Source organism: Eucyclogobius newberryi, unplaced genomic scaffold (genome assembly GCF_026437365.1).
Source record: "Eucyclogobius newberryi isolate DKJ021-1_F unplaced genomic scaffold, fEucNew1.0.hap1 SCAF_9, whole genome shotgun sequence".
NCBI classification, from domain to species: domain Eukaryota; kingdom Metazoa; phylum Chordata; class Actinopteri; order Gobiiformes; family Gobiidae; genus Eucyclogobius; species Eucyclogobius newberryi.
The window spans coordinates 2,458,960-2,680,447 of NW_027316532.1; the positions used below are offsets into that span (position 1 = coordinate 2,458,960).

Consider the following 221,488-nt stretch of genomic DNA (forward strand, 5'->3'; position numbering starts at 1 on the left):
GACGAAAGAAGGTTCTTGAATAGAACTGTTTTTCCCCGCTACTGTTTTTGTAAACCAAGATATGCATCTCTTGAAAAACACCAGTATCATGTAGCACATTTTAAAAGTAGCATTTACCCACAACTACAGAGAAAGAAGTGCAGATGTTTCAATAGAAACAGATGAGGGAACACCTGAAAGTCATGTGTGGTTTCACTAGATACATTTTAAGGTCATTTTAAGGTCAAGTTCCAAATAATAACATAATACTAAAGAGCAGATGTAAAGGACAAAACAAATACAAACAAGACAGAATATGTCTTTTCCTCATTACCACAACAGTCTGCTCCAAACTGTGGATGAACTGACTGCAGACTTGGATTCCCATAGGCTTCCACAGTGAACCTATTATAAAATATACTACGTGCCTGTGTCAAGGTCAAAACTGTGTTCACTTCCTCACCGTTCCTCTCTGTATTCTGTGTCCTCACCTCAGCCCATCTTCCTCTTCCTCTGCATTTAGAAATGTCATGCTGTTTGGGTGTTTTTTAGCTTCTCCGGTGCTGTCAGTAAACACCCGGTGTATTTCGACAGCATTATAATCACACGCTCCTCCAAAACAAAGCTATCCCAGATCACTTTCTATATGTCAGCTGGGTAGATTTAGATAGATTTTCTTTTATTTTCATCTTTTTCTCATGCCAAAGATCCTTTTCGCAAATCCAGGCAAACATCATAAGACAATATTTTAAAATGCGTGCAGTCTTTGTGGGTAGTACTTTGTGATGTGCAAACAAGAAAATCAAATGTAGCAGGGAAAAAGTGTAGTAATGATTCAATTCAATCAAAATAATGACTATGATAGAAGAGGAGGCAAGTCATGAAATCAATGTAGAAAAAGGAGACAATATCGGATTTGGAAGAAAGAGAGAGAGCACTAAAGAAACACAGAAATATACATTCTAATGTCTATCAGTTCCAATTCATTCACATGCTCATAATGCCTGTCACTATGTAGTAATTCATGAAGCTCCTCTCTGTTTTTAAAGCCCATCCTTCACTAGACTTGTTCCGACATATTGTCTCTACTATAATAGGCGTTGACGTTTTAGTTTCAGCTCATGTTCTACACATATCATACAAGTTACATTACAGGGAATCCAAGGCCAGTGTTTTTAATGTTGTTAAAATGTGAAATGATACAATATTGGAATTTAAATGAACATAAAATCATACAATTGATAATTAACTATTTTGAAATGTGTCAAAAATAAGAACAACATACATTTTAGAGGGAAAAATGAAGTGAGGAGTAAAAATTAGGAAATTAAAGTGGACATATTCTGCATTATTGTGGCTTTAATTGCCTATTAATTACATTTGTTAACATACATTTGTTGAACACAATTTGACACAGAAAAAAGTCTTTCAAAACGTCCCAAAAGAAGTCCAGATTTATACCTGTAGTGCAACTGTAGGGTGTATCCTCACCAAGGGGCATCATTATTGTAGGGTATATCCTCACACGGGTGCATCATTATTGTAGGGTATATTCTCACACGGGTGCATCATTATTGTAGGGTATATTCTCACACGGGTGCATCATTATTGTAGGATATATTCTCACACGGGTGCATCATTATTGTAGGATATATTCTCACACGGGTGCATCATTATTGTAGGGTATATTCTCACACGGGTGCATCATTATTGTAGGATATATTCTCACACGGGTGCATCATTATTGTAGGATATATTCTCACACGGGTGCATCATTATTGTAGGGTATATTCTCACACGGGTGCATCATTATTGTAGGATATATCCTCACACGGGTGCATCATTATTGTAGGGTATATCCTCACACGGGTGCATCATTATTGTAGGATATATCCTCACACGGGTGCATCATTATTGTAGGGTATATTCTCACACGGGTGCATCATTATTGTAGGATATATTCTCACACGGGTGCATCATTATTGTAGGATATATCCTCACACTGGTGGCACCATCATGTAAGGTATTTGTCTCGTTTCCTCCTCACACTGTTTCACCAAGATGTAATGTATATTCTCTGGGACTAGCTATGAACATTGTGGACATAACTTGGAGTTTAGGTAATTAATGTTCATATTTGTATTTAAAAAGGGTACAATCTGAAGCTTGTTCAGCCACTCATTAATACCTACATTTTCTGAAAGGGGAATACTCCATTCATTGACTTACAATTTAACTCTAAAAAGATCAATAAACTAGAATGATTTTGTGTGGTTTAATAAACAAAAATATCAAAGAACTTTATTACACATTTAGGCTTAACTTAGTTAAAAGGAAACGCTGGTATTGAAAAGTACGTTTTGATTAATTCTAGATTTCAGGAGCAATTTTGAGATACGCTGTCCTTTTCTCGTTTGTCCAGGAGCATTGAGGCCTGAAGCATGAGGCAAGAGGTCGTGCCCCTGATGTGGGACCTGATGTGCCTTGTGTTGGAGGTTCAGAGCCAGAGAGCTGTGAGAGGAGCTCAGAGGTCTTTTGATCTGACCTGGGAGCTGTGGCTTAAAGTGGGAGTGACTTACTGGCTTTGCCTTTCAGGTTTAGATCACACAATACGCATTAGGTAGACGTGAAAAATAGACATTACGGTCATAAAGGACAATAAAGGATTATCTTATCTTATCTTATCTTATAATCCTAAGAAACTTTCCATCAAGTAGAACAAAGAGAATCGCTTACAGTTGATAATTCCGCTTCTCCACAGGGGTCATGTCCTTGGAACCTTGGTGTTCTCTGTGTTCTTTATCAGAGGCGTCAAGGGGAGTCATAAAGCCGAGGCCTGTAGAGGCAGTGTTGCTGGTCCATGGGGGATGGGTCACATGGGTCCATCCAACATTTTGGCATTGTGTTACAACAGTGACGTGAATTTCACCATTGTATTGTGGAACGTATGTATCCTACACAACAATCCGGGGGAATTCAAACGCAGGGATTTATAGGCCTCAGGGAAGACAACCTGGTAAACAGTATTAATGAAAATGAAAAAAAATTGATGTAAAATATTAAAAACTCAAAAAATAAATTTTGTGCACTTTAATGAAACATTGAAATGCCACATTACAAAGGATTATAAATGAAACCAATATATTTATAAAGTCTTCTGTTCTGTAGGATAGCTTGAAATGTTGCAGGTGAAGCATGACTTATCGAATGGCAGTGAGGGACCATGTGGTGTGGTGGATCTTCTGAACCTGGGGCTGCAATGAAAGCCTTCTGTTCCTCATCTGAGGTTTGTCTGCAGAGATGCAGAGAGAGCCTATGATGAAGGGAGAGGTTAGAGATGTAAAATCTGTTGGCACAATCATTTGCTGATTCTAAATGGAAAGAAGACAAGAATAGTGATGGCCGATACCAGTGATTTTGTTGGGACCAACCTTTGTTGGGATCCTGTGGCAAGTATTGCAATATCGTCCCAATACCCATAGCAATATTCCCAGCATATTAATCACTTTCATCTAAGTACTGGAACCAAAAAAATAACATTCCTTTGGTTCTTTGGTTTTAAATATTAGTGCCAATTAGCACACACAACACAAACACAGGTGACGAATAGCAGAAACAGTAAATTTGCTAGTTCTCCATGTGTCCAAACAAAGCAAAGTGTATCACTGGTACAGAAGGTCCAACGTTGCTCCTATTTCCATCAGAACATACAGTCTCCAGTGTAGGGCCTTGTGTCAAAGGTCTGCATGTTGTGCTACATAATTAATCCACATCCAGCCACGTTCTGCAGTGTCTGCGTGAAGTTGAAGCCAAATGGATAATATGATCTTTGCAATAACCCTCGTGCTCTTGTGTCCAGTTGAAAGCATGATCCCAAAGTTACGTGATACAAATTGTATTTGATTGCATATTAATTGCAACTATGAGTTGCTTATATGTCTAGCTTTTGTTGATTTTTGCATGGTTCATTCCCTCCCCCTCAAATAGATATTGTGCTAACACCAAATCCCAGTATAGGGAGCGCTGTGGATGGATCATGTTTTTTTCATCTATTACAAAGGTATGTTCTAAAATGATAATTATTGATATAAAGGACAGCACACAAAAAATCAGGGAAAAGCACTAATAACTTACATTATATGTTCATTATGGAACGGTGTTTCAAATATGCATTAGCCATAAACTGACTGGAGGTGGGAGTAAGACTGCACAGAGGAGAGGCAGAGAGGCTTAATCCAGCTTGTGTCATCATTCTCACTGCGTCAGCGTTTTGGACATCTGCCTGTCTATGATTGGATTAAAGAGTCTTTTAACACGACCTTAGCTGATATTAAAACACGGAGGTGCAGTGGGAACAAGGTGACTGTCTGTGTAAAACAGCCTCCTCTCACCCACATTAAGTATGAAAGGAAAACCCAAGGCTATCTTTGGGGAGGGTGGCAGGAAAGCTAATTTAGCATTAGCATAATCTCAATGTCATGCATTGCAGTAGCTACATCTACAGTAACTACAGTACTGGCTTGAATTCTTTACTGTTGCCTTATGATTTCTCCTTTATTTAAAGGTGCTCTATGTATTTTCTTCTGGTGGAGGGTCTGCCATCTGCTTGTCTCTGTAGTATTGTCTCCGTATTACTTTGTCTGAAATGTTCCACTGTATGGAATTAGTGGTTTACTGTAGTGAAAACTTATCACACATTGAGATAAAGTTATTGAGATAAAAACCATGCATTGAAATGAAGTGTGGAACATTCCAATAATAATGCAAGCAAACGTTACTCTAAGGGCAAAAAAATATATATATGTTTTAAATATTACTTGGCATGTTTGGCGGGCCGGATTATAAAGACAAACAGGTCAGGTCTGCTGTACATAGTGCACCTTTATAAAACAACCTGACTCTGCTTTTGACCACCGAATATTGGCAGGAACTTGTCTGGTGTGGTAGATCTGGGCCTCTATTGATCTGGTGCTCAGGGCGCCTCCGTCCTTACGGCTAGAATACAGTCTCAGGTGCTGGATCGCATGCATGGTGAGGAGCTTTTTGTGGTCTGTATCTCTTCCTTCGCCACCTTATTATTTGTACAGGTTATCTTCTCACTGGCAGGGCACAGCTATTTATTGCCCGGTGTTGTTCTTGCTTTGAGCTGGCTTCTAAGGACTTGCCTCACTCGTTGTAGGTATTTGGGTGTTGCCGCTTTCCTTGTTACCTCTCCGAGGCCTGTGGTATTCCAAGGTACTTGTAACTGTCCTCAATGTCTGCTATTGTTCCTTCTGGGAGTGAGACCCCTTCTTTTTCTTTGTCACCATACGACTAAACTTCTCAAGCCCGAGTGACATCCCAATGTCAGCGCTGTAAATCCTGGTCGTGTGGATCAGTGAGTCAATGTCTCGCTCGCGCTTAGCATACAGCTTGATGTCATCCTTTTGGGGGGTGACAACTCCCATAGACAAAACCTCCCATTTCCCTTGTTGGGAAATGGGAGGTTTTGTCTATGGGAGTTTTTGTTTATAGGAGATCGTCTATTGAGAGTGTTTTTCTGACTTCCTATAAGTGATCTGTTCTTTTCCTCTGTATCTACCTCTGTATCTACCTGCGTTGCAACAATGAAATTTCCCCGAGTGGGACAATAAAGGATTATCTTATCGTATCTTATATGCCACGTCTGATGGATGGTGGTTTACCATTGGTCTCAAGGGTGGTTTTCCACACACCACATCACGTTTGCTATGAAGAGTCCTGCTGATGCTGTGCATCTCGAAACATTCAGTGATACACGTGTGTGGCATTGAGTCATATGCTTTCTTGTAATCAATCCAGGCGGGGCTCAGGTTGGTGTGTCGGGTTCTACAGTCTCGAGCAACTGTTCTGTCGACCAAGAGTTGGTGTTTGGCTCCTCTGGTGTCTTGCTGAAGCCCCTCTGTGTTTTGCTCAGGTATTGATCCATGTGCCCACTTATCTTAGCAATGATGCCTAACATGAGTTTTCATGTTATGCAGGGACAGGTTATTGGCCTATAATTAGATGGGATTGTGCCTTTGGAGGGATCCTTAAGGATCAGGATCGTATGCCCTTTGATTAGCCATTCAGGGTAAGTTCCGTCCGTTAACAGCTCGTTTATTTGTGCTGCCAGGTGCTCATGGAGTGTGGTAAGTTTTTGGATGTCTGCCACTGTGATGGTAACTGGATTCTGTTTAGGGAGTTTGCTGTGATCCGCTCTTAAATCCACCAGCCACTGTGCATGGCTATTATGTGTTGCCTCCTTTTCCCATATACGTTTCCAATACCTTTCAGTTTCCAGCCTTGGTGTGTCTGCTCTGCTGTTATTACCCTGGCATTGAGCATATGTGGGCCTCTTGTGTACCTCTTTAGGCGACTGGCCAGGACTTGCCTTTGTTTGGCACTTTCGAGTGGGGTATGGGCATCTATCAGTACATGAAATATGGGATTTGATTTTTGTATTTTCCATCTGTAGTCCTTGGGGAGGTTCAGACAGAATAAAATGTATCAAGCATTTATCCAACACCTCTTCAATATACCCAATTATTCAATTGCAATTCTTAAAACATTTCAAACTAATTTTCATAATTCAATACATACCTCCGAAAATATATATATCAAATGCATAATTCACCATTAGCACTTTCTCCAAAAAACACTATTATTAAATTCGGTATCCATCAATACAATTATCACATACAATACTGAAGCTACACAATATCCCCCCCCCCCTAAAATACATAAATTTAACCTGTTACCATCCACCTGCGTGCCGGCGCGCATCTTCCATTTCACCCTGGAGAGACAAAGAGACCACGAGAATGGACTGTTTAGCAAGCTTTATTCGTGAGTTATTTGGCGCTCAGACCCCGGCGGAAGACGTTGCAATCATGGGCACTCCATGATCTATTTGTATTAGATGTCTCCCCCCGGAGCCTGGAGACTGGTGGTGGTAGATGTGAAGAGAAGGTTGAGGATGAGGGGAATGCAGAGGAGGAGCTGGGGAGGTGGTGGGTCGCAGTACGGTTTGAGCGGCCGAGCCATCTGCCTGAGGCTTAAATGCGACCGCCTGGTGCTGATTGGGAGCGGGGGAGGAGTCACTTGAGAGCGTTGATTGGGGATGAGGAGCAGGTGCGGGGGCCATGATGCAGATGCCCCCTGACCTTTCACCCTCCTTCTTTGGCCAGGAAAAACAGCATAACCTCTTTGGGATAAGCGCAGAAACCTGGAAGAGTCCATGGTGAAGGAGGGATCTGACTCTCACAGACGGACAGGCGGACGCCGCTTGAGTGCGATGATGGCGCTGGGGAGAGGGGTCCTTCCATGGAGGCCTTGACGTAGATGGGTGGAGTTAGGTCTTCCAGGCTGAATTTACGCAGGCTTCATATCTCAAATATTCTTTTACATCATCACTTTTATTTCCGTGGTCAATACCAGCAAGCCATACATCATTTTAAAGCTCATTTTCTCAACAAAACAAATATATCATTGATTTACATTGAATAATATGCCCCAAGAAGCAATTGCCAATAGTTTGTGAGAAAGTCTCAACTTTTACAAACGCATGTCCTGTTTGCTGTTTATGACGGACAAAACGGCTTTAAGTCTGTTCATAAGGAACCATTGAAAAACAATATCCACTTGTATTTTTCCTGAAGTTATCCGATTTCGAGAGATTGTCAAGTAAACAAAGTTTTCTTCTTTGACAATATTCAGGATTAAGGCTCGTCCGGCGCATTTCTCCGTCCATAACAAATGACCTGTTTGACTTATAAGATAATGTTTGGCATCGATCTTTTCTTCAGACTGTTAGCTACAGAATGACACTGGGTCTGTCCATGGGTTTGTTCTCTACAGCCTCCGGAGGAAAAAAATGCGGCGCTTGCGACGTGCAAAGCTAACGTGTTTTTAGCCACATAGCTAACGTTAGCAGTGACTTAGCGGACTTTGATTGACATATTATTCTAGCCAATAAGAATAGCTTTAGAATGCGGGGCGGGACTTAGGGGTCCCACACACAGAATCCTCTGTATTCACGTGCGTAAAGGCTGTAAAGAGCCTACATTTTTGGGCAGGAGGCGACTAGATTTTACGCATAACGTTTTCTGATTTTGTTAGCCTTTTGGACGCGCATTTTGTTAGATATATATGTATTATTATTCCAATACAAAAATAAAATAAAAATATTATTATTATTATCTATTTTTTTCACCTCTATATGTCACATACATTGTTTTTAGCAGTTATAACAAGTATTAGTGGCCTACAAAACATCCAAATGTATGTTTTATGATCATAGAGGAGCTAAAATTGTAATAAAACAGTTTGGCACAGTTGGCACATATTTGGATCACTTGTTCCGAATATACTTTTTGATACAAAAAGGTCAACAGCACCAAAATGCCTGTTCCCAGAGATCTGAAACTTTACACAGTTGTTGTCAACAAGATAAACATCATATACAGTGAATGGCGTAAGCACACAATGAAGTATGTCATGCTCAGGACCATTACAAATTGACAATGTTCAGGCGAGACTAAAAAAAGGATGTTTTGTTTATGTTTGGGCCTCTGTAGTGTAAGTTCTGAAGCCCTGACAGTGTGTCATGTGCACATCTGCAGAAACTAGAAGGCCTAAGCTTTCTAATGATGCATCACACTTGCATGTGAGATCCTCTTTTAATCAGCAATGCCATTTGGGTATGTCCAACCATTGTGCACAGGGCCAAATAGGTGGATGGTAATAGGTTACTCATTATTCAGTAACCTCTAAATGTAAGATCAAGTTCACCATAATCATCATGTCCTCTAAAATACAGAGAGTCACTAAATGAATTGCCAATACAAATTTTATGAATGGAAACTGAGTTCATCTACATCTAAAATGGAGTCAGAATGTTTATATTTCATGAGAAAAAGCTTAATGTTATAGTATGTAAATGAAACAAGACCTGGTAGACTTCTCTCTCCCCAGACACCTCATCCTGCAACCTCTGTCTTTGGACATTTTCTCTTTTCTGTTCTTCGTGCCTTTCAGTTGTTCCTTGAGAGGAAATTAAGTGATTAAAATTTCAACGTGTCTGTGAATAGAAAACTCTCCTTGTTGATTAATTGATAAAGGTCATTCCCTGTCGTCACGCTATCCCAGCATGCACCAGCAATCTTCACAGGGGCAGTGATGGTGACTGGAGTTTACACTGAAACTAACACAGTCAGCCACAATTAACAAACTTTATTAGACTTTCAGAGATTGTTAATTATTTTTGCAAAGAAAGGGCAGAAGAAAACCAAAACATTTTACCAGATTTAGAAAAGCTCCTGATTGACTTAAGCCTCACATTAATTTAGCTACAAATGTACTGTATTTCTGCATTCATTTAGGTTTTAATTTGTGGAATAATTGAATCATTATTTCGAAACAATTCAAAAACATTATTAAGATTGTGTATCAAGGATTCTATTAATTAATTATGTATCTATGAGTTAAGCAACATGTCCAGACCATTGTCCAGATTTAGCAGATTTAGGGCACAATCTACAGGATCTAAACTCTTTAAAAGCCTCCCTGACCAGGTGACGGTCGCTAATGTTTAAGGCTAGTTTTTAAGATCTATTAATTAAAAACACTGACAACATTTTCTTTGTGATGTGGCTCTGAGAATATTCTCTGCTGTTTTCTTAAAATCATCACCAGAATTTCTATCGTCTAATCACAACCAGCACAACGAGAGGTCAGCTTAAAATGTGTTTAAATAGTGAATCTATGGTTAGATTAATTATGATACACGCGTGAGCCAATGTAAAAGCTCTCACATGTTTGCTTCGTGTTTGGCCTTTCAGAAGAAAACAGATAAAACTACATTCAAACTAAATTTGAAAATAGACATATATAATAGACGTTGGACGAAATGGGACGACTATGCCAGATGACTTGTTTACTTGTTTATGTGCTCTCGGTTTCTTGTTTATGCTTAACATAAACATGTTGATTGTGATTATTGAGTCTGAGGTCCACATTAAACGACTGGACTGAGTGTGATTATAGAGTCTGAGGTCCACACTACACGACTGGACTGAGTGTGATTATAGAGAGTGTGAGGTCCACACTACACGACTGGACTGAGTGTGATTATAGAGAGTCTGAGGTCCACACTACAAGACTGGACTGAGTGTGATCATAGAGTCTGAGGTCCACACTACACGACTGGACTGAGTGTGATCATAGAGTCTGAGGTCCACACTACACGACTGGACTGAGTGTGATTATATAGAGTCTGAGGTCCACACTACACGACTGGACTGAGTGTGATTATAGAGAGTGTGAGGTCCACACTACACGACTGGACTGAGTGTGATCATAGAGTCTGAGGTCCACACTACACGACTGGACTGAGTGTGATTATATAGAGTCTGAGGTCCACACTACACGACTGGACTGAGTGTGATTATAGAGTGTGAGGTCCACACTACACGACTGGACTGAGTGTGATCATAGAGTCTGAGGTCCACACTACACGACTGGACTGAGTGTGATTATAGAGAGTCTGAGGTCCACACTACACGACTGGACTGAGTGTGATCATAGAGTCTGAGGTCCACACTACACGACTGGACTGAGTGTGATCATAGAGTCTGAGGCCCACATCTCTTTCTCTGTGTGTCTTGTGAGCAGCGTTAAAGCAGAACTGTTGTGCAAACCCGCCTCATAATCATTGTGATGTGGAACTTGTCACAGTGACCATCAGGACATAAAACAGTTCAGACACTGTACACACAAGGGTTGTGATGTATAAGTCATTTTAGTACATCTCATATATATATATATATATATATATATATATATATATATATATATATATATATACATACACACACACACACACACACACACACAGTAGATTTTAGATTATAGGGCTCTGTGTTGTGAAAATCACTCTCCGCTCTTCACTCTCCCCTGGCCTATAATAATGAGTACAGTTCAATGCTTTAATTATGCTATCTTTTTCCAGACTTTTCATTGGTTGTGTCTGTTCAAAGTTGTCGCACTCGCAGTGAAGCACACGCACTCAGGATTCTCTCCATTTTTAAAAGTGTTGACAGAAGTGAAGAAAGACGTGTTTCATGTGGATTTGATCACACTGTGTGTCATCTCATCATTTATATGAGGCAGTGATGATGCTCATGAGTGGAGGAGAGGAAAGAGGATGAGGAGGCCAGTGAGTGCTGGTTTATCAGCTCCTCAGCTCTGGATTAAAAGTGATGCGTTTGCTATTTTCGTTGTATCAGTTTGATGTTTGGGCAGGAACATGATTCAGCATAAGTGCAGATTGTGCCACACCATGAGACTGATGCTTATAACTGAGTGACTCAGCTTGACTGAAAGTTATGTAGCGTGTCTTCAGCTTAACTGGAAAAATAAGGAGAAGAAAGTGAGAGTTTCATATTTAGAGTGACGGTTGACTTTTAAGTGGGGCGCCGAGGCGTTGACAGATACATTCAAGTGCACAATACACTGTGGACAGAACAGGGGCCTCATTTATAAAGCCAGGAAGTGTAAGCAAGCATTAAGCAGACTCATATTCATGGAGAAATGAGTCTACTGAGGAAGTGAATCCAGACGTGGCGGAACGCAGAGAAACACGTGGAACGCGGACATGCAATATGTGGTGGGCTGCAGTTCAGAACCTGCAGCATTGAAGCATGAGACTTTCTTGGCCAGACCTGCCCCCTGCATCACTACTGTGGAACATATTTCTGTGTAAACATCTCACGTTACAACACAACACTCACTCGATAAAAACGAGCTCAGGAGCAGATGAACTAGATGTGAAGACACAGACACAGGTAAATCAGCTCACACAGAGTCATCAAGGACACAAGGGACAGAGGGGACAGAGGGGACAGTAGGAACAGAGGGGACGGCAGAGACAGCTGTGATGTGTTTGTTAAGCTTCAAAATGCTCTGTGTTTTATTACAATCCAACTCAATTAGTGTGAAAATGAGTGTGATTAGACCCACACCGCAGTTGAGCGCGGCTGTGCAGCGAGACTCCCGGTTCAAAAGACAACCGGCATACATATTTTCACATATAGTACCCGGTAGGTACTATTTCGCTTCATTCACACTAGTTTTATTTATCCTGTTTACGAGATCTTGGCTCCTTCTCTGAGCCTCACAAAAAAAGGAACTCTCCTGTGCTGAGGTTTTCAATAGACATATTTTTGAGAGATACAAAAAAGAAGTAAATGTACTCAATGGCATATTTGAAGGCCAATCACATTACAAATAATGCATAATAATATAGTCTTATCGGAAAGGCATTACATTTAAGAGTAGACTGAAATATAACTCAACCGCTAAACTAACTGACATGTTTGCAGAAGTCTAAACCACTAGATGAACAGGTTTTCAAAGACGGTATTGCATTGCCTTATTAATTAACGCCCTTTGATTTGTTTTTAATTCAACTCAATTTCAATTGAGCTTTGATTCATCTTGCAGTCCTATTCCAAACCCCACCTTTCTAATTTCCACCCGAAAGCAGTGTCACAATCCACTGAATTGGCCCTCATCTTTCCTTTGTTAAAATCACTCTTGCAGATCATTTCCAGTCCGTGTCCAGCTGCTGCTCGGAGCGGAGTGACTGAAGTGTTGTTGTCGTCCGTCTCCTCTCCCTCCACACGGTCCGAGGCTGAGCGAATCTGACTGTGTCTGTGTCTACGAGCCGAGTAATAAGGACTCAAACGTAAATGAGACGAGGGGAGAGGAGCCGAGTAATAAGGACTCAAACGTAAAGGAGACGAGGAGAGAGGAACCGAGTAATAAGGACTCAAACGTAAAGGAGACGAGGGGAGAGGAGCCGAGTAATAAGGACTCAAACGTAAAGGAGACGAGGAGAGAGGAACCGAGTAATAAGGACTCAAACGTAAAGGAGACGAGGAGAGAGGAACCGAGTAATAAGGACTCAAACGTAAAGGAGACGAGGGGAGAGGAGCCGAGTAATAAGGACTCAAACGTAAAGGAGATGAGGAGAGCGAGAGAATAGGATCAAACATCGTTCATAAGGATTTTTTATATCTAATTCTAATCCTGATTTATTATAGTTTTAACATTTTGACTTTTTTTAAAATGCAAGTCAGTTTCAGTCAAATCTAGTTCAGGGGCGCAAACACATTTTTGGCTCACAAGCTACTTTTATATTTGACAAAGCCCGAATTTCTACCTATAGATCTAAATTATTGTATAATTTAGTAATATTTTTATTGTCAGTATCAAACAGGTTTATATTTGTGTTTATACATAATTAGGCTATAGCATCTTCTCCATTATTTTCTGATAAGCCCCTCCCCTAGGAAGAAGAAAACACTTCCTGCCTCCGACTCTCCGCCACGGTGGCATTACGAAGTAGTGTGGCAGTAGTGTGGCAGTAGTGTGGCAGTAGTGTGACAGTAGTGTGACAGTAGTGTGGCAGTAGTGTGGCAGTAGTGTGGCAGTAGTGTGGCAGTAGTGTGACAGTAGTGTGGCAGTAGTATGGCAGTAGTGTGGCAGTAGTGTGGCAGTAGTGTGGCAGTACTATGGCAGTAGTGTGGCAGTAGTGTGGCAGTAGTGTGGCAGTAGTGTGACAGTAGTGTGGCAGTAGTATGGCAGTAGTGTGGCAGTAGTGTGACAGTAGTGTGACAGTAGTGTGGCAGTAGTGTGGCAGTAGTATGGCAGTAGTGTGGCAGTAGTGTGACAGTAGTGTGGCAGTAGTGTGGCAGTAGTGTGGCAGTACTATGGCAGTAGTGTGGCAGTAGTGTGGCAGTAGTGTGACAGTAGTATGCCAGTAGTGTGGCAGTAGTGTGACAGTAGTGTGACAGTAGTGTGGCAGTAGTGTGACAGTAGTGTGACAGTAGTGTGGCAGTAGTGTGGCAGTAGTATGGCAGTAGTGTGGCAGTAGTGTGACAGTAGTGTGGCAGTAGTGTGGCAGTAGTGTGGCAGTACTATGGCAGTAGTGTGGCAGTAGTGTGGCAGTAGTGTGGCAGTAGTGTGACAGTAGTGTGGCAGTAGTATGGCAGTAGTGTGACAGTAGTATGCCAGTAGTGTGGCAGTAGTGTGACAGTAGTGTGACAGTAGTGTGGCAGTAGTGTGACAGTAGTGTGACAGTAGTGTGGCAGTAGTGTGGCAGTAGTATGGCAGTAGTGTGGCAGTAGTGTGGCAGTAGTGTGGCAGTAGTGTGGCAGTAGTATGGCAGTAGTGTGGCAGTAGTGTGGCAGTAGTGTGGCAGTAGTGTGGCAGTAGTGTGACAGTAGTGTGACAGTAGTGTGGCAGTAGTGTGGCAGTAGTGTGACAGTAGTGTGGCAGTAGTGTGGCAGTAGTGTGGCAGTAGTGTGGCAGTAGTATGGCAGTAGTGTGGCAGTAGTGTGGCAGTAGTGTGGCAGTAGTGTGGCAGTAGTGTGACAGTAGTATGGCAGTAGTGTGGCAGTAGTGTGACAGTAGTGTGGCAGTAGTGTGGCAGTAGTGTGACAGTAGTGTGGCAGTAGTGTGGCAGTAGTGTGGCAGTAGTGTGGCAGTAGTGTGACAGTAGTGTGACAGTAGTGTGGCAGTAGTGTGGCAGTAGTGTGACAGTAGTGTGGCAGTAGTGTGGCAGTAGTATGGCAGTAGTGTGGCAGTAGTGTGGCAGTAGTGTGACAGTAGTGTGGCAGTAGTGTGGCAGTAGTGTGGCAGTAGTGTGGCAGTAGTGTGACAGTAGTGTGGCAGTAGTGTGACAGTAGTGTGGCAGTAGTGTGGCAGTAGTGTGACAGTAGTGTGGCAGTAGTGTGGCAGTAGTGTGACAGTAGTGTGACAGTAGTGTGACAGTAGTGTGACAGTAGTGTGGCAGTAGTATGGCAGTAGTGTGACAGTAGTGTGGCAGTAGTGTGGCAGTAGTGTGACAGTAGTGTGGCAGTAGTGTGGCAGTAGTGTGACAGTAGTGTGACAGTAGTGTGACAGTAGTGTGACAGTAGTGTGACAGTAGTGTGGCAGTAGTGTGGCAGTAGTGTGACAGTAGTGTGGCAGTAGTGTGGCAGTAGTATGGCAGTAGTGTGGCAGTAGTGTGACAGTAGTGTGGCAGTAGTGTGGCAGTAGTGTGGCAGTACTATGGCAGTAGTGTGGCAGTAGTGTGGCAGTAGTGTGGCAGTAGTGTGACAGTAGTGTGGCAGTAGTATGGCAGTAGTGTGACAGTAGTATGCCAGTAGTGTGGCAGTAGTGTGACAGTAGTGTGACAGTAGTGTGGCAGTAGTGTGACAGTAGTGTGACAGTAGTGTGGCAGTAGTGTGGCAGTAGTATGGCAGTAGTGTGGCAGTAGTGTGGCAGTAGTGTGGCAGTAGTGTGGCAGTAGTATGGCAGTAGTGTGGCAGTAGTGTGGCAGTAGTGTGGCAGTAGTGTGGCAGTAGTGTGACAGTAGTGTGACAGTAGTGTGGCAGTAGTGTGGCAGTAGTGTGACAGTAGTGTGGCAGTAGTGTGGCAGTAGTGTGGCAGTAGTGTGGCAGTAGTATGGCAGTAGTGTGGCAGTAGTGTGGCAGTAGTGTGGCAGTAGTGTGGCAGTAGTGTGACAGTAGTATGGCAGTAGTGTGGCAGTAGTGTGACAGTAGTGTGGCAGTAGTGTGGCAGTAGTGTGACAGTAGTGTGGCAGTAGTGTGGCAGTAGTGTGGCAGTAGTGTGGCAGTAGTGTGACAGTAGTGTGACAGTAGTGTGGCAGTAGTGTGGCAGTAGTGTGACAGTAGTGTGGCAGTAGTGTGGCAGTAGTATGGCAGTAGTGTGGCAGTAGTGTGGCAGTAGTGTGACAGTAGTGTGGCAGTAGTGTGGCAGTAGTGTGGCAGTAGTGTGGCAGTAGTGTGACAGTAGTGTGGCAGTAGTGTGACAGTAGTGTGGCAGTAGTGTGGCAGTAGTGTGACAGTAGTGTGGCAGTAGTGTGGCAGTAGTGTGACAGTAGTGTGACAGTAGTGTGACAGTAGTGTGACAGTAGTGTGGCAGTAGTATGGCAGTAGTGTGACAGTAGTATGCCAGTAGTGTGGCAGTAGTGTGACAGTAGTGTGACAGTAGTGTGGCAGTAGTGTGACAGTAGTGTGACAGTAGTGTGGCAGTAGTGTGGCAGTAGTGTGACAGTAGTATGCCAGTAGTGTGGCAGTAGTGTGACAGTAGTGTGACAGTAGTGTGACAGTAGTGTGGCAGTAGTATGGCAGTAGTGTGACAGTAGTGTGGCAGTAGTGTGACAGTAGTGTGACAGTAGTGTGGCAGTAGTGTGACAGTAGTGTGACAGTAGTGTGGCAGTAGTGTGGCAGTAGTGTGACAGTAGTATGCCAGTAGTGTGGCAGTAGTGTGACAGTAGTGTGACAGTAGTGTGACAGTAGTGTGGCAGTAGTATGGCAGTAGTGTGACAGTAGTGTGGCAGTAGTGTGACAGTAGTGTGGCAGTAGTATGGCAGTAGTGTGACAGTAGTATGGCAGTAGTGTGACAGTAGTATGGCAGTAGTGTGGCAGTAGTGTGGCAGTAGTTTGACAGTAGTGTGGCAGTAGTATGGCCAGTAGTGTGGCAGTAGTTTGACAGTAGTGTGGCAGTAGTATGGCAGTAGTGTGGCAGTAGTGTGGCAGGCAAGGCAAGGCAAGTTTATTTGTAGAGCACATTTCATACACAAGGCAATTCAAAGTGCTTCACACAGCAGGCCAAACACCTAGCCACAGAGGGTAACGTGTTTTCGGAGTCCAACTCCCTTTTAAATCAGTCCAACTGATTGTCTAACTTAATATGACATATAACATATGACTGAACTAACTTCAGTCATATGTGCAGCTAAACAAAAACAAAACTGTTTTTAGATAAGATTTGAACATTGTCAGAGTAGAAGCCTGTCTCACATCTTCAGGAAGACTGTTCCAGATTTTAGCTACATAAAACTGAAATGCAGATTCCCCATTAGTCCTGACTCTGGCACCAGCAGGAGGCCGGTCCCTGAGGTCCTCAGAGTCTGAGATGGTTCATATGGCACTAATATGCCCAATATGTATTTTGGTGCTAGGCCATGGAGAGACTTGTACACAAGCAGAGCTGCTTTAAAGTCTCTTCTCTGAGCCACAGGAGCCAGTGCAGAGACCTGAGAACAGGACTAATGTGATGGTACTTCCTGGTTCTAGTCAGGACCCGAGCAGCAGCGTTCTGGATGTACTGCAGCTGTTTTACAGCAGTAGTCTGGCAGTAGTGTGTGGTGCAGTAGTGTGGCAATAGTGTGGCAGTAGTGTGTGGTGCAGTAGTGTGGCAGTAGTGTGTGGTGCAGTAGTGTGGCAGTAGTGTGTGGTGCAGTAGTGTGGCAATAGTGTGTGGTGCAGTAGTGTGGCAATAGTGTGGCAGTAGTGTGGCAGTAGTGTGGCAGCAGTGTGTGGTGCAGTAGTGTGGCAGTAGTGTGGCAGTAGTGTGGCGGTAGTGTGTGGTGCAGTAGTGTGGCAGTAGTGTGGCAGTAGTGTGGCGGTAGTGTGGCGGTAGTGTGGCGGTAGTGTGTGGTGCAGTAGTGTGGCAGTAGTGTGGCAGTAGTGTGGCGGTAGTGTGTGGTGCAGTAGTGTGGCAATAGTGTGGCAGCAGTGTGGTAGTAGTGTGGCGGTAGTTTGTGGTGCAGTAGTGTGGCAGTAGTGTGGCAGCACTGTGGTAGTAGTGTGACAGTAGTGTGGCAGTAGTGTGACAGTAGTGTGGCAGTAGTGTGGCAGTAGTGTGACAGTAGTGTGGCAGTAGTGTGGCAGTAGTGTGGCAGTAGTGTGACAGTAGTGTGGCAGTAGTATGGCAGTAGTGTGGCAGTAGTGTGGCAGTAGTGTGGCAGTAGTGTGACAGTAGTGTGGCAGTAGTGTGGCAGTAGTGTGGCAGTAGTATGGCAGTAGTGTGGCAGTAGTGTGGCAGTAGTGTGGCAGTAGTGTGACAGTAGTGTGGCAGTAGTATGGCAGTAGTGTGACAGTAGTATGCCAGTAGTGTGGCAGTAGTGTGACAGTAGTGTGACAGTAGTATGCCAGTAGTGTGGCAGTAGTGTGGCAGTAGTGTGACAGTAGTGTGGCAGTAGTGTGGCAGTAGTGTGACAGTAGTATGCCAGTAGTGTGGCAGTAGTGTGACAGTAGTGTGACAGTAGTGTGACAGTAGTGTGGCAGTAGTATGGCAGTAGTGTGACAGTAGTGTGGCAGTAGTGTGACAGTAGTGTGGCAGTAGTATGGCAGTAGTGTGACAGTAGTATGGCAGTAGTGTGACAGTAGTATGGCAGTAGTGTGGCAGTAGTGTGGCAGTAGTTTGACAGTAGTGTGGCAGTAGTATGGCAGTAGTGTGGCAGTAGTGTGGCAGGCAAGGCAAGGCAAGTTTATTTGTAGAGCACATTTCATACACAAGGCAATTCAAAGTGCTTCACACAGCAGGCCAAACACCTAGCCACAGAAGGTAACGTGTTTTCGGAGTCCAACTCCCTTTTAAATCAGTCCAACTGATTGTCTAACTTAATATGACATATAACATATGACTGAACTAACTTCAGTCATATGTGCAGCTAAACAAAAACAAAACTGTTTTTAGATTAGATTTGAACATTGTCAGAGTAGAAGCCTGTCTCACATCTTCAGGAAGACTGTTCCAGATTTTAGCTACATAAAACTGAAATGCAGATTCCCCATTAGTCCTGACTCTGGCACCAGCAGGAGGCCGGTCCCTGAGGTCCTCAGAGTCTGAGATGGTTCATATGGCACTAATATGCCCAATATGTATTTTGGTGCTAGGCCATGGAGAGACTTGTACACAAGCAGAGCTGCTTTAAAGTCTCTTCTCTGAGCCACAGGAGCCAGTGCAGAGACCTGAGAACAGGACTAATGTGATGGTACTTCCTGGTTCTAGTCAGGACCCGAGCAGCAGCGTTCTGGATGTACTGCAGCTGTTTTACAGCAGTAGTCTGGCAGTAGTGTGTGGTGCAGTAGTGTGGCAATAGTGTGGCAGTAGTGTGTGGTGCAGTAGTGTGGCAGTAGTGTGTGGTGCAGTAGTGTGGCAGTAGTGTGTGGTGCAGTAGTGTGGCAATAGTGTGGCAGTAGTGTGGCAGTAGTGTGGCAGCAGTGTGTGGTGCAGTAGTGTGGCAGTAGTGTGGCAGTAGTGTGGCGGTAGTGTGTGGTTCAGTAGTGTGGCAGTAGTGTGGCAGTAGTGTGGCGGTAGTGTGGCGGTAGTGTGGCGGTAGTGTGTGGTGCAGTAGTGTGGCAGTAGTGTGGCAGTAGTGTGGCGGTAGTGTGTGGTGCAGTAGTGTGGCAATAGTGTGGCAGCAGTGTGGTAGTAGTGTGGCGGTAGTTTGTGGTGCAGTAGTGTGGCAGTAGTGTGGCAGCACTGTGGTAGTAGTGTGGCGGTAGTTTGTGGTGCAGTAGTGTGGCAGTAGTGTGGCGGTAGTGTGGCGGTAGTGTTTGGTGACCTTTATGGATGCAGCAAACTTGGGGTGATCATCACAATTTAGTCAGAAACAGTTCAAGTCAGTAGTTTGTCTGTACACATAAAAAACTAAACATGTGCAAGAGCTGGTCTCCATTGCAGCACATTATCCTCCTGAGCTAAACAAACTATGACTTGTCTCTCAAAGCTAGTTTTGAAGTCACTTGTTTCGAACTTGGTGCTGCTGTTGCTTTGTGTCTCCTCGTGTCTCCTCACTTCTAATACAAAAATACCATTAGTTTCTCTTTGCTCAGATGATTCTTGCACAACGTCCATCACACAAGAGCCTTCACATGCAAAAGTATTGAAGTTAAAAGCCTAACTGAACGGGCCTAAGTGTCTATAATTGCCCCTCAGGATCCTGTTAATCGCGCTGTGATTGTAACAAACGTGGCGGCGTATTGATGTGGCGAGACCTTAATAATTTAGCGCAGAAATGTAAAGACAGATGAGGCTCATTTAAAGAGGCGTGAACAGCCGCGCACGCAGCGGTGGCCAGTTCTCAGGCTAAACAACAAAACGATTCATCTTTATTCTTCCAGTTTTGCCACATTCCCATTGTCCTCGTGTATTTCCCAACGTGCACCAGAGCAGCAGTCAGCCGATGAGCGAAGACGAGCTCCGGGGTGAATCGTGTGTTCAGGAACTATTTTCTTCGACAGAGTTCCGCGTGGGCGTCTGCGGGCCATACGCACACACACACACACACAAAGACACACACACACACACACACACACACACACACATTATTTTTTTGGATCCTTACCAAAATAATGGGAAGTTTGAAGTGAAGAGTAACCTTGACTGCCAGGAAGGCGCCAGCACATGCATCCCACATCAATATTTAGGGCGGATAACACAAAAGTACCGTAAAACAAGGCAGTGTATTCTGGTTCGTATAAAAAAAGAAAGAAAAAAGGGTTTTCTTGTCAAGCATATTTAAATATTTCTTTTGTCTTTTTCTCTCAAGTGTGCAGAGTGCAGTTTATGACTTTTCTGATTACCTCTGCAGTCAGACAAGCAAAGACATGTTTTATTTTTGTTTTTCCACCCTCTTTGCAATGAGAATGGAAATATATCAGGTTACTGGATGTGATGTTTATTTTATTTTAGTTTAATTGACTTTCTAGCTCATATTTTTTGCCTTCCACAGCCCAACACGGCACAAAATGTCTTCTCTAAATTACAGATTGTTTTAGAATGACGTTGTGCTTCATTTCTTTGTATTTTTAACAAAAACAATTAAAATGTCCTGTGGTGTGACTAGATTTTTTTGTCCCTTGTGTCAGAGTTAGTGTCTCTACTAAAATTACACTCCACTACTTTAAATCTAGAAACTATTAGATATAAGTTTAATGCTTGATTCAAAGTGTGTGAGTGACGTGAAATTAAATAATTAAAAAGGCAGTTACAGGACAGGCTCTGGGGTTCAAGGTTTAAGTTTCAGATCAAATAAAATCCTACTTTTCTGATAAAAAATCATAAAAATCATAAAAAAATAATAACAATAGCGCCAGTTTGATGACCTGCGGTGTAGGACTGCACGGCCCTGTCCGATAGAACCTACAGGCCAAAAAAATCAATAATCAATAATAATTGTCACTTAATTTAGTAATTGAATAATCATTAATAAGTTCCAAAAAATGCCATGAGCTGAGAAAAATGTGTAATCACTAAAATGTAGCCATAATTGCTTGAAAATTTCCTTGAAACTGTGTTTATTTGTTGAAAACCCATGTAGAACTGATTTGAAATTGTACCACAAATGAATAATATCTATGCCTTTCATCATAATGTATGGATGTAAAGTGTGAATTGAAAGTGTAAGCATTTATTTACAATTTCAGGGTCAGAGTCTGTAGCTCCATTCTGGCCGGAGGGTTTACAGATGGGTCTGATCTTGATGCTAACTTGCTTGGGATCCAGAATACACACTGTACTTCTTCAATACTTTATGAAGAGTGAGTCTGGTCACCACTCGGGCCAAACTCAAACAGAACCGTGCAATCCGCTTTGTTTATTTCAGTGACACTCTAGACGCTCGTTGGTCACTGGTCAACCATAACCCTATCAAATTGAACAAAATCTCTAAAGATTTTAGGTCTTCACTCTTTGATTCTACAGAAACACTGAGACCCTGATTTGTATTGCCAAATCCAGCCAGTCTGAACTCTCAGAGATGAAAAGACATATCGATGTTTAAAAGAACATTCAGAGAGTTATCATCCTGGACTTTCGTTAACACCCATGTTCTCTGTGTTCTCAGGTGTTCGGGGGAGCTCGGTGAGGCTGTGACCATGCCACAAGTCCACCGGTCATTCAAAAGGAGGATGCAGACCGTGTCCAGGACCATCTGAACCGCCCCCTTCACCTTTCACCCTTCACCTCCCTCCTCTCTAATGGCTCTATGGGGAGTACTCAGGCTCGCCCTCCACTGCTGGATCTGCCTGGGCTTTGTGGACTCTCTCACCACCGGCAGCAGTACCAGCGGGAGCAGTAGTAGTAGTAGTAGTGGTGGTGGAAGTAGTAGTAGTAGTAGCAATATTGATGGACCACCTCTCGACCAACCCGGGGGCCCGTTGGACTGGCTCCTGTCAGATAAGGGGCCCTTCCATCACTCGCAGGAGTATATCGACTTTGTGGATAAAAACCGTCAAGGATTCTCGACCAGATACAAGATTTACAGGTGAGTCCCACCACCCGATTCGCTTGTGGAACTATTGTATGTTGGCGTTTGTGAAATGATGATGAGATCAGCGGTTCAAACTTCTCGTTCATGGCATATTGGTTAGAATGGGCTTGGCCTAAATGCTAGCAGTGTTTACCTCTGCTGAGAATAATGCTCTGTTCACTGCTGCTGATTGACTTAAAGTGGACATATGCATTCGTACGGCTTTATTTTGGATTTAGGTCAGATTGGGATTAATAATTCACATTCTCAAACATAAATAATTTCTACATTTGGAAAACACACTTTCCAAACTGCACACCTGTTTCTAATGAAGGACTAAACAGTGAAAAGATGAATAAATAAAGCCGTTATGCAATGTGAATGCTATGCTTATAGAGCCATGTTTTTGTTGTCAGTTATTTTATGATGGTTTATGGACTTAAAAACAGCACGGAAGAAGTCTGGATTTGTATTTCTGATGCAAGAATCCAGGGAAAACTCAAAGTGATTCATGAGGCTCAGAGAAAACGAGCTCGTAAACTGGATCAGCACGAATGAAGCAAAACAGAACCCAGCGTTTGCGATGAGGGAACAATGTTATGATATGGGTAAGTTCTCAAAAAAGTGCATTTTACATAATATATGTTCTGTAAGACTGTAAGTATTTTCATAAATTGTTGTTCATGTCGCTCAAGTCCTATTTAACCTCAATTTCTGAACTGCAATGTAAATGGCTTGTTGCATCACAGGTCTAAATCTGGACTTCTCAAACTCTGCTGTTCACAAAGACCACATGACTCTAAAGCCGTACCTTTTCTTAAGGGCTCCCATTGCATGTTGATTGTTCATTTCATTCCCTAATGCAGACATCATTTTAAAATGTGACCAGACTGACCAAAAGAAAGCAAAATATGTCCACTTTAAATGGGCACTAGATATGATTTTATGAGGATAGTTCATATCATACTGTGGAACATTCCAGGCAAAGAAATAGAAAAAATAAAATAAAATAAGAAAAACATTGTATGAGACAAGCAACCCGAACACTTACATTCGACCAAAAGGTTCCAGGAGGAACCGGTGCCACTTCCGGGTTTCCTGGTTATAATTATCCGCGTCAATGAGCAAACACAGCACAAACAACAAGTGCAACACAAACAAATGGCGCAAACAGTACGTTTTATCGTAGTTCTGTCATGTTTAAACAAATCGCAGTGCATCACCATACCTGTAAACAGAAGAGATGAAGAAACAGCGGCTCCAGAGCTGCTTCTATCCACTGGAAAATACCGTCTTCAGTGCAGAGCCGTGTAACAAAGGTCTGTGTGTTTTGCTTCATAATAAATCCGTATCCAGTCACAGTCTGAAGCCAAACTGATAATAAGATCCAAACGTTGCCATCATCATCACTCTTGGTCCAGGTAAGTGCAAATCCAGCAAGGATCGCCTCCGTGTAACGATGTGGCTAGAGTCCGCATCAAGTTGCTTGGAAAAAAAGAAAAATAAGATTACATTTTGGCCATAATCTTCCTCCTCCGCCAGCGAAGCAATCACATAGTAAAAGCGTAAATGTGTCAAAATCATGGGCTGTGATGTGCTCACGGTGACGCTTAACTGCATGAGAGTACACATGCTGTGATCGTGTTCATTTATTTGTTGTTTCTGAAAAGACATCATCCAATTTTGTTTTAAAATACGATTTAAACCCCAATTTTAACAAAAAACTACACATCCAGGAACTGCTATTGAAAAGCAGGCATCGGACAGGTATTGAAAACAAAAAGGAATGGTACCAGCCCAGGGGAAAATATAGTTGATCATTGTTGATGTTTTCTCATATGCTGATTCCCTGCAGTCCTTCCAAATCCAGTGTCAAGTCTTTGACTGAATAAATGTTGCAGTGAATGCTCTGTCTTTGTCTGTCAGTACTGGCTCTTACAGTCAGCTTTTAATAAGAAAGCCCTATACAATCTGCCTATATGAGAGTGTCTCCATGGTGATAGCTTTAAGAACATTTTCATTTCCATATGGGGCCTTCAAACAAAATTCCGCTTAAAAACAAGTGAGTGGAATTTGCACATGTTACTGTAGCAGAGTGGATTTATCCTGCCTCCCGTCTCTCACTGTGCACACTGCGATTAGCTGTGGCTTCGACCAGCGTTTGTCTGAGCAAATATCAGGCTCTAAGCTCCATGTGAAAAGTCTCTGAACTTGTACTAGTTAGCACTACATGCTAGCTGTGTTTTTGTACTTAGTACTTAGTAAATGAAAGGAAATGAGGAGATATAGTCCTTTCATGGCTGAGCACTTCTGCCGTTACTTTGAGGAGCGCTTGGGGTTACTCTTGTTCACATGTTTGTGTTTACCCCTGGTCACATGTTTGCGTTGACTGCTGGTCATATGTTTGTGTTAACTGTTGTGTTTACTCCTGGTCACATGTTGGTGTTTACCTCTGGTCACGTGTTTGTGTTTACCCCAGGTCACATGTTGGTGTTTACCTCTGGTCACATGTTTGTGTTTACCCCTGGTCACGTGTTTGTGTTTACCCCTGGTCACATGTTTGTGTTTACCCCTGGTCACATGTTTGTGTTTACCCCTGGTCACATGTTTGTGTTTAACCTTGGTCACATGTTTGTGTTTACCCCTGGCCACGTGTTTGTGTTTACCCCTGGTCACATGTTTGTGTTTACCCTTGGTCACATGTTTGTGTTTACCCCTGGTCACGTGTTTGTGTTTACCCCTGGTCACGTGTTTGTGTTTACCCCTGGTCACATGTTTGTGTTTACCCCTGGTCACGTGTTTGTGTTTACCCCTAGTCACATGTTTGTGTTTACCCCTGGTCACATGTTTGTGTTTACCCCTGGTCACATGTTTGTGTTTACCCCTAGTCACATGTTTGTGTTTACCCCTGGTCACATGTTTGTGTTTACCCCTGGTCACATGTTTGTGTTTACCCCTGGTCACGTGTTTGTGTTTACCCCTGGTCACATGTTTGTGTTTACCCCTGGTCACATGTTTGCGTTTACCCCAGGTCATGTGTTTGTGTTTACCTCTGGTCACGTGTTTGTGTTTACCCCTGGTCACATGTTTGTGTTTACCCCTGGTCACATGTTTGTATTTACCCCTGGTCACGTGTTTGTGTTTACCCCTGATCACATGTTTGTGTTTACCCCTGGTCACATGTTTGTGTTTACCCCTGGTCACATGTTTGTGTTTACCCCTGGTCACATGTTTGTGTTTACCCCAGGTCACGTGTTTGTGTTTACCTCTGGTCACATGTTTGTGTTTACCCCTGGTCACATGTTTGTGTTTACCCCTGGTCACATGTTTGTGTTTACCTCTGGTCACGTGTTTGTGTTTACCCCTGGTCACATGTTTGTGTTTACCCCAGGTCACGTGTTTGTGTTTACCTCTGGTCACGTGTTTGTGTTTACCCCTGGTCACATGTTTGTATTTACCCCTGGTCACATGTTTGTGTTTACCCCTGGTCACATGTTTGTGTTTACCCCTGGTCACATGTTTGTGTTTACCCCTGGTCACGTGTTTGTGTTTACCCCTGGTCACATGTTTGTGTTTACCCTTGGTCACATGTTTGTGTTTACCCTTGGTCACATGTTTGTGTTTACCTCTGGTCACATGTTTGTATTTCCCCCTGGTCACATGTTTGTGTTTACCCCTGGTCACATGTTTGTGTTTACCCCAGGTCACGTGTTTGTGTTTACCTCTGGTCACGTGTTTGTGTTTACCCCAGGTCACGTGTTTGTGTTTACCTCTGGTCACGTGTTTGTGTTTACCCCTGGTCACATGTTTGTGTTTACCCCTGGTCACATGTTTATGTTTACTGTGGCAGGTGTGGGAGGGGCTGTTTGTCCAGGACCTGCAGCTTCCTCATGGAGAGGGAGGAGGGCCGGGGCAGATGAGGCACTGACTCTGCCACACGCCGTTACCGCCACAGATTGGCTTGTAGACCTGTCGATTAAAACGCACTTTGCTCATCATTGAGACGGACTAAAGTTGAGATCGTGACCATTCCTTAGATTTGAGGCACAGCTCTATAGACATGCGTGATATAAATCGCAGCTCATCCTTGGACAGGAAACAGTTCAAAATGTAATCGTTGTCTCCTGACCCACCCATGAACCATGTTTCTGAGCCACAACTCAAGCTTTTCCCTTCGATCAGAAATCTTTCATCGCAGATGCTGAAATCATGCACCCAAGTCTAGACTCCTGTCGTCTGAGTGGAATGTGAACGTTCTCCCTGTGTGAGGCCTCATCTATGTTCAATGATACACATGGAGGCTCTGTCCCTATAACAAGCTGCAAAACACACATTTTCTTGACTATTTTTTCAAAAAATCTGCTTTCTCGTTGCTCCTTTTCTTCTGTTTTGGTCAAGTCTCTAACTCTCTCTGTTTACCTCTAAAAATGGAGCGTAAATGACCCGTAACTGTGGCAGAATGTTTATCCTGATTCCTCCGCTCAGTAAGGAGGTCGAGGGTTAGACTCTTGATCCCTCCGAATGAGGCGTAATACATGATTAATTCATTTAAAACCTCTTAAAAAATAAGTACATATTTATTACAATCTGAAACCACTTTTATGTATATCAAGATGCACAATTTGGGTTGGTCTGGCCCAAGCCTCAGCCGACCCTCGTTAAGTCTCTCCATTAAATTTCTATGGCAGCTCATGAAAAACCTGTGAAAGCGCTGAGGCAGGTAGAACGGCCGCTCTGAGAAAAGAGTCCGCTTTTATTTGTCTCATCAGCAAAAGATCAGGTAAGTGAGATTAGAGGACACCTCAAGGACTTGGGGAAATGTTAATAGTTATTTTAATGCTCCTTTGCGTCATCTAACTTCTAACTAACTTTTCGTCCTCTTTCGGAAATGTGACTTTTACGATAAGTGACATTAACGGTGCACTTTCTATGCTTGTCTTCATTGTCTAGAATGTTCCACGCCTCTACTACATCTGCACGAGGACTGCACAGTATTAGGAAATATTGAGGTATGCGATGTGGCTGTTAATTACTGTGATATCGAAATTACTGCAACGACTGTTTTTGAATACTTTTCACACAATATTTGTAGTTGTATTGAAACTATGCCTTAATTTACTGGTCAGTTGCCACAAAACAAACAAATAAACATTGACCAAGTCCTACCAAGATTAAACCAATACAAAAATTCAACTTTTCCCATTCAAAAATCCTTCACTAGCAAGGACCACGCAACAACAATGGAATACGAAAGAATGTTTATTGGTAATAGTGATGATGGATCGATGATGGATCGATGATGGATCAATGATGGATCGATGATGGATCAATGATGGATCGATGATGGATCGATGATGGATCGATGATGGATCGATGATGGATCGATGATGATCAATGATGGATCAATGATGGATCGATGATAGTTGGCTGGGTAGAGACTCAGAATGGGGGCTCTGTCTTGAGTAATCAGCCCAGCCGATTCAGAACCCCCAAAGATGATTTAAAATGACGGAAGATGATCTGGATCTCGACGTAAGCCTGGCTGAGATAATGTTACTGAGTGGCACGAGGGAAGAGGATAGTCAAGGATTCTCTGAAGAGTAGCTGGATGGAATCTAAGGCAGTCTGTCCATTACTGAGATGAGGATTAATACTGGTGAATTTGGATAGAGTTTTACTGTTTCTGGGTCGTTGACGGAAGTACATGGGTGTGAATAAGGTGCGAGAGTGATAGGATTTGAACGAGCATTTGTTAAAACTGGATTTTGTGGTGGACACGCCTTGGGGAGAGCGAAATACTTACATGGATGTAGGAGTTGACGAGCTGCAGATAGTAATGAAGTCAAAATGTTCGATGAATGAGGGAACTTAATTGAGAGCTGAATGAGATTGAGAATGAGTGGAATGAAAGATAAGAGGGTAGTCCGATTTATATGGTCCCTGAAGATCCAAGAGGAGGAATTGAGGTGTTCGTCGAAGTTCGGTGTAGACCGTCGGATTTGGGACTGTGAATTGAGAGTAGGAGTTGGTCGATTACGGTGACTTGAGTATAGGCAATGCGGGTGATGGATTGATAATAGAGTATTATGAGGTGCCGCGTAGTAGGATATCCCTTATTGATCTACTAGAGAGGTGTTGAATAAGTCCCTTCTGATTGATCAAACCCGCAAAGAATGTCCGGAACGATAGTGGGGTATAATTCTGTAGGATGATGTGAATGCCTGGTAGAGGAGACTAAGTGCTAGAGGACGTATGGCAGCTGGAATGGGTTGGAAGGGGCTGGAGTGCGCTGAGCGGTCTTTGATGCATCAATTGATGCACGATAGATTGAGGTGTACACTGAGAGATGTTTCTTCTGAGAAAGAAAGAGGGAATGTGAGATCTTTGAGGATCCTGATGAGGACGCAGCGTAGGCTCCAGAAGGATGTGGGATGAATGGGGAAGGGGTCGAATGGTTGAGGGCGTTGTAGAGTGGGATGAGTGATGACTGGAGGGAGATTCGAAAGAGATCGAATGGAGAACGGACTCAGGTGCAAGAAGAGGGTCGAAGGAGAGACTGTCGGGAACCGGAGGGGCGTATCCCGGTGGTTCTGAGAGAGGGGCGAAAGTCGCATTATAAAAGTACAGATACTTTTTACGAAAGTGGCCTCGGTCGGATTTGTAATGATTTGACACCCCAGACCTCGGCCCTCCGAAAAATCTGTTCCTCTAGAAAATATAATAGCTTGTTTTACATCGTGGAAGTAAAATATATTCAAAGTTGCATGTTGGAATGAATGAAAAGATAATACATGAATTTCTTGGATCGATTTCTCTTATATTTTATTTTGATTACAGTCACATTAAAACTTTTACCATCCATATCAGAGCACAACACTAGCATCCCTGGCGCAGACGTATATGCTGAGTAGACAGTGTGGGACAAATATAAAAATGTTGCTTGTGACTTAAGGCATAATTGAATGCAAAGTTGTGCTGCGTCGTCAGCAAATGCTCTTCGCTCCGGTGTCGTTAAAACAGCAACTAATGGAGGACGACTGGACTAAAAGAAGTGTACTGAAGTCAAATGTTTAGGTATCTTCTTGAATAATTGTCATTGTGGATTTTTTTTGTACTTTTACTTCTCTACATTTGAGAGCAATCTGTTCTTTCTACTCCACGTTTTTACTGGACTGAAAAGTAATGTACATTTCTTGATGGTTTGAGGTAAGTGTGAGAAAACAAAACTATATAAATACAAATGACCGGGGAAATTAATAAAACAATTCAGTTTGACCAAAAATCAATGCAATTCTTCATCAAGATCAGTACATTCGACGCTTTAACAGTTCTCAAATGTGAAATACTTTTCCTTTTTACCCGTTAAGTACATTTTGACAGGGTACTTCAATACATTTACTTAAGTAGATTTTGAATGTGATATTTTTAATTTTACCTGAGTAATTTTGTATCTGTTCTTTTACAAGTAACAAAATAGATCATCGTGGTAGCATTTAGCCCAACGCTACCGTTAGCATTCTTGGCTATTGTTGATAAATGCTGCTTTCATGTGGTCAATATAATCACCAAGTTCGCTTTTTAACAGCTTGTATAGAGCTAACCAATAAGATGTGCTGTTGTTAGCCTTCCTAAAAGCTAACATTAAGCATTTAAACATTTTGGAAAACATCCCACCATTTTAACTTTCTATTTGAGTTCCCAGACTCCATCCGCAGATCCACTGTCCAGATGACAACAACTGAATCTTTTTCTAGCATTAGCTAGCAAACGTTACATAGGTGATTAAACACACTTTCTTGCGCATATCTGCTGCTTTTACTCCCAGTAAATCCCTAAATGTATGTGTCATGTTTAGTTTAAGTGCTGAAATGAATAACATAAATTGACAAATCAGCTGATTTTGTGATGTCAAATGTAGAAATCTCGCTCTCATCCCCCATTTCACACTCCTTTCCTGTCAAAGCCTTCAAGACAAATTATTCTTTAAAAAAAATAAAAAAATAAAAACATACGTTGAAAGTTGGTTACATTTTGTGTTTTGACTAAATCCAGTTATTCAATCAGAAAGCAGAATGCGCTCCTCACTCTGAGTTGCCAGATCACAGAGAATGACACCATGATTCAGTTGTTTTTACCAGTATTTGTGCATGATACAGATATGACTCCTCCCACTCATGTGTCCAGATCTCCGGCTGGTTCCTTGTCCTGTCTGCTGCTGCTGTGCCTCACGCGTGTATTCTTCTTGTTAGCATGTTGCGTGTGTCTGCTGGAGTCTCAGGAGGGATGGTGAGCGTCTGAACCTGTGAACATGTGGACGTGTTATGACAGTGTGCGCTGTGTGCATTGGCTGCGTGTCATGAATCATATCCGTCGTCATTTAGACTGTAGCTTCCCCTGAAGACACGGCGCAGTGGGAGAGACATTAGAGTTGCTCATAGGGCGCTGAATGTCTTTTTGTTGGATGAAAAATGTGTGGAATTATTTCTGATCTCCCAATTGTGGATGATGTTACAATATCTAATTTTAGCATTAGTGTTGTGAGAAGAAACAATTGATTATTCGCGGACGATTACTGACACCATGACCAAACGGCAATGAAATCTTTCTTTTTCTCTTTTACATTGTTTGATGCCTTCTTCTCTAGTATGTGAGCAGCTTTATGCAATCAAACTTTCTGTGACAGAAACAGATAGATTGAATAGAAATTTTGGTTTCTGAAATTATCTCCCTTATTTTTTCTTACTTAAATCACACTTATCATTTCACTGAAGCTTGGGATGTCTTGTACAGCCGGCCGCAGAGTTGTGAGTTTGAATCCCGGCTCCGACACTATACTGCATGTCCTCCCTTTTCTCTCATCCCCATTTCACACTAATAAGAATTTTTTTTGAGATAGTTTTTTTTTAGATAGTTTGAGCTTCATTCATGCTTGATTAATTAAGTCTGTTTACACAATTCTTTCCCTAACAAAAACCCTTGGCTTCAAATCCAAGATTCGTGACGTCAAATGTAGAGCTCTCCATACTCATCCTCAGCATTTCCTGCGCGCTCACAGCATGGGGGGCCAGCTAGCTTTTGTTTATTTCCCCATGCAAATTCCCTCTATTGCCAGTAGTTGGAGTGCTAACACCAAATCTCAATGAGAAAATCACACGCCCTTTTGTAAGTTCTAAAACATGACATGCCAAAGCAGAGCACGTTTAAATAATAATGCAGAATATGTGTCGTTAAACGATCAATGCGTAACATCCATCCGGACAAAGGTATAACATCAACAGAGTTACGCAGTGCACTTTTAGATGTCGAGACTTTCCCTTCCTCGCTCACATCCACGGCCTGTAACTCAGTGAAGCGTAGGTGAAAAACATCCTTAAAGTGGTGATATTTCCCATGCGCCGTGAAGGCAGCAGTGAGATTAATGGTCTTATCATGCGGCCCGTGCAGTGATTAGTGAGTGCTTAGTCCCTATTACTTTACATTACCTAGCTCTCCATCTGCGTTTGGAGTCGGTGTCCGTCGGCCCCTGCGCATCACCGCGGCACGGCTGATTAAAACAGATGGATATTAAGAGGGAAGACTAACCCTGCAGAGTAAATAGGCTGTGAATCTGCCCAAATGGAATGCACTTGGATGTTGTCCCGTTCGATTTGAGAGGCCGGCCTGACGCAGACAGGAGGGACGAGGTGGGAAGGGATCGCTGGAGGTTTGAAGGTTGTAGAGTAAGAGAAATGTTTGGAATTCATTGCGAGGTATTTGCAAGTAAATTAAATATTTGAAAGAAAAGTCAAATTGATTCTATGTTTTTTCAAGTGTTTTTCTGGCATTAATTAATTATCTATAGCATAGCAGGAAATAAATACATTTTAATTATTTGACTTACTTCGTACTGGGTTAGGGCTCAGAGCGAGAGTATGTTATAACCATAGATGCTTTATTAGGGTTGTATGTTTATTGTATTCTACGTACTACTTGTTCTTTTGGCCACATGAGAACTCAGTCCATTTGTGTGTGTGTGTGTGTGTTTGAGTTTGGTGTGTTTGTCACTGTCTCGAGGTCCCTAAACTCTAGTACCAAAGTGTCAAATATCTGCTTCGAAGTTCGCTGAACAGTTAACATTTCAGTTTTGCCTGAGATCCATTTCTAAAGAAAGCAATAAGATCTGCAGCAAGTCCACAGACCATTTAGAACGCTCCGGAGTGGATGGTCCGTAAAGAGAGAGAACAGTTTGAAGTTTGGTTCACCATAACAATGTCCACTGAGTCCAGACATAGACCTGAATAGCTTGATTCTGTTTTCGTCGTCCATAGTGACGCTCCTGACCCAACACAGGCCAGCGTAAAAAAAAACACTGGCCACAATGCTCTGATAGAACACAAAAATATCAAAGTATTTATTGGACAGGACAGCGCAGCAACATTACAATCCCAAGTATATCATTTATAACACATTAGGCCAAGTCTTTATTTCCAGGCGATTAGATTTGCATTAGAGCTCCCCCTGCTGACCACAAAAGTTATGAACTATGATAAAAACCTTGTTGTAATTTGCCAACACCTCCATGTGCTCATTTTGCTAGTAAAGCAACAGTCTGGGGAAAGTTGAAACAGAGAGATTTATGAGGCCTTTATGATGCAGGTTTTATTCATAACAGTTAATGAAAAAAGTGTGAATTAAGCAAAATACAACCCTAGGTGTGTTTTCAATTATAATATTACATAGTTAAAAGCTAAACACACATTTAAATAATACTTTTTAAAAAAGGAAATTGAGCATAATATGTGTCCTTTAAAACTGATTGAACAAATGTCACCTTCAGAAAAACACGACGACAAATAAACTCAAAGGATGTCACGCATAACAAATGGATTGTGTTTTATTTTGCGTGTGAAGTTGTATTTTTGTCTTGGGTGTGGAACAGCAGCTGGCAAGGGCTGATTAAAATGCAGGAGGAAATGTGAAACTGGCTGAATGATTCTCTCGCTGCGCTGTGGCCCCGACAGTTTAGAGGACACCTTAAATTTTCAATCAGGCTGCGACTCTTTTGTGGCAACAGGAGAAAAACACGGCGGGTTCTGGAGAGTGGGACCGCGGCTCTTTTGAAGGGAAATAGCAGACACTTTGACTTTGGGAAGTGCAGATTGCATTGAGAGAAAGAAAAGAAAAGAAATCATTCAGGCACAGGCGAGTACTGTCTCAAAGGCTGCTGGGAAAGTGACAAAGTACATGACGGTGAAAAAAAAGTCAAAATAATGCTGCTCCTATAATGGACTTGTCATATTGTTGTGTCTCTTTATTGTCTTTGTAGGAAAATGTGAGCAATTGGCCCACCGTACATTTGAAAACTTGACACATTCACTCATGTTGGCATTTATGGGCTAAAAATGTTGTTTTATTGTATTTTTGAAAGTCTTTGCATAACTTTTGGGCATTGTTTCCATTGTATTCATGTAGGTTTTGGCTCCTTTAGTTAGTTGCTTAGTCAGTGAGTCGTGACAAATTATATTTTAGTGTGTGACAAACCATTTTTATATGGCTCTTAAAGGGAACTTATTACGCAAAACTGTAATGAGCTTTTAAACAGTGTAACTGAGGCTCAATTCCCATTTTCACCTACACCATATGCCCGCCCACCCCCCCTGTACTTAGTTGTGATTATTTTAAAAATGAAGATTGAGTGACGCATGTAGAGTTCTAAAATGTCACATAACACAGAAATGACAATCTGCTGCTTGTTATAGTGAAATGTCACTACGAAGTGGCGGGGGATGTCTTTGGACCTGCTTATATTACTGAGCCTTTTTAGGTCTACATTATGTTCTAGTTCAATAATAAGTATCTGAAAAACGGCATGATATGTCTCCTTTAAACTAGAGTTGGGTTGAAATAATCGATTTTCCGATTTTTAATCAATTCACATATTAATGACCGATTATCGATTCGTACGTCCAAAGATCGATTTTTTTTTATTTTTAAATTAAAATCATTTTCTACATTTCCCTCAGTGAATTTTAATCTACCTTCAAGAAAGATAATTCAGGACTCCTGGATTCTCTTTCTTGAAGGTAGATTGACCCTTAACCTTTCATCAGTCTTCCATCAGTAACTACAATACTCTGTTTAATATTGATATAATACTAGTTTGAATATGTTGCTTCTCTACACAGTCATGAAGTGAAGGAAACGGTTCAAATACATTTTTCATTTTTAATAACATTAACCCCCGGATCCAATCGAAATCGGATCGAATCGGATGGAATCTGAGAAAATCGGAAAAAATCGATTTTGAAACGTAAAAATCGGAATCGATTCTTGAAATTTGAATCGAAACCCAGCTCTACTTTAAACCATAGTGTTGAATCCAAGGCATCTGAACATTCTTATTTTTTTAATGTTTAACACAAAAGTAGGTTTTATGATTTTGCGTTTATTGAGTGAAATATTCTTGCAGTTTTACTATGTGTCATGCTTTTCTTTTCTTAGCATGACTTCTGTATGCAGCGATCAGAAGCACAAACTCAGAGACCAGGGCTAAACTCCACTCTGCGGCAATCGAACTCCACAGTGTTGCAGCTGACGACCGACAGATGTGGGCTTTGGATTGATTAAACCATTTGCACAAAGCGTTTGTTTATGTCAGGAGCTGATGTGTCGTTATTTTGAGCAGAGGCTGATGCACACGGCTATTATGCAAGTTATATGACTACACGTCCATTGTTTATCGTGCTCAATGACACTAAACTGTTCGAAGCTGTTCTCCATAAAGAGCAAGTGAAAGTCAGTTTAGACTCAAACTGTGGCAGAAAAGACGTTTGTTTGTTTGTTGGTTTGATGCCAGATTTTTGTTTTGTTTTTTTACATGCCATGGTGACCTTAAAACACAATGAAAATATATTATGAACCAACTGGCAATTACACAATATTTCCTTGAATAACCTTGCATACTTTTCCATCCTCCCAGTTAAAAATAACCAATCATCCACTGTATATTACATACTCATTATGTCTGAGTGAGCGACCAGAGGATAACATCATGAGGCGTTTACATGTGCTTTAATGTGGCATTCACTTTGCGACCAGCCTGTGCAGTTCAGATGAATGACTTCTGATTGACACACACTAATTACCTCAAGTAACTGTATCAGAAAATGTGCTTCGTATACTTCAGCAAAGTGCTCAAATCTGCATTTAAATGACTTCAATTGGAAAGAAATCAAATGTCCTTGATCACAATTAGTGTTCCAATCAATTAAAAAGGTGCAATTAAAAATAAAGGTTTAAATGAAATGGGCATGAGTCTAATCTACATTAGCTTTTAAAAAACAAATCAACAACTGATATAGTCTATAGATACAGTCGGTATCCGAGGGAACGCCCACTAACTCCTTACATTTATTCATTCTAATGTAGAAGATCTGCGCTGTCCCTACTGTTCAACAACTACTGCAAACACCGACTTATATCAACAGTTATATTGTGCCAAATACAGACACAAGACACAAGACAGGGAGGAGAAGAAAGTGGTCCCAGAGCACAAATTTACATACAGTATATCCATGAATGCTAACATTAGCCGCAGGCTAAATGTTGCCACGATGCTAGCACTGCCTGCTGTATTTTAAGCGACAGAACAATCTGTTTAGAGTTCTGGGGTAACGCCCTGTCCACAGCCTCCATAAAGACTCCACTGTGACTGTCTCTGTCAGTAAAGGTTAAAGGTGAACTATGCAGGCCTTTTCCATCATGCTGTCATCAATCTCACTTATTTTGTCTTTTGTCTTTTTTATGTGTGAACAATGTGAAAAATGTAGTTCATTTTCAGAAAATAAAATAATTAGCAGAGAAAGAGCTGTGGCCTCATTTTCATTTCTACAATACTGTATATCTCTATGGAACAGATGTTACTTTATTACATACATCATGATATCACACATTACAATCCCATTACCTGGAATGTTCAGCAGTATGGCTAGAACAAATCTATCTTGCATTTACCTCTGACCTCGCGTCACCTGCTTGTCTCCATGGAGATAGATACATAGGGTTAATGCCATACTGTGGAACATACTAAGCAAAGCAATTAGGACTGAAACAACTTTAAACCAGAAAAGTTACATAATTACGGTTGTCAAAGTCAACATGTTAACTAATGTGATTAATCATAGAAAATATACACATTAATCATGATTAATCACAGTTTGTTTGGACTAAGCACACACTTTTAGATGATGCAGCGAGTGAAAAAGGAAGGTATAGGAGCAAAGCTTATATTACCTGGTTAAATGTATACATAAAATTCATGTGCATGTGCAATTCATAATCAATGAATTCATAATGTAAACGTGTTATTGATCTGATCTTTTTTAATGGATTGACAGAAGTATTCATAATGCCATTGGAATCATGTGTTCCCCTTTAACGTGGGTGGATATAGTTACTTTAATGCACACGGCTGAGTTTAATATAACAGGACAAATGTAAAGATCAAGGACGGAGAAAGAGACTACAAAAGATCTCAGTGTTGGTGCGTTTAGCCGGTCTGTTTGATCCCTTCGCGTGTTCGTCTTAAGCTTCGTACAGACCGGTGCGGCCTATTCGCGCCCGACGCAGAATTTGAGCGCGTGTACATTAGAAAGGTTTACGCACTGGACGCGCGCTCTCGACGCCCGGGCACTACACACAGGCGCGCGTGCGGCGCGCTCGAGCTGTCTGCGCACATGTGCAGTAGAGGTGTTGTCGCATGAGCAGTGGAGTTGTTGTCGTGTGGCCTTTCATTGTGTAAAATGGCGGATATCGAGAGTGTTGTTTTCTCGTTTTTGGTTTTCAAAACTCTCACACGGAGGCGCCGGGCTCGGCGGCGAAGAAGGAAGAAGTGGAGGATTCCACGGGGAATGCGAGGGGAAATACATACGTACGTACGTCACTGGAGCGCCAGCTCTGATTGGCTGCTCCAGCATCTGCTGCAGAGACCTGAACATATCTGAACACGTCGCGCGCTCAAAGCGTTGAGAGCGTAATGCCCCGTTCAGACCGGTGCAGCATAAGCGTCCCGTTTACATTCAAAGTCTATGTAAACGCGCGTCGAGCACCTCCTGCGTTTCTGCTGCGCAATTTCCGCTTATTTGCGGCGTGATCCGGCGTGGAGAATCAGGGGCTATTTAAAGATGAACGTATTTAATTTACCACAATTTAAGATCATAAACAAAAACAAACAAGGACAAGATGAGATAATCCTTTAATAGTCCACACAGTGGGGAAATTTCAGTGTTACAACGCACAAGTAGGTGCAGAAGTAAATAGAACAAAGAACTTAAGAGAAGCTTCTCACTGTTTTATTCATTTAACTTTATCTCATTCTGTGTAAACAACATGACATTTGGGATCAATCTTGAGTGAGCATGTGGTCTTTGCTATAAATATGAAAATCACTTTATCAAAAACACTTCTGTGTTGTGGACGTCCAGTCCTCTGTTGTGGACGTCCAGTCCTCTGTTGTGGACGTCCAGTCCTCTGTTGTGGACGTCCAGTCCTCTGTGTTGTGGACGTCCAGTCCTCTGTGTTGTGGACGTCCAGTCCTCTGTGTTGTGGACGTCCAGTCCTCTGTTGTGGACGTCCAGTCCTCTGTTGTGGACGTCCAGTCCTCTGTTGTGGACACAGCCATGAGAGAGTCCCAGATGACGGCCTGACATCAGGGATGATGGAGGAGACTGGACACAAACCCTGAAGCTGCTGGTGATTGTCCTGTAGAAATCCCCAGTGGCAAGAAATCTGAATAATAAAACAAACAAATAACTATAGAGCCTAAATTTAGTTTACTTGTACTTTCATTAAATATACCACAATCGAATTTTAAATGGTGCAATAGAACAAAATATTAACGCTATGAAAAATATGTTTAATTTTTACTATCTATGTACTTTTCATTGGTTTTATACACAACCACAAGCAGATACACAACAGATACACAGCACATACACAGCACACACACAGCACACACACAGCACATACACAGCACATACACAACACACACACAACACATACACAACACATACACAGCACATACACAGCACATACACAGCACATACACAACACATACACAGCACATACACAACACACACACAACACATACACAGCACATACACAGCACATACACAGCACATACACAACACATACACAGCACATACACAACACACACACAACACATACACAACAGATACACAGCACATACACAGCACATACACAACACATACACAACACATACACAGCACATACACAGCACATACACAGCACATACACAACACACACACAACACATACACAGCACATACACAGCACATACACAACACATACACAGCACATACACAACACACACACAACACATACACAACAGATACACAGCACATACACAGCACATACACAACACATACACAACACATACACAGCACGTACACAACACACACACAACACATACACAACACATACACAACACATACACAACACATACACAGCACATACACAGCAGATACACAGCAGATACACTTTATTATTGCGCTCAGACATGAATATTTGTGTACTGACCTGATGGACAGATGGACAGATGGACAGATGGACAGATGGACAGATGGACAGATGGACAGGCGTCTGTAGTTGTTGTCCTCGCACATGTCCGCGCACCAATGCGGGAAAACAAGTCATCAAACAGGACCCGGGACAAACGAAACTACAGCTGAGAGCGATGTTTATCCAGTCTTGAGGCAAATGATGGTATTGACTCAACTGGGATCACTGGTGGATCCAGACACGCCGCCGAGCGTCTCTGTTTTTGGGCTTTGAAAAGCAAATACGCAAAAGGCACTTTCTCAACTTTGATCCGCCATTAGAGAAGCCAGACTGACCACACCTCCACTGCACTGACCACACCTCCACTGCACTGACCACACCTCCACTGCACTGACCACACCTCCACTGCACTGACCACACCTCCACTGCACTGACCACACCTCCACTGCACTGACCACACCTCCACTGCACTGACCACACCTCCACTGCACTGACCACACCTCCACTGCACTGACCACACCTCCACTGCGTCTGCTTATTATTTTCGGCTCTGCGTCGAGAACGCGGCTTATTTGCGTTTGTCTTCAAATGTACAGGCGTCCAACTTCTGCGTAACGCGTGAATAGGCGTCTGCGGTGTGAACACGGCATTAGAAAACGCACCAATCGCGCCGCAAAAACAAAGAAATGGCGCCGCGGGAAACGCACTACGAGCTCGACGCGCGTTTACTATAGACTTTGAATGTAAAGTGGACGCTTCGGCCGCGGCGGTGTGGACGGGCCTTAAGTAACGAGTGTAATAAGCAATTTGGGACATTCGTTTACTCCTGTCTGACATTGAGCTTCAAATTCCCAGGTTCTACACAGAAATAGGTTTTATTTCACGAATGTACATTTTGTTAGAAGAACTTACAAATGAACAATGTTAGTGAATGTTTATCCCTTTCAGTTTTAATTAATCCATACACATTTAGACGCTGTTTCTTTTAATTTAACAATTTCTCTTAAAACATACCAAATTATGAAATTTCCCCATGTGGAAAGGAATATCTTATCTTATTCAAGAAATAAAAAAGTCACCCATCTTACTTTTAATATCTAACATTTAATAACAACTTCTTTATTAAATAGAGCATTTTGTTTTAAAAAACATCCTCTTTTCTTATCTGTATGAAATATGGGGGCAGATTATTCAACACTGATGAATAATACAGCTTTCTTTAAAGCATTTGTTTTAGGTAATGGCAGAGAGCATTGCATTAGAGTGTCTGGTAGATAAAGTCAGCTGATTTTAAAGGCAGACAGGCTCTTTGGATAACAAAAGCTTTCTTAAAAAAGTGTCCAGTTTGCAGATCATTCTCTGCTCTATTGTCAGCTTTGATGGTCTGGTCTACATCACTTCTACATATTCTCTCAAGGAGCAGTTCAGGGCCAGTCTAGCAGCTCAATTATGTGTGAGTTGAATGTTATTAAGATTCAGCTTGGAAGTAGATGACCAAATTAATGAACAATAGTCTAAATGAGATCAAACCAATGCTTGTTTGACATGTTTAATACATTTTTCAGTTAAGAAGCATCTCCTTTCTCTGATAACAAATACACCTTTACTCATTTTTTTTTTAGATTAAGTTAAGAGGGAGAGCTTGTCATCTAACCAAAACTAAAATGAAATGGTCAGTTTTGGATTTGCTCTTAAAGCATAGATCCCTAAAATCATGCTTTTCATGTAGATGTGTTTTAACTGATTTCCATTAACTCAGTGAAAAAGCAATGTGTTCAATTGTACTTCATTACGGCAGATAAATAAATACTTGGATCATCAGCACACATGGACACGGATGCTTTATCCAGATCCTTTGGCGGATCATTAGTAAATATGACATAGAGAAGTGGCCCCTGACAACTGCCTTGAGGAACACCACATTTTATTTAACATCTGACAGACTTGAACATCACACACAGACAATATCCAACCCACTTAAGAGCCGGTAATTTAAAACTTCTGTGGTGACTTTATGGATGGGAAAGATGAGCTAAAGTCCCAAACCTGTAACACAGGGATATCAAACTCATATTGGGCCGCGGGCCGAATTTGGACGCTCAGGCTGGGTCGCTGGCCGAACATAACGTAAAACGTAAAACATTAAAAAATATAAGAAATAAATAGCTTTATATAGCCTACACTGTTTTTGAAGCAATTACTGGATCGCTTAAAATAAATTACAAACACGTTTGTTCTCATAAACTGAAATGTATTAAGAAAAACAAGTGTCATTTCACCAACACTGAGCTTCAGTTTATGTCATTACAACTTCAGAGTTGATCTACAGAGATAAACATTTAGTCTATTGTTAGATATTGTTAAATAGGTATTTGGAACTTAAAAATATTGTATTTGACTTTATAACAAAATAAACTTCTCAAGATTTAAAAAACCTTTTAAATGTACTAACTAACATTTCCACGTCTGTGTAGTTCTCTGTAGTTCTCTGTAGTTCTCTGTAGTTCTTTGTAGTTCTCTGTAGTTCTTTGTAGTTCTCTGTAGTTCTCTGTAGTTCTTTGTAGTTCTCTGTAGTTCTCTGTAGTTCTCTGTAGTTCTCTGTAGTCCTCTGTAGTTCTTTGTAGTCCTCTGTAGTTCTCTGTAGGTCTCTGTAGGTCTCTGTAGTTCTCTGTAGTTCTCTGTAGGTCTCTGTAGTTCTCTGTAGTTCTCTGTAGTCCTCTGTAGTTCTTTGTAGTCCTCTGTAGTTCTCTGTAGTTCTCTGTAGGTCTCTGTAGTTCTCTGTAGGTCTCTGTAGTTCTCTGTAGTTCTCTGTAGTTCTCTGTAGTTCTCTGTAGTTCTTTGTAGTCCTCTGTAGTTCTCTGTAGTTCTCTGTAGTTCTCTGTAGTTATTTGTAGTTCTCTGTAGTTCTCTGTAGTTCTCTGTAGTTCTCTGTAGTTCTCTGTAGTCCTCTGTAGTTCTCTGTAGTTCTCTGTAGGTCTCTGTAGTTCTCTGTAGTTCTCTGTAGTTATTTGTAGTTCTCTGTAGTTCTCTGTATTTATCTGTAGGTCTCTGTAGTTCTCTGTAGGTCTCTGTAGGTCTCTGTAGTTCTCTGTAGTTCTCTGTAGTTCTTTGTAGTCCTCTGTAGTTCTCTGTAGTTCTCTGTAGGTCTTTGTAGTTCTCTGTAGTTCTCTGTAGGTCTCTGTAGGTCTCTGTAGTTCTCTGTAGTTCTCTGTATTTATCTGTAGTTCTTTGTAGTTCTCTGTAGTTCTCTGTATTTATCTGTAGGTCTCTGTAGTTCTCTGTAGGTCTCTGTAGGTCTCTGTAGTTCTCTGTAGTTCTCTGTAGTTCTCTGTAGTTCTCTTCACACCTGAACTGACTCACCACTAAACACAAACACACGTGGAGCGTTTAAGGAGGTTAAGTTTCCCCTCAGGCCTTGAAAATATAGAATAAGTGCATGAGCCACAGTTTCCATCAAACCAAACTCTTTTGTCAAATCGTGGGCCAAATATTATGTACGACATAAAACAATAAAAAATATAAGAAATAAATAGCTTTCTTACAGCTTAATAATAGTTGTGAGACTGTTGCACAAATGTGCAGCAGGTGAAAGACTGAGTCCATGTTCAGCAGCAGCAGGAACAGGAACATGGACTTTTGATTTATGATGTGAAATGTTCATATCACAGACATGTTTCTGCTCAAACTCAATATGAGCTATTTTCATAGTTTAAGTTTGATCTTAGTGACAAATGATTCATGTAGTGACTCAAATGAGGTCATTGTGTTTGTGTTCAGTCACATTAGTGTGACACAGTCATGTTCAGACTTTATTACACTCTGACCTGTGTTTTTACCTGAGGCTCCTGATCTGTCCAGGTTTTTAGAGGATGTTTTCCTCAGAGCATCATCACAGAAGTTAGTTTTCTTGTTAGCTCCACATTAGCTCCACATTAGCTCCACTTTTAGCACAGCTCTAACATCCACAAAACAGTCTTCTTTCTTTCTTCCACGTGTTTCCTAAAGCCACACGTCTCTGTCCTCGCTCAGACCTCTGCTCTGAGGTACATAAGTGCTGTAAAGTGCGCAAACGCGTCTTACTTCTCTCTGCACTTCTCCCTCGGCAGCACACACGGCAGTGAAGAGCCGCGCGGGGAGGGGCGGCCACCAGCAGCATTGTGGGACGTGTAGTTTTAGCGATAAAACTAACTGTAACCGGATGTAACTACGGTTCTATGAACGAAAAAAAAAATGTAATATGATGTTTGACACCCCTGTTTAACAACTGCTGAATGGAGTAAATAACCTCACTTCACCGACCATTTCATTACACAAACTAGAGCTCTGTTATTAAAATACTGCCTGTATTTCTAACTAAGTTAGCTACTAGAAGCTAAGTGAGCCGAGCCTTAGCAACAAACACAGACTCATATCTAAAAGATGATTTTTAAGTCAGTTTGTTGGTGCTTCTGTTGCTTCACTTCTCCTCTGCACATGCTCAGTTTGGCACAACCTGCAAACATCCAAGATGGACAGGTTTATTCAGCGTGGTTTGAAACTGTGTGGTCCTCTTAGCACATCACCTCTAAATGTGGCGGGAGAAGAAGAACCAAGCTTCTGTAGAGGCCACTAAAAGACACCGTGACTTCCAGCCAAGCTTCAGCAGCAAAAGTGACAGAGAAAGTGGCTTATTTGGATAGATTTCAGAGCAATATTCACACGGTAATTTCACATTTTGATTGCCCTGACCGCATGACACTTTTAAATCTATATCCAGATAGTTTCTTTATTGAAATGTTATAATCAATGGCATCGAAAAGCTGTCTGTCAATGGTGTCAGAGCAGGGCAGGTACAAGAAGCAGCCTTTTATGCATGTTCAAATTCAGATAGAACACAGCTTACCATAAAATAATGTAGAATCTGTTTATAAGCAATAATGTTCTCTGCCAATCTGTTTTTAAAGACATAAAGGATACTGAAAGGCTCACTGGTTCAGCTATAATTCTTGCAGGTGATCTCAACAAGTGGTGCTCCATGGGATCATTGGGAATGATTGCTTTTCTTGTTATGTTATGGTCACTAAAACCCACTGGAACATATCTGACTTTGAACAAAGCTCCACGGAATTAGTTAATATGTGATCTAGACAAGAAGAAGACTGGATTCAACAACTGGACTCACTATTTGATTTAAATCACAAATCTCTGCCATATCGCTCGACCTTTTCCCTAGTACCACCGAACCAATCAATGTTCATATTGCCTAAAAAGTATATTTCTCTGTTTTTATCAGTTACACGTGGTAATATAATGTGTATTTTCTCAAGATACTGAAAAGTAGTACAAGGACGTCTGTAGTAGCAACATCCAACAAAATGGACTTAACACTTCACTTTCTGGAATATTTAAATCCCTTCTAAGTGCAACTGGAAATTGTTCTTGTATATAATAACCTTCCAACTTAATTACGTACTTTCTTAATGTATTATTGTACCCTTGAAGCTGTTTATCATAATTGTGTATCTCATCATTAAGGTGTGTTTCTGTAATAAATAATACTGTTAGGATGGGCAATCTTTAAACCTTTTTTGAAACTGAAACATATGGTTTTTGTTCGTTTTTGCCTTTGTTCAATGTAAATAAAAACAATATTAAATTGGAGGGCAAAGAGTCTGTTAGCTGATGATGGCGTGGTCACCCTTGGCTCTGTTTCCCTCATCAGTTCAGCTCACTTCTTCATTTATATGAACAGAGGTGGATTTGAGGTCCTTTTAGATTCCTTGCTTTGAGCCCCTTCAATTTGGATCGTGTTAGCGTCCAATTTTAACTTTGTACTGAGCATTCCACGCAACTAACTTTCACAGCATTTCTTCCCCTGAATTCCTCTGTGTGGTCAGTTGTTTGTCCAGGCAGTCCAAACGCTGCAGGAGGGACATGTGATCGATGTCTCGCTGAGAGTATTTCAGACTGGTCGCTCTCACAAGTCCATCCATTCTGTTATTCATAAAATCCAGGACCATTTGCATAAAACACTTAATATGCTTCCTGGCAATTCATCACGTCTTTCTTTCCTTCCTTTCAGTGTATCCATAGTTACCATTTCTGGTTCAGTTTCATTTAAGTCAGTTTGATTCTTAAAGGAGCAATGGACGATTTTTCGGCAATTTGAGAACTCAGGTGGAAGTGCGCGTGCCCCTCCCCCGTGCACATGCCCCTTCCCCGTGCACATGCCCCTCCCCCGTGCGCATGCCCCTCCCCCGTGCGCATGCCCCTCCCCCGTGCGCATGCCCCTCCCCCGTGCACATGCCCCTCCCCTGTGCGCATGCCCCTCCCCCGTGCGCATGCCCCTCCCCCGTGCGCATGCCCCTCCCCCGTGCGCATGCCACTCCCCCGTGTGGACTGATACAACACACACGTGCGTTTGTTTATTAGTGCGACGGATCGCATCGCATCTCTCGTCTCCCGTAGATTTCTGTCCACTTCTGCGTCAGCTCGAACTGTCTTTCTCCGTCTTCATTTTGCCCCGTACACTGAGGGAACTATATTATGATAGATCCATGCGCTTAGGCACGCGGAAACGTGGGGACAAACCGCACGCGGCTGCAGGTGAGCGATAGGTGCGTTTTATGATTGATACGTGGCAGGACAAACGATTTATCCACGCCACGAGGAAATATCATAAAAAAATGTGCTGAAAAAAATCGTCCATACCACCTTTAAGTGTAAACCCTGACAAATCCCTTTTCTTGTCATATAGACCATCAGAATACCTCCGCAGTCCCCAACCCTAGTTCAAATTCTTTGCCAGCTTTACATGAGTTCTTACTTATTACTTATCTGTGTTATTTTCCTGTCAAACCTCGCTCTTGTGCCTCATCTGGAGCCTGTTAGCAGTCCTTAAAATGAACAGAAATGTCAGGAAGCCTCGCCGGAGAAAACAAAGTCATAATCATTATCCACAAGTTTAGTGAAAGTTGTGGCAGAGCGCCCCCTGCTGAGCATGTTAATCTGATGAAAAGTAAATGTGTTTGAAAGTTTTGCACGTTGGAGGTAGAAACTGCAGGGGCTCGGGAGCCATGGGAGGTTCTGTTTGTCTCTGTGAGAGAGAGGGGGAGAGAGGGAGTACGAGAGAGAAGAAGAGAGAGTGAAGGAGAGAGAGGAGGGGGAGAAGAAGGAGGAGCGAGACAGAGGGGGTGAGAGAACAAGGAGACAGAGAGGGATAAGCGTAGAGGGAGAGATAGAGAGAGTAAGGGTGAGAGAGAAAGAAAGCGAGAGAGAAAAATGTGGCGAAAGCGAGTCACAGAGGGAAAGATAGAAATAAGAGAGAAGAAGAGGAAAGGAGAAACAAAATAAAGGGAAAACAAGAAAGAGAGAAAATGAGAGAGCGTGATAAAGAAAAAAAACATTAGAGAGAGAGAGAGATGCATCCATCCATTTTCTACCGCTTGTTCCCTTTTGGGGTCGCGGGTGACTGGAGTTCTATCCCAGTGACTTTGGGCCTTAGGCGGGGTACACCCTAGACATGGACATTACAGACATTCACTCTCACATTAATTCTCTTGGAGAGAGAGAGATAAGAAGCTGAATTAATTAAATGGCTAATTTTGAAAGTACAATTGTCATTGGCTCGAGCCTTCCAGAATGGAATGGCCGAGACATTGTTCTTGCCATGGTTTCTTATTAGGCCCGAGCGCCACAAGCTGGCGAGAGGCCTATTAGTCTCGTAAGGCCGTGCGAAGCATGGCTGCGAAAGTGCGCACGTAGTGCGCACGAAATCGAGCGCGAAGCGCTCGCCCACTTCCAAACACTCACTAACGCACTCCTTCACTCACGCACGCCCCGTGCAGACTAATTAGTAGTAGGAAAATGGAACATTACCGTTGTAAACGGTCGAAGCCCGTGCAAAAGTGCGCACTAAACGAGCGCTTTCCCAATGTAAAGCACTCATTTGCGCTAAGTAGCTCACGAACACGTTCCCCATCTCTTGCATGTTCCGTGCATATAAGCATGTAATGCAAAAATTGAACATTATTACTGAATAGAGGGCCAAAAACACAAAGTGGCCGGAGCCCACTCAAAAAAACGAAAGTACCCGTCAGTGACCAGGGACCCACACCATGAGGTAGGAAAGCGCGAGCGCTTTCCGAAAATGTATAGTTTATGATATTTGAAAAATGGGAAACATTGTTTTCGCATCAGAATATTATTCTTTCTTCTTTCTTTCTTTCTTCTCGGGACCAACCCCCCTATTTTTCACCCAGTGAACATTGACGAAAAGTCACAAAAATTTTCACACCTCCAAAAATCGTGCCTCTCTACATTCTGGCTATTTCCCTTTTCTAAAATAAAAAAATTGGCGCGTCAGCGCCCCCAAATGTACCAAAAATGCATTGAGAGATGGGAAATGACCCCAAAAAAATCTGATCGTAGAATCATGAAATTTGGCGCAGAGGTAGATAGTGACAAGAGAAGTAAAAAATATTATTACGGCAACGCCGTCCGCCCAACCAAATGTCGGCCATATTGCTTCAAAAATGGCTAAACATGACTTTGGAGTTTTTCCAAACTTTTACGAACTCCTCCCAGGGCGTTGGCCCTAAAAAGCTGAAATTTGGTGAAAATGCTACTGAGGAGTGGGACATCAAAAGTTATTCAAATTACATTGATACCTCTCACGGTCTCTGTGCGGCGAAGCCGCAAACTGCAGCAAGAATTTCAGAAATCTCCCAAATTTAACATTTCTGCCGTTTGCGCAGATAAAGTCCGAATTGCGTCAAATTAGAATCAGTTGTTAAACTCTTTGCCCTAAACCTACTTGAAGTGAAATAAATTAATTTGGAGCCACAGCGCCCCCTACAGATTTTATATGGAGGTTAAATATTTAGTTTTGCGAAATTATATGAAATTTGACACACAACTCAATTTTAGAATCCCCATCAAAAAAGTCAATGAGACCCATGTCATAATTGTTATGGCGTTGCCGTAACGATGACAGAAACCTTCCATGTTATTCCAATGGGGAAATCGCCAGAACATGTTTACACTTTATACTTTCACAAACTCCTCCCAGGGCGTTAGACATATTAACCTGAAATTTGGTGAGACTCATCTTCAGGAGTGGACCATCAAGTCATCCAAAAGTTATCCACATTTTCATTCAAAGAGTCACGGTGTCTGATTTTGCCAAGAATTCAAAATAAAATTGCTTTTTGATGGTAAAACAAAGGGGAGAAGATGTGACAGCGTCACAGATTCAGCAGTAGGCGTAATAAAAGGACAATTGGGGCGCGTTAGCGCCCCCTCCTCTTGCGGCGTGGCGAGGGCCGATCATTGCCGCTTGCGGCTATATTTATTATTGTTTTGCATGGTCAAATTTGGCCACAACTCGAGCATTTTTGACCCCCTGAACATTGATGAATGTCACACATGGGGACATCGGTCACACATGGGGTCATAGGTCACACATGGGGTCGTAGGTCACACATGGGGTCGTAGGTCACACATGGGGTCATAGGTCACACATGGGGACATCGGTCACACATGGGGTCATAGGTCACACATGGGGTCGTAGGTCACACATGGGGTCGTAGGTCACACATGGGGTCATAGGTCACACATGGGGTCATAGGTCACACATGAAGACATAGACGCGATCGGCTCGGCCCAAACTCCATTAAAATGGAGCTTGTAGAACGCCCGTCACAACAGTGTCGACCAGTTCAAAAAACAAAAAACATGAAACCCTTAATCTTTGGCCTAGGCACATGAGACTTGGGACAGTGATAGAGCGACCTTTGACCTCTGACCTTTGACGAGTAAAACGCACCTGGAGCATCGCTCAATGATAAACAGGAAGTCAGCCATGTTGAATCAAAGTGGCACCGCCACGTTTGACTTTTTTGTCTTCAAAATTGTACTTGTCCTAGGTTTTTTGTCCGATCGAGCTCAAAACAACACTTTTTGCATCTAAAGACATTGAAATGTAATAAATATTAAAAAGAATGTTGATATTCTTTACGGTCTCTGCGTGACACGCCCTCAAAAAAGACTTAATTTCCTGTTTTTTCAAGGACAAGTCACGTCTATTGGAAATGATCTGTGGAGCTCATATTTCACTCACTAATGTGTTTTTATGAGTGGAAATAAATACCATGTAACAAATTTACTCTATAGCGCCACCTACCCACTGTGTGAAAAACTCATCATTGTCTGATTTGTTTGAAACTCATGGATTATATTCTCCTCGAGACGCCATGAAAAAAGTGCATTACAGATATTGTGTATTTTCACAATTGGCCAGCAGAGGCGCAATGAATGCCTTCACTTCCTCTTCCGCTTTTATTTTGATGGGACATTTCCTCTCGTGCCGCATTAGAATTATTATTCTTTAGACTTTATTCTTTAGACTTTATTATTTAGGCTTTATTCTTTAGACTTAATTCTTTTGACTTAATTCTTTCTGCCACAACTCGAGAGGGAGAGGGAGATAGAGAGAGGGACGGAGATTGTAGGATTTTTGACGTGTTTCCACTCTGTAGCCCGGGTCATTTTGTAGTCTCACTCCATTTTTGTAGTTCCTCCTCTTTATTTTCCTGCCTCTGGACAGGCAGGAAGGCGGTCGCGCGGGAAGGCGGTCGCGCGGGAGGCATCTCCGCTACCGTGGCTTTAATTTATGATTTTATTTTTGTCTTTGAAGGTCAATGCATTGCAATTAAACTGATAATTACTGCACACAACACTTTATAATAACTACACTTGTAATAGGTTTAATAGAGGCTTAAATGATTAAAAAAAGTAACTACTTAACTAAAACACTAACCTCTTGATTAGGTTGCATTGAATCATATATATTTAATTTGTTTTCATGTTTTCCCTTGACATAAACATCACAAAAACAAAACAGGACCAAAGAAAAAATAGACCAAAGAAACCCAAGACATCAAACTTAAAACTAAGGCACACAAACCCCAAAACAAACGTTATTGATGTAGATATGTTGGTTATGATGTCGGTCCAGTCCCAGTCCTTGGTTGTCGGTGCAGTTTTCCATCTCCTTGTATTGGCCTTCTCCAGATGTATTGTATCCACAGCAGGAGTCCTAAGGCCCATATACATAGTCCTGAAATGAGATGCTAATGCCAAAAACAGTTTGTAGCTTTTTGTTCATTTCAGTCCAATATTTCTGAGCAACAGGACAGGTTCAACACACATGGAAATGTCCTCAACAGTCTGCATTTCTCTGTGAATAATGGGAACTTTGAAACTGTTAGGAAAAAACGTGACAGACTTTTCCAACTGAATTTTCTAACATGTGATTTTGTTATTCTCTACTTAAGATAAGATAAGATATTCCTTCATTGTCCCACATGGGGAAATTTCATTGTTGCAACGCAGGTAGATACAGAGGCAGATACAGAAGAACAGATCACTTATAGGAAGTCTGAAAAACACTTTCAGTAGAAGATCTCCTATAAATAAAAACTCCCATAGACAAAACCTCCCATTTCCCAACAAGGGATGGAGGGGGGAAAATAATAAAGATAAAAATACATACTTGTACATACAATTTCCCACTCTTTGACAGTCAGAACAAAATGACCTTCTCTTTCTTAATGTAATCAGTAGAGTGGCTGCACAAATGATTAATACATTTACATAATTTAACTATAATGTAGTGGGTTCTTTTTTTGACAAATACATTAGGTAAATTAGTCAGGAATAATGTTTGTGAATTTATTCTGAGAAGTGCAACAACAACAACAAACAAAAAAGGTGCAGAACAGAAAAATAGATATTTACAGATTGGCGCTGCAGTACATACGATTACCTGCTGTGCACACGGCTCCCTCCTGGAACACACACTGCCTTTGTGGTAATAGAGGGCCCCTTTTTATAGTAGGAGGCTCCTCCTCCAAATCAATTACCAAAAAAAATCAAATTGTGTGTTTTGGTGTGTTTTGGCGCCATGTCGCCCTGGTGGACAAAGCTACTTTGTCACTCTATACAAACATTAAGATTGTTTTATCCCACTCACCAAACAGTCAGCCGGGGATGTATTTTAGAAGAGTCTGGAATAAATTGAGAAATCTGGGTAAAACATTTTTAAAGTTTCAATCCTGTTTCAAGATCTGTCTTTATAATGGAGAAAAGAGGAATATAGTTTTTCTCTGATTGTTGATAGTTCTTTATGGCTAACCACACCTAAATATTTAAGATATTCCTTTGCCAATTAAATGGGTCAGTCTAGCTTGAATCATTCTTAATAAATGGTTTGTTCATTATTATTTAAGTCTTTGTTCATGCTTTATTAAGGCTAATTAATAAAGCTATTCAAAGCCTAAATAACTGAATCAAATGCATTGACTGATTGATTCTTTCATCTAAATTCAAGACTATCTGTAAATTCTTTGTTGATTATGCGTCTCGTTTTGTTTTCATTGTCTCCCTTGATGAACTACAAAAGTACAAAGAGTGGGTTTTTCATGTAATTACGCCTCTCATTAAAGCGAGAGAAAAAGCAAACTACAAGATTAGCTTCAGACGCTAATGCTTTCTATTGAACCAAAGCTCCAGTGCCTGCAGCCATCACTAATGGAGAAGAAGTGAGAGGAAGGCTAAACTCTAAACGCTAAATGCACAGAAAGTACAACAATACAAATCCAACTGCACTGATAGAACGTTGCACCAAGTTCTCACCTCATAATAAGATGGTTCCCAGTTTGACGCCCGGAAGTAAGAATTAGCACCAAAAAAAAAGGTTGTAAAAGGGTGGAAATTGAAATATTACTTGAATTATAAATGTGCAATCCCTCGTTGCTCCATGGTAAAAAAAAAAAAAAAAGGTTGAACGATTGGCTTAAACTTTTTGATTAAAAAAACCCACAATATCCAAACAAGGACCTTTCAAATGTTTTGTACCTACTGTACTTTACTGAATTATACATATTTTTGGTGCCAGTCTGCAATTTGGGTTGTCTCGATGCTAGAAAAGCCTCAGAACGGACACATTTTCTTGGATATGTAACGAAATACTGTATCTTCACTCTCAAATGTGGTCCCATTGACTTAATTTACAGTGGTTGTACCGCATTATTTATATAACTGATTATCAAACCTTTCCCAAAGCCCTAACTATAAGCATATAACCTTTTCCTAAACCTAAACCTAACCCAAATGCTAAACTGTCACAAACTGTGAAAAAAAAAAAAAAAAACATATTGGAAAAATAAGCTGTTGCTAGCATATAGCCGCCAAAGCAGAGTGGCAGTTGTGTGGCAGAACTAGCTTGTGAAAAAAAAAAACAGGTGGGTAAAAATGAGATCATTGTGTTCTTGTATGTTAGCTTCTAATTGTAAAGCATTTTACCGCCCACAAACCAGGAAGTGTGCTGTTAGCATGCTATTTGTTGTTAGCATTACCGTGGGGCCAGCCCTATGTTCCCTGAGACCTGGGTTTGGGCTATATGCTGCCATTATTCATACGTTTATTCACAACTTTTGGGGCTGTGGAACCTGATCCAGTAGCCTATGCTAGTATTAGGGTAGTTCCCCCATTCATAGAAAAGGGGGAACATAGGTACCGGGGATTATAGGTACCCCTAGGCTCCCCATTACCGTAACGACAAAACTCTGCTCTGGTATAAATGCGTGTATAAATGGCTGAAGTGAATATGCTAGGAAGGCTGAAGGAATGTGAGAATACCTTTGGACCGCTGCAAATGACTATTTTTCACCTTTCACTTTTGATAATCATTTTTTGCAAAACATCAACATTCCCCTGGAGAATAGAGAGCATTGGACCCTCCACCTAAAAACATACATAGTGCTTTTAAAATAATAATGATAATAAGTAAAGCAGGTAGTAGAAAATCAGAGTGGAAGTACTGCGACTCTACAGGTTTACATTTATTATTCATACTCAGTTGATTACCTTTTCGCATTTGAATAAATAAGCTCCTTCTGAGTGCGTGTGTTGGCGAGTTTCTGTGGCGCCTTAATCTCCTCCTGCTGTTAGCCAACAAGCTTTTCACCATCAAATCAAGCAAAAAAACAACAAAATAAAACTTTGTGCGCCAGCTTTGTGTCCACAACCTGTTCTCTCACAAAAAAAGGCACATCTCATGGACGAAAATTAAGTAAAGATACATGTTTTAGATTGTTGTGCCACAAGAGCCATGTTTCGACCAGCGTGCTTTTGAGTGCTTTGAAACGCTTATTCTAATTACTTTTAAATAAGTTACATCAAAATCATACCTAAACCTATTACTTTTAATCATGAACCCGATCAATTTACAAAAATGATGCCGTGAGACGTAGCTAAAGCTAGAGTACACAAGACATAACTTTTCCAGCTTTTTCTGCATTTATTTAGCTTCTTTTTCGTTTTAATGTCTCTTTATGTAATGCAGTGGCTTTGGATAATGTAAGGTTTATCACGCCGTACGTCAATACTTACCTCATGCTAACGTGCGCTAGCTTTGTTTTCCTAAGCATTTGTGCTCAACATATAAAGTTAGCGTCACTGGAACAATGTCGGTTTATCACAAAACTTATTATTTTCTATTTACATCTGCTTTTTGCCATCTCTTAAGTTCTTTCTTGTCCAAACTCCAGAATCTTGTTCCGGAAGCCAAAAGTGTGACAGATCTATTTGGAAGCTCCTCCTCCCCAGGTTTCACCCCTTAACCCGGCCTCTGCGGTTCACTTAAGACAATAAGACTTTTGGACCGTCCCGAAATAAAGCAAACCAGTGGAAACAAGGCACAAGAGGTTGTGTTTCGATGAGTGGATTGCCTATTTTGCCTTCTGTGTAATCTCCTGGTCAGCTAGAAGCACCTGTCCACCACAAACCCCTGCCAAACGCCGCTGCTGCCATACTCACCACACTCCCGCACTGGCACACACCAGCCCTCTCCGGACCGTAAGGCGGGGGAGAAAATTAAAAAATCATCATCGTACAAGACGCGTTTGCCATTTAACTGTGCCAAAAAATGAGTCCGCTTTGGCAAAATTTCAACGGGACCTGGGAGAAATTAAGTTTGTGTTTGATCAAAATCTGCCCGTGCCCAAAGACTGCTCCGTTATGCTGACATTTGTGAAAGGAAGTTATTTGAAAAGTGATTTTGGTAATTACTTTTCTTTTGACTTCGCCTCAACTTTTAATGTTCTTTCCAGATGTCAAACCTTGCTTTATGTGATGGCTAACTTTGGCGCAGACATTTGCAAAGGTATTTTAAAATGAAAAGCATACGACATCATCATTGAAGACGAGTTTGAGACAATTTAATGTAACAATTTACACATCTTTGACTGGATATTACAATAATTTTGGTTTTAGTAATTCCATCTCTTCCTCTCAACAAGGAGATTGGGTGTTAGACTCCTGGATTGGAAGGATTAGGAAGGAAGTAGGAATTTTCACGGGCATTTTTACAAAATTAATTGAATTGAATAGTTGCATACACCACACAAAAGGCACAATATTTGTCGGGTTTGTTGTTTTGTCGTTGTGCGTGAGGTTTGGCCCCGTCATGCACACAGACACGTGCGCATAGAGGTGTGAATGGTCAAAGGAGGGAGTCGTTAGCGTGCATGAGAGACACAGATGCCCTCCCTGAAAGAATGGAAGCAGCGAGGGAGAAAGACATGGATCAGCTGCTGAGGGACAAACACTTCTGCTGCAGAGAAAAGTGAAACAGAAAATGACGTAAACAGATGAAGCTCTATCTGACACTCGGGCACAGATTAGTCTATTATTCCATGTATTTAGACAGGAGGGCCTTTAAACTGAAGGGATTATTCTTGGCATGCGCTTGGTTCAGGTTGGATCATACCTCACTCACTCATGTGCCGAGGAGTCGCTACAGGCTAAGCAAGGCAAGAACAATGGCCCCACCTCCAACTTCACCGAGCCGTATGTTATATCGCCCCTGTGTGACTGTGTGATTGCACGGGTTCATGTAACACTGTTTAAAGGTGCCATAACATGCTTTTTTCACGTTTCGTAGTCTATCCTAAGTGTATAATTGATAATAATAAGGGTTGTGCAACACCCTTAACATAATAGTTAAGAAATATCACCCAGACCTTGGACCCCCTCACCAACCCGGACGCGTGCTTGCCCTTATGACGCGGTCTTGCCCCACCGCCCGTCAGTTTGGAGATTGGAGGAAAGGAGATAGTCTGTAATATAGCTAAACACTGTGGGAATCGATCAAAAAAACACTCAAACACAAATAGCAATGTAAGAAGTTTAAAAACTCTGAAAAGTCGATTTAGCATGTTATGGGACCTTTAAACCTGGTCTGAAGCATACTGTCCTCACTCCGGGTTACAGCTCCACGGGCGTGAACTAAATTGATATTGGCTCTGACCTCCTCCTTTTCACTTTTATGTGCGATGCACTTTTATTGGATGACAATTGGCTGCGCTCCCCACTGCGGACACACAACATGCTCCTTAACTCCTGAACATGACGGTGTTACTCAAAAATGAAGCAACAATGTCCTTCAGAAGGCAAAAAATGAAAGCATAATATGAGGGGAAGAGATTTTTAAAAAAAGGACAGTGGTGAGTGCAAGGTTTACTATAGAGCAGTTTTGCTAAATCTAATGTGCCTGTTACTTAGGAGTTTACTAGGAGCTGACTCGGCAAAACTAAGCAATCTCTGCAACTGTGACTTGCATCATGCGTAGTAATGGGATAAACAGACATTTTGAACAATGTCAGGCATTTTCCGCAACATTCACTTACAAATTCCTACAAATAGGAAAGTCCCAAAAGAAAAGTGAATAATATTAAAACATCGCAAACAAAATACTCCTTTCACAGTTATGTCACAGTATTGTTTGGTTTATATCTGTAATATCTTGGGGCCCCATGGTATCCACTGCTCATGTGCTCCGTCTAAGGCAGTTTTTGCCCAGGTCCGATTGTGAGGCTCGTCTCCCGGTCACAGACTGTACACCAGGGCTATTCAGTTATATCTTCCACAGGGCCAGATTTTTCCGAGGGCTATTGTCTGTATTATTTATATCCAATATCCACAAACTACTCACAATGGTGCGATTCAACAGAAATCTATTGAAGTAAGTAAAAACTAAAACTATATTTCTCTGTCACATAAAAACAGAGCAGAGCAGAGCAGGTCAAAGCAAAGACCAACCCAGAGTCAAAAACAGACTTAAACTGGAGCAGATCGTTATAGCAGCAGAACTAGAACTAGTCCTGAACCAAGACAAAGACCACAGAACCGGAACCAGGACTAGACCACAGAACCTGAACCATGACTAGACCACAGAACCTGAACCAGGACTCTTTTCATTGGCTAAATAGATTTCCACCTAGAGGGAGTCAAATTAATAGGCGATAGAAGATGAACAGCATCGTGTAAGATTCCAGGCCGGCCTGCATTACTCCATGGAGACGGATCAGATTTTTGCCATTCTGTGGATTGTTTGAGGCAAAGTAAGAACATCTCCATGGAGACCAGCAGGTGGAAGATCCCCCACCAGAAAAGGTTCAAAGGAACAGAAATATGAATTTGTGATATGAAATGTTCATATCACAGACTTGTTGACTGTTGCTGCACAAACTCAATATGAGCTCATCAGCACTTGGCCCTCAGCACAAATCTCCAGCATTATTGAGTAACGTGGGGAAGGGAAAAAGGACTGTGGGACTCGTAGTTCTAGCGATAAAAATGCTATATATCAATTGGAAATTAATAAATATAAAGATAAAAAGTTAAAAGATATATGTAAAATAAAGATAAATGTTTTGCATGCCAGATTAACACCCCTGTATTATAGTCTTGGCGCTGAGACCCCGGCAAGGAACGCTGAGCAATGCAGGAGGTGCAGAGCAGGATGTGATAGGAATCTTCCCCCTGAGCCTAGACACTGGTGCTGGTGAAAAATGAAAAAAGGTGGTGCTGGGGTGGAGGAGGACTGTGTGAGCTGAACTGCTGGATGGAGTGGAGGAGCAGGCGGTGAAGGTATTGCATGGGTGAGATGGCAGGAATAGTCTTCCAGACTGAAACTTTACTTTTATTACATGCATTTATCAGGCACAGACTCTTTAAACTGAGCTTAAGCCTGTGTTTTTGTCTTGTATTTAATCCTCACCGTCGCCCTTTGAAGCAACCACTATTGTGATTTTGAGCGTTATGAAAACAAATTGAATTGAATCTATCAAAATGAAACATTGTATTATTTCTGTGTTATTTGGCTAAACTAAACAAAGATCCTCTTCTGAACTTGTTCCTCTGCATAAATCTGATCAATAAGCTGCACGAATCTCACTGTTGAGTCAGCGGCCAAAAAGTTAAGGCCCAAAAGCTGCTGGGGCCTTCCCCTGACGCTGCGCACAAATAATAGTAGAAATGACTTAGAGGATGTACAGAAGAGCACATCCCTCCATCTGCACTGTGCTCAAATCCAATTCAGCCCGTTGCCTCTAGAACCACGCTCGCTCCGTCCAGGATTTAAGATAAGGCCGGGTTGTGGCTTATCAATGCAAAGATAACGGGGAAAAACTAACCACGGCAGGGATTTGAGAACGCACTTTTCCAAAGCCAGTCCTCTCCTCAATTTGGCTTTTACAGACTCGACTTCCAGCACAAACAGGAGCTCAATAGTACTGACAATACAATCCTGAAAAACAAGCATTGTGTTGAAAAATGGAATTTAATAAGTCATAACATTTTTACCACTCTTATTTTACCTACATAGGAGATAATGTGTTTGAAATCAGAAATGCAGTTTAAAATTTTGGTAAACACTAGTTAGATATAATTTAAAATGTAGGAACCATGTGTGGTGCAGTGGATAGCAATAAAGTGGGCCAGAAAATCCTTAAATGAAATATATAATAGAGACCTTGGTAAATCACATTCAAATCTGGTTCATACAACTTGTCTCTTATTTTGTTTGGGAAATATTTAGCTCAATTCAAACTCAAAATCCAGTTACAGATTTAAACCTTAAACCAGGTTTAAATGATGCAGTCCCCACTGGAGCAGCATTGGCAGTGTCTGAAACATAGTTGCTCCGAGGCACTGGCCTGATCAGAGGAACGTTTTAAGCCTGTTCTTAAATGAAGAGACTGTCGGCCTCTTAAACATGGACAGTGCTTTTGGGACCACCAGAAGGCCAGCATTTTGAGAGCGAAGTGCTCTTTTTGAATGAAGCAATGTGTGCTGGTTTTCCTTGTATTTTCCACAGTATGACATTAGGCATGTATTCAATTACATGTTTTTCTGTTGTTCAAAAACACCTTGAAAAACAACTGACCTGTAACTCCACCTGCTTGTCTCCATGGGGATACATACGATTAAAGCCATACTGTGGGATATTGTAGGCAAAGCACCTTTAACATATAGGGTTAGGGTCAAGCTTTTTGTGGTTGTAATTGTTAAGACTAAACGTAGCAATTAGGGATCCAAACATTCTATAGAAGACAGATTCTTTGCATTAGTAAAGTCATACATGTGATGCTTTCTGATTTTTAAGCTTCAACATCTCCACCTAGCTCCACCTGTTGCATTTTGATTGCTTTAATGCTAAAATATGTTATGCTTTATTGTAAAAGGGTGGGTTTGGTGATGTAGGAACTGTCCATGGTGCTGAAATGTTTATATTAAGTCGGTATGTCAGGTTAGACTACAGATTTGACCAAATCTCTTGTAAAGTGTATAATTGTAATTTGTGGTTGGACATGAGCACGCATATGACATAGGTAGAGGTAAATCCTAACTGTTACCTGGCAACCATTCTGAAAAGAAGAGCCAAAATCCATTTACACAATAGTTATAATTTCACAAACAATAATACCATATAACACATTTATTTTGTTGAATAATGGTTTAAACAGTCAGAAAAGTGTGTCAGTTACGTCTAAATTGGCCCTGCCCCAATACTCACACTACACACTACACACTACACACTACACACTACACACTACACACTACACACTTGACTGAAGCATGCATTTTCTGAAAGTTCATGAAGTGTGTGAGTGCACAAGGGAACAGGAGGTAAACATGAGAGTTGGGACAGCCACACTTCAGAGCCTTGTGAATGCGGTAAAGAAAAACAGCAGCATTAAACAGCTGTTAGTGGTGTTGTTAAACTGCATTTGAATTAATGACAAAGTCACAGCTCAGTTTAGTTTGGATCATTTGCTGAATTGGCCTCAAACAAAATGAGAACTGATTTTAAAAAAAGAGTTGTTGATGAACATTTGCAGATTGATTTTAAATATCATCAGTTTTACTATTGAGACATTTTACTGCAGAGAAAAGCTCTTGGTGAAGTGCGGATCAAAACATTATCAGACTCGGGACACACCTCAGCGGCTCATCGTGAACGCGAATATGAAGTGAGCGAGTGTTGGGACAGGGCCTTTGTCTCTGGCTGCGTCTGAATGTCCACACTCGTCCCCTGACCCCTCATTCACTACAGAGTCCTGCAATATTTAGACTTTATAGTGCACTCAGTTCATCCGCCTCTGTGATTTCAATGACACGTCTTTCACCTACTCATTTTAATAATAGTTATCATTCCTTTTATTTATCAGTGCCCTTTTTGTCACTCAAGAACACTTCACAAAAGATTAAAAGGCATAATAAATTTATTATTACTTTTTCTGTCTTCACACAGAAGACAGAAAAAGTGAGCAGTGAAGTCAGTGAGAAAAAAAAAAGTTTTGCATTTTGACTGTTCACAAATGTGTAATTATAAATAATTTTAGTTTATTTTCATATTTATTAATTTTTTTTTCAAAGTGTGATGTATTGTTCCAGAAAATACGTACGAACAACTCTTTATACCACCGTCACAATAACTCTAAAGCCACAGAATCGAGCCTCTGCTCATGGGCGCTTGTAAGGGGTCAATATAAGCTTATAGGTTTATAGTTGTTAGTAATATTGTTTGCATTGTTATTTTTAAATGTCCATGTTATTGCATGCTTTTTGAAGTGATTAAATGTCTATAAAAAGCCTCGTAAACACATGTTAAAGGGTCCTGGTATTTGTAACACGTAATTATACTTTTCTGCAGTTCATGTATGTTTGTAATGCCCAAAATCACAACAGCAGTCGCGGGTGACTGGAGCATATCCCAGTGACTTTGGGCCTTAGATGCGGTAGAACCAAAGGAAATTAGCAAATGGATAACTGTCCCAGAGCACCACCTGTCCTTAGATCCTTCTGCCACAAAAAGCTACAAAAAAACAATGGGAAAAGTAAAAACATCTGGAAGAACCACAGTGAAGGAGAGATCCTACTCCCACAGATGGACAGGATGAAGAAGGTCCAGGACTGAACTGACCTTAAGCTTAAGCTCTGAAGCAGAGCTTAAGATAAGATAAGATAAGATAAGATATTCCTTTATTGTCCCACATGGGGAAATTTCATTGATGCAACTCAGGCAGATACAGAAGAAAAGAACAGATCACTTATAGGAAATCTGAAAAACACTTTCAGTAGAAGATCTCCTATAAACAAAAACTCCCATAGACAAATAAATAAATAAATACCATTGCATGTGATCACGACAGTAATTGCACATGAATATGTGTCACGACGGCACATGGATTGCACATGAATTTCACAGTAATTGCACATATGACGGAATTGCACATGGTTAAGTCAGTATTGCGAGTGTTCAGGACTAACAGTGTTTGTTATAAAGTCTGACAGCAGCAGAAGGAAAGACCTGCGAAACCTCTCCTTCACACATCGAGGGTGGATCAGTCTCTCACTGAAGCTGCTCTCCAGAGCGGACAGAGTGTCCTGCAGGGGACAGAGTGTCCTGCAGGGGGTGACACTCATGGTCCAGCATAGATGTGAATCTAGTCAGGACCCTTCTGTCCCCCACCTCCTGCACCGAGTCCAGAGCACAGCCCAGGACGGAGCTGGACTTCTTGATGACTTTGTCCAGCCTCTTCCTCTCCCTCTCTGTGATGCTGCTGCTCCAGCAGGCCACACCTACAGGAGCTGATGCCACCACAGAGTCATAGAAGGTCTTCAGGAGTGGCCCTGTCACTCCAAAAGACCTGAGTCTCCTCGGGAGGTAGAGCCGACTCTGGCTCTTCCTGTACAGTGCGTCTGTGTTATGAGTCCAGTCCAGTTTGTGGTTCAGATGAACACCAGGTACTTGTATGAGTCACCAGAGTGTCCCAAACCAGGGGTAACCAGGACTGAACCAAGACTGAACCAGGACTGAACCAGGAATGAACCAGGACTGAATCAGGACGGTCAGGCTGTAAATAGCTTTCGTTTACAGTTCGAGTCAGTAGAGCCAGAATGTTCATGTTTGTTCTCTGTGTCATGTTTTTTTTTTTTTTTTTCTGTTCCATCCATCCATCTTTTGCCGCTTTATCCGGGGCCGGGTCGCGGGGGCAGCAGTCTGAGCAGGGACTCCCAGACTTCCTTCTCCCCAGACTCCAACTCCTCCGGGGGGATCCCGAGGCGTTCCCAGGCCAGCCGAGAGACATAGTCTCTCCAGCGTGTCCTGGGTCTTCCCCGGGGCCTCTTCCCGGTGGGACATGCCTGAAACACCTCCCAAGGGAGGCGCCCAGGAGGCATCCGGAACAGATGCCCGAGCCACCTCAGCTGGCTCTTCTCGACGTGGAGGAGCAGCGGCTCTACTCCGAGCTCCCCCCATGTGGCCGAGCTCCTCACCTTATCTCTAAGGGAGCGCCCAGCCACACGGCGGAGGAAACTCATTTCGACCGCTTGTATCCGCGATCTTGTTCTTTCGGTCACTACCCAAAGCTCATGACCATAGGTGAGGTCAGGAACATAGACCGACCGGTAAATAGAGAGCTTTGTCTTTCGGCTCAGCTCCCTCTTTACCACAACAGTCCGATGCAGCGACTGCATCACTGCAGCCGCTGCACCGATCCAACTGTTGATCTCACGCTCCATCCTTCCCTCACTCGTGAACAAGACCCCGAGATACTTGAACTCCTCCACTTGAGGCAAGGACTCCCCACCCACCTGAAGAGGGCAAGCCACTTTTTTCCGGTCGAGAACCATGGCCTTGGATTTGGAGGTGCTGATTCTCATCCCAGCAGCTTCACACTCGGCTGCAAACCGTCCCAGTGCATGTTGCAGGTCCGGGTTTGATGGAGCCATAAGGACAACATCGTCTGCAAACAGCAGAGATGGAATCCTGTGGTCCCCAAACCGGACACCCTCCGACCCCCGACTGCGCCTAGAAATTCTGCTCTCCAGTACCTTGGAATAGACCTTACCCGGGAGGCTGAGGAGTGTGATCCCTCTGTAGTTGGAACACACCTTCCGGTCCCCCTTCTTGAACAGAGGGACCACCACCCCGGTCTGCCAGTCCAGAGGCACGGCCCCCGAACGCCACGCGATGTTGCAGAGACGTGTCAACCAAGACAGTCCTACAACATCCAGATACTTTAGGTACTCAGGGCGGATCTCATCCACCCCCCGAGCCCTGCCACCGAGGAGTTTGCGAACAACCTCAGTGACTTCAGCTTGGGTGATGGATGAGCCAGCCTCTGAGTCCCCGGTCTCTACTTCCTCTTCGAAAGACGTGGCTGAGGGATTAAGGAGATCCTCAAAGTATTCCTTCCACCGTCCGACGACATCCCCAGTCGAGGTCAGCAGGCCTCCACCCGCACCGTAAACGGTGTTGGTGAGGCAATGCTTCCCCCTCCTGAGGCGCCAGACGGTTTGCCAGAATTTCTTTGGTGCCGACCGATAGTCCTCCTCCATGGCCTCCCCGAACTCCTCCCAGGCCCGGGTTTTTGCCTCTACGACAGCACGAGCCGCGGCTCGCTTGGCCTGCCGATACCTGTCGATGACCTCCGGAGACCCACAAGCCAGAGTGGCCTGATAGGCCTCCTTCTTCAGTCTGACCACATCCCTTACTTCCGGTGTCCACCACCGGGTTCGGGGGTTGCCGCCACGACAGGCACCGGAGACCTTGCGACCACAGCTCCGAGCAGCCGCATCAACAATGGAGGCGGAGAACATGGTCCACTCGGACTTAATGTCCCCAGCCTCCCCCGGGACATGGGAGAAGCTCTCCCGGAGGTGCGAGTTGAATACCCTACTGACAGAGGGCTCCACAAGACGTTCCCAACAGACCCTCACAATGCACTTGGGTCTGCTAAGTCTGTCCGGCTTCCTCCTCCGCCAGCGGATCCAACTCACCACCAGGTGGTGATCGGTTGACAACTCTGCCCCTCTCTTCACCCGAGTGTCCAAGACACCTGGCCGGAGGTCAGATGACACGACAACAAAGTGGATCATTGACCTCCGGCCTGTGTCCTGGTGCCATGTGCACTGATGGACACCCTTGTGCTTGAACATGGTGTTCGTTATGGACAATCCGTGGCTAGCACAGAAGTCCAATGACTGAACACTGTAATGTAAAAAATGCTGTAGAAATTGACTCTATGCAACACCACAACGGCTTTGGATATTTTCCATGTATGTGAGATCTCCTGCTCAGATCTTCATTGACTATGACTCCTAAAAATGCAAGTGTTCCCCATCATATCATATTTTCATCTAAAACAAGGCATTTTATGTGTAGAATTTTTTTTATTTGTCCAAATGAATTCAATTTTGACAAATAAATCAAACAAATTGATGGATCCAGTTTTGATTCTCTTGGTTAATTTTGTTGACATATTAGATATTTAAAAAAAAAATACAGAAGGGATTTTGGATATTTTGTCTTTGAGCGCAGTAGATCTTACTGAAACATTTTGGAGTCTAAACTTCAACAAATCAACAAATCCTTCAGTGTAATTTGTCAAGAAATATTTTTTTCTTGTTGTTTCTCACCTTGACAACGAACTGTTAATAAACCTGAGCAAACAGATCAGACTTTAATATTGTATTGAATGTGTTCATCAGATCAGATTTGATTAAATAAATAAATAACTGTCATGAAACTTTCTTTGCAAACTCTGTTTTAAATTTGGTAAATTTATATGTGGATATGAGTGATTAATATCTGATGCCCTCAAAGTGCAAAGAACTCTTAAGGACACAAGTCTAATCGCGTAAAATGTGATTTATTTGTAAATTATAAAGTTTAATTAAAATAGAGACATCAAGATTAAAGCTGAGAGTGAAATTAAAAAGCTATTAGTGTTACGAGGCAAATAAATGAGTTTTAAATATCCATACAGTGATAAAATCAGAGCTATTAAACTTACTGAGGTGTGGGAGTGATGATGCTGACAAAAATGACTACATCAAACTCATGGTAACAATAATCAGATGGTATTTTTGCAATTCCTGTGAAATGTACTGAATCATGTGTGCGAATGTTATCTGTATCACGCAAAAGTATAGAAGTATTGGCTTTTACTTTGGGAGTTTCCTTTCTGCACGGGAATACTGCATGTAATTGTACTTTCACCAAATAAAGTGTTACAATATGACTATTTCAATGTTTTGTTTGTTTGTTTTGTCACACTCAAACTGAGGGGTGGGCGTTATGAATATACTACTATTAATATCTCAAAATGTGAATGAACCATAAAATAAACCACAGCAGTGCAAAAATATCAATTAATTTTCAAGTTTTTCGGCTCGACTTTTAGATTCAGCAAATCCCGAAGATCTACATATACAGTTCAGGTCTGTATCACAACTTATTCATATTTGTTTCCAAACACATTGAAGCTATAAAAAACCCGCTGCACTACACGTTTCTGTTTAGTATTGAGTTCATTTTTAACAGTTTTAATTACAGACGTCACGCTCGGTTTGCTTATGACACCACAACAACAATTGCAATATTATAAATGTTTCTACCTCGTCTACCGAATACTCCATCTCAACATTTCGCATCCTTCCAAAACAACTTCCACATGATCTTGTGGACAAAGTCAGATCCACCTCTGACTATAATTATAGAAAAAGGATTCAGTTGGAGCTGAGAGCACCACCGGGTCGAGAGTTGAGTGCACCAGCTCAGCTTAAGACCAGGCGCAGCTCCGACTGGTCTTAACAAGCGCGTTCATGACAAAACAGAGTATTCTGAGCTTGTTGCCTGGAAACATCATAGATTATCTAGTTCAATAGTGTAAATTATATTATTGTTGTGTCATAAATCTGTTTTATACACATTTACACATATCGTATCAAGGTTTGGAAACCAATGAAAAAGTTAACATATTTGTGACTATAGCTCTGTTTGTCTGTGTTGTTCTTTGCGCAGCGTTAAATGATCTGTCGCTGTCAGACCTTGTCACAATAAAGCTGCTTTTGTTTCTGAAAAACACAGAGGCCTTTATTTTGTAAGTGTCACAGGAAGTGTTTAGCTGCTGTTACAAATAGCAGAGGAACTTAAGTCTAGGTTCGTTCTTGGATTAATCTATAGTCTATAGACGTGACAAAGAAGCACATTTGTGGACGGTGTTTGTGTAAAACAAAAGGAGCGCAGAGCGTGAACGTGGCTGCAGCCGGAGCGTGAACGTGGCTGCAGCCGGAGCGTGAACGTGGCTGCAGCCGGAGCGTGAACGTGGCTGCAGCCGGAGCGTGAACGTGGCTGCAGCCGGAGCGTGAACGTGGCTGCAGCCGGAGCGTGAACGTGGCTGCAGCCGGAGCGTGAACGTGGCTGCAGCCGGAGCGTGAACGTGGCTGCAGCCGGAGCGTGAACGTGGCTGCAGCACGGAGCGTGAACGTGGCTGCAGCCGGAGCCCGGAGCGTGAACGTGGCTGCAGCCGGAGCACGGAGCGTGAACGTGGCTGCAGCACGGAGCGTGAACGTGGCTGCAGCACGGAGCGTGAACGTGGCTGCAGCCGGAGCCCGGAGCGTGAACGTGGCTGCAGCACGGAGCGTGAACGTGACTGCAGCCGGAGCACGGAGCGTGAACGTGGCTGCAGCACGGAGCGTGAACGTGGCTGCAGCCGGAGCCCGGAGCGTGAACGTGACTGCAGCCGGAGCCCGGAGCGTGAACGTGGCTGCAGCACGGAGCGTGAACGTGGCTGCAGCCGGAGCCCGGAGCGTGAACGTGGCTGCAGCCGGAGCATGGAAAGTGCGGAGGGAAAAGCAGAGAATGTACGGGAGAGCGGTCATCTCGGCCCCGCTGAATCAGAGCAGACAGAGCTCCGGGGCCCGTTGGACTCGGATTTTGCTGCTCTGTCTAACACTCGCGGGCCGCACTTTCCTCATGTTGTAGCTGGCTCTACTACAACTACTACTACTACAACTAAACCTACTACAACTACTAAAACTACTACAACTACAGTTTGAAGCCTACATTTCATGATCAAATACCACAACTAGGGATGTCACGATTATTCGGTTAATTGATAATCGAGATTATTCAAGTCATCGTTTTGTATCGCAAAATTGTGATATTATCTTATCGTGAGCCATGTGTCGTGTATCGCTTCAAATCGTTGTCCCAGCCCTACTTTGTGCATTTGTAAACGGGAAAGATGTCTGCTTTTTTTCTCTCAACTGGTTTGTTCCGATCTTCACCAAATGAGATTATTTATTAGGATCCTCATTAGCTGCAGTACACCGAGGGCCAGCTAATCCTCCTGAGGTCATTAAAGATACCTTACAATTTGAGATTCCACATGGAAAAGACAACAAAAACAATATAGACAGTTCTGCCTGTTTGCAAGACAATCAATTAATTTACATCAACAGAAAATCTTGAATACGCAGATCATCCTTTAGCCGTTTAGTTGATTTAATCGGTCAATCAAGCAATTATTTCATTTTGATTCTACGGATTTAAATGGGATGGCAGTCAGGTGAAGATTTAGGAGTGAATGGTGAGTTTAATCGCCCTTTTAGCACGTCAGTTGACCTTTGGAGTGCAGATCCTAGAGATACTGAAACCTTTTGAGACTGTTTGAAACGAGGAATTTCATTTACGATAATTCAAACACAACCGACAAATTAGAGGAGTTTTCATTTGTTTCTTAAAAAATTGAACCTTGCTGAGTCACTTTGTGTTCACCAAGTTTGACCAAGGCAAGATTTTATTTTTATATATACGAACATAATCACGTTTTAACTAGAATTCTAAACTTTCATATGCTTTAAATGGAATGACATTTGAACATCGTCATATCCATGTCTCATTCTCAAACCTTTCTCTTTTTTGTCACTTCCTTCCATATCAAACCACATTCGCGAAGTCAATTGGGGCCACTGGGTCTAGCAGTATCTCAAATTTCCACTTCCTCCCGTAGATCTTTGGAAATAATCCCAACTCGTCTTCTGCAATAATTACAACACTCAAATGTGTCTCGAGTCCTGTCATTTCTTGGTGTAAAGTTTGGATTTGCGTCGGTGCAAAAACCTCGTTGCCCCCGGCTCCTCCAGCACATCAGATCAAATGCAGTTCTGGTCTTCAAAAGTTATCTTTTAATTCCACAAGTGCATGTTTAATCAGCCTAAGTTACTAAATGGGTTATGGCTCTGTAGGTGGCTTTTTTCACTGCAAAGTCTTCCGTCGCCCACACAGTCCACAGTCGGACCAATTCGATTTAACTTGTTTAGTTTGGGAGAGCGAAGTTAGATGGAACGCTGTTTTAAGTTTAGATAAAGGGGCTGAACAATTATTACAGAGTGTACTTTAGCACAGACACTACTGTTCATGGAGAGAAGACAGATAAACTGACTGACTTTGCTACCCTTTGGAAAGTCTTCACTGGGGTAGCCAAAGGGTGGCACTTGAGCTGGGTCTGTGTAAGAACAAAACATAAAAACCGTTAGCAGAAATAGTCAGAACAGGTCTGGTTATGATTTACTTCAAAACAGAATCTACATTTGTCACAAATCTGGAGATGAAGAGGACCTCGTGAACAGGAGTCATGAAACAAGCGCGAAAGAGGCTAAATTCAACTCCAGGTGTGTTTTGGATGAGGAAACAATGGCATAACGCAAGTCAAAGGGTCCAAAATGTAAATGTTGTATAGTATGTGTCTTTTAATGACGTACTGTGGAACCTTCCATCAGATAGCACCTTTAACAAAGCAACCCGACTTTCAATTCCCATCTTCTCCCTGTTCATTTTCGCTGCATTTATCTTTAAACACAACACAATCACAAATGTTCACGCTCCTGACGTTGGTATATATATATATATATATATATATATATATATATATATTTGTTTTTTCCTCCCCAGCTTCCCTTTGTAAAAAATAAATGAAAACGTAAAAAAATGGATCGAAAAAGAGGTCTCGATTTGGCGTGAAAGTGCTGCGTTTGCCCGGAGCAGGTGAGGCTGTGCACCGTGCTGACCCGCTGTCAAAACAAACTCTCTGACCAAGGTCGCAGCGCCGAAAAGCACATAAACAAACTGTCCCGAGAGCTTTGCATGAAAACAGGCCGAAAAACGCCTGGTGCAAAGCCGCCGTTGATGTAGTCTCGTGTTGTATTACTTCATTGTTAACCTCATGCCGTTGTTGCCCACATTTCTATTTTATTTTATTCCCAATGTGATTGCTTTTTGGAGTGAGAGCAGTAATTTTCCATCAAAATCTCATTTAGTCATTCATTATATTCTCATTATTGAAACAGATTTATTGTCGCGCGACACCAAACTGTGTGGAAAATATGGCCCACGGGAAAAAGTCCTTAAATTGCCCTGTTTTAGAATAAATAGTACTTCTTACGGTAGTTTTCAGACCTTATACTTATATTTCAATTTGAGTAATACATTGTAACTTGAGTAAAAGTGTTGGTTATGCTTCTCAAAAGTGACAAAAGCTTTATGTTGTCTGTTATGTTGTTGTTTTTTTAACAGTTTTTTTCTCTAAATTGTGAGAAGTGTCTTTACTTCTACTACTTTCAAAATAAAAACGGTTTACTAAAGCTTAAGAACTGCACGTCTCACAAACCAAGGTTGAGCCGCGAGCGAATATAAAAAAACAACAAACTGACCGAGAACAAGTGAATCACAGTCCCCAAAGCTAGAAGAAGAAAAATGCCCCTAAACGTCTCGTATCATCTCTGTCCAAATGTTGTACCGGTCACATTATGTATCAGTATGTACATAAATGATATAAAACTGTTCAAATCCAATATTGATTTTAGTGTAGGGCTGGGTCATTCAATGCAATTCAATTCAATTTATTTTTGTAACGTCCAAAATCACAACAACAGTCGCCTCTGAGGCCGAATCAACAATGTCTGTGGTGGCGATGAAGTCAGACAATGTCTGTGGTGGCGATGGAGTCAGACAATGTCTGTGGTGGCGAGGGACGATGTCCCAGGGTCCTCTGTCCTTAGACTCTCCTTCTCGGCCAGGAAAAACTACAAAAAAAACCTCTTTGGGAAAAAAGCGTAGAAACCTGGAGGAGTTCCAGTGAAGGAGAGATCCGACTCTCACAGACGGACAGACGGACACGAGGAGACTGGAGCTGGACCCACTCTTCAGGCAGAAGAGGGACCGACTGAGGCGAGCTGGACCCACTCTTCAGGCAGATGAGGGACCGTCGGAGGCGAGCTGGACCCACTCTTCAGGCAGATGAGGGACCGACTGAGGCGAACTGGAGCCACTCTTCAGGCAGATGAGGGACCGTCCACACAGGGCAGGGACCACTTCACCAGGAGAGGGGCATCTGGGTCCACAGGTCCTCAGGAGTGAGAGAAAGAAAAGAAGGCGGTGAACAGTTTGCAAGTGGAATCAAAAAATAAATATTGTTTGATAGCATAAGTAGTCAGAAGAAGAAGAGGATAGTGCTCAAGCTGTCATACTTCCCCCAGCATAGTTACTCCTAGGGCAGCGGAGCTGAAGCTGTGGGTTTATGTTTCTGTTCCTAACTACTCTGACCATAAGCGATTTCGAAGAGGAACGTTTTAAGCCTGGACTTAAATGAAGAGACTGTGTCAGCAGGTTTAACATGGGTCGGGAGCTGATTCCATAACACAGGAGCTTGGTAGCTAAACACTCTACCTCCTACAGTACTTTTAGAGACTCTTGGCACCACCAGAAGGCTCTACCTCCTACAGTACTTTTAGAGACTCTTGGCACCACCAGAAGGCCAGCATTCTGAGAGTGAAGAGCTCTGATTGGATGATATGGTTCTATAGCATCTTTGAGGTAGTCGTGTGATCGATCTTCTAGACTTCAGGGATAAAACAGACTTCCAAGAACACTAAAGTATTTTTACTTTGTGTTGATGGGACCAATAATCTCAGAGAAATCCAGATGAGAGCACGTGTTTCCGCTGTCAGCAGAAATGAGGTCTTAAGTTTCTTCTCAGAAAGGGAATTAAATAGCGCGAGAGGAGAGAAAGAGGAGAGAGGAGCATGTGGAACAATGAATGGATGAGCGAAGCACATCTGAGGAGAGAGAAATCTGATTTAGTCATAAAAGGTGGAGATCCTCAGTTTCAGACGTGTCAGTAAAGTAATCTGATTGCACGTTTCTGTTGGAGTTTGGCTGGAGGTGTGGCTTGACTCACTGCTTCAAAACTGATGAAAAAGGGGTCGTTCCATAGTTTAGGGGTCACTACTGAAAAGGCTCGCACTCCTCTGGACATAAGGGAGGAGCTGGTCCTCAGACCTGAGGCTCAGGAGGAGCTGGTCCTCAGACCTGAGGCTCAGGAGGAGCTGGTCCTCAGACCTGAGGCTCAGGAGGAGCTGGTCCTCAGACCTGAGGCTCAGGAGGAGCTGGTCTGAGGACCTGAGGCTCAGGAGGAGCTGGTCCTCAGACCTGAGGCTCAGGAGGAGCTGGTCTGAGGACCTGAGGCTCAGGAGGAGCTGGTTTGAGGACCTGAGGCTCAGGAGGAGCTGGTCTGAGGACCTGAGGCTCAGGAGGAGCTGGTCCTCAGACCTGAGGCTCAGGAGGAGCTGGTCTGAGGACCTGAGGCTCAGGAGGAGCTGGTCCTCAGACCTGAGGCTCAGGAGGAGCTGGTCCTCAGACCTGAGGCTCAGGAGGAGCTGGTCTGAGGACCTGCGGCTCAGGAGGAGCTGGTCCTCAGACCTGAGGCTCAGGAGGAGCTGGTCTGAGGACCTGAGGCTCAGGAGGAGCTGGTCTGAGGACCTGCGGCTCAGGAGGAGCTGGTCCTCAGACCTGAGGCTCAGGAGGAGCTGGTCTGAGGACCTGAGGCTCAGGAGGAGCTGGTTTGAGGACCTGAGGCTCAGGAGGAGCTGGTCTGAGGACCTGAGGCTCAGTAGGAGCTGGTCCTCAGACCTGAGGCTCAGGAGGAGCTGGTCTGAGGACCTGAGGCTCAGGAGGAGCTGGTCCTCAGACCTGAGGCTCAGGAGGAGCTGGTCTGAGGACCTGAGGCTCAGGAGGAGCTGGTCTGAGGACCTGAGGCTCAGGAGGAGCTGGTCCTCAGACCTGAGGCTCAGGAGGAGCTGGTTTGAGGACCTGAGGCTCAGGAGGAGCTGGTCTGAGGACCTGAGGCTCAGGAGGAGCTGGTCTGAGGACCTGAGGCTCAGGAGGAGCTGGTCTGAGGACCTGAGGCTCAGGAGGAGCTGGTCTGAGGACCTGAGGCTCAGGAGGAGCTGGTCTGAGGACCTGAGGCTCAGGAGGAGCTGGTCTGAGGACCTGAGGCTCAGGAGGAGCTGGTCTGAGGACCTGAGGCTCAGGAGGAGCTGGTTTGAGGACCTGTGGCTCAGGAGGAGCTCGTCTGGGGAGATGAAAACTTTTCAAATCAATTTAAAAACAAGCAGTAGAGTATTCTTAAACTGTACTGATTGTTTTGAAATGTCTAATTCCAAAAGCCGCGTAGAGCCAGTGCAAAGAGGAGATACAGGGTGATGTTCTGCTGTTTTCTTGTGCCCGTCTGGCTCTGGAGAAAGCTGATCCAGGCCAACAGCACTTACTATCGTCCAACTGAGATTTGCTAAGAGAACAATAGAATAACAGAATGCATGTCTCTCAAAGTTATTTTGTGGGAGATACATTTGACTTAAGGCAAATAATTTGAAGTAACTTTTCATTTACAAAAGTGCTCATTTAACACTGGAAGCTCTGCTTTAAACACTTCAATGCCTTTGTCATGTGAAGAGTGATGTAAATATGCAAGTTGAGAAAAGCGTTTTGTCTTTGTTGTTACATTTGTACTTTGAACATGTGATCCCTGCGCCTCACAGCTTTGAACAGGTTTTGAACTGTGTGAATAAAAACATGTTTCATTTGAATCTCTGCCCTCAATACAAACAACTGGATTCCATATTTGATCCTTTTCTCTCGACACAATGATCCACACCAAAAAGAAACAACAAACCAAAGACAGGACCAGTGCGTGTTAAATTTCGATCAAAGGGTTCAAGAAACTCAAAGTAGATCTCATAGAGTCGAAATGAGCAAAGTGTATTGTTTAGAATGTGTTATCACTTCAAATTACAAAAAGAAAAGACACAGAACCAAACAATGGGTTGTGATTGGTCCATTGATGCAAACGTGCTGCTGTGTCGATGACAATGCAGACGAGACACTGCAGGATGACACTGAATATGGATCTGAAGCGTTTGTAATGTACTTACTTTACATTAAGTCAAAATGCACTGCTGTTGTTAAGATGTTTTCAACATCAAATGTGTGTAAAAATGCCTCACTTTGCTGTTGTCGGTGCATGAATCTGGACAATGGTTTAAATCTTGTCAACAAACAGCATCACATACCAAAAATAAAATTAAAAAATAAATATGGTTAGTATTTTCAATATCTTTTGTCTAATTGATTTTTAGATGATTGATTCATGAATTATATTGAGCTCTGCTTTTATTATATACCGATATTTAATCTTTTTCCACAAAATATATGATTGAAACAACCACAAACTCCTTTAATAATAATCATCAGAATTCTGATTCTGATTGCATTTATAGAAATTATGAGACATCCACTTGTTTTACCAAGTGCAATCACAGTGTGTGCCCCGCCCTCTTCACACAAGTGTTTAATAAAGCTTTATTACATTCCTTTATGCAATAAGCAGGCCGACCTAAATATCAGCCACTGTAACACTTTAGACTGATGGCTGCAAACTCAAAGCCAATCTATATTCTTAATTTCTTACTTTAAAAATAAGAGATATATTTATATATTTTTAAATTTATTTTAAGTAGGTTTTCATAATACACATCCAATTATCTCCCGTTCCGACAATAGTATGTATTGAATAAGACGTCTCCTCGTCTTAAAGCATCGCAGCGAAACGCCACGATTCTTGACATGACTAACGGCCCAGATTAGCACCTCTCGTGTATCTGACCAAACCGACACCTTTTCCAGCAGAAAAAGGATACTCCACGCTCCTCTTTCCTTCCTCGCGTCGCGTTCATTACCGCCAGCATCGGGAAAAATAAGGCCATTTCTGCCGGCCTGGTTCATTTGGATGTATAGTGCTGTCATGATGGGGCTGTTAGAGAGAACATCTGTCAGCTGCGTGCGCGCTCAAACCCCGCAGGACTAATACACACCGAGCCAAGCTGTCGGACATGCTTTATTTAACGTTTCACCTTGTAACGCCGTGATGAATTGTGACGCCGAAATGTGCAATCGCGCCGCAAGAGAAATCGCAATTAGCAAATGGTCAATTCTGCAATTATTTTGTTAGCTTCATGCCCTTAGATACGTAAATATGACATGTGTAGCGGGTCGTCCTTATACTCAGCTTTCCCAAGAATCTGTAAGGCCTCAGTTCCTTTAGTAAGAGGAACCGCCCAGTCCCTCCTGCTCGCGTCACAAAGTGGGTTTAAGTGTGGGACATACAAATGTTTCCATTCACGCTGTAAGGATCATAGAGGCATAAATATCAGCCCTTAAAGTAGCACCTACACACACCAAACCTTACAAACGATTTTGATGGATTGCACAAAAAAATGTGTTGATATCTAATTCTGAGCCTGATGTTTTTTAAGTTTTAGCTTTAAAAGGTGAAGCAAAATCCGATTATTTTATGCAAAAATTCAGTAAAATCTAGTTGACTCAAATGCTAAAACATGATGAATATAGCCGGAATATAGTAGGGATACAACATGCAAATATCACGTTACAATATTGTCACAATATTCATTTCATGGTATGATATTTATTGCAATATTGTAGAGACATAATTGTGGATATGCTACCGTATCCTTTTAAGAGTCCTTGAAAAGTCTTTGGTATGAATCATTTCTGGCCTCCTATTCCAAAGTACTACTACATAAGTGCTGAATAGCAGCTCTTTCTTCATGTTGTTTTCATGATCCATAACTCCAGCTGTGTCTTTGAGGAGGGAAAAAATATGTCCTTTAAAGTCGCTTCCCTCCTTGATCTCAAGCTAGAATAACATGATGCATTTGTCTGTGTGTTTCAGGGAGTTTGGTCGATGGAAGGTGAATAACTTGGCGGTGGAGCGCAGAGACTTCCTGTCCTCTCCCCTGCCCCTCACTCCAGAGTTTATCAGGAACATCCGGATGTTAGGCAGAAGACCCACCACTCAGAGCATCACCGAGAATCTCATCCGCAAGTACGGGACGCATTTCCTCTTGTCGGCCACGCTCGGAGGTAAGGGACCTGAAACACGGGTGAGGGGGGGGGAAAGAGCGAGTGTGTGAGGCTAGGAGACACGGGGAGGGGGGAGAGTGAGAGTGTGAGGCTAGGAGACACGGGGAGGGGGGAGAGTGAGTGTGTGAGGCTAGGAGACACGGGGAGGGGGGAGAGTGAGAGTGTGAGGCTAGGAGACACAGGGAAGGGGGGAAAGAGCGAGTGTGTGAGGCTAGGAGACACGGGGAGGGGGGAGAGTGAGAGTGTGAGGCTAGGAGACACAGGGAAGGGGGGAAAGAGCGAGTGTGTGAGGCTAGGAGACACGGGGAGGGGGGAGAGTGAGTGTGTGAGGCTAGGAGACACGGGGAGGGGGGAGAGTGAGTGTGTGAGGCTAGGAGACACGGGGAGGGGGGAGAGTGAGAGTGTGAGGCTAGGAGACACGGGGAGGGGGGAGAGTGAGTGTGTGAGGCTAGGAGACACGGGGAGGGGGGAGAGTGAGTGTGTGAGGCTAGGAGACACGGGGAGGGGGGAGAGTGAGAGTGTGAGGCTAGGAGACACAGGGAAGGGGGGAAAGAGCGAGTGTGTGAGGCTAGGAGACACGGGGAGGGGGGAGAGTGAGTGTGTGAGGCTAGGAGACACGGGGAGGGGGGAGAGTGAGTGTGTGAGGCTAGGAGACACGGGGAGGGGGGAGAGTGAGAGTGTGAGGCTAGGAGACACGGGGAGGGGGGAGAGTGAGAGTGTGAGGCTAGGAGACACGGGGAGGGGGGAGAGTGAGTGTGTGAGGCTAGGAGACACGGGGAGGGGGGAGAGTGAGTGTGTGAGGCTAGGAGACACGGGGAGGGGGGAGAGTGAGAGTGTGAGGCTAGGAGACACAGGGAAGGGGGGAAAGAGCGAGTGTGTGAGGCTAGGAGACACGGGGAGGGGGGAGAGTGAGTGTGTGAGGCTAGGAGACACGGGGAGGGGGGGGAAAGAGCAAGTGTTGGAGGCAAGGTGACAAGTGACAGAGGTTAGGGACAAGTGTAGGAAGCTAAGAGATAAGTGAAGAAGGTTAGGAGAAAGGAGCTAGGACACAGGAGAAGGAGAAGGAGTTAGGACACAGAGGAAGGAGGAAGGAGACAGGGGAAGGAGGAAGGAGACACGGGAAGGAGCTAGGACACAGGAGAAGTAGTTAAGACACAGGTGAAGGAGTTAGGACAAAGGAGAAGTAGTTAGGAGACAGATGAGGGCCTTAGGATACAGGAGAAGGAGTTAGGACACAGAGGAAGGAGGAAGGAGACAGGGGAAGGAGGAAGGAGACACGGGAAGGAGCTAGGACACAGGAGAAGTAGTTAAGACACAGGTGAAGGAGTTAGGACACAGGAGAAGTTGTTAGGAGACAGATGAGGGCCTTAGGATACAGGAGAAGGAGTTAGGACACAGAGGAAGGAGGAAGGAGACAGGGGAAGGAGGAAGGAGACACGGGAAGGAGCTAGGACACAGGAGAAGTAGTTAAGACACAGGTGAAGGAGTTAGGACACAGGAGAAGTAGTTAGGAGACAGATGAGGGCCTTAGGATACAGGAGAAGGAGTTAGGACACAGAGGAAGGAGGAAGGAGACAGGGGAAGGAGGAAGGAGACACGGGAAGGAGCTAGGACACAGGAGAAGTAGTTAAGACACAGGTGAAGGAGTTAGGACACAGGAGAAGTAGTTAGGAGACAGATGAGGGCCTTAGGATACAGGAGAAGGACTTAGGACACAGAGGAAGGAGGAAGGAGACAGGGGAAGGAGGAAGGAGACACGGGAAGGAGCTAGGACACAGGAGAAGTAGTTAAGACACAGGTGAAGGAGTTAGGACACAGGAGAAGTAGTTAGGAGACAGATGAGGGCCTTAGGATACAGGAGAAGGACTTAGGACACAGAGGAAGGACTTAGGACACAGAGGAAGGAGGAAGGAGACAGGGGAAGGAGGTTCTGTGGGCTCGATGCAGTAAATACCTGCTTGAAAATAAAGCACCTGCTGTCGAAACATTTGTTGAAGTTTATTTTGGATTTACTCAAACAAATGAACAAACTGGAGACAAAGAAAAAGAGTCAGCTGCAAATACAAAAAACAGCAGTGATTTAGTGAAGATGGAGAAACCAAAAGACTATTTCAGGTTTGTATCATTGAAGTGAAAGAATGTAAGTTTCATATTCTATAACGCACTTATTCACAAGTTTCTTTCATGTTGTGGACATCATTTTGAGGACTTTGGGCTCTGAAAAGATGCTAAAATGTGTTATTTTGCTTTATATAAGGCGAGGCGCTACAGATGAACAGGAAAACATCTTAAATGTACAGATATATATTCAAAAGTCCTTTTGTGGTTTACTGACATAAATGTAAGAAATAAACATTATGTTTTTCATCATCATTTCATCAAAAATATATAAATTTGTTTCTAGAGATATTTCCAGTAAATCTAAAAAAATTATTGATGCTGTTTTTTTTACATTGATTTTTAAAAAGTTGAAATGACTTAAAGCCATGAAATTAATACAAATGGAGCCAATCAGGTAAAGTAAAGAATAACATTATAAAGTAATGAGTGACCTCTTTTTTGAGGGTGACCTGGGGCAAAAGTATAATTAAAATGTAATAACTGTTGTTTATTAGAATACGCAGCAGATGATTCCAACATGCATTTCAATCATTTATGATGGTCACATAACAAACAGTCTAAGTGTGAGGGGCCTGACCCTGACGGGGCCCGACACGCTGAAGAAAACAGAGCTAAAGTGCACTTCTTATGTTGATGAAAGCTTTTAGCATCTACCCTTGTGGAAAACAGACGGCACAATAACTCAACTCTTGGCCGCAGAATAATAACGTTTGAGAACCCGGTATCGAGCTTTAAAGACGCGGGGATTAATGGAGAAAGCATTGCTTGTAGCGCTAGGGCCCTTCGGCGGCCTGTGTGAGCTAAGCACTCAAGGAAACGAGAGGAAGGAGACAAGTGTAGGAGGGAGAGCGCGGCGCGGAGGGGGAGGAGACACATGGGAGACAGTTATGGACGGTAACCACGGTGTCCACGGGGTCTGAAAACGTCTGTGAAGTGGATACATTTAATTGGCTAAAATGAAGTCTTAATTACAATTTTGTGGGTCTTAATTTAGGTTTAGTCCACAAGACGATGAAAGCCGTGGTGTTACTCCCACTTCTCGAGTGCTCTGAAGACTGCTCTGAGTGTGGAAACGAGACAGGGAAACAGTTTACAACAGGTTTAAACAAATCTACTGAATCATTTTACAGCCGGCGCTTTATTGCCTCCACTAATTACAAGATCTGAAGAGTACGTAGAGTTACATTTGGACTAAGGGGCCACCGTAGTCGCTTTTACTAATCGGAAACACTTTTGTCATTCACTGAGGAGACAGAGAGCCTTTCTCAGTTTTTTAGGGTTAGGGTTACATATGTGTGTTTATGTCATGTTTATAAAATATATATAATATAAGTAAGTAAGTAAGTAGATTTTTATTTCTATAGCGCCGTTCACAGACAGAAGTCACAAAGTGCTTCACAAAACACAGAATAAAACGATAAAAACACAAAAAACTTACAGTGAACAATACATATACAACAATATGTGTCTGACCGTGGCTAATCCAGTTACATGTCTACCCGGAGACATTTTGAGTCACAGATTCTGAAAGTGTGAATTCAAAGCTTTACAATGATGTCTCACTCATGCACATCTGATCATATTTGAGTAAGTTGTGGTCATTTGAATGTAAACAACTCTGAATTCCTCTTACTGAGAAAACTGCCTCTAAAGTTTCTCACCGGAGTGAGCCCAGAGTCACAGGGGGCGGGGCTCATTTGCATCTCATTGAGATAAGCCCTCCCCCCTGTCACACTGACAGCCCCTCCCCCTACAGCTGTCACTCAAGACTCAAGAGGAGTGTTATTGATGGTAACTGGACTTGAATCAGAATTAGAAGTTACTATATTAAAATGGAAATACTTGGATTACAAAAGGCCCTGAAGCATCAAAGAATCAGAATCAGAATGAGAATAGGGTTCATTGCATTTGTCGATAAACATAATTCACAGGTGATTCAGTGCAACACAAACAACAAAAGATAAGATAAGATAAGAGCCTTTAATGTTACAACGCAGTAGATACAGGGGGAAAGGACAGATAACTTATAGTGAGTTTAAAAAACACTCTTAATAGAAGAACTCTTATAAACAGATGCCAGGGCCAGGTATACGAACTGCAACGGGTCCAGGGCTTTGAATATATGAGATATGAGATAATAGATATGATATGTACACCACTAGAGTCCAATTACATCAGAGATCACATCCTCATCCTCTTCTTCCTCTGTGCACTCTTCTGTGTTGTGACTCTCGGCTCTTGGCATCAAAGCTGTAAACAAATAACAGGACATTTAAGAAATGGCTAACTATTTCACATAAAACACTCATTAACTATTTTTATAAATAAAAAGGTTTTAATCTGACCCTTAAAAGCAGTAACTGAGTCCAGTGACCGTAGGGAGAACAGAAGATGGTTCCAGAGTCTGGAACAGCCTGGAAGGATCTGTCTCCTCTGGTCCCAAAACGAGTGCGAGGAACCAACAACAGTTCCTGGTCCAAGGACCTTAGTGAGCGAGAGGGAACGTACGGTTTAATCAGATCGATAATGTACGATGGGACCTGACCATTTAAAGCTCTAAAAGTTAAAACAAGGATTTTAAACTGTATCCGGTACGAGATATATCACATTTAAGAGAAAAAGACAGATGTGGGACTTTAGCAAACATGAATAGGACGAAGACTTATCGGGCAGAAAATGGAGAAGAGAGAGAGAAAAGCACCTGTCAACTGCTTCATGGCTTTGAAAAGGTCAACTGTGTGAATTGATGTTCAAATGTGTGTCTGGCATCTTTCCCAGTTTACGACAGACTGGCTACTGTCCAGGTCTACTATAGTGAGGAGGAAGAGGAGGGGAGGAGAGAGGAGGAGAGAGGAGGAGAGCAGGAGAAGGGAGGAGGGGGAGGAGAGAGGAGGAGAGGAGGAGAAGGGAGTAGAGGGGGAGGAGAGAGGAGGAGAGGAGGAGAAGGAAGGAGAGGGGACGAGAGGGGAAGTGGAGGAGAGAAGGAGACAGCGAGAGGAGAGGAAAGGAGAGAGGGTGAGAGGAGGAGGACGGGAGGAAGAGGCTGAGAAGAGGAGAGGGGAGGAGTGGAGAAGAAGGGAGGAGAGGAGGAGAAGGGAGTAGAGGGGGAGGAGGAGACAGCGGGAGGAGAGAAAAGGAGAGAGGGTGAGAGGAGGAAAAGGGAGGAGAGGAGGAAAAGGAAGAAGAATGGGAGAGAAAAGAGATTTGGTGAGAGGATGGGAGGAGAGAAAAGGAGAGTGACCAGGATCAGAAGTGAAGAGCAGGAGAGGAAAGGAAGCGACGTGACAATGGGAGAAAGGAAGGAGATATGCAGAAGAGGAGAGGAAAGGAGTAGAGTGGAGGGAGGGGATGAGAGGAGGATGGAGAGGAGCAGGAGAAAGCTAGAGAGCTGGAGGAGAGAAAACAGATTTGGACTGGATCCAGCGCTGGTGTGAATGGATTTGAAACATACGGCGGTAATGAAAAGAATAAATACAAGCGTTATTAGCAGCGAGGAGGAGGAGGAGGAGGAGGAGGAGGAGGAGGAGGAGGAGGAGAATATCAATAGTCGGCGAGCATCAACGGCGCATCACGATCAGAGTTATCGGAGGAGACGATTGGGGGAGGGGGTCGGCAGCCGGGGAATTAAATAATAATGTGCAGCCGGGTCATAATATCCTCCTATCAGGGCAGATGTACAGGTGGAGTTGTGGAGGTGGAGTTGTGGAGGTTGAGGTGTGGAGGTGTGGAGGTGTGGAGGTGGAAGTGTGGAAGTGTGGAGGTGTGGAAGTGGAGGTGTGGAGGTGTGGAGGTGTGGAGGTGGAGGTGTGGAGGTGGAGGTGTGGAGGTGGAGGTGGAGGTGTGGAGGTGTGGAGGTGGAAGTGTGGAAGTGTGGAGGTGTGGAGGTGTGGAGGTGGAGGTGTGGAGGTGTAAGTGTGGAAGTGTGGAGGTGTGGAGGTGGAGGTGTGGAGGTGGAGGTGGAAGTGTGGAGATGTGGAGGTGGAGGTGTGGAGGTGTAAGTGTGGAAGTGTGGAGGTGTGGAGGTGTGGAGGTGTGGAGGTGGAGGTGTGGAGGTGTAAGTGTGGAAGTGTGGAGGTGTGGAGGTGGAGGTGGAGGTGCACTCCTGACGGGCGTTTTTTTTAAAGAAATATACACAAATATTTAACCTCACAAATACTGGACTGAGATCTTCAGATATTGCATTGGACGTAGCTCGGCTGCAGAACTCCAGCGATGGAGATGAGTCATGGATCCATGTGGAGGGTACTTTGGACTGCAGTGAAAAGGAAGTAACAAAGAAGCAGAAGGCAACCGAGAGATAACAAAATGGAAAAACATAGATGAATTTAACCGGCAGATACAAAACCGGACATATTTTCTTTATTATCGACGGACCAGTTTTTGTTTATTGTCTAAAAGTCGTGTAAAACTGTGAATTCCTCTATAAAATTCAGTATTGACGTGCTATAAATGCAAGATTTTGGCTTTTAAATCTGTGTTTGGTCACTTTGGGATGAGTATTTCACGCTTTCTACCTGAAATCAATGTCGACAGTGAAAAAAGAAATAAACAAAGCCCTTTAGCAACGTGACCGCATCTGCAGTCCTCTGGCAGGGAGAAGGACGACACAGAAAGTACACACAAGTACACCACAGTTTACACACTTGTACACACATTCGTACAGGTGTTTTTAGTGCAGTTTAAAGCCTTTTGATTGTAACATGTCTTTATCGAGTCAGAATCTTCCACTGTGTAAATAACCTTCCAATAGCCAGAAGTCATTTAGAGTTTTGAACAACACGCACAGATTGGAAAATAGTCTTGGTTATGATCATGTTTGACCGAGATGGTACAGTGATGGCGCATTAGAGGCTTTTTATCCACTTTTTACTGCCATGTTTACCGCATACTTTGACGAGCCCGGTGATGGTTTATGGCCTTGAAAACGGTGACAATAAAGGGGAAAATTCAAACAAAGTGATTTGTGAGGCTCAGAGAAGACGAGGGGGGATGAAGCTAAGCAGCTAAAAGCTCAGAAAAAAGTGAAATGCTGTATGATATTTGTCCTTTACATAAGTTTCCATTTATTGTTTTATAAATCCAAGGCCATTAAGCCTTAAACCGCGACCTGGTGATTGATGTGCGGATGTGTTTGAACAGACGTGATACTGCCACTTCTCTCAGCGCTCTCTCCAGTGGCTTTGAGAGAAGTTCTGTAATGGCTCTTCACTCATAGACCACAGTAAATATCCATAGGTGGCTCATGTTCTAACCCCACTTAAGGCAAAACGCTTTCATCTGGAACAGCATTTGTATTATTTCATTATTTCATTGAATCCACTTCTTCTGGGACACTAGGTCATTTCACTGCTCGGTTTCGCCACGTGTTTTACTCCCACAGACAAAGAAGCTGTTCCTACAAACCCAACGTTTCACTCTTGGATTTAACCAGGTTCTGACGAATTGTACCGAAGGATTTGTTGATATTTCATGATTTATTTACTACTACTTGGAGTACATGTTACTGCTGAGATTGCGCTGTACACCAAGACATAATAACCCATGTCTTCTATTTGTTTCATTGTATTTAATATATTTCTGTTTTAAAATTTCTGTTATGTCCGTTTTTGATAGAGCATTTACTCATTTTGCTCTTGTTTTTTGAATTGTTCTTTCTCTCTTTGCAGTACTTTGGTAGCAGCTTGATTAGAACTTGCACAATTTAAATTAAGTGAATTTTGATTTGACATTTTGACTAGATTTGAGAAGATTTAACTCGTCTTGAAATAATATTTGCAGACAGAAAACGTAGTATCCTTTATTTTCTCATGTCAAGTGAAAGAGTTTTTATACTTTCCCCATGTGGGACAATAAAGGAACATCTTATCTTACTTTAAATGTGTGTCCATGTGTCTTTTCAGCTGTCACATTGGAAATACATGCATGCAGTACATTTAAAGCCATACTTTGGAACTTTCAGGGCCAAGATGAATCCTATACTCACACTGAGAGTAACACTACTTCATTCAAGCAGGTGTTAACATGTTTCAGTTACTTTTTTGTTGTGTAATGACAACTTGAAACCACAGAAAGTCCTTCATAAACAAATAATGTTGATGTCCACGGCTGCATAACATTTTAATACAGGGGAAAAGACTATTTGTAGAGTGGACTTTGTCTGGCGTCCCCATCGGTCTTTACTATTTTCTTCTCAACACTTCACATCATATGGAAAAGAACCAGCCGTCTTCTCTCTGCTCTCGGTGCGTCTTTGGCCCTGACTGGTTTGATCCTTTGTCATGCAGAGTACAACGCCCGCGATGGCCCTTACACAAAATGACTGTGGTTCTGGAGAGGCTTTGTGCTCCACAGCTCTCATCTCCTCTGCGCACCTCATTCCAATGCTACCTCTGAACAAGTGGTACCTCTCCAAAGTGCTGCTAAAAGGTTGTATTTTTCTCTGTTTTCAGAATATCACACAGGAGAAAAGAGAACTGTCCAACTAGCGAGCGGTGTTGGAGCTAACGTGTTAGCTGGGTTGGGTTTGTGTTTCCAGGTAATCTACGATTATTGTGTGTTACTGAGGGATCTCTTCCTCCCGCTCAGGACCTTTACTGCACTTCTTTCCCTCACGCAGTGTCGTCTCGTGCAGAACCTGTGCTGCTCCTTTTCCCCTGGTCCACAGCACCTCCTCTTCCCATGCAGAACCTGTGCTGCACAGTCGACCCTTGCACACAGAACCTCATCTTCATCACAAAACCTTCACTGCACCTCCTTTTCTCACAAAGAACCTTCACTGAACCCTTTTCCCTTCGCCCACAACACCTCCTCCTCCTCGGAACATTTACTGGCTGCACATTTTTCTTTCACACACAGCACCTCCTCCTCCTCCACCTTTATTGCACCTCCTTTTTGACTTTACGTGAGAGGCACTGGCACACAAGCCTCGTGCAGACTAAATAAAACAACATCAGTCTGACGAACAATACAATAAGTACTAATAAGTACTAATGTGCTTCTGTATAACATTTGTTTTGATATGAAGTAGTACAGTAGCTTGACACGACTGTTTTCTGAGGCGGTTTTAAAGTAGTGCTGTCCCACACTGATGACAGGGGCGTGTCTCCTGGCAGGTAAACAAAGACACAGTGGTGAAAAGTGTTACATGTAGTGATTTTGGTAACAAATTGTGCAGATCTTTCTAAATTTGAATCAATGTATTTATTTTTGAAGCGATTTTTAGGTGTGTATTTTTGTTTGTTCAAATGCTGGGACTTGAACTCAAAACCTTTAAGCAGGATGTCACATGAACATGCTTAAAATAACAAAGTGCACTTGGTTTCAAAAGAAAAAGCTGTAATAACTACCTAAGTGACATTTTAGGTATCTGTCATTTATTATTTTAGTATTACCACTGCAAAGCTGATTGACTTTCATGACTACTGTATAGTCTGATAAGCCAAGAAAACATATTTAAAATGTACTTATAAAAGGTTTTAACCATGTTATAAGCTTGCTCCCTCTTCATTAGCGCTCTCAGAGTTGTATTTGGAGTATTTCATGTATGTTTGAATAACCCTGTATCGTCCTGCATTTGAGGCCTTGCGTGCGCTCTGTTTTCACCCGCGGCTCTGAATTTACGTCATTATTTAAAGGCGCAATGGACGATTTTTCGGCGATTTGAGAACTCAGGCGGAAGTGCACATGCCACTCCCCCGTGCACATGCCACTCCCCCGTGCACATGCCCCTCCCCCGTGCACATGCCACTCCCCCGTGCACATGCCACTCCCCCGTGCGGACTGATACAACACACACGTGCGTTTGTTTATTAGCGCGACGGATCGCATCACATCTCTCGTCTCCCGTAGATTTCTGTCCACTTCTGCGTCAGCTCGAACTGTCTTTCTCCGTCTTCATTTTGCCCCGTACACTGAGGGAACTATATTATGATGGATCAATGCGCTTAGACACAGGGAAACGTGGGAACGAGCTGCACGCAGCTGCAGGTGAGCGATAGGTGCATTTTATGATTGACACGTGGCAGGACTAATCGGCCGTCCACGCCACGAGGAAATAAGACTCAGATTTGGGCCAAAAAAATCGTCCATTCAACATTTAAATAGAAATTTAAACGGCGCAAACCCATGAAACAAAACAATAAATTCCCATGAAAGCGTAGTTCTTCTTGTAGCTTTTGCAAAGAAACAATTTATAAAAATAACTTAATTATAAGAGTTGGCGGCAGTAGCAAATTTACTGTCGTTGCTAAGAATATTGGCATTGAGCCCTTAGGCAAGACACTTAACCTGCCTTGCCCCCAGTGTGTGAATGTGTGACTGGTTCCTTAATTGTAAAGCACGTTGAATGCCTTGAAGGTAGAAAAGCGCTACATAAACGTGACCATTTACCTTTTATTTAAATATTAGCAATAGCAATAGCCATACAACCTTTTTCTGTGCCTGTGTTTGGAGTAATTTTCATTATGATGAAATGCTTGGAGCTGGTTAAAAACTTTTCATCATGCAGATTAATTGAGGGCAAAAAAGCAAACGACACCTTAGGAAATTAAAGGCGCAACGGACGATTTTTCGGCAATTTGAGAACTCAGGTGGAAGTGCACATGCCACTCCCCCGTGCACATGCCACTCCCCCGTGCACATGCCACTCCCCCGTGCACATGCCACTCCCCCGTGCACATGCCACTCCCCCGTGTGGACTGATACAACACACACGTGCGGTTGTTTATTAGCGCGACGGATCGCATCACATCTCTCGTCACTTATGACCGGAGACGTCTATGACTGGAGACATCTATGACCGGAGACATCTATGACCGGAGACATCTATGACTGGAGACATCTATGACTGGAGACATCTATGACCGGAGACATCTATGACTGGAGACATCTATGACCGGAGACATCTATGACCGGAGACATCTGTAAATCAAACATGTTCATTTCCACCTGCCTGAACAGGCTATAAATACAGTAATAGTCAATCATATAGAATGTATGTACTAATAATGGAGACATAGTTTTCAGTTGCTTAGTATTGAATTATAACATAAATAGACCATTATTTTACATTTTGTTCATTGTAAACCGATCTAAAACAACAAATTGATCTAAAACAGGTTCGTGATAGAAACAGGTCCAATGAGTTCCTGTTCGAAACTGCAGAACTGATAAGTCACAGTTCCAAGATGGTGCCGCTGACGGACGCCCTGGAATTCTGGTGCAAGGTCCGACGGTCCGAAGGTACGAAGTATGGATTTAGCAGGAAGGTGTCAAGAGAAAGAAATCAAAATGCAAAGACTGATGAGAAAACACTGGTGTAACAGGGTGAAGGTTATTAAAGTTGTTTTTAGATGAGATGTCTCATTTAATACAATCACTCTAGTCAAACCATTTAGTAAAACTGGCTTCATTCCATCTGGTTATAATAATTCTGGATCTTAATCAAATTTAAAACACCATTGATTTAGATTAACTGTCACAGCTTTACACGTCATGACCATCACATGCTAATGACGATATACTGTAGGCATTGGCCAAAATAGAACAACATTAGTCATTAGTCACAGCAGTTTTCCAGAATCTAAAAGTTGCATTTAGATTTTTAAAAATATTTTCATAGTTAATAAAGGATATCAGAGCAGCTAGCGTTGTTGAAGTGAATCTGTACTTCTGCATGTGTGGTGACATGAGGCAAATGAAAACAGATTTTGAATAGTGCAGGATTTGTGCTTTTAAAAGAGGCTTAACGTGTCGATGGTAAAAGATATAGCACGGTTATGCTCATAAAAAAGTTGCTCCTATTGCTCCTATTAGGACATGAGTGCAAGCCAGTGCAATTTCACCAACAAGCGTAACATTTGAGTCGAAGAAAATGCCAACACCAAAAGGGCATTTGATTTTAAATGCTTTAAACGGACCAAAAGGATCCGTTTTGTGGCAGAAATAATACGCACACTTTCCAATATCGTAGTATAATCGTAGTATTTATTTTTTTTGTCTTTTATATGTATGTGTAATATTATTAAAATCCAGTCGGTTTCGTGTTATAGGCAAATTTTGAGGACTTTTCATCATTCAAAATATCAGTTCTGTCACAACTATATATAAAAGTATATCCAAATAAGCCTGTTTTCTCCTCACTTCTTCTGCTGAAGCTTGGCTGAACTCACAGTTTTTTTAGTGCCCTCTACAGGCCGCTGCGCATTACTGCGCGGGAAGCATGATTCTTACTTTCCCACAGCTGCTCAGTCTGTGGTCGTGTTCAGAGGCCCGTTCATGCTCCGCTCTCTAACATGAGCTTTAGAACCAGAGCGGACAGCAGCTTCTGTTAGAGCTCTGCACATGTGCTCTGAGGACCACAGCCTCAAACACATGGATCTGAGCTCAAACCACACTGAATAAACCTGTGTGAGAAACAAGGATGTAACTGAGCATGTGCAGAGGAGAAGTGAAGCAACAGCAGCGCCAAGTTTCAACAAACTGACTTAAAAACTAACTTTTAGAGACAGGTCTTTGTTTGTAGCTCAGGCTCTGTTCACATTTCTAATGAGTTTGAAATAGAGGTCATTTAACAACACAGAACACTCTTTGTGTGATGAATTACTGAGCTTCTATCATCCATTTAGCACATTGATAAGACCTGGGCTCACAGCCCACCGTCACATAATACATGTTTCCACTTTTCTATTATCCACGAAATATTGATGAACGCCTCAGTTCTGCTTGTCCATTCATAAAAGTCACTGCACGCTACTGCAAAATATAGTGTATATATTTTTTTTTCTTAATTAATTGCCATGGCAATGGTCCTGATTGTGTATAATTTGGCAACACACAGATGAATGAGATTTACCACTGTATTGGAACCACTGTGAAAATAATGCCTGGTATCGGTATCGTTACTTGGTATCGGCAAGAACTGAAACGGAAGTACTCGGACTTAATGTTTATTATCTGCCTGTTCATGTCAAATTAACTTTATGACTTTATCATTCAGAAAGTCAGATTTCATAAAGCTGGTCACAGACTTTTGAAATCACAATAATTGTACCTGGAAAATCTGTTCCTGTGGCAACTGTAACTGAAAGGATGTTCTTTTTTTCAGGAGAAGAGGCCTTGACCATTTTTGTGGACAAGAGGAAGCTGAGTAAAAAATCTGAAGTGTCGGATTCTTCGGGAAACTCCTCGGCGGTTACCCTGGAGACGCTGCACCAGCTGGCCGCGTCCTATTTCATCGACCGAGAGAGCACCCTGCGCAAACTGCACCACATCCAGATCGCATCCACCGCCATCAAGGTAACAAACACAGGGTCCACCTTACAGGGCATATGTTCTGCATTATTTTTACTGTTATTGGTCTTTAAACATGCACTTTTACTTTTTAGAACAGGTGCGTCCAAACTTGTTTTCACCATTCTGAAATATTATCAAAGCAGAGATCGATCGAGAGCTCTAGACCAATGTGTGGTCAATACTGAAAAATGCAGCAGTTTTATAGAGCCAACGTCTTCATTCAGGCCTGAAAACTTTATGTCAAGGTTGTTTCACACCAAAATGTCTGATATGATGGCAGGGAATTTTCAAACGTACTGTAAAATGTACTATTTATAGAAATCTAGGGCATTAAGCGAGAAGCTTGAGGGCCAACGAAAACTGCTCTGAGGGCCAGCATATCCACCCAAAGCACACATTATATTGTTACAATGTTGGTGTTGGCTCTCCATCTACTGGCAGCAGAAGGCATTACCATGGTGAAATGAACAAAAGCTAGCTTGCCTCGACATGCTAATTTCAGTGCTCCGATGTAATGAGTGTGATTTGAGGCAGAAATGCAAATGCAAAAAAAAAAAGACTTAAAACAGCACAGAAGATCTCTGAGCTCTACCTGAGATGTCATAAATCTAGGAAATGTGCATGACAGAAGCATAAAGAAGAAGAATACATTTCAACCATAATATCTTTTGTTTTTTCTGTAGTTAGTGTGAAACTATAGCATACCTAGCACATTCTTTTACATCTTGTTATTGTTGTAAACTGCAAACTGTGGCAAGCAGTGAATTCATTTTTGTCGAATGAAAAAATACTACACAACATGTAATATGCCAGTTTAACATTCTGGGAGTAAAAACGTGGGCTGGGATAGGGGGTAGGTGGAAACTATTTCTAAGCACTCAAGCTTCAAGCCAAGGATACATACAAGATGTGTTGGAATCAAACTTTAAATAGTATCACATAATTCTTAACGATAATACATTAGGGGATGTTTCGACAACGAGGTAGTTACACCATCATTTATTGCCTTTAAAATATTCAAAATGTGAGTGATTAAAATTAGAAGCCAATATCAATGTTTTAGATTACAATTTAAAACATGGTTAATAGCTCATAACATTTTACTTTGCATAATATGTCCTTCTTAACATTACAATGGGGCCTTTGCAATGGATTTATTCCGTTTTATGACGAACTTGCAAACCGAATATTGCAGTTTTTAAGTTTGGCACCCATTATTGCCACCCAGGCATCATGACACACTGTCATCATCTGCATTATGTATCATAAGCACATGAGTGAAGCACAAAGACTGATTGAAAGTCATTTCTTTCATAACTCTGGAGAACAATATAAATTCATTTCATTGATCACAATCTAAAGCCTGTCTTCACCAATAAAGGATAATCTTATCTTATCTTACCTCCTGCTCTTCTCTTGTCCCTTCTCAATCGAATAATCAACACTATGTAAATATAGGCCTGATTTAGTCATATTACAGACAGAAACATTTGAATAAAACAATCAATTCCAATTTCTTTTTGCGGCAGTCTTTATCACAACTCTGCCGTTATCGATCCTTGAACAAACTTGAATCCTCTGTACTTAATGCCATTAACCATTTACCACTTTAGCCCTTTGAATTTGAATGATCCCTGAACGATCTGCTGTGTGTGTGTGTCTGGGCTCTTCATCCTCTGCTCCTCACTCACATCCAGTGTCTTCATGCTGTCCCGAGATGTCTTTTAGATATGTTTTGTTCGTAGTATATTGTACAATCCTATTTAACTCATCAGAAAGTCACGTTCAGCTGAAAAGCAACTCAGGGCCTTAATTTCAGAGAGATTTAAAATGAAAATACAATCGGGACATGGGTGCTTTGCGTATAGGAACTACGCACCTCACTCACATCAAGCGGTCTTGTGCCGGATTATTTTCAAGTAATAATGAAAATAACCACAAGAGGGTGCTCAAAGTAAGTTAGAGAATGTACAACGACAGAAGAAAAGCACATGGCAGTTTTTAGTTGACATGGAAAAGGTCCTCCACTGTGTTCACTACTGCCCCCTGATGTCAGCAGATGTACTGCTCTGTTGCTACGCGTCCATAAGCTCTGAGGAGACTGACCAAATGACCAAAGAACAAGACAGAAGATGGAGTGTAGAGCACAGAGCCTTTAAGGTGTACGTGTCTTGTTATAGAGTGTTTTAATTTCCGCAAGGAAGTACGATGTTAGCATGCTAATGTTTTCTAGCGTTACCGTGACTGTAAACTCTGCTAAATATTCACGATGCTCAAAATGCATGAGGTAATCGGGAAATATACGTGGACTGTTGCAAGGAGTTCAAAATGAACCGGTTCTATTTCAGACGGTAACAATCAGCATCTCTCGTCGCGTTCCAGACTTCAATTCGGACCGAGCGCTTCGACCTGACCAGAGATCGCTTCTTTGGCCTGGATCAGAGTTCGATTGCGCGTTGGCAATTACACCAAACGAACCAGACTATCGAGGCACACCAACCCTTATTGGAATCAAAAGTGTGTTGTGAATGCTCCTTTAGTCTGTTGGCCACCTGCTTGTCCCCATGGAGACAGGTTTAATGCCACACTGCGGAACATTCCAGGCAAAGCAATAACATCTCTCAGTTGGCGCGTCCTTAACTAGAAAAGATACATTGTGCACCTTTCAGTGAGATTGAGTTTAGCAGGTGAATTTGTTAATATGTCAATTTAAATGATCAGGTTTAAGGGTGTAAAATATTTAACAAAAAGTACATATGTCGCAGTAACTTCTCCATTTGACAGAGATTTACTTTTGTTTTTAATTAAGAAACTGAAACAGGCAGATCTTATTCAAAATTGTCCTTATACAGTCTGAATTAGTCTCTTTTAAGTCTTTATTTTGCCAGAGATTGACTAAAGGCATCTGAATTATGTAAAATCCTGTAATCACACCGATATTGCAGTAGTTAACAGCCATAATATTACTGTAGCTGACACTATTTGTCAGTATTTTCAAACACTTATTTTCACGGGAGTTTTTATTTCATTATTATTTTATTCCTCGCCAAGTTGGTTCAGGCATCATTGTAGTTGTTTGTTATTTATTTGTTTATTTATTTAATTTGATATTTACCGGTGTAAGTCATCATGTGACCACGGGCGTAGCCCCGGAAGTATAAATAGAGACCGGGAGAGAGAGAGAGGGAGAGAAGCCGTGAAACAGAACGGTAAAAGAAAAGACTGGCTAGAGAAAGAAAAAGACAAGCGTCTGCCAGAAAACCAATTAACTACCAATGGTAACATGTTGGCGAACACGGTAAATATGCTTATGTTTGTTTCTTATACTGTTTTGTAATTTGTTATTGCTGATGCATTTTCTGTTTTTGTTTTAGTTTTCACGGTGTCATGGTGTCATGGTGTCAAAGTTTAAAATCTACAATTAAACCTGACTGGACACACAAACATCAGTATGGAGCGTGATGTCCTTTTTTAGACTGAGAAAACCACGGTAGTTACAATTACATACCACAATACTTTCCAATAAGTAAACATATCCAACAACAGATGCATCTACGACTTGTCTTGTAGCTCAAGAGCTCTTTTAGTTTCAGGTTCTTTGTCATATTGCAGTTTAACAAGCTTCATGTCCCTCTTCTGCCTGAAGAGTGGGTCCAGCTCGACTCAGACGGTCCCTCATCTGCTTGAAGAGTGGGTCCAGCTCCAGTCTCCTTGTGTCCGTCTGTCCGTCTGTGAGAGTCGGATCTCTCCTTCACTGGAACTCCTCCAGGTTTCTACGCTTTTTTCCCAAAGAGGTTTTTTTTGTAGTTTTTCCTGGCCGAGAAGGAGAGTCTAAGGACAGAGGACCCTGGGACATCGTCCCTCGCCACCACAGACATTGTCTGACTTCATCGCCACCACAGACATTGTCTGACTTCATCGCCACCACAGACATTGTTGATTCATTTCTCCCTGTGGCCCTCAGAGGCAACTGTTGTTGTGATTTTGGGCCTTACAAAAATAAATTGATTTGATTTGATTTGATGTCATGTCAACGTTTGAATTTTGGGAGAATATCTTACAAGACAAAATCAGAGGGAACCAAAGAGCTTTTCTTCATCCTTTTTATCCCGGCTTCCAAATGCCACTGTGATGTCTCAAAATCTTAATCAAAAACAACGTTGGTGTGATAGCTGTTACCACCCTGAGCCATCTGGACTGGATTTACAGGGAGTCTGGCCAAGATTCCTAAAATGACACTTTGTGCAAAATCCCTCACTTTAAGCAGATTTACTGACAGTCTACAGTGGATTTTCATTTTTGGAGATTTCCACTGCTCAACTCTTCTTTCTCTGCTTTTAATCAGAGTCATTCAAGGAGTCTTGTTATGCAAACTCCACTTTTAAGAGCTTTTAACCATGATATTATTATTTTACATTCTCATTTTGTCACTGTGTGTATGTTTTTGAATCTTTGTTCTCCTACATTCAAGGCGCCATTGCTCCAAAGTTCCTTGTTGTCACTAACACCGGATACACACTCCCCTCCCCCCCTTCCTCGTCCATACTTTTCCAAAAACATACCTGGAGTTTTGTTTGGTTTTATTTACACACGTTTAACACATACATCCTGCATATTCTAGCTGTTCCTCTTAATGATTGTTTTGTTTTTTTACAGTATAGCGTAAAACATATACTTTAGAGACGTACAACTACAGTAGGTGGTGGTAAATGCACCTTTTGTTTTTCATTATTTAAAAACCCATTGGCTATTTTACTCTGGAGCAGGACCGAATATTAACATTTACAAATATAAAGAGCTCACTAAATCTGGAGTTCTGACTGTTCAGTTCCTCTCTGCTCCAACGCCTGAAACTGAGGGAGGAGCAGACATATGTTCATATATAATCTATATAAAAGTGTTCCTTTTATCAAAAACATACATTCAAGATTGTTTTATTAATATTTTTTACACGGTTGTTTTCTCTCAGAAAACACACAGTTTCATAACTCATCGCTCGACTCGCTCTGAGCATTTCTGTTCAATACAACATTTCTGTTTGTATTAGCGCGGGCGATTCAATAAGGTTTTTGTTTATTTCCCCACGGTGATTCCCTCTGCTGCCAGTAGATGGAGTGGTAACACCTGTTGAAGGAATGTCAGACTACTACAAAATCATGTGTGGTTTTCTATACATTATTTTGAAAGTAAAGATACTCGAGAACACGTTTAAAGGTCAATAATAAAAACAAATACAATGTACAATATGTGTCCTTTAACAGTGTGAGTATTAAAGGCGGTATAGATGATTTTTCGGCGATTTGAGAACGCAGGCGGAAGTGCACATGCCACTCCCCCGTGCACATGCCACTCCCCCGTGCACATGCCACTCCCCCGTGCACATGCCACTCCCCTGTGTGGACCGATACAACACACATGTGCGTTTGTTTATTAGCGCGACGGATCGCATCGCATCTCTCGTCTCCCGTAGATTTCTGTCCACTTCTGCGTCAGCTCGAACTGTCTTTGTCCATCTTCATTTTGTCCCGTACACTGAGGGAACTATATTATTATAGATCCATGCGCTTAGGCACGCGGAAACGTGGGGACGAGCCTGAGGCGGCTGCAGGTGAGCGGTAGGTGCGTTTTATGATTGATACGTGGCAGGACAAATGATTTATCCACGCCACGAGGAAATATGATTAAAAAAGTTGCTGAAAAAAATCGTCCATACCACCTTTAAGGTATTGTAAAGGTGTTTTTCTTTTTTGGAAATAACTGCTCAAAGGGAATTCATTTCAAACTAGATGGATTTTAGACCTTGCATCCTACATTGTCTAGAGGTTTAGAGATCTGTCTGTTAGATAACGTCAGCACATCCTCAGCTACAGCACCTTTGTCTGGCCATTATGAGTGATTTGTCCCTCACTGTGGGTCTGATAAGAGGACGACAGACTGACTTTCATGAGCTCTGTGACATGGATGGATCAAAGCTGCCCATATTCTTTTACATTAGACCCAAACAAAAAGACTCAAATGGATTTATGAATATATTTACTTGTCAGGACACGGCAAACCAAAAAGAGCTCATGTTAATGTTTGAACTGCATGAAGTATTCTTGAAATATATCATTTTAGAGATTTAGGGACGTTCTTCCTGTGCCGCCAGCATTGTGTTAGAGTTCAAGTTTGACGAACAAAATAGAATAATTCACCGTATCAAAAGTTTTACAAAAATCAATCAAAACGGCACTTGTGACATTTGTTGTTCTGTGAAAAGTAGAAGCGCAGACATTAAAAAACGTGATATGAATCAGTAATCAGCTGATTGCGTTCCAGTTAGTAATTAGTTGATGCAGCCGTTAAAATAGGGCACCAGAAGTTTCATTGTCATATGGATTTGGTGCTGTGCAGGTCAATGGGCTGGTTCTGGATTACTGTAAGTGCAACGTGTGGAAATGGTGAGCGCAGATGGAGGTTTTGTGAGGGAAAACCCATCAGAGCCGAGCGTGACCCTCAGTACAGACCCTCAGTACAGACTCTCAGTACAGACTCTCAGTACAGACCCTCAGTACAGACTCTCAGTACAGACCCTCAGTGCAGACCCTCAGTACAGACCCTCAGTACAGACTCTCAGTACAGACCCTCAGTACAGACTCTCAGTACAGACCCTCAGTACAGACCCTCAGTACAGACTCTCAGTACAGACCCTCAGTACAGACTCTCAGTACAGACCCTCAGTGCAGACCCTCAGTACAGACCCTCAGTACAGACCCTCAGTACAGACCCTCAGTACAGACTCTCAGTACAGACCCTCAGTACAGACTCTCAGTACAGACTCTCAGTGCAGACCCTCAGTGCAGACCCTCAGTACAGACCCTCAGTACAGACTCTCAGTACAGACCCTCAGTACAGACTCTCAGTACAGACCCTCAGTACAGACCCTCAGTGCAGACCCTCAGTGCAGACTCTCAGTACAGACCCTCAGTACAGACCCTCAGTGCAGACCCTCAGTACAGACCCTCAGTACAGACTCTCAGTACAGACCCTCAGTACAGACTCTCAGTACAGACCCTCAGTACAGACCCTCAGTACAGACTCTCAGTACAGACCCTCAGTACAGACTCTCAGTACAGACCCTCAGTACAGACTCTCAGTACAGACCCTCAGTGCAGACCCTCAGTACAGACCCTCAGTACAGACTCTCAGTACAGACTCTCAGTGCAGACCCTCAGTACAGGCCCTCAGTACAGACTCTCAGTGCAGACCCTCAGTGCAGACCCTCAGTACAGACCCTCAGTACAGACTCTCAGTACAGACTCTCAGTGCAGACCCTCAGTGCAGACCCTCAGTACAGGCCCTCAGTACAGACTCTCAGTGCAGACCCTCAGTACAGACCCTCAGTACAGACCCTCAGTGCAGACCCTCAGTGCAGACCCTCAGTACAGACCCTCAGTACAGACCCTCAGTACAGACTCTCAGTACAGACCCTCAGTACAGACCCTCAGTACAGACCCTCAGTACAGACTCTCAGTACAGACCCTCAGTACAGACCCTCAGTGCAGACCCTCAGTACAGACCCTCAGTGCAGACCCTCAGTACAGACCCTCAGTACAGACCCTCAGTACAGACTCTCAGTACAGACCCTCAGTACAGACTCTCAGTACAGACCCTCAGTGCAGACCCTCAGTGCAGACCCTCAGTACAGACCCTCAGTGCAGACCCTCAGTGCAGACCCTCAGTGCAGACCCTCAGTACAGGCCCTCAGTACAGACTCTCAGTGCAGACCCTCAGTGCAGACCCTCAGTACAGACCCTCAGTACAGACTCTCAGTACAGACCCTCAGTGCAGACCCTCAGTGCAGACCCTCAGTGCAGACCCTCAGTACAGGCCCTCAGTACAGACTCTCAGTGCAGACCCTCAGTACAGACCCTCAGTACAGACCCTCAGTGCAGACCCTCAGTGCAGACCCTCAGTACAGACCCTCAGTACAGACCCTCAGTACAGACTCTCAGTACAGACCCTCAGTACAGACCCTCAGTACAGACCCTCAGTACAGACTCTCAGTACAGACCCTCAGTACAGACCCTCAGTGCAGACCCTCAGTACAGACTCTCAGTACAGACCCTCAGTACAGACTCTCAGTACAGACCCTCAGTACAGACTCTCAGTACAGACCCTCAGTGCAGACCCTCAGTACAGGCCCTCAGTACAGACTCTCAGTACAGACCCTCAGTGCAGACCCTCAGTACAGGCCCTCAGTACAGACTCTCAGTACAGACCCTCAGTGCAGACCCTCAGTGCAGACCCTCAGTGCAGACCCTCAGTACAGGCCCTCAGTACAGACTCTCAGTACAGACCCTCAGTGCAGACCCTCAGTACAGACCCTCAGTACAGACTCTCAGTACAGACCCTCAGTACAGGCCCTCAGTACAGACTCTCAGTACAGGCCCTCAGTACAGACTCTCAGTACAGACCCTCAGTACAGACTCTCAGTACAGACCCTCAGTGCAGACCCTCAGTACAGACCCTCAGTACAGACTCTCAGTACAGACCCTCAGTACAGGCCCTCAGTACAGACTCTCAGTACAGACCCTCAGTACAGACTCTCAGTACAGACCCTCAGTGCAGACCCTCAGTGCAGACCCTCAGTGCAGACCCTCAGTACAGGCCCTCAGTACAGACTCTCAGTGCAGACCCTCAGTGCAGACCCTCAGTGCAGACCCTCAGTACAGGCCCTCAGTGCAGACCCTCAGTACAGACTCTCAGTACAGGCCCTCAGTACAGACTCTCAGTGCAGACCCTCAGTACAGACCCTCAGTACAGACCCTCAGTGCAGACCCTCAGTGCAGACCCTCAGTACAGACCCTCAGTACAGACTCTCAGTACAGACCCTCAGTACAGACCCTCAGTGCAGACCCTCAGTGCAGACCCTCAGTACAGACCCTCAGTGCAAACCAAGATCAGGTCAGGCTTTGGCTGCAGGATATTTACACCGTGACACGTCCCATTTCCACTGCCAACAAATGCGTCTATGCCTGTGGTGTGAACTAAAACACTATTTTACTCCACTCTTGATACCAAAGTGAATATCTAGGTTCCCTTCCCTTAATTAAAACCAACAAGTGAACAAAGGACCAGGTTAGTTGTTGTAGAGTGTGAATTGGATGAAAGTGCTGTGTCCTCTAGATCTGACTTGTCCTTTCACCGATTCACCGAGTCTGTTGTGGATATATATTTTTTCTATAATAGGGATGAGCCATACAGAAAGCTTCTACATAAACTGCAAAAATGTAATTTAGCCTTGCTTAAAATGACATAAACTTGGAATAATAATCTTAATTTGAGTAGTTTTCACCAGATTATTATTATAATTGTATTTATTTTTTTGATCTATGTGATGCAGAATATTTAACTGACATCAATACATTTCTGACTGTCACAAAATAATCAAGCTTAAAATAAAAAAAATAAGTAAGTAATAAAATAAAAATTGGTACACCGTAAAATAAATCGCCTTGAAATAAGAATAAATCTACTGAAACCATTCAGAAGCCCCTTTAAACGAGTAAAATAATCTAGGTCCATCAAGTAAATACTTTTTAACTAATCAAATGTATTAATTAAGTCATTTTAACGTATCTAAAAGATCATTTTTGCAGTTTAGATCGTGGATCTAACCATGCGCTTTTATGTTCTGATAATAATACCGGTAATAAAGGTTTGTGGTAGTTTAGAAGTTTCACAAACTTCTGGAACAGAATCCATTCATTGACACAGTGCACCTTTTAAAATATTGTACTGAGTTATGTGTGTAATTTTCTCCATTGCGTTTTAGTTGTTGTTCCATTTGAAATCCTCCCGCTGTATTCTGTTATGTATCTGCATCAGTATGTGGGTGTAGCTGCTGCCTCCAAATGACCCGCCGTTTGTTTTGCAGCTCCAATATTTACTTTTCCCAAGTCCATAATTACAGAGAAAATAGTCTGGGATGTAACTTTCTCTGCCAGCTCCAGAAATCAATTGTTTTCAGTTCGGCTGCAGTGGAAAAGCAATCGGGAACGTCAGGGTTAAACTCCAAAGCTCTTTCCTCGTGCACTTCAGACCCCCATGTCACTGTGGGGGTGATCGAAGTTTCCAGACCAAATGTTCACATTGTTGCCGAAATGATCTGCGTCGTTTTCTGGTCATTTATTGTACGAAACAAGATTACCAAAGCTCCACTCTGCTGTGACTTTATTCTCGTCTTATTTTAGCAACTTTCTCGTGGAGGCATTGACTACCGGGGATTTTTAGGCCCGAGCGCCACAAGCTGGCGAGAGGCCTATTAGTCTCGTAAGGCCGTGCGAAGCACGGCTGCGAAAGTGCGCACGTAGTGCGCACGAAATCGAGCGCGAAGCGCTCGCCCACTTCCAAACACTCACTAACGCACTCCTTCACTCACGCACGCCCCGTGCAGACTAATTAGTAGTAGGAAAATGGAACATTACCTTTGTAAACGGGCGAAGCCCGTGCAAAAGTGCGCACTAAACGAGCACTTTACTTTGGGGTCGTCATCCCCATATAAAGCACTCATTTGCGCTAAGTACCTCACGAATATGTTCCCCATCTCTTGCATGTTCCGTGCATATAAACATGTAATGCAAAAATTGAACATTATTACTGTATAGAGGGCCAAAAACACAGAATGTTATTCTTTCTTCTTCTTCTTCTTCTTCTTCTTCTTCTTCTTCTTCTTCTTCTTCTTCTTCTTCTTCTTCTTCTTCTTCTTCTTCTTCTTCTTCTTCTTCTTCTTCTTTTTCTTCTCCCCCCCTATTTTTCACCCAGTGAACATTGACGAAAAGTCACAAAAATGTTCACACCTCTAAAAATCGTGCCTCTCTACATTCAGCGCCCCCAAATGTACCAAAAATGCATTGAGAGATAGGAAATGACCCCAAAAAAATCTGATCGTAGAATCATGAAATTTGGCGCAGAGGTAGATGGTGACAAGAGAAGTAAAAAATATTATTACAGCAACGCCGTCCGCCCAACCAAATGTCGGCCATATTGGTTCAAAAATGGCTAAGCATGACTCGGGAGTTTTTCCAAATGTCGTACTTTTACGAACTCCTCCCAGGGCGTTGGCCCTAAAAAGCTGAAATTTGGTGAAAATGCTACTGAGGAGTGGGACATCAAAAGTTATCCAAATTACATTGATACCTGTCACGGTCTCTGTGCGGCGAAGCCGCAAACTGTAGCAAGAATTTCAGAAATCTCCCAAATTTAACATTTCTGCCGTTTGCGCAGATAAAGTCCGAATTGCGTCAAATTAGAATCAGTTGTTAAACTCTTTGCCCTAAACCTACTTGAAGTGAAGTAAATTAATTTGGCGCCACAGCGCCCCCTACAGATTTTATATGGAGGTTAAATGTTTAGTTTTGCGAAATTATTTTGGCCCCATCAAAAAAGTCAATGAGACCCATGTCATAATTGTTATGGTTTTGCCGTAGCGATAACCAAAAACTCCCATGTTATTCCAATGGGGAAATCGCCAGAACATGTTTACACTTTAGACTTTCACAAACTCCTCCCAGGGCGTCAGCCCTATTAACCTGAAATTTGGTGAGACTCATCTTCAGGGGTGGACCATCAAAAGTTATCCACATTTTTATTCAAAGAGTCACGGTGTCTGTGCGGCAAAGCCGCACATTTTGCCAAGAATTCAAAATAAAATTGCTTTTTGATGGTAAAACAAAGGGGAGAAGATGTGATAGCGTCACAGATTCAGCAGTAGGCGTAATAAAAGGACAATTGGGGCGCGTTAGCGCCCCCTCCTCTTGCGGCGTGACGGCGGCGGCGTGGCGAGGGCCGATCATTGCCGCTTGAGGCTTTAATTTTGTATTATTTTTATTTTATTAAACCGGTTTACAGTAACATGTTAATTTTGTGTTCTACCACTTTTTACTCCTTCCCAATCTCCACTTCAGTCAAACTTTGACTTTCCTCTGAGTTTATTCTTTGCTAAGAGAAACATAAGTGATTGCTTAAGCTCACAGTTTGCTCTTTTACATCTTAAGTCATACTAGAGCTGGGTGATTCAGCAATGTTTTAGATATATCGATATAATTCTGTGCAAGATTAACCATATTGTAAATATCTCTCTGATCCCGATTAGTTTATAAGAAGTGAAGGGAACTACTGCTAAGTGTGATTAAAACTAAGCAGTCTAATCAGCAACCTAGGAAATGTATTACGGTATGTTTTGGATTATAAATCGCTCCGGAGTATAAATTGCACCAGCCCAAAAATGCATAATAGATAAGAAAAAAACATGTTTATTGCACTGGAATATAAGTCTTATTTTGGGGGATAATTTATGTGATAAAATCCAAGACCAAGAACATCTTGAAATGCAATTTAAAATAATAACAGATTAGAGAACATGGTGAATAGGTGTACGTATGCTAACGCTAACACCTTCAGCTACATGACGTAGGCTAACGCTAACACCTTCAGCTACATGATGTATGCTAACGCTAACACCTTCAGCTACATGACGTATGCTAACGCTAACACCTGCCGCTACATGACGTATGCTAACGCTAACACCTTCAGCTAGCATAAAGAACATGCTAACAAGTTTACCAAAGCATCAGTTTTACCCCAAATCACTAAATCCATTGAATTCTTCTTCCTCTGTGTCACTTCTAAACAACTCCACAAACTAAGTAGAGGAAGTGCAGATTCTTCTTCTGCGTCACTTAGAGCCTAGAGCGCCCTCTTGTGGTTGCCAGTGTGAAAATAATGAACAAAATGATATAATAATGTGTTAATGATATTACATATAAGTCGCTCCGCAGTATAAGTATATATTGCCAAACTATGAACAAACGTATAGTCTGGAAAATAGGGTGTAATGTAGGCTATAAAAATGTATGTCATGTTAAAAAGATATCAAGATACATATCGTCTATTGAGATATGAGAAATTGTAAGAGATATATATTTTTGTCCATATTGCCCAGCCCTAAGTCAGACTTTACTCAGCTCTGCTCCGTTTTGTAAAAGTTTAGCAGCGGAACAGAATTTACAGACAGCGAACATGGTTTGTGTGGTAAAAACGGGTGAAAATAGTCCTGGTACTGCTGTATTTTGCAGTTATACACAAGGTTGGATTTGTTAACAACTTCCAAAGAAAATGACGCACGGTAATGACCTGTTTGAACGCTTGTACCAGGCTAATCATCTCTGTTGTGAGTAATAAGGACAAGACTTACAGTATAGTTATGTTTCTTAATCTGTTTCTGAAACTTTATTAGTTAATTCAAGTTATTAAAAAAAAAACTTTTAGCAGAATTTCAAGTGTTCAGTCAGTCCAGATGTTCATTCATGTACATTGTCCCCATTAACTAATGAAAAAAAAAGAGTTTGGAGGTAATCGGAGTTTGAGACGAAGCTCAGGGAGAACTCGAGACGAAAAGAGGTTGCAAACCTCTGGCAAAAACTGTTAGAAAATTATACAAGTCTTATTGTTTGCCAAGTCATAACTCTCCAAAACTATAAATAACTGCAAAATAAAAAAACACTTCCAGTAAGACGTGTGCTCTGACAGGAGAGGCTCCAGCCACAGGGAGCCTCTTTACTGGGACACGATTGTTCATTTGGTGCACAGTGTGATTTTGAATTGAAACGGAGGCCAAATTTAGAGGCGTGTTCTCCAGCTGTGGGGCCAAAATGAGCGGGAGGTGAGCCGGGGATTAAACCGGGGGTAGAGCGGGGCGGTGCTGTTGGTTTGTGCTGAGTTTGAGTCAAAACATCCCTCAACACGTTTTCACAAATCATAGACATTGGACATTGGATCACGACTTGGAATTTGAATATTCACATATTGATTTTAATAAGATTTTCATTTGTCTGGATGTGGAATGAGATCTTAATTACAGCTGGGGCACTTGATTTTATTTTCAAACAGATAAAGGAATTTAAAGGTATTTAAACATGTCTTCTGTGACTCTAAATCGTCCCCATGGCTGTGATGAACTGGAGGAGTGAATCTAACATAGCAACATTCAGACTCTTTATTCCAGATTCACAGTCAATAAACTGTTTTACAATTAGATGCAGACAGCACACAGCAGTCTGAGTTTGTTACAAAGTGTTGCTTTTATATTAGTAACTGTGGAGGAAAATAAAAGGGTTGTTCATAGCGGATCAACATCAGTGCATTGATAGTGCATTTTTCATTAACTTATCTGTGACAGTCGCAGTGTAAACATGCCAGATTATAGCAAAGATGCCAACTTGACCAAGGCTTGATGATGCTCTTGTAAACAGAAGGTAAATTGTACCACCCTGTTTTGTTTTCTTGTTGCCTTCTTTCAAATTTTCCCTAATCTAGCTCAGAACAATATAATTTCTAGCTCCTCTAACTAATACTTTTTGTTTGGAACCCTCCTGGACGAATAAGGGATTACGCCGACTCTAGACGCCATAGCTACAGGTGGCCAATAATGTAAAGCATTGTTAATTCAGCAGAATGTATCTCCGGTGAAGAGCCTAACCCCACCATCAGTCACAGCCATAAGCCTCATCATCTGCACATCGCACATCCTCTAATATGGAGACGCCTCGCATTTGCCACGCTTTCAAATCCCTCATAAGAGCCACGAGAGCTTTATAATTGGATTTAAATATTATTGCACTCAAATTATTTTCATTTTAACTCTTCACTCTTCACCAGACTATTATTCATCAAGTTCATAACGCGTTCCGGGAGCATTCGTCTTCGATTGAGGGTATTCTACTGGCTGTCATACGCCGAGGTTTAAAGAGGAAGTTGAGAAGCAATTTAAAGGTAGTAGCAAAGTGTAAAGCTTGGATTATACTTCCCGCATGTAAATTCTGCACGGAAATGAGACGTGCAGAGGGCAGCGGATTAGTCTGTGCGGGGTTCAGGAGGTGACTGTAGTAGGAATCTGAGCTAGCTGCTATGAAATCCCGTTCCCGATGGGGCGCGAGACGGCAAAAATGACGACATTTCGCCGCACGGACGCATCAAGCATAGACCTACCGTGAGTTCATTCCCTTTTGCAGTCTTATGCTCACCGAAAGAAAGAAAGAGAACTGTCGAAGGCTGGAGTAAGCGGTCGGACGTGAGCCGAGGTGCGCTAAAAACTTCAATCAAAGGGCAATTCCTCATAAAGCGGTTAAACTCAAACGCAGCACATTTTGTATTTTCATCCTAGGTGAGTTTAAAGCCAAGGCGCCCAACCCTTGTGTTTGTTTAAACACTTGTGTTAAGTCCATCAGACCTTTTTTCCTCTGTGCCTTTATAAAACAAATAAAAGAGTTGGTCCCCAAAAAATCCCAGTTCTTCGTCCTTGTTCTTCCACGTGTTTGGTAAATCAGTTTTATCTGATCTTGGTAAACTCAGCCATCTCCTATAAGCAGGAGGCCTGACTCTGGCACCAGCAGGAGGCCGCTCCATGTTTAGTCCTGACTCTGGCACCAGCAGGAGGCCGGTCCATGTTTAGTCTCTTTCTAACGCGCTGACAAAAGCTCGCTCAGGACTGTGTCCCTCGCTCGTTCGTCCCCTCGCTCGTTCGTCCGCCCACAGAGGGAGACAAATGAGACGCAGTGAGCAACTCTTCAGGGTGTCACAACAAAGAAAGGAAAGTCTTTTTTGCACATGAATTGAGCGTGGTTATCTCGCGCTGTCGTTGTGGACAAAAAGGTCGATCAAAGCATCTTCCATCAATGACTCAACGGGCGCGTTGTCCAAGGCTGGACATTCCAAACTCGACGGGAATGTAAAGTGCTGAAGTCACCGCTCTTAATTTACCAATGAAATTCAAGCCTCATTTACTTTAACGACACGCATGGAGATTTTAACCTGCTTTTTTATATTAACTCGTGCGCTGTGGTTTATCTCTAAGAAGCTCTTTACATGCAACTTTGAATATATGTTTTAATAATTTACATTCTACAAAAAAATCCTATAACAATTTTATTAGAAAAAAACTCCCATAGTGAAACAGTTGATGTCCCTGGTTTGTCTTGAATTAATCTGGAGGTTCAGACAACTGGAACTCGGAGCCCTTAAAACGCCTGTTCCTGAACCTTTGGAGGATAAACAAATGTCAACTCTTTGTGAGGCTTAAACTCTGACGTCAGATTTACTCCAATTATCAGTGGAAACGAGCTCTGCTCAAAGGAACATCTGATTTCACATCCTTAAACACAGAGTCATGCTTTTGACTGTTGCTTTTTCTGAAACTAATTTCAATAAAAAAAATGATTTGAGGATGATTCAAATATTTCTTTTCAATTTGTGGTTTTGGAGCACAAACTGATCCCGATTCTTTCCCAGAATTGTGGATTGGACTGAAAATGAGTCCTAAGTAATGTAATAAGGGCTCTTGATATATTTGGCAGTTGACAGCCTAATGTCTGTGTCCAAATGTCAACATTATTTCCTACATAGGGCACAAAAAGATCTTGTGTGTTTTTTTTTTACTGTATTAACACATGAATTTGTGCATTTATCGTTAAATGTTCTATTTGTCTTTTTATATCATAAAAGACAACAGAAGACCAAAGACCAAACGGACTAAATATAAAAGTTGCCCAAAAATAGACATATTTATATTTCAGTTCAATGTTGAGAGTTTGAACCATTTTTAGTGCTGTTCAAATGTTTAGCAAGTGAAAAAGAAATGCATTCAAAATGTCTTTGAAAAGTAGTGGGCAGCACAGGTCACTGGACTGGTCAAGATAGACCACAATGCATTGTGAGAGAAAGTGGTTCTTTGAGTGCTGTAGCTCGCCCCGGGTGAAAGGAATCACAGCCAAATCTGTTCTCCAAAAAAGTTGCAGACTCAGGCCATGTGCACACGTAGGTGGGTGTTTCTATCAACTTAACCGTTTTAATCGTGTTTACCTAAAAGTTAGACACAACGAAGCATGGCAGGTCGTTCATTTGTGCCGACCGACATTCATCCATCCATCCATTTTCTACCGCTTGTTCCCTTTCGGGGTCGCGGGTGACTGGAGCCTATCCCAGTGACTTCGGGCCTTAGGCGGGGAACACCCTGGACAGTGGCCAATTCACCGCAGAGAGACAAAGAGTAGTAATTACTTTTAAGCCTCATTTTGGAGTCAACAAGACACAAACAAGTATTGATTCTGAGTTATGTCAAAGCAAGTATATGGACATCCTCCATCCATCCAGGTTGTCCTCCATCCATCCAGGTTGTCCTCCATCCATCCATGTTGTCCTCCATCCATCCATGTTGTCCTCCATCCATCCATGTTGTCCTCCATCCATCCATGTTGTCCTCCATCCATCCAGGTTGTCCTCCATCCATCCATGTTGTCCTCCATCCATCCATGTTGTCCTCCATCCATCCATGTTGTCCTCCATCCATCCAGGTTGTCCTCCATCCATCCATGTTGTCCTCCATCCATCCAGGTTGTCCTCCATCCATCCATGTTGTCCTCCATCCATCCATGTTGTCCTCCATCCATCCATGTTGTCCTCCATCCATCCAGGTTGTCCTCCATCCATCCATGTTGTCCTCCATCCATCCATGTTGTCCTCCATCCATCCAGGTTGTCCTCCATCCATCCATGTTGTCCTCCATCCATCCAGGTTGTCCTCCATCCATCCATGTTGTCCTCCATCCATCCATGTTGTCCTCCATCCATCCATGTTGTCCTCCATCCATCCAGGTTGTCCTCCATCCATCCATGTTGTCCTCCATCCATCCATGTTGTCCTCCATCCATCCATGTTGTCCTCCATCCATCCAGGTTGTCCTCCATCCATCCATGTTGTCCTCCATCCATCCATGTTGTCCTCCATCCATCCAGGTTGTCCTCCATCCATCCAGGTTGTCCTCCATCCCTCCATGTTGTCCTCCATCCATCCAGGTTGTCCTCCATCCATCCATGTTGTCCTCCATCCATCCATGTTGTCCTCCATCCATCCAGGTTGTCCTCCATCCATCCATGTTGTCCATCCATGTTGTCCTCCATCCATCCAGATTGTCCTCCATCCATCCATGTTGTCCTCCATCCATCCATGTTGTCCTCCATCCATCCATGTTGTCCATCCATGTTGTCCTCCATCCATCCAGGTTGTCCTCCATCCATCCATGTTGTCCATCCATGTTGTCCTCCATCCATCCAGGTTGTCCTCCATCCATCCATGTTGTCCTCCATCCATCCAGGTTGTCCTCCATCCAGGTTGTCCTCCATCCATCCATGTTGTCCTCCATCCATCCAGGTTGTCCTCCATCCATCCATGTTGTCCTCCATCCATCCATGTTGTCCTCCATCCATCCATGTTGTCCTCCATCCATCCATGTTGTCCTCCATCCATCCATGTTGTCCTCCATCCATCCAGGTTGTCCTCCATCCATCCATGTTGTCCTCCATCCATCCAGGTTGTCCTGTGAGGCATAAACAAGGACGCATATAGGAAGAGTACAATACAGTCAACTAAGGTCAATATCTCCCTGTTTCTTTACCTTTTCATTGTGCAGCTTCATTGCCCCGCGCGCCCCGTTGCCCGCTCTGTTGCTCGCTCCGTTGCGGTGCCGTCGCGCACTTGTTAGAGACATCACTATTCTGGAGCACAGACACTATATTGCCTGTCTCGCAGCGTCTAGAGAAAGGCGTTATAATTATATCCACGACCAAATCGATATCTTTTCCTCCTGCCGCCATTGTGGGTTGAAAAAACAACTTAGTGGTAAGCAAATTAATTTGTTTATCAAATTCAGTTTCCTCGTTCGGAGGTTCTGCACAGCCCCGCCCATAGGACCTGCCTCTCAATATTGGTAATCCAATCAAAAGACGTGCACATGCGACACCTGCTGGCTGGCTCCTGTGTAACAGCAGCAGACGTACAATAGCCAACTCTAAAGCTGATTGGTTGATGCATCATTTTCATTTCCATTCACTTAAAGCTACAAGTGTCAGCACTGTTGATTATTCTGATTATGTTCAGGCTAACAGGGAAGGCCTTGCTGGCCCTGACGGCCCACCACTGTTAAAGATGAGGGTAAACCCAGCATTACACCTGTGATCAAAAGCTCAAACACAAAACCGGAGTTTACCAAAATCTTCACTTTAAGTTTTCCTAAAGCACCATTTTCAAGGCCAGAATCCGGCGGTTATGTGTGGACAAAATATATGCATATTATCACATACTCGGCTACATGTTGACATTGCCTTACTCGCCAGATTTCTCTTCACTCTTTAGATTCTGTGTTTTAGATCATCCAACAAGACACAGTAGTCCTCGGTAAAATGGTGTAACCGAATAAAAGCACACTTTCCCCAATGGTAAACTGTCACTGAAATAACTCCAGAATAACGCCAGAACGGCGTGGAAAGAGGATCAGTGCCACACTTACATCTAAAATCCTATGTTTTTGGTTAAACTAAGCCAGAGTAAACAAACAGATGAACAAAGTAATGTTCTGGAAAACTCCTGAACTTAGTCAGTTTGGCGCAGGGTAAAGTCGAGTCGAGTTCCGGGACTTTCGGATTAAAGTAAAAACGTGTAGATGATTGAAACCTTTCGACGATGGACCTCTCCTGGACAAATTAGAGATTTCATCAACTAACAACTATCACACTAACACAGGTTTTGAATGAAATACTTTATAGTTAGATGCAGACAGCACTCAGAAAAAAAACAATTTTAGCTCAACTACATGAAACAAAACTTTGTACAGCTGCTTTAACTACAGTGTTAGTCCACAAATACACGCGTGCAATGGACTTGAGTTACGTCCATTACAGGGGCAGGGGGTTAGGGGCTGGGGGAGACATTCAGACTCTCGCCACACACTCCATATTCACCCGGTTTGTAGCATGTTTTAATGATGCTGTCGTTGCCTAGGTGACGGAGACCCGGACTGGACCCCTCGGATGCAGTAACTATGACAACCTGGACTCGGTCAGCTCAGTCCTTGTCCAGAGTCCCGAAAACAAGGTCCAGCTCCAAGGTACGGCGATTATCCACTGCTGCTTCACATGAGATTAGGGATGAAACCACGTCAGTTCCGCATGTTTTAGTGTTTCAGACCAGTTATTTCAAGACACATTCAACTGACAGCGGATTTCATGCTTTTTTATATTGTATTCATCATTTATTTTTACAGTGGAAGATAAAAAGCTTTGAAGTACAAGATACAATAAATAAAACAAATAAATATAGAATAACCAGATAAAATGGCAATAAAACAAATCCATACTAAATTAACAAACATATAAAAATATAGTTATACATAGCATGGGATAAAATATATATATATATATAAATATATATATATATATCTTGTTTTTATCATATAAGCTGGACTCAAAACTACAAAAAAGGAGCACACACTATTTTAACTTTGATTGCAGCCTAAATTTGCTGCTGCATAATTCCAATAAGCATCTGCTACATTAAAAGATGTATTTCCATCCAGTGTTGCAGTATTTTTCACAGTTGATCTTGTGTTGATGATCTTGTGTCAGATCTGGAGTAGATGAGTTTCTGCTTCTCCTTTAGATGTTTTCTCTGCTCGATGCCAATGATTTGACCCTTCTCAAACACACTGACATCTTTTCCATGACAGTGGGATTTGTCTTTCCACATGGTTGTTTCAGAAATGAGAAGCCTCTCACTGCATCAGTCGGGTTTAAACACCGTGTTACAGCTGAAAGATCATCACCTGTAGCAGTTCTCCTACTGCTGCAGGTGATGATCTACTGTAATTGCTTAGTTTAATTATTTTATTCGGACAGGCATTTTATTTCACTCAAGAAAAACGTGAGTTACAGCATCGATGAACTGGGCTACATATGAAAACATGAGCTCATCCCCCAAACTCACACTGTCACATGATAAAACTGAAATACATTCTCACTTTTTTGGTTTTGTTTTTCATATTCATCCCTAGTAAACGGTGAAATAGATGTGTTTGACTTTTCCTCCAGAGTGTCTTGGCTGTGACGGCAGTGACATGCTCTTCGTGTGCTCAGGTCTTCAGATGATCCTGCCGGACTACCTGCAGGAGCGCTTTGTGCAGGCCGCGCTCAGCTACATCGCCTGTAACGGAGAGGGAGACTTCATGTGCAAAGAAAACGACTGCTGGTGCCACTGCGAAGCACAGTTCCCAGAATGCAACTGCCCGTACATGGACATCCAGGCCATGGAGGAGAGTCTGCAGAGGATCACCCAGACGTGGGCGCTCATGTACAAGGAGTTTGAGGAGTCAGGTACTCTCATGGCTTTGGTGTGTTTTGAAAAGCCTTATCATTCGGGCTGATTTTCTAAATCATCTGACTCAAATGTCTCCCGGTTCAAACTGGCGCTGTTCCTGAACCTTTGGAGTACAAACACATGAATGGGCTCTTTGTGCAGCTGAGACTCTGTAGTTTTGGCCTCTGATTCACTCTAATATGAAGTGGGACCCAGCTCTGCTCAGAGGAACATCAGATTTCACATTAGTAAAGGTTTGGACTCATTGACTGTAGCTTCCTTTTTCAGAGCTGATGCTAATTTCACGAAACATGAGATTTAGGGACCTAAAACAAACAAACAAAATAAGACATTTTATTGTATGTCATATTATATTTTTATATAAGGAGCAGTAAAAATTAAATATATATATATATATATTTTTGTTTTTACTGCTCCTTCAACTACTTCTATTACTACTACTACTATTGCTCCTTTGAGTACAACTATTACTACTACTACTGCAGCTCCTTTGACTACTACTACTACTACTACTACTACTACTACTACTGCAGCTCCTTTGACTACTACTACTACTACTACTACTACTACTACTGCAGCTCCTTTGACTACTACTACTACTACTACTACTGCTACTACTGCAGCTCCTTTGACTACTACTACTACTACTACTACTACTACTACTGCAGCTCCTTTGACTACTACTACTACTACAGCTCCTTTGACTACTACTACTACTACTACTACTACTACTACTACTACTACTACTACTTCTACTACAACAACATCTTTTAGTAACACATGTATTTATATAATATGCATACATTATTTTTTCACGAAACAAGGAATAATACCAGTAACAAAGCAATCAAATATAAAACTAGAATTGTAGACACATTGAAGGCTGTAGGTTGTTCTCTGTCTGTTGGAATGTTTTTTTATGCCTTAAATGTTGAATGGACGATTTTTTTTGGCCCAAATCTGAGTCTTATTTCCTCGTGCGTGGACGGCCGATTAGTCCTGCCACGTATCAATCATAAAACGCACCTACCGCTCACCTGCAGCCGCGTGCGGTTCGTCCTCACGTTTCCGCGTGCCTAAGCGCATTGATCTATCATAATATAGTTCCCTCAGTGTACGGGGCAAAATGAAGACGGAGAAAGACAGTTCGAGCTGACGCAGAAGTGGACAGAAATCTACGGGAGACGAGAGATGTGATGCGATCCGTCGCGCTAATAAACAAACGCACGTGTGTGTTGTATCAGTCCGCACGGGGGAGTGGCATGTGCACGGGGGAGTGGCATGTGCACGGGGGAGTGGCATGTGCACGGGGGAGTGGCATGTGCACGGGGGAGTGGCATGTGCACGGGGGAGTGGCATGTGCACGGGGGAGTGGCATGTGCACTTCCACCTGCCTTCTCAAATCGCCGAAAAATTGTCCATTGCGCTTTTAATTTGAATCCAGGCCTGTCCATTCCTGACACACATTTATACTGCAAGTGTTTGCATTACAGTGATCCCTCGTTTATCGCGGGGGTCACGTTCCAAAAAGAACCCGCGGGAGTCGAAATCCGCGAAGTAGAAACCTTTATTTTTTTACAGTTATTATACAATGAAATACTCCATAAAACATTGAAGCTCACGCGCCGCTCTCACCGGCCTCGCAAACTTCAATTCTCAAGCGGTTTTACGTACGTGTTCATATGAATCCATAACGTTATTGACACACAGGTAGAGAAGACGCAGAGAGACTGTTTAGCCAATCAGAATGCAGAACACAATGCATGATGCAAATCCGTGAAGCAGCGAGTCCGTGAAAAGTGAACCGCGATATAGCGAGGGATCACTGTAGTTGGAAAGGCATTATCACTGTATCCATCTCCGCAGAGTCAGCTGGAGTTAATCGTCCCTCTATCTGCAGCGTTTTATCCTGAGCCTAAACTCGTGCTGGCAATCTCTCTTTCACAAAAGCGGGTTATGGATCTAACATTATGACACGCCGTCCTCTAGCTCACAACTAAATTAACAAAACAGCGTGACAAGATTAAACTTGTACTAAATGTCCACTGTGGACTAATGGACCATGATTTGCTTAACGTTTGTATATAATTGCAGGCTGTGCTTTCACTCCATGCCAAGATGATTAGAACTTGTTTTAAATGTTATCTTTCCTATTTTTATTTCTGTCACATTTTTCTCGGGTGATTACTAAAGCAATTATTTCAGTGTATGTTTTATTTTTAAGTCACAGATAAGACACAAGCTGTAATAGTGTGATCGTTGTGACGGGTTCTTCGTCTGAAGGATTGTTGTGAGGAGTGTTTTTAATGATACATTTCCACCCAAAAAAACAAATGAAAGTTTGAAGGGTGCTCTACAAAGATAATGACAAATCATTTACAATATTCATAGACTGCAGCAGATAATGCTTTATAAATCATAGCAAGCTCTCATAATCACCTTCTCCGTAACACGCTCTGGCATAAACTGATTGAAGGAGGAGCCTGGCTATCTTTGATACCCTGAGGCTCCTCCCACAAGCAATTAACTACAAAAACAATATAGTTTAGTCAACAATACTTATAGAAACTTCATAAAATGTAAGATCAACAAATTTCTGTTGCTTCTGCACCTTTAGCACACTCAGAATAGATACTATTTAAGAATTCCAGTAAAAACAGTCGCTGTCGTCACAATGTCAGATGCCAACGCACGTGGCAACACTTAATCCGGAAATGTCCTGCAGATGGATAGTGGCTAAAAGTTTGTTACTGGACACAATTAAGGACGTGGTGGATAATTCACCAGTAGCCGAATGTGAAGCCCAGACTACTGGGATATGATTTGGTGGTTTTCACAGGTGGAGAATGGGTTCAGACGGTTGGGGAAGAAGATGGATAAACAAGTTACCATACTTTTCGATCTTTAAGCCGCTACTTTTTTTCCCACGCTTTGAGCCCTGTGGCACATACAAATTGTGGTTAATTTATAGATTTTTACTAGCTAACGGCTACCGGGGGGCAATCTAGCAGGAAGCGCAAGCATTCGACACACTGTAGAAGAAGACATCAGGGGACAATTGGTCACTGTATATTTTTTATAATCAGACTCATATTCAAGAAGAAATGAGTCTAATGAGGAAGTGATTCTAGATAATATTTTCTGTGGAAATATTATATCACAAATGTTACAACGTAACACTCACTCGCTAAGCACGAGCTCAGGAGCAGATGAACCAGATGTGAAGACACAGACACACGTAAATCAGCTCACACAGAGTCATCAAGGACAGAGGGGACAGTAGGGACAGAGGGGACAGTAGGGACAGATGTGATGGATTTTCTGTTTGTTAAGATTAAAAATGCTGTGTGTTATTTTACTATCCAACTCATATTCAGCTGTGTAATATCTCATGTTACAGGTGCGGCCCGTGTATGGACAATTTCTTGTTTCTTTGTAAATGTATTTGGATTTGACCGGACTGTTTCGTCACAATAGTGCAGGTTAATACCATTTTATAATTGCATGTACAAAGACATAAGGTGAGGGCTGAGCTAGAGAGATGTAGATAGCTTTAGCACCTCGCTGGAGCTAAATGTAACTAAGGGAGGCAAAGGTAACTAAAATGTAAGCAAGCAATTATAAACCTCAATACACTAACATGAACAAAATTCACAAACTTTCCTTTTTTTTTGGCACAGTACCTTTTCAGTTCTAGAGTTAGTGTTAACTTCCAAACATCGCAAACTATGGAAAACCAAAATTAATGTACAATGATACAATGTCTCTATCAATGTTGTCTTTAAAAAAAATAGCTTTCAGTATTGAGTTCATGACCAAAAACTTAACAGACTGCGTTCCATTGTAGTATACAATATATAATTGATGATTTGACGTGACTCCATTTGGATTGAAATGTGAATATTGTCCAGCCCTCACGTCAATCCTTGAATCTAAAAGAGTAGTTCTCCCACTTCCCAGCACTGGGGCACCCCTACACGTACTTTTACTAAGCTAAGGCGTTACCCTAACCCTGTACGTTACATTTGACTTCATAGACACCCTTTTGAGGTTTACTTGTGTGATAAAATACATTGGTTATTTTGGCCTATTGCATGAGAATTAAATTAGCCCAGTTCATTTAAAATAAATTCAAATCTTATGTAAGTTGTAAATCAATTTACAGAATTTAATTGAGGGAATTTCTATTTTGCCTCATTCTTTTTAATCTCCCAGTTTAGATTTTTAGCAATTTTAATTTGACAATGATTTAAGAATATATTGGCATCACCAAAGCATATTAAACTTTTATCAGCATTTAGCAATACAGATACTGTGTTTAGGTTATTAAGGCTTGAATTTGGCTTGGACAGTATTTGTACTGCTAAATGCTGATAAAAGTGTAAAGCAGAAAGTCTGTCCTCATCTCTGCTCCATCTGTTCCTCTCTTCTCCTCTTTCAGGACAATCAGGGAAGCAGGTTCTGTGCCTTCTGTTCTTCATATGTATTAATTAAGACTCGAATCGGATTAAGAATGTAGTGGGTCGCATTTTCCTGGTCCCTGGGTTGTTATACGTGAAATATTGACATGAAATCCCATCATAAGCGCTCTGAGAGAGAGGGGGAAAGACACAGCTTTCCACAGCTGTTCAGTAACAAAAAAAACAACTTAAATAGCATTCTACAGAAGTGTTTACATTGTGTATTTCATAAATCAAAAGGATATGTTCATTTGTCTTCTAATAACTCCATCAAACTGTACACTTTTTCCGCCCCTGCCCTCACGCCTCGCCCCCTTTGATGGTCCAGGTTTACATGACAACGCAAACCCGTCACATTCTCATTCAAAGTCAAATTCAGGTATAAAGTCAGACATAACCAGCTTCTAATAAAGATCCATAAAATGTTCAGCTAGATCAGGGGTATTATTGTTCATTTCCAATGCAGGAAATGAACATAATAACATAACATAGATGCATAACTATCTCTTTTACCATTAATAAAAGTCGTCCCAGGCAAATAAATTCAAGGCCTTTATTTCAGATTAAAGAAAACAGAAACCTCAGAATAAATATATTTTTTAAAAGTGCAAAGTGAAATAACTAATTGTTCTCTTAAATAACTTATAAAAACTAAAATGTGCAAACAGAGCATTGACTTAAAGGTGGTATGGACGATTTTTTGGCGATTTGAGAACGCAGGCGGAAGTGCACATGCCACTCCCCCGTGCTCATGCCACTCCCCCGTGCACATGCCACTCCCCCGTGCACATGCCACTCCCCCGTGCACATGCCACTCCCCCGTGCACATGCCACTCCCCCGTGTGGACTGATACAACACACACGTGCGTTTGTTTATTAGCGCGACGGATCGCATCGCATCTCTCGTCTCCCGTAGATTTCTGTCCACTTCTGCGTCAGCTCGAACTGTCTTTCTCCGTCTTCATTTTGCCCCGTACACTGAGGGAACTATATTATGATAGATCCATGCGCTTAGGCACGCGGAAACGTGGGGACGAGCCTGACGCGGCTGCAGGTGAGCGGTAGGTGTGTTTTATGATTGATACGTGGCAGGACTAATGATTTATCCACGCCACGAGGAAATATGATAAAACAATTTGCTGAAAAAAATCGGCCATTCCACCTTTAACATTCGCTCATCTTTGTTCTTAAAATAAGGAGGTCCCAGCCCAAAAAAATGAAGGCCGACTTTTCCAGAAAAAAAGTCACATCTTCAGAAAACAAGTGGCTTTTTAGGGGGAGAAATGCAACAGAAGTGAGGAGCAGGTCAGGTTTCTCAAAATGCTCTTTTAATGCAGCTTTTCACTGCAGATCAATGAGCTCAAGCTGTAGAGATCCTGCACGCGCTCTTCCAAAATCCTCTGACTTCTCTGATGAGGAAAGGATTCTGATTTAACAGGAGGAGCTGCTGCCCAAAACTTAATTCATGATATTGCACTTTACAATAATCAAAATGCGGCGGAGGGAGCTGCGCGCGCGACGGAGGGAGCTGCGCGAGTGAAGCTGACAGCTGTTCAGCCCGTGCAGGTGCTGAACCCCGGACATGCCGTATTGGAGTATTTATTGGAGTAGCGGCGCCGTGTCAATATAGCCACGGCCGTACACACAAAAAAATGCTCAATGAAAATGACTTTATCTCGTGAATTTACCATCGGTCCCAGGTCCGGACAGAACCATCACTCGGTCCGGATCGCTCCACCTCGCTGGAGCTAAATGTAACTAAGGGAGGCAAAGGTAACTAAAACGTAAGCAAGTAATTATAAATCTCAATACACTAACATGGAAAGAACTAAATTAATATACGAATATAAAATATACAAATGCTCATTTGTATCTGCAAAAACGGTTTTGTTTATTTACTAATGTATTTTTTTTGTCTTTGATATATATTCTGAAGAATGGCATCAGCCTAGAAGAGATGTTTTCTTCCTGCAGTCTATAAAGCAGATACTATGCACAAACACCAGCAGATGTGCAGCACCAGCAGGGTCATTTAAATATATTTGAAATGTATTTACTGAAAGCCCCTCGAGATGTGCCATCTTATTTCGAGGGGTCCAAAACACATAACACAAAGACAGAGCATTATACATAGAATACGATAGACTGTATACACAGTTTACAATACTCAAAACAAGACAAACTTGCTGTCATTAATCCCCCTCTCTCTCCCAGAGTACTTTTTAATTACAGAGTTTATGAGACAGAGTTACATATGACATTGGTGTAGTTGTCCCTCAATAGTACAGGAGTGATCCAACGCAAAGAAAAGATCAAAAGGCATCTGGACAGACTGAATTTTAAACATTGTCTGGTTGAAACGTTTAGAACTCCCATGATACACATACAGGGATAAGCTACGTACACACCGCGGCGTCAAATTAGCGCCCGACGCAGAAGTTGGACGCCTGTACATTTGAAGACAGACGCACCGGATGTGAGTCCGAGGACGCCCCGGACTCACATCCGTAAAATGCACTCAACAGCAGACGTGCGTCCGAGTTGTCCTGCGCACATGCGCAGTGGACGAGTTGTGCTTTTCTCGTGGTGTAAAATGGAGTTTAATGGCGGAACATGGCTTTGGTTTATTAACTTAACAAAGTCGAAAAGCGGAGACGATGGGCCCCGGGGCCCGTCTGGGACCAGCACATTGAGCAGAGTTTAGTCAATGCTCCAAACGCTGCGTCTTAAAGATTTTTTTTATCTTGCGGGGTTTGTTTTGGCTCTTCTTCCGGGTCGTGCGTAGGACGTCACTGGAGCCTCATCTCTGATTGGCTGCTGCGGCGCATCTGCCACAGAAAGTTGGACAAAGCTGAACATCTCGGCATCGACGCTTTGGACGCTCTCGACCCTCGGACGCGCGAGAGGGCCAAAAACGTGCTGCAAAAACGCAGAAATTGCGCCGCGGAAATCACAGGAGGCGTTTGATGCGCTTTTACATAGACTTTGAATTAAAACTGGACACTTTGGACGCCGCGGCCTGAAGGGGCCATTACACATATATACACCACAAAGACATATTTTCTATCTGAGTTACTTAGTAAAAACATAGTATCATCACAGCAGATTTGTCAGCAATATTGGAATGTAGAGATTTAATCCAGACTAGAAGCACAAGAAAGAGGTTTAAGATATGAACGTAAAAGAAGACTTAAAGAAGATAAAAGATGATAAAGATCAGGAAATAGGCAACATATTCCAGTCAGAAGGGGCTTTGTACAGAGACAGTGAGCGGTCTCTGGAGTTTAAGAAATGATTGAATTGCAGTTCACCCTGGAGAGACTCGGACACAGGACACAGAAGAGAATGATTAGCGAGCTTTATTACGGAGGTTATTTGGTGCTCAGACCCCGGTGGAAGACAATGATCATGGGCACTCCATAAGCTGATTGTATTAGATGTCTCCCCCCGGAGCCTGGAGACTGGTGGTGGTAGATGTGGAGAGAAGGTAGAGGATGAGGGGAATGCAGAGGAGGAGGAGGGGAGGTGGTGGGTCGCAGTACGGTCTGAAGCGGCCGAGCCATCTGCCCGAGGCTTAAATGCGACCGCCTGGTGCTGATCGAGGAGTGACTTGAGAGCGTTGATTGGGGAGGAGGAGCAGGTGCGGGGGCCATGACCCATCACTAAATTAGATTTGAAAGTAGTGTAGTGGTGTAGTAGTTGTGAAAAATAAATACAGCATAACCGATTGTTAAAAAAAACATTTCTGACCCAAATTAATATCAACTTACAACTTACTTTGTACCAATAAAATATCAGACTTAAGGGTAACATCAGCATAGATATTTATCGAGCTTTTTGTGGAAGATTGTTGATTAAAAAAAATTGAGAATAAAAGGGGGACTAGAAAGGAACCTTGATTTACGACTTTATCAGTTCTACATTTGTCAGACTGAACACCATGAGGGACAACATATTCAGATCTATGTGAAGATGAGAGTTGAACCATAAAACTACATTTTATTACCCAAACCTATTGCACAAATTATTTGTTTAACAGCTCTTATGTTTTTTGTAAGTGTTTTTTTCTGCTTACTTCTTTTGGGTACCAACTTAATGTTTAAGTAATATGTTAATTATCAATGGTTCTATTACTAGAGATGGGCAATATATCGGTTGAGGTATCAGTATCTGCCGCTTTTCGATATCAGCCACGACAGCTTATTTTGTAATAGAAGAGCAATCAGGCCATATGTTTACACAGTCGTGGAACAAATGATTTGATAATCCAGGTAAATACAGTACGTATTTAATTTTTTAATTATTTATTTAGAAGTGAAATGTTTGTTGTAAACTTGACTTAAACTTGAAATAGATTTGTAGGCTCTGCTGAGGATTTTAAAAACAGCAGCAAGCCAGATATCGTTATGGATAAACATCTACTACTAATTCTAATTTTGCTACTTCACGACGACTTTGCCGTTACTACTAATCAAACATGAAGTCATTTTAGTGCCAGTTCGCCCGCTCTTTGCATAATGTTATGCTATCAATGCCGGCTATTCGGTCACTCGTTGCCAAGGTGATTATAACTCATCTGACATCCAAAATACATTTCATACATTAAGTTGGAATAACTGCGAGCCCAATTACGTCCACAGTGCATGTTTTAATAGCCGAGTGCGAATGGAGGCCAAGTGCGTGCCCCGAATACAGCTCCGTTTAGCGTCGTAAAAATGTCCTTCCTAGAATAATATCCCCCAGAACAAGATGAGGGACGAAAAGCGTTTTTCTAATTAACTCAGATGGAAAGCGGAAATAGCTACGACTTCTACCTCATTATTGACCTTGAGAAATAAGTGTACATGTTATTTTGGGCTCAAACATATAAGGGAATAAGAGACATGGTTGTAATGGTGGTGGAAGAAAACCAAGCGAAGCAGGAAAGTATGAAAAGTGAATTATGAAAAGCAAAACACTTTAGGGTCCACTTAATAACTTCTAATTGCTAATTTGCATACACAAGTGGTTCATTCATTGATATTGTTATAATTGTTCATAATTATTTTGCCCCTTGTTAATGTATTATTCTGCAGCTAATTAGACATTTGCTGACATGACTATTCATATGTTTGTTTGTTTGTTAGTTTGTTATTATGAAGTTTGGACATTTTAGAAACTATACGTCATGTGGTACTAGACCTTAACAACACATGTATTTCCAAAAGCCTAATAGAATCATAATTCACGTACAAAAATGTCTTGACATCAAACTAATATGCTGCAATAAGGGGTTCATTATAGTCTAATTAGCAGTAGAATAAGACATAAATTAAGAACAAAGACATGCTAATTAACATCGGATTAACCACTTATAATCAAGAATAAAATGATCAGAGTAGGATAAAATACAATAACCTTTCATTGTTATAGTATAAAACACATTGACTTTTGTATTTGATCATTAGAACCTCTCACAATCTGCCGTTTCCTTTGTCTGGAGTTTATTAGCGTCTTACAAAAACATCTTACATGTTGTTTATAAAGCTGGGTTTCCTGATCTTTTCTTTGTAAATGAGTCAAGTTTGTGTTTTTCCCCAAAGAGTCTGTTGTAAAAGCAGAACTTTGTGACAAAATGAGTCGGCTGCATGCTGTATGCATCCAATAATGAAGTATTCTATTTTATGTTAACCGCTCTGATTGGCCGTGCTTGGGAGGTCCACGTCAGCATCACTTTACCTGTAAAAGCTGTTCTAAAAATGTGCAAGCGCCTGAAAATGCATGTGAATACAAGGGCTTTGTGTTTTAAATACCTACTTCCTCCTTTTGCGGTTTGAAAATCAGGCATCCCAGCTTTAAATGTGATCAAAATAGTTATTATTTAGTAATATTTAGTACATTAACATCGCAAGGCATCCTTCACTGTACTTTGACACAGAATTAATTTACAGAAAATAAAATTATGAGTTCAAAAACTGTGTGAAAATACAATTTGTTTGTTTTTATCATTACATTTGCGCTTCTAAAATAGAATAGAAGGTCACACAATTGTATCAAGATTTATTTTTAATAAACATACAATATAGTAAATGAGAGAAAGAAAATGCATACTATATAGATAAATACTGGTTAAAACAAAAACAATCACATTTTACCAAGAAAAATAGATGATCAATTTGACTTTTCTTGTATTGACAGAAGTGTCACTGCTTCAATAGGACACGAGAGCAGTCAGTGACATCGATGTGTCCTCGTTGAAAGCAGAAGGGTCAGCAGCGCCTTTTGTTAACCACATTTGCATTCTGACAACACTTACTGACGTTTATCCAGCCGCCTTTGTGAGCCCCTTCAGCTTGTCCTGGGTCATTCGATCACACTGTTGAGGTGAACGGGTCACGAGTATGTTAGTCCAGACCCCCCCCCCCCCCCCCCTCTCTCTCTCTCTCTCTCTCTCTCTCTCGCTCTCTCTCTCTCTCTCTCTTTCTCTCTCTCGCTCCGTCACAAAATTCTAAAGAATAAAGCCTAAAGAATTACGCAGACACTCATAATGCTCCATTTATTTCAATGGGGAAAAAGTACTCATACCTTTTGAAAATTCTGCAAAAAGTACAAGTAGTACAAATGTCAAAAGTATTAGCACACGTACTACTGTGAAAGCGATCGTAATGAGGTATAACATGTTGAAATCGGTTAAAGCGTTAAGGAGTTGAAACTGGACATCACTCACAATACAAGAACATATAGTGTCTGCGTGACATCACGCAGACACTATATGATCATTATAAAATGCACTTTAAAGGTCAGAGTGCAGAGGTCAAATCTTTTCAGTGGTAAAACTGAAACGTTGATTGTTTTCACCATGGAGTAATATTGTACAAATGTTACATAAGAAAGAAAAATAAAATCCATCTTAATTTGTGTTTTTGAATCAGTTTGTTCTCTCAACATTTAAGTTTTCATGTGGAAACAGCATCAAAAGATGTTTTAGTCAGGGAGGGGTCCGTCTCCATGGAGATGTTCCACAGTATGACATTGCACATAACTAACTCTATAGAAACAAAAAACAAGAAATGATGAAGTTACATGTCAGATCTGTGAACATGCAAGCCTGCTTACAGTAAGAGTCGATATCGTTCAGCAACTGTATAAATGCAAGATTGATACTTTAATGCCATAACGTGGAACATTCTAGGTAAAACAGGAACATCTTCATAGAGACAAGCAAGTACCCTTCTTCTGCTCCTTTTTGCACACGTCCCCTCGGCTTCATTTGCACTTTACCGTATTTTCCGCACTATAAGGCGCACTTAAAAGCCTTTAATTTTCTCAAAAAACTACAGTGTGCCTTATAATCCAGTGCGCCTTATATAAAGATTGATTCTGGTTGTGCTTACTGACCTCGAGGCGATTTTGTGTGGTACACGTTTTGTTTCGCTTAATGCGCTTTATAATCCAGTGTGCCTCACAGTGCGGAAAACACGGTATTTGCTTTTAATAATGAACTAATCCACTGAACAGTATTTTTCCCCCGTTTGTTTTCTCCTCAGATGAGTTCAAATCTTTCTTCCAGCGACTGCCCCAGACCCATTTCCTGAACATGACGTCGCTGCAGCAACTGTGGTCCTCCGACGCTCAGTTCCAGAGCCGCTACAACCAGCTCCAGAGCGACATGAGGCTGCTGTCCAGACGCGCTCACAGAGTCATCTACAAACTGTTCAGCCTGAGCAAGAGGTGCCACAGACAGCCCAAAGTGCACCTGCCCCGCCAACGGTAAGAAGCACGTCACCTGCTTCTCTCAACAAGCCAAATACTGGCTCAAATATGGTCACTCTGCCTCAAAATATCAATGTAAGACTTTTTGTGGCGTCCAATTGTTGCAGCAATACATATTTTGACGTGGAAGTGGACTAAATGCTCTTTACACTGCTTCACTTTTGGTCTGAAAGTGTCTCCACTCTCTTAAGTGAACCGCACTGGCCCGTTTAAAGGGTCTAGAGAGGATGCAGGGAGGTTTCGCTTACCTCGCTTTTGCTTCCAGAACGCTTTATGCAAGATGATTTGACAAGAGAGAACACAGACTCAGGTAAAAAAATTAAATTAAAAAAAGATTAAATAAATAAATAAAACAGAAATAAACAGAGCATTTAAATTCTTACAAAACGCTGACTTGATCTTGTGAGTCAACAGGCTTAGAACAAAGCAAGCGCATGATAGCATCAGCTATTTCCTCTTTATCGATGCAAGTCCCTCACATCACGACTGAAAATATGATGGTTCCGGTGGATGACGCATATAACATTATCCAAACAAAAATAGATGATATAAAGTGGCGTTAAAGATACGCAAGATAAGTGAAATCGTTTTGTGTTTACAGCGCCGCTAACTTGGAATTATTAAACGTCTTTTATACATTTTGTGAACCTCTGCCAGGCCCTTAACATGGAAATGTCCTCCGCCATTAACAGAATCAGATCGGATCAAGTCCAGTCAAAGTGTGGCTTGAATTGAAAGCCATATTATTGAACATCCCATGAAAAGCAATGAATACCATCTCCTCGTATTGTCATGTCTCGCTTGGTCCAAGAGTCTGTTCTGCCCGTGTCTGTGTGAGGAGTGTGAGAAGTGTCGGACAGGAGGCACAGCAGATGCTTGTGATTAATACGCCATATTTGTGTGTATCTATGCTAATCCAATGTACCTCCACTGCATGCTGTGTGAACATAATACATCTCACCAGAGGACACACTGAGCAGTCTGCTGCCGACCCAAAGGAAAACAGAACACAATTTAAAACAGAAGGAATACACGTTTGTGCTGGGATTTTACAGGGAATCCACATGTGAAATTGTGTTAAGCATGTAAAATAGACTGAAGGAGCGATATTAATTGTGGGGACAAAACTGCAGAACTGACAAGCATCTTCATAGTGACTGTAACAAGCAGCAGATTATCATTTACATGTTATTATTTTGGAAAAAGTGGCTACATGACATTTTTTGTCCAGAGTTTTGAATAAGTACAGAGCAGTAGGCGGGGATAGGGGGTAGGTGAAAACAGGAATTTTCTGATTACTCCAGGCTCAGTTGCAGGACTATACAGGATTACTCAAACATGCAGGAACCATGATCACCATCATGAGGGAGCATTATTGTAACGTTAAAAGCTCATTATGTCCATTTTAAGTCACTTACATTGTTGAATAAATAAATTGTGGTGTTTAGACCTCGGCAGATAGTAATGTCAGTATTGTGATGAAGGGAGAGTGTAATAGCAGTGGCGTGCGGTCAGGGCAATCAAGGCAAGCAATGATTGACCAATAATATCGTGTGTCACAACTATATTTAAATTGTTCTGAAATATACACAAATAAGCCTTTAAATAAGCGTTTTTTCTTCACTTTAGCTTCTGAAGCTTAGCTGGAAGTCACGGTGTCTTTTAGTGGCCTCTACAGGCTACTGAGCAGCACTGCGGGAAGCTTGGTTCTTCTTCCCGCCCCTTTTCATTTTGTGGCCGTGTTCAGAGGCCCGTTCATGCTCCGCTCTCTAACATTAGCTTTTAGAACCAAAGTGGACAGCAGCTTGTTTTAGAGCTCTGCACATGTGCTCTGAGGACCACAGCCTTAAACCACGCTGAAAAAACCTGTGTGGAAATCTTGGATGTTTACAGGTTATGCCTAACTGAGCATGTGCAGAGGGGAGGTGAAGAAAAAGCAGTCGTTTTTAACTTTAAGTGACTTAAAAAATACCTTTATAGACAAATCTTTGTTTGTAGCCAAGGCTCTGTTCACATACCTAATGATTAGTTGTTAGAAATACAGGCAGTATTTTAATAACAGAGCTCGGGTTTGTGTAATGAATTGATCAGTGAAGTGAGGACTATTTACTCCATTCAGCAGATTTGACAGGTTTGGGAGTTTAGCTCAGTAGAACAGGCTGGATGTCGGGGTTTGAAACTCATCCTTGCATGTTGTTGTTGTTTTTCTTCACTTTTGCGTGCAAATGTTATTCACTAAATATTGATGAACACCCCAAGTCTGCTGCCCATCCATAAATGTCACCCCATGCTACTGGATAATAGATGTTTCTCCCTGAGACATGTGGTGGTGGAGAAAAGGAGAAGATACAGAGGATGAACTTGATGGTTGGGTTGTAGCTGAACTGGCAAATGGAGGAGGAGACAGTACATTTAATTCCTGTACTGTATATGAATGTCTTGAGAGGTGATTATTTCAGAGGCATCTGTTGTCTCATGAGAATTGTCTTTTGTCCCAGCCACAGCTCTAGGTCAAACTCCTTTACTTAGGCTGCCTCCATTAGTTATTGCTGATAATGATAACCATGTGATAATGATAACCATAACCATGTGATAATGATAACCATGTGATAATGATAACCATGTGATAATGATAACCATGTGATAATGATAACCATAACCATGTGATAATGATAACCATGTGATAATGATAACCATGTGATAATGATAACCATGTGATAATGATAACCATGTGATAATGATAACCATAACCATGTGATAATGATAACCATGTGATAATGATAACCATGTGATAATGATAACCATAACCATGTGATAATGATAACCATGTGATAATGATAACCATGTGATAATGATAACCATAACCATGTGATAATGATAACCATGTGATAATGATAACCATGTGATAATGATAACCATAACCATGTGATAATGATAACCATGTGATAATGATAACCATGTGATAATGATAACCATAACCATGTGATAATGATAACCATGTGATAATGATAACCATAACCATGTGATAATGATAACCATGTGATAATGATAACCATGTGATAATGATAACCATGTGATAATGATAACCATAACCATGTGATAATGATAACCATGTGATAATGATAACCATGTGATAATGATAACCATGTGATAATGATAACCATAACCATGTGATAATGATAACCATGTGATAATGATAACCATGTGATAATGATAACCATGTGATAATGATAACCATGTGATAATGATAACCATGTGATAATGATAACCATGCTAGCACTCTCTTTTGTGCTACAATCAAAAATAATGATTGAAAAAAATTTACTAAGATAATTCAATTAAGTTTTGTTATTGTCCTCTAGGTCAGCTTTAGGCTTGCACTATAGATACAGTCAGCATTTGAGTGAACGCCCACGAACAAACCTCTGTGGAGGGAGCAATATATTCATTTCAATGTAGAAGAGCTGCTCTGTCACCCACTACAAGAACAAACACAGACTTTAGGAGTTATATTAAGCCAAATACAGATACAAAAACTGAAAGAAATACAATCTGATCCAGTAGTCCAAGAATGCTAACGGTAGCTGTGAACTAGCATCGTCTGTTGAATTTTAACAAAACAATCAGTTTACTTTTCTGAGTTAACGCCAGTGTTGTGCCGTTCATAATTTTGGTGAACGTGAACTGAACGAACGGTATTACTGCTGAAGAACGATAATGTGAACGTGTTCATTCTGGTGTCTGTGAACGGCACATTCGTTCTTTTTATTTTCGTTCAATAAAGTGTCAGATTTCTAGAGACTTCCAGGTGAAAAACACCGTTAAGTTGCCCTAAAAGAGCCTGTGTCTGTCAAGTGTGAGAGCTCCAGTTGTGGAGGCGATAGATCGAGGAGACAGACCGAGATCTTGCGTGTCGCAGCGCACTGCACATGTGCATCAAAACAAAAAGCAGCATCGACGCGACCGCAATGTGTAGTGAACAGAGTAGCAACGATTCGCCCTGCTACGACCAGTTACGTGAGTTTTATGATAAGGTCGGTGAGGATGGAAACAATACTACTACTACTACTACTAGTGTGGACTGTGAATGTAAATCGTGGGTAAGGATTCAAAATTGGATATGAAGATGAAATCTGACACATTTTTTCAGCATTAAACTAATACAATAATTGCTGCCTGTGGTTGTATTTGGGCTGTGGAAATAATTTTGAAACATTATAGCATAATATTGAAAAAAAGAACTGAACTAGGTCATTTTTTGGAGCTGTGAACTTAGTTCAAAATTTTGAATTATGAACTATGAACTGAACTAGTTCATGTAGAAAGTGAACTTTCCCAACACTGGTTAACGCCATGTCAACAACCCAACGCTAATATTCAATTCAGACTTGGTTGGAATTAGCTGTGCTTAAAATACAAATAATCTGCCAGGAAACATATTTAAAGAAGGACATAAATTGCATTTCCCATTGAATCAACAAAGAGTTTTCACCCGCAGCCGACCCCGATGACCACAATGACGTCTTTCTTACTGTATTTGTCTGCTGTCTTCGCACGTCAATCAAAAACCTCCAGTCGGTTATTGACGCCGACACCGATGCCAGTTTGAATCCCTCTTTGGAGGACAATGCTCACGCAATAATCCAATTGTAACAGGAAAACCAAGAATGTCCATTTCCAATAGCTCATAATGACACAGATGCTTTGTTTTCGCCTAATTTAAATTCCATCCCTGCTTCCCCCGCATGTTCTTGTCTCTTTTATTCCTTTTTTCTTTCCAAATTCTGAATATAAATTTTTGTAAACAATGGCCACTCTCTCCTGGCCTTGTTCATCTTGCTGACACGGACAGCTCTCAAACAAATGAGAGCAGACCATCACCGCCAAAGCGAGTTTGGATCTACGCGGTCGCCACAGTAACAGCCCAGCCAAAAACACATAAATCACATAGAAGAGGAATGTGAATTATGTGGCCAGGTCTTTTCTGAATCTGCCATAGCCCCATTTTTTACAGAGAACCGTGAGTGCCATGTGGGAAGAAATGAAGATAAGGAAGAGTTTAAAAAATATATAATTTTGAGTTTGTAAATGCTCATATATATACTGCTTATTTATTTCTACGACTTAATTGAATAACTATTTTGTTAATGAATGAACAAATAAGAGTTTTTAAGTTGCTTCAGAAAGCTACTTACTACTTCTTTTCTGGAAATGTACTTAACTTTAGCCAGGAGGGCCAGAGAAAAGCTAATCGTTGAAGCTAATTGTTGAAGCTAATAGGAAAAGTAAAAGTATCTGTTCATTAAATTAAAAACATTTTAAAAGTCTAGCTAGAATTGATGGACTTAAAAACAACGCAGAAGATTCTCGGAGCCATGTCCGGGTGTGTTTTTGATGAGGGAACAATGTTAGAACATAGTTAAAAGCTCAAAAAAGTAAATTTTGCATAATATGTGTCATCGCCCCATCTACTGATTTATTACTTTATGACTATGAGCAAAGAAACAAACGCTTACCCTGAACTGCAAATACAATAAAAGTTGCATAAAGTTGTGGTGAACAGCAGAAAATGGCAGAAATTCTCACGAAAACAATTATTTATTTAAAAAAAAACCATGACAACACAGATTTATGAAATTTAAAAGCTCAGACAAGGAGCAGAGAACAGGACCTTGTAAACAAGAATAATTAAATAAGTGTTAATGAAGCTAAAAGCAAATCGAGGTATGTTTCTAATGAGGGAACTTGGGGAAAGCTCAAATAGTCAATTTTGCATAATATGTGGCTCAATACTAATTTATATACCACAACGGTGGACAAAAATGTGAAATCTATGAAAAATGTAATCTCCTTCCTTGAAGTCTAATACTAAGACTATAGACCATGGTCCAACATTTGTTTTCATTTATTTCGTATCAATACTAGTTTATTCTGTTGTATTTTGGTATTGTTTAATTTGACAATGCTAATCAAGAGGCTATTGTGATTGTACTGTAAATGTCAGAAACCATTTGACGGCTAAAAGCCCCTTTAGTTCCACAGTAAACAGACAACGGCAGATCAGGTGAAGTCAGAGGTTCATTACATTCAAAAGGTCTTCAGGTTACTATAATAGCCTAAACTTGCAAAGAGATTCGTTTTCTACTGTTGATTTTCTGGCACTGTATAGAATTGGGCGCATATGTGAAAGTAATTGGCCCACGACACAGAAAAGGTGAAGAGGTCTTTATTGACTTGGAATAATTGGTTTTCTCGTTATTTTATTTAACTTTATTTCATTCAGATATTTTAGAATTTCTTTTTGACATGCAAAGGACAAAGAACATGACACACACAATTTACATACAAATTGTCCTACCTATATATGTTTAGATACTTTTCCTTATGGTTGGCAGAGGTTTGACTTTATTACATGGAAACAATTGGTGTCATTGAGTGCAGCCCCTCTAAATATTGGTTAATTTAGTGCAAATCAATAGAATTAAGGCAGAAGTACACATTTCAAACACATCAAACATAAACTGCTGAACATAATAAGAATCCCACATCTTTGTAGACGCCTGACAACAAAAGGCAGGGACATTCTATTACCTAAATAACTTGCCATTGATAATTGCACTGAAATAGCGATTTCGTTTTGATTGCGATGTGCCATTTAGAATTTGACATTTCATTACGTCTCGTGTACAAATAAACACCGTCTAAGTCAAGAAAAAACATGGGTGGAAAACACATATAGAATCTGCCTGTCTTTGTCCAATGTTTATCTGCATTATTATTATTATTAGCACGTTTCTTCAGCTGCGAAGCCTTTTGTTCCCATTGAAATCTCCATTGACTACGGCTGTCTGCTCTGCCTTTGAGAGAAGACATGAAATATTCCCCGCGCCCTCCTCTCCATCCGTCTGTGGCACCCCGATCGAACCGATATGTGATTGAATTCAACTTCCTGCAGGCTACTCTTTCACTCACTCTCTCTCTCTCCGGACGCTGAAAATCACCAGCGCGAGTGGAGCAGTCGGCTTCGCTTTTATGGGAGAGATAATGAAGCACACCGCACACGCCGAGTTCAAACTTGGGCCATTTAAACATGGTTTTGGGGCGCTGTAATCTACGACAAAACGCAACATTGTTTGGCGTTGGGAGGTATATCAAAGCTAGAAATGACTTCAGACTAATAACTAATCATGCAAGTTTTAATGAGGTGTTTGGTCTTTGCATTTTAATCAGGGGAGGCTTGAACTGAGGTGGGTAATATTTTTTGTTGTTGTAAAGTTAGTACTTTTTAGACACCAAACTTTGACTCAAAATTGTGTGATATCTTTGACAGTCGCTACGGTTACATGCACAGAGAACTACGAGTACGCTAAACAACCAGATTCCAATTGTCTTTGCCCCCTGACTACTCTTGCCCCAGTCTACGGCAGGTCAAACAACCGATTACGTGCTAACAAGCGATAAGAAACAAACCTTCAGGGGCATCTATGGTAGTAATGTAGCATTACGCCGCTATAAATGGCCAAAATCAGCATTTCATTTTCAGTCATACTAGGACCTGCATTGCTCAGTTATTAGCTCACCCCAAGACACAGTATATAACGTTTAAAACAGACTAAAACCAAGGCATGTTTTCATTTCAGATGCTTTCATTACAATCAAACTGTACTGTGTCCTTACTGTGAGCGGGCTTGCATCTCCACAAACCTGACTTGTTTCTTACCTCGTGCAGTTGAATCCTTCTCTGTGTCTGCTCTGCTTTGAGGTCTTTGAAAGTCGGGTTTGCCAGGTTTACATTTATGTGTGTAACAGTTACTCATAAGGCTCTTTCACACTAAAGACATAATCACCAGTCCGGACTGCGACCGACTTCCTGCCTGTGTTTACTGTGAATAAACCAATCAGAGTTCAGAGGTGTTGAGACATGATTTGCTCATACTATGTCCAAGACTATAGTTTAGTATTAATAACTTTTGTCAAATGTGTGCTTTTTAACTAGTTTGTTTAGAAAAGTGATCTCAGTACAGTTTAACCACTGCATGCTTTTGTAGAAGGTGCTGGGTTGTTGCTACTGCAGTGAAAAAGAAGCATTTAGCTTTTGGAAGGCGATGCAAGAACACGAGGCGATGTGACAATGACAGCTGGGGAGATCGGATTGAGTGAAACTGTGAGTAAGTCTACAAGTGACAAACATAATGTTGGCAATATCAAATGATTCAAACAAATGTGCTTCTTGCACCGCTTTTTTCGGTTTGCCTGGCTGGTCCAGTTCGTCCGGGTAATTGTGAACATGGTCGAACTCTGGTCCGGTTTGAAAGGTCAGTCTGGGTCCGATTTAATCAAACTGGTGCGATTCTTCTGAATTGTGAACGCAAACGAACCACAGAGCAGAACAAAAGCAGGAAGTGACCATGAAGTGAGCCACGCTGAGCTGCACATGAGGCTCAGGAGCAACACAAACTCCTGTGTGAGATCGACAACGGGACAAATGAGACATGTGAAAGTAACAGGAGCAGATCAAAGACATGTGGGGAAGACTGTGCACATGTGGGGCAGGTTGTGTACATGTGGGGAAGACTGTGCACATGTGGGGCAGGCTGTGTACATGTGGGGCAGGTTGTGTACATGTGGGGCAGGTTGTGTACATTTGGGGAAGACTGTGCACATGTGGGGCAGGCTGTGTACATGTGGGGCAGGTTGTGTACATGTGGGGAAGACTGTGCACATGTGGGGCAGGCTGTGTACATGTGGGGCAGGCTGTGTACATGTGGGGCAGGTTGTGTACATGTGGGGAAGACTGTGTACATGTGGGGCAGGTTGTGTACATGTGGGGCAGGTTGTGTACATGTGGGGAAGACTGTGCACATGTGGGGCAGGCTGTGTACATGTGGGGCAGGTTGTGTACATGTGGGGCAGGTTGTGTACATGTGGGGAAGACTGTGCACATGTGGGGCAGGCTGTGTACATGTGGGGCAGGTTGTGTACATGTGGGGCAGGTTGTGTACATGTGGGGCAGGTTGTGTACATGTGGGGCAGGTTGTGTACATGTGGGGAAGACTGTGTACATGTGGGGCAGGTTGTGTACATGTGGGGCAGGTTGTGTACATGTGGGGAAGACTGTGTACATGTGGGGCAGGTTGTGTACATGTGGGGCAGGTTGTGTACATGTGGGGCAGGTTATGTACATGTGGGGCAGGTTGTGTACATGTGGGGCAGGTTGTGTACATGTGGGGCAGGTTATGTACATGTGGGGCAGGTTGTGTACATGTGGGGAAGGCTGTGTACATGTGGGGCAGGTTGTGTACATGTGGGGCAGGTTGTGCACATGTGGGGCAGGCTTTGTACATGTGGGGCAGGTTGTGTACATGTGGGGCAGGTTGTGTACATGTGGGGCAGGTTGTGTACATGTGGGGAAGACTGTGTACATGTGGGGAAGACTGTGTACATGTGGGGCAGGTTGTGTACATGTGGGGCAGGTTGTATACATGTGGGGCAGGTTATGTACATGTGGGGCAGGTTGTGTACATGTGGGGAAGGCTGTGTACATGTGGGGCAGGTTGTGTACATGTGGGGCAGGTTGTGCACATGTGGGGCAGGCTTTGTACATGTGGGGCAGGTTGTGTACATGTGGGGCAGGTTGTGCACATGTGGGGCAGGCTTTGTACATGTGGGGCAGGTTGTGTACATGTGGGGCAGGTTGTGTACATGTGGGGCAGGTTATGTACATGTGGGGCAGATTGTGTACATCTGGGGAAGGCTGTGTACATGTGGGGCAGGTTGTGTACATGTGGGGCAGGTTGTGCACATGTGGGGCAGGTTGTGTACATGTGGGGCAGGTTGTGCACATGTGGGGCAGGCTTTGTACATGTGGGGCAGGTTGTGTACATGTGGGGCAGGTTGTGTACATGTGGGGCAGGTTGTGTACATGTGGGGCAGGTTGTGTACATGTGGGGAAGACTGTGCACACGTGGGGCAGGCTGTGTACATGTGGGGCAGGTTGTGTACATGTGGGGCAGGTTGTGTACATGTGGGGCAGGTTGTGTACATGTGGGGAAGACTGTGTACATGTGGGGCAGGTTGTGTACATGTGGGGCAGGTTGTGTACATGTGGGGAAGACTGTGCACATGTGGGGCAGGCTGTGTACATGTTGGGCAGGTTGTGTACATGTGGGGCAGGTTGTGTACATGTGGGGCAGGTTGTGTACATGTGGGGCAGGTTGTGTACATGTGGGGCAGGTTGTGTACATGTGGGGAAGACTGTGTACATGTGGGGCAGGTTGTGTACATGTGGGGCAGGTTGTGTACATGTGGGGAAGACTGTGCACATGTGGGGCAGGCTGTGTACATGTGGGGCAGGTTGTGTACATGTGGGGCAGGTTGTGTACATGTGGGGCAGGTTGTGTACATGTGGGGAAGACTGTGTACATGTGGGGCAGGTTGTGTACATGTGGGGCAGGTTGTGTACATGTGGGGAAGACTGTGCACATGTGGGGCAGGCTGTGTACATGTGGGGCAGGCTGTGTACATGTGGGGCAGGTTGTGTACATGTGGGGCAGGTTGTGTACATGTGGGGCAGGTTGTGTACATGTGGGGCAGGTTGTGTACATGTGGGGAAGACTGTGCACATGTGGGGCAGGCTGTGTACATGTGGGGCAGGTTGTGTACATGTGGGGCAGGTTGTGTACATGTGGGGCAGGTTGTGTACATGTGGGGAAGACTGTGTACATGTGGGGCAGGTTGTGTACATGTGGGGCAGGTTGTGTACATGTGGGGAAGACTGTGCACATGTGGGGCAGGCTGTGTACATGTGGGGCAGGTTGTGTACATGTGGGGCAGGTTGTGTACATGTGGGGCAGGTTGTGTACATGTGGGGCAGGTTGTGTACATGTGGGGCAGGTTGTGTACATGTGGGGAAGACTGTGTACATGTGGGGCAGGTTGTGTACATGTGGGGCAGGTTGTGTACATGTGGGGAAGACTGTGCACATGTGGGGCAGGCTGTGTACATGTGGGGCAGGTTGTGTACATGTGGGGCAGGTTGTGTACATGTGGGGCAGGTTGTGTACATGTGGGGAAGACTGTGTACATGTGGGGCAGGTTGTGTACATGTGGGGCAGGTTGTGTACATGTGGGGAAGACTGTGCACATGTGGGGCAGGCTGTGTACATGTGGGGCAGGCTGTGTACATGTGGGGCAGGTTGTGTACATGTGGGGCAGGTTGTGTACATGTGGGGCAGGTTGTGTACATGTGGGGCAGGTTGTGTACATGTGGGGAAGACTGTGTACATGTGGGGCAGGTTGTGTACATGTGGGGCAGGTTGTGTACATGTGGGGAAGACTGTGTACATGTGGGGCAGGTTGTGTACATGTGGGGCAGGTTGTGTACATGTGGGGCAGGTTATGTACATGTGGGGCAGGTTGTGTACATGTGGGGAAGACTGTGTACATGTGGGGCAGGTTGTGTACATGTGGGGCAGGTTGTGTACATGTGGGGCAGGTTATGTACATGTGGGGCAGGTTGTGTACATGTGGGGAAGGCTGTGTACATGTGGGGCAGGTTGTGTACATGTGGGGCAGGTTGTGCACATGTGGGGCAGGCTTTGTACATGTGGGGCAGGTTGTGTACATGTGGGGCAGGTTGTGTACATGTGGGGCAGGTTGTGTACATGTGGGGAAGACTGTGTACATGTGGGGAAGACTGTGTACATGTGGGGCAGGTTGTGTACATGTGGGGCAGGTTGTATACATGTGGGGCAGGTTATGTACATGTGGGGCAGGTTGTGTACATGTGGGGAAGGCTGTGTACATGTGGGGCAGGTTGTGTACATGTGGGGCAGGTTGTGCACATGTGGGGCAGGCTTTGTACATGTGGGGCAGGTTGTGTACATGTGGGGCAGGTTGTGCACATGTGGGGCAGGCTTTGTACATGTGGGGCAGGTTGTGTACATGTGGGGCAGGTTGTGTACATGTGGGGCAGGTTATGTACATGTGGGGCAGATTGTGTACATCTGGGGAAGGCTGTGTACATGTGGGGCAGGTTGTGTACATGTGGGGCAGGTTGTGCACATGTGGGGCAGGTTGTGTACATGTGGGGCAGGTTGTGCACATGTGGGGCAGGCTTTGTACATGTGGGGCAGGTTGTGTACATGTGGGGCAGGTTGTGTACATGTGGGGCAGGTTGTGTACATGTGGGGCAGGTTGTGTACATGTGGGGAAGACTGTGCACATGTGGGGCAGGCTGTGTACATGTGGGGCCGGTTGTGTACATGTGGGGCAGGTTGTGTACATGTGGGGCAGGTTGTGTACATGTGGGGAAGACTGTGTACATGTGGGGCAGGTTGTGTACATGTGGGGCAGGTTGTGTACATGTGGGGAAGACTGTGCACATGTGGGGCAGGCTGTGTACATGTGGGGCAGGCTGTGTACATGTGGGGCAGGTTGTGTACATGTGGGGCAGGTTGTGTACATGTGGGGCAGGTTGTGTACATGTGGGGCAGGTTGTGTACATGTGGGGAAGACTGTGTACATGTGGGGCAGGTTGTGTACATGTGGGGCAGGTTGTGTACATGTGGGGAAGACTGTGTACATGTGGGGCAGGTTGTGTACATGTGGGGCAGGTTGTGTACATGTGGGGCAGGTTATGTACATGTGGGGCAGGTTGTGTACATGTGGGGAAGACTGTGTACATGTGGGGCAGGTTGTGTACATGTGGGGCAGGTTGTGTACATGTGGGGCAGGTTATGTACATGTGGGGCAGGTTGTGTACATGTGGGGAAGGCTGTGTACATGTGGGGCAGGTTGTGTACATGTGGGGCAGGTTGTGCACATGTGGGGCAGGCTTTGTACATGTGGGGCAGGTTGTGTACATGTGGGGCAGGTTGTGTACATGTGGGGCAGGTTGTGTACATGTGGGGAAGACTGTGTACATGTGGGGAAGACTGTGTACATGTGGGGCAGGTTGTGTACATGTGGGGCAGGTTGTATACATGTGGGGCAGGTTATGTACATGTGGGGCAGGTTGTGTACATGTGGGGAAGGCTGTGTACATGTGGGGCAGGTTGTGTACATGTGGGGCAGGTTGTGCACATGTGGGGCAGGCTTTGTACATGTGGGGCGGGTTGTGTACATGTGGGGCAGGTTGTGCACATGTGGGGCAGGCTTTGTACATGTGGGGCAGGTTGTGTACATGTGGGGCAGGTTGTGTACATGTGGGGCAGGTTATGTACATGTGGGGCAGGTTGTGTACATCTGGGGAAGGCTGTGTACATGTGGGGCAGGTTGTGTACATGTGGGGCAGGTTGTGCACATGTGGGGCAGGTTGTGTACATGTGGGGCAGGTTGTGCACATGTGGGGCAGGCTTTGTACATGTGGGGCAGGTTGTGTACATGTGGGGCAGGTTGTGCACCTGTGGGGCAGGTTGTGCATATTATATATTATGACTCATGTTTGTGTAATCCTCATTTATCCAAATCAGGAGTGGTTTTTTTTCCAACTATATTTGTGAATGCAACTTTAGGTTATTTTGAAAATACCAGTGACTTACTTATGTAATGTTTTGGCCTTTTGAATTATATCAACTTCAAATAAAAATCAGTTATTACGTTCAAGTTGGACTCACCTCTGGTCATGAATATGAATATTGAGTAGAAATACCTTTGTGCTTGGACCACAGTGGTTTGAGGGTTCACATTCCAACCTGAAAGTCTGCGGTGGTTCCATCCCAGTTCAGATCATCACGGTTGTTACCTTTTGGCAAGACACTCTCCCCCATCTGCCTGTGTATGAATGTGTTGCGTGTGATCCACAGAAGTTCCTTGTAACTACTGAGTATACTGAGTTTTCAAACAATGAGTCATGAACATATTTGTGGCCCCGTCCACTTAGTCCTTTGTGCCACCATGGCACATGGCACATGGCACATGGCACATGGCACATGGCACATGGCACATGGCACATGGCACATGGCACATGAGCAACAGTCTGGGATAGTCTCATGTAGGGATGGAAATCGAGAACCGGTTCTATTTTTAGTAATTGATCAGAATCATACGTCTTCTCCCTGAGCAATTCCTCTTATTTTTGGAGATGCTAAAGTGTCAGCCTCGTCCCCGCACTGTACTCTTTACTTCCTCACCACACACACACACACACACACACACACACACACACTCACACACACACACACACACACACACACACTCACACACACACACACACACACACACTCACACACACACACACACACTCACACACACACACTCACACACACACACACACACACACACTCACACACACACATCACACACACACACTCACACACACACACACACACACTCACACACACACACACACACACACACACTCACACACACACACACACACACACACTCACACACACTCACACACACACACTCACACACACACTCACACACACACACACACTGAACTGACTTCCAGTTCTCCACAGAATCCAATTTAAAATGTTGCCCATGGTTTTAAGTCTTTATATGGTCTGGCTCCCTATTATTTGCGGGAGTTATTGTCCCACCATGTTTGGGCCCGTAACTCTCAGCTCCTCCTGGAGGGGCCCGAGCTTTCTCTGTGGGGGGCCCGGGCTCTGGAACTACCTCTGCATGTTAGAGCTGCTGGGACACTAGACCTACCTTTTCTCTCTGGCCTTTTGACATGAACTGAGTCATTATTTTTATCAACTGCATGTGTATTTAATTGTTTGTATATATTATATATATATATAGCATTATTGCACTGCTTCATAAATAAACCTTGATATTGATATTTTTTTACATAATTTCAAATGCTTTACATTGTAGTTCAAGAGTTTGTATAGCCATGTCTTATTTTCATATATGTAATTGTATTAAAATTAGGTTAGCTAAAATATAGTTTTATTAAACTAGATACATAAGACACATTATATTGTACGATATCTTCATATATAGGAATCAATAAGAGAGTTGTTAAGAAATCAAATCGATAAGAGGAATTGTCAATACCATCAATATCGACAACATTTTATCAATTCCATCTGTAGTTTCAGTTTCATGTAGTTATTTTCATAAAGTTCTCTCCCTCTCTCTCTCTCTCCTCTCTCTCTCTCTCTCTCTCTCTCTCTCTCTCTCTCTCTCTCTCTCTCTCTCTCTCTCTCTCTCTCTCTCTCTCTCTCTCTCTCTCTCTCTCTCTCTCTCTCTCTCTCTCTCTCCTCTCCCTCTCTCTCTCTCTCTCTCTCTCTCTCTCTCCGCGAAGGGCTTTGAAAACAAATCCAATATGATTGTCCTGCTTTATGCAGGTTAACAGACACACATGTTATAACATTATTCCCTCATACCGGGAGTTGTCTTTGGCTTGTTTTATTAAACCTTCTCCCTCTGAGCCTCAAAAAACAATTAGTTTCAACCGTTTCCTGTGCTGTGCTTTCATTAGCGTGTTGGGTCAAGCTAGCTTTTGTTTATTTCCCCTCTGCTCCCAGTAGATGGAGTGCTGACACAAATCCTGAGGACGGATATAAAATAATGTGTGCTTCAAAAATACATACATTATTTTAAATTCTAAAACATGAACTGCAAAAGCAAAGATACTGCATGTTTAAAGATCAATAACAATTCAAATATTAGATAAATTATAAAATATGTTTCCTTTAATGTAGGTTAATAAACATTTGAAAGAAGAAGTCTTTAAAACTTGGACACAAAGGGTGGACCTGTTTTCTTCTAAATATAATTACCGACCAAAAATAATCCATGCAAATCCGTTGTTTGTGCTCATTAAGCCTAATATGACACTGTTTGATGGGAGCATTTTTTGAGAAGCTTATGGCAGTTCTTTACTTAATTAGAACACTTGGCGGCAGGTTCAGTCTGAAAAGAATTTAAAAAATCACATTGCCAGAGTTTAATCTCTAAATCTGACAGTAACGCCATCATAAAATCAGTCATGGATGAGTTTTTTGTTTTGTTTTTACGAGTAAAAGGATTGAACACGATACTAAAACTAGTATTTGTAATTGGGATGGGACCATGTTCAAATTTAGTGTCACAATCATCATGACTAAAATATTTACGATTAATTAATAATACTACAATACAGTTACAAATAATTAGTCGATATGAAGAAAAAAACATGGAATTGGAGCTTTTTTTTCTGGAGAAAGAAAAAAAAGGTGATTATCTTTGAGAGCAATTTCCACAATGACACAAAACGTACTACAAATGATCCTTCGTTCGTCAAGGAGTAGTCCAAGGTCGAAAAGGTTTCAAAAGGTCATATAAATGTTATATATGTTATGTAAATGTGTTCATGATCATGACAACTACTATCCATCCATTTTTTCAATCCATTTTCTTCCGCTTGTTCCCTTTCGGGGTCGCGGGTGACTGGAGCCTATCCCAGTGACTTTGGGGCCAACTTGTCGCAGGGCCGACAGACATAGACATAGACACACAGATAACCATACACGTTCACTTCACTCTCACATTCATTCACTAGGGCCAATTTAGAGTCACCAATTTTGCCGAACACATCATGTGTTTGGACGGTGGGAGGAGCCGGAGAACCCGGAGAGAACCCACGGTAACACGGGGAGAACATGCAGACTCCACCCAGAGAGATCATGTGACGTTATTCTGGTCCGGGTACAATGTACAATGACAATTACTAGATTTACTAAAAACAAATGGAACAAAGAAGAATTTATTATAACAGTCAATCAGAATGCATAAACATATATCACATGTCAAAGTGCTCACTATTCATAAGGAAATATTGGTTGCGGGATAAATTGTGGTTGACAGGTAGCACATCGTTACCATCTGGATTGTCTGATAGTTCAGAAATATCAGTGCTGTCGCTTCTATTATGCACATAACGTGTGTGTGGGGCATCAAGAGCCGCGAGGGCCCTTGATGCCCTGAGGGCCACCAAGAGCCCCGAGGGCCACCAGGCTGTTCAGGCAGTTTGGATTGAATGACAGAATAGACTTAATTCACTGGACAAGCCACAGTTTAAACAGACGTTAAAGATCGGCTGCAATGTTTGTTGATAAGTGGAATATCGCTTACATTTTTCACAACCAAGTCTGGACGGTTAGTTTTAACCAATGACAAAAAAAAAACGCCATAGCAACCGTCTTGGTAACCGAATGCTTTAAGAGCGGTTGCAAAATCAGTGTTGTCACACCATGAACACGCTGTAGCCGCACCATCGTTGTTCTCGTCTGGAATGTGCTAAACAGAGCGGAATTTTACGTTTTACACGACGAATCTTGCAATAACACGAGATGTGAAGCGCTGCACTGCTCAAGAGGGAAACGGGCTCTTTGAGGGGCCAAAACGGAAGAGTAGAGGACGTTTTTGGACACATTTGTCCCGGACTAAGAGAATGTTTCAGCGGCATGTGTGGCAAGTCTGGTCCAGCGCTATAAGCTACCGACATTTCACGGAAGACAGTTTTCAAAACCTCGCGAACTATCGACTTGGATATGCGAATGAGTAAGTTGCAAGATATTTTCATCAAGGCAGTTGTGCTTTTGTAGTCGGCGTATGCGGCTGTCTGACTGACGCCCTGTGCATGATGGCTGTTGTTCACGGCGAGACTGCTAACTTTATGCATATTACTGGTCGTGATAAATATACCAGGAAGTTGAATGGACCGGTGTGTGGTATAGTTATCTGAATAACTTGTCTGGGAAGTGTCAGTGCGCGTCCTCCGGGGAGAGCCCGGTGCCACAGCGCTCACTTGTTGTATTTTCTCTCTCTCGCTGTCCACTTCAGTGTAAGTGTCCTCAGTGTTGGCGAGACAGTGTCACGGTGGGACGACACATTTCCAGGTTCGGTGAAGGCAAAACACGGACGCAGCAAAAGAGCGTAATTCTTTAAAATAATGGTAATTTTTTTTAAGCAGAGTATCTGAATATATTAAGACTTGGATACTAATGGCCAACGATGACTTGAAAGCACAATTTCAAATAACTTTGCAGCCCATCTTTAAGCTTTGTAGTTAAATTCTTCTTATGTTCAAATCAAATATTGATTTTACAAAGACAATTGATTTATTCACAAAAAACAAAACGTCCTAGTTTTTTTTTTTTTTAAATACAGACACTGCAGTTGAATAGGTGGGAAAAAGCTGATTTTGACACTTCTTCTGTAGTTTACTTATCTAAATGTATCAAAAACAAGATTAGGTTTGCCATCATGATATTTACATATAGAAATAAAAAGGTATATAATGTGTGAAAATGGCGAGAAATTGCGGCGATAGACAATAATACACTTTTTAGTTCAAATTGTAAGGATCCGTCCAAATCTGCTGAAGTCCAAGAGTGTGGAGTTTGGTGTGTGTAGGAGCTTCTGTATAGGCTGATCGTTTTCTCTTTGTTGAAGAAAAACGCATTTTGAAGAAACGGCCTTTGAAGTTACAATGTCCAAGAGAAATCTACAAATTCAGTGAAATAATAAAACATCTTTAGGAGAAGATTAGGCATTTGTGTTATTTGCAGGTGAAAGTGTTTATGTTCAAACAGAAAACTGACCCAATGCTTTAATATAGTCACTGAAAATGCTTCTTCTTCCTTTAGTTTTTCTTTTCCATCAAACTGCTACGCCACACATTCAGTTTTTACAAGCTGCCATTTTGAGATTAGCATAACGTTTATGGCGAATCATCAAAGAAAGAGCTGTTTTTTTTTTTCTTCTAAGAAAAGCGCCAGTGGAACCTGAGCTGCAACATTTTTTCCTGCTTTAGATACGGAACAAAAAGCACAAAGACATCACAGCGTGCCAAGTGCAGAAGACAGGAATCAAACCCACAACCCACATAGAGATATTAGCATCCCCGTGTCTCCGACTCCGTGCCCCGCGGCTAAAGTTAGCGTCTAATGTTGTTGTCATGAGTTGATCAAAGGAGCGCTCGTCTCTCAGGGAAATGCATTTTTTTGATTCGGTTTTTTTTTTCTTTCTTTTTTCCCTCTGCACTTTCATATCGACCGCTTCTGTAACGCCGCACTCGCTCCACGAGGTAAAGAACAAACATGATCAAAAAGTCATGGAGTTGACAGAACGATGCAGCGGCTGTTTCGGATTCAGAGCGTGCGGTTTTATCGGATTCAGACCTGGGATTAGCAGCTCGACCCGGTGTATGGTGACGCCAGTCCATACTATTATGCCAGATGTACAATAACATCAAACGTAAAAGAATGGATGGTCACATATGGATTTCAATTTTACCAGATACAATAGAGTTCCTGCATCCACATAAATCAGGGGTGTCCAAACTTTTTTCACTGAGGGCCGCATTTTGAAACTTCTATGGAGCAAAGGGCCACAAACAACCTGACAATGTCAAATTTGAAAAGTGATTCATTTGAAGTTTTACATTTGACATAGTATTGATGAGCCGCCACACCTTTCATAAGACTTGGAACATTATTATTAGGTTGGTATAACATCAAAATGCTTGAATTTTTCCAATTTTACAGTAAAAGTACTTCTATTTGTTGTTTGGGCCAACTTAGCAGGAAACCAACAGGGCCAACAAAAATTGGTCTAAGGGCCGCATTTGGCCCCCGGGCCGTAGTTTGGACATGCCTGACATAAATAAATGTTGTATGACGCTGTATCTGCAGGTGATGAATGGCAACAAGCCTCAAGTTTGGTTTTGGGAGTTCATCTGTGTCGCTCAATGAACCCTAAATAACAAAACACGTTAAACACTGATCAGATTAAACATTGGTAACACTCACATGGCACAGCTGTTCTTTAAAAGGCACACGATTATTCTATGAACAGTTAAAGTTAAGGTTAAGTACACTTTATTGTCCCCATTGGGCAATTTGTCCTCTGCAATTGACCCAGTTGTTGGGTTCTGCACCCGTGTTCATCGTCAAAACATTTGCAACAATTCCATCACTTTATACATCCTTGAGGGGCCATTCAAAGGGACATAGTTATAAGAATAAAGTGTACTTAAATAAGCAACAGTCTATAGCCACGTTTCGACCGGCCCTGGTTCCTCAGATCGGTTCACGTTAAAGCGCTTTGTAACAGTTCTTTAAATGGTGGAATGCGTGTCAATGCTCAGGAACCGGCTCGCATCGTGGGGGCCGAGGTCTGCTACTAATTCATAAAGTTTGTGTGGCTGTGAGATTCGGTTAAAGTGACACAAAACAATTCACGTTTTCTGCATTTATGTCACTTCTCTGTTCCGCTTCACAAAATGTTAACGTCTCTTTGAAATGTTTGGTGTTATATTGGTGTAATGTAATGCAACAAGTCAGCGTTCGGTGAGAAATTATGATTTAGTTTATGTCTTTGTTCGCCCTTATCCAATCAGCTCGCAGACTGTACCAATGTGCTTCAAAGCGTACCAGTGGTAACATACCTTAAAATCCCCTAAAAAACTATCTATTTAGCGGACACTTAAACCAAGGCCTGTGTTTTGGCTAAAAGTACAAAAAAAAACTATGAGCTCCTCCTCGTGCCGCTTGTAGTGGAGTGTATAGTACATCATCCTCATTTCCCGCTGCACCATCATGTAAAATGAAGGCCAAAAGATGTTTTAGAAGAAGAGAATGAGTTCCTCACTTTGGCTTGCCAGATCCTACAACTAAAACAAACCCAAATGGCTTGTGCTATGATGTGTCCTCAGTATATGAAAGATAATGGACTCGCAGCTTCAGTTGAGATTGTATTACTATTTTTAAACCACCTTTACCTGCAAAAAAATGTCACTGGTCTTATTAGACTGAAACCTGTCCCTGCAGGGCTTCCGTACATATTCACTTCACAGAAAGAGTCCTAACTGCGGAATTGGTTCAATCCCGTGGTGTTGAGATAATTGTCAGTCTGACTTCATTAAGATTATCCTGCAAATGTGAAAAAGCCCGGAAGCATTTCAGTAGCTCTGTTTTCTCATTAACACTTGTACTCTTCATTCTCTTATTCCTCGGGGCCCCGCTGTAGCCATCATTGGAATTATGAGGACTATTAGACTGTGCTTTTAACTCCCCGTCGTTTTCCAAAGGGCATTACTCTAAGGGCTAATTAAGATTTAAAATGCGCCATTGTTTGCAGACATTTCTTTCCAGTGCATCCGTTTTCTCCAACTTAGGTAATGAGGCGAAACTAAGTTGTATAATAATAAACGCGGCTAACTGTATTGCTAACTCTGTACAAGCAAGGACGTATGCTCAGGCCGTTTGTGGAGAAATCATTAGCTTCGCGGGTTTGTGAAGTAAGAATCCATTTTGATTTTTTGATTTTGAGTACTTAAAGTGGCTGTATTTTTTAGCTGAGCACAATTAGATTTGCCTCATTTATTGTAAAAGCTGCTGTTTGTCAAACCCTGTGTTTAAGAGTTTAATTGTCCGAGAACCAGAAGTGCACTGTTAGCATGTTAGCAATGCAAGGCAAATGTATTTAGAAAGCACCATCTATGCACAAGCAAACCAAATTTCACAAAAGACAAAGATACAATATAATATCAGTTAATCATGCTAGACCTTAAAAGGTAAAAATACAACAAATTGTAATAGTGACTAGATCTTGGACCAAAGCAGTATTCTAAAGTCACCCCTGTGATCACTGGAAGGCAGTACTGGTGTCATGTGATCCATTTTCCTGGTATTTGTAAGGACTCTTGCGGCTGTGTTTTAGTTGTAGCTGTTTTATGGATTTTTTTTTAGACTTGTAAAAATACCATTACAATAATCCAACCTACTAAAAATAAAAGCATGTACAAGTTTTAGTTATTGTTAAATTTACACAATGACGATTAGAATGTTTGGAACATGTTAGGAAAAAGAGGAATAACTTTGGACCTCTGCAAACAGTTCAGTTTATACTGGCAGTTCAACATTGAGACAGTTGAGTTCCTCTTCTCTGCTTCCTCACAGACCTGACCTTTAATTAAGCCACTCCCATCTAACCCTGGTGTGTTCTCCTCAGGCCTCAGTCGTACTGGCTGAGCCATCTGCAGTCGCTGCTTTACTGCTCGGAGAACAACCAGCTGGGGACCTTCTCTGAGGACCTCCGGACCTGCAGCTGTAAGCCAGACCACATGCCCTGTCAGGTGCCCGCCCCCTGCACCATCGGAGAGGGCTCGGCATGTGGGTCCTGCGCCGCGGACAACCACACCCGTTGCGGCACATGTAACCCAGGCTTCGTGCTCACCCCTGGAGGCTGCAGGCCCATGGTGGTGGACTCCACGGAGAACTACCTGGGCTTTGAGACCGACCTGCAGGACCTGGAGCTGGGATACCTGCTGCAGAGGGCCGACCGCAGACTGGAGGCAAGCGTTACTTTGTACTTTAAGATACTCTTATCAAACTAAACTGTCTTCTTCTACATTTTTGACATTTAAATCGTGGTTTTCCTGCACATAAATGCAAAGGGCTGTAGTTCTTTAGTTGATTAATTGGTCGATGGTGTTAACTTGAGATTTGGGAGTGAATTGTAAATTTAATCCTGTCTTTTTACACATTACTGTTTACGTCTGGATTTCTGTATACATTTCTGTAACTGCATGGTCTCCTGTAGTCCCCTGTATGATCTTTTCAGTGCTCTTGGGTTAAGACACATGGTCACATGGTCATGGAGATACTTGATAGAATCTAGAAATAGAATAGTAGCATTTCTAACTCTGTAAACTAATCTTCAGCTTACCATCACATAAAAACAGCACAAGACAAAAATAGAAGCAGCAACATGAAAGCAAATACAATCTGATTTATGGAAGACAGTACGTGTCACTTATGAAAGTCATTATTTTGTAATTAGGATTTGAGCCGGAAGATTTATAGCATTGTATGTTTCCTTTTTTCAACGTAATTTATAGTCATCAGTAATCTAGTTACTTTTGAAATAAAGTAGCCGGAGAAGCAATCTGATTCCTTTCATTGATCAGTAATCAGATTATTTGACCAACATTGTTCCCCAGACACAACTGCAGTCCTAGTGCCAACATTATGTTAACAAAAAATGTATGGAAACTAAGGCATTGAGGTAGGCGTACGTACATAGTAAACTAAACAGTCTTTTTGGTCCTGGGCAGTGTCTTTCAGGAGGTTTGACTTGAGTAATGCGACGGCCCAAACGAAACAATGGCCCTCCTCACTGACTGTGGAGACGATGAACCTGTATTTCTTGTGCAGTGAAATGTGCAGAGCTGTCATAATACACAATACAGCATGGATTATCGTTTACATAGAATATAATGGGAATTTGACGCTTTACATTTATCATGTAGCTAGCAACAATAGACTATAGCAAAGCAATCACTCCACACAACACCACTGCAGTTTACCGTGACGTTAAACTCACAGATTTAGCATAGAACAGGCAGGATGATGGCTACCTCACACCTCACTGCAATAGGGTTCAAGGTTCAACTCCCGGGTCGCATTCTGGGCTGAGTTTGCATGTTCTCTATGTGCGATTTCCTCCGGTTTCTACCTAAAACAAGCACACATGAGCAGAAATCCCCCAGCTAAGACAGTCGTTTTCAGTGGGAGAGTTAGCGTTAGCATCCAAACATGGCGCATTATGAAAAACCAGGAATGTTTTGGTGACTGACAACCGCTCGACCACACATCAGTAACACCGGAGCAGTTACCAAACATAACCACGTGAAGAAGTTTGCGATGACGTTGACAAAGAACACTACGTACCAAACACACAGCAACAGTTTGACGATGGCGTTTTAGTTTTATTTCATCAAGCACCGCCAAACCTGAACATATTAGTGAACTTCACAGTGAACGTCCAGCTCCACAGAGAGATGTCACAATATAACGTTTTACGATTATTGTGGGGGAAAAACATCACGATTTAACGATTATTCACGATTATTGAGAGTGTGATTGAACAAAATTTAAATCTTTAGTTTTCTTTCATTTCCATGGTCTGACATATCACCAGCTTTACACAAATAACATTCTGAAAAGTTAAATTTGACAAAAACAGCAAAATATGGAAAATAAAGTTCTTTACATTTAGGTCTATTTTTTGGGCTGTAAATTGAAACAAAAATACTTAATTTTGCCTCTAAAATTGTCACGATTATTATTTTTGGGTTCTTACGATTATGTAGTGACCGGAATAATCACGTTTATCATTTAACCAAATAATTGTGACATCCCTAGCTACACAGTCTAGAAGCTCGTCCGCCTGTCCGTCCGAGGAAGACAGATCTCTCCTTTGATGTGGAACTCCTCCAGGTTTATACTTTCTCCAGGTTTTGTTGTTTTTCCTTGCAGAGAAGAAGGGTCTAAGGATTGGGGACTTTGGGACATTTGTCAAAAATAAATTGAATTGAATTATGACAATTTGATTTTGACACCTACTTTGAATGCGATACAGTGCCAGGCTCTAAACCCATCCGTTTTGTAAGAGTTTATGCTGTGTACATTAACCAAATTAAAGCACTGTCTTTGGAGTCATCTATAATGAGAGAATGATCTAGTTTTGACGTGCTAAGAGGCTGACTACAGGCTCGAGCACTCACTCTGTAGTCTGTTAGGTGTAAAACAGAAGAGCTGGAGCTCCTGGAGGATTCGTGCTGTCTGTGGCTGACGGCTGCAAACAACTCCTCAGCTCAGAAGAACACGTCAGAGCGAGATGTAGGTAGTGTTCTGGCCCCGGGCAACTGACGATACTTTGACAAGTTTGAAGGATGAACAACCAAAGCATGTCAAAGCTGATCAGAGAAGACAGGTACAAACGGAATACTTAACACGATGCTGGATTGTGTTTCACTAAAAGGAATTGATTTAATGACACACAAGCTATTGCAAGGTGGACGAGGTGTTTGGAATTGGGTTTTGGTGCAATTGGCCTAAAAATGTTATTGTTTGTGTGACTGGGGATTTCTGTTACTGTTTATTTACACTTTAATTGATTAAGAACAAGACCACATGGACACATTAAGGAAACTACTGATATTTTGGAATAAAGATTACTTTCTACTGCCGGGCCGCAGACTATATTTTTGTTTCATAGTCTGTTGCCATTTCCTGATATTCCATGTGCGTTTTACCATGAAAATATAGAGCCAATTAATCAAATAAACACCAAATATAAGTAGTACAGAAGGGCTTGTACACAATTTACGCTGCCCCTTTAACCTGTCCCTGAAAAAAAAACACAGCAGTTTATTCTCAATCAAAATTGTGATTGTCGTGCCTTTTCCTTATTATCAAATTCAAGTGTAAAATCTTTGTGTCCAGTATGAAGTACTTATAGTTGCCTGGACTGCACACTTTTCTTACTCTATATATACTGTAGACGTACCTGCTGAAATTACTGGAAAGCATAATTACATAAGTGGAGCAGATTTGTCTCAGCCCTCCTGAGATGGTGGGCGCAGCGCTTCGGGTGGCCACAGATGGCGCCGATTACACAGGTCCCCAGCGGAGGGTTGAACATGCTGCAGAGCGAGTCTCCTAAAATGTTGCGCGCATTCACACCTCGCTGCACCGCTGATTGTATTTATGTTGAGCTGCTTCTCAGGACGCGGTTGAAAGTACAGCAGGTTTATAACACAAAAGGGCAAAGGTTAAGGTATCACGCTATCCCAGCATGCACCACCAAACTCCACACTGTCAGTGACGGTGGCGGTGATTGTGCTTTGAAACTAATGGCGTCGGCCGCAATTAGGAAACCTTTTACCGGGTTTCCAAAGCTCCCGATTGACGAGAGAAAAGGGCTGCGATGAGTCAAGCCTCACATTAACTGAACGACAAATGTATTTCTGATTGAATTTGGATTTTAATTTGTGGAATAATTTAACCATCGTCTCATAAAGATGCAAAATCATTATTAAGATTGTGTGTGGGGGATTATATTAATTATTTATCTATTAATTAAGCCAGAGAGGCAGTTTGAAGAAAGACAATCACAAATGCTTTTCTACAACACTGTTTACATAATTGACCGTGAAATAAAATCACAAACTAAAGTTAAAGCACAACAGCGTCACATTAGTCAGAGTACAACATGTTTTAACTACTCACATCATTTTAATTGTCAGTATCAGTAAACGGTATATGCACAGGGATTTATGAAAGCTTTACTTCTCATAAACATCTCCAGAGACACAGTTTGATTACATTATACACAATCTAAAGGCCCCGGGGAAGAATCAGGACAGGCTGGGGGAAGTGTCTGGGGTGAGGGAAGTCTGGGAGTCCTTGATAAGCCTGCTGCCCCCGCAACCCTGCCCCCGAAACAAGACTTTACACACTTCAAATGCAGTGGTAAATGTAGATTTATATTTGTTGATCTTCCAAATTATTGTTTTTAGGCCTATTTCCAGAATATAAATTGAAATAAAGCTACTGTATAATTTTGTGAGTGCCTATTTTGTGTATTTGGGCTCACGGATGCCAAATATTGTTATTATGGGGGTCGTTACTGAACCACTGCTTTAAAAACACACTTGTGAATGGTAAGGGTCCTTAATCTGATAAGGTTTTAAGATGTATTCTTATTTATTTCATGACAGAGATAAACTACAGAAATACATTTCAGTCTAGTTGGCACTTTGGCCTCATTCCCTGCTGCAATGGCGTCCTCAACTAATTTATTCACATGAACACATAATCCCATTCCGCACACTCCATTCATGTTCATTTGTGTAAATTCCGTTCAATAATAACGGCGTCCATATGCTGAAAACACTCATCTTGGCGCTGTATGTTTGATATTTATATCCAAACTATTTGCAGAATTGTTTTTGGTGTTGCACTGTCCAAAATTCAGAAATCATTGTGGAATTTTAAACATTGAATAGCTTTATTGTTTACACCAGTGGATTTCAATGGAATGTTGCATTTTGACTTTCTTTTCCTGGGATGTGAATCTTAAAGGTGCCATATCATGCTTTTTTTCACGTTTCGTAGTCTATCCCAAGTGTATAATTGATAATAATAAGGCTTGTGCAACACCCTTAACATAATAGTTAAGAAATATCACCCAGACCTTGGACCCCCTCACCAACCCGGAAATGCAGACGGCTTGGTTTGATATTCGCCCCCACCCTTGTGAAGAGCCATCTGGCTCCCCCGCCCAACCCGTGACGTAGTCTCAGAGCGCGTGTGTGCCCCGCCCACCCGTGACGTAGTCTCAGAGCGCGTGTGTGCCCCGCCCACCCGTGACGTAGTCTCAGAGAGCGTGTGTGCCCCGCCCAACCCGTGACGTAGTCTCAGAGCGCGTGTGTGCCCCGCCCAACCCGTGACGTAGTCTCAGAGCGCGTGTGTGCCCCGCCCAACCCGTGACATAGTCTCAGAGCGTGTGTGCCCCGCCCACCCTGACGTAGCCCCACAGCTGTCTGCTCCTGCCGCGCGACTGAGTGAGAAACGATAGAACTTCAGATCAACACTACTTTGAGCCTAAATAAATCTGGTGTTTATTCTACAGCGTGCGCAGAACAGATATATCTATAGATCTATATATATATATATATATATATATATATATATATATATATATATATATATATATATATGGTGGCCAGGGGGGATAATGACGCGTGCTTGCAGCCACCGCCCGTCAGTTTGGAGATTGGAGGAAAGGAGATAGTCTGTACTGTAGCTAAACACTGCGGGAATCAATCAAAAAGACACTCTGGACATATATGAAGCACAAATAGCAATGTAAGAAGGTTACAAGCTCTGAAAAGTCGATTTTGCATGTTATGGGACCTTTAAATGTATCTATTCCAATGGATTGTGTGGTGTAAAGTTACACTCGGAAGTGTAGCTGATACAGGACATTTAAATGCTCATTGTAATTTCAATACATACATAAACGTACATTTTATGCATTTCATTTAAACAGTCTTTTGTTTTTTCCTTATTTTTGTCCCTGCAGGTCCATGCCATCTTCATCAGCAACGACATGCGTCTCAACAGCTGGTTCGACCCCTCGTGGAGAAAACGGATGCTCCTCACCCTGAAGAGCAACAAGTACAAGTCCAACATGGTGCACATGCTTCTGGGCATCTCTCTGCAGATCTGTCTGACAAAGAACAGCACCCTGGAGCCCGCGCTCACCCTCTACATCAATCCCTTCGGAGGCAGCCACTCGGAAAGCTGGTACATCCCCGTCAACGAGAACGGATTCCCGGATTGGCACGCTACGAAACTGGACTTACCTTTCGAGTGCTACAACTGGACTTTGACCCTTGGAAATAAGTGGAAGACCTTTTTCGAGACCATCCATATTTATCTACGAAGCAGGATTAAAACACAAGACGCGCAAGGGAACGATAGCGCATACTACGAGCCCATGGAGGTCACGGAGCCTACGAGAAATTTAGGTTACATGAAAATCAACAGCATACAAGTGTTCGGGTACAGCATGAACTTTGACCCGGAAGCGATTCGAGATTTGATTTTACAACTCGATTACCCGTACACGCAGGGATCGCAGGACACGGCCATGCTTCAGCTGTTGGAGTTACGGGATCGGATAAATCGCTTGTCGCCGCCCGGGCAGCAACGCTTGGACCTGTTTGCGTGTCTTTTGAGGCACAGACTTAAGCTAACGCCGAGCGAGGTGGTGCGCATCGAGACGTCTTTGCAGGCGTTCAGCTCACGTTTGCCCAATTCGATGGATTACGAAACTACGAAATTGTGTAGTTAACAGTCGCTTGGAAGTTTTTAACAAAGCAAAACACTTGGATGTCTGAACCGTGCCTCAAATAGTGCACATTTTCAAATAATTGTACAACGCAGACTATGGCTAAGCTAACCCGGCTAACGAATGTACCCAACTGTTTGTTTATAAATTTTCTTTTGCAATCTATGTTCGTGGCTATGGTTTTCCCTGATATATCCTCAACAAAGACTTGGATTACTGCACAGTGCAATGTTTAACAAGAACAAGAAACAAGACAGTCGTAAAAATATGACCGTTGACGAATAATTGGACGTTTTATGGCCGCCGATGGTCCAGTCTTTGTTTGTAATTTTTATATGTTCCTTTGCTTCAGTGACAGTGCACTTTCCTTGATGAACGGAATACAGTGGTGTCAGTAAGATTTTGTAGATAAATTGATATTAAAAGATCATGTTATAACAGTTATTTGGTCATATTTTTTGCAACACAATGGGGCAGTCTGGGTACAGGTGAAGTCGGGGCTCTAGACCTTCTAAAATGAATGATGGAGGAAGCAAAATACATTGTGCCATATTTAAAAAAAATATATATATTATCATTAGTATATGTTTTGAATTTATTTTTTTGGCTTGTAGACTTTATTTGACAATACGGTATTGCGTGAAATGGCGATAGGAATGACATTCACAAAATTGTCTGCGGCTGCGGCTGGCTGCGCATGGCTCTAAAATATATTTTCAACTGATTTTCATTTTGACTCAAATCTTTTCCCCGTCCAGTTTAAGGATAGTTTTAAAAAAATAGAGTCCTTTTATTTATTCATTATTTTTACTCACATTTTATTGTTGATGCTGAATTTTGCTGATGTTGTCTACTCCATACTAAGAGTTTAATTTTTATGCACAAATTATTTTTTTTCACATGCACTTTAGTACTGCAACTCAGGATTATTTTACGAATTGATTAATCTAGCCATTATTCTTTCATTAATCGTGTTGATTAGATTGCAAAAGGCTAGTAAATTGTATTATTATTGTTTTTTTATCTGGCCCAGATGAGGCTAAAATAATGCCGCTTGAGGACGTCTGTATGAAGGATGTTTAGGACAAAAAGGTTTTCTATCCAAAACACTTCATTTATATTTATTGTGTGTTGTTTTGATGTAATTACCTCTGAATCATAAAACATGTTCTCAGCACAAGGCATGTTTTGAGTCCGAGCATAATCCAGATAAAGAATTACTACTAATTACTATGACTAAATTAGTTGATGACTATTTAAATAATCGATTAGTTGTGCTTTATCAATTAACTTATTTCAGCCCTAAACAATAGAACATAACAACAGACACCATTTGGTAAGATGCATGTATCTGTACAGACATACAAAACGTTTGTTTTTACGTTAGCAACAGAGCGCCCCCTGCTGCTCCTTTGTTAAAATACAATGTCAGAGAAAGACCTAAAAACGTTAGTCTTTTTCTCCCCCTATAACCCAGGAGGAAGAGTTTTAGAGGTTCCAAACGTCCAATTACAGATGATGGAGGAAATAATTAATTCTATACTTTTTAGAATAAGGCTGTAACAACAACAACAACAACAACAACAAAAAGTTAAGCGCTGTGAATATATTTCGGATGTACATATTTAACTATCACTCTCTTTTAAAATATAACCCTCTTCAATTACATCCTTTACTTTTAAACTTCTCAAAATTGGACCACCCACTTCCCGCATACACGTGTAAAAGTGCTTGACTCATACATTTGGAGCTTCCTCGATGTTTATGTATTTATATATTCAAAGTGTAAGTGTATTCAAATGCATTCCAACAGTTCAGGGCCTGGACCAGAATGCAGTCTCCACTCTTCGACTGAAGCATCTGGTGCTGCTCAGACTCCTCCACTGCTGAGCTCAACACAGTGATTTATCCTGGTTTTGTCTCAAGCAGGTTTACAATGACACTGTTATCTCACTGGAATATGGTTTCCGGTTCGGTAGTAGAGGTGATGCGGATGACACACAACATTTGGAATTCTAGGTGTGAGTATATGTGTGAGTAGAATATGTAAGATGGTAAGTAATGAAATGAATCTGCAGCGTCAAACTCACACCAAAGGTCTCCAGTTGGACGCCTGTACACTGGAGACACGTGTGTTTGACGCTCTAGACCAGGGTATTCAACTTCATTTTCCAGAGGGCCAGATTTTTGGTAGGGCCAAGGCCTCTGTGTCGGAGGTGCGCAACACACCAAAACATTTTAGGTCGCACAAAGCATCTCCAACACGGTTTCAATAAATGTAAATCATGCAATAACTACTGATAGATTTGATTTTTGTGAGAAATAACATACAAAAGTATTTACCACAAGCTTTTTAAAATTTCTCATCCAGTACACAACCAAAATTAAACTAGAACAAGACTCGTACCAACCAGGTCTGAAACAAGATAAACCCATAATCAAAACATGTCCAAAGCAGAATTAAACAAGGACTAAACCAGACAAAACCAGGTACTGGTAAACTAGTGCTAACACCGGAATTAAACCTGTAAACAAGATTGTTTGTTTTGTTTTTATATTTGGAAAATGAGTCATGGGCCAGATTAAATCACTTGGCGGGCCTGATTTGGCTCGCGCGGCTGATGTTGTACAGCCCCACATTAGAAACAACTCTGCAACTCGCTGCTTCGTGCAATTTGTGACAGGCTCAAGACACGCTCAAGACAGGCTCAAGACCCGCTCAAGACAGGCTCAAAACACGCTCAAGACACGCTCAAGACACGCTCAAGACACGCTCAAAACAGGCTCAAGACCCGCTCAAGACAGGCTCAAAAACACGCTCAAGACACGCTGCAGAAACGCTCAAGACACGCTCAAAACAGGCTAAAGACACGCTCAAGACACGCTGCAGAAACGCTCAAAACACGTTCAAGACACGCTGCAGAGACACTCAAGACACGCTCAAAACAGGCTAAAGACACGCTCAAGACACGCTGCAGAAACGCTCAAAACACGTTCAAGACACGCTGCAGAGACACTCAAGACACGCTCAAGACACGCTGCAGAGACACTCAAGACAGGCTCAAGACACGCTGCAGAGACACTCAAGACAGGCTCAAGACACGCTCAAGACACGCTGCAGAGACACTCAAGACAGGCTCAAGACACGCTCAAGACACGCTGCAGAGACACTCAAGACAGGCTCAAGACACGCTCAAGACACGCTGCAGAGACACTCAAGACAGGCTCAAGACATGCTCAAGACACGCTCAAGACACGCTGCAGAGACACTCAAGACATGCTCAAGACACGCTCAAGACACACTGCAGAGACACTCAAGACAGGCTCAAGACACGCTGCAGAAACGCTCAAGACACGCTAAAAACAGGCTCAAGACAGGCTCAAGACATGCTCACGACACGCTCACGACACGCTGCAGAAACGCTCAAAACACGCTCAAGACACGCTGCAGAGACACTCAAGACACGCTGCAGAAACGCTCAAGACACGCTCAAACAGGCTCAAGACACGCTAAAAACACGCTCAAGACAGGCTCAAGACAGGCTCAAGACATGCTCACGACACGCTCACGACATGCTGCAGAAACGCTCAAAACACGCTCAAGACACGCTGCAGAGACACTCAAGACACGCTGCAGAAACGCTCAAGACACGCTCAAACAGGCTCAAGACACGCTAAAAACACGCTCAAGACAGGCTCAAGACAGGCTCAAGACATGCTCACGACACGCTCACGACATGCTGCAGAAACGCTCAAAACACGCTCAAGACACGCTGCAGAAACGCTCAAAACACGCTCAAGACACACTGCAGAGACACTCAAGACACGCTCACAACACGCTGCAGAAACGCTCAAGACACGCTCAAGACACGCTCAAAACAGGCTCAAGATACGCTAAAAACACTCTCACGACACTCTGCAGAAACGCTCAAGACACGCTCAAGACACGCTCAAAACAAGCTCAAGACACGCTCAAGACACGCTCAAGACACGCTCAAAACAAGCTCAAGACACGCTGCAGAGACACTCAAGACACGCTCAAGACACGCTCAAAACAAGCTCAAAACAAGCTCAAGACACGCTGCAGAGACACTCAAGACAGGCTCAAGACACGCTCAAGACACGCTGCAGAGACACTCAAGACAGGCTCAAGACAGGCTCAAGACACGCTGCAGAAACGCTCAAGACACGCTCAAAATAGGCTCAAGACAGGCTCAAGACATGCTCACGACACGCTCACGACACGCTGCAGAAACGCTCAAAACACGCTCAAGACACGCTGCAGAGACACTCAAGACACGCTGCAGAAACGCTCAAGACACGCTCAAACAGGCTCAAGACACGCTAAAAACACGCTCAAGACAGGCTCAAGACAGGCTCAAGACATGCTCACGACACGCTCACGACATGCTGCAGAAACGCTCAAAACACGCTCAAGACACGCTGCAGAAACGCTCAAAACACGCTCAAGACACACTGCAGAGACACTCAAGACACGCTCAGAACACGCTGCAGAAACGCTCAAGACACGCTCAAGACACGCTCAAAACAGGCTCAAGATACGCTAAAAACACTCTCACGACACTCTGCAGAAACGCTCAAGACACGCTCAAGACACGCTCAAAACAAGCTCAAGACACGCTCAAGACAAGCTCAAGACACGCTGCAGAGACACTCAAGACACGCTCAAGACACGCTCAAGACACGCTCAAAACAAGCTCAAAACAAGCTCAAGACACGCTGCAGAGACACTCAAGACACGCTCAAGACACGCTCAAGAGATGCTCAAGACAGGCTCAAGACATGCTCAAGACAGGCTCAAGAGATGCTCAAGACACGCTGCAGAAACGCCGGAGACCACATTGACTTAGCATGTCCACTTGACGTCTCAGTCACCATAAGAACTCAAAACACATTTGAAATTTTACAGTCTAAAAGCAAATATTAAAGTCTACAACCCAAGCTAATGTTTCGTTTTTATTCGACATATAAACAAAGAAGATCAAGTACGCAGTATTGGAAAATAAAATAACAGTAAATAACAGTAAGAATGCAGACTACGCTCACATTTATCACTGATAGGAGGCAAAAGCCATTTGTGAGATCAGGGAACAGAGAAGAAGACTCCCCCACTCCTCTGCGCTCTTCAGAGGTGAAGCCTGTGTTGGTGCTGGTCCTTCACATCTCTTGCTCCTCCCCCATCACATCTCTTGCTCCTCCCCATCACATCTCTTGCTCCTCCCCATCACATCTCTTGCTCCTCCCCATCACATCTCTTGCTCCTCCCCCATCACATCTCTTGCTCCTCCCCATCACATCTCTTGCTCCTCCCATCACATCTCTTGCTCCTCCCCATCACATCTCTTGCTCCACCCCATCACATCTCCTGCTCCTCCCCCATCACATCTCTTGCTCCTCCCCATCACATCTCTTGCTCCTCCCATCACATCTCTTGCTCCTCCCCATCACATCTCTTGCTCCTCCCCATCACATCTCTTGCTCCTCCCCATCACATCTCTTGCTCCTCCCCATCACATCTCTTGCTCCTCCCCCATCACATCTCTTGCTCCTCCCATCACATCTCTTGCTCCTCCCATCACATCTCTTGCTCCTCGCCATCACATCTCTTGCTCCTCCCCATCTTGCTCCTCCCCATCACATCTCTTGCTCCTCCCCCATCACATCTCTTGCTCCTCCCCCATCACATCTCTTGCTCCTCCCCATCACATCTCTTGCTCCTCCCCCATCACATCTCTTGCTCCTCCCATCACATCTCTTGCTCCTCGCCATCACATCTCTTGCTCCTCCCATCACATCTCTTGCTCCTCCCATCACATCTCTTGCTCCTCCCCCATCACATCTCTTGCTCCTCCCCATCACATCTCTTGCTCCTCCCCCATCACATCTCTTGCTCCTCCCCATCACATCTCTTGCTCCTCCCCATCACATCTCTTGCTCCTCCCCCATCACATCTCTTGCTCCTCCCCATCACATCTCTTGCTCCTTCCCATCACATCTCTTGCTCCTCCCCCATCACATCTCTTGCTCCTCCCCCATCACATCTCTTGCTCCTCCCCATCACATCTCTTGCTCCTCCCCCATCACATCTCTTGCTCCTCCCCATCACATCTCTTGCTCCTCCCATCACATCTCTTGCTCCTCCCCATCACATCTCTTGCTCCTCCCCATCACATCTCCTGCTCCTCCCCCATCACATCTCTTGCTCCTCCCCATCACATCTCTTGCTCCTCCCATCACATCTCTTGCTCCTCCCCATCACATCTCTTGCTCCTCCCCCATCACATCTCTTGCTCCTCCCCATCACATCTCTTGCTCCTCCCCATCACATCTCTTGCTCCTCCCCATCACATCTCTTGCTCCTCCCATCACATCTCTTGCTCCTCCCCATCACATCTCTTGCTCCTCCCCATCACATCTCCTGCTCCTCCCCCATCACATCTCTTGCTCCTCCCCATCACATCTCTTGCTCCTCCCATCACATCTCTTGCTCCTCCCCATCACATCTCTTGCTCCTCCCCCATCACATCTCTTGCTCCTCCCCATCACATCTCTTGCTCCTCCCCATCACATCTCTTGCTCCTCCCCATCACATCTCTTGCTCCTCCCCCATCACATCTCTTGCTCCTCCCATCACATCTCTTGCTCCTCCCATCACATCTCTTGCTCCTCGCCATCACATCTCTTGCTCCTCCCCATCTTGCTCCTCCCCATCACATCTCTTGCTCCTCCCCCATCACATCTCTTGCTCCTCCCCCATCACATCTCTTGCTCCTCCCCATCACATCTCTTGCTCCTCCCCCATCACATCTCTTGCTCCTCCCATCACATCTCTTGCTCCTCGCCATCACATCTCTTGCTCCTCCCATCACATCTCTTGCTCCTCCCATCACATCTCTTGCTCCTCCCCCATCACATCTCTTGCTCCTCCCCATCACATCTCTTGCTCCTCCCCCATCACATCTCTTGCTCCTCCCATCACATCTCTTGCTCCTCCCCATCACATCTCTTGCTCCTCCCCCATCACATATCTTGCTCCTCCCATCACATCTCTTGCTCCTTCCCATCACATCTCTTGCTCCTCCCCATCACATCTCTTGCTCCACCCCATCACATCTCCTGCTCCTCCCCCATCACATCTCTTGCTCCTCCCCATCACATCTCTTGCTCCTCCCATCACATCTCTTGCTCCTCCCCATCACATCTCTTGCTCCTCCCCCATCACATCTCTTGCTCCTCCCCATCACATCTCTTGCTCCTCCCCATCACATCTCTTGCTCCTCCCCATCACATCTCTTGCTCCTCCCCCATCACATCTCTTGCTCCTCCCCATCACATCTCTTGCTCCTCCCCCATCACATCTCTTGCTCCTCCCCATCACATCTCTTGCTCCTCCCCATCACATCTCTTGCTCCTCCCCATCACATCTCTTGCTCCTCCCCATCACATCTCTTGCTCCTCCCCCATCACATCTCTTGCTCCTCCCATCACATATCTTGCTCCTCCCATCACATCTCTTGCTCCTCCCCATCACATCTCTTGCTCCTCCCCCATCACATCTCTTGCTCCTCCCCGTCGCATATCTTGCTCCTCCCCATCGCATCTCTTGCTCCTCCCCATCGCATCTCTTGCTCCTCCCCATCACATCTCTTGCTCCTCCCCATCACATCTCTTGCTCCTCCCATCACATATCTTGCTCCTCCCCATCGCATCTCTTGCTCCTCCCCATCGCATCTCTTGCTCCTCCCCATCACATCTCTTGCTCCTCCCCATCTTGCTCCTCCCCATCACATCTCTTGCTCCTCCCCATCACATCTCTTGCTCCTCCCCATCACATCTCTTGCTCCTCCCCATCACATCTCTTGCTCCTCCCCCATCACATCTCTTGCTCCTCCCATCACATATCTTGCTCCTCCCATCACATCTCTTGCTCCTCCCCATCACATCTCTTGCTCCTCCCCCATCACATCTCTTGCTCCTCCCCATCGCATATCTTGCTCCTCCCCATCGCATCTCTTGCTCCTCCCCATCGCATCTCTTGCTCCTCCCCATCACATCTCTTGCTCCTCCCCATCACATCTCTTGCTCCTCCCCATCGCATATCTTGCTCCTCCCCATCGCATCTCTTGCTCCTCCCCATCGCATCTCTTGCTCCTCCCCATCACATCTCTTGCTCCTCCCCATCACATCTCTTGCTCCTCCCCCATCACGACTCTGTGCCCTCCCCAAACACTTTGAGATTTGTAGGACTTTATCCCTCCAAAGTACACGGCCTATCAAACCAAGAATCTTCACTTTGTAACTCGGAATGTTGTTCACGTTCTCTTTCCTGTTTGGTGTGTTCTGATCTGTGGAGCTTTATCCGGTCGGACCCCGCAGAGAAGACAATAGACTTGAGGACAAATACCTGGAATGTGGAACTGTGTCAGTGTAATTACTGAAGTGGAGTTGCATCAGTCCGTTCTTCTGTTTGAGATGAATTGAGAGGGTTAGGATACGATATGGCATTACAGGCTTTATCTCACATAACAAAGGGCATTTGATACTGGGAACTATACAAGGATGCATGGACAATGACATAAAGTGCAAGTTTCCATGACAACCAAAGACAAGGGAACTAAAGATAGACATGCACATTTCTCTACAGAAATGAAATCTCATTATTTCCATCATGTTTTACTGGCCAAGAATGTACTGGAATTACATGGTTCATTACGTTACATGTTTCAAACGTGTAATACTCTAAAAGGCTTTTAAAGCTCAACATAAAGGTATATTAGCCTAACGTGTTTTTACTGTATTCAAGCCTGTAATGAAATAAGAGAACAAAGTGCTTGTTTTTCCAGCATTCTGTGGAAGTTGGTGGTATTTAATGGACTATTTACTGCTGCGATGCTTTTGTGGTTTCAAACACTTGCTACTGACGGGCACAAAGGATGTTGGAAGCTGTTTTCCAGTCTGACAGTTTGAAATGTCCGACACATAAAATAAAAAAAATTAAACATGTGGTTCAAAGAAACCAAAGCATTTTTCAAATGTGCCAACAAAAACCCAACTGTTTTTGCCTTTTGTCTTGTTCAACATGTGTTCACATAATGTGAGAAAGATCTTAAACTCAACAGGGATTTTTGCACTGTAGGAACCTTTTTCAGTTCCTGTTTTTTAGTCCCCATTTGTCACACTTTTACAGTCTTAGGTGCATGTTTACAGAGCTCAAAAAGAGTAAGACTTTTTAAAAGGGATGGTAAATATGCCTCATATGGGGTCGCACTTTCCTCCAAGCATGGTTTGACCAATGGTTTGACCAATGGTTTGACCAATGGTTTGACCAATGGTTTGACCAATGGTATGACGCTCGCCCGCCGCGCCGGGTTTTAGAGATGGACTATTTTCTCCCCATGTCAAAACGGTTGGCGGGCCATTTTGATTTATCATGTTAATGTACGTAGCTAGACCCCTGGGAAACGTACAAATGTGTAGGGTAGGGTAATATTGAACTAAAACATAAGTATATATATCATTTTTACATTTTGTTATTTGTAAACAAGCCTCCCACTGGATACTGGATGCTGCCCGGGTGATTCATTTTATACACATCATGCCTAGTGCCTCCTGCACACGCCCATGGGGCAGTGCTATGATCTCAGTTGCTGCTGATTCATCAGGCTTGAATGGGGGAAGAGTGGTTCAGGAGCACGAGGCATCATCTTCACACATGTACTGTCCTCCACAGAGTCCAAATCTGAACCCAGTGAGAGAGTTTGGGACGAGCTGGAGAAGACGCTCTTCCATCGTCAATAAAGATGTGTGAGAAAAATAATGCACCACTGGATAGAAATACATCTTTTAATATGCAGAAGCTTATTGAAACTGCCACAGTGAATGTGTGCTGTAATCAAAGCTTGGCGACTTTTTATTTGGCTAGGTAGAGTATGTCTCCTTTAAAATCCAAAATATATGATCCATGGGTGTCAGATTAGCTACATTTATAACTATATAGTAGACAAAAGCATGATACTTTAACCATCATCAGAAGCCTGCACGGTTTGAGGTATAATTACTACTCACCTGCTTTAATATCTCTAATCTGGGGAGCATTTTAAGGCTTTGCTCACATTAGGCAGATGCGCAGGTGGTCATGTAGGTCAGCAGCCGCACACACACCTCGCTGTGAGTGTTTGTGTGTGTGTGTGTGTGTGTGTGTGTGTGCGTGTGCGTGTGTGTGTGTGTGTGTGCGTGCGTGTGTGTGTGTGTGTGTGCGTGCGTCTGTGCGTGTGCGTGCGCGTGTGCGTGTGTGTGTGCGTGTGTGTGTGTGTGCTGTGTGTGTGTGTGTGCGTGTGCGTGTGTGTGCGTGTGTGCGTGTGTGTGTGTGTGTGTGTGTGCGTGCGGCTTAAGCACTCCTCCAGCCATAATGGAGTCTGGTCTCAGGATTCACCTCCACGTGCCGCCGTGTCCGAGCAGGAAACTCTCCCACAAGGTCAATCACCCCAATTTGAGCAACAAGAAATGAGACAAGTGACGGGTCAAACTGACTGCTAAAGGTGTCGCCAGATTCTGCTGGGTTTTTTGGAATATATTTTAAAAGTCTTGTTAAATTACTTTTATGCATTATTCATTTAACATCGAAGCAATGGAATTTCATATTTTACAGCTGAAGTTGAGACAATGCTGGTATAATTTAAACTTAAAAATGTAGATCTTCTGTAGTATAGGAAAAATATTTATATATTTATATATATATATATACACGTCATGTTTTGTATAAAAAAATAATGCATTTTATGTGTAAAAAATGTCAAAGTTGCACATAATTTGAGACAAAAATGTAAAATAGGTGGAACCAACTTTTAATTTATTGTTTCATTTTGTTGATTAGATGAAAAAAAGAAGAAGAAACTCGGATAGTAGTTTCTTTAGAATTTAAGTAAAAAAAAACGTCCTTGAAACCTTGAAAGTAATGACAATTCAAACTATTCAACTTACTCATTATCCTATTCTCCTGGGGAATAAAGCTGTAAGCCCAAAACAAATTTGTTTGGTTGTAAATTGTGGTTAAGTCCAAGTGTGTAATGTTTGGTGTAGGAGCTTCTTTAAAGGCTGATCTTTATGTCTGAACTTACAATGTCCCAGAGAAACTTATGGATTAAGTAGATTCGATGAACGCAGATTGGACAATGTTTGGCCTGTTTCGCCTTAAAGGTTCACCATTTAACTTTTCTGGTGTAGAGCCAATCACCTGCTTGTCGCCATGGAGACGTGATAGCATTGTTGACAGTACGACATCAAACGTATCTTTGTTGTATGTATTCATGCGCTTGTGTAAATACATCCTTGTGTATTGTTACTGTGAACAGGTTCTCCTCTGCACGGATCTAACTTGTAACTTTGGTGGCACCACCTGCTTGTCTCCATGGAGAGGAAGAGTATTTATTCATGTGGTTGTTTTCAATGTACTACTGATACAAACTGAGCTTTTTGCACATGTTTTCCAAAGTGGTTTTCACATTGTAACTGGCAAACTAAACTATTTCTATGGAAAAGTTACATATTGCACCTTTAAAAGTAGCAATGTATGTGTAGAAAACAAGTCATTCAAATCGTGTAGCGCTTTAGAATACATATGATGCAATTGCCAGGAGAGGGCGCAAGGGCAGAGCCATTGAGGGGGACGTTAAAAAAGGCACAGCAGCTTTCTTCAAATTTCAGATGATTCAGTTTACTTAGAAGAGTCTGTTGAACGTGTACGGACTTTGCAAACACTGAGGAACATGCTTTTATTACCACTTAATCATGTAGAGCAAGATGGTAGAAGGTGGTGGTCTTAAAAGCGGTATGGACGATTTTTCGGCGATTTGAGAACGCAGGCGGAAGTGCACATGCCCCTCCCCCGTGCACATGCCACTCCCCCGTGCACATGCCACTCCCCCGTGCACATGCCACTCCCCCGTGCACATGCCACTCCCCCATGTGGACTGATACAACACACACGTGCGTTTGTTTATTAGAGCAACGGAGCGCATCAAATCTCTCGTCTCCCGTAGATTTCTGTCCACTTCTGCGTCAGCTCGAACTTTCCCCCGTCTTCATTTTGCCCCGTACACTGAGGGAACTAGATTATGATAGATCCATGCGCTTAGGCACGCGGAAACGTGGGGACGAACCGTACGCGGCTGCAGGTGAGCGGTAGGTGCGTTTTATGATTGATACGTGGCAGGACAAACGATTTATCCACGCCACGAGGAAATATGATAAAAAATTTGCTGAAAAAAATCGTCCATACCACCTTTAAGTAGAACTGAAGTAGGACTAAAACATCAACTATACACCAAACCTACGCCTTTTTAACGGCACAGAGCTCTATATTGTAGCAACAGTTTGAGCACGTTTCATTTCAGGGACGATACAACCTTTTTTTTTGCAAACTTCTTCCAATCACCTTCTCATTACTTGTGTGCCGTGCAGATGGAATTAGAATTTGTGCTGATTGTTTGTCAAACTCTTCAAGTGGTTACGCGGTTCACTTTGAATCTCCTTTGCCATTCCAAGCTCATTTTGAACTCAAAGACGGCAGACAAGAGCGTGGAATATGCAGCAAAAACATGTCAGCTTGTCACATGCTCTTCACGAGAGGAGCAGGGGGTTATCTCCATGGATATGAGGTAAACATGTTCATAACAGTTGTAGCTTTTGCTGACACGATGCTGATTTATTCTTATTTACAGACATGGACCAGACATGATGGACAAGTTATCATCATTTGGTGTTTGGTTTCGCGAGACGATTCTCTGATCAGAATGCAAAATGAGCCTCACAGGAGTATCACATTATCAGTGTGTTTAAACCTCTCTCTGATCTGAAGCTTTACTGTTTTGAAAGAAATATCCAGCATAAAAATCCTCAAATGTTGATCCGTATTATTACTTATATAAATGTTATGTCTTAAAGCAGTGACGTGCGGTGAGGTTCAGGATTTGTGAGGCACCGAGTCAGATTTACAAATGCGAATGAACCCAAAAGAGCTCCTTAAACAGGTCGTTCTGGACCAAAAAGAGGAGAAGCTGCAGGAGACTTGCATTCATTCCTCATCGTTTGTGTGCTATGCAGTCCCACTAGATCCGCACTTAGTCTCACAAAGTCCAAAAACCTTGCATATTTTGACAGGCATTTTGTGCAATACACTAAACCAAGGAAAGCTCGCTCAGCAAAATGATCAAACCTGACTTTAATCTGATCACTCATGTTATCAAAAATGTTAAAGAACCATTGCCTCCGTTCATCTCTGACATAACTCATCCCAAAACAAACTAGACTGAGCAATCTATAAGTTTAAAAAGTTTGGACACTAAATACATTTCGGTCCAAGCAGGAGACAATCCCAGGAACTCTTGAACCTCAGTCCGTGTTTCTAACCACTAGGAAAAGTGAAGTGTGTGATATCACTCTCTTTGTCTGAAGCAACCTGTTCAGCTCCGGTGTAGGTCTTCCTTTACTTATGACCTCTTGCTTTGATTGAAAATCTGGATTTGCGAAACGTTTTAACTTGGAAATGTAATCGTCCATATTGTCCGGATTCTACACTCAAAATAATAATGAAGAAGAGAGCGCTGTCCACACACGGCCGGGCTCAGGAGCGCCCTCTTCCATGAGGCACATGTACTGTTTACTGCAGGTTTATAATGAATCTGTGAGCCTAAAACACGTTTCAGAAATACATTTCATACATTATCTAGAATATGGAATATGGAAGCACAGAGCACATCGTCAGTTTTTTTTTATTTGTTTTAAACAGAGGGAGAGTGTGTGTGTGTGTGTGTGTGTGTGTGTTCCAGAGGCAGAGCAGGTGCTGCCTCCTCCCTGTATGTGAACGACAAACATCTGAACATTTTGACATTCTCATTTGAAAAAATATTGTTAGATATTGGATTCAAACAGAAGTCCGTGGCTGCAGAGCCGCGGCGCCGTCAAATAGTCCAGCAGTTTCAGGAGCACGGCCATATAGCCTTATGGCTAACCCTAACCCTAACCCTAACCCTAACCTTAACCCTAACCTTAACCTTAACCTTAACCTTAACCTTAACCTTAACCCTAACCTTAACCCTAACCTTAACCTTAACCTTAACCTTAACCCTAGCCTTAACCCTAACCTTGGTTTAACCCGGCGCAGTCAAATAGCTCAGCAGTTTCAGGAGCCGCGGCACAAAATAACATGGCAGTTTCGGCCGCGCGCCGCGGCGTTTATAATACATACCAGATGACAAATATTAATATTTTTTATATTATATGTATCTATCTATATATATATATATATATATATATATATATATATATATATATTTTCCCCAAGATTGACCCCTGAATACACGTCACTGTCTTAAAGTCCTTTCATCTGACTTTGGAGTTGAATACACCACTTTCTCGCCTCACAGCAAGAAGGTCCTGGGTTTGACTTTCAGGTGGTGTGGGGCCTTTCTGTGTGGAGTTTGCATGTTCTTTCTGTGTCTGTGTAGGTTTCCTCTACCAATAAAAATATGTACAATAGGCTCCTCCCCTCTGGGACCAGAACTCCCAGAGATATGAATTCCAAACAAGGTCAACAATCTGCAATCTGACAGTTAAACAGTAAGTCAATCTGAAACTATTCCCCTTATTCTGCCCCTGCCCAGATAGTCAATTCCATTGTTTTGCACATCCGGTTAAGCAGGGATTCTATTGTTTTAAATGAAGAACGAAGGGTTTCTCTCTTCTGCTCAAGTATATAAAATGTCCAATGTTCATGTGACCAAAGAGTCAACGCTGCACAATTCCCTGTGTGGCCCGAAAACAACTTTTGTGTAGAACTTCTCCAGGTCGGCAGCCCTTTGTTGGAATGGCAGCGCTCAGACGGGATTCTGGAATAAGGTGAATAAGAGTTCGAGAATGTTGTGTTGTCATGTGAACACAACCTATCCATGTGTGCGAAGTGAAGAATAAAGCCTAAAGAATAAAGTCGGACGGGAAGACAAATTACCAAGAGTAAAGTCTGGAGAAAAAAGTCTTAAGTCTAGCTGCAGTAGGTTAATTGAAAATCATGTCAGGATCCCAATTGTTTTCTAAACATAATTTGTATATATTTTTAGAACCAAACCAACATTAAAGGCATTACTGTGTCCTTGCTTCCTTGCCATCCTGACTATAAAGCTGTTGCAGATGTTTTCAATCAGTTGCACCATACAACACCAAACTCCACACTCCACTAACCACATTGGCCATATTAAAAAAAAAAAAAATCAGAGTTTCAGAGATTTTTGTATTGTTTTTGCGCAGCTGTGGTCTGTTGCTTAAAAAGGTTTGGGATCAGTTCAATCACAGTGGTGACATGCTCCGGAGCCGGGTAACTTCTGGTTCATAGAGTTAGAAACCAGCGTGGACCAATCAAGTGCGAGGGAATTGACCCGTATGACGCGTCACTGAGGGGTTTCAACACAATCAAATTGGAGATCATAAAAGAAGAGGCGCACTTTGAGGTTTCCCTCAAAAAGTGAAATACTTTCGTATTTAACTTTTTCTACATGTTGTAACAACTTATTCCAAAATTGATAAAATTCATTACAAACAATAGCCTATAAGACAACATGAAAGAAGGTTGTTTGAATTATTTGCAAATGTATATGAAAAAATATTTTTTAATTTTTTTTTTAAAAAAGCACATGTACATGTGGAAGCACCTTTGGCACTAATTACAGCCTTAAGTCTGCACTTGGGAAGTTTGTTTGGTGAGCGTCGGTTCACATTTTCAGATCTCTCCAGAGATGTTCAATTGGGTTCAAGTCTGGCCTCTAGGCAACTCAAGGACATTCACAGAGTTGTCCTGTGGCCACTTCTTTGTTCTCCTGTGTACTTTGGGTTGTTGACTTGTTGGAAGATGAACCTTTGTCCCAGTCTGAGGTCCAGAGCGGTGGTTCCAAGCCACTGTGTTCAGAGGAACCTTCAACGCTACAATAATGTTTGTGTACCTTCTACAGATCCTGTCTCAGAGGTCTACAGACAATTCCTTAGGCAGTCTAAGGAATTGTCTAGACATCTCAGACATGCAGTATGTCTTTGTTCACGCTCTGACATCTCTGTTAACTCTGGGACCTTATATAGACAAGTGTGTGCTTTTCCAAATCATGTTCAATCAACTGAATTTAGTAGAGTTTGAGGCAAATAACGAATTTAATCTATTTGGAATAAGACTGTAACATAACAAAATGTGTAAAAAATGAATTCAAAGACGTTCTGGATGCACTTCTTTTGGCATTTCCTGACAAGCACCTTTAAAAAAGGTACAGATTATTTGACGACACTCGCCGTAATTGCAGGTTTTGCAAAGAGTGATGCAGAGTCAGCAAACATGCCACAAGTCAGGTCAAAGAAGGCTAGTAAATGTTTTATACCTCCCATTGCTATTCTGAAGTGCAAATATCTCTCAATATGTCTTTCCAAGGACTTCCAATAGTCCTGGCAGCAATAGACTGCACTCATGTACCAGCCTCAGCTATTCTTAGAGAGCATGAAGCGGACTATGTTAACAGGAAAGCAGCACACACTCTGAACGTGCAGGTACAGTATGTGTGCTGTCCCTGTAAGACTGTGTGTAACTCCGTCCTCTAGAGGGCGCATGTTTTTCCGCACATTGCTTTTTGTAGAGGAAGTTAGACAGCAGCCATGTTTTTCCGTGTCACCAGTAAGCAGAAGTTGCAGCTCGTGTTATTTTAATGCACAAAGTATCTTCCTCGGAGTTTAAGGGAGCATATGCTTGTAAGTTTGTCATTGTCATGTCATTATGACTTGTTCTATGTTTCGCTGGTCACAGTTTGAATTCATTCAATTGTATTCATATGCTAATTAGATCGCTAGCTTTTGGGTTACCCCCCACGAGTCCGAAGGTTCGCTAGTCCGAAGGTTTTAAAGGTTCACTAGTCCGAAGGTTCACTGGTCCGAAAGTTCACTAGTCCGAAAGTTCACTGGTCCGAAGGTTCACTGGTCCGAAGGTTCACTAGTCCGAAGGTTTTAAAGGTTCACTAGTCCAAAGGTTCGCTAGTCCGAAGGTTTTAAAGGTTCACTAGTCCGAAGGTTCACTGGTCCGAAAGTTCACTAGTCCGAAAGTTCACTGGTCCGAAGGTTCACTGGTCCGAAAGTTCACTAGTCCGAAAGTTCACTGGTCCGAAGGTTCACTAGTCCGAAAGTTCCTCATAGGCTAAAGTGAAGGTGCAGACGGCATCGGGATCAGGTCAGTCTGTAAAATGTGCACGAAGCACGAAGACACGCACTGGGGCTCGTCACGTTTAGTGCACCAGCTGCTCACAGGAGGCACCATGTTGTACTGTGTATATGAAAATAACAAGGGAACATATTGAATCCTCCGCTTTATGCCTTCATTTGATCATAAGTATAGAAATACGCGTGATCCGATCACCGTAGGATTGGTAGTCAAAAAGGAAATTCAGCTGGCCAAGACGGGAGTGTCTCCAGAGCCGCGGCGCGCGGCCGAAACTGCTGGGCTATTTGAGTTAATTCATTCATTAATAATACGATAAGGAGCTCAGGCTATGCACAGAAACAAGTCGGTTATGGAAAATACGTGAGTTTAATCATAAAAAGTGCATCAACACTAGAAAAGTCTTAAAAGCCAGTGTGTGGGGCAAAGGGAGGCAAGGAGAGCCCGCTGCACGGAGACACAGCTTCGGACCAGTGAACCTTCGGACCAGTGAACCTTCGGACCAGTGAACCTTCGGACCCGTGAACCTTCGGACCAGTGAACCTTCGGACCAGTGAACCTTCGGACCAGTGAACCTTCGGTCCAGTGAACCTTCGGACCAGTGAACCTTCGGTCCAGTGAACCTTCGGACCAGTGAACCTTCGGACTCGTGGGCAGCCACCAGCTTATGCTAATCGCAGCTAGCTATGCTAACGATCTTCTATTGTCATTCTTTGGACCTCTGTTGTGAATTTGAGCACATAAGCACTGCTAACCTGTGCTATTCTTTAGTACTCATGTGTTTGTGTGACTTACTGTCTTTTATGTTCTGTATTTAGAGACTGATTGTTGTTTTTGTCTCTTTATGTTACAGTTTTACAAAAACTATTATTGATCTTGGAGCAATGGAGCATTAAACATAGCCCAAAGTCATTACAGTGTCTTCATTTCAAGTCAAGTCTGTTCTCTTTCTGCCGAGCTAGACAGGCGTCTAGCGAGGGCAGAATAGTATGCCTAATGCCGAGTATCACATACACAAATGTAAAAAAAAGAAATTAAAGAAATGAAAACAAATGGAACAAACATTAAAATGCGTCCAATGTTCAATGTTGCACAGAGCAAAACCACAGTCATCATACAGAACACCTTTTGTATCTAAAGTCGAGGGTCCACTCACATTCACACCAGGGCATCAGAGCAACACTGCACAATACTGCTACTATAAGGAAGTAGCCACGCCCCAACAGCTTCCACCTGATGAGCCCGATGCTGTTACAGACCAATATTTCTATATCTTTTGTAAAAAAAAATTAAACATACAGCAACAAAAATGTACATAAAACAACTGACCTATGTAAAGAAAAATATGTCCATCCATCCATCCATCTTCTGCCGCTTTATCCGGGGCCGGGTCGCGGGGGCAGCAGTCTGAGCAGGGACTCCCAGACTTCCCTCTCCCCAGACACTTCCTCTAACTCCTCCGGGGGGATCCCGAGGCGTTCCCAGGCCAGCCGAGAGACATAGTCTCTCCAGCGTGTCCTGGGTCTTCCCCGGGGCCTCTTCCCGGTGGGACATGCCCGAAACACCTCCCGAGGGAGGCGCCCAGGAGGCATCCGGAACAGATGCCCGAGCCACCTCAGCTGGCTCCTCTCGACGTGGAGGAGCAGCGGCTCTACTCCGAGCTCCCCCCGTGTGGCCGAGCTCCTCACCTTATCTCTAAGGGAGCGCCCAGCCACACGGCGGAGGAAACTCATTTCGACCGCTTGTATCCGCGATCTTGTTCTTTCGGTCACTACCCAAAGCTCATGACCATAGGTGAGGGTAGGAACGTAGACCGACCGGTAAATAGAGAGCTTTGCCTTTCGGCTCAGCTCCCTCTTTACCACAACAGTCCGATGCAGCGACTGCATCACTGCAGCCGCTGCACCGATCCGCCTGTCAATCTCACGCTCCATCCTTCCCTCACTCGTGAACAAGACCCCGAGATACTTGAACTCCTCCACTTGGGGCAAGAACACCCCACCCACCTGAAGAGGGCAAGACACCTTTTTCCGGTCGAGAACCATGGCCTTGGATTTGGAGGTGATGAATCTCATCCCAGCCGCTTCACACTCGGCTGCAAACCGTCCCAGTGCATGTTGCAGGTCCGGGTTTGATGGAGCCATCAGGACAACATCGTCTGCAAACAGCAGAGATGGGATCCTGTGGTCCCCAAACCGGACACCCTCCGACCCCTGACCACACCCTCTTACCCCTGACTGCGCCTAGAAATTCTGTCCATAAAAATTATGAACAGAACCGGTGACACAGGGCAGCCCTGGTGGAGTCTAACATGCACTGGGAACAGGTCTGACTTACTGCCGGTAATGCGAACACAGCTCCTGCTCCGGTCATACAGGGACCGGACAGCCCTGAGCAAAGGGCCCCGGACCCCGTACTCCCGGAGCACCCCCCAAAGGACACCCCGAGGGACACGGTCGAAAGCCTTCTCCAGATCCACAAAGCACATGTGGACTGGTTGGGCAAACTCCCATGAACCCTCGAGCACCCGATGGAGGGTATAGAGCTGGTCCAGTGTTCCACGACCGGGACGAAAACTACTCTGCTCCTCCTGAATCCGAGGTTCGACTATCGGTCGGATTCTCCTCTCCAGTACCTTGGAATAGACCTTACCCGGGAGGCTGAGGAGTGTGATCCCTCTGTAGTTGGAACACACCCTCCGGTCCCCCTTCTTGAACAGAGGGACCACCACCCCGGTCTGCCAGTCCAGAGGCACGGTCCCCGACCGCCACGCGATGTTGCAGAGACGTGTCAACCAAGACAGTCCTACAACATCCAGATACTTTAGGTTCTCAGGGCGGATCTCATCCACCCCCGGAGCCCTGCCATCGAGGAGTTTGCGAACAACCTCAGTGACTTCAGCTTGGGTGATGGATGAGCCAGCCTCCGAGTCCCCGGTCTCTACTTCCTCTTCGGAAGACGTGACTGAGGGATTAAGGAGATCCTCAAAGTATTCCTTCCACCGTCCGACGACATGCCCAGTCGAGGTCAGCAGGCCTCCACCCGCACCGTAAACGGTGTTTGTGAGACACTGCTTCCCCCTCCTGAGGCGCCGACCGAGTGATGGTTCTGTCCGGACCCGGGACCGGTGGTAAATTCACGAGATAAAGTCATTTTCATGGAGAATTTTTTTTGTGTACGGCCGTGGCTATACTGACACGGCGCTGCTACGCCAATAAATACTCCAATACTGCATGCCCGGGGGTCTATCTCCGGAGGACAAGTTCTCCTGAGAAAAAAAAAGTAGGAGCGAATTTTTTGTTGATAAGTTGACACAAACACCTTTAAAACCAGATTAAAATACCAGAAATGAAGCCTGCGTAAGTTCACCTGGAAGACCTAACCTAAATCTGCGTCGGCCTCCATGGAAGGACCCCTCTCCCCAGCGCCATCATCGCACTCAAGCGGGCGTCCGCCTGTCCGTCTGTGAGAGTCAGATCCCTCACTTCACCATGGACTCTTCCAGGTTTCTGCGCTTATCCCAAAGAGGTTATGCAGTTTTACCCGGCCAAGAAGGATTGGTAAAAGGACAGGGGACGTCCGCGTCATGGCCCCTACACCTGCTCCTCATCCCCAATCAACGCTCTCAGTCACTCCTCCCCGCTCCAATCAACGCACAGGCGGCAGCATTTAAGCGCTCAGGTTGATGGCTCAGTCGCTTCAAACCGTATCTGCGACCCACCACCTCCCCTGCTCCTCCTCTGCATCTATTATTCTCTCCACATCTACCACCAGTCTCCAGGCTCCGGGGGAAGGTATCTAATTCAATCAAATCATGGAGTGCCCATGATCGCTACGCCTTCCACCGGGGTCTGAGCGCCAAATAAACTTTGCAATAAAGTTCGCTAAAACATCTTTTCTGCTTTTGTGTCTGAGTCTCTCCAGGGTGAAATATCTGTTTTTCTCTCTCTCTCTCTCTCATGCAGACCACAGCTCTAAGACCTGCCTCGCTCGCTCTGATCGGGTTTGTTTAAGCAGAACAAGGCGACTGAGGGCAACTGAAGGCAGACACAGACTACAGAGTCCAAATGCATGATGGGAAATGCAGTGCCATGTTACACGTGAGGAGACAGAGCACTGAAAGCTGATTGGGCCGGTTCTGCTGGGTCGCTCCTCCTACTTTCCTATGGTCCAAAGGAGACAGAAAAGGCCCAGGCTGTTGTACAATACCGACAGTATCAACAATATATGATCTTGATGTGCTAAAAGTCATTTTCAACATAGATCAAGATGAAGCTTAAACTTTCTTGTGAGCTCATTGTTTTTGCTCTGGTGATGTGTGTGAGGTGTGTGAGGGAGACAGCAGCATTCACAAAGTTTTATTCAGTTTTAACAAGGATGTTTTATTCAGTGACACACTTAAAGAAAGCTCTGTATTTCCCCGTGATGCTGCGTGATCTGTGGACGCCTCTCTGTTCTCGGGCTCAAGAAGCGTTCAAATGGACCTCGGGCTGTTTCTCCGCCCCTTGGCTCCTGCCGCCTGCTCTCAGAGATTTCGGCTTCTTAAACATGCCTGTTGTCACATTCACAGAGGAAGCCCAAGATTATGTATACAGTGTTTGCATCACCTCCTATTGACAGCAAACACACTTTTAATAGTTTATTAATCAGTTAAATGATTAAATCAGGCTTTTGCCACAAAAGTGTGAGTGCTTATTCACTACATTCTGGATTAGACCAAAGAGGAAGAACCGGATGCAGAGTCAGAGCAACAGGAAATGCACATAATTAAATGTTCCACCATAAATTACTATCTATGAGTTTAAGAATCAGAAATGTTGCTACAGAAATGAACTCTAAATATTATATAAGATACCAGTATGCTTTACATTTGAGACACAAAACCATAATTGTAAAGTAGGATAAAGTTATTGAAAGGAAGTTGTAAAAAGGTGTTTTTTCTGTGATTTTGGTTTATAGATAGTGAGTGTGGCTGGAGCTGATGAGTTTGGGCAGGGAGTTCCAGAGGGTGGGGGCAAGAGGTCTTAATTTTTGCCCTGGGGGGACACAGCAGGTTGGCATCAGCGGATCTAAGGGAGCGGTTGGGGGTGCGGTAATGGAGGAGCTCAGAGAGGTAGATGGAGGTCTGGTTATGGAGGGACTTGTAAACAATATTGAGGAGCTAGACGTGGATGTGAATTGTGGATGTACTGGAGTCTTTTGGGGAGGTCGGAGGGTGAACCGTAGAGCAGGCTATTGCAGAGGTCGAGGCGGGAGGGGACAAAGGCCTGGGTGAGGGTTTCGACTGACCGTGGAGTGAGGGAGGGGTGAAGCCGGGCGATGTTCCGGAGGTTTTGGAAGACTATTCCTGCCGTCTCACCTGTGCAATAACTTCACAGCCCTGCTCTGCTGCAGGTTTTATTTTCACCAGCACCAGTGTCAAGGCTCCGGGGGAAGATTCCTATCACATCCTGCTCTGCACTTTCTGCATTGCTCACCGTTCCCTGCCGGGGTCTCAGCGCCAAAGCATAATAATATACATACCTCCAGGTTGAGCTGCACTATACAGTAACGCAGAATGTAATATAATGGAAAATAATAAGCTGCACAGGCAATTTATTTTCAGTCATTTTATAGTAAAAGCCAAGTGAAGGAATGTGATGTTATGCCTACCATATGTTTTGGATTTATTTTAATGAGCAGCCTTATATACTACGTGGTCCAGGGCATGTTGCCACAGAAAACTGCCATGATAGAAAGTGAACCTGCCTCCTAATACCACTGAACCAGGGTTTACCCTGTAGTGTCCTCGCTATCCCACTTATCCAGAGCGGAGTCTCTTACTAACTTCTTCTCAGTGACAGAAAAGTTTGATCCTGAACCTGAACTTGGCCCAAACTCGAGGGGCAGAAGAAAACCAGAAAGTTTTACCAGGTTTACAAAGCTCCAGATTCACAGAAGAATTTTCTGAAAAAGAGAAAGTTTATGGAAAGAAATGCCTTGCAGCCTTACATTCATTAACCACAAATATATTTATGTTTTTGCATTGATTTTGTTTCTTTAGTTTGTCAGTTTGTTTTTATTTGGGGAAAAACGGTACAAAAACGGTGTAATTTGACTGTTATTTAGTGGCCCACATCTGGCTTAGATGCAGACGAGACAGAAGGCAACAGGTGGACCTCCTCTGGGCCAGATGAAACCACATTTAAAAAGTGTCTTTAATAAACACTTTGGTTTGGTTCATATATGGGCCATTAGAGAAAAGTGAGTGTAAATCCATGTGTTATGTCAGCAGTAGCTTTTTCATACTTGTAAACTTTCAATATCAATAAATGTTAGATCAACAGTGAAATTCTCACAAACATATATGCAATATATCATCTTAGATTAGGTTTTCTAATGTTTAATCATATTTGTTTTAAGGTTATTGTTATTTACGGCTTGATTTAAAGGCACAGTATGTCATTTTGTCATTGCATAATTCCACGGAAATAGAACATTCTCTATACAGGTAGATACGTTTTATCTGTATAGCGAATGTTCTATTTTCCGTATAGCATAAAACTTTCATGCTATACTGTGGAATATTATATCTTAAAGTACAAGTCAGGTTTGTGGAGATGCAAGCTCTCTCAGAGTAACGACTTGGGTTTTAGTGCAATAAAACCATCCAAAATGGGGAAAAAGATATGCCTTTGCATTAGTGTATTATTTTTGCAAAAAAGTTACATATTGCGGCTTTAATCACTCACAAAAACTCCAAAATATAAACTTCAGACTCATTGCCAATATGGCGGCCTCAGCAAACTGAGCTCTACAGTAGAAGACAAAACGTTTTGACTCTCATACAGGAACTCTACAGGACAAAATGTCATCTCCTGCTTAGCATTGAGAAATCCAGCTGCTTTTTTCACAAAAACCTAACTCACTGTATCTCTAATTACAATTTCCAACTGCCCTCTGAGCGCAATTACCTTTGAGAAATCTCTTAAGTCCCTCTGTGCTGCTATGTATTACAGTGGTCTTGTAAATGGCTCGATATTTGACCTGGCATGTGTGCGAGGTCCCTACAGAAAAGCAAGTGGGTGGTCTACGCTTGTTTTTCATTAGACCAAAGTTAACCTTTGGAGCCCTGTCACTCAAAGGGTTCTCAGACTTGTTCAGGCCAGGCCCACGCTCACAACATCTCGCTGATTAAAACGTGTGACTCATTGGGCGTGATGGCTCCTGTTTGGATCTCTGTGTAGTTATTATTGAACATGAAGGAGGGCGGGGGAGCAAGAGTGAAAATGGAATGGACAGTGCAGGCGGTTTGAATTGTCAAATGGAGGAGTAATAAAATAGACCAAATGGAGACGTAAAAAAATTATGTAAAATGCAGGCAAATCTGACAGCATGAAAATGGATAGTTTGTAGATGTAGCAACAGTTTTAGAGAGACACAGTCTGTACACTTGAGATTAAAGAGGTACTTTGTCATATTTATGGTGGGGGGTCTGCCACCTGCTTGTTTCCATGGAATGTGTTGCTGAATTGGCCTAAAGGTACTAGGTATGGTGGTATGAGAAGCATGCATGATCACAGGTGGAGTGACATACAGGAGACACAGGAGATTTTCTGGTCTGCTGGCAAGATGTGAGTGATGCAAGAAGTCTGCACGGCCGAAAGAACAGAGCGGCCACCAGAGAGTGACAGGATAACTGAAATCATCGTCTTTACCCCACAGAAACAAAGAGAAAGTGTTAGCAGTCACCTCTAGCGTCTCGCTCTAAAACCTGCATATCAAGTTAGAAATCTGGGGGTAATAATGGACTCAGACTTGAACTTTAACAGCCACATCAAATCAATAACATCAACAGCTTTTTACCATCTAAAAAACATTGTCAAAATCAAAAGTATAATGTCCAAACCAGACTTGCAGAGACTTATCTATGCGTTTGTCTCCAGTATTAGACTATTAGATTAATGTAACAGCCTGCTCACTGGCCTCTCCTGTTTTTCCTGGCCGAGAAGGAGGGTCTAAGGGATCATCTCAAAATGGGTTGAAGCTGAAAAGACTTAATTTTTTTCGTCTCTCTCTGGACCCCCTCCCCCCCAAAAAGACTTTGTCTGGCTTCACATAAAATGTTAGGCGTTGATAAAACAATAGTAGCTTGATAGACCTGCTCACCTCTAGTGAACATCCCTGAACATCCTTTGGTAAGTTTATGTTTAGAAGTTATGAACTCTCCAAATAATGTCACCTGTGGCGCATGTTTGTTTACTCAATCCACATGGTCCACGGGCCCTAGGGGCCCTACGGCACATCCCATTCAACCCAAACTGTGAGATGACCACATTGAGATCGTCTCAAGAGAATCAGAGAGTGAGAAACTAATGTTTCTTGTCAAAACCTGTAATTGTCAATTGCCTGAGTTTAGATCTGAGACATGTCAGAGTGACAGGAGCAGGACACGCCCTTTTGTCTCAGTCAGAATCTCACGTCTTCTGTGATTGACCGAAACCTCATGCGGGTTTGTGTTGGTCCTTCTTCCGGTCAGTGCGTAGCACGTTACTAGAGCCAAATCTCTTGATCATTTGCTGCGCCGCGTCTTGCCGCAAAAAAGCTTTTCCAACTTTTCTGCACCAGCCGCGTTGGCGACGGCGACGCCCGCCGCGCACGCCTGTGCGGGCCACGGCGCGCCGTGCTCCCCGCACCCACCCGCGTACTCCGCGCACGCACCCACCCCGCCGCCTAACGTTGGCCTAATGCTCGTTGCTGAGAGTTTTTTAGCATTTCAAAACAATTACTGCCACAACGATGTATTGAAGCTTCAAAGCAACAAAAAGACGAAATGTAGGTTCGAATCTGCCTTTCAGTTTTATGCAGCTAAAATCTGGAAGTCTTCCTGAAGATGTGAGACAGGTTCTACTCTGACAATGTTCAAATCTAAGCTAAAAACTATTTGTTGAGCTGTGTTTATGACTGAAAGGACTTTCTTTGCACTCTTCTCTTCCTTTCATGTTTTAAACTGTTTTATGATTTCTGTCTTGTCTTTGTGATTTTAACGCATTTTTTTCCTGTCGTGTGAAGCACTTTGAATTTCCTTGTGTATGAATTGTGCTCTGCAAAATAAACTTGCCTTGAGTAGTGGTCGTATGCCGACCCTTTCCACACTACAATTCTTTCTGTTGTTTCTTTGCGCGCCATCAAGTCGTGTCTTTATTCACAAATCACAAGTGTTCCAAAACTTCTGAAAAGTCCATCCACCATGTTAACACCAGCTAAACATTTCCTCTGACCCTTTCAAAATAAATGAATGTGCTGCAGGCCAAACTGCTGCGACATAGACGGTCTCACCAACACAATCCGTTCAATCAAATCTTATTTCAGACTCACCACATCGTACATAGTATCTATTGTAGACTACCCTTCACGTTCGTGTGGTAAATTCCTCATCTTCGAAACATCCATGCAGAAAAAGGGGCAGGCAGGGGACGGGCCGCTGGCTACGAATACTCCCAGGAGATTTCAGAGCGCCACTCATGCTATCAGTGCGCTGCCGTTCATCAGAAAGAAAGATACGTTTAAATGGGACAGCTCGTGTAAAACCGACTATTTCTAGCTTTTATCCATGTTTTTTCTCTGATATAATGTCATTTCTGAGCACTCAATTTTCTCCATATTTGCACCTAATAGATGGGAAACCTGACACTCCGTAAAACATTGCCGTACTCGAACATTGGGCTCTCACAGCATGCCAAGTGTGTATTTCTGCTTTCATTGTTCATCACTACTACAATACTCACAAATCATTTTAAGTTGGAAAACGTGAAATGCTAAGGCTAAGGTGACTCTCTCGCACAGGATGTTTCAACAAAGACTGGATTAGAGATTTGAACTCTCCAATCCCCACATCTGGTTGGTCCAATAGAAAGATGAGACGATCGCCACACGTCAACCACTCGTCGATTTTAAACCTGACGTTATCGAAAGTAGATGTCTTTCTAAAATGATGATTATCGAACTGAGTCAGACCAGATGCAAAACCCTGTGAAAGGACTTTTGTACGTGCTGAACTCTTCCTGTGCTTTGGCTGAGACTGCAGTCCCATCAGAGTGCAGAGCAAACAGGAGGAGGAGGTAAAGGCAGCGCGGGACTGTCGATAAATCCATGTTCTGCTTTATTACTGCTGTGAACAAAGGGCTGAGCGGGGCATCGATCACTGTACAGGACCTGACGATAACCAAGAAATAAATATATAAACAAAGCCAGCAAAATAAGAAAGAAAAGGTTTCAAAAGTAGTAATCCCTCCTCATTAGACCTTTACCTGATTTCAAAAACGTCTTTGAAACTTCTAAGAATCTTTTTCTACCATTCATCCTCAGACTCTAACCAAAGCAAATAAAACAATAGGGCTCATCAGAGTGTGCTGATGAGTGCTAATTGTGACTCATAGAGCCTTGAACAATTGTGGCTATGGCAGTCTGGTTTCATCTCCGCAAGTTCAGATGTCAAATAATATTATGTCTGCTTGTGAGGATAAAACAAAGAGCTGAAAAACATTGCAGAGTAGACTGGGACAAGAGTGGTCTGTGTGTGGAAAGTCAAAGTGTTTTTACAAATGTCGAAATCATGTTTTCATAAATGCCATTGAAAGCATCAATAGTTTGCAGCCTGTAGTGTTTATAAAGCCTGGATCTGTTCTGCAGAAGAGCAGAAGGGCTCCGGGTGTGGCTGGAGCTGGGGCGGAGCAAGGACACTGTGGGGGGATGTCATTTTATGACATCTAAAATGCACCAGAATACAGGAAATGATATGATCCCCAGACCCCCTTAAAATTGTGATTTTATATATGCAATATATAAAATGAAATAGCCCAGAAATAAAAAAAATAAACTTTTCTGATTTGTATTTAAATATGTATTTTATTAACAAGTTTGAAGGGGGTTGGGGGTATGGGGCACTATGAGTATTTCTACTTAGGGCACCCAGATGGCTAGCAGCGGCCCTGCAAATTGATTATCAAAATACCGGTGTAATATTGACAAGTGACAAGACCAGGATTATGCAATATGATTAGCCTGGGCCCTGCAGCTGGTTTTCCTCTCTGGAGCGAGGAGAGACAGAGTAAGAGCGCGGCTACATGGTACGAGCTAACGCCTAGAGCAGCTTAAACACCACTCTGAGGCTCTGCAGACGCTAAAACATACTATTAAGGACAGAGACATGAATTGAGTAGTGGAAAATGATTACTGGAAAAACTGAGTGCTGCAGTGTGTCTGCCAAAGCTCGGTTATGCAGCGATCTCACTGATAACTTCATTTCTTCACACTGCTCTTTTTACTGACCACGTCTGCGACTGCAGCCTCAATAATGCAAAAGCCTCTGCTTTATTGCGCTTTAAAATTCAAGAGATAATTTAGGTCTATGAGTCAGACCTTGAGAAGTGAGGAGAGTGTTGTATCCAAAAGTGTGGTCTGACCATTACAGGAACCATGGGCCGGACCATTACAGGAACCATGGGCCGGACCATTACAGGAACCATGGGCCGGACCATCACAGGGACCACGGGCCGGACCATCACAGGGACCACGGGCCGGACCATCACAGGGACCACGGGCCGGACCATCACAGGGACCACGGGCCGGACCATCACAGGGACCACGGGCCGGACCATCACAGGGACCACGGGCCGGACAATTACAGGGACCACGGGCCGGACCATCACAGGGACCACGGGCCGGACCATTACAGGGACCACGGGCCGGACCATTACAGGAACCACGGGCCGGACCATCACAGGGACCACGGGCCGGACCATCACAGGAACCACGGCCCGGACCATCACAGGGACCACGGCCCGGACCATCACAGGGACCACGGGCCGGACCATCACAGGGACCACGGCCCGGACCATCACAGGGACCACGGCCCGGACCATAACAGGAACCACGGCCCGGACCATCACAGGGACCACGGGCCGGACCATCACAGGGACCACGGGCCGGACCATTACAGGGACCACGGGCCGGACCATTACAGGGACCACGGGCCGGACCATTACAGGAACCACGGGCCGGACCATCACAGGGACCACGGGCCGGACCATCACAGGGACCACGGGCCGGACCATCACAGGGACCACGAGCCGGACCATAACAGGAACCACGGCCCGGACCATCACAGGGACCACGGGCCGGACCATCACAGGAACCACGGCCCGGACCATCACAGGGACCACGGGCCGGACCATCACAGGGACCACGGCCCGGACCATTACAGGGACCACGGGCCGGACCATCACAGGAACCACGGGCCGGACCATCACAGGGACCACGGGCCGGACCATCACAGGGACCACGGGCCGGACCATCACAGGGACCACGGGCCGGACCATCACAGGGACCACGGGCCGGACCATCACAGTGACCACGGGCCGGACAATTACAGGGACAACGGGCCGGACCATTACAGGGACCACGGGCCGGACCATTACAGGGACCACGGGCCGGACCATTACAGGGACCACGAGCCGGACCATAACAGGGACCACGGGCCGGACCATCACAGGAACCACGGCCCGGACCATCACAGGGACCACGGGCCGGACCATTACAGGAACCACGGGCCGGACCATCACAGGGACCACGGGCCAGTCCATTACAGGGACCACGGGCCGGACCATTACAGGAACCACGGGCCGGACCATCACAGGGACCACGGGCCGGACCATTACAGGGACCACGGCCCGGACCATTACAGGGACCACGGGCCGGACCATCACAGGGACCACGGGCCGGACCATCACAGGGACCACGGGCCGGACCATTACAGGAACCACGGGCCAGACCATTACAGGAACCACGGGCCGGACCATCACAGGGACCACGGGCCGGACCATCACAGGAACCACGGCCCGGACCATCACAGGGACCACGGGCCGGACCATCACAGGGACCACGGCCCGGACCATAACAGGAACCACGGCCCGGACCATCACAGGGACCACGGGCCGGACCATCACAGGGACCACGGGCCGGACCATTACAGGGACCACGGGCCGGACCATTACAGGGACCACGGGCCGGACCATTACAGGAACCACGGGCCGGACCATCACAGGGACCACGGGCCGGACCATCACAGGGACCACGGGCCGGACCATCACAGGGACCACGAGCCGGACCATAACAGGAACCACGGCCCGGACCATCACAGGGACCACGGGCCGGACCATCACAGGAACCACGGCCCGGACCATCACAGGGACCACGGGCCGGACCATCACAGGGACCACGGCCCGGACCATTACAGGGACCACGGGCCGGACCATCACAGGAACCACGGGCCGGACCATCACAGGGACCACGGGCCGGACCATCACAGGGACCACGGGCCGGACCATTACAGGGACCGCGGGCCGGACCATCACAGGGACCGCGGGCCGGACCATCACAGGGACCGCGGGCCGGACCATCACAGGGACCGCGGGCCGGACCATCACAGGGACCACGGGCCGGACCATTACAGGGACCACGGGCCGGACCATCACAGGGACCACGGGCCGGACCATTACAGGGACCACGGGCCGGACCATTACAGGAACCACGGGCCGGACCATCACAGGGACCACGGGCCGGACCATCACAGGGACCACGGGCCGGACCGTCACAGGGACCACGAGCCGGACCATAACAGGGACCACGGGCCGGACCATCACAGGAACCACGGCCCGGACCATCACAGGGACCACGGGCCGGACCATTACAGGAACCACGGGCCGGACCATCACAGGGACCACGGGCCAGTCCATTACAGGGACCACGGGCCGGACCATTACAGGAACCACGGGCCGGACCATCACAGGGACCACGGGCCGGACCATTACAGGGACCACGGCCCGGACCATTACAGGGACCACGGGCCGGACCATCACAGGGACCACGGGCCGGACCATCACAGGGACCACGGCCCGGACCATTACAGGGACCACGGGCCGGACCATTACAGGGACCACGGCCCGGACCATTACAGGAACCACGGGCCGGACCATCACAGGGACCACGGGCCAGTCCATTACAGGGACCACGGGCCGGACCATCACAGGGACCACGGGCCGGACCATCACAGGGACCACGGGCCGGACCATTACAGGAACCACGGGCCGGACCATCACAGGGACCACGAGCCGGACCATAACAGGGACCACGGGCCGGACCATCACAGGGACCACGGGCCGGACCATCACAGGGACCGCGGCCCAGACCATCACAGGGACCACGGGCCGGACCATCACAGGGACCACGGGCCGGACCATCACAGGGACCACGGCCCGGACCATCACAGGGACCACGGGCCGGACCATCACAGGGACCACGGGCCGGACCATTACAGGGACCACGGGCCGGACCATCACAGGGACCACGGGCCGGACCATCACAGGGACCACGGGCCGGACCATCACAGGGACCGCGGCCCGGACCATCACAGGGACCGCGGGCCGGACCATCACAGGGACCACGGGCCGGACCATCACAGGGACCGCGGCCCGGACCATTACAGGAACCACGGGCCGGACCATTACAGGGACCACGGGCCGGACCATCACAGGGACCACGGGCCGGACCATCACAGGGACCACGGGCCGGACCATCACAGGGACCGCGGCCCAGACCATCACAGGGACCACGGGCCGGACCATCACAGGGACCACGGGCCGGACCATCACAGGGACCACGGGCCAGACCATTACAGGGACCACGGGCCGGACCATCACAGGGACCACGGCCCGGACCATCACAGGGACCACGGGCCGGACCATCACAGGGACCACGGGCCGGACCATCACAGGGACCACGGCCCGGACTAAATCATTAGAATGTCCATACACTGCAAAAAAGAGTAAACTAAATAAGCCTTGTCATAGAAATTACATTGTTCAATAAACACCCATGAACACGTCATTATTTTTTCTGGTTATGTGTAGCTAAAGTTTTAATATTTCTCATAAAGTAGGAGTATAATGTATTTTAAACTGTTTTCACTGATTTCTCAAGGTTTTTATCAAGACTTCATCACAGTGAGCAAATCATTTGAATTCTTCACAAAGACAAGCATTCTGAAAAAAGCGTGTGACTCCCTGATGCAGAGTTATCCGTATGATCGCTGCATAACAGAGCTTTGTCACACACTGCGCTTTTTCCAGCGTTCGTTTTATACTTCACAACTCATGTCTCTGTTATTGATAGTATGTTTTATAGTTTGTGCTGCAGTTGTGTTTCAAGTGCATATGATTCATGTTTTTTAGGAGTCTCTAATTTTGAGCTTATTTAGTGTATTTATACATGTTGTACATATAAATTATAGTTACATCAATCGAGTAGGTATTTGTGGAGAAAAGTCAAAAAATCTGTAGAAAATGACAGGAAATGACAATACACCAGGGTCATTCCAGACAAAGTTCAAGCATAATTTACACAAAATAAATGATTTTTTTTGACATTCTTAATTCAACAAAATAAAGCTGCCGACGTCCGACCTGTCATAGGCACTTACAGCTGCTCTAGGCGTTAGCTCGTAGCATCTAGCACATAGTAAATATTAAAGGCTGTATTTGTACAAAACATTTAAGCCAGTTCAGGTTCAGGTATATATTTCAAATCTAGTCTAATTTGTACAAAACTATTTCTATATTTGTAAAAAAAAAATGCTTGTACAGTGATTTATCGCGGGGGTTACGTTCCAAAAAGAACCCGCGATAGGCGAAATCGGCGAAGTAGAAACCTTTATTTTTTTACAGTTATTATACAATGAAATACTCCATAAAACATTGAAGCTCTCACCGGCCTCGCAAACTTCAATTCTCAAGTGGTTTTACGTACGTGTTCATATGAATCCATAACGTTATTGACACAGGAAGAGAAGACACGGAGAGACTGTTTAGCCAATCAGAATGCAGAACACAATGCATGATGCAAAGCCGCGAAGCAGCGAGAGCGTGAAAAGTGAACCGCGATATAGCGAGGGATCACTGTATTGTACAAATTATTTGACCTATTTGCAAACTCTGTTACATTTGTACAACACGTGTTACATATTCACAATGTTTTGGCGAAAATTTTGCAACACTACGGAATTTTACATATTTATTTCACAATTGTACGTTTATTACTTTTTGTTTTACTAAATTGAAAAACATAAGTAGTTTTGCTTTTCCACAGATCTGAACTGTAACTTGGCCACGTAGCGCCTCCTCCTGTTATACTGTGGAACATTCCAGGCAAAGCAATAACATCTCTTGGCCCAAAATTGGTGCTTATCCTGCAAAGGCCCAGATCAGTAGTGGGATCACAGACGCTAAGATGCTAAGCAGGGGCAACACTACTGGAGGCAGGTTTTATGCAGACACAGCGGATTTGGATAAAAAGCTGTAAATTCTGTAAGGTTTTTCGGAAACAACTTATTTTTCTAAATTATCTGTTTGTTGTGATGCATTTCAGTGCTTGACAACTTCTTTATTGTCTCATAAACATGCTTTTTGTCACCTTGGCATTTGTATTTTAGGTTTTCAAACTTGGAAATACAACCACAATATTTGAAAAACACAAGGAAGAGATTTATGAATAAGTGTTCAGAATTGCAATAGGATAGAAACCAGTTTTAATTAAACCCATTTGATGACATTAATGCTCAAAACATTGATGATTAATAGACTTTTTGTATCTTTGATCTAGCAAAGGGAGGAAATGATTTGTGACAACAACCTCGCCAACATTATTCATGAAACACGCATAAATCAAACAAAATACAACTGTTTTTGATGTTATTACATGACAAAGTCGACGTTGCACCTCCAAACTCAAAAACATCAATGTGTAGTAAATATAATCGAAGTCCATGCAACATTTCACTGGTTTAAACTCAGTATTCATGTTATGCCAGATTGGTTGATAACATTCATAACACAAATTTGGACTTTGTTTGTTTGTGGGGACATTTCAGCACACAACGATGTCAAAATGTTAAATACACCTCCTGCTCTGCTGCTGATATAAGCATATCATCTTAGCAAACAATGTCAAAATGAACAAACAATGCCTGTGACAGTTCTGCAGAAATATTGTAACAACAACTCAATACATTATTATGTTGTATGTTTTTTGGTTGTTTCAGAGTGCAAAATGAATACAAAATCCCGTCACGCATACGCATAAGAATCACATGCAGTTTGTTACTAACTCTTTGGCTTGTACTTTGGTCAAATCTCTGTGTTTGTTATGTTCTGATGTTGCGTTTGCCCTGCGTGGTTGTGGCTGTGCGGCTGGCGTGTGTCCGTTTGGGTCTCCGTAATCTGTGGAGGGAAATAGCCTCTGAGAGTAACAAGTGTGATGTCACTTCCGGGTCCAAGCTAGTGTGAAAACTCTGCAGCAGATTTGGTTTTGTTTTTGACGCTATGTCACAGCGTTGCACTCCGTTTTGTTCAAATAGATCAGCAGTTAATAAAAAAACGGACGGACAAGCTCCACTTTCATCAATGTCCATGGGATAGGAATAAAGACAGGAGTGGCTAGAATATGGTGAGATGCCGTTCTTTTTTTTGCTGTTGAAACAAAGGCATGGATAGGGAATTGTTGTAGAAATGGTACTAAATAAAGAATTAGTCTGATGACCTGCTTTAAAGGGGATTTACTGTCTTAAAAACATGAAAAACAGAGCAACTTCATTATGAACTGTTTGCAGAGGTTGAAGACAAGCAGTTTGTAAGCGTTTTTCACAACTTGCATCGCTGAATTTACCGTTACAGTAAAGCTAACAACAACTAGCATGCTAACGGCGCACTCCCGGTTTAGCGGAGAATAAAATGCTCATTGACTAGATGCCGACAACGCACAGCGGTCTCACAAAGCTGCTTTAACCATCTGTACAGGGCCAAAACAGATTTGACCTTTTTTCTTTCTTTCTTTCATTTAAAAGATCAAACATAAAACATAGAACAGACGGATGACACGACCACAGAGCGACATTTAAATTACAAATACAGATAGACATCAACTAGACAACTAAATAAAACAGCCATTTCTCAATCAAATACATATAAAAAATCAATTTAGTACAAAATGGGTCTGAATGTTTTTTTAATTTGTCTGATGTCTTTTACTAAGATAAGATAAGATATTCCTTTATTGTCCCACATGGGGAAATTTCATTGGTGCAATGCAGGTAGATACAGAGGTAGATACAGAAGAACAGATCACTTATAGGAAGTCTGAAAAACACTTTCAGTAGAAGATCCCCTATAAATAAATAAAAACTCCCATAGACAAATAAATAAATACCATTGCATGTGATCCCGACAGTAATTGCACATGAATATGTGTCACGACAGCACATAGATTGCACATGAATTTCACAGTAATTGCACATGAATTGCACATGAATTCCAACAGCAATTGCACATATGACAGAATTGCACATCAGTATTAGGTTAGGTCAGTATTGCGAGTGTTCAGTACTAACAGTTTTTGTTATAAAGTCTGACAGCAGCAGAAGGAAAGACCTACGGAACCTTTCCTTCACACATCGAGGGTGGATCAGTCTCTCACTGAAGCTGCTCTCCAGAGCGGAGAGAGTGTCCTGCAGGGGGCGACACTCATGGTCCAGCATAGATGTGAATCTAGCCAGGACCCTTCTGTCCCCCACCTCCTGCACCGAGTCCAGAGCACAGCCCAGGACGGAGCTGGACTTCTTGATGACTCTGTCCAGCCTCTTCCTCTCCCTCTCTGTGATGCTGCTGCTCCAGCAGGCCACACCATACAGGAGGGCTGATGCCACCACAGAGTCGTAGAAGGTCTTCAGGAGTGGCCCTGTCACTCCAAAAGACCTGAGTCTCCTCAGGAGGTAGAGCCGACTCTGGCTCTTCCTGTACAGTGCGTCTGTGTTATGAGTCCAGTCAAGTTTGTGGTTCAGATGAACACCCAGGTACTTGTATGAGTCCACTCTCTCAATGTCCCGTCCCTGGATGTTCACTGGTGAGGGGGCAGTGGGGTGGCGTCTGCGGAAATCCACCACCATCTCCTTGGTCTTCCCCGCGTTGATGAGGAGCTGGTTCCGCTGACACCAGTCCACAAAGTCCTGCGCCAGTCCTCTGTACTCCCCGTCATCGTCGTCCGTGATGAGTCCGATGATGGCAGAGTCGTCAGAGAACTTCTGCAGGACACAGCTGTCCGTGTCATGTCTGAAGTCTGCAGTGTAAAGGGTGAAGAGAAAGGGCGCGAGGACAGTGCCCTGGGGCGCACCCACACTGCAGGTCCGAGTGTCAGACACACAGTTCCGGGCTCTCACAAACTGGGGTCGGTCTGTGAGGTCGTCCAGGATCCACTCTGCCAGGTCATACTCCACACCAGCCGTCTCCAGCTTGTCCCTCAGGAGCAGCGGCTGGATGGTGTTGAAGGCGCTGGAAAGATCGAAGAACAGAATCCTCACAGAGCTGCCAGGCTTTTCCAGGTGAGAGAGAGAGCGGTGCAGCAGGGAGATGCCTTGTTCCCTGACCTGAAGGCTCTCTTCTTCTCCTTCAGCAGAGCCTTCAGTTCACGGTTAATCCATGGCTTGTTGTTTGGAAAACACTGCACCGTCCGGGAGGGAACAATGTTCTCAAAACAGAAGTTGATGTAGTCCGTGATGCACTCTGTGATGGTGTTGATGTCCTCCCCATGTGGGTCATAAAGCTCAGTCCAGACAGTGGTGCTGAAGCAGTCCCTCAGAGCCTCCTCGCTCTCAGCAGACCACATCCTCACCTCACGGGACACCACAGGCTGCCTGCGCACGATGGGTTCATATACAGGCCTCAGATGTACAAGGTTGTGGTCCGAGCTGCCCAGGGGAGGGAGGGGGGAAGAGGAATAAGCCTCCTTGGTGTTGGCAAAAAACAAGTCTAATGTTCTATTCTCTCTGGTGGGGCAGGTAAGGTGTATGTTGATAGTACTGCGTCAGTCCTTGATCGTTGGTTTTTGTCATCCATTTCTTTGTGTTGACTTTTTTGTTTTGTAAAGAATGTATGTTCAGTACACTCCAAAAAATATAAATAATACAATTAAATAAATGTGTGAATCTGTAACTAACATTTTACATATTGATTCAAGGCTAGATAGAGCTATTTTTGCACTTTACAATAAGCTTTTTTTTTTTTTCTTTTTTTTTTTTTGCAATGTAATAGTTCCTTCACTCACGGTGTACCGCAATGACTTTTGTGGAAAAACAACAGTAACAACTATAACTAAACACTTTTTTGAACACTGTTATTTACTCTCTAACCGCACCTCTCCTGTTTATCGCTGGCCTTTGTCACCGCTCCTCTGTGGCGCTCCGGCTGCACACATCTGATTAGGTTTGATGAAGTCGGGATGAAGAGCGGGAAGTGGAGCACCAGGCCATTTGCATCGCGTCCCCGGAGTTCTCCAGCGCGGCTCGGAATCCAAAATAAAACACGGGGTTCTCACATAAACGAAACACGCTCTGTACACGGCACTGCTGCTGTTTGTTCATCTCCATAATTACAGACGGGAAATAGATTGGGTATAAAAAGTGTGACAGATTTGAATATGCAATATTTTCAACTCGATGGGGCTGTTACGGCGTAATTATTGTTGTTTATGAGTTGGTCTGAAATTATGCATTGTTTTGGGGTATGTTTGGGTGCATTCTCACACTTTTGGCAGAATTTGGCACTGAACTAAATGTAAATTATGAAAACTACTATGTATGTGTTGGTGCAAGGTTGCAAAGTGTAAAGGATTTGAATATGCAAACACTGGTCTGTTGTCACGCGTTAAGAAAATATCCTTGAAGGGTTTGTATTACGCCAGCTGTACACGACTGTGAGGCAGGACCAGGAGCTGTGAGGGTCCGCGGGGAAAAGCAGCAAGAAGTCTATTTCAACCTGGATGACATAAATAGTTTGTAGCTTCTCCGAAAACACCAGCCATGAAAGGAATTGTTGCACCTTTTCTCTTTTGCTCTGATTCACTACTGTCCATTTTTGATGTGTTGTATGAAAATATGTTTTTAGAAATTCTAAGTTGTAATGTATATGCACATGGGCAGTAATAATTTTAGAAGCCAGTCCAGGGGGAGGTAGTGTTCACCATATGACACGCTCTCAAATTCAAATAAAAGAAGAAGAAGAAACATTTTTGCAGTTAAACATGAGCGCATTCACTTTGGCATCATCAGGAAATCTTGTTTTAACTCTAACATTAGCTGATGTGTGCTTTTATACTACAGCCATTGGCTAATTTTGAGCCATTTTAAATGAACATATTGCCAAAAAACTGAATGAATTTTACATTACATTACACTAAAATACTACACTAAAATCTAATGGAAAATTTTGGGTAACAACCTCCTCTCAGTCAGAGCTTTGAAGAGTGAAATAGGCATAAATCCTATAGAAAATATTTGGAGGAAGCTGTCCAAACCTGGTCAAGAACTACAGGAAACGTTTCTCTGTAATTGTAAAACAAAGGTTTCTGTCCCAAATATTAACACTGATTTTCTCAGGTGTTCAAATACTCATTTGCAGCAATAACATACAAATAAAATATCTAAAAATCATACAATGTGATTCCCGGATCATTATGTTTTTAAATTCTGTCCCTCACAATGGAAATGCACCTATGATGAAAATGACCCGACCATCATTTCTAAGTGAGAGAACTTCGCAGGGTGTTCAAACACTTACTTTCCTCACTGTAGTTATGACCCCTTAATCATTCTTGTTTTAGTCCAGGTTAAATTCTCCTTTAGTCCTGGTTATGACCTCTTATTCACTCTTGGTTTTGTTCTGCTTTTGTGATGTTTAACCCTGGTTTAGTTCTAGTTTAGACCTGTTATGTCCGTTTTTTGTGCTATTTGAATCCTGAACTGACTAGAACTGATTAATCTTTCTCCTGGATTGTTCTGGATAAGTCATGGTTTTCAGTTCAGTTTTGTCCTGGTTTATAATGACAATATATTCTCGTCTTCTGAGGATATCGTTCACTTTTGCCAACAAGATTTTTTGGGCTCATTTCCAAACCCTGTCGCTTCATCGCTGGCGCTCAGTTCCTTCTCAAGGATGCCAGCAACCGACTGTCTGGACTTTTCAGTTGTCTGCCAAACGCCATTAAAGGCAACACAACGCCACAGCGCGTTGACAGCATTAGACACAACATGTTGATCTGCTATTATCACATCTTTTGTCATCTTTCTTTACCTTCAAAGGTTTACTGGTGGGCAAAACTAAACATCTTCTAACAAATAGCTTAGCAGATCAGTTCAATCATAATACACAACGTTTGAACAAAAATATACATTTTAAAAAACTATATGTAAGCTGACAATCATGTAGAACTTTTACTGTTACATTTACTTGAGTAACTTGAACAAATTGTACTTCTTGGAGCAGTTTTATCTCACCATACTTTTTTCCTAACTATTGAGAATTAATACTGCATTATTAATAAGGCTTAAATTGTACTTCTTGAAGTAAGTTTCACTCACGTACGCTATACTTTTACTCTTTCTTGAGTACTAGTAAGTTTCTTAACTTATGATTGATAAATTACTTGAAAATGTGTGTTTCTTGCACCCCTCCTTCAGATACGATTTGTTGAAAATGAATGAATGAAGTTCTCAGTTTACTAAACATTATTTAGTTTTTGTTTTATTCTTGATGGGGCTTTACCACCTTAACACCCCGTTACATGCTTTGGAAATGTTTTTTTTACCCTTTTTTGTTCCACTTTAAAAGGATAGAAAATACAATCATACAGTATTCTTGAAATGTATTTACTTGGTCAGTTTGATGACAAAATAGTAAATAAACTACCCTGTCACAAAACTCTTCTCCGGTCCAATATTTAAAAAATGATTAAAGAATAAATGCTTACAGAGCGTACCACTTGTCATGTTTACCACCCTGAGCCCTTGTGCACTCACCCACTTGATGCGCTTGAAGAAAATGCACACTTCAGTTAAGTGTGCAGCGCAGGGGTCCTTGCACCTTTTGCTGTTTTTTGGGGGGAGTGGCTTGTATGCATGGTCTACACATTAATTACTTTACCAGAAATCCCTTTGCTTATCCACACTATTCTTAAATAGTCCATGTACAAATCAATTTAGATTTCCCTGATAATTGTAATGTGAATTTATTCATGATTAAGATAAACATTGATTTTCCATGAAACGGAAATTTGATTCGCACATCTGCAGATAGTCCCATCATGCAGTTAGTGTGGAACCGTGTTCAAGATATTTGTTGTACAATATATATTACTAAATCAGGCTGAGCAAAATAATATGTCTGTTTGCCGTAACCCGACCGACCCGGTTTGAAACTAGCCGACTGAAAAAAAAGTATCAGCATTTTGTTGAAAAAACTGGTGGTCACTCCGAGTCTAAAAATGGCAACATTTGGATCTTTTTTTTTTGCCTACCGACCGAGCCACTTAAAAAATGTTGACTTGGGTTACAGCAAACGGACAATTTATTTGGGGTAGCCTAACAAAAAAGATCAAATCAAAGAGTAAGGGTAGTCTAAATTAATAAATCATTAATTGTTCTAATGTGTAGCAATTTTCAAATTTTGACAAATTAAAATTTTCCATTTTATAAATGTCCAAAGTCCTTGGCAACCAGCTTTGTTCCTGTCATCATCATCTATGTGCTATTGCTTTTCTCACTGCAGCTAAAAGAACATTCCACAGGTATCCATCTATAATTTCTATTGTTGAAGTTTTAAGTCCAAGATACATTGTTTAAAAGCCAAATGGAATGTCAGGGTTTCAGACAGACAAGTATTCAGTATTCAGTATTCAGGAATAATACACATGACACACAAAACAAAGTATAGTTGTTGGAGAAACGGTGGTTGTCAAGCGGCTCATCACTATTATTGTGAACGATGTGCACTTTGCCATAAAATACTGCAACAACTGAATTCTTTCATTCTGTAAATATGTTCCCACTCTTCATCAGTTATACCACAATATAGATAGTATAGAATATAGAATATAGATCAGAAAGCAGAATGAGCTCCTCACATTGGGTTGCCAGATCATATGACTAAAACCAGTCCTTAACAACCCCAAAAGGCTCTCTATATGATGAATCCTCAGTATATGACAGATAATAGCGTCATAGTTTGGATTGTATTGTATTTTTTTTAATGTTGTTCAACTAGTTACTGCTATTACATTTGAATAAGTTTTAAAGGAGAAAATGAAAACCCTATATTCCAGTTTACTGTTAGTCAACACTAATCTGTTTATGATCTGGCTAGTGAACATTTAGCCGGGTCCACACACGGCGCTCTAATGCTGTAATTGGATGAGTTTGTGATGCATCAGGAGAGTGTCATCTCCGCTTCGCTGAGGACGTCTCACGCTGCTCCATCACTCACAAAGGCAGAGCCGCGGAGAGAACGCTTGGATTTCCAACAATTACAGAGACCCCCTAACACCCCACAAGGTCATTCAGAGTGGACCGCACACAACTATGTTCAGCGTCATGACTACTGCTAGCAACGTGTGGAAGTAATGAACAATGTGCAGTGTTTATAGGCAAAGGCTCTACCAAGAAGACACTTTTACCCTTTTACCTACGTTTTATGACCCTAGTCGTGGAATCAAATGTCATATTTTACTGAAGCCTTGGTGGTTACCCCCTTAAAATGAAATCTACATTTACATACATCTTTCATTTTCTGTTTGTTCTAAAGGGCCATGTGCCATGTTGAGTGGAGCTCCTCTCGGGACACCACCAAAAGGCTCGCACATGGCCCACCACTCCCAGCACACTCATTAGTTAGTTCATCAATTCAAGCATCGGCTTTGCTTGGTTCTACTTGCATGGTTCAAAAGGTCGTCATGTCATAATACATCCACCGGGCGCTCACTTCCGTCTGGGGACACACCAATACTCTCGATCCTGAAGCATATGGGTCACGTCCCACAGGACCCATAGGAAATGTCACCCATTGTAGGTCACTTAAGATGGTTGGCTTAATAGCATCTCCGTAGAAACAAGGTTTTGGACCTTTTTTGTCATACTGTGGAACATTCCAAACAGCGGCACGTGGCAGAGTGGCTAGCACTCTTGCCTCAGAGCAAGAAGGTTGCAGGTTTGTCTCCCGGACCTTTATGTTGTGGGTGGGTTTCCTCTGGGCTGTCCAGTTTCCCCCATCAACTCAAAACGTGGACCAGGTCAAATCCTTCAGCAAATCCAACACAAAGATCTGGAGATGGGCCCCAGGCGCTGCACGCAGCGACCACTGCCCCTGAGTAGATGCCCCATTGGCATTGAAGGATGGGTCAAATGCAGAGGACAAATTTCCCTAAGGGGACATAAAGTGTAACTTAACTAAAATCCAGGCAAAGCAGTAACTAGAGATGGGCGATACCACCGATTATTGATTCGATCCGATACCATCATAGTTTTCTTTCAGCCTCAGCTTGAGCTGATATGAAAAGTGAATATATGTGAAAACATAAAATATAAACAATGTATTAAAATAGAACCTTTCTTTTAGAAATGTCAAGTATTGATATTTTCGCACAAGTATCGACACATTTCAATACCTCTGTCAGTTTTGATATTGATATCGATCCGTCCAGTGAAAGACGCTCAACCCAAACACACTACATAGCGCACCTTGAAGCCATTTATCCCATGTCTCTGCCTGTGGAGCGTCGTGATGATTTCCCCCTCTTACACATGAGCTCTTTTCATACAGGATCATTACCAGCTCAGCACAAGGTCGTGGACAGGACCGGAGTCAAGGACACATTTACCGTGTACTCGCAGATGTGGAAGATACTGGCAGAGGCACATTGTGATATACAGGTCTGTAAAAGAAGCACACCTTGAGCTCAGCGGGCCATAAAATCTGCAGCGAAACGGCTGTGAATCAAACACAAACGGTCAATCCTCATAAAATCCTCATGATGACCCTGATACTCTGCTGTGGAATAATGTGAGAAAAATATCTAAAAATTGCTTTCTTTACCTCTTAAAGATATTTAGTTTACATGAATCAACTCAAAAAATCTGAATTATAGAATATATTCATTTAGAACTTTTAAATCCTCAAAGCATGTAAAAGATACAGCAAAAGAACCTACCTCAACATAGCAAGGTGTCACTTTTATTTTGTTCTTGATAATTAAAGATTTGACACAAAATTCACACTTTATCCTGCAAAACAATCTGGCTTCTTTGTAGGTTTGACCTCTGGGTGACATTGGACCAGTACAACTCCGAAATATTTCTGTTTTCCCTGTTAATCTTTTCATAATTTCTTGTATTTAATTCCACACACTTGCCCTTGCCCTCCTCAGCCGGACACAGAATGAAAACATCTTCAGATTGCGCAGTTGTTCGTTGATTATGTTGCTGTTGGCGTGGGCTTAATTACTGTGACACTGGCTCTACACTGGGAGCGTTTGATTAGCGACGTGTTAGCGGAGGGTTAGCCAGCGCTGCCTCCTTGGCGCTCTGCAGTGGGACTTGAGAGGACCTTGCAGATCCTCACTCCTCGGGGACTGATGTGGAGAGGCTATAATCAACACACAGTTTGGAGCTCTGTCTCTGAACCAGCATCATTCAAACATTCAAAAATTCACTAATAATGGAGACATGATTACAAGGGCCATAGCAACTTTTCGTAAGCTAAGCAGGGATGGGCCTGGTTAATACTGAGATGGGAGACCACTGGAACACCAGGTGCACAGGGGGGTGGTAGTGCACACTGTCGTTGTGTCTTTGGGCATAAAACGTCACCCACCAAGCCAAGTAAGTGCTGGTGTATGAACGAGAGTGTCTGTGTGAGTGAATGCGGGACAACGCTTGGCTACAATCCGGCGTGTATGGCCCTCGTGCTATCTTGGGGTCCGGGTGACCCACAGGTGTCTGTAGTAGAACGCCTTCCCTCTCCCACCACAACACGAAAACATGCATTTTATTTTGTGTGTTTGTTTATGTTTGTGTTTGTTGTTTTGTGTTTATAACATGGTAAAAATCACTATCTTTGAGGGTAGAACAAATTATATGTTGATTAAAATGCCCTGTCCTGATCAATTTCCTCATTTAACAATAACAATGATCTTGGCATTTTGGAAATACTTAAAGGTGCACTTTGTAACTTTTCTAGTGGGAAGACCACTTCCTGCTTGTCTAAGAGGCAGAATAACAGTAAATGTCGCCTTAATAAACTCAATTTCAAATTAATAGAGCCTGACACACTTTTTATAATCAGCTGTCTATAAACTATTTATAAATATATCTGTAGTTATATTTATAAGCACCTCCAACCTCCTTATATATCGTCCCCTAAAATTCATATTGGTCTGGCCCTACTGGGGGCAGTAATGAAACAGTGGAAACTCAACTCAAGTGGCAAAACAAATGTCACAATTTTTTTTTTAGCTCTTTTCCAACAAATTTGATCTAAAAACTGTCTAGGTGCCTCCATGTTTGTTTTTCTTGTTGGTATATTTCTTGAATCTTGGTCCATTCTCTAATTGACCTTGAGCGCCCCCTGGATGCAGTGAGCTGCTTCTGTACAGCGCTGGGGACACATCTGGACTACTGTGTCTGTTGTGTGGGTTGATGGGGGAAACACCCACACAGTCCGGCCTGGGAGTTGAATCTTCTTGCTGTAAGATGATAATGCTATGTCCATGGAAGTGAATTTTAAAACAGAAATGTGTTTGCACAAAATTCTTTTTACTTTTGAATTGACTTTACGAGCCTGCGGGGAGCATAATTAATGCTTGTGGATTGCTGTAATTAATACGACTTATTTCATGACTCACTTACATCCAGTCTAGTAAACACAAAATACAGCCACAATCACTTGACAGGAGCCAATAAAAGAACAGTTACAATGTTGCAGTAGCAGTTCATGTGTAAAACATGTGTAAAGTGAACCAAACAAAGCGTCAAGATCGACACATTTACAACGCTCACAGACAGGCCAGATCCCCACTGCACTACACAACCAAACTACTGCACACAAACATGGAGCTGCACTAAATATTGGGGCGCTCATGTGTTTGTAAATTGGATAAAATGTTGTATTCTAGAGAGTCCAAACTGATAATTTTGCCCAACTGATATATCGGTCGGGGCCTAGTCCCCAGTGGTCAGCACATGTAAAGCTCTGTTGCTATGCAACCACAAACTTTAAGGAGACAGAGGAGGCAGATGAAAGAAGCGTCCATGTTTCAAACAGAGCAGAAATTAGCCTTACTTACTTTAACTTTATCCTATAGTAAATATAATATATGATGAATAAAATATACAAATAATACAAATATGGAAAAGGAGAGATATTTCAGTCCTCTGGTAAATAGCCGAAACATAATTATCTATATGCTATTGGCACATTTCATGTTTATTTGTTTTTCACGTTGATGGATTTGTTGAGAGCCCAAGCGGGGGTAACCACAGGCTGAGAGGGCATAGAGGGCAGATGGGGGAGTTTCTGTTGAAACAAACAACTCTTTCTACTTCAGGAAGGCTCCTCCCAATGGGCGGGTCTTACCACAGAACAGTATTAATATCGGAGTTCTCGATCTAAATTCTTTTATTGACAATGACTCTTGGATGAGAGTCGAAACGTCTATTTTTTCAAACTCAGTCCAGATGACTACAACTGAAATTGTTTCTATTAATACCACCTCAGGTTATGGCTATAGGCTTCATTGTAGGGCAGTGAGTAGAAGGTATGGTGTATGCAAGATAGAGCATAGTAAACAATATATAACTTTTTTTCTAACTTGAATCATTTTGACATTGTATTTTTCTGCAATTACATTTTTATCAGGTACTACACATTCATAACAGTGGAAATGTCTCACTTGGACAGACACAGACCATGACACAGCAGATATTAATAACAATCAAAAGTTGCTTGGTTGCAGATTCTAAACTTGCATGTGAGTGAGTGCACAGCCAGCAGTTATCACAGACACAGACTATAGACCTCGTGTAAACGTCCCTCCCACACTCTGCAGCTCATTTTCACCTTGTGTCAAATTACTTTAACTCACTAACTTTTAGATATACATAATTATCTATTTATTTTAAGTATATGCAAATCACAGTTTGTTTGTTTTAAACCATGAAATTCATCTGAAGCAACTTAAAGGACACGTAGTATGCATCATTTGTTATTGCACATAGGCCTAACTAATGTGAGTCGTTATGACACATATGACACATGCCTCACATTCACATGATTCTATTCTCAGTTACAAAGTAAGAACATTGCAATTACAATTTTTTGCCCCTGAAACAAGTGTCCAATTTTTTATAATGTTAATCCAGACACAATAATTTAACAACTCAGCTATTCCAGGAAAGTTGAGGGACTCCGCAGCCAGTCCCGTGTTTGTTCATCTAGCCGTTAGCATTAGCCCTAAAAAATGCAGATTATGAAAAATAGAGAGGGTGTGGTCTGGTGCCAATCCATCGACCACAAAGCCTAGTTTATAACAAACTGATTTTTCTTGGCCACATCTCTGTCCCAGAAGTCCAGGGACAGTGCTCCTTATTTAAAGAAAGTATTTTTTGTATGATCATAACTTCTATTTTCTTCTGCTGGTAAGTTGCATGTCTGTAGCAAAGATAATTTCCCCCTCGGGGATAAATAAAGGTAATTATGATTCTGATTAAAGTCTTAATGAGTGTGTTAAACTTTTGGCATTTTATGTTGATGATAATTACCATTCATTACCATCCATCCATCCATCTTCTTCCGCTTTATTCAGGGCCAGATCGCGAGGGCAGCAGTCTGAGCAGGGACTCCCAGACTTCCTTCTCTCCAGACACTTCCTCCAACTCCTCTGGGAGGATCCCGAAGCGTTCCCAGGCCAGCCGAGAGACATAGTCTCCGTAAACGGTGTTGGTGAGGCACTGCTTCCCCCTCCTGAGGCGCCGGACGGTTTGCCAGAATTTCTTTGGTGCCGACCGATAGTCCTCCTCCATGGCCTCACCAAACTCCTCCCAGGCCCGGGTTTTTGCCTCTGCGACAGCACGAGCCGCGGCTCGCTTGGCCTGCCGATACCTGTTGATGACCTCCGGAGACCCACAAGCCAGAGTGGCCTGATAGGCCTCCTTCTTCAGTCTGACGACATCCCTTACTTCCGGTGTCCACCACCGGGTTCGGGGGTTGCCGCCACAACAGGCACCAGAGACCTTGCGACCACAGCTCCGAGCAGCCGCATCAACAATGGAAGCGGAGAACATGGTCCACTCGGACTCAATGTCCCCAACCTCCCCCGGGACATGGGAGAAGCTCTCCCGGAGGTGCGAGTTGAATACCCTACTGACAGAGGGCTCCACAAGACGTTCCCAACAGACCCTCACAATGCGCTTGGGTCTGCCAAGTCTGTCCGGCTTCCTCCTCCGCCAGCGGATCCAACTCACCACCAGGTGGTGATCGGTTGACAACTCTGCCCCTCTCTTCACCCGAGTGTCCAAGACACCTGGCCGGAGGTCAGATGACACGACAACAAAGTCGATCATTGACCTCCGGCCTAGGGTATCCTGGTGCAATGTGCACTGATGGACACCCTTGTGCTTGAACATGGTGTTCGTTATGGACAATCCGTGGCTAGCACAGAAGTCCAATAACTGAACACCGCTCGGGTTCAGATCGGGGAAGCCGTTCTTCCCGATCACCCCTCTCCAGGTGTCACTGTCATTGCCCACGTGGGTGTTGAAGTCCCCCAGTAGAACAACGGAGTCCCCGGTCGGTGCACTGTCCAGTACTCCTCCCAAGGACTCCAAGAAGGCCGGGTACTCTGCACTGCTGTTCGGCCCGTAGGCTGCCACAACAGTGAGCGACCTGTCCCCCACCCGAAGGCGGAGGGACACGACCCTCTCGTTCACTGGGGTAAACTCCAACACGTGGCGGCTGAGCTGAGGGGCTATAAGCAAGCCCACACCAGCCCGCCGCCTCTCCCCGCAGGCAACACCAGAGAAGTGGAGCGTCCAGCCCTTCTCGAGGAGATGGGTTCCAGAGCCCAAACTGTGCGTGGAGGTGAGGCCGACTATATCTAGTCGGTATCGCTCAACCTCCCGCACAAGCTCAGGCTCTTTCCCCCCCAGCGAGGTGACATTCCATGTCCCCAGAGTTAGTCTCTGTGTCTGGAGATCTGGTCGCCGAGGCCCCTGCCGTCGACTGCCGCCCAAATCTCTCTGCACCGGCCCCTTATGGATCCTCCTGCGGGTGGTGGGCCCACGGGAGGGCGGCCCCACGTCACTCCTTCGGGCTGTGCCCGGCCGGGCCCCGTGGGGTAAGACCCCATTCATTACCAATTACTAGAATTATCGTCTGAAACAAACTGAATTTAAGTTGCGATTTCCATAGTGCTTCTGTAAGAATGTAGTTTACTAAACATCCTCATTTACATGTTACTGGTGAAGAGCAGATAAACTACAAACATCATGAAATAAACATGTTATAAACCTCACTTCATCAATGGTTTGTACGTGAAAGAGAGTTTGATTTGATGTCACAAGTGATCGAGCCTGAGCAACAAAAGAGAGACAATTAAGTGTCTATGAGCGTCTAAGGCTGCCTATTTATAACGCCATTTCATAGCAAGCAGTGGGCAGGGATAGGGGGTAGGTGACAACTCTTTATTATCACTCAAAGACAATACAAGATGACTCGAGCATGCATGAATAAAACGGAACTTTGGGCAAACTAATGGCAAGGCAACACCATTATAACACAATTAAAATGTCAATCTTAAAAGTCACTGTGAACATTTACAAAGCCAGATAAAATACCAACGCTCCCATAATCAGATAACTCAGTCTCATTTTTGGTGTTTACATGCGCAAGAAAAATCTGATCATCAATTAATAAGCGGATTTTTAGCATGACTGTTGTATTTGAGACAAACTACAATGCAATTAAAAAATAATGATAATGATGAATTTTTTCTTTAATTTTTCTCTTTTATATTTTCCTTTACCTGTGAACAATCCAAAATAAATCAGATTACTCATATGATGTCACTGTCTGATGCCACTGTTGCCAAAGTCCTGGGACCTTCTTACTGTGGGTCAATGGTGCTAAAAACTGCACTTCTATTTTACATGTTTAGATGCTTTGCCAGAATGTATTAATATTGATATAACAGTATAGTTCTTATTTTTTAGCTCCATATTACATTTTTAACAAGCACTTCCACAATGCACAGAGCAGCAAAAATGGAGCTATTAAACATTCTGCTTATTCACTCTTTTAAAAATTAATCCCATTATGATGCGTACCCGTATTAACTTCACGCAGCCAGTTCTACAAGCGTATAACATCATATTTGATCCACTGCATCAATTCTCTTTAGAGTTTGTGTTTTTCTCTGATGTTTTAAATCTCAAATGGAGTGATGGAGATCAAAGTCATTATCAAGTTAAATGGAGGGAAAGTGAGGAAGTAAAAACAATATTATATTAGCATTTTATTGTTTATTTGACTGACAAGCGTTTTTTCCCCCTCAATTATCGAAAATTGGCGTTTTTGCGGTATCTTTCTGACTGAATGGACGCGGAATTGGAAGTGGACGGAGCTGTAAATGTACGTTCCATTGATGTCAACTGTTTGGTTTGATCTGGAGTATTGGGTTTGCATATGAAAGCGAGAGTCAAAGTCAAAGCCTGACTTTCATCATTGGTGCATCAAAGTCAGTGCACTATCTTTTTTGAATTTGTCATATCAATCAGGACCATGCGATATATTCCTTTTATGTTTTATGAGAGGAAAATTAGGGAAACTGTCAAAAGCAATCGTGCATTTCAATGTTGCGAGTTTATTTCTCGTTTCCGTTTGGGAACGTTGAAAAATACAGATTTTATAGTGCATCCGTCCACCCCTGAATCCACGTTATGTTGTATATGTGTTTCTGTCACAAGAATCATCTCTCTCCGCTGTTGGATAGCCACGATATAAACATGCAGATCTCACAGAAATTTAAAATGGACGATACTTTAAGAAGACAGAAGTTATGAAGCCTGCGTAAGTTCACCTGGAAGACCTAACTTAAATCTGCGTCGGCCTCCATGGAAGGACCCCTCTCCCCAGCGCCATCATCGCACTCAAGCGGGCGTCCGCCTGTCCGTCTGTGAGAGTCAGATCCCTCACTTCACCATGGACTCTCCCAGGTTTCTGCGCTTATCCCAAAGAGGTTATGCAGTTTTTCCTGGCCAAGAAGATGCCATGACACGTCTGTGTCATGGCCCCCTACACCTGCTCCTCATCCCCAATCAACGCTCTCAGTCACTCCTCCCCGCTCCGGCTGATGGCTCAGTCGCTTCGAACCGTATTTGCGACCCACCACCTCCCCTGCTCCTCCTCTGCATCTATTATTCTCTCTACCTTCTCTCCACATCTACCACCAGTCTCCAGGCTCCGGGGGAAGGTATCTAATTCAATCAGATCATGGAGTGCCCATGATCGCTACGCCTTCCACCGGGGTCTGAGCGCCAAATAAAGTTTGAAATAAAGTTTGCTAAAACATCTTTTCTGCTTTTGTGTCTGAGTCTCTCCAGGGTGAAATGGTTTTGATCCTTATCCACAGCGGCGAGGGACACTTAGAAACAGAGAAAAACTTATATGGACATTTCCATCTGGTCTTCCTGGTCCAGAAGCCCTCTGCACCGGACAAGCCCTCAAAGCTCTGTGTGAACTTTCCAATTCTGACTTATAAATTCTTATTAACTTAATAAAAATGGTAAAAACACACTTCCAACTCGGAATTCCTACTCGGAAACTTGTCCTACTTAGAAAATGGAACATGGCTGCGTCCTGCATTTGGTGAAAGATAAACCCTCGCTTCATTAGTGATAGTACTTTATTTTACCTTCAGTTGCTCTTCACTGCCCCCTGCTGCCTGTGAACCTGCTCCTGCGCTCCCTCTGTGTGATCAGGTCGCTAACCACTACACAGATCTAATACAAAAACAAGTTAAATTCACTCTCGAACTCTTGTTTTATAACTTGGAAAGGTAATAACAATAAGCCTCCTTTATGAAAGTTTACTACAGCTGTCACTGTCGTACAACTTCAGCAGTGATTAAACATGAGCACACTCAGAGGAAGCAGATTTCAGTCACCAACTAATTAAAATAAACCAAAGCTCACATTAATTCTTGCTGTAAACCTATAGAAATAACAATGTTAGCCAAAAGTTTCAACTAACTTTTGGTTGCAAGAGTTATAATATAAGAGTTATAATATAAGAGTTATAATATAAAAAATAAAACAGCATAATTTCTGTGTTTAAGAGCGCTCCTGACTATTTATAGGTGGTTCTTCCAGAAGAACATTGTCAGTAAAGAACAACTTTTGTGAATGCCAAAAATGGTTGTAAGAACGCTTCATGAATCAGGCCCAATATCCAGGTCAAAACTTGAACTTAAATGGGTACTTTGATTTGACTTGGGTCCATTTGAACACTTAGTTTGTATTACTGGAGTCATTATTAGAGAAAACGTCCCTCTGAGGTTCGAGTTACGACCTCTGATGTCAACTGGAACGCATTAAACCTTGTTGTCATGACAATGGAGGACCAAGCAGCCTTGAGCCTCTTTTGGGTTCGGATGGAAATGTCTATAACTGACACACTGCACAAAATGTCATCCTTTGGTAAAACTAATCTCATGCAAAGTGGGCTTCAGTGTACATTTTTCTCCAATTATCTTTTATTATCCAAAAGATGTTCAAAAGATGTAATTGCTTGTTCTTTATTACACTAGATTTAAATTATAAATCTAGTGTAATAAAGAACAAGCAATTACAGTCACTAAACAGTAGAAACGGATTAAAACCATGTTCATTTTGTGACTCTAATGCATTTAAACAAAGTGAATGTAGCCTCACTGTGTTTAAAAAGGAACTACAGTCACTACCGAGCCCGTGTTGCCAGAGCCTTGACCTGCTTGTAATTAAGACTTAATCAGTATTGAAATTATTATCAGCAAAAGCAACGTTTGATTTGAACATGTTCATCTCATGCCGGGGGGACACAGAGCGTTTGATTCAAGTTTTATTCAATTTGAAATCAAAATCTTACATACGGTTCTTTTAAAGTGAAATTGAATTGAATTTTTTTTTGTAGTGCACCAGATCCAGATCACTAAAGTGAGTTCTGAGCCACGGTTATTTAGTTCATGTGCTCAGTTCTTTTCATACATCACAACAACACAGTTCAATCTTATTAAGCATAAACTGAGATGAGAAATATCAATGACTGAACCAAAGCTGCAAGTTCAAGCATCATATTTTCCACTCCTCCTCGCTCATTTTATTTATTCTGTAATGACTTGCGTAATCTCGGGCCGAGGCGTGAAATGTACTGAAAATAATGGGTTTTGTGGCGCTGCCGTTTTAATTAAAGAGTTGTTTGATTGTGATCGTTCTGATTCACAAACAAGCGGTAAATGGTGTAAGAGATGCTTTGGAGAGCACGTGACGTTTTATTGATTATGAAGAAAGATGTGAAATTAATGACCCGTTTGGCCCAGATAGAGTAATCCATTTTAATTAACACGATTTTTGCGGCTGCAGCTGTTCAGTTCGGCCCCTCATCGGATCAGAGACGTTCATCCGTCAAACTCGGCTGGAAAAGGTTTAACGCTGACCACTGGAGAAAAAAAGAACCAAAGGCGGAAAAGAGGAACGTGTAGTGAGTCACTAACAGTAATCAATGGACCTAATGACCCCTGGTTCTTTGGAACATTAGGTAAATAGGAGCCCGGAGAGCAACTTTTGAAAAGACGAGTGCGCTAACGATTTCTAAGAGACTGTACGCCGTTGTCTTTCCATGTAGATTTAGGTCTGATTTGCCTTTTGCATTTTATTGTCAAGTAATTCTATCGATCACGAAGCCAAAAGTAACGCTAGGACGCTATGAGTTGCTAGCAGTGCCTTGATGTAGAGACGATACACCTAAGAACTCATCTCGGGAGCTGTTCGAAATACGTTCGGACGGTAGTAATTCGTATTATTGGATTTTTCTTTTGGATAATCCTACTGGAAATACAACCTGATCAATAGAGAAACTTGTCTCTTGTAATTCATGCTAAATTTGTGTGGAGTTGAATGAATGAATGACTTCCACAGCTCAAGTCACCTGTTGTGTGGAGACGGACCAAAGTCAGCCGGTTTATATCGTTGTCTTAAACTTTTGAGCTCTTGGATTAAACTACATTTAGCAGTTTCCTTTTCAGTGCAATAAAGAGCTGACACTATTGTTTAATTAATGACTGAAAAATGGTAAGAGACGGGTAACTCTGGTTAGCTCTATTAAATACTGTTAAGTAGGTGTTTTTTATTATTGCTGACATTGCATTCCTGTGCTTTTTTTGACTCAAACAAACAAGCCAGGACCACAAATTCTCACGTTGGTAACGCGAGGACGACATGAATGTATTAAACACGTATCTAAAAGTTTCCAATAGGCTTCTCCTCCAGCCAGGTACTGTTATCAAAGGTCATGACCTCAAAACCCTGCAGTGTCCATTGTTCCCTCACAGCCCACACTGCCACAGAAATGATTTGTTTTTGTTTTTTTACCGGGGGCTGTAAAGAATTAATAAGGTAATAAGTACATGAAAAATACACGTAAAACTTAAAATTGTCTTAGTCTTAACTTTCAAACTCTAAATATTTATCTTAAAGCCTATGGGGCAAATGAATGACAAATGTACTTCCAGAAACAAGCAGAAACACACACACACACACACACACAGCTCTAAGGGAGAAGACAAACTCACCAACAACACAACACCCGGGCCCCGTGTTCAAGCTCTGGCAGCACACCTCAGACACAAAGAAGGTCCAGGGAGGTGAAAAGACCACACCCATAGAGTAACACCTTATTGGTGCACCAAGAATCACCCCTTCCCACCATGTGTCCACAGACAGTGAGTCCAAGTACCACGTAGTGATGTGTCTTGTGACTTGTGATGGGCATCTCGGTGTGACAGAACATCAATGACCTGAAAGACCCTGATGAGATTCCACCACCTATGACTCCAGAATCCTGTAACTGTGCTTTTATTTTCCATAATTACGTTACTTTATACTTGTTTATACATTACTGTTACTGTATTTTCTTTTAGCTTTGAATGGCGCTTTATTACAGTTTGAGTTCTGCAGTTAGGCTGTAAGATGTTCAGTAAAAATGTTGAGCATAATTTGGATCATTTTTACCGTATTGTTACAACAAGGAGAGATGTTTTTTGACAGTTGTTGGTGTCATCGGCAGGCTCAGCTTTCGTTGGTGAGTTAAGAGAGTGTGAGAGGCCCGACTGGCAATCTCTCTTCCATCAGTGTGGCCGCAAGCAGGGGTCAAAGTGGTCCTGCATTCCGGCCTTGAGTGATTGGAAAAAAAAATAAAAAAATACTGATATCCAGGTGTGTACAAGGCTCCATCAAATTCTGTTGTCTTGTCGGGCCAGGTTTGGGTCAAAGGTCCAAAGCCGAGCTGCACACGAGCTCTGGTAGACCAGCCCTAGTATGTCAAGCCCCTTCCCTTACCATCACCAAAAATGCTCTACTGTCCAATAGCTGCAGAAAGCTTTGATCAAATGCTGAACTGGATGATTTAGGCAGATTACAGACATTATTTAGCTCCTGTGCTGAGAAGGTTTTCAGTAAAGCCCATGTCAAATAGGCCAAATTATATCAAATTCAACCAAAATAAAAGGGCCTATACCTTTTAGTCAACATTAGGCCTGTTACCCTAATAAACACCCCGCTAACATGTCCTTATCTGAACTTGTGTGTAATAATGATGATCTAACATACCAGATGCATGCTGTAAATTCCAATTGTTTTGCTCATTTTCTTCTGCCAGAGCCCCAGCCCCGCTGTTATATTGTTTTTTTTATAAAAATAAAGAAAATTAAAACACCTCCCAACTTTAACCCCTAATTAATTAATCCTTACTTTCACAAATAGCTTATCTGTCATCAATAATTTATCTGGAATGATTGTCAGCCTGTCTCAGTCATCAGTCTCAGCTGTGGGATGACATGTTTTAAAACAAGAGCTTGGAGAACTCAGTGTATCTTTTTGGCCTTGAATATCTCCCAGAGTCATCCATCATCCAAGATTTGATCTGGCAAGACAGTCGACAGCATGCAGCAGATACGCCCATAACTCATTTTCAAAGAAATAGAGAACGGACGAACAGAACAGGCTTTTATCACGGAAATAAAAAAATAAATAAAAAATCAGGACCAGAATTAGATGCAAGTAAGATGAGAAAAGAACAGCCACGCGCTACCAATTCAACCAAAGAAGATGCCTATTAGCGAAGGTGCAATTTGCATATATTGGATGTCAGACGAAATTGGCAATAATGTCAAAAACGAAATAAAAAAAGGGAGCGTCTAAATTGGCGCTTGATCAGGCTGAGTGGCCGTGACAGGGTGGCGACTAGGAGAGCATCGCTGGGAAATAAATCATCTGTGGAACATTTATTGGACATAGCACGCAGGCTCAGACCAAAGGGAAGAGGACGAGGTGAACTTCAAAGCTATTAGCACGTTAGCGACTGTTCTTTGGTTGCCCCATTTTAATTCACCTGCGCCGGTGGGATGGAGGGTAAATGGGAACGACCAGTAAGAACCCGGCTTTGGGTTGAATCAGTTCGAAGAGGAACAAAAATAAATGAACAGAAATCATTGACAATTTACTGACTGGTCATTATACGTCCAACTGTTGCCTTCTTTTGTATGTCCGTCAATGTACAACGGGAGAAATTGTCACAGTAATCAGTGTCAGCGCAGGGGATCTGTGTTTGAGCTGCCACATTGACTGCATTTAGGAGCTTAATGTGTTAAAAGTGGCGTGTAATACATGTGATATTAACCCACACAAAGCCGCTGAGACGCCGTCGAGAGAGTGCAAAGACCTTTGAACAGGAAAGGAATGAATACAACCGTTTTTGTGAGTACGTGACTGCAAAACATTAGCCCTAGAATAAGCCCTGCGACTACTTTTCTGTATGAGCAAATAAACCGTCAGTTACATACTATATCAAGCAATTTTTCTCAAGTCTCGAGTCATAGATAGAGGTCCAAAGTCAAGTCAAGTCTCCATTCATCTCTGCAAGACTCTACCACCTGTGCCACTCACACCAACACTTACAAACCGCCTGAACTTGCACCGAAACCTTTTTTGTTCCAACCCTGTAACGCTCACATAACTTGGCTCTCTTCTCTCGCTTGTTTCCAGGAGTGTGAGCCTAACTGCCTGTAGCTGGTTGACTGGTGCCGTGACGTGCCCTGTCAGCTCCTGTCTGAGATGTGAGCCAATAGGCCTATAATGTCAAGAACTCCTGACCCCAGACAAATGATCCCCAGCCACACAGAGCCATAGAAGACTGCACACGACAATCTGCAGAGGGAGAAGTCTACTCTAATGAGAGTAAAGGCAGAGGAGCTGGGTAACTGGAGGAATAAAGGTCTCAAGTGTCACATTTTTGTATATCATGTGCTTAAACGTGCACTATGTAACTTCAAATTCATCCAATGTTATCGTGTTGCCCGGAATGGTCCACAGTATGGCTTTAATGGTAGAAAGGGTTTCAAAGGTAATCACCTGGACAAGGTTTTTTGATATGAAGGCGTTTCAACTCCTTTCTGGATGTCACTTTCAATCTGTACGGCATTAAACTTATCTATCGCCATGGAGACAAGCAGGTGACACCACTAGGCCAAATTACAGGTCAGACTTGTGGCGAGGCGAATAAGAATGCATGCTTTTCAATATGTTTATAAGAAATTAAAACACCAGCAATTAATAAAGTAAGATAGTAAGAAGTAATAAAGTAGTGGATACATTTGTTTAATGTCAAACTGTGGAAAGCAAAATCATCTTCAGCAAGTGGTCTATTTTGTTCTGCTTTCATAAATATAACACAGGAACTGCACTTATCCTCTCTGGTGTTGGGTGGGTCGTCTAAGGATTAAGGGTTAGACCAATTTCCTAAGGTGTAAGAGCATGGCATTTAGACACTGTTTTTGTGTTTCCCCAGCTCTTACGGTGCAAACGCAACTGCCATTAAATCTAAAAATGATCAGTAAAGTGTCAACCTTCATTCAGCGGGCTATGCTACAATGCATAATTGACTTTAACTTTTAACCATGTTGTTGTTCCCTCATCAAAACATACCTGGAGTTGTATTTAGCTTCACTCATGTTTGTTTTATTCTGCCTGTTTATGAGGTCCTCTCACTCTGAGCAAAAATAACATTTCACATTTCCCCAAATTGTGATGTCAAAGGCAGAAATCCGGACACAAAGCTGCGTGCTTACTGCATGTCGGTTACGTTGCTAAAATATCTAGCTATTTCATGGTACTGTTGCCAGTAGATGGCGTGCTAATATTTAATTCAGATGAAGGAGCACAAACTGACACAATTTAACGTTATTTTTTTTTATATATATATATATAGGCCTTACTTAAAGTTAATTCCAGAAATGCCAAAGCAAATGTACTCAGGAGCCTGTTTAAAGGCCAGTAACAAAATATAATAATAATATAACGTTTAAAGGTGTTTGAACATTTATAATTCTGTCCAGGAGGAGAACAAACCTGCTGTAAACACTTTTCAAGTACATTCTGATCTTCCATCTTGAACCAGCTCGTAGCTCAGTCTAAAATCCACAGCGCTGTTCTCTGCGCAGCCATATGGAAAACATAATAGAGCCGTTATTCCCATCATCATCATAATAATCACGTTCTCGTCTGCTGCCTGCTGCGCCGTTACTTCCTTATCTCCAGCACGCTGCCACTCTCACTGTACAAGCACTAATTAAACAGCCATTAGGAGCCCAAATCTTGCAGAAACCCTGACATTAAGTGGACCGACACCCCGTTATTTTGGCCTGGCAAGCGCTTTTTTACACGCACAACTGGTGAGCTATTCTGTAAAAAGAAACACTTTGCCATCTGGCTCCAGGAGATGCCAGCTGAATTTTGAAAGCGACAGTGTGGTTTTGTCAGCAACGTGTCAAGTCCAAGCATGCGCGGATAAACAAGAGCTGAGCGGTTGGATATCATGTAAACGTGGTGGAAGAATCAATGAACATGGAGGAAATGTGAATCTCCGAGGAGCAGTGTACCGAGATGCACCTGACAAACACAGCCAAATTACTGTCCATTTTGAGAGTGGAGGCAGAGAGCAGGTCGGCGGTGAAAGACATGCAGAACTAGTGTAGCAGCTGTCAGGCTTAAATCAAAGAGAGTTTATGTAATATGGGTAAACTAGCACTCTGTCTGGATTTTTGTAATCATACCCTTGACAAACCATTTTGAAGAGGCACATATTTAACAAAATTATCGTTTTTTTAAGCTTTTAACCATGGTAGAACTCATCAAACACGTACCTGGAGATGTAGTTTGCTTCATTTGCGCTTATTTCATTAATCTTGTTACGAGCTCGTCTTCTCTGAGCCTCACAAAACACGGTTTCAAATTTCCCAGACTCCTTCTGAGCATTTATGACATTAAATTGTTTTTATTACACTTGTGCGCTTGTATTAGCATGTCATGTCGCTAGCTGATCTTTTCTCCCCATGGTTATTACCTCTGCCGCCACTAAAAGGCGTGATTTTTGTGGTTTTGAGGTTTTCAGTGCATACATTGTTCCAAGTTCCAAGCATGAAATGCAAAGGTAAAGGTACTCCAGAGCATACTGTATTTAAAGGCCAATAACAATACAAATGAAGTTACAACGAAAAAAAACGTGAAAACCATTTCAACCAAATAAAACCAAAAATAAAAGTTAATACTAAACTAGTGTGAGCGAGCGGTTGAGCTTAAAGTGAGGCAAGGGCGATTTCTTTTTGACCCGCAGACATTATTAGACAGGACGGCTGAGCGTGAAATGGGGATAAGAGACGGTAGGACATGCAGTAAATTGTCAGAGCCGGGATTTGAACTCCTGACATCACTCGACCATTGGGCAGCGCAAATATTTCCAATTTCTAATACATAAGAAAAAATAAATTCAAAACGCAACACAATTCCACACAAATAGAGGGAGCAAAGGTCATCCAGCAGCCCAGCATGAGGGTCCCGTACCCCCACATATGTTATTAACCCTGTCATCAACCAGACTTTTAACCATTAACCATCAGTAAGTGTATAAATAAGTGAAAATTTTGTAGGATTTAGGTCTCCGAGACACACTTTTGGAGAAGCTGGCTGCGTTAGAGTTTAAACTTGCAGATTGCCATGGACAGTCATGTGACAAGGGGAGCAATATGATGGGGCGTAGGCAAGGGGTCCAAGCAAGAATGGGACAGGATTACGTGTTCCATGCAGCAGCCACACTTAGAATCACATTTGCCAGTGAAATCTCCGTCAGCGACCACCAGACATGAAGGCAGGATTGGCCGTGTATTGTCTGCTCTCCAAACAGCTATAATGAACCTCAGTAACATTTATCGTATGTATGGTTTTTGTTTTTCAAAGGAAGAAAAAAGTAACAACTTGGCACTGCTTACACTTGATACAGATCTATAACATAAGTAGCACTTAAAGCAGCTAATTCTACTGGTACTGCTGTCATTGTGTAGTTTTTAATTAAAAATACTGTATGTATAAATAAACCTGAGTGTTAAACAATAGGACCATATTCTCCCCAGTTACGCTGATAAAAACGTCTTATATCAGTAGAGCACAAAGTGACAAAGTCTTTGTTACAGTTCTTGCACAAGTCAAGACTCGTTAGCGCCAGTGGTAAGAAACATAGGGACAACTTTAAAGTTTTAAATTAGGGCTCCATCTAAAAATATTGTATCCGCAATTTTGGTCCAATTACACCTGGAATTTTGTAGGTCAAAATTAGGACTGCACAATTTCTGCTGTACAGTCACTAGTCAGTTAACCTTTTGTCAAACAGAATTAGACCATGGTACACTGCGAGCGTAAACGCAGAGCAACTGTGCACAACAAAACAAAAAAACACTATTATATAAAGTGTCACGTTGTAAATTTGTTTGCTCTTTTTAACTTGAACATCCCCAGTTAAAAATGTTGTATTCTCATGGTTGGCATTACATCAGCGGAAAACAATGCCTACGTTAGCTTCTCTGCTACGCCAGACTTTGCATATTCAAACAAATAATAGACAAACAAACAGCTTCACTCTAAACTTCATTACAGGCAGATGGCATTCAAAACCCCTGATTAAACCACTTACTAACTTTGCTCACGCCAGATTGACACTGCATGTGTCTCACTCTGAACAGCGCTGCGCAGCCGAGCTCAAAATAGACATGTGACGTCACGCGCCAAGAGCGCATTACCCGGAAGTCAGACAATAGAAACTGGGAGGCTATCAATTCCCATTGAAAACACGTTATTAAGCGAAGGTCAAAACCGATTATTAGGACCCAGAATCGACAAATTTGTTCCACAAAGATGGTTAGCAACAAGCACTGCTGCTATGGAACATGTAAAAGTGATTCTCGCTACGCAGATAGACCTGAAATGGCGGACGTTTTTTTCATAAATTTCCCGAAGCCAAAGACAAAAAGCGACAGATGTCACTTGTGGATACGGGCGTGTGGCAGACCAAAAGAACATTTCCACGTCGGGAAAATCAGGAGGAGCACCTACATTTCTTCTAAACACTTTGTATGTGGACATGGACCAACATCTGACCACCCAAATCCTATCCCAGCAACCGCTTGCAACGAACAGGTGAGTTAGAGTAATAAACATGACGATAAATAATAGTGACAGTGAATGTCAGTGTTGTTTTGACTTGTATAGGCTACAAACAGTTTTTAGCTAGGCCTGCCAACGAAGTTCTACTTGATTTCACTATGTCTGGGATCCGTGGGGTGGATTCGGAGTTATAGGGTGGATCCCAGACATATAGTTAAAGTAGACAAACAAACTAGTCAGATTTTTGAACATTATTACATGGCATAAGCGTCTACTAAATAAAACTGATGTACAGCGCACGCGGAACAGATAAATACATATCCGGGTTTCCAGCCGCCGCAGGCAGCGGTGTGTGACAACCTGTGCCCCCGGAGTTTGCTCACCTTTACGGGCAGAACGCGCCCCCTCCGCGGGGTTCTCCGTAGAGTGGTCAAAGACTCATGTTTATACCGGGTCTAAAACAGGTGTAAACCGGGTTGAAAATAGATTTCAAAAATATATATTATAGGCCCTATGTCCTCTTTTTGACAGGTTGTGAAGTTCTCAAAGAAACGCAAAGCACTCAAAGCGAGATCTGCTCCAGTTACAAAGAGGCAGAAACTAGATGCTGCCACCATCTTGCTTGATTTAAGTACAAGTCTGGTTGACCGACCATCCTTCTGATCTGTGAACAAGACCTTGATTCCACATTGGGTTGTCAAGAGTTTATGAAGGTATGTAAATTCCTAAAATGATAATTTTATAATGGAAACTGAGGCTATTTGAACACATTACATTTTTGTCAATGAATTGCTTATCAGCTTTCTAATTTTGTGATATCTATTTTAAAGGATGCCAGTACACTGACTGTTCGATGCTGACATGTGCCCACACCAGTGAGCGAAAGGATGCAGAGAGTCAGACTATATTCAACAAGTGTGTGCTGCAATCAAAGTTGGAAATCATGGCATTGAAGAATAAGATGAGGCTATCACGTGCACCAAGTCCTGTTGTCACACCAGACCAACCCTCTCTGAATCTGGATAATGTTAGTCAGGATGATAGGAAAATGCGGTTCTTCACTGGGCTTAGCTACCTGCACTTCTTGGCTCTTTTCAAGTTCCTAGGGCCAGCTGTTGATTGTCTTACTTACAAGTATCATGAACAAGTGAGTGACCGCCAGGACACCAGTGCTTCCTCAAAAAGGAAGACAAAGCCAATCAATGAACTTTTTATCACCCTGGTAAGACTGAGGAGAGGTTTCTGCTTTCTCACTCTCAGCCACTTTATGAATATGTCAGAAACCTCTGTTCGTACCATCTTCACTACTTGGTTGCAATTTCTATATTGCCACTTCTGTGATATAAAACATCTCATGTTTCCAAGCCAAGAATCCTTGAAACGATTTATGCCAAAATTGTTTCGTTCAAGAATGTTAGGTGTTCGATTGACTGCACAGAATTCTTCGTGGAGATGCCCAGAGATTTCAAGCGACAGGCCAATTTGTACTCAAATTATAAGCACCACCATACGTTCAAATGTCTCATTGCGGTCTCCCCAAATGGAACTGGTGTTTTCATCTCGGACCTCTTTGAAGGTTCGATCAGTGATAGAGACATTTTTGAAAAGTGTGGAATCTTGGATCATTTTGAACGAGGAGATCTCATCATAGCTGATAGAGGGTTCACTGTTCAGGACATTCTAAACAAAAGGAATGTATAGCTGAATATACCACCATTTCTAGAGGGAAGGGAGAAACTATTGACTCGTAAGACAGCGAGAGCAAGAATACATGTCGAGAGGTATAATGAGAGACTAAAGAAGTTTAGGTTAATATCGGGAAGAATTCCTCTCTCCATGTCATCCTCAGCTAATCAAGCAGTATTTGCATGTGCTTAGTTCATTTTCAAGATGAACTGGTAAAATAACATTCTCTTGTTGAAGCATTGTTGAAGCATATGTACACAACATACACAACATGTCATTGTGTACATATCACTTTTTATTGTAATCCAGATAAACATATTTTCTATGCACATCTTGTAAATATTTTCATACCAGCTGTTGTAAATAAAACAAAGCTGCATTTAAATGGGTTATTTTTTTATGAGATAATGAGAAAGTTAACTTTGACAGTAGAAATAAGTCAGGTAAAATGAGATAGGAATAGACAATTGACAAAAGTAAATGAGTTCAAATACTGCACCTAATTTTGACCTGTTTTTCAAAAAGTCAAGAGTACAAGTGGACATAGGATGTAAAATAATATAGGTTAAAACACAGCATGCAGAAGAAGATCCAAATAAAATCTCTAAATTTTCAGATGATCCCACAGCAATATGACAGGTTGTACCTAACAGAACAATGTCATCATAAAAACTGTGCACTTTAATCCAAAACAACTGTCTATGGTAGAGGGAGTGACCAGCCAGCTTGTCATTCACGGCATGAACAATGAGCTGGATAACATGCAGCGCCAGGAGACAGTCTCGTCCTACGCAATTGTTTTTGTCTGATGATTGTAATGTGCATAGTGTTGCTATAGTTGCAGTAATGTAATTTGGAACAAAGAACATTGACATGATGAGGAATACAGCAATATAACATCATGGAGGTTGATCAGATTTCATTTCTAAAAAGAAATTGGCATGAGGTGGAGGGCCAGAGGAGGCGGGGTGGACCCAAATGTGGACACGTTTGGATCCTCCTCTCTCAGAAGGCCTTTTCCCGTTTCTTCATGGCTACAGTCATTTTTCAGTCAGTATATGAGAAACACCGCTATATTGGTCTTTCTTTTTCTTCCATTGTCACAGTGATTATCAAGCCTACATACAGCACACCCCCAGACCAAGTGAGTGGTCTGCTCCTGATAGACCACTCCCCCTTTACGTGCGTTTTAGTTTCCTGGCAGGCACAATTTTAATTGGAAATATACAGGTAAATGACAACAGGCGTGAATGAGTTAAATTAGATGGTTATGTTCATGTAAAGGATGTGATGCCACCAGGCCAAGATACTGGTCAGATCTGTGGACAGGCGAGCACGCTCTCTGTTAGAAAATATGTTTTATTTTTGAGCCATAATAAACACCTACAATTGGATGAATGCAAGATAAGTTTTATGCTACAAGTGGAGACAAGAAGATGGCGTTGAAGTTGAAAACGTTGAATTCCCATCACATTTGCACACAGGAAAATGAACTACATATCGACATTTCATAAGCATGCATATTTGATGATGTTTTGGCCATTCTGAATAATCAAATGTCATGGCGACATTATAAAATAGTTTTATCGTTCAGAACTTCATTTCTTGAATGTGTTTTTATTGAGTGGCCAGTCACCTCCACCCAAGGAGAAATGGGGCTGTCCAATGCAGGAGCTGATTCATTTGTTGACAGCTTAGAGATTTTGGCTCAGGGCAACTAAAGACACGTTTCGACTGGCTCTTGTCCCCTCGACCGGTTCATCTTGGAGCTTAAGTTAAAGGTCTGCTACATCAAGCAGCTGACATCACCCAAACTTAATGTCCTCTTAATAAATACAATCTATATCCTATTTGAAATCATACATCAATTTTTTTTTTTTTTTTTAATTAAGATTATTTCACAACAAGACTGGTCATTTCAACTTTGTGGCACTGTACGACGTGGCTAATGCTCAAGTAAACTACTATCACTTTTTTCTACAATTTTCAACAACATCTTTTTATTTAATGCAGTGAGTTTGACTGAAGTTAGATGCGTTCTGCAATGGAAATTATTTTGTGTCTTCATGTGAGTGTTGTTTGACTATGAACAGGAAACAGCTGATGCTAATGTGCGCTCGCTTTGTTTAGCTTAGCATGTCAGCCGTTAGCTCAATATAGAGTTTACTACAAGATCAAGACAGCGTTTGATGAGAAATAATTATTTTCTCTTTGTCTGTTTTTGCATACACCTGAGCCTCCAAAGCGAACCAGTGGAAACATGGCTCAAGTCGATGAGTGGAATGTTTTACCACTGACATACTGATTTTGTAGGAGTAACTGGAATATTTATAGAAAAGAAAACAAAAAAGAACTCGACGTTCCATTGATGTGATAATCTAACTGTCACGTCATAATGTTATTCCTTGATCAAATATGCGGCCGCATTTCTATCATGCTAATGTTTAATTCATCTTGCACATTCAGTCTTCTCAAAAAACAAATTTTTCACCCGCTGATCTCATGAGGTGGTGCAATGCTTCTACTCCTTTGCATTTTTAAAGTCTATACATCTTAACCAGTCGTCATCTCAATACAGGGCTAAACTTGAACTTAAACTGATACTAACGGCAAGGTGGGTGAAGTGTGTTGCCATGAAAGTTCTGGTTGGAATAGAGTTCAACCCGCAGACCTTTCCGTTGGCAGATGAATGCTTTAACCACTGAGCCACTTCATTTCACTTCACACACCTTTCCTCCTGTCCATCATTTCTTCCTCACAATGGAAACTTCTAGGTATAAATTACTTATCCCAGGCAGGTAAATATATATAAATACATTTTGCAAGAATAAATTCTTACATTGTTTTGGCAGCTTATTATCTGTTGGACATTTCTTTCTGTCAACTTGTCAAGCGATATGAGAGCTTCAGGCCGGAGTGAATGTACCAGCTATTTTCTGTGTTCAGCTATTGCCTAATACTGTGATTTGAACGGTATTGGAACAGTACTGTTGTTGGTTTTGTTTTGAGTGACATATTAAAGGCTATTTATGAAATATAACTTTTAAGAGCTTTTAACGTCAAGTTTTTTCGCCTCATTTACCCACGCACAGTTCTTTATTATATATTCACAATCTTTATTCTCCTGCATTTAAGACAGTCCCCATTTTCACCAACCCTGCTCTGCATTTACCTTCAGGATTCAGCGTCGTGCAGCCATTTTGGCACAAAGGAACAAAACTAAAAAACAACTACACTGCTTGCTGTTGTGAACAGTAGCTCCACGTGCAGGGCTCTCAGCACGGTCCGGCAGAGCGGCGCTTTGTGCTAATGATGTTCATGTCGTAACGGGTCAGCAGGAAATCAGCTTTGCAGTTTTGAACAGGAAGTTAGTGAAAACGTTTCTTTTAATAAAGTTTAGCTCCTCCTTGCTTAGCTTCTGTTGTTTTTTACAATGGTAATTCTCTCTGCTGCCAGTTGACGGAGCGCTAACACCTACTGTGTGTTTTCAGTAGTTATTATATTGAAAGTTCTAAACCATGATATGCCCAGGCAAAAGATCTCCAGATTATGTTAAAAGGCCAACAACAATACAAAAAATATACAATATCTGTCCTTTAAGTCATTTTAGATTTTTGTGATTGTTTAAAATGTCCAAATGATAAAATAGTGATCCACAGCTGTTGTAGATTATAACGAGAGTGCGAGAGAAAGCATGCTATATATCTTCTTGAAGTCACTTTCTGTCCATCCGGCGCCTGTGAAGACCGTGACAGATGATAGCTTTGCGTTCGCACGGAGACGAGTGGGTTCACCGGATTCAGATCAGCGTCAACAGGAAGCTCAGCCTGTCAAGGACATCCGTCAACTCAAGATCTGACACTGCAGAGAGAGAGAGAGAGAGAAAGAGAGAGACACAAGTTTAGTTTATTAAGATCCCCATTAGATCCTGCAAACCAGTTGCTATTCTTCCTGGGGTTTCCTCAAATTCATTACATACATTTCTTTATATACCCCACCCACCCACACACACACACTCACACCTCTAAACAAACGCACACATACCTCACACACACATACACACACACGAAAGCCTAAGGTATTAGATATATCTACCTACATACATACAGTATACATATATATAAATACACTCACAGATACATATACATACACATACATATACATACAGAGTGAAATAGAAAACAGCAGTAAATAGCTCATTCACTAAAACAAAACAAGAAAAATAACAATTACATAATATTATTATTAGCTATACTACCACTATCATTCCCATAATTAGTAATCAAATCTTAACTCCATCCCTGAAGCGCATTATTGTGTAAAAAGGAAAAGCTTTAACTTCTTTTGAAATAACTTTTTGTTATTTTCAAGCAACAAAAAAACAGGCAATGCATTCCATGCAACCATGTTACCATGACGATAAACAACAGTGCACTGCATTTTATTGGTTCTGCAAACTGGCAGCACACAGCCTATATTTCTACTTTGTCGAGTTTCATAATTGTGACTATCTGAGAAAAAAGTCAGGGGAGCAAAGAGAAGAGAGAGGGTCAAATAAGTGTTTAAGAGAGAAGAGAGATGGGGAGAAAAGAGAGGGTTAAAAACAGTTGGGGAGGAAAGAGAGAAGATGAGAGCAGGGAAAGAGAAAAGAAAGAGAATAGAGACAGTGTTATTTGTCATATTCTGTTCATTTTTAGCTTCTTTTAAAAATGTGTCTTTCTCCAGCAAATCTTACCTGGAGTTTGTTTTCGTGCAGGTTTGAGTCATTCTAAGGGTCTATACCTCCCAAAGCAACAACCTTTTGCTGTTTTTGGTTTAATTAAGTGAAAACTCAGGAAGAAAAGCCCATTTCCAACTATTTATAATAACAAAAAATACAAAACAGCCGGTGGATTAGTCAAATCAAGCTCTTTTCATTCTCTCTTCACCACACTAATGACTTTACACCTCAGCTTTCATGTTCTGTGAGTGCTTTCCACTGATTGCCCAAATAAAAATGAAATGAAATAATTACAGTTTTCTAAAAATTGAGACATTATTATTAAAAACAGGAACATTGCCGTCCGAATGTGTCTGTTCATGTTGAAGCTGTATATTTGCTAAGCACTTATCCAGAAAGTAATTCTAGGGTTTGTATTTCTACCATTACACTTTGTATCCATGGGTTTCAGGATGATGACAAATGAAAACCATGGCCAACTATATAACATAAAATGAAATATATCTTTGAAATGGGTAAAATTTCTGACAAATACAGGAAGCTGAAACCCATGAATGCAGAACAGACCTGTCCAGGAACTACTTAAGTAAGAAATGATCTGATTTATAATTTAAAGCTCATGTAATTGAATACATTAAAAAGCATTAAATCAAAAAAGAATAAAACAAATAAGATACGGAGATTTGGTATTTTCAAAGGCTTGACCACACAAATGTGACTCGCCACGGCAATTGTCGGACCATGTCGGACTCGGTGAAACTGAGAAAAACAGCATTTTACTTTTTTTCCCCCAAATTTGTGATTTTCATTTTTTTGCAGAATGTGCTAGTTGAAGTTATGAATAAGCCCCTGTGTGCTTCAGATAACACTATTGGTTGTCTTAAACGTATACATTAAGCTGTTAAAAATGTGGAGTTTTGGGGTCTTTTTCCTGCTCTCCTGGGGGGCGTCACCTTTTTCTAGCCAACGTGTTGTTTACATTTTCCACCAATCAGCTGTGATCCGCATGGCTACAGCTGCGTGCTCTGCGTGCTCCGTGTTTTCCTCTCATTACTCCAGACCGTCTGCAGAGCACAGTCTTCAGAGCTTACATTTCCTGGACTACATTGCAACGGAACTGTTTACTCAGGTACACTTTTACTTTACTACTAAATTATTGCTTTAACGCTGTGTTTTAAGGCAGTCTCGTGATCACTTTAGAATCTTACTTGTCTGCTCCGGTGGAGCTAATGCTAAGCTAACATGTTGCTTCAGTGCACTCTGCAATACGGGCTTAATGTGACTACTTGCTGTTATCACCATGTTATCGGGTTATTTTTCGGCGTGGGTTGGCCCGTGGGTTGTGTGGGTCGTGCTTTGTGTGTGTTTTATGGTGCTAAACCGGCTGTTAGCCCCACAGCCTGGAGCTAAACGCAGCTATTCGGAGCTAAGTTGTAAGCTAAACTTTGCTATATTATCGGGTTATTTTTCGGCGAGGGAAGAGAAAAAAACTACAACTCCCGATACCACTTCTGGTCATGTGGCTTACTGCGTCACTCGAACCAATCACGCGCTTGCCTGGCCATTATCAGCTTCCTGTGTGTCTCTCTGTGCACGGTGTTGGGAGAGACAACAGGACGGCTGAACCAGGTAAGCTTTGCGACTAAAACACCCGCTTTTAATCACTTTAATGTGCGCCGGTTTTAAACTCGAGTGTATGTTTATGTTTTGGTGTGCTGTTCTGCAAGTGTTCTGCTTTTACGAGCAGTGTTATCTCAAGTGAGCTAACTAGCATCGCTAGCCGAGGGCAGATGTCCCAATATCTCCGCGTTTTGCATCTTAAATACACCGTTAACGTCACAATGTGAACTGTTATCTGTGAAGCGTGTTATTCCCATATTACTGTTAACCCTAATCCTTTTATCCCCCTTTTCAGAATTGGCAAAGACACCCTGACTGACATGACCTGTCTCTACGTGAAGTCTGCTAAGGAGCGTGGTAAGTGTAAAACATTATTTTGGTGATTTTCGTGTTTTAATGATTAGAGTATAATTAACCATAAGCAACATCTGTTTTTCAGGTGAGCCTGCAGTTTGTAAATCAAGCTTCAGATCACTGTGGAAACAGCTTCTCCCACACATCAGAAGCTGCAGGCCACGCACAGATCATCAGATTATCAAGCGAGCATACATGAAGACCAGGATTGACACTTTGGAAGACATCGCTGAGGTTAGTTTATATGATTTGACTACTGTAATGTGTAAACATTAGCCTGGCAAAACTTCAGTGCTGCTCTCTGCTTAAGATATGTTTCTTCTGTTCTCATTTTTTTACATTGTCGCCCTTGTCATCAGGTAGTGGAAAACAGCTCTCCTGAGTCTCACCTCAATATCCCACAGCTTGTTGGAACGGCGGATGGCAAAGTGTTTGTCAAGAACTTGGACTGGCAGAAGCATCTGAGTCCCTTCTTCAGACGGCTTCCAAAGATCAAGAGCTATCAGCACTTCAGGTATTTATATTGAAACTCTCACATTGTGTTAAAAAAAAAAAAATAGTTAATGAGTGTTTTATGTGAAATAGTTAGCCATTTCTTAAATGTCCTGTTATTTGTTTACAGCTTTGATGCCAAGAGCCGAGAGTCACAGCACAGAAGAGTGCACAGAGGAAGAAGAGGATGAGGATGTGATCTCTGATGTAATTGGACTCTAGTGGTGTACATATCATATCTATTATCTCATATCTCATATATTCAAAGCCATGGACCCGTTGCAGTTCGTATACCTGGCCCTGGCATCTGTTTATAAGAGTTCTTCTATTAAGAGTGTTTTTTAAACTTCCTATAAGTTACTGTCCTTTCCCCCTGTATCTACTGCGTTGTAACATTAAAGGCTCTTATCTTATCTTATCTTTTGTTGTTTGTGTTGCACTGAATCACCTGTGAATTATGTTTATCGACAAATGCAATGAACCCTATTCTCATTCTGATTCTTTGATGCTATTCAGGGCCTTTTGTAATCCAAGTATTTCCAATTTAATATAGTAACTTCTAATTCTGATTCAAGTCCAGTTACCATCAATAACAACACTCCTCTTGAGTCTTCAGTGACAGCTGTAGGGGGAGGTGGTGTCAGTGTGACAGGTGGAGGGCTTATCTCAATGAGATGCAAATGAGCCCCGCCCCCCCTGTGACTCTGGGCTCACTCCGGTGAGAAACTTTGGAAGCCGTTTTCTCAGTGAATGGGTTTGAGAGTTGTAACATTCAAATGACCACAACTTACTCAAATATTATCAGATCTACATGAGTGAGACATCATTGGAAAGCTTTGAATTCACACTTTCAGAATCTGTGAATAACTCAAAATGTCTCCGGGTAGACATGTAACTGGATTGGCCACGTTCAGTCACAAATTAGACAAACTTAATTGTGTCTAAAGGGAACACACATAATTAGATCCTTATTCCACATTGTCCACATAAAGCTTTTGTCACTTGTAAACACACATTTGATTGGCTGTGAAATTTGGGGGAATTAAGTATATTTTCAGTATTGTTAAGTATTTTAGAGGTGAAGTATGAGGTGGTTTCTTTGATAGACATAATGCAGTAGTAGTTTGTTGTAAAGTGTGAGGAAAATTGGCCTCAGCGAGTAATATTTCTCCTGCTGTGTCTGGATTGGACTATGCAGTTCTCCTGAAAACATTTAACTTCTATTGATCTGCAGGTTGTGTTTCGACATGAAGGAGAACTGCTTTGACTTGGAAACGAATGGCGAAGGATGGATTTTTATTAAAACTATACTCAAATAAATGTACTTTTCTATCGTTCTCTGTGGCCCAAAGTATTTTACCCAATGGCTTTTAAACCTACTCCACAAAGGACATTTTTCATCCTTTGTCATTTCTAACCTGAAATGACTCATTTGTATGCATGGTTTATTCACATTGAGTATAACTAATTAATCCCACCTTATTCAACATGTTCAGTCAAGAAATATAAACTAGTTTTAATGAAACCACAGTAATTGGATGCATGAGGATCACGGATCTATCAACTTATAAGAAATGGGCAATTTGTAATTACCTTATCTTGAGTGATACAAGATAAGGTAATTACAGCACCTTTAAAAGCAGCACCTTTTACGTTATGTAAAAGGTGCTGCTTTTCTTATTACCATTTTTTTACCAGCACTACGAGAAATAGAGAGGTTTTACAAGCTAAAAGTGAAGTCAATAGGAACCGATCTGTGTCCCAAGATATACAAGGTAAGCGTGTTCAAATCTAATTTAGCTTTTGCTGATAACAATTTGAATGCTGTTTTTATTCTTAGCCACACAAACATTGGACAAAATGTTCAGAAATAATGAACCTCTCATTTGGGTTCCCAGTTCCTACGACGGATAAAGCTCCCCCTGCAGCTCACGTGTACAAATACATTGTCAGAGAACAAACACAAAAGCTTTTATATTTTCCCCTGTTTTATTATTTTTTTCTTCATCAAAATAAGACAGTATAATCACATACAAAAAA

General features: G+C 42.8%; 1 protein-coding gene across 1 annotated transcript; it reads left to right on the top strand.

The window, feature by feature from the left end:
- The first annotated feature begins 21,899 nt into the window (after positions 1–21,899).
- On the top strand, positions 21,900–150,057 carry LOC140353892 (BMP/retinoic acid-inducible neural-specific protein 3-like). Its single transcript, XM_072438664.1, is given in 9 exon segments — positions 21,900–21,987; positions 21,990–22,105; positions 73,911–74,101; positions 87,327–87,517; positions 107,386–107,491; positions 108,516–108,752; positions 120,743–120,965; positions 142,925–143,267; positions 148,847–150,057. Coding segments are annotated over 9 exon segments (2,202 nt in total). The 5' UTR covers positions 21,900–21,966; the 3' UTR covers positions 149,621–150,057.
- The last annotated feature ends 71,431 nt before the right edge of the window (positions 150,058–221,488 follow it).